The 227,500-nt window shown below is 39.2% G+C and overlaps 12 protein-coding genes and 1 long non-coding RNA gene across 27 annotated transcripts; 11 read left to right on the forward strand and 2 right to left on the reverse strand.

Annotated features, from left to right (window-relative positions):
- Positions 1-220: 220 nt before the first annotated feature.
- On the forward strand, positions 221-9,379 carry p2rx3a (purinergic receptor P2X, ligand-gated ion channel, 3a). Its single transcript, XM_046849805.1, has 12 exons — positions 221-546; positions 2,047-2,182; positions 2,270-2,341; positions 2,448-2,517; positions 2,638-2,722; positions 3,735-3,812; positions 3,969-4,101; positions 5,652-5,788; positions 5,877-5,970; positions 6,062-6,127; positions 6,246-6,323; positions 7,415-9,379. Exons 1-12 carry the CDS (start codon positions 425-427, stop codon positions 7,535-7,537), a joined length of 1,194 nt encoding a protein of 397 aa, XP_046705761.1. The 5' UTR covers positions 221-424; the 3' UTR covers positions 7,538-9,379.
- Positions 9,380-9,433: 54 nt separating this feature from the next.
- On the reverse strand, positions 9,434-17,036 carry zgc:113229 (uncharacterized protein LOC550612 homolog). The gene is made up of 5 exons (XM_046849020.1): positions 16,064-17,036; positions 15,803-15,945; positions 14,352-14,952; positions 12,136-12,363; positions 9,434-10,393 (listed from the first exon to the last, which is right to left on the reverse strand). Exons 1-5 carry the CDS (start codon positions 16,706-16,708, stop codon positions 10,133-10,135), a joined length of 1,878 nt encoding a protein of 625 aa, XP_046704976.1. The 5' UTR covers positions 16,709-17,036; the 3' UTR covers positions 9,434-10,132.
- A 1,261-nt stretch (positions 17,037-18,297) lies between these two features.
- On the forward strand, positions 18,298-27,465 carry rad9a (RAD9 checkpoint clamp component A). The gene is made up of 11 exons (XM_046848698.1): positions 18,298-18,527; positions 19,467-19,537; positions 19,738-19,860; positions 20,938-21,052; positions 21,982-22,081; positions 22,161-22,267; positions 23,467-23,573; positions 25,294-25,358; positions 26,437-26,544; positions 26,644-26,848; positions 26,935-27,465. The coding sequence occupies exons 1-11, from the start codon at positions 18,494-18,496 to the stop codon at positions 27,049-27,051; spliced, it is 1,152 nt and encodes a 383-aa protein (XP_046704654.1). The 5' UTR covers positions 18,298-18,493; the 3' UTR covers positions 27,052-27,465.
- A 982-nt stretch (positions 27,466-28,447) lies between these two features.
- tbc1d10c (TBC1 domain family, member 10C) lies at positions 28,448-38,503 on the reverse strand. The gene is made up of 10 exons (XM_046850440.1): positions 38,460-38,503; positions 38,117-38,232; positions 36,159-36,258; positions 35,963-36,070; positions 34,511-34,617; positions 34,013-34,127; positions 32,970-33,035; positions 32,696-32,885; positions 32,455-32,615; positions 28,448-32,139 (listed from the first exon to the last, which is right to left on the reverse strand). Exons 2-10 carry the CDS (start codon positions 38,227-38,229, stop codon positions 29,248-29,250), a joined length of 3,852 nt encoding a protein of 1,283 aa, XP_046706396.1. The 5' UTR covers positions 38,230-38,232; positions 38,460-38,503; the 3' UTR covers positions 28,448-29,247.
- A 3,536-nt stretch (positions 38,504-42,039) lies between these two features.
- On the forward strand, positions 42,040-45,042 carry ran (RAN, member RAS oncogene family). 2 transcript variants are annotated; one of them, XM_046850504.1, is made up of 7 exons: positions 42,040-42,191; positions 42,965-43,036; positions 43,320-43,404; positions 43,766-43,891; positions 43,987-44,174; positions 44,342-44,512; positions 44,614-45,042. In XM_046850504.1, the coding sequence occupies exons 2-7, from the start codon at positions 43,004-43,006 to the stop codon at positions 44,656-44,658; spliced, it is 648 nt and encodes a 215-aa protein (XP_046706460.1). In that variant the 5' UTR covers positions 42,040-42,191; positions 42,965-43,003; the 3' UTR covers positions 44,659-45,042. The 2 variants fall into 2 exon arrangements, with proteins under 2 accessions (XP_046706460.1, XP_046706461.1); XM_046850505.1 differs by lacking the exon at positions 42,040-42,191 and adding an exon at positions 42,251-42,272.
- Positions 45,043-49,041: 3,999 nt separating this feature from the next.
- Positions 49,042-75,339, forward strand: stx3a (syntaxin 3A). Of its 6 annotated transcripts, XM_046849398.1 has the most exons (12): positions 49,044-49,449; positions 58,473-58,547; positions 58,636-58,735; positions 62,247-62,321; positions 62,530-62,600; positions 62,725-62,833; positions 63,873-63,946; positions 65,126-65,260; positions 66,993-67,103; positions 67,267-67,377; positions 68,498-68,601; positions 70,691-73,186. In XM_046849398.1, exons 1-11 carry the CDS (start codon positions 49,420-49,422, stop codon positions 68,585-68,587), a joined length of 981 nt encoding a protein of 326 aa, XP_046705354.1. In that variant the 5' UTR covers positions 49,044-49,419; the 3' UTR covers positions 68,588-68,601; positions 70,691-73,186. The 6 variants fall into 6 exon arrangements, 5 of the variants coding, with proteins under 5 accessions (XP_046705353.1, XP_046705354.1, XP_046705349.1 ...); XM_046849397.1 differs by lacking the exons at positions 66,993-67,103; positions 68,498-68,601; positions 70,691-73,186 and adding exons at positions 73,420-73,510; positions 74,673-75,339 and having other exon boundaries at positions 49,043-49,449; XM_046849395.1 differs by lacking the exon at positions 67,267-67,377 and having other exon boundaries at positions 49,049-49,449.
- A 3,075-nt stretch (positions 75,340-78,414) lies between these two features.
- Positions 78,415-92,470, forward strand: kdm2ab (lysine (K)-specific demethylase 2Ab). 3 transcript variants are annotated; one of them, XM_046849674.1, is made up of 23 exons: positions 78,415-78,785; positions 79,697-79,826; positions 80,848-80,986; positions 81,076-81,154; positions 81,468-81,514; positions 81,658-81,836; positions 81,918-82,024; positions 83,036-83,129; positions 83,662-83,815; positions 83,920-84,035; positions 84,341-84,467; positions 84,573-84,826; positions 84,965-85,042; positions 85,748-86,014; positions 86,092-86,226; positions 86,343-86,423; positions 87,383-87,649; positions 87,820-87,852; positions 88,113-89,044; positions 89,813-89,976; positions 90,060-90,206; positions 90,319-90,531; positions 91,549-92,470. In XM_046849674.1, the coding sequence occupies exons 2-23, from the start codon at positions 79,797-79,799 to the stop codon at positions 91,728-91,730; spliced, it is 3,825 nt and encodes a 1,274-aa protein (XP_046705630.1). In that variant the 5' UTR covers positions 78,415-78,785; positions 79,697-79,796; the 3' UTR covers positions 91,731-92,470. The 3 variants fall into 3 exon arrangements, with proteins under 3 accessions (XP_046705630.1, XP_046705629.1, XP_046705631.1); XM_046849673.1 differs by having other exon boundaries at positions 78,498-78,785; positions 79,794-79,826; XM_046849675.1 differs by having other exon boundaries at positions 78,498-78,785; positions 79,794-79,826; positions 88,143-89,044.
- A 743-nt stretch (positions 92,471-93,213) lies between these two features.
- Positions 93,214-112,868, forward strand: ankrd13d (ankyrin repeat domain 13 family, member D). Of its 2 annotated transcripts, none has more exons than XM_046850469.1 (16): positions 93,214-94,291; positions 95,591-95,726; positions 96,935-97,059; positions 97,144-97,189; positions 97,393-97,536; positions 98,799-98,988; positions 99,192-99,258; positions 99,577-99,658; positions 102,606-102,667; positions 103,728-103,858; positions 104,575-104,732; positions 104,970-105,083; positions 107,751-107,923; positions 111,894-111,976; positions 112,067-112,294; positions 112,386-112,868. In XM_046850469.1, the coding sequence occupies exons 1-16, from the start codon at positions 94,208-94,210 to the stop codon at positions 112,447-112,449; spliced, it is 1,887 nt and encodes a 628-aa protein (XP_046706425.1). In that variant the 5' UTR covers positions 93,214-94,207; the 3' UTR covers positions 112,450-112,868. The 2 variants fall into 2 exon arrangements, with proteins under 2 accessions (XP_046706425.1, XP_046706424.1); XM_046850468.1 differs by lacking the exon at positions 93,214-94,291 and adding an exon at positions 94,999-95,017.
- Positions 112,869-115,444: 2,576 nt separating this feature from the next.
- Positions 115,445-130,354, forward strand: LOC124386316 (C-terminal binding protein 1). 3 transcript variants are annotated; one of them, XM_046850067.1, is made up of 11 exons: positions 115,445-115,760; positions 118,618-118,649; positions 118,936-119,020; positions 125,300-125,454; positions 125,533-125,677; positions 125,823-126,029; positions 126,462-126,676; positions 127,019-127,149; positions 128,565-128,692; positions 128,796-128,913; positions 129,007-130,354. In XM_046850067.1, exons 3-11 carry the CDS (start codon positions 118,963-118,965, stop codon positions 129,194-129,196), a joined length of 1,347 nt encoding a protein of 448 aa, XP_046706023.1. In that variant the 5' UTR covers positions 115,445-115,760; positions 118,618-118,649; positions 118,936-118,962; the 3' UTR covers positions 129,197-130,354. The 3 variants fall into 3 exon arrangements, with proteins under 3 accessions (XP_046706023.1, XP_046706024.1, XP_046706025.1); XM_046850068.1 differs by lacking the exon at positions 115,445-115,760 and adding an exon at positions 115,782-116,091; XM_046850069.1 differs by lacking the exons at positions 115,445-115,760; positions 118,618-118,649; positions 118,936-119,020 and adding an exon at positions 122,927-123,062.
- Positions 130,355-139,063: 8,709 nt separating this feature from the next.
- Positions 139,064-156,884, forward strand: spon2a (spondin 2a, extracellular matrix protein). The gene is made up of 6 exons (XM_046848882.1): positions 139,064-139,147; positions 145,417-145,648; positions 147,464-147,684; positions 153,167-153,358; positions 154,392-154,566; positions 156,131-156,884. Exons 2-6 carry the CDS (start codon positions 145,420-145,422, stop codon positions 156,316-156,318), a joined length of 1,005 nt encoding a protein of 334 aa, XP_046704838.1. The 5' UTR covers positions 139,064-139,147; positions 145,417-145,419; the 3' UTR covers positions 156,319-156,884.
- Positions 156,885-163,278: 6,394 nt separating this feature from the next.
- On the forward strand, positions 163,279-180,960 carry kdm3b (lysine (K)-specific demethylase 3B). 4 transcript variants are annotated; one of them, XM_046849399.1, is made up of 27 exons: positions 163,279-163,771; positions 165,576-165,602; positions 166,385-166,552; positions 167,019-167,132; positions 167,398-167,503; positions 167,595-167,719; positions 167,806-167,874; positions 167,955-168,125; positions 168,262-168,669; positions 168,801-170,130; positions 170,338-170,545; positions 170,745-170,959; positions 171,073-171,225; positions 171,315-171,422; positions 171,634-171,761; positions 171,869-172,133; positions 172,309-172,571; positions 173,715-173,987; positions 174,420-174,591; positions 174,738-174,828; positions 174,916-175,046; positions 175,177-175,296; positions 176,800-176,823; positions 178,002-178,141; positions 178,638-178,814; positions 179,868-180,002; positions 180,132-180,960. In XM_046849399.1, exons 1-27 carry the CDS (start codon positions 163,577-163,579, stop codon positions 180,210-180,212), a joined length of 5,397 nt encoding a protein of 1,798 aa, XP_046705355.1. In that variant the 5' UTR covers positions 163,279-163,576; the 3' UTR covers positions 180,213-180,960. The 4 variants fall into 4 exon arrangements, with proteins under 4 accessions (XP_046705355.1, XP_046705356.1, XP_046705357.1 ...); XM_046849400.1 differs by lacking the exon at positions 176,800-176,823; XM_046849401.1 differs by lacking the exon at positions 165,576-165,602 and having other exon boundaries at positions 163,280-163,771.
- Positions 180,961-184,627: 3,667 nt separating this feature from the next.
- On the forward strand, positions 184,628-197,124 carry reep2 (receptor accessory protein 2). The gene is given in 9 exon segments (XM_046850075.1): positions 184,628-184,846; positions 188,467-188,539; positions 190,103-190,179; positions 190,297-190,417; positions 190,511-190,526; positions 190,529-190,623; positions 190,855-190,987; positions 193,165-193,334; positions 193,742-197,124. Coding segments are annotated over 9 exon segments (795 nt in total). The 5' UTR covers positions 184,628-184,814; the 3' UTR covers positions 193,820-197,124.
- Positions 197,125-207,497: 10,373 nt separating this feature from the next.
- Positions 207,498-208,692, forward strand: LOC124386572. The gene is made up of 3 exons (XR_006925952.1): positions 207,498-207,696; positions 208,163-208,226; positions 208,339-208,692. It is a non-coding gene; the product is annotated as an uncharacterized LOC124386572 (long non-coding RNA).
- Positions 208,693-227,500: the final 18,808 nt, after the last annotated feature.

Consider the following 227,500-nt stretch of genomic DNA (forward strand, 5'->3'; position numbering starts at 1 on the left):
CAGATAATTGTGCATGCTAATTAACCTGTTTATTAGCTACATTTAGTAATAGTACACTTTCGGGCAGTGAGATTAATGTCTGCGTTTAGCAGCTGATGTGCTCTCTGTGGCGATGCTCTCACTCACACCTTGTTTAGGAGAGCTTGAGCGCTTAGCAAATGAACGGATCATTAAGGAAACGTAGCGGGCCCCAGAGACACAAGAGGGAGGAGAGAGAAGAGCGTTAATGGTCATTTGGACGTCTTTCTCTTTTTTTCATCCCTACATTTAGTGCTGGAGGCAGAAGGCTCGAAGCATCATTCAGCAGAGCCCGGGAGATTGAGATAAGCTTGGCTGGAAAACGTGCGGCCTTCGTACAGAACGGGAACAGAACAGGAGCTTATCGTGCACTTCTTAACACAGAGATCTATCAGCTGACCTCATCATGTTCGGCTGGGTCTCAGGGTTCTTCACCTATGAGACGACCAAGTCTGTGGTGGTCAAGAGCTGGTCGGTGGGAATCATCAACCGCGTGGCTCAGCTCCTCATTATCATTTACTTTGTTGGGTAAGTGCTGAGGAATGTTTACCTGCTTGTAAATGTAGTTGGAATGTGTGTGTATGTGTGTGTATGTGTGTCCAAAAGACTGCTGTATATGCAAAGATTACTGGCAATGGGGCAATGGCATGGATGGTTCAAACAAATAGATCTATTAGGGGGCAATAACAAACATTAATAAAAAAATTTTGACTAAAAATAAAGCTTGTAAAGAGACAGAAATTTGTTTAATTGCACTTAAACATTGATTTATTTACTGTGTAGGAAATAAAAACCAAAATACTGACCACACAAAAGAGTTATAATAATTATTATTTCATATACTAAATAAATTAAGGACTTTTTTATTAGATTTAGATCCTTAATAAGCATGCATGAGGTGACAATTGTGAGGAAAACTACTTGAGACAACTCAAAGGACTCAAAAGAAACTTGTCCTTTTGTTGGTGACACTCGAATGTTCCATTGTGAGTCATTAAAGTATACAAATGTGTAGAATGAGAGTGTGTTTATTATGAGTCCTGGGCTGAGCACAAGACAGTCTTTGTGATTGCAGTAGCTGTTCATTGATACAAATGTGCAGCATCCAGGTACAATTATATCCAATGTGGCAATCCATTTAGATTTGGACATAAGGTAACTCCTAGGAATTATTAATTGTTAGGGCCTTCCACAAAAGCAGGAAGTGTGTATTGCACGTGTAGAAAGGGATGAATCAGGCAGCAGGTTGAATTTGTAATGAGAGAGAAAAAGAGAGAGATAGAGCAAATTATTAGGTTTGCTCTAATTATTTTTTATTTAATCACTGCTTCATAAAACTGTGTGTGAGTTTTTAATTAGTAGAATAGGTCTGTCAATAATTCATAAATAATATATAACTTAAACTTAATATGTTCTGGCTGTGGAAATTCCAAACTAAAAAGCAAAAAACAATATTTATTTCTTGTAATAAATAGCCGAAATAAGATTTGTCTGCACCGAGGAGGTTGTTTTGTTCCTTTTAATAATTTATTTGTTCTTGATGTATAGAGTGTCCCTGGTGACATGACATTTGAGAAGCTGGCCTGCTTTAATCAGTGCTAAAGTACCACAAATAAGAATAATTCATGACATCCTTTAGGAACCGTGTAATGAGATAGTGAAGATGAACAAGTGTAATCTTTTTATTCTGGGAATTCATGTGTCTCAGATTAAATCTAGAGACGTTTTTAAATCTAGAAGGTTTATTGTATATTATAAAAAATGTTGTCGCAGAAAAATGATACTTTGGCTACACAATTCTGGTTAATAAATGATAATAAAAAATCACTCACAATTTATCCAATAGTGCTTAGTGCGGCATAAATGCTTTCTGTCTGCCAAGGACGTAATAATGCTTAATCTGTAATTCTATTAAGCGGCTTGCTTTTTCTTCAATTTGAAGGACAAAACAAGAGCTGCATAATCAGAAATCAAATAAGCAAATGCTAAATGCTAGTGTTTTCTGTGTGTTTGTGTATGTATTTACAGCTGGGTGTTTATACATGAGAAGGCCTACCAGGTGCGTGACACGGGGATCGAGTCAGCAGTCATGACTAAAGTAAAGGGCTTCGGCTTCCTCAACGACAATCTGATGGACGTGGCTGACTACGTGATGCCCACACAGGTTAGCAATACGTGTTTCACAATAAAATATACTTGAAAAGCAGGAATTGTGTCAGAGTGAGAAACCGAGCCGTATGACATTTTCCAGGGGGCCTCTGTGTTCTGCATCATCACAGCGATGGTCATTACAGCCAATCAGACGCAGAGTAAATGTCACGAGGTCTGTCTCTTATCAACCTGTTCTACCATAATTAAAAACATAATACTCATACATGTTCACATCCATGTCATGTCCTTATGTTCTTTTCTCTTTCTCTTTTTCTTAGATGGACCAGAAGTTTAAATGCAAAAACGATAGTGACTGTGAAAGTTTAACGTTCTCAAACTTGGCAAGTGGTGAGTGTCCGTAGTGTCATTTCTTCCAGTTCTTTCACCCTTTACAGTTTTTTCATTAGTTTCTATCTTCTGTTCACCACCTTGGAGTCATTTTGATTTCTCCTTTCTTTCATTTTATAGGGAAGATAACAGGAAAGTGTATCGCTGAGGCTCAACGTTGTGAGATTTTGGGCTGGTGTCCAGCAGAGAATGACATCCCGATAGAGTAGTTAACACATACATGCACTTACCCACATACAAATATTTGTATATTTGTTTTCACCTTGACACGAGACAGCATTATGAGGACTACATTTTCACCTACACTACAAGCCACAATCAGGTGCTACTGGCATAACTGATCACTATTAAAAACACAAACCACCAGTCCTCACAAACGGGAGAATAGGACCACACACACACACACACACAAACACACATACACACCCATTTGTCTTATTATCATTATGAGGACCTTCCACTGATATATCTATTTATAAAGTGATAATAATTGCTATACTACACAACATTTTAATGCATTTTTATGGGGACATTTAATCATACAAACATAAACACTTCCATTTTTGAACAATATTAAAATATTAAGTATGCAGCAAGTGTTAATTAGTACACTAAATCACTGGTATTACAGAAATCACAATGTGATGTGCTTTTCTTCAGAAACAATTAATGACTAGGCCCTTTGAAATCCACCTACTAAATGTTCTTGATCCTAGGTGTGAATCCGTTTATAGTAACATTTAAGGTTGTAGGACATCCAAAACACAAGTTGGTTCTTACTTGCTCTTTCAACATCTCTATTTTTCCTCTTTTAAGACAAAAAAATGCATCTTGTCCTGTTAATGTGTAACCAAAAAGACTTCGCAAAAGTTTTAAATTAACACTCACCGCTAATCAAATGTTAAATAATAGTCTTCTTACAGATAATCGCACCATATCATACTATGATTAGATTTTTCCTATTATTCATCATATCTCTCATTACTAATCATGTTGTCACTATGGAAAATCTAATTTATTACACATTACAAATGCAGTTATAGATTCCCAAAGCTGCGGAACAATCAGAATGGTGTCAGTCAATTTAACAGTGATGTGGTGTACTTTGATAAATATGGTAAAAACTCAATTAATAATTCAGGACAGGTTTATGATATGTAATCAATTACTTTAATGGATGATCTTCATGAACTTTCCTTGCTGTTGACCTTTCTTAGACATTCAATGACGGAGGTTGAGGGCTTCACAATCTTTATAAAGAACAGCATTCGCTTCCCTCTCTTTAATGTAACAAGGTGAGACATGAAAACCTTTTCACTAGACCAAGGCTATGATTTTCTTCCAAACAATAATTTTTTTCTCTCTCTCTCTCTCTCTCTCTCTCTCTCTCTCTCTCTCTCTCTCTCTCTCTCTCTCTCTCACAAACACTTTCTCTCTCCTTCTTTTTTCAGGGGAAATATTGGTGAAAATTTAAAAACTTTAAGTTGTACGTATGATCCTGTTAATAACCCAGACTGCCCGATCTTCCGAGTGTCAGACATACTAATGTACGCCGGTGAGGATTTCAGCAATATCTCAAAAAAAGTGAGTTTCTTTATCTCTTCATCTGTCATTTGAGGAACACTTTTTTTTTAAACAAACACATGTAGAGTGGTGGAGTCAAAACACAGGAATTGTCATGTTTTAAAACTCAAAGGTTGGCAAGACTTTGTACTGATGCAATCCATGTTATCCATGTCTGACATGACACAAAAAAAGAAAATAAACAGATGACTTTGCTTTTTAACCCATTACACAGGATGCCTCATTTCTGCCAGATGTAATGGCACCTGAAGTGTGTTCAGTGTCTGATGTTTCCTCCTTTAGCTCTGAGCTATGAGTTGAATATCTGCTGCCAATAAGAGAAACCACATGATGTTTTAAGTCTCAATCCAATACATCCCAATCCAATACACTCATACTTCCTCAGATATCTCTGTATTTTCTTTCAAAACAAAGCTGAAGCTGCAAACTGTGTTTTATGAATGTATGAATGAGGTAACTAAAATTACATTTACAGATTTTTTTTTGTGTTGCAGCTAGCAGTGGCCTGTATTATAATAACAGACTTTCTTTAGATCATTTTAATATTATTTCATTCCTTGGGCCACCTCATTAGGCATGCATTTATGAAAAATTCAAAAAAGAAGTGTATGTGCGACTGTCAATGCAATTCTAAGTCACTCCATAGTCTTGCTTTCTCCTGCCTGTCTGAGCTACCTCCCAGTGAGCGAACAAATTTGGCCCAGATTTGGCATTCATCTGGCACAGCTGGCATTCACCCGGCACTGGCATACAGCATGTGGGCCAAACATGGCCCAGTTTGGCAGAGGTGGTACCGATTTTAAGGCGGCTCACAAGACATGGGACAGATGTCATTTAGGACAAGTTATGGGTATTTAACTTGGCTGAAACTTGGGCCAGTTAATCCAGACCTGGTCCACACTAGGACCGTAATTCATAGCGGTATGTGGGCCAAGCAAAAGCTGGTGGTGTGGGCCGGAGCTGGACCAGAGAAAAATTGCTATGTGGGCTTTTCCTTATATTCCTCCTTAATCACTCTGATTCTCTGGGTGTATGATTTTTTGTCAATTAGAGGCAGGTCTTTTTCAGGTATGGAACCTAAGCTCACTATGGAACTCACTTCCTGTCTCACTCAGGACAACCACCTCTATCAATGAATTTAAATCTTCGTAGCGGGATTCAGTGATGTGATAACGTCCTTAAAAATCTTTTTTTACATTGATATGGATTTCATCGTTAAGACCTTTAATTGCAGGTTGCTAAATTATCAAAGCAAGGACAAAAATGTTCATCCAAATGTTTTTTCTTTTCAATGTTGGAATTAACAGGATTGTTTCTATGCTTTTTTGTGTTTTTTTCTTACTGTAGTCACTTTTGCTGTCACTATGACATCACGCTCTGTAAAAAATTATATTGGACCCCTGGTCCCCTTTGAAAATGTTTAGTTTTTAGTTGTGATGTGGGTGTTTATAAGTGCTTGGTGTGTGTTTGTGTGTTTGTGTGTTTGTGTGTGTGTGTGTGTGTGTGTGTGTGTGTGTGTGTGTGTGTGTGTGTGTGTGTGTGTGAATAAGGGAGGAGAGATTGGAATTAATATAGCCTGGGTGTGCAACCTGGATGAGCATGTGGACAACTGCAAACCCACATACAAATTCACCCGTATGGACTCTGCATTTAAAAACAGCGTGGTCACAAAGGGATACAATTTCAGGTAACAGCACAACTACACAACCACTGCACTAAAATAATACACAATAATATCATGTATGTTAATATCCACTTTTGTCTCTTTATTTCAGGTTTGCAAAATACTTTAAGTCAGAAGATGGTAATGACTACCGCACACTTCATAAAGCTTATGCTATTCGTTTTGACATACTTGTGTCTGGAAATGTGAGTATAATGTGTGAGTGTGTGTTGAAAATAAATAAATAAATGCATGTAATGCATTTTTGTGTAAAATCTATTGGGGGTTTTTTGACAGGCTGGAAAATTTCATCTAATCCCAACAGTAATTAATGTTGTTGCAGCTTGTACATCAGTTGGCCTGGTAAGATCTGTGGCATGAACATACATACACACACACACACACACACACACATACACACATACTCTCTAACATACACTCACTACAATACATCTCTAATCATAATTTTCCTTGGCTACAGGCAACGGTTCTGTGTGATATCATCTTGTTAAACTTCCTCAAAGGAGCCAAACAGTACAAGGCGAAGAAATTTGAAGAGGTGACGTCCTTTTAATTTCTTTTCAATGCAGATACCTTCTCTGTTATCTCATATTCATTTTTATGCTGAAGATACAAGCCTAGCATGGATAGTCTAAATCGGTACACACCTTGAACTGACACTATTCTAGACCTGTAGGTTAAAATATGGTAATAATAATAAGTAGAAGCAGCCATTTTGAAGCAAAAAGCGAACTTCCCTTTTCTCTCAGCACATAAATTGGTTTTACTGTTTGCTAATAACAGAGACAGTAGGAGGTGTGGCCCAAACTATATCAGGAATTTTGATGAGGCCATGTTGGCTTAGAAATGCAGTATTACTAAGAGAGAGTCCCTGCTTGGCATTCCTGTCAGTAACATTAATTTCACTCCTTGATTACATAAAAAGTAAACAGTGCTTTTTGGACACCATTTCCTGGCTAATCAACAAAATAGGAGGCAGAAAAAAGTTTATTTTTTGTATGAGTTTGTATGAGTGTGTTGGTATTCTGGTACTTTTCCTATAAGTACAGTACATTAAAACTACACATACACAGATGACAGTAAAACTGATAGGAAGAGTGTGTAGTTACACTCTGTAGTTACACACTGTAGTTACACACTGGCATGCAGCCTCGAGCCACTGGTTTAAAAAAAAAACCTGACATGCAAATTATTAATCACAAATGACTTATAATCTCTACATATCTGTGTATTATATTACCGGGTTTCTCACAGTGCTAAAAAAAAACTGTACAACCCAGTTGTTGGTGAAAAATCACACATTATTTTAAACACCTACTCATTCAGTTGTCCAAGCAGCTAAATGCATCAAATCATGCAGGTAAAAGGAATGATTTTCTGAGCAAACATCAAAATCAGATCTCAATCTATGTGCCTGTTCTTGGTCGTGAGTGGGACACTGATGTTATAACTGAAATGCTTTTATGCACACCTCAGTTGCATAGAAGGTTATTTGTTATGTGTTAGTGTTCCTCTCAGCTAGAACTAATCTGACTATTCACTTCTGTCCTTTCTTGGCCAATAAAGTGGACAGTAAGCGTATATCTCATGGCAATACCAGAGACTGATCTTGATCTCTCACTCATTCAGGTTTCAGATTCTGTCAGTAGGTCTCAAAGTCTTGACCTTCATGAGTGCAGCCAGAAGACAATCAAACGGGAAGAGAAGAGCTCTGATGATTCAGGAGCATATTCAATCGGGCATCAGGTATGAGAGAAGGGACGTCTCGGCCAACAGGAGATCGGAAAAGGCACTGAGATTTAGTATTCAAAACCTCAAATCGCTTGGACCAAAGGACATCTGGGTTACTGCTAGTGACAATCTCAACATAATGATGTACACATTGTACACATTAACCAAATAGCAAATTTACTGAAATCATTTTATAAAGAAATTCAGGAAAGTAAGCCATATTATCAGCATTCTAAAGCGTTTTGCATTCAGGGACATCATTAACTGTAAAATCCCATGAAGTCTGGTGTATTTATAACCACAACCTATTTTAATTATGATCCATTATTCTAATAGTTATGCGCTATAATCAGTACAGACTCTATCCAGTTCTGCTTTCAAACGTTCATAATTGAACAATTCTGCGTAACTCGACCGAATCGAATTCACTGTATTTTAAACTATGCACTCAAGCCATATGCTACTATCACATATAGTAGGCCATGAATCCCACTGTACTATAGTAAGGAGTTAATTCCTTTACGTGGTTCTCGCTCATGAAACCCAATAACTGCATGTTCACTGTGGTGTATTTACCATATTTAAACATCCAGTCAGGCTATTTAATATTTAAACCCTCAAACTCTTACTGTATATGTTGAGGATTTATTGAAGAACGTAGACTATAGAATAAAAAAAAAAATCATCCAGATTTACCATATACATATATGCCACACTATAAACACTGTATACGTAAAACACAATGAAAAAAAAAATCCCTGAATAATACATTTCAAAAGTAATATAAACTTCATGTTCATCATCCCTACATTGGTTGTGTCGTGCAATTTTTCAGTGTAATCAGTAATAAAATGTCTTCAGCATTACACAGTGTTTTAGTTATATAATTATTTCAATTAATGGCGTCAATTACTGAAAACCTTTTCCTCTGTCTGAGTTATTCCATGCTTCATTCTTGTACATATGTGTTTTCAGTATTTATTCTAAACTGTCATTATTAAAAACACATATGTTGGATGCTTTGTATTGCCAAATCGTTGTGCTGTTATGTTTCTGAAAGAGAAAATAACTGTGGCAGCAAATGTAGGTTAAGTGCAGATACAAAACATATTAAACATACAATTTGTAACACCTTGCTTATGTCTGTGACTCGTATGTCTATGAATAGCCTAGAGCATGAACTCTCGTATTCTTATATTCCTACACATTAATGCCAGCAATTATGCAGCCAATCATGTGTCAGCAGCACAATGGACAAATCATGCAAATACAGATCTTCAGTATACTTCAGAGAAAAATTTGATCTCTTTGACTTTGACCACAAATTGTTGTGGAGTCTATAGTGCATTTCCACTGCCTCAGATTCCCATACATGATCAAGAGGAGTGTAATTAAATGCAGCCTTTTGCAGTTTTACTGCATCCACCTCAAGGTTTGATGAGTTGTTCATTTTTGTATAGAGTGCATATTTGAGGAAATATAGACTTCCTCTCAGCTTGAAATCTGTCAGTCTGGCTGTACATTTTAATAAGGTGTTTCCATTCGCAGAACAACCCCTGATTTGATTGTTTTGTCCAAACTCTAGAGACCGTTGTGTCCAGTGGTGGATGAAGTATGTATTTGAGTAAAAGTAGAGATACACTAGGTAAAATATTTCTTCAGTAAATGTTCTCCCTTTAAATTTTCACTTGAGTAAAAGTACAAAAGTATTTGCCCTTTAAATTAGTACTTAAATATTCAAATGACTATGATTTATTATAGCTATAATGTTCCTATTATCGTTTTTGGTTTTGTTTCTTAATCAACTCAGTCTATGTGAAAAGACTCTAACGTTACTCTTAGCACAACAATCTATTAATAGAATGATATGAATTAGTCAAACACTGATCTAATAAAATTATAATGAGCCCAAAACCTTTTTAACTAAAAAAAAAAAAAAAAGCTTAAATAAGACCACGAGTGTTGTGGCAAGTTAGAGTCAGGATTTTCTTTTATCATTTATTCCCCTCAAAATGTTCTGCTTGCTGTTAAACTGTACGTTCGTGCTAATCAGATACCACCAAGCGTCAATCAAAACTGATTTCGAAGATATTTGACGTTGAAATGCAATGAAGTTAAAGTAAACGTCTCCTCAAATTGAAATACTTTAGAAAATATAGGCGAAAATGCTACTTAAGTATAGTAACGAATTACACTATTTACTTTGTCACTGTCCACCACTGGTTGTGTCTCAGGAAATCAGCAGTTTCTCAAACTTTTAAACCAGTCTGTCTGGCTCGAATGAGCAAAATGTCAAAATCGAAATCACAAAAATCACTTTTTTTTCCTTTCATGGTAAAGTCTGATATGAAGATCAGCTAAACCTCCTTTTATTCATTGTGCTGCTAACGGCATTTAATAGCATTTAATGTGCCTAATAAACTGGCTCATAAGTATATGTATACTTACACTCATTATTTTTATATAAGCACTCATCTAGTTAGCAGTTATAAATATACTGTAGCTCCAAATGATTTAAAGTGCAGACTTCTCACTTGGTCCTAATCATTCAGAGGAGTTTTCTTATTTTTAAATTATTAAAGATGTGTGTTATAATACAGTGCTATTTGTAGTTTGTTACACAAAGCGATATTTTCTAGTCCTCATGCGTGGAAGTTTAAGTTTGTGCATCCTCTTCTTCTTGCTCCTGAGTGCCTCGATCCATCTGGGAGCAGACGCTTGAGGTGGCGAATCCTCCACCTTGTCCTCGGTGCCCTGATTTTGGTTATGAGTGTAATCCTCATCATCAGGATCGTCCTCATTGTCAGACAGAGCAAGCATCGGTACAATGGTCACCTTTTCTGCGAATCGCACACGCCGTGTGTTTTCCACCCGCCTCTGGTCATTACAAAAAATACAAATGATGAAAGTTAGCCACACAACACACAAACTACAGTTTAATCATATTAGTGATTAAAGCGGGAATGCTACATTTTCAGAGCACCAGAGCACTGGCCGATGTTTCACTTGGGTTTTATGTGGCAGCATGGGAGAAAACTGGTGAACCAGCAGGCAATGCCAAATAATTCTCAGTTGTGGCTTGATACAGCCAGACTACTTAGGCCATATCCACAATAACAAGCATATTTTTCTCTTTGTTTTGGCCTTCAGAAACATTGATTTTTTAAAGCGTTTTCCAAAGTGAATACATTTAAAAAAGGCTTTCGAAAATTATGACGTATTTTTAGTCATTGCCACGGGAAAGTAAATAAACACCAGGCAGAAATGACACAAGTCAAAGCCTTCTATGTTTCGCTCATGCACAGTCCAGAGATGCAAGTGTTTTCAGACATTTTAGTGTGGATGAGCAACTTTTGGGAAAAGATTAAAAATGAAAGTGTGAATGCGGAGCATTTTTTTAAACGAAAACACTGTTTTCAGATTAAAGACGCTTTGACCCACGTCATCTCTTCTCTTTGAAACATCACAGCATTGTCGAGGAAATGCACGTCACATAATTAAAAATACATCACCACTACGATGGTCACGACACCAAATTGGCGTTTGGAGAGTCTCCATTTTGAAGAGCGTTTTCAAAAAGCTTTCATTGGGTAAATCTCAGTGTGAACGAAAGGCCAAAACCTTTAAATATGCATTTTCAAATGAAAATAAATTGGTATGTACATGACTTTAGGTTGGCCTGTAACCAGAGAGAGAGCTAAACAACTGTACAATAAAAGCGACATTAGTGAAATTAAAGAGAGCGCAGTCGCTCTATTAACCTTGCATTGACCTTCTTGAGTCATCCTTCACATTCAAATATGCCCAGGTTTTTTTAATTATGTTAAAGCAAGTATTCGATTATGTTATCATTTTTATAGTAAAAGAGCTTTCAAGGATTTATGGGGAATGCCGTATATGATCTAAGCTCAATCACTTTAATTTTCTTTTCGCTGCTATATAATAAAGACAAGCACAGACATAGTGATATACAGTAGAAAAGCTTTCTGTAATGACATTTATGGAAGGAGTCTCCAGTGTCAGTACTTTGTAACAGTCTTCATGAAACTTTGAGTTTATTCAGAGGCCATATAATATTTCTTTCTTTCTTATTTTCTCATGATCTTGACATTACAAACATGTTTCCTTGTGATCAGGAATTAATTTTTCTGCATATTCGGCATAAGAGCATGTTCTAAAGGCACGATGAGAAAAGTCGTGATACGAGAAAATAACTTTTGTTTTGGCGAGATCACAAGAAAATAATGTCAAGAAAACAAGAAAAAAAAATATTATAATGCATGGCCTCTTAGGCTTCCGCATTATATACTGTGGAGGGTTTTTTGTCTTCCACTTTTTAGATGCAACTTTGTTGTCAATGTCTAAAATACAAGTGGCGAGCCAATTAAATGCATATTATGTTAACATTCCTATAACAGAACTCCGCTATTGTATTTGTTTATTTCCAGCCTATTCCCATTAAGGGGGCGTTTGGATGGAGTTTGTTTAATTGAATAACAATAAAGTTAACCCAAACCCAAACCTGAATTTTCTCATGATCATTTTTACATCCTACATGAAAGCATAAACACATGTTCATGGTTGTGATTTACAAATTCTTTGTCATTGAGTTGCCTCACCTTTTTGATTACAGTTTCTATAGACACAGATGACTCGGAATCCTGGGATATAGAGTACTCTAGAGAGGAGGTGGAAGATGCAGGGGAGAGACCTTCTGGTGGACCTGAAACAAAGCAATTATGCCTCCATTCTTGCATTTCTCCTGTCTCTGAGTTTTTTCTCTCTGTGGAGTAGCCTCGCTTACGGCTCAGAGACATTTGCTTCCTCAGAGAGGAGCTGTCGTTCGGCTGAGAAGAGCAGAAAGAGAAAGAAAAATACTGAGAGAACAGAAACAGAATTTGGAATCGTCCTTAACTGGGCCAGCAGATACAGGTTAAAGAATGTTGTTATACTTCATGCTAAAGGTTTCGTTCATACTTGTAATTCTGTCTTGTGATGCAGATCTATACGATTCTCCCTACAGACCACACATAATAACACACATAAAAGACTTTAATTATTATTTTACTGTATATTCTTGCGGTAGTTAGAGCTATTTGCTTTTTTTGAGAGAAAAGACTGATTGCAGGATCTGTGTAATATATTGTATACAGGGTTGGGCAAAGATACATCAAAATATATTTTCAAATAAAATACCAATTATCTTAACTGTATCAAAATAACCTACAAAATACAGCAGCCACACCGTGTATCAAAATAAACTACTGTGTTTTTGATCGTGATTTGAGCATAATACATTTTCTGTTTTTTTACAGTATTTTACAGTAACGGTAAAAAAAAGTTTTACAGTAAAACTTCACTTTCTTTTGTTCGGCTTCTCCCATTAGGGGTCGCCACAGCGGACCATCCGCATGTTTGATTTGGCACATGTTTTTACACTGGATGCCCTTCCTAACGCAACCCTCCCCATTTATCCGGGCTTGGGACCGGCACTAAGGCTTGTGCAACCCTAATGCCTGGGGTTGGTTCCCTGACCAGGGATCGAACCCGGCCCGCAGCGGTAAAACTTCACTAAAGCACTAAATTATTTTGCTAGAAAATATGAAGCCATTTTCATCAAGCCTATCAAATACAAATGACAAAATCCTATTTTACAATTGAAATGCGTATTTAAAATACATGCATCATAAATACTGCCCATCCCTGATTGTATACAGCAGAGGTGGAAAGTAACGAATTACATTTACTCACGTTACTGTAATTGAGTAATTCTTTTTGTGTACTTTTATGTTTTAAAGTTAATTTTTAAATCTGTAATACTACTTTTACTTAAGTATGTTTTCTTTGAAGTATTGTACTCAAACTACCAAAAAAATTATAAATAAGAACAATGCAAGGGGGAGAAAAAATTCGCCCCGGAAACTACTGCACTGATTGATTCATGGGCAGAAGAACAAATACACTAAACTCACAAGGAAGAAAAATGGAGACGGATAAGACACGCCATTGATGCAGACGAGCTAAAAGCAAAATGCTGTCGAATCGAAAGTTGTTCAATGTGTGTGCTCACTGTCTAAATTCTAAATCTGCATTTGCGATTTCTCTCATCATAAATGACATTATACCATTATAACTAATTTATTTATTTATTTTTGCTGCAAAAGTGCATAACTCACATTAGACTAAAATCATAAATTGTATTATTGTTTAGGTTATTTTATTAAAATTGGTAAAGATTTTTCTTCAATTAAAAAACAACTAGTTTTTCAACTTGTGAAGATTTTCAGACCAGTAACTTTTTTACTTTTTTACTCAAATATAATTCTATTGAAGTAACAGTACTTTTACTTGAGTATAAAATGTTATTACTCTATCCAACTTTGGAAAATCCTGACTTTTTAAAATTATTTAATGGGGACACTGAATCTCAAAACCAAACTCATTTGCATGATCAGCTTCCATTCCTATGATGGAACATTTTTTAATACAAATGGGTGTGGTCTTTAGCAGAATGACTCTCCCAACTTCCACAACTTATTAACCATCATAGTGATCTTTACATATACCAGATCTGAACATAGTCAAACGCCTACAAGACAGCACTTTACTAAGTGTTTTTTTTCTTTAGTAATAATAGTGTTCATTGTTCCAGTACGTTTCCAGAGAGCTTTAAAATCTACACCAAGGACCACTGAAGGTGTTCTGGCCATTTTCAATTTACACATACTTACTTAGACACTTTCAGTTTTCTTTTCTTTCAATGTTACCCAACTAACACTAACTAACAAATCCCTTTCTCATTTAATAAAACATTCCCTCTGGTTATTATTCTTACCTGAAGATATGATGTATCCAATATGGATAGAACCTCATGCACACCTCCAGGTTGGTTGTGGTTTATTTCCGTTGCTTGTGACTGATTTACACTTTGCTCATTGGATAATGTCGAATTAGCATTAAGTTCTATGACACTTGATTGATTATGTGAATAAATATTTACTTGGTCATTGTTTGAATGATTGTTCCCCAGTCTGCTGCCACTCAGATCCATGCTCTCCAATTGGTTTACTTCTGAATCAGACAGCCCGTGCTGACCATTTAACTCAGACATAAGGGGCAGACCAAAATTTGAAGTATTTGCCTGGTTTAACATGACCTCAGTGGCGTCCATGATTTTCACTCGAAGTTCAGAGTTCACTTGGGATTGTGTCAGTGGCAAACTAGGACCTGTGCAATCTCTGTAATTCCATTGGCTGTGCATGGTTTGATCGTTTTGATGTGATTGACTAATACTGCTTGTTAGTCCCATTTCTTGGTCTTGTGTAATGGAACATGTTGATTGGCTGCTAGTGTTAGACGGGAGAAACTTGGCCCACTCCTGTCCAGTAAAAATCTCTTCCATCAGGTTAAATGTTCCCGGTGAAAATAAGGTCTCACTGTGAAAATATTAAAACAGTATAAATTCGATATATATATCAGTGTGATTATACACCGATCAGGCATCACTTTATGACCACCCGGCTAATATTGTGTTGGTCCCCCTTCTGCTGACAAAACAGTCCTGAACCCATTGAGCATTAACATCATTAACTTCTTCAGAAATTTGAGCTAAAGGAGCTTGTTTGTTAGATAGGACTACATGGGCCAACCTTCACTCCCCACGTGCATCGGTGTGCCTTGTCCGCCCATGTCCACCCTGTTGCCTTGGACCACTTTTGATAGATTCTGACCACTGCAGACTGGGAACACCCAACAAGAGCTGCAGTTTTGGAGATGCTCTGAGCCCGTCGTCTAGGCATCATAATTTGGCCATTGTCAAGTTTGCTCAAATCCTTATGCTTGCCTATTTTTCCTGCTTCTTATCAACTTTGAGGACAAAATGTTTACTTGCTGTCTAATATATTACACCCACTAACAAGTGCCATGATGAAGAGATAATTAGTATTATTCACATCACCTGTTATAATGTTATAATGTCATAATGCTCTGCCTGATCAGTGTAATTTCCTTTAAAAAAAAAAAAAAAAAAAGGAAGGGTGGTTGGTAAATGTGATACTGACAAAGATACTTTGTTAATGTTCTTCATAATGTTCATGCTTGAGTAGAAAGCAAACAGACTGTCTTGGCATTTGTACAATCCACCATAAATCTTGATTTGGCACATTGTAAGCACCATGCTATTTTCATTTTCTTCTACTCTGAGGGTGTGTTACTTCAACAGATGAGCAGAACAACATTCTTAAAGTTGATGTGCAATGATAACAGCATAGAACATATTTCTTGTACCTCATGTTATCAGCTGGACTGGGAATGCCTTCAACAAGACCATTGCTGATGGGCTGAAGCTGGACACTATTGTCTTTATTAAATGCTGAAGTTGTGTTGTTTTCACCGGGCAAAGATTGGACAGGAATTGGAGACCTGATATTCTACAGAACAGAATAAAAGTGAGGTCTTTAACAGGCTGAGAGGAAATGCTACAATGTGATTAAATATATTAAATATGTTTTCATTAAAAACAAAGAAAAATAAAGAATGAAAACTTACGTCTGTCATTTTGGTCTGTTCTTGTTTCTCTCCATCACCTTGTGCTATTCTGGGTATGTTTTTGTGTCTCTCTTTCCATTTTTCCTTCACCTTCTGAGTCCATCTCTTCTCTCCAGCTTTCTGGACCTGGATGTTTGATTCTGACTGGTCAGAGTGTGTTACAGTCTGTTTAGATGGGACATTCTTCATTTTTGTCAAAGAGAATATTTGCTTTCTTTGCTGCTTGGTCATCGTACCATCATCTGCACGTGTACTGATGTCACTGTTCCCTCGTGATGCAGTGTGGTTGCTCATAAACCCCAAATTTAAGGGTAGATTTGGTGTAAATGTCCTTTCTGTACTGTGAACAGCAATTCCTTTTGCAAGTTCTTTTGAAAAAGATGTTGTTACACCAGTTGAGCCCGGACTCAGCGGTCCAGCCAGATTAGTCACACAAGATTTGCTGTCCATAGAAAAACCTAAATTGTACATTGGCGGAGTTTGAGGTGTGCTCGTGGTCGCACTGCCATTTTGCTCAATTACAGGTATACTATGCGCTACTTTATCTTGTGTGTGTAAGCTGTTGTTCTCGAGTTTTGGTTGAAGCCTCAGCCTTTGAAGCATGGACTGCAACAAGACCTGAGTGTCCGAGTTTGCGTCTGCCATTAAAAGTGGAAAACTAGATCACATGTCAAAAACATGGCACATAAGCACATTAAGACATTAATACACATACACACAAACAAACAACATTCGGTTCAAAGCCAAAGATAAAATGACATCAAATCCTGAAGCATAGATAATCCATGTCTTGTAGTTCTCTAATAATTCAGTTAATCTCCAACCATGTCGCTGTTAAAAGAGTTCGCTTCGTTTACATTCCTTCGAGATTTTAAAATGACGAAACGTCCAGTTCCTACAAATCCAGCAGTGTTTACCTTCCCAGTATTTGCCAGTCTTATTTCTATTTAAAAAGACATGTATGTGTCCTATAGAGGCCAAGTAAAGACACAGAGGTGTGTTCAGCTATGACACAAACCCAGACAGACAAGAAAGACAAGTGTATCAAGTTGACATCTTCCCTAGGAGGCAATCTTCTCTTTATACTCTGTCCACTCTAACACCAGGCTAAACTTGCATGTGTGTTTTGTAACTATTACATTTTCCATCGCAGTGAAAGCGTGTGACTGTGGTCACGGTGGGTTATGAAGTCGTTTCCCAAAAACAATAAACAGCATCTTCCATGTTAACATTCCAAATTAACAGGATTGGCTTTACAAGTGGGTAATGACGATAAATAAATAACAGCCTACACCACATAATCTCTTAAATGAATATACGTTTTGAATGATATCAGTCACGTTGGTTAAATTTGTTTCTTCAGTTTCTTGTATAATTTCTAATTTAACTAACACACAAAAAAAACTGTATTTTGAATAGAACTTGGAGTACTTCTGTCAAGATCATAACTAAACTAACATTCGTCTGTTCTCAGAGCATCCTGAGGTTTTTAGTTTTTTATGGTTTACACATTTGCATAACTTTGAAGTATCCTTTTTTTTTTTTTTCTTTCCTTCTGTGAAATCGAATTTCACAGGACATCTGCAGTCATCCTCTAATATAACAAGCTACTCTGATAAGTATTGCATAATAATAATGTCCCAGAAAATTTGTTTACATGCAAAAAAGAAGGAAAAAAAACAAAGAAAAAAGAAAAGAAAGAAAAGGGCTAAAAGCTTTGGCAAATCTGGAAAACTGCTACTGGACAATTCACATAATATTATCTTGGGTTATAAAATAGTACCTAAAAATTGCTTTTCACTTTTAATTCCTTGTAAGTTGTAATGTAACACGAGAGCACTGTCTAATCAAATCTGATGTATGATCCGGTTCAGATCCGGTCCGGGTGTAGTAACAAAGTTAGGGAATGTCTTTTAGAATCAAGAGCCTGGTTTGTCAACACTTTTCCCAATGCTTTCCATACATTCATAATTCTCTGTGTATGTTTGGAATATGAAATATTAATCATGAATGAAGTCAATACAAAAATAATCAAATTGGTAAAAACTTTACATTTACGTTTATAGGTTTTCCCACATATGTCTGAATTTAAACATCTCCTTAGTGCAAAATAAATTGCTCTACACGTTGGATGGGGGACTGGATTTCAACTTCTAAATGTAGTCCAGTGTGTCTAATAGGGAGCCATTTGAGCTTCCGCGACAGAAACCCCGGGCGCGTTTTTATGACGTGGCACGATATGATTGTTTGATCTTAGCGCGCGACATGGCGAAGTGATGGGTAGTAAACAGATCAGAAGTGTCGTGCTTTTATTGAGCCAACTTATTTGAAGTGTTTAGTAAAAAAAACAAAAAAAAACTGTAATAATGTATGGGCGTTTGGTTAGTCTATTCGTTTTTCAGGATTAAATTCTGTGCAAAGTGAACGAGGATGGACTGTGTTGCAACCGGAGGAAACGTCAAAGGTGAACGGATCTGTGAATAACTGCGTGCATCTTTTAAAATGCGTAATACTTCTTATTATGTCGCCTGTAGTATCAATCTGACTATTACTGGTGCTCAGAACTTCCTTTCGCACTTTACTGTAGATCAGAAAATCTTCCTAAAGGTTCTATAACTTTTAAACCATATGAAACGCATGGGAACCTTGAATGAACCCTGAATGGTTAACAGAACGTTCTTTTAACGTTAGAAGAACATTCTCTTAACCAGAGACAAACCTTGCACTATATGGTACAAACCATTTTTGGTTGCCATGAACCATTTGTCACTCTTAGGAACCATGAAAGAACCCTGGATGGTTACCAGAACGTTCTTCTAACGTTAGGAGAACATTCTCTGTACCATTCCTGTGCAAAGCTGTCACTAATTTGGTTGGCATTAAACCAGTATGTAATAATAAAACAGGACAGTGATGTTCTTATATAGGAAGTTACATTAATACTTATGATAAGATTACTGGTGTTTAGTTCTTTCTTTTCTGCTTTACAGTAGTTTAGAAAAAGTTAAACTATATGAAATTTTGGGATCTTGAAGTAACCCTGGATGGTTACCTGAACGTTCTTCTAATGTTAGGAGAACATTCTCTGAACCAGAGACAAACTTGTCACTATATGGTTCAAACTTAGTTGGTTGCCATTTGACCATATGAAACTTGCTGCCTGTACATCTGCATCTGGAAAAAAAAGCAAACTTTTGTGGGTTTTTAGTTTAAAAAAAAAAAAATCTATTCGAAAAACCTCATAAGAATATTTCATTATTTTCATATAATAGAATATTTCAGGAACAGCGCAGACTTCATTAGAACCAAAACTAACCAAAACACTTGCTTGCTGGGATTTGATTGTATAGTTTCATGTTTTTTTTTTTTTTTTATGTGTTTTGCATGTCAATTCTTCTTACAGTGTTGGCCAAAGCGATACACTCCCTTTCAAGGATCGGAGAAGAGCTTTACCTGGAGCCCACTGAGGATGGGGTTAGTGTTTACACCTGTATGGTTATGTGGAGTATTCAATATACTCAAATTTTCTTTTTAATTGATTTAATTGTATTAGTTACATTTTTCAATTAAGGGGTTCAATGTGTTATGCATTAAGAATAACGGTTTAGTTTTTTTTTTTAATATTCATGTTTGTGTGCTCAGTTTTATGTGTATCATGTGATGATTTTATGCAGCTAACCCTGCGTGCGGTGAACTCCTCCCGATCCGCGTTCGCCTGCTTCCTGATGTCTCCGCTCTTCTTCCAGAGGTATCAGGCTCCTCCGGACCACGCCTTTCGCTGCAAAATGCCCATCAAGGTAACACTAAGTTCTTCCATGGGTCACCTTCTTGTATTTTTCTCAAATCCATGATATGTGATATCTTTATATTTTGCAGGTTTTCTGTTTTTTTTTTCTTTTTTTTTGTTTCTTTACATGAGGGTACTTCCCAAACACATAATTTTTCTTTCTTTAATGAGGGCCGGGTCGGTCTATAACAAAAAATTTAATGTGCTAGAGAGATTACCATTATTATTGTGGAGATTGTTTTAGGATTTTAAATGTATTTATTATGCCTTTTAATACTAGATTAGTTTCTTATTTTGTTCTTCACCGTACAGACAAATGAGCATCACTTTTCAAGAGATAAATCGACTATTAAAAGAGCATTAATTCAATCATATGACGTTTTTCTCATATTCATTGCTATTGAAATCAAAACATTTACATACTTATGCATATGTTGGGTGGGTGAATCTAACAAATAATTAGACTATGTTATTAACTAGAGGTTGACTGATAATGGATTTTACCGATACTGAGGGCTAGGTTGGATCACACCTGCCGGTAATCGATTAATCAGCCGACAGTCAAATAAATACTGGATAAAAAACAAGCAAACACTGAACATTTTTAGGAAAATAAAACAAAAAGAATGAACTGAATCAGGAAAAATGTGCTAAAGGAAATAAATATGACTATATTCGTTAATAAATATATAGTTATATAATGAATAAATTGTGAATAAAAAATAATATAGCGCTCTTCGTGCTGTGCGCAGTCTCAAGTGTAAAAACAAGCAGCATGTAGTGTCAGTGATTTGCCTCTAGAGGCCACTGTTGTAATGACAGCGGACAGGAAGCAGAAAAACTATCAATATGGATTTTTGCTGATAGCCGATAAACGATAGTTGCACTATTCATCTATCGGTGCCTCGACCTCTATTAATAACTGGAAAAAATTGCAGTTTAAATGCCAACATTTATTATAAAATGCACATATCATATGAGTAAAACATACATTTTTATAAACATAAACTGTCTCTTGCATTGTTTATTGGATGCCCAAACATTTGTGTGAATGTGAACTACTAAAGATCTCGTCCTCGTCTTTCAGAGCGTACAGACGGTGTTCAGATCTCTCTCGTCCCTCGAGCGCTCCGTGGAGAAGTGCCGCATCGAGATGAACACTGAGAAATGTCGCCTGAGAATCACGCTGCACTGCAAACATGGTAAAAACAAGCTCAATCACTGTCATGTGCAAGCTTTCACTCAATGTTCATGGGTTTAACTGCTACGTGATAAAAAAATTATTGTGGGCAAATTATTGTGAAACATAGAATGTAAATCTCTTTGGAACATGCTGTATTCTGTATATTCTACTCTGTATATTGTGTTTTACATATATAACATATATTCATCTGTATACAACATTTATAGTACATATTCATCTTTTAATTACTGTTTATAGTCTTTATTTTATTTAACTGTAAATTCATGTTAAATCTATATATCCTGCACTTGCTGTTATTGCACTCTGGTTAGACCCAAACTGCATTTCGTTGCATTGTACTTGTACATGTGTAATGACAATAAAGTTGAATCTAATCTAATCTAATCTAATCTATTCAGAAATACTTCACCTCAGGTTTTAAGAGAAACTTTATTAATTTTATTAACTTTATTAAAGAACAGCAACAAAGGGTGAAAAAAATTAAATGGCAAGGAAAGAAAGAAAGGTATAGAGATTGAAAAGCAGAGGGGGGGAAAGTGAGGGTGAAAGGGGAAGAAAAAGAGAGAGATCTAAGATAGCGAACGAGTGAACTGACAGGAAACTCAGAAGATGAAGAAAAGAGGTATGAGCAAGACAAGAAAGTGATAGAAAAGCGTAGAAAGAAAATAAAGATGACAAAGAGAAAGGAATTAAGGAAAAATGTAGGAGAATAATTTATAGAACTACGGAAATAGTAACGAAGACGGTAAAGTATCAGAGACTGTGGAAAAAAAAGGGAAAGAAAACAGATGGAGATGGAGAAGAAAGCAAAAAAATCGTAATGGAGGAAAGATATTAATTACCCTAGTTATGATGTGTGTGTGTGTGTGTGTGTGTGTGTGTGTGTGTGTGTGTGTGTGTGTGTGTGTGTGTGTGTGTTCGTTCCAGGGCTTTTAAAGACACACAATCTGTCCTTCCAGGACTGTGAGAACTTGCAAGCAGTGTTTGACAAGGACAACTGCCCCAACGTGCTCCGAGCCCAACCCAGGTCCTCCTTTCTCCCTCCCTCTCTCTTTTCCTTAACCTCAGTTTCTTCTACATCTTGTCCTCTGTTGTCTGTGCGACAGGTTGTGGGTGGATACAGTTCTGCATTTCCCGCCCTCTCTGGAGGAAGTGAGTGTGTCAGTGAGCAGCGATCGAGTTTGGCTGAGGAACCACGTGGAAGATGATGCAGGTGCTGATGTTTCGGGTTTCCTTGTTATTTTCTGTTCTGTTTAATGTCCTCACAGCGATGCGCTGTTCCCTCTTTACTGCACCTGATGTTGGTGCAGAGGTAATCGTGGTCTTTTTGGTCTTACAACCTGCATATTTTAGAGGCAGCTTCAATTTTCAGTTTTCAGTTCTCAGCTGCTCCCTTTAGGGATCACTACAGCAGATCATTCTTTTTCATACCACTCTGTTCTTTACATCTGCCTTTTTTAAACCAACCACCTGCATGTCTTCTCTCACCACATCCATAAACCTCTTTTTGGCCTTCCTATTTTCCTCCTCCCTGGCGGTTCCATCCTCAGCATTTTTCTACCGATATACCCCATGTCCCTCCTCTGCACATGTCCAAACCATCTCAATCGCTTCTCTCTCACCTTGCCCCTGCCCCTCTAATAAACTAATTTCTAATCATTTCCAGCCTCATCACTCCCAATGAAAATCTCATCTTCCACCACCTCCAGCTCCAACTACCACCGTCTTAGAAACTTGAAGATACCCTTCCATCACAAATCACTCCTTCCACTCTTCTCCACCCGCTCCATCCTGCCTGCACTCTTTTCTTCACTTCTCTAACACACACTCCATTACTTTGCAACTTTGGGTCCCCGGTTTTCGCATCTCTGCTCTAAGCTGTGCCTTTCTTGTTTACAGTGTATGTTTTTATTTATTTATCACGTATCTGTTTTTTTTGTTACACTTATTTATATGAGGGGGGTTCAAGTCAAACCTGGACAAATTTTACAGGTAGAAAAATGGATGCTAGCCAGGCGGTACTACACGCATTATTAAGAGCTCATGTGTCCTGCATCCTGTGTGTCCTGTGTGTACGAAGATGTAAAACCCACGGATATCTATATAAGACTTCAAGCACAGTACTGTGATGAGACACTCAGCCGCAGTAAGCTGCAGTACAACAGGCAGTTGAGGGTTAAGGGCCTTGCTCAAGGGCCCAAGATCACAACAGTGGCGGCTTGGTGGTGCTGTGATTTGAATTCATGACCCTCCGATCGGAAGTCCAGCATATTAGCACTGACTCAAATAATTATGCCTCCAAACAACTGATTTTCATTGTGAAAAATTCTAATAGAATGCTTTATTAGTCAAATTGATTTTTTATATACATATTTTTAAATTTTACATGTTTTTTCCTTCTTCTCTCTTCAGACTCATCCAAGGCCATGATGACCGAGCTGTGTTTGAGCTCAGAAGAGTTCGATCACTTCGCTATTGGAACTCAGACTACCATCACCTTCTGCCTTAAAGAGCTCAGGGTAAACACACACACACACACCAACAATGTCTGTTTATATCGGGAAGTGAGAAAAAATGTAAAATTGTGGGGACACTTTAAGCCACCGGATTAGCATCGATTCAGCATTGGTTATTTCTTCGGGTTTTTGTAAAGGCAAATGTTTTCCATCGTTTTTCCTCCATATCAAAGCATTCAGTGAGTTATCCCTGGTAGATGCGGTGGAATCCCCCTGAAAGAGACTACGCCCATCAGGATAGGTTACAATAGGGTGCATACCATATTACTAGTATACATTAGGGATGGTAAGATTCAGTGATTCGCATCGGTGCATCAGCATAAAAGCTAACAAAGTGATGCATGGATTTACTAAAGTGTGCAACAGATAAAAGCTGTTATTTGTATCACAATACTTACTTTTTAACATATTTGCATTGGTAGAAACACATTTATTTATATTTGTCTTTAGTAGATGCAATATGCTTTTATTATTCTGAAAGTGACCAATATTTTATTTGTAGATTGATTTCTCTTTGCTAGACTTTCTTAAGCATTCTCTCAGCCCCCCTGCTGCTACGTGAATATGACTTATCACTAAGAAGATGGAGACGTGTCTTGAGAGTCACATAGAATACAGATTAACATGGCAGAGGTAGAGCTGCATCTGTTCTGGAGACAGTACAGGAAAATAACATCTGGTTTTATTGAATCTTTTTTTCTTTTTGACTACAAAGTCGTGTTAGTAAAAGGGCCATACATTAGAAGTCAGAAGGCACTTAACTAAATTGATGATTTTCTGTGTGTCTAAACCAAAGAAATAAAACTATCTGTACCATATTGAATTGCATTGCATCATATTTTTTTTTCATTGCATCGTATTGCATTGAATCACATTGTGTTGAAAAAGAAATCGGCTCACACTGCATTGTAAAGTTGGTGAATCGGATCGGATCTGCTTCATTTGTATCTTTACTGTATCATATCCTTGGCTATGCATCGAGATGCGAATCGAATCAGCTCAGTTATCGAGATGTGCATCCCGGAAAACACATTCCTAGAAATACAGTGCAACCTCAATACTCGTGGGGGTTACGTGCTATGACCCCTCGCGAGTAACAAAAATCGGGAGGTTTTGACTCTCCTTTTGATGGTTCCTTTTTCAAGGGGAATTGTACTGTAGTGTAAACACAACATAAAGTGTGCATTACTTGTCATAAATGTTTTATTTACTACTTTAAATGAATAATACAATAATAAAATAGTCTTTTAAACATTTTTATGTCATTTATTAGTACAATCTCTGTTTTGAATTGTTTCTCAATGAAACGTTACGAACTTTTGAACCACTCGCAGCTTCTCACGGACTGTACGATTTTTTGCGAGTTACTCTCAGTCCGGTTCCAAATGGAAAGTCGCGAACTATCAAGGTCACGAGCGTCAAGGTCGCAAGTATCGAGGTTCCACTGTAATTGTTAATTTAATAAATGTCCGTTTCATTTTTGTGTATTTTAAAAATGTAACTCAACTTATTATAATGCAGAATCAGTGCAGTCTGAATTTGTGGATGCATCGAAAAAAACTGCATCTGAAGCATTGGCAGAAGTGTTTTTTATTTATTTATTTTAATAAAACCTTCTCTCCTTTTATAGTGAGCACATTTTCTTATAATTGAAAAATGTTAGTGGAAATTCACTTTAGAATGCTGTACGTTAAATGAATTTAATTTCCTCTGTGGCTCACAGGGTTTGTTGGTCTTTGCTGAGACAGCAGGTCTTCCCGTCTCCATGTACTTTGATGAGCCCGGCAGGTAAATACATTAACTACAGATTTTTCTGTTGCATCATAAAAATTGCTTGCAGTTATACTTTATATGGACAAAAGTTTGTGGACACCGGACCATAAGATTCATACATGATTTTTGAACCTCCCATTCCACATTTAGTTCCCATTTGCTCCGTATTTGCTTTGACGATAACCTCTTCTAGATGTTTCACTAGATTTTGGAGTGTGCTTGTGGAGATTTGTGCTCATTCAGCCACAAGGGTGTTCTAATTCATCCCGATAGTGTTGAAGGTTGAGGTCAGAGCTCTACAGCAAAAGATCTTCCGCTCCAACCTATGTATTTTCATGGAGCTTGCTTTGTGCACAGGTGTATTGTCATGCTGGAACAAATTTGAGTCTCCTAGATCAAGTCAAAGGAAAATAATACCACATCCAGAGATACAACTTTGTGCTTCCAAGTTCGTGGTAACAGTTTAGTGAAGAACCACATATGGCTGGAAAAGTCGGGTGTCCGAATACGTTTGTTCAAATACTGTATTTACACCGATCAGACATAACATTTTAACAGTATGATCTTTGATGTGAATAATACAGATTATCTCTTCATCATGGCACCTGTTAGTGGGTGGGATATTTTAGGCAGCAAGTGACATTTTCTTGTGGAAAACAACAAAAATGGGGGAGCGTAAGGATATAAGTGAGTTTAATAAGTGCCAAATTGTGATGTCTAGACGTCTGGGGCAGAGCATCTCCAAAACTGAAGCTTTTGTGAGATGTTCCTGGTCTGCAGTGCTCAGTGTCTATCAAAAGTGCTCCTAGAAGGAACAGTGGTGAACCGGTGACAGGGTCGTGGGCGGCCGAGGCTCATTGATGCACGTGAGGAGCGAAGGCTGGTCTGTGTGGTCTGATCCAACAGACGAGGTCCTGTAGCTCAAACTGTGAAGAACTTAATGCTGTTAAAGTTAAATGGTTTAAAACTGTTTTGGCAGCGAAACGGAGACCAACACAATATTAGGCAGGTGGTCATAATGTTCCAGCTGATCTCTGTGTGTGTGTGTGTGTGTGTGTGTGTGTGTGTGTGTGTGTGTGTGTGTGTTTATTAGCCCCGTTGTCCTAAACGTAACCGACAGCGTCTTAGAGGCGAACTTTGTACTCGCTACACTCTCTGAAGAGGCACATCAGCGCAACCACAACAACAATAAAGCCGACGGGTAAGGAGACACTGTTGGTAAAATCTACAAGTCATAAACATACATTTGTATTCATTCATTAACTCCATCGTTCATTCTCTGTCTTTCACTGTCTCCTAGTCCCCAAACTGAACTCCCACCCGATGACTTTATGTGCGATGACATTGACTCGTATCTTATCGCCATGGAAACCAGTGACCTCGCTGGACCGTCCTACGAACCTCCACCTCAGACTTCCTCCACCAATCGCAAAAGCCGACTTATTAGCGAAGAGGAAGACGAAGAGGTGGAGGAGGATTCAGAGGAAAGACCGCCCAATAAAAAGGTTGAAAAACTTTTCCTTTTTTTTATTTTTTATTGTGCATATCTGATAAGTAGTTTTTCATCCTGTTTTCACTCTTTCATTCTCAGTTCTGTTCGCTTTTCTTCGGCTCAGTGCTGCCGGCTTCTCCTCAGCCGAGCAACCAGACAATACAGAGCCAGGAAGTGCTCGCCAGCGATAGTGAGGACGAGAGACCCTCAGAATGAACTCCACAGCAGAGAAAGAGGGAGGGCGAATGAACAATTAACACAAAGGAACTGCGGAACGCCACATTTTTTTTTTTAATCAGTGGTGAAGACAAACAAGATGCATTGCACCCAAATCATTGTACTGGACTACTGAGGGTCAAGCAGTTTTTTTCACTAATTTTAATGCAGTGGAATTAAAAGTTAAGGTGTGAGTCAAGAACGTCATCTCTGACATACTTTCTAGATCTTCTCAAATTTCATTTCTGACCTTGAAGGCCACTTAAAACATAAATGGAGATTGATTGTCTGCACTCGATTTTATATTGTAAACCAAACCTTATGACCAGTAGGGCATCACTGGATTTTTACTTAGGTAATCACAACATTTGTACGTGAGGGAAATTCAAATAAAAGACGCTTTCAATAAAATCATTATGCTGCTTCTGGATTCGTAATATGATCGGAGAGAAGATTTTCTCTAACAGCAGCTCTGAAGATATTTCTGTCTCTAATTCTAGTCATTGCTTTATATAAAAGCATTCCTTTTGGTACGTTATAGCAGTACTGCATACTAGGGATGTTCAAGTTCTCCATAACTGAGGCCGAAGCGATTCGTATCTCAATGCATAGCCAATGATCTGATACGTTAAAGTGATTCACCCCATTACGATGCAGTGTAATCCGATTTCGATTTGATTCAACACAACACAATTCCATGCAATATGATGCAATGAAATTCAGAACAGATTTGGATCTCCTAGTTCAAGTGAAGGAAAAATATTCTACCACATCCAGAGATAAAACGTTACAGCTTGGGGAAGAACCACAGATAATAGATTGATATCTATTAAATTATCATGAGCCCAAACCCTTTTTTTCCACTACTTCAAAAGAAATCACATAAATAAGACCACGGGTGTTGTGGTGAGTTCGAGTCAGGAGTTTCTTCCATCATTTATTCCTCTCAAAATGATCTGCTTGTTGTTGAACTGACGCTGAAGTGTCTGTTTGTGGTAAATAGATACCACCAAGTAGCAATCAAAACAAATTCTACACAGTGTGTGGACTCTACCCTGATTGGTGGCTTTGAAATGTAGCGAAGTTAAAGTTAAAGTCTCCCCGAAGGGAAATACTTTAGTAAAGTATAGATATGTAAAAAAAAAAAAAAAAGACTTCTTTCTTACAGACTTCTTACCCATGATCAGAACCAGATCTTATTTCAAGTTCTAGTGCATCATTTATAACCTGCAACCTGCTAATGCTTTTTTTAAATCGATGCATCACATCACTAACTTTTATGGCAATGCACCGGTGCGAGAATCCTGAATCTCACCGTCCCTACTGCGTCCTCGTTCACAGGGACGTGTAGGCCGGACACTAGACATATTCAAAAGCAGATAATAAATGGACACTGTCCCTTTAAGGAGATGTTTATTGAATATTTATGGAAGGAGTCTCCAATGTCAGTGATTTGCAAGGTTTTTTCCTCATTGGGGAAAAAGTGTTCAGGAGGAAGGACTTATTTCTGCTTTCTCGACAACATGACATGACAGCAATATATATTGGAGAAAAACAAGGCTGGTGATGAAACGACTGTTTATACATTTACGGTAAACATAAGCATGAAGTGCTAGCTATTAAAAATTGCTTACATTTTATTCATAGAGGTGTACGAGAGAAAATGGGACGTGGTTGTGGAGAAAAATAATCCACAATGTCGACTAGTTTTCTATAAGAGCATTTTTTTTTTTCATTAAACGCACTGAAGCATTTAAACAGCTAAATTGCCTCAGTGATCAAATGTATATACAGCAGCTGTTACCGGTTGCTTTGAAAAGAGGAACAAGCATTTCCCTAGAAAGCAGTGTGAAACTATTGCATCATTATTATTATCAAATGCTGTGATTTATAGGTCCATCAAAGACTTCAACTAGACATGTTGAAAAGGTCTATTTGTTTCAGGGGAAGTGGCAGTCCAGTGGTTAAGATGTTGATCAGAAGGTCGTGAGTTCAGATCCAAGCACCACCAAGCTGTCATTTTTGGGCCCTTAAGCAGGGCTCTTACCCCTCAACTGCTCAGTTGTGTAAATCAGATCATTGCAAGTTGCTCTGGTAAATGTTTCAGTTTTGGTCGATGGCTTTAGCTTTCTTTCTATAATACTATACTACAATCCCAAAAAAAACAATGCTGAGAAACATCAGCGTGCCCTCCAGTCAAAAGTAACTCTCAGAGTAAGATTTTCTTTTTGGTCCGACCCCCTGAGAGCCGCTCCTCCCCGAGACAACGTCATCATTATCTTCATGCTTTTTGCTGAGCACCTGAAAACTCTTGCCTCTAGTCTGGGGCTTTTTCCTCTCCCTCCCTTTTTCCTTCTCCAGCTCTTTCTCGAGCTTCTTCCTCTCCTTCTCCTCCTCCTTTTCTTTCCTCTCCTGCATCCTTCTCCGCCGCCTCCTCTCTTTTGAACTCAGCTTCTCCTCCCCTTCGCTGAAATCCTGGATCACGATTTTGGGGATGGTGGATTTAGAAGGTGCTTCAGCCCTGAGTCGGTGAAACAGACCCCTGCGTTTGGGTTTGTCTGACTTTTGCCGTTCCGGTGGATCCTTGGGTATGGGGCTTTGGGTTTGTGTTTGTTTGGTGACGTCTGGTTCTTCTGCTTTGGCCGTTTGTGGGCATGACTCTTGTTTGATGCACTGGTGCGGATCTCTGAAAGTGTCCTCTGAGAGAATTGTAGGATAAGAGGTGTGCGAGCTGGAGGACCTCCGAAGGCGGAGCTGAGGGTTTGAGCCAGGGGGAGAATTTTTTATCGGGTTTGCCACAGTTGTATTATTTGTCCCTTTTTCCACGTCCTCTTCCTTGTCTGGACGTGGAGGCTCGGGATTACTCGATCCACTGGTCATGTCATGTTCTCCATGCTTAGGTGTGGAGGCTTCATTAACCTTCATTCTTTCTTCCTGTGTTGGGTCGGGTTCCTTTGGCATCTCTGATACTCCAGAATGCTCCATCAGTGTCTCTGATTGAACACAAGGTGAAGATTCTGCTTTTTCAGTCTCCTCTTGATCTACTGTGGAAATATTGCTACTTCTTTTTCCTTCTGTGTTTTCCCCTCGTCCATCACTAATCTGTTCCTCTTTCTGTATCTTTTCCGAATGCTCTCTTTCATCTGTATTAATTTCACTTTCACCTATCCCATGATCTTCCTCTTTAAGAGAGGCGGCTTGTTCCTCTGCATCCTCCTGATCTTCTAGAGTTTGTACGTCAGAATGCATTTTCTCTTCCTTTTCCAAATTTTGTTCAACATAAATTTTTTCTTCTTGTTGCTGCTGCTCATTTTGAGGCACATCTGCTTCATTTATGAGACGTGCTTTATGAATCTCTTCTTCATTATCACTATTTGCTTGTTTGCCTTCACACTGTGTTTCCTCTTCCTGTTCACTGCTGTTCGCCTTGATGTCATTTTCTTCAAGAATTTCCACTTCCTGGTCGATGCTGTTCACCTTAATGTCATTTTCTTCAAGAATTTCCACTTCCTGTTCACTGCTGTTCACCTTGATGTCATTTTCTTCAAGAATTTCCACTTCCTGGTCGATGCTGTTCACCTTAATGTCATTTTCTTCAAGAATTTCCACTTCCTGTTCACTGCTGTTCACCTTAATGTCATTTTCTTCAAGAATTTCCACTTCCTGGTCGATGCTGTTCACCTTAATGTCATTTTCTTCAAGAATTTCCACTTCCTGGTCGATGCTGTTTGCCTTAATGTCATTTTCTTCAAGAATTTCCACTTCCTGTTCGATGCTGTTCGCCTTAATGTCATTTTCTTCAAGAATTTTCACTTCCTGTTCACTGCTGTTCACCTTGATATCATTTACTACAAGAATCTCCACTTCCTTTTTGCCATAATTCGCCTTGCTGTCATTTTCCTGCAGTATTTCCACTTCCTGTTCCATACTGCTTGTCTTTATTTCCTGTTGTTCCTGTATTTCCACTTTCTGTTCACTACTCTGTGCTTTTATTTCCTGGTCCTTTTCATTGTTCTTACAAATTGCTTCATCTTCAGTGCTGCCCAGATGAATGTCATCCTCTTGTTCTTTGCTATTTGTCCCTATTTCCTCTTCCTGTTTTATACTAACCACTTGCATTTCCTGTTCATGTTTACTGTTTATTTCAATTTCCTGCTCCTGTTCACAAGTGCCGATGTGGATTTTCTGTTCCTGTGTGTCATCATCTACCTCAACTTCTGCTTCCTGTTGAGCAGTTTTCATCTCCTGTTCATGTGTATTCGTATTGGGTTGTACCTCCTCTTCATGTTTGTTGTCAATTTCCTCCTCTTGTTGATTTCTGTTCTCCTGTGTATCCTCTTCAAGTTTGTTTATCGCATCCTCCTCTTCCTCTTGTTGTCTTCCAGCCTCTGGTTGGTCTGGTGTTGAAATGTCTGCATCCTGGTCCTCACTGGGAGTCTGTACTTGCTTTTCTTCAACTTGTCGTGTCTTAATGCCACGAAGTTCTTCTATTTCCTGTTGACCTGGTTGTAAATGATCTTCCTTCAAACTGGGAGATGTCCTTGTTTCTGTGTCAGTTGAGTCATTTTCCTCCTCCTCGAACACAACGTCACTTTGATCTAACAACTCAGGACCCGACTGTGTTTCCGTAGCTGCTACACGCTGTGTGTTTGGGTCTACGATACATTTTTTCTGTAAGTGTGTACTAAACTCCTGCGATGTCTTGTCCGTCCTCGCCCGCAGCTCTCCGGCTACACCGCACACGCTCGCCCTCCTCTTCTCTTCATCGTCACTGTCCTGTTTTGAGAACCCTCGCCCTTCCCAGTCTTCAGTCTCTACTTTACTCCCTCTCTTCCTCCATTTTTTACGAAGGATTGCCGGGGAGAGAGACGAGTGCGAACGCATCACAGAAACACTCAGGTTCACGCCCAGTCTCTCCTTCTTTATGTTTTCCTTCTCTTTTTCTTTTCCTTTCTCCCATATCATGTGGTATCCATGGCATCGACTGCGTGGGTCAAAGGTCGAGCCTGGACGCTCTTTCCGCCATTTCTCTAACTGCTTTTCCGTCTGACGCTGGAGCTCTGCCAAGGACAGGGGTACCGAACACACCTGAGAAAATGAGGATTGTATTATTAGTAATCATTTCTTGAAATTCCCTTTTGGCTAAGTGTAAAACATGCAACATGGGAAGTGGAAGCTCAGTGGTTAAGATGTTGGACTTAAGTTGCAAGTAATCTTGATTTATACATATATATAAAATCTGAAATAGGTGCGCACCACGTTGACCTTGGTTTTCCTGAAATCTGGCAACAAGATTGTGGTTATTATTATGTGTGGTTTTTTTTTCTCCCTCCTATTTAGAAAAAGCATGCATCTGTAGGCATGGTAAGTCGGTTGAGCCAATACCCCACTCCAGTTACTCACCTCTTGAATGAAGGTGTCAGCGTGTTCATTTTGAACACACCCCCTAACTGACCGCAGTCTCTCCAGCGTCTCCATCTGGCCCTCACACTCTTTCCGTTGTCGAGCCTCCCCCAAACATCGTCGCACTAAAACCACAGCCACCTGAAACAGCACACGTACACCTGCAACACACACAGATCAGTCACACACATATCAATCGCTTCGTAAAGTATGTAATATGTATAGTCAAATCATCTCTCACCATTGCAGAAGAAGAGGTCCCAAACTCTGAGCAATGTGTTGAAGGGCAGGTGGCGGCTATACAGGCACATCAGCCAATCGGTGGCAAACATAAGAGGCTCCACCCCCTGTCTCTGCATGTGTTTATATGCAGCTGGACACGTCCTCTTTAGCACGCTGAAGAGAATTGCAGCGTCAAACAGAACTCCTTCCTGTGGAGACAGAAAGGGCAGTGGACAATAAAGACTGACTTTTTCTCCCCATGTGTGCTGTGCCTGTTTGTAGTTCTGCCATACCAGTAGGGGGCTGTAGTAGCCAGGGAGGTAGAGTTCGCTGATCTGTACCAAACACCAGAACGCTTCCTGTCATTGAATACACAGTTTACACAAGTTGTATTAGCGGTTAATTAAATTGATATACATAAATATCCTCAGGTGACAAAGTAGCGAAAGTCTAAGGTTTTGGCCCACATCAGGAGTAACTATAACTGCTTCAGTGCACCTCAGTAGAGACTCCTACGACGCCTGGCTGGGACAATCGGATATCGGCAAAAATCCATACCGATAGTTTTTCCAGCTGCCGGTCCGCTGTCATTACTCTAGAGGCGAATCACTGACGCCATGTGCCGTTTGTTTTTACACGTGAGATGGTGCGCTGCATGGAGAGCACTATATTATATTTGTTATTTATAATTAATTAATTCTATCATTATATTCATTAATTACTATATTCATATTTGTTTCCTTTAGCACATTTTTATGATTCTGTACCATTTTTATTTCTCTAATAAAATTCAGTACTATTTTACATGTGTTAAGTTTAGCTAGGTTTTTTTTTTTTTTTTTTATCCAGTATTCATTTTAGAAACTATCAGTTGATCGGTTATCAACACATACGATCAAGCCTAGCTATAGGTATTGAAAAAGCCACGATTGACCTCTAAACCTTAGTATAGAAAATTAGGAAAATGTCCCATAGATGTTTTATGAATGTGAAAACCATATCATGTGCTTTTCATCCTCAACTAAAAACCGGCATGGAATACACAGTTTAGAAGTTGTATTAGCATTTAATTAAAATGACATACATAAATACCCTCAGATGACAAATTAGAAGACGCCTAAGGTTTTGGAACTAACTAAAGCTGCTTCAGTGCACCTAATTAGAGGTCGACTGATTAATCGGTTTTGCTGATTAATTGGCACAGAGAGTTGATATGCTGATATCGGCAAAAATCCATACCGAGTTTTATCTAAACCATCATCTGCAATAATTTGCCACCAATATGTACGTACACAATTATACTTAAAGCTAGGTTATAGGTCCTGCTGAAATGTACCTCCATAGGCATGTTCATTAGTAGCACTGCAGCCACCGGACCCTGCGCCTGGCAGTACCCTTCATCAGGCCGAAACTCGGTGTACGCTTTCAGAACCTGCAACAAGCCCTGCTGACTTCTCACATGAAAGCAGAAACAAAAAAACAGAAATGTATATTAGCTTCATGGGAACCCCTGCTGAATACATCCAAAGAGGTTAAAACCCAGGCTCTTAGACCAGAGCATGTTAAATTGATGTAAGTGAATCACTCAAACTGAAATATATATCAGGAAACTGGGTCCAAGAATTCTGAAATGTCTATCTTGTTTTGAAATTTTGAACATATATAATAAGGTGTAGTTTTCTGGAAAGAATTTAGTAGTGGTACAGAATCAATATTTTTTTTTAGCAGTTCAATAAGCAAAGCCTGAGTTTTGACAGTTCGTACAGTAGCTTGTACAAATAAGCTGGACAGAATGAGTGTTTAGAAGTGAGACATATAATAAGAATGCTTTTACCCAAAGCTGTCTTCAGATTGAAACATCTCATGAAACGGAAACTGCCGATCTGTGTCTCTCTTAATGACATCAATCCAGCTTTGCTGACCTGGTGATGACTCCAGAGTCTTACAACGAGAAATAAATAGATGGATGAAACACAAAAAAAGAATCTTTCTAACTCTGTCAACTGATGGCTGGTTTTTTTTTTACTGGCTAGTTGATGTTGTCTGATCTTAAACCATTTCCATTGTTTGTATGCTAGTCCATACCTGTATGCTAACTCAAACCTGGTAAATAAAATTTAAGCAATTCAATTTAGTTAAATGACAAAAGTGGAAGCAAATGTTTTGTTACCACCTGTGACATACAGAATATTTTTGGATGACTAACTACAAATTGGTTACTTTCTAGAAATTTAAGAAATTTAAATAAAAAAATTCAAGGTTCTCCCAAAGATATCCACTAAACAGTGAAGCTTGGCAATAATTCCAACTCATCCTGACCAAGTATTCATATATCATATCATAGTCCCAGCTCATATGAGTTTTATTCGGTTTCTCCAGACTCCTGAGGCCTACAATATTCAATGTTAGGTCGATCAGAGAATTGAAATCTCCCATAGGTGTAAATGAATGTGTTCATGGCAAGCTGAGATGGACTGGTTAGCAGTGAAAAGTAAGTCCAGGCCGGGGGTCTCCAAACTGCAGTCCACTATTAGTTATTAATAGAGGTTGAGATAGTTGATTTCTGGAAGTATCAGCTGTCGGCAAAAATCCATAACCATTCTTCTTCCTGTCCTCAGACATTTCAAGAGTTGCCTTTAGAGGCAAATCACTGATACCGCTTGCTGTTTGTTTGTTTACACGTGAGACTGTGCGCTGCACGAAGAGTGCTATATTTATCATTACAATGTATTTATTATATAATTATATTTATTAATTAATATATTCATATTTATCTCATTAAGAACAATGTCATGATTCAGTGCTGTTTTTTTTTTTTTTTTTATAAAGTTATATTTTACATGGAGTGTTTTTTTTTTTTTTTTTATCCAGTCTCCATTTAAAAAATATCGGTTGATAATTGGTTATCGGTATCAGTAAAATCCACTATACGACCTTATTAACATAGCCTAATTATTTGTTAGAGTTACCCACCAACAATATAATAATAATAACCAACCAAAATAATAATCTAATCTAGCGTTAGGAGGAATAATATATACATTTAAAATTATGCTAAAATCTCCACAATAATACTGGTATTCACTCTAATTCTCTATAATTTTTCACAGAAAAAGTTTGGGGCCCCCTGGTCTAGGCCGTTATATAATATATTATTATTGTAATTATATGTCATTATAAAAATTTAGAATTTTCAAGAATATCGATAACTAAACATCTGGAATAATGTACAGAGAGACAGTGATTATTTTCTTTTGTCCTTTTTTTACTTAACATATTCACTCACTTTGTAGAGATTTTCATTATTCTCTTTCCTCTGTTTCGCTCCACAAAGCAGGGGCCAGCACTTGATCCTGACAGATGCTGGGATGCCCTTCTGACACTGAGCTTTAATCTGTAGTCAAAAGAGGATGGTGATGATGATGATGGTGGTGATGATGGTGATGGTGATACATTTTTGTATTCTCTCCCCATTAACATACCTTACTGTGCTTCTTCTCTAGTACCTGATCCCATTGGCTCATAAGGCTTATCCATTTCATTTCACGGTGTCTCACCAACTCAGGACAGGGATCATCACTGCTGGGGACACAAGTACAACATGTAAGCAAGAGTGAAAGGTTCAAGTATGTGTAAAGAAAAGTATTACTCAGTATTCAGTATTACTAAAAGGAAATTCATTTTGCCTGTATATGGTCTGGCAAAAAAATATTTGTGGTATTAGGATTATCTATTGAAATAGACAATACACAAGGATGTTACCGTATGTCTTTTTTTACACATGCAAACCAAACACATAAGCTGTTAACAAGATGCTGATAACAAGATATCGGTGAAAACACTGACACTATTTCAAATCTATAACAAACCTATCATAATAATGACATTACAAATACTTTGAGAAATCTATAGCAATAATAACAACTCACAAATTAATTAAAACAATGACATTGTTGCCAGTGACAGCAATATTGTTTTAAAATAAGAAAGCACACCAATTTTAGAAATGAAAATCTAAAATGAAAATGTGTCAAACAATTTGTTTAAACCGTATAGATGTCTATTAAATAATACACCAATATGTTCTACAAATACGAGGTGGTATAAAAAAAATAACATTTTAAGGCTAATTTTGTAACACGCCAACAGATGGCAGCACAAGGCTGCACGCACAGTCACAGGGAGCACCGACCTTCATAAGTCAGTGTGCCAAAATACGTCCTCCTGTGTACATCAGGAGCTGTGCAACTGGTGCTATTCTGACATGTGCGTGAACAGCAAGTTAGAACAAAGAGCAAACAAGAAACTTTGCATGAAAGTAGGCAAATCTGCCATAGAGACGTTTGACAAGGTTTAACAAGTTTATGGTGATGCTGCAGAAAAACATCACTGAAATACGACGAGAGATTTGGAAGACCTTCAAGAAGCTCAATGAAAATGTCGAAAACATTCAGCAACTCGTGCATGATGATCGTCGGAGCCCACCCTTGAACACCCACCCTACTCGGCAGATACTACCACGTATACAGTATATTTACATACACACACTGCACTGGTTTGCAATGCTTTACCACCAAACTCAGCTGAACATTTAATGTGACATGAATTCTCAGGTCTCCTGCTGTTTGGTTCTATTTTTCTCAACTCTGTAGTATTTTTACAGCATTTACTGTAGCATTGCTCCTCTACAACTCCAGGGTCTCTGAATCAGTCCTGCTCTCTGTATCCTTCTGGATTTCCTCTGGGTTTTGTGATTTTCTTCAAACTTCTTAGTGAATTTACAAATTAGTTATTCTAAGTTAAAGCAAACATGCTGTTTGTTTCAAGTCACACAGGAATACACAAATGTGGCACGTTCACATAAAGGAACAAGTGCACGTCAATGGGTATGCCTAAGTCTTTCTAATAAAGATAACTAATGACTTGAATGCTGTAATATTTCAGCTGTTTGTTCTGTATACCCAAATCCCAAGATGAAAAGTACGCAACACAATCAAACGTGGGTCATTATGGTGGAAGGTATACGGCATTCAGTTTTGGTTGTACAAAGGATATCAGTAAATTTTCCTCAAAAATGAAAATGAAAGGATCTGTTGCTTTTGTCCACAACAAGGCAACAGGTAGCATTTAAATGTAAGTCCCTGAGATTCTCACAGTACAGAGCACAACTGTCATAATAAACATACTCACACACACAACAGGAAACCACATACTGACAGGGCCAATATCACCATGGTAATGTGGCAGGATGTTGAGAGCAACAGCAAAAGTAATGGAAGGTGACAGTTGAGAATGATTTTTACAAATGTACTTTATTGAACACACTCACTACGCTGACCACTCAGTTTCTGCACTTCGTGTGTGTGTGTGTGTGTGTGTGTGTGTGTGTGTGTGTGTGTGTGTGTGTGTGTGTGTGTGTGTGTGTGTGTGCGCTTGGTACCTGTCATTATTCGTGTCTCCATTAACAAGCAGGAATCCATAGCGGTCTGTTTTGGCTTCTGAGGAGCCGGAGGTGCTCTCTCCATCTTCTTTCTGGTCTGAACAGAGAGACATCACCTGAAAGAAAGAGACTTTCAACTCACGAGCAAAACTTATGCGGATATTAATGATTTTCTTCACAGTAATGGCAGAGCTGAGTTTCGACACACCTAAACCTCACATCCTCTGCATCATTTCCCCTGTTGTAGAGTGTGTGCTTGTTTGTCGTGAGGTATATGCCTTAATTATAGGGAAATGGAAGACGAAAATGAAAAGTGAGAAAAGAAAAGCATACCGTTACTTACCTTGGATGTACTGCTATAAGGTGCAATTGTGCTGCTATAGGAGGGAAGATAGAACTGAAAAAAAAAAAAACGACTTCCGCTGTAGTGGTTGAGTGTGTGTGTGTGTGTGTGTGTGTGTGTGTGTGTGTGTGTGTGTGTGTGTGTGTATGAACTTGTGCTGCACATAATGGAGGAAAGTTCACAAACAATCTGTGATTAAAAGATGACAGAAGGTAACCAGTCTAAAACTGGTGCATGTCTACGATCGGATGCTCACCTGTTTGTTTGTTTGTACAGTTTTTATTTTTATATGAACAATTTATTTGCTCTAACACACATTTACTGTACTGTTCATTAGTACACTGTCACTGTATTTATTGTCTGATTGTGTTCTGTAGTTTGCACTAAATATTGTTACACATGTTCACTGCATGTAGTTAGTTTTGTGTTATGTTGGTTTTAATTGATGTTTTTCAAGTTCGTTTATTGCCATTTTACAGGCACATTGCAGTACATGTGCAATTTAGTTCTCGTGTATTTCTCATGATCAGCTTTAGTCACAAAACAACACAGTAGTTATACGAAATAGAATACATAAATAGACATTCTGATTAAAAAATATCATAGGTCGAGACATTGCCTACCCTACCCAGGAGTCTTAAAGAATGGTGATCAGTATGGGGTAGTATACTGTAATTTAATAATTATCAAATCACAGTACATTATTAAGCAAAACAGAGCCATTTACACTATCTTAAGTGTTGTGTGCTGTAGTGTTTCTTCATCATTTATAAAGCCTGGATAGCATCGTAGTATATCAGGTAGCAATGTAAGGATTCTTGGTTTGTTCCTGAGCTCGTTTAGTGTCTGTTAGGTTAGAATAAGGTCAACTTCAAGGTGTGTCTGTAGCTCCTCAGAGACTTCTGGTCGTACAAAGGTAGATGTTTGATTCCAGATGCTAAATGTTTTTATTAAAGGCTGCCTCATCTCAAATCAGGTCAACCAGGTCTGTGTGGAGTTGCACTTTCCTGCTTAGGTCTGTATGAGTTTCCTTCCCCCCACCAAAAGAAACGTGCCAGTAGGTGGTTTGGCTATACTACATTCCTCCTACATGTGAATAAGTGCTCTGTTATGTCATATGCTGATTTCTGATTAACTATTGTGCTATTTGGGGTGAGTTTCAACCTTTTGCCCAGTTTTTCTAACCTACACTCCAGATCCAGCGAAACCCATTCATTATTTGTTAAAGATCATCAAATACGGTGTATAGTCAGTAACTACAACATAAAGTGTTATACAAGGAATGGAGGGGAATGACATGGCCCCATGGGTGGGTTGGATGGAGCCTCAAAAAGATTTTTAAAAAGTATGAAGTATTCATACTAAATAATGCAATAAAATTTCTTTGAATTTCAGCGAATAGCAACATTTGTTGTATTATTTCTGAATACCAGCAACAAATCAATAGTGTAATGTAAATTTTATTTACTTGTGTCATAGATATGGTGTGTGTGTGTGTGTGTGTGTGTGTGTGTGTGTGTGTGTGTGTGTGTGTGTGTGTGTGTGTGTGTGTGTGAATAAAACACAAGTAAGTGGACGTTATAGCAATCGTTAACATAGAAGTGGTGTGTTATCAGCTGATTATGTTTGGATACAAGCACATATGAAAAGATTTTGGTTATAAATAAATAAATAAAAATGTATTACAGTTGCATATAGTGTTGTGGAACACCAATAAGCTGAGTTCCTGTCGTCATTTAAAGCACTACTGCAATACATTTACATTTGTGGCATTTAGCAGACGCCCTTATCCAGAGCGACGTACAAAAGTGCTTTGTCATACAATCATACAATCATACAAATAATTACATTCCTTCAGAAAATCTACTTTGTCTCCAATTTGTCTCTTATTTGCCTCTATTGGTGGAGTGGACACTATTGTTATAGTACATTTGTGTACTGAATAGCCAGCCCTAATGAGAAAAGAGTCTTGGGCAAAATGTAGCTTATGGCTCATTATTTATTCGGTTGTTTGATTTACATGTCATGTTCCAGCCATATTCATCGAATATGCAAGAACACTTGCAGTGCTTATTTAGTAAGCTGGAGAAAAGTGGCAGATTGTGTGGTTTTCATACATAAACTTCGTCAAGGTAAAAAAAAAATGTAATATGTCTTTGCTATTAGCCTTACTGTACTGCCAAATGTAAAAAAGTGTTAGTGGACACATGAGGAAATTAACACTTGTCATATAGTTACTGTCGATAAAATGTGTTGCATGCCAACATACAGCCACCTGGCGCTCACTAGCGTGAATAATGCTTCCTCGAGTGGGGTCACTTCAGCTTTCTATGCTGGCCTAAACACTACCTTGATTAAATCTGTTGCTTTTAAAAATCAGATTTCAAGTTGGTGACTTTGCACATAACTAAACACCATAACGTGTATGACATATTACTAGTATACACATTATATGATTTAATTATTACAAATGTAATGAAAATGGAAATCAACTCACTATTATTCAGTATCATAGCAAGATTTATCAATGCATAGTTTAAAACTGCAAGTGCAACAAGTGCATGAAATTGACATAGACAGAATTGGTCATTTTAAAAATTAAACACTGTGTTGTGAATAAATGAATACATGATCCACAGCCTGGTACTGGTCTGCAGCACGGCGGTTGGGGACCCTGATAAATTATGTTATGTTATGTTATGTTATGTTATGTTATGTTATGTTATGTTATGTTATATTTTTCTAAATGTAAAATGTATATTTGTAAATGTTTTGCCTCTGTTAAGCTGCTGTATGACAATGTCCATTGTAAAAAGTGCTATTGAAATAAAATAGGTAGTGAACTGCTAATGTAAATTATAATATATTATATTATATTATTTTATGTTTTTGTAAATTTAACATTTTTATACAAAATCTAAATTTTCTAAAGCTATAGGACAATGGCTAATATTAAAGCACTATACAAATAAAACTGGTAGAGGAAATTTTTTTACTATATAATGTATAGTCATAATCCATTTACTTTTGTAAAAATGCTATGGGACATTAACCATTATTAAATGTGCTATAGAAATGTAAATAAAATAAAATTTAACTGAATGGGGAACTAGTAGTTTAACGGTTAAGGCTCTGGGTTATCGGAGGGTCGGTGGTTCAAGCTCCAGCAGCATCACACTGCCATTGTTGGGCCCTTGAGCAAGGCCCTTAGCCCTATTTGCTCCAGGGGTGATGTATCACAGCTGACACTGCAAGTGTAAAGACTATCACTGTGCTGTGATGTAGATGTGACAAATAAATGCGTCTGTTATCTATAAATCTAATAATAGCGACGATTTGATGAATATGCTAATTAGCCTGAGTATGACGTCATCCGGAGACTTGCGACATGAAGTAGCTACATAGCCCCTGAAACCAACAGGGCGGCTAAGATGGCAGCCATTTGAGTGACAACCGACGAGTTTCAGAAGATGGTAAAATATATATAAATATATATATATATATTTTTTTTTACAACGAACTAATATAAAAACACGTGGACATGCACACGCCACGAGAGCGCGCGCTTTTTTCCCCCCCTTCCTCAACCACCCCTCCCTCTCACATCTCAGCGGTGTGTCACGTGACGCGACCGGAAGCGTTTATGTGAGCGGCGCGCGCTGACTCCCGCGCGGGCGCTGCCATTTGCTCTTTTCTTCGCAACGCGTCGCGCGGAACAAGGAGCGTTAGCATGTAAGACCTGTCCTGGATTTGTAGTCTACATTTTTACCACGAAGTGTTCAGCTCTCACATAGAAATACATCATTTATCCCGGTAACGGAGATGACCGTAATGGCGTACATGTATTTCAGTAGTTTTCTTGTATTTTTTTTTTAGGCTAGGCGTTGTGTGTTAGCTACATCATTTAGCGTGGTATTAGCTTGGATGGAGCTTAGCATCTCAAGAAAATACTTCTCATAATTTTGGTTTATGTATATTTATGTAGTATTATTTAAACTATTTTGGGATGTTTTACTTGTTTGGCATGACGAACTAAAACGTTCGAGGCCTAGTGTATGTTTTTTGTTTTAGCGTAGAGCCTTTTGGTGTTAGCATAATTAGCGTGTTAGCATTATGGGAAGCTGGTTTTGTTCCAGTTTAAGCTGGAAAAGTGCGGGCACGGGCTGGAGGAGCTGGTCTTTATGATCGAGCCGTATCTGGTTTTAGTGTTAAAGGCCTATGATAGTTTTGATTCCGGCGTGTTTGCTGACATTCACACGCATTTACTAATCTGTGACTCTGCGTGAGCGCGCACGTTGCCTGTGACCGCGCACGTATGCACGCTGCCCACGGCCTGTAACGCTATTCAGTCAGTAATGCACAATATGAGGCCATGGAGCTTTTTAGGAAACTCTGATCCTGGATTTGGAGCTTAGGCCCCATTTGTGTGCGCTTTTTTTAACCCTCCCGCCATCTCTCTCCCCATCTATTTCTCTTCCTCCCTCTCGTCCCTCTCTTTCTAACAGAGTCCCGCTGCTGAGTCACAACTTATCACACACTCAACAATGGCAGAAAACGACCCACAGGTTCAGTTTAAGGTAAACCTCATACACTTCCTATTTTGGGTATTAAATTCTAATTTAAAATATTTGCATGATTGAAACACATCTATGTGAAGTTTTGTCTTTTAAGAGCAGATTGTTCAATCTTATAGCTACACAGGTTTCTGTCCCTGCTCCAAGCATGGGAATTTTCATCCAAGATCATTGTTTATTCCTTGGTTTTCTAATGGCAATGCTCAAATGTTTTCCATTTGCATTATTTGATGAGTTGTCAATTTGAAATGATGATTGGACTGTTTATGTAACTGTTTATCCACAGCTGGTTCTCGTAGGAGATGGAGGCACGGGAAAGACCACCTTTGTGAAGAGACACTTGACAGGAGAGTTTGAAAAGAAATATGTTGGTATGTAAGCCATTTGAATAACTCGAGTATTTTTACAAATCAGTGGGATGTTGTATCTCTGTGGTTAAGTTTCTAGGTTACTGATCTGAAGGTTGTGGTTTAAGCCCCAGCACCACCAAGCTGCTGTTGTTGGCCCTTGAGTAAGGCCCTTCTCTGCAGGTGATTTATGACTGACTCTGTTTACCACACAGGATAGCTTCTTGGCAAGCTTGAGATATGACCAGATAAAATGTCACTCTGCTGTCATGTACATGTGACAAATGCTCTTATTGCATGATGTCTTACTTAGCCATGGAGTTAAATGTAATAAATTAACTTGTGAAATGCTTCTAACTCAACTAATTCTCATGGTTTCCTGCAGCAACTCTGGGTGTTGAAGTGCATCCCTTGGTCTTCCACACTAACAGAGGCGCCATCAAATACAATGTGTGGGACACAGCCGGACAGGAGAAGTTCGGAGGCCTGAGAGACGGATACTACATTCAAGGTATTGTCCTTTCTTATGGTTTAGGAATGACTTGAGTTTTTAGCGCACACGTGTTGAAATGTGCTGTATGAACATCTTTCTTCTCTCGTCTCCAGCTCAGTGTGCAATCATTATGTTCGACGTGACCTCTCGTGTGACTTACAAGAATGTTCCCAACTGGCATCGTGACTTGGTGCGCGTGTGTGAGAACATTCCCATTGTGCTGTGCGGCAACAAAGTCGACATCAAGGACAGGAAGGTGAAAGCCAAGAGCATCGTGTTCCACCGCAAGAAGAACCTACAGGTATAGAACATATGCTGGTCAGCTCTGTCCTTGATTATTGTCAGTACTGAATATAGATTCAACTGTTGGATCATTGCTGTAGAACAGTGTTTTACTGTGTAGTTTTTTCTTTCTGTTCAAGTCCGGTGCATTTCTGAAAAGTGCCATTTTGTCCATTTTCATTTCAGTACTACGACATCTCAGCCAAGAGTAATTACAACTTTGAGAAGCCGTTCCTGTGGCTTGCACGAAAGCTGATCGGAGATCCCAACTTGGAGTTTGTGGAGATGCCTGCCCTCGCCCCACCAGAAATTGCCATGGACCCATCACTTGCTGCACAGTATGAGCATGACCTGAAAGTAAGTACACCCCTACCTTCTGAAATAGCACAATGATTAGACAATGTACTAACTTTTGAGTATGATTGAACACAAATAATCAAACTTGTTTGTCTTTTTAGGTGGCATCAGAAACAGCTCTCCCAGATGAGGACGATGATCTCTAACCTGTCACCCTTTAGACCTTTTTTCCTTGTGGCGTTGCTGGGTTTCCTCAGCAATTGGAGTTAGCCCCCTATTCCCCCCCACCCCTGATCTTCCTCAATTCCCCTTTTACTGTAACCCCCAGCGCTCAGATATTTTTATTTTTCAAAATGTTAAGTTTTTGTGTTTTCAGACTGAATAAACAGTGACGTGCTTGTTGACTTGTAGACATGCTCATGTTGACTCCACCATTCAGACTCGCTTTAGGACACATTCACGCGTTTACTTACAGACATGTGCATTACGCACTCATCAGCGCATGATCGAGTGTCGCAGTGCTTACTCTCCCTCTCTGTGTGGCGTTAAGCACTTGGAGAACAACTTTGAATAAAAACATTCTCAGTACACCTTGTGGCTCGTTCCTTTTATTTCATCAATACTACGTGTTTTCTTAAGGCTTTCTGCTGATGTAGGTATAGCTTTTTTGCCTTTGCAAATTACCTCATGGAATTTACCATTTCATCGGTAAGCATTAGAACCATGGAGGGCTTTGTAATATGCCTGCCACAAATAATCCTGAGTAACCACAGTTTATGCAAATCAGAATTGCCTGCTTATGAATGTCGCTGGTATTCTGTGTGTAGCTTTTGGAAGTATTTTTGCATATTGCATCTGTGAATGTGGACTTTAGGAGTTATCCTAACTGTATGTTCGTTTGGTAAATGCATCGTCTTGGTTTAATGTTTTGAGCCATTTATAGAGAGAGAATTAAAGCTTTAGATCTATTATGGAGTACATTTTTGGTGGAGCAAAAGAAACTCCACTTTCAATCTATATAATATTCCACTGTGTACCTGGGAAAACCATTTGATGTGTCAATGTCATAAATAAACAGGTTATAGAAGCGACTCTGATCCAGCCTGCTCCATAAATAATATCTGAACTTGATCACTGATCTCTTCCTGCATGAAAATATAAGGGCAATGCAAATTTGATATTTGTGTGAATATTATGTTGAAAAGTGCAATGACTGCATTTATTTGCCGGTAGAAACTTATCTTACCCGATTGGCAACTTTATTGAACTGCTTTTTTGTTTTGTCAGATCTGTTTCATATCTTGGGGGTAAAAAATGTTTTGTCTTGTTTTCACTAGATCCAGAAGCCCATTTCTAATGTAAGGAAAAGCATAAACTTTTTATTTACATTCTGACTTGCACTATAATAGCAAAAGTTTGTGGACACCTCCCCCTAAGGATTGGTAAATGCTTTTTAAACACAAATTCCACATTAACACCTGCATTTTCCTACCAATAAAAACCTTCACTCCCTGGGATGATGTTTTACTAGATTTTGGAGTGTTTGTGAGAATTTGCTTGATCATCCACAAGGGTGTTAGTAAATTCAAGTGCTGATGTAGGTGAGGTGTGAAGGCCTGAGGTGCACTAGTCTTCATTCCAATTCATTGTTCGATAGGGTTGAGGTCAGAGCTCTATCGCAGGTCCCTCAAGATCTTCCATGTCATCCTATGTAAAGCATACTTTCATAGAGCTGGCTTTGTGCACAGGGGTATTGTCATGCTGGAACAGGTTTTTGTCTCCTAGTTTACGTGGAGGGGCAAATTTTATGCTCTAAAGACATCCTATACAACTGTGTGTGTTCAGCTTCGTGGTAACAGTTTGGGAAGAAGGTGGAAAAAGTCAGGTGTCCCGATACTTTTTCCATTATATGGTGTATTTTTATCTCAAGTTGGTGTTTGGTATTTTCTACAGTCATCCCAAGCACCCAATTATTAATAAATTATAAAAAGACACTCCTTCATAACCTTGGTGTTGACTCATGACTCAAGCACGGTAATTGCTCTACTGTCTCTCCTAGCAACTCCTCTCTAACCGAACTTCACTTACATAAGTAAAAGTCTAATTACCAAACTGCAAAATGTACTCTATTACAAGTCAACAATTCCAATTTGACTTGAGTAAAAGTCTTAGAGTGTCTGATTTGAAAATACCATTTGATTTATATGGAACGTAGGCTCAAAGGTCCCTCGAACCCGGGACAGGTGATTTGTGAGGATCTATTTCCTTAAATACAAATCAAATAGTACACCTGAACACTGCACTAACCAAAATCAACACAACAACCACTTCAACATGCCAGAATGTAACAAGAATCAAACATCGGTCAAAAAAAAAAAATGAAGAAGTAAAGCAATCTTTCAAAACAGTATCTTTAATTAACAAATACAATTACAGTATCATGTCACAAAATAGAAGAACCTTTACTACTCAACGGACAAATAAAATGAAAGTAAATATCGACTTTTCTGCAGAATATATAAACCGATGAAGATGTAATTGGTTAATGGTCATTGTCAGAATATAGTGAAGTAAAAAGTACATATATTGAATTGTAAATGTAGTTGATTAGAGAGTAAATGTTGCTTATATTTTTATAACAAGAAGTAGAGTAACAAAGAACTACTTGTTTACTACTCAAGGTGAAGACCAAAAAATACTTTTCTGTGAGGAACCTCGCTAAATGCTAATAATGGAGGGGTTAGGAAAAAAAAGGCGGTAAAGGTTTGCCACGAGGGGGCGCTAAATCCCCTCATCTGATTTCGTTTTTCCACCGGCATGGTTCCGGTACGATTTATTACTGTAAATATCAATTGTTTTAGTTTTTTATACTGATAATGTGTTTCTGTTGTTGTAAAACTGTATTGCTTATGGTTCTTTTATGAAAAGATCATATGCATGATGTAGCATGTTACGGTCATAGTGAGAATAGATGGAGAGAGAACTTTATTGTCTTTGCCCAGTACAAGTACACATCAATAAACTGCATTTTGCAAGAAATGCTTTGTCTTATTGTCTCTAGATACAAAAGCCCATTTCTGACATGCAGTCAGAGTTCACATTCATCCCAAAATTGTTGAGGTTGAGGTCAAAGCTCTATAGCTGGCCTCTCAAGATCGTCCACTCTAACCCATATGTTCATATCATATATCTGTAAAGATCATACTGCACACTGAGAAATAGAAATTTACTGTCATTGTCTAGTAGAAGTACACGTCAATGATATGCACTTTGAAATGCATCTACCAGAAGGTTAACAAACTGCAGAGAAGGATGTAAATATATGTATAACAAAAATAATTAATTGACTACGGTCAGTGTAAATTGACCAAATAAGTGTAAGAATGTATGTATGTATGTATGTATGTATGTATGTAAGATGTATGTTAATCACAATTTCTTATATATAACAATATATAACTATATAACTATATATATATATATATATATATATATATATATATATATATATATATATATATATAGTACTATATATTAGTATAGACATACTGTATACACAAACACACACATACATTGCATTATTATTGCATTTGATAGATATATTTTAATTTCAGATACCAATTATACATTGTGGCTAAGCCTTTATTTTAAAAAAAGAAAAAAAAAAAACCCAAGTTTAAACCACCCTGGACCAGGTGGTGAAATGTGTTATGGTCCACTTGGGCTTTTATCAAGTTTCACAAAGTAGTTATTAAATATTTAGTAATCACAAAAAGCTTCAAATATCAGCTGATTTTAATGCTAAACTTACAGGTGTCTGCTGATCAGAAATTTAAGATGAAAAGGAAAAATCGCCCGAATCCTTCATCCAAATCAACAAATGTCTTAACACAAAAAGATCATGACCTAACCAGAGATCAGACCTGAGAATCTGCAAGTGGTCCTGATGTGAGGGAGAAAATACTCTTACAGTCTGAAGGCTCTAGAATGCTTTTGTAAGGAAGAGTGGGTCATTTTTAACCTAATAAACAAATGTTGTGTGATCTCTGTGTGTGTGATGAATAGCAGCTCTGTAAAGTGCTGTAATGGTTAATGTATTGGTGAACAAAATGAGAGGAAGGGGATTTATGTGTCAGTAGTAATAATGATTTCCATCACACACACACACACACACACACACACACACACACACACACACACACACACACACACACACAGACACACAAACACACTCAGTGAGAAAAAAAAAAGGAGAGGAAGAGGAATTATGTCAGTAGTAATAATGTAGTTCCTCTCTCTTACTCTCTCCCTCTCTCTTTTTCTCGCGCACACACACACACACACACACACACACACACACACAGCAAGCTGATCTAAAAGAAAGGTCAGGTAAATTTTCATGTGTGTCACCTGTTACAAGGAATAACGTCACTCAGTCTCTTTCTCTCTCTCTCTCTCTCTCTCTCACACACACACACACACACACACACACACACACACACACACACACACACACAGGTAGGCTATCACAAACAGGGCGTGTTCAGCAAGAAAGCGGTTTGCATAGGTGTGTTCTGCGCATGCGCGGAGGCACAGGGTTTAGAGGATTGTGATTACGGAGAGACAGAGGAAGAGAGAGAGAGAGAGAGAGAGAGAGATTAAACATACACAACTGTGTTAATCCTCAGAGGGGACAGATTTATAGGTTTAGACAGAAAAACCCTCCTGGTTTTGAGCACAGGAGCCATTTATATGGAGCGTTTGTGGGAAAAGTGGACTTGGAGGAGGAAGACTTGAGCCTGAGGGAGACAAGAGGAACATTTCTTTTCCAGCCTCGGGATTTTTTTTTCACTTCCCAGCTGCTGAGTTCTGCGCTCTCTCCAATTCTTCCCTCTTTTATTTTATCTTATTTATTTATTTACTTGTTTTTACTGAACACCTGTGTCCCTCACGAGCTAAAGACAACCATGAAGGACCGACTGGAGCAGCTGAAAGCGGTGAGTCACCTTCAGTCCTCGGACACATCAATAACGTCTCTTTTCTTCCCCTGAAACTTTTCTCTTCTACTTCTAAACGTTTTAATAAACCAGAAGACAAGTGACAAATTCAATTAAAGAGGAAAAAAACTTCAAATCAACATCTTTAATTTTCCAATGGTTGCATCCCAAATAGGTCTCCAAGTGCACTAGGAGGTAGAAGCCTTTATTATAAGGAGGAGCTGAGCTTTTATTCCCATGTTATTCCCATGTTATTCCCTTTTCATCCCTAGCTTATTCCCAGATAGGCCTTTAGAAGCAAAGAAACTGTTGGATGATGGGTAATGTATTGTGAATAGAGTAATAGATTTGTTTTGTCATGATGTCTCAGGGCGTCTGCGCAGGTGATGTGGTCAGCTGACTCCATGTGCTGGTAGCGATGGAAGAAGAGCGACAGATTTGCCTTCTGATTTATCATTTGAACATTTATACATATAAGCGTAGCACTGCGATACATTTAATAAACCAAAATATTCAGCTGAATGAAGAAAGAGAGGACTTAAACGAAGAACGGCCACAAAATGAGGGAGAGATAGAGAAATGAAGAAAAAGTTGATAGAAATACCGTGATGAAGAGATCAAGTCATGGAGCGTGAAAGACGTTTCAGACAGAAAAGGACAGATTGATGCCTGACTGACAGAATGATGACAAAGAGAGAGAGAAAGAGACAGACAAATAAAATATCAGAGAAACACAGAGAGAGGTTGGCTAGACAGACTGATAGAATAAACAGCAGATTGACAAAGACACAGGAAAACAAGCTGACTGACGGTCTCACGGACCTACAAGAGACAGACTGGTATACAGACAGAGAGGCCAAATAATAAGAGAAACAGATTCAGACTCAGGACCACCAGTTGCATAAATAGTTCTGCATTAATACACCCATTACTACACACCTCAACAATAGAAATGTAATGAATGGGTTCCCTTTTAAATCTGCTTCCTCTCAAAGTTTCTTCCTCATATCATCTCAGTGAGTTTTTCCTTTCCACAGTCGCCACTGGCTCGCTCATTAGGGATAAACAATTATAAAGAACAAATATAGGCTATAAACTTACACATCTTTTATGCAACCTTTTAACCACTTTATCTATAAAGCCGCTTTGAGACAATGTCCACTGTATAAAGTGCTATACGAATAAAAATGAATTGAATAGACAGAACAACAAACCAACAGACAGACAGACAGACAGAGGGGTTGCTTGGTATCAGACAGCCAGACTGACCAATCGATAAAACCACAAATAGACATAAATACACACAAACCTACAGACAGAGTGACCTACCTACAGACATAGACAGACAGAGAAACTCACCTACAGACAGAAAGAGTGACCAACAGACAGACAGACAGACAGAGGGGTTGCTTGGTATCAGACAGCCAGACTGACCAATCGATAAAACCACAAATAAACATGAATACAGACAAACCTACAGACATAGACAGACAGAGAAACTCACCTACAGACAGAAAGAGTGACCTACAGACAGACAAAGTAACCTACAGATTAATTGACAGATCTACAGACAGGGTGACAGACAGACATACAGATGTTTTAACAGCAGTCTGATTGGCAGACCGAACAGATTGACTGATTAATACACCAACTGATAGAATGATAGACACACTAACAGACAGACGAACCGAAATACCAAATGGCACACAGACAATACGACAGACAGAATGAGAGATTGACAGACGGACAGAAAGGCAAGAACGTGTGATGGAAAGAAAGCCAGTAAGGCAAAGTAAAAAAGAAAGAGAGAGTGAACAAATGAAAGCCTGAGAGGCCAAAGCAGGATTTGTTGCCGTGGTGATGTTTTTTTCCCCTCAGCCAAATATTTCCCTCATTGCCATGTTACCTGGAGTCTCCTGGCAGTGAATCTGGGAAAGTTATGCAAGTGTGTAGGAGCTTGTAGGAGCATGTACAAGCATGTGTGAGCGTGTGTGAGCGTGTACGCGTGTGTACGAGTGTGTATGTGCATGTATGTGCGTGTACGTGCGTGTGTATGAGCGTGTACGTGCGTGTGTATGAGCGTGTATGTGTGTTTATGTGCGTGTATGAGCGTGTATGAGCGTATAAGTGCGTGTGTATGAGCGTGTATGAGCGTGTATGTGAGTGTATGAGCGTGTATGAGCGTGTATGTGCGTGTATGAGCGTGTATGTGAGTGTGAGTGTGTATGAGCGTGTATATGCGTATGTATGGCGTGTATATGCGTGTGTATGAGCGTATGTGCGTGTGAGCATGTATGGCGTGTATGCGTGTATGGCGTGTGTGCGTGTGTATGCGTGTGTGGCGTGTATGTGTGTGTGTGGCGTGTATGCGCGTGTATGGCGTGTGGCGTGTGTGCGTGTATGCGTGTGGCGTGTGTGTGCGTGTGGCGTGTATGGCGTGTATGTGAGTGTATGGCGTGTGGCGTGTATGCGTGTATGAGCGTATGAGCGTGTGTATGCGTGTATGAGCGTGTGTGTGCGTGTGGCGTGTATGTGCGTGTATGAGCGTGTATGTGCGTGTATGTGCGTGTGTGAGCGTGTGTGTGCGTGTGTGAGCGTGTATGAGCGTGTATGTGTGTGTGTGAGCGTGTGTGCGTGTGTGAGCCTGTATGAGCGCGTGTGAGCGTGTATGTGCGTGTATGTGCGTGTGTGAGCGTGTGTGAGTGTGTATGAGCGTGTGTGAGCGTGTATGTGTGTGTGTGAGTGTGTATGAGCGTATATGAGCGTGTATGTGTGTGTGCGAACGTTGCATATACACAAATGTTTCAGATTTTCATATTAAGATTTTTAAAAAGCTCCTGTGACTTATCTGCCCTCCAGTCTGTCAGACTGAAGTGAGAGATTACAGTCACTAACAGGGCTGATAGGTTGGTGTGTGTGTGTGTGTTCTCATGTTGTCTTGTTAAACTCCTGGATGTTTTACTTTGGTCCGGTGTTTTTAGAGATCTGTGTCTCTGTAATGTTTAACTTGCTGGTGGGGCTTCTTTATTCGGCTGTTGTGTGCGCACAAGCTTATTTTGAATGAACACACACACACACACATACACACACACACATGTAAACAAGCATTCATAAGTCCTCTGGCAGGCTCTGTGAGTCAACCGTGGGACACTTAACAGCTGAAATGGACGTGTTTGTGTGTGTATCTGCTCCTCTTGTGAATTTCCTGGAAACCTGAGCGAACCCTTACTTTAATCGCTCCGCTTTCCTTCTTTTCCTTCCTTTCTTCTTTTTCTTCTTTCCTCCATTCACGCTCAGCTGTTTGTGCAAAGTACTTTTATTCCCAGTCAGCACACACACACACACACACACACACACACACACACACACACACACACACACACACACACCTTTGTTCTGGGTATTGTTAGCCATGTGGGAGGGATTTGTGCTGATCTAGTGTTGAACAGACACATCTCTCACTTGCTTTCACACACACACACACACACACACACACACACACACACACACACACACACACACACACACACGCAGCTTCTCTTCAGGAAGTTTAATGTACCCTTATCTCCCTGTCTCAGCTTTTCCAGTGTCTGTGTTTTTTTGACCTTCACATGAGCACATTGTGTTCTCGGCTCTTTACAAGATCATTATATTGTGTTGTGTATAATGATATTTTTTTCTTATTTGTGTGTGTGTGTGTGGGTGTGGGTGTGTGTGTGTGTGGGTGTTCTAATGTCACGGGGGCACATATTGTAGTTATAGTTTCAAACCTCCCAGATTTCACCTTTAAAAAGCCAGATTTTTTTTATTGTGATATTATGAAGGAACGAGCATCCCAGAGTGCATTGCAGGTGTAAAACCGTATTTACGACAGAAGCCCGAATCAGCAGTTTAAAGGACGACATTAGTTGAATTAGTTGATGCCGGTCTTAACGTAAAGACTAAAGTGCCGCTGCATCGCTTACATTGATGTCTTAAAAAAAGGCGAACTCAGGATCATGGACAGATTTATATGGAGTACGTGTGTGTGCCGCTTACAAGTTTTGGTACCCCTTATATGAAATAAAGCACCAGAGTTAAGCTCATCTCTTTGAAGCTAATCATCATCCTTTAACAACCGGTCAGCCTGAGAAGTGTTTATTCCTCCTTTATTACAGCAGCCATTATTACTTTTTAAACATTTATAGTTACATTTCACGCTCGCAAGTCAGGTAGCTCCTGTCATCACTTACATTACAGCTGCTATAAAGTCATTTACTCACAAGACTCTTTTCTCTCTCTCTCTCTCTCTCTCTCTCTCTCTCTCTCTCTTTCACTCTCTCTCACTCTCTCTCTCTCTCTCTCTCTCTCTCTCTCTCTCTCTCTCTCTCTCTCTCTCTCTATATATATATATATATATATATATATATATATATATATATATATGTATATAAAAATTCTCTCTCGTTTTGTCTGTCTTTCCCTTGCTCTCTCTTTCTTCCTCCTATATTTCTCTGTGTGTCTCTCTCTCTCTCTCTCTCTCTCTCTCTCTCTCTCTCTCTCTTTGTCTCTCTACCTGTCTCTGTCTCTTTCTCTCTCTCTTCCACCCAAAAGGGAGGTGGTAGTGAGTTTAAATCCTAGATGCCACTTCTGGGCCCCTGAGCAAAGCCCTTAACCCCATAACTGCTCAGTTTTATAAATGAGATAAATGAAAGTCACAAATATAATGTAAATGTCTCTCTGTCTCGCTCTCTCCCTCTTGTTCTCAATTTAATTTGCTCTCCCTTTCTGTCTCTCTCTCTCTCTCTCTCTCTCTCTCTCTCTCTCTCTCTCTTTCTCCCTCTGTGTCATTCTCTCTTGTTCTCTCTTTCTATTGCTCCCCCACTCTGAATCTCTCTTTCTGTATCTTGCTCTCTCCCTTTTTTATCATTCTTTCTGTCTCTTTCTTTATTTTCTCTCCTTTTTCTCCCTCTCGCTTTTTCTCTCTTGGAAGTTAATAACCGGAAAGCACAAAGTCCGTCGTCACGAATTCATTCCTGTGACTATTCCCACTAATTACTTTGTTACTCAACTTTTTACGCTCTTTAAAAATCTGTAAGTTCTTAGACTCTGGATCACACGATGTGTTTGCTATACAAATGTCTAAAGAACAAATACAGATAGAAAACAAATCGGCATCTTCTGTTTAATCAGAACGGAGAATTGAACACTGGTGTAAACATTTTAATAATTTAAATTGAAAGAATTTAAGATTTGTGTAATGCAAATACATTTTTGAAACAGGCTGCACTCATGTAGTATTATTTCTTAATAAAACAGGTATATAAAATCGAAAGTTTCATTCAAACTTGCCAGCAGGTGCTCAGGCTTCATGGTGAACAGCGATATGAATATATAATATTAAATAGTTTTAGTTCAGCACTTTGCTTAGTCTCTGGTTACTGTATAGTGTTAATGTAGTAGTGGAGAATATTGAGTGGAGTTTGTGTTACTGTGTGGTTGTGTGACTCATCTGTGGTAGAGCAATAGAATAGTTAATGTGCTGACGCCAGGAAGAAAAAAACACTTACTTTACTGCGGGTGTCCATTTGTTTTGGACTTTGTGCTCGGCACCTCGTGGCTTGCAGCATGCATTCAACTCGGAGTATCTTCAGTGTTCCTGAAGTTTGTTGCACAAGTCTTTTCATGACATTATCTTATGCCACTTATATATATTGGGCAGACTGCTGCCCTGATCTCTGCATGTTTGTTAGAGATGAGATCTGAGCTAAAGATGAACCCCAGATCAGTATCAAATTTCTATTACCACTGACGAATGAAGTACACAAACCCTGGACTTGAGATACTGTAGGTAAAATATTAGTGAAAAAATGCTCCATTTAAACTTGAGTAAAAGTACAAAAGTCTTTGCCTTTAAATGTACTTAAGTATCCAAAGTACTATAATTGCTTATATAATTTAATATCCCCTATATATTATATATTTTTTATCACAAGACTTAATCAAATCAGTTTATGTGAAAAGACTCTAATGTTACTCTCAGGACACTGATCTATTAATATCAAACACTGATTAATATCTATTCAAATTATCATGAGCACAAAACTTTTTTTCTCATCAACTTAATAAGAAATAGCAAAAATAAGGCCGTGGAGGTTGCGTCGAGTTCGAGTCTGGAGTTTCTTCCATCGTTTATTTTTCCCAAAATGTTCTGCTCGCTGTCGAACTGTATGTTGGCGATCAAAACAAGTTTAAAACCGAGCGCTCGATCCTGATTGGTGGCTTTGCTGCGTGTGTGACCAGTTACGTTTTTATGCGTTAATAAATAAAAGGAACGACGATTTCGCAAAATGTAGTAAAGTTAAGATATCTGACTTTGAAATGTATTGAAGTTATAAGTCCTCCACTGCCTTTTCCTAACAATTAATCTACTAATGACTGTTTAATGCATTTGGAAAAATCTTGAAAAACCCTGAAAAAGTAGAGCTTCATAAATTAGGATCACTTTTTATAATCATTCTTACAAAAAATGTATTGGTATCAGTGTTTAAACCATATACTTCAACCACGAAATGCTAAACAATCTGAAAGCAAGATGCATAATAAGGACAAAAGTATTGGGACACCTGACTTTCCAGCTAAATATGGTTCCTCTATAAACAGCTACCACAGAGTTACAGACTCACAATTGTATAGGATGCATTACATTTTTCCTTCACTTGAACTAGAAGACTCAAACCTCTTCCAGCATTACAGTGCTCCTGTGGACAAGGCCAGGTCCATGAAGATATGGTTTACATGGGTTGGAGTGGAAGATCTTGAGAAGCCTTCTACAGAACCCTATGCAACACCTTTGGAATGAATTTGAACACACTTGTGGATAAATTAGTACACATTTCTACACGCCAAAATGTAGCAAATCATCGTTCCAGAAGAGTGGAGGTAATTATAAGAGCAAATTGTGGAATGGGATGTTCATAAAGCAAGTACAAATTTTATGCTAAGGTGACTGTAAGACTATAAGATCTGATTTTCAGGGAAGCCAAAGTCTTTACCATTACAAGTATTGCGTGTTGAATCATTGAATTGACCCCCCATGACCCCCAACAACCCTTTGAAGGACAGGAACAAAAGAATTACTGGCTGTTTATACTGAAAAATGTTTAAACCTGAGCCCCATGAGCAAAGATCATGGGTGTAACTTTGCTTTAACACGTGCTGTGGAGAGGAACAATGAGGCAAAAACAAAGCACGCAATCAAATAGAACATCTTTTCAGTAAACTAGATCACGTGCGTCCTGAGTCGATGAGACTTGGGATTTTTTCAGTGACAGCAGTTTATATCTTTCTCTTCGCCTCTCTTGCTGTGCCGCTTGATATGCATCTAACATTGAAGTATATGAAGATAATCTAATCTCAGAGAAAGCGCTTGTACTGCAGTACACGTCCGTTAACCTGGACTTGACGTGTTTTGCGAACATGGTTGCAAATCCATTTAAATTCTTTCATAGTGCTGTAATCAAGCGCAAACTAAATTCACCAAGCTTTCAGTTTGCACATGGAGAGATACGATCGAGCTTAAGGATAGGCTTAAAAAAAATTTATTAAGTCAATCATTTTAAGATAAGAACGGCAAGTGAAGTTTATATTTGAACATAAGTCACAGTACGCCATCAAACTTTCCAATTTTAATCCTATTAAATAGAAGCGGATACTAAATCTATCAGATTCTATACATTATCGAACTGTATATTTGTGTATAAATGAGGGTTTGAGTAGAGAAAGTGTGAGTATTGTGTAATATTGTGTGTAATTCCTGGAAGTGCAAACAAGCCGGCGCTTGTAACGTAGCATGACATCATAAACCGCACATCTCCATCCTGTGTCACATGACTTACACCAATCAAACACACCTAATCCAGATAATCAAGGTGTTCAGGATCCTGTAAATACTTCAGCCATGCGTGTTAGGATTAATTAAAGGCAGTAGAAAGGCAGATGCGACACTGACCGGTATAGACTACGTTTCTGACATTCTGTTTGAACTTTTAGGTTTTGAGTAAAGTGTTAAAGCTGCAGACTTTTTTTGAATGAAAAAATAGGAAATATTTCTAATAAGAGTAAACCTAAAGATATATGTGTGTGTAGGAACAGTGGTGAACCAGTGACAGGGTCATGTGCTCATTAATGCATGTGAGGAGCGAAGGCTGGTCCGTGTGGTCTGATCCAACAGACGAGCTCCTGTAGCTCAAATTGCTGAAGAAGTTAATGCTGGTAATGCTCTGTTTTGGCAGCAAAAGGGGGGACCAACACAATATTAGGCAGGTAGTCATAATTTTATGTCTAATATATATATAAAAGTGAGTACACATGTCTGTGTCCAATGCATAAATATTTTGTGTGAGCACCATTGTTATCCAGCACTGCCTCAATCCACCTGGGCATAGAATTTACCAGAGCTGCAAAGGTTGTTCCTGGGATCCTCTTACACTCCTCCATAATGACATCACGGAGCTGCTAGATGTCAGATACATGGCGCTTCTCCACCTTCTGCTTGAGGATGCCCCACAGGTGCTCAATAGGGTTCAGATCTGGCCACTCATCACCTTCAGCAAGGCATTTTAATGTTGGAAAACCACAGTTCGGTTCAGTTTCTGAAGGGAGGGCATCATGCTCTGCTTCAGAATGTCACAGTACATGTGGGAATCTGGGTTTCTCTCAATTACCTGCAGCTCCCTAGTACCAGTAGCACTCATGCAGCCCCAGACCATGATGCTACCACCACCATGCTTGACTGTACTCAATGTGGATGGGAAAAGAATGATTGTCTTTCAGGAGATATTATTTACTAAGTCTACTGTAGCTTCAGATTCCTGGCTAACAGAAGTGTAAAGAGTGATCAAGCTACTGTAAGCTTGAACCACTCTGTCCATTCTCCTCTGGTTTAACTCTAGAGTCTGTTGTGTGTGAAAAGCCAAAAAGATCCTCACCACCCATTTCTCACTTCATGCCAAACCATCTTATGTTTAACTTTTTTTTAACAGACTCGTGACCATGACGACGAGGACGTGGAGATGGCTGTGGATAACGCAGCGTTCATGGACGATTTTTTTATCCAGGTAAAGTCCTGACCATGTGAAACATTTTTTACTTGTGGGTCGAATTTTTTATCGAATCGGTTCTGAATTTTCTTTGCCTTCGTTTCAGATCGAAGAAATCAGAAACAGCATCAATAAGATCGATGAAAACGTAAATGAAGTGAAGAAACTTTATTCCGTTATCTTGTCTGCGCCAACCTCTGATCAGAGTAAGACACACACATACACACACACACACACACACACACACACACACATGCACACGCACACGCACACACACACACAAACACATGGTCTGAAGTGTAAACCAGACTGCAGAGTAATTCAGTAGCAAGTTCATTACAAATATTCAGATTGCTTTTCAGATTATTATTATTTTTTTTGTTGTTGTTTTTATCTTGTTCCTGATTTTGTTCTTTTGACCAACACTGTAAGTACGTTTGAGTTTCAGCAGACAACTCAAGTGACCATGTAAGCAGTATAGTATAATATCTTATTATAATTATATAATAGAACAGATGCCATGAGCAAATTTCAGGAAATTGTACATACACTGAACGCAGGTTAATCATTATTTTTCTACTTTGCCATTATTTTAAAAATCTACATATTACATTGCACAATTTACTACAGGTGACTCTCTGTAGACTCTCACTTTTGACTTGGCGCTTCTCACCAATTCAACATCTATAATTACATACATATAACATATAACAAATGTAAAGATTTACATTTAAAATGTTATTTAACCCAAAATCTAACATATTTATTTAAAGGTTTCGTTACATAGTATGTCATTATAAACCGAATTCATTTGCTGTATGTTCATTTTTTATTTACAACGTTTGTTGAGCAGTTTGGTACGTGCCTCCACTCTTCTGGGAAGATGTTCCACTAGATGCTGGAGTGTGGTTATGGAGATTTGTGCTCATTCAGCCACAAGGGTGTTAATAATGTCAGATACTGATGCAGGTGAGGTGAGGAGGCCTGAAGTGCAGTCAGCATTCAGATTCATCTCAGAGGTGTTCAAAAGGGTCAAGGTCAGAACTCTATAGCAGGCTACTGAAGATCTTCTAATCCAACCCATGGAAACCATATCTTTGACATGCTGGAACAGGTTTGGGTCTTCTAGTTGAAGTGAAGGGGAAATATAATGCTAGCAAATCCAAAGACATCCTATTCATGTGTGCCTCCAATTTTATGGTAAGAGTACTGGGAAGAACCACATATGCCTGGAATTGTGAGGTGTCCCAATACTTTTGTCCTTATAGTGTATTGTGTTTCATCGTTTGGGTTCATTGCCAGAATTGACTACAGCCACAAGAAACTCGAATTCTCAGACCCATATTTCACACATCAAATATTTTTAATGATATATTGTGCACATAAAAAAAAAAGAAGTAAAAAAAAAAACTATTTCAAAAAATATTTTAAATTAAATTCATTAATTACATTTTAAATTCCACCCCTGAGAAATGTAATGGAAATTCCCCCATTACAGGAAACGTGATTGATGGTCCCATTCACATTAGCTGTGGGAATTTTCCGTTCTCAGTTTATCGAGGTAACGACTTGGACTGAATTCCTACCTTTTATATGAGGAAACACACGGCCTGAGTCGGCTCCGATCTTGTAATTTCTCTTCTACTAAAGCAAACCTAACCTCTGTTTGCTACTCAAGGAGCCCGTAAAGTCCCAGACACGTCATCAGGCTGTTAACACTGGTATTTACAGTTAACACACCTTCCTGTCATCTGAAGAGCACACACAGGAGCCTGTCTGTTTAACGCTATAGAAAAAACAACATCGATTCAAACGTCACTAAGATAATAAGTCAAATTGGTGTATGAATCATACAATACCAGAAATAGAACTTTAACCTGTATTTATGTAATTAACAAACAAAAACAATAGACTACTGACTGTAAGTGTGAGGACTGCAGGGCATCAGTGGCAGTCAGTTGATATCAGTGTTGAGTTTCAGAAGGGCCGTCTCTCTTTTCAGTTCAGTTTTTCGGTTTCTCACAATCAGTTTCGTCAGTTCCTGAAAAGTCCGGTTTGCTTAGAAATATGATAGCCGCTCTCTCTCCCCGAGTGGCCTACATTCCTAATTCCGCTTCAGCGCTTCCTTAATTTATTGTGCAGGGCTGTAGGAGGCACTCTGTGTGTGTGTTTGTGTTAGGAAATACAAGCTTGTGTTGTCAAACGATTCAAACAATTCATCACCATGAGTTGTGAGAGTGCTGATGTTCAGTAGAACCGTTCAGTAAACAAGGTTTTTCAAATGCACAACACATCTAAATGGATTATTTATTACTGGTTTTCTTGTACACACTTTGGCTTTTGGTGAACTCTCTAGACCCTATGAGGACAAAAGTATTGGGACACTTGACTTTTTCAGCCATGTGTGATTTGAATTGAATGCTTTTGAGTGCAGTGGGATTTTCGCACCACTTGAATTAAGAGACCCTGCCCATGACACTGCTCCCTGTGCACAAAGCCAGCTCTACGGAGATATGCTTTGTGTTGGAGTGGAAGATCTCCTGATATAGAGCTCTCATCTCAACCTTATTGAACACCATTTGGAAAACCTGGAATGCTGACTGCACCCCAGGCCTTCTCACCTCAGCTACATCAGTATCTGACTTTACTAACTGGCTGAATGAGCTCAAATCTTCACAAGCACACTCCAAAATCTAGAATATTTTCCTTGAACAGAGGAGGTTATTAAAACAGCATATAGGGACTAAATGTGGAACGCGATGATCAAAAAAATCACATATTATTCTCGTGGTGTCTGCAAACTTTTGCCCCAGCAGTGTAGTTCTGGTTAATTTGTATGCTCCTGTTAAAGGTTCTTCTGGTGCAATCATCTTCTCATGGTGTCCGTTCTAACTTTTATATTTTAAGTCAAAGTCATATCGAAGAAAAATGCATCGTTTGCCACGTCTGATGATGTTGTTAACTTTAATGTAGTAACCATGTAGTAACTAGGAAGTGGAATTGTACATTGTGAACACAGACGGGTGTTTGCACCTTTTGCATTCAAAATGTGCAGTTATTGAGATGGTGTTGTTTTAAATACTTTCATTTAAAATTCTATGAAAGGAGTTTTTTTAGCAGCATTTTTTGTCACTTTTTATAAATTGTATAGCGGCTATTACAGAAATGATTACAGAAAGTAACTTATTTTCTGGACATTCTCCAGCATGACGTGCTGTTGGCAATAATAATAGAGGAAGAAGGAAATGCACGATATTACACACCCGGCCCAACCCTGCTATTGATTATTTCCCTATAATACAGGCACACCATGTCATAGTAATTAATAACGTAACATATTTGGAACTTATTTTTGAGCATAAAGAAAAAGGCTTAATTTTTAACACAAACCTCTCAGTTTGTTGTGCTCTGGATTAAATGAACAGGAAAAAGAGCGTAAAGAGCACAAGTGTTTCTCAGTGCTCGCCGAAATGAATTGCTCGCTTTGACCGGAATTGTAACGTCTGTTTTATGCATCCGTTTATAAATTGCACTAGATTTAGCTGAAGTGTCTAGCGGGCTACAATACATATGCTCATGTGTCAATAATTGAACAAAGGATTTCTAAAACAGGTACAAAGTAAAAAACTTGTCTGTATGTCTTCAATAAGTGTCTTATAGTCCCTAAGACATACAGTGGGCTTTCGTCCTCTAAATGCTATTCAATATTTTCCACAGAAACACAAGATGACCTGGAAGCTCTTACCAATGACATTAAAAAGATGGCCAACAATGCACGCAATAAGCTGAAGTGTAAGTCTGCATCAACATCATGTGGCTAAATGTCAAAAATATCTATATCTATCTATCTATATATATATATATATATATATATATATATATATATATATATCAAAAGTTCAGTTTGTTGTCCTGATTACACCATAATTACTTTAAAACATTAAAAAATATATTTAATTTAATAATAATAGTAATAACTTGTGTGTGTGTGCACACTTAGCCATTGAGAGGGATCTTGAGACCGGCGAAGGGGAGAGAGTGTCAGCTGACATAAGAATACGCAAGTCACAGGTTAGCAAAGTCTTCCTACCATACCATACACACACACACAAACACACAAACACACACACACACACACACACACACACACACACACACACAAAGCTTAATCTCATCTCATGTCGTTTTCTCCCAGCATGCAGTTCTCTCCAGGAAGTTTGTGGACGTGATGACAAAATACAACGAAGCTCAGGTGGACTTCAGAGATAAGAGCAAAGGACGCATCCAGAGACAGTTAGAGATCAGTGAGACACACACACACACACACACACACACACACACACACACACACACACAAGCACAGCTAGAGCTGACAGATTTATTCTTCTATTCAAATTGTATGAAATATAGTGTTTAAGAGGCTTTTTTCTATTACACATGATAATAATAAGTACAAATAAACTGGATCATCTGGCATTTTTATATTAATGAACAAACCCCAATCTCTTCTGTTTTAATTTGAAATATGGTCCAGAGTTAAAATAAGATGCTTCTTCAGTAAATGTGTAAAGGATGGCACGTCTCACGGCCTTTGTTTATATATTGGTGGGAGTTTTTTTGTTGGTATTTTCCATTTTGCCCCTCATTCGTGTTCCTCAGAAATGTTGAAATATCGAATAAAGCTAGATATGAATCCAAATATCAAACTAGATATTTCTCTGTCTGAATATAGAGCTAAGTTTATATAGAGTATAAGATTATAAGCTAATCATCATCACATAATTAGAATTCTGTTGTTACATACAAAATATGGAACTGTAGAAAATGATGTGCTGTTTGCACACAATTAACAATTATATTCATTCATTTTTTACAATAATTGTTAATATTTTAAATATATATTATTTGTGTGTGTGTGTAATATTAACATTATTATTAACAATATATATACAGTATATATATAGAAATGAATAATAATAGTAATTAATATATATTTAATTATATTTAAATAAAGAATATGTTATATAAAAGTAAGGAGCCATTTTTGTCTTTCTATTTCTGTACACTTCATCCATTACTGCTTTCTACACAACCTCAAACTGCTTCCTCTCTCACGCTGTGGTTTCAGTGTGTTAAACTGATATCTCTTTTTCCCGTTTTCTCATTTTCTCAGTTTTATGTTACCACTATAGTACTATTTTTAGTGCTTTTTTTACCAGTATTATTTATTGATGCATTTATATATTAAAATTGTTGTAGCATTATTTAGTAAATGTAGTAAGTACAGTGCATGCAACATTTATCAGCTGAAACGTAACGCTGTCCTGTCGTTTCTCTCTTTAGCTGGTAAAGTCACTACTGATGAGGAGCTGGAGGAAATGCTGGAAGGGGGCAATGCAGCAGTCTTCACTGCCGGGGTAAAATTAGTTTTTCTCTTGCGTGTGTTTGTGCATACACACTGCCCAGTGCCTGCGTCTCGGACTTCTTCTGTCTGGTTAAGGTGCTTTCACACCTTTAGAGCAAAAATTAATCAGAGAGATGTGATACATTCGTTTGCTGTTTGTATTAATATATAATTAGGTAGATGAAAAAAGGGATGAAACACACTGGCTATAGGGTGTATAGTCCTGAAAAACATCCCTGTTAAACTCTTTCTGTCATTGATCAGATCTATAATGAGGAGAAACGGGGAAACATAATCATACTGTGCATTTTGTTAAATTCCCATAATCCACTGCAGGTCTGTGAGCCTTTTCTGACACTGTGTTAGGAAGTAACATGATTTTGAAATGAGGAAAAATGGATTCTCATCTTCCTGAAAATAATAATCAGACGAAAAAAAAATTATTAAAATACTGTATATAATAAAATATATAGTATTTAACCTCTGACTGTTACAAAGGACTGACACTGGAGAGTCCGTTTATGAAATTCTTCTTCATTATATCTTCATTTCTTATATTTATGGATGCCACACATACACTGTATGGACAAAAGTATGGCACACAGTTGTATACGATGACTTTGGCTACGGTGGAATTCAATTTTCCCTTCACTTGAACTAGGAGACCCAAACCTGTTCAATCATGACAATGTCCTTGTGCACAAAGCCAGCTCCATAAATACATGGTTTAAGTGGAAGATCTTCAGTAGCCTTCTGTAGAGTGTTACGCTGAGCCCTATTGGCATGAACTGGAACAATGATTGCACACCAGGCCTCGCCTCCTCACCTCACCTACACCAGTACCTGACTTTAGTAATGTCCTTGTGGCTGAATGAGTGCAAATCTCCACATAAAATCAACAAATTCCCAGAAGAGTAGTGATTATTGTAGGAGCAAATGGAGAGTAAATGCGGAATTGGATATTTAAAAGAACATACAAATCTTATGGTCAGGTGTCCACAAACCTTTTGTCCATTCAGTGTTTGTTAGTCTGTTATCAAGTGAAAATATCTTGAATATGTGTAATTTATATCATATCTATATCTAAGATCTACTATCCATGTAATATAATAGTGCAACTATTTAAAGTCAGGTTGATCAAAGAGCCGACATTCCCATTAAAATCAGTCTATGTTGTATATGTATGTTTTAGATCGTGGATTCGGGAATCTCCAAGCAGGCGCTAAACGAGATCGAGTCTCGTCACAAAGACATCGTACGTCTGGAGAGCAGCATAAAGGAACTGCACGACATGTTCGTGGACATCGCAATGCTCGTAGAGAGTCAGGTACATTCCTCCGTTTATCACTCCATCCGTAACTTCACTCGTTCATGCATGTGTCCTTTTCATCATGTGTCTCAGGAAGGCTTTATCTTTATTCTTCATACCATTTTCTACCTCATCTTCTTTGCTCCTCTTTCCTCTTTTCAGGCACTTTATGTTCTTCCTGTCTTTTCGTATGTTTTCCTTTATACTCCCCGACTCCTCGCTGTGATTGGTCGCTCGCTTTTCCACCCCGAAAAACTGTCCAAAGTCTCTGAGTTTTCAGTACTGGATCCCCTTTCCCCGTCTTCCGCATGGCTTTTTTTCATTTTGTACAACGATGTATTAAAACATCCATTACTGCATTGAGGCGGCACATATATAGAGTAATCATAACATTCATTTGATTTGTTTAGAATCTAGTGAAGTAGTGATGATCAAGTTGATGTGTATTTTTGCTTGTTAAATGCTGTCTGAGGGGGAAAAAAACAGAGGTGAGTGGACTTATTTTTAGACACAACCCATTTCCTGTTCGCTTTGTGAACGTCAAACGTGTGTGAGGTCCTAACAGTGTTTTTCTATTTTCCTAACCAGCCATAGGCTTAAAAGAACTAGTGGAACTTTGAGAACTTTATTGTACATCAGCAATCCCCAAAGACCAATTTCAGGAAATGCAATTTTTCCTTGGACCGGGGGGATGTTACACGCATAACTAACCCACAAATTGATTAATATTGATTATATATTACATATATAATAAAAATGCAACTTAACTCACCATAATACAGAATCAGTGACTGTGGAAACCAAAACCATGAGTCATACAGAGTCATGATAAGTTCATGGTTTTAAGTTTCAAGTATGAAAAAGTCTGGAATTTGATTTGTGATTTCAAGGTGTGGAATAGTGTAGGGGGAAAAAAACACAAAAATTATTTTCACTATTCCGGATACATTTGTTAAAGTTTACATCCCTGTACTGCATGTGAGCAAAAGGTAGGACCGGCGTCACTTCCATGCGGTGTTTATTTACATTTTCGCCTCTTGGAAACGTTGCGACAATGACTAATAATGCGACTAAGATTCTGTTCTACCAATTGAAGTTTGAACAATTAAACAATTATATTCCTATAAGAGCATCGAGTTGTATTCCTTTTATTGCACAGCGATTTGTCAGCACTTATGATTTCAATAATACAGTGGTCCTCCGGTTATGAAACGGTTAGCGGACGGTTTTCCGAACGACATTTGGGTCCGGTGAACGAACACAGTTCCAGTTATCGAACGCCACCCACGCTGCCCGACCCAGCGCGAGGGGAAGAAACTGCCCCAGTCTCGCTTCAACCCTCGCGTTTCTTCCTTTCCGGATTCCACACGCTCTCCACGGCTGCGCTTTCTTTGCAAATGCACTCCGGATTACCTTTTTCCTCCCGTACGTTCGCCTTATGGGATAAAAACGTCCGGTCTTCGAACATTTCGGATTACGAACGGTTTTAAGGGACGAATTAAGTTCGATAACCGTGGGACCACTGTATTAAATGTAACAGTAAACAGTAAATGTCACCAGGTAGGAATCAGGAGTGCTTTTTCAATCCTTTAAGCAGCAAAGAAAGACCATGCAACTGAAACATTTGGTGCTGAATCAGTCCTTTGTAGTTCCAAAAGCCTGAAAGTAAGGGGAGAGAGTGCAGAAAGCATAGAAATAAATATATTGTAGCATGCACGCTTCTCTGATTGTGTGCGCGCTTGTATTTCAGGGGGACATAATTGATAACATAGAGGCAAATGTGTCAAAAGCAGAGGATCATGTTGCAGCAGCAAAGATTGAAACCAAGAAAGCTGTGAGGTATCAGAGCAAAGCACGGAAGGTATGGAACAAACATACACACACCCCTTCATCACACAATAACATCACTACTCCTGCTGTCTCTTTCTTTTTCCTTCTCTCTCTCTTTCTCTCTCTCTCTATCTCTCTTTCTCTCTCTCTTTTTCTTTCTATCCATCCTCCGTTTTTGGCTCGCCACCTGTCAGGGTGGGATAATTGACAGGATCGAGAGCAACATGGACCAGTCAGTGGGCTTTGTGGAGCGGGCGGTAGCCGACACCAAAAAAGCCGCCAAATATCAGCAGGAGGCGCGGCGCGTGAGTGGCTGAGAAAAACCGCCCCCGTCCCCTCCACCCTGGTCTTTCCTCAAACTCCTCGTGTGCGTTTCGATATTGCGTTTGAACCAAGCCTTTCATTGTTACATCTCTTTTAAATGATTTCTCCACCACAAACCTGTCAAGACACTTTAAATACTGTTGCTACAGAAACGTAATTCACACTGTTGTATATTCAGGTTGAAGTAATGGCCTCCTTGTGGTGAAAACGTGTAATAGCGTAACAAAACGAAAGCATCACTTTGGATTTAATTCTGTTAATAGTACTTAAAAATAAAAATTCCATTTTTGTTAAACTATTTTTTGTGGAGAAGATCCAGGGCTTCTCATGCATTTTACATAGCCACAGACGTGTTTACTGAACTAATCGGTTCAGGTTTATTTTATGATCATACCCAACCCGCCCATTTCTATTTAGTGTTCAGGGTGTGGTTCCGGTCACAGCCTTGAATTCCTTTTGTATGTTTGTTGACTTCAGATGAGCTTAATCCCCAGGATGAAGAATGACGCAGGACAAAACCATGTTACAGAATGTCCTTACATTTAGCATGCAGTACCATTTTTTCACCAGAGAAGGTGCAATTTCAGCATTTAGCATCATTTTTAATGCAGTCTCATTGGTGAGAAACCTCACCTTCGATTTTTGTAATAGTGTCTAGCAAAATACATGGCATTCTAAAAAGCAATTGCGATTCAGAATGATGCGTTTGCAACGTAGTGATGATAGCGATGATACCATACCGATTTAATTTTTTTTTTATGCAATAAAGGGTTTTGTGTAACATTTTCCCTGATTTTACTGATAAATGAAATGTGTGTATTAATATTTTATTTGCAGCATGACACCATATGCAGTGTTAAGAAATGTATGTGTTTCCAGAGATGTACAGTAAATAAATGCAAAAAAACTTTCCATTTATGACAGGTATACGCTACTTGGAAACATTTATATATTATGTGGTGTAGGTGCTAATAATTTAATTGCTTGTGTGCATGCATTTCAATGTCAGTAACATGTATTTTTGCAGTTAACCCATGGCTTGTTATAATAGTAATACAAGGACCTGAAACTAATGCCATGTATGTATGTATGTTTTTACAGAAAACGGTGATTATAGTGTGTGTAGTACTGGTGCTTCTTGGCATTATTGCATTGATAATAGGGCTCTCTGTAGGACTTACACGGTCATAAAGTCACTATAGTTGGTGAGTAAGTATTGTAAAAACCTGGGTGGGTTGGTGTGTGTGTATGTGAGAGAGATGAAAGTGGGGTGTGGGCCATTGTGCAGATTTTATGTTTGTGTGAGTGTGTGTGTAGAGTTTAAGGGGGTTAATGCATTAAATGAGGGTGAGGTTTATTAGTTGATGGTGTTGGTTCTCCAGGCTTCTTCCTGTCTCCTTGTATTCTGAAAGTAGGTTGATTCTAGGCTTGGGTAACTTTCCATTTGTGTTATATATGTATTTACTATAGCTAAATTTAATTAGGCTTTATTCCTAATAATTTTCCCCTAATCATGACACATTGGAAGGATGAGTGTCCTTAAATTTTTCTATATTGTTTTTATAATTGTACACATTTGATGCAAATTATGGCTAGATTTGATGTATAGATATACTTACATAACATCATACATATGCTACATATAATACACATAGTGTCGGTTTATAGTGTGTTTATAATGCACAGTGGGGTGTGAATTGTGTATTAGTGCACTGTGTAATGTATGTGTAGTGTATTAGTGCACTGTGTAGTGCATATGTAGTGTATTAGTGCACTGTGTAGTGTATGTGTAGTGTATTAGTGCACTGTGTAGTGCATATGTAGTGTATTAGTGCACTGTGTAGTGTATGTGTAGTGTATTAGTGCACTGTGTAGTGTATTCAGAGTGTATTAGTGCACTGTGTAGTGTATGTGTGGTGCATTAGTGCACTATGTAGTGTATTTATAGTGTATTAGTGCACTGTGTAGTGTATTTATAGTGTATTAGTGCACTGTGTAGTGTATGTGTAGTGCATTAGTGCACTATGTAGTGTATGTTTAGTGCATTAGTGCACTATGTAGTGTATGTGTAGTGCATAAGTGCACTATGTAGTGTATTTATAGTGTATTAGTGCACTGTGTAGTGTATGTGTAGTGCATTAGTGCACTATGTAGTGTATTTATAGTGTATTAGTGCACTGTGTAGTGTATGTGTAGTGCATTAGTGCACTATGTAGTGTATGTGTAGCGCATTAGTGCACTGTGTAGTGTATTTATAGTGTATTAGTGCACTGTGTAGTGTATGTGTAGTGCATTAGTGCACTATGTAGTGTATTTATAGTGTATTAGTGCACTGTGTAGTGTATATGTAGTGCATTAGTGCACTATTTAGTGTATATGTAGTGTATTAGTGCACTGTGTAGTGTATTTATAGTGTATTAGTGCACTATGTAGTGTATGTGTAGTGCATTAGTGCACTATGTAGTGTATTTATAGTGTATTAGTGCACTGTGTAGTGTATGTGTAGTGCATTAGTGCACTGTAGTGTATTTATAGTGTATTAGTGCACTGTGTAGTGTATGTGTAGTGCATTAGTGCACTATGTAGTGTATTTATAGTGTATTAGTGCACTGTGTAGTGTATGTGTAGTGCATTAGTGCACTATGTAGTGTATTTATAGTGTATTAGTGCACTGTGTAGTGTATTTATAGTGTATTAGTGCACTATGTAGTGTATGTGTAGTGCATTAGTGCACTATGTAGTGTATTTATAGTGTATTAGTGCACTGTGTAGTGTATGTGTAGTGCATTAGTGCACTATGTAGTGTATATGTAGTGTATTACTTCACCGTGTAGCGTATGTGAAGTGTATTAGTCCACTGTGTAGTGTATATGTAGTGTATTAGTGCACTGTATAGTGTATTTATAATGAATAGATGGACTGTGAAAATTTGCCTTCTTAAATTAGAAAATGTCACTTCTTTATGCTCAGTGTTATTTGCTCTATTGTGCCCCTAGTGGCATCTAAAGGAGATCGCTATTATAAAATCAATATTCTAGTACCCAGGAGGTTAGAACTGAGTGAATGCGTGTACTTTGTGGGCTTTATTTGAACCAGCCACATGTTTGACACTTGTGCCCTGTATATACAGTATGACATTACCCAAGCCTAGGCCACGCACAGTCTGCTGCATGAGTGTCTTCTTTTCCTTTGCTGTTGCTTTGATGTGTTACCTGCTCTAATCTATATTTGCTTTTTAGTCATGCATTATTGTTGTTGAAAACTGACTCTCCTTTGTTCTTCTCCCTCTGGTAGAAAATGATCATCGTGGGTGTGATCTGTGCTGTGGTTCTGATCATCATTGTAATCATCATCCTCACACAGACACTCTGAGACCACGCCTGTATTTGTGACCCCTCCCCACTCTAGTCCTTTATCCATCTGTGGCATTCATGGTCCCCTCTTATCTCTCTCATCCCTGCTCGAGAGGTGACACAGAAAGTAAACACCATTTCCATCTGTCATTGCTTCTTCCTGCCTTCCACCAACATATGGACAGACGGATGGACAATTCCTCACCCCAGCTGTTTAAAAGCATGCTTTCTTTTACAGCACTTTGACCGTTGGGGACGTTGCAAAGCAAGTTTATAGTTTTGCATATAACAGAGAGGACTATTTTGTTGAAGTATGGATTGTACAGAGAAATAGACCTCACCTTTTTTTTCTAAATATATTTTTAATAGTGTGCTTTACACCAAAGACTTGACAAATCATCCGAGGAACTTAGTCTTACTGTATTATGTAATTTATTAGTTTAATTTTCTCCTTCAACGCCTTTACACACACGTGCCATTTCATATACCTCTAAGGAGAATGACTGCCCAGGAAAATGCCTCCCCGATTCTCTCGATCTAAATCCAATACACAATTGAGAGATACTCGATTCTTTCAGTACTTGAGTTTCGATAACACTTTGATCACCTGATATTTCTGTCCAATATTTTGATCAAAGTTCATCTTTAATGATGTGTAATCATGTGCAGGAATGTGTCAGGTATGTCTCATTTCACTGGAATTTGATTGACAATTATAATTATAATAATTATATTATTAATGGAAGCAATCTGATGAGTCCGTTGGCTCATTTGTGAACGCAGTCTTCAGTAGACCCACAACTAGGAAGGATAAAGTGCAATTAAATTGTGATTTAAATCTTCATACTTTTTGGTAATAAAATGAGGAGAAGAAGAAGAAAAAGAAATATAATGTCACTTAAATAAATGATTTTATATTTTTTACTTGTGTGTGTGTGTGTGTGTGTGTGTGTGTGTGTGTGTGTGTGTGTGTGTTTAAGTGAATGAGTGGAATTGTATATTGCACTTGAAAAAAAAAGTTAAGCAAATGTTTCTTGCTTTTTATTTGGGATCATATTGAAAATGGTAAACTTGCAGTAATAACTGCTCCCTTTTTTGCCCTTTATTTTTTTAGCCCTGATTATTTGACTCTTTTATCCAAACGAAGGTGTAAAGTCTCGGTCTCAAATTGTCATTTTAGTAAAAAAAAAAAAAAACCACCAACAAACAAAAAACCCCACAAAATATTTAATTCTGGTTAAACTGTTTAGCTAGTTGAAGATTTAACAAGCAAATATATCTGGATGTTGATTGATCTAAAGCAAGTCCTTGTACTTGCTTAATCAAATCCTTCTGAGAGTGGTACCTCAGTGGTTTCAAACTCCAACATCTCCAAGCTGCCACTCTTGGGTACTTGAGAAAGGCCCTTAACCTTCTATGTTTCAGTGGTGCTGTATCACGGCTGATTCTGTGCTCTGACCCCAGCTTCTATTATTGCTTGGATATGCAAAGAAATAAATTGAATGTGCTGTTTTACATGTGACGAGTAAAAAACCCACATTACCTTTTCCTCATGTATACAGTATAAATCAGGGGTCTCAAAACATTTGTCTGTGAGGGCCACATAATTTATCCTTTCTGCAACAGTTGGTCTGTAACAGTAAATAACGTGCCGGAGTGAATACCAGCATTAATGTGGAGATTTTATCACGATTTTATTTATAATGTCCCCTAAAGCTAGAATTGTTTATTATTTAGTTTATAAAGAATTGGGCTACGTTAATAACTTAGAGAAATTATATAAAGCCAACCTTTATTATTACATACAGATGAAACATATGCTTTAAATCCAAATTTCTATATATGTTTAAAGAGCCGTTCCAAATGTGGGTCGTATTTGGCCCATAGGCTGTAGTTTGGGGGACCGCAGGTATAAATCATTTAAAGGTTTATGAAGTTTTCTTGAAATTACGAGTTACAACCTCTACACGAATGCAGCGTTTTAATTACCCTGAACAGATAACGGTTCTGAAGGCTAAGTGTAATGGATTTTCTGACAGTATTATGAATCATGCATGTGATGTTAACCCAATCTGACCAACCCAAAATATTGCGTAACCAGCAAGGAGGTAGTTGTAAATTCTAGTCCTGCTGATTTCCTGCACTTTTTTTTATCACCAGGCTGCACTTTTATATCATATGCTTATCAGGTTATCACACTAAAGCAGCTGTGTTAGAGCAGGGATAAATGCTCAAACATAAAGTGTGAGAACATCTAAGGGGCCCAGTTTTTTTTTTTCAACACACAAATATGCTTCATGAGACACAATTAGCTGAAGCTTTGGACACACATGCAGCTGAAGTTAAAATAAGCTGGAATCTCAAACTATAGCCATTTATTTGCTTTTTATGAGGAGAAAAAGTAATTTCCAGGATGTAGACTACAGTTAAACTGCTGGTAAGTATTTGTGTGTATTTTACATACACACACAAACAGACACACACCTCCTGTAAGTGCTCCTGGTTTATTCCTTTCCTTTTCCTTATTCCCCCTTGAAAATAGATTCTGTCAGATTGCATACATATGACTGTAAATGGATGTTTATTCCTATATTAGGCTGTTTATTTGTCTGTTTACTGTCTCTGTGTCTGTTCTTTTTCCTCTTTCAACTATCTGCTTTCCTTTTATAGAAGAAAATGATGATCATGTTGTGTTGTGTGATCCTGGGAATAGTTGTGTTTTCCTGCGTTTACAGCTTCTTCTCATGAAGTTGTGGATCAGGTAACAGCCATAGTCACTACTCAAATAACAGGTTGATATACACTGTATATATTTTAAATAGAATCAGTCTAATATATTGGTCACAAATTCACAAGAATTCGGACCCCCACAGACCCAAACTAATCCTGTATCTTTAGGAAAGAACTCATTATGTATATAAAAGACACCTGTCACAAAATCAACCACTTTTATTAAAACCTCTCCACCACCATGGGAAAGACCTAAGAGCTGTCAAAGGATGTCAGGGACAGGATTGTAGACCTGCACAAGGCTGGAATAGACACACACACACACACACACACACATACATATACATACACACAGTAGGTGAGGTGAGGGGGTCTGGGGTGCAGTCAGTGTTCCAATTCATCCCAAAGGTGTTCAGTATTGTCGAGGTCAGGGCTCTATAGCAGATCACTCAAGATCTTCCAATACAACCCATGTAAAGCACATGTTCATGGATCTGGTTTTGTGCGCAGGGACATACTCATTCTGAAAGAGGTTCATGTCTTATGAAACTATCACCTCCAAAGACATTCTATACAATTGTCTTCAAGTGGGAGCAACATTTTTGGGAAAAAAATCACATCATTGTGCAAGGTACACGTACAGAGCCAATGAAATGCAGTTAGCATCTAACCAGAACTGCACAAGTGGCCTATTTACAATTATTAACAATATGATAAATAGGGTGTAAGGTCCATATATACAGGGATGAGGGTGAATAATGTACAGAAGGTGCAGTAGATAATCATATATTTTATATACAGTATATAGAAATATACATTATTCTGTGCGAAGATTATGCATAGATACATTTAAGAAGATAATATACTTGAATGGCATGTTATAGTTATGTAAAAGTATGAATGTATGTATGATACAATATATACAGAATAAATCTGGGTGGAATATACAGTGGTGCAAAAATATGTAGTGGATAAGCAAAAGCATATGACTCGAGTCATATGCTTTTAGAAAACCAAATAAAGCAGTGCAAAATACACAGAAAGTGACAATGCAGTATTATATACAAATATATTATATATAGATGTATATATGTACATTATGTATATTGTGTATATTTCACTAATATTGTTGTATTGACATCACTAGTAATGTTTCACATTTTGCATTTCATGATTACTTCTTTATTTTCCAGGATCGCAGGATTTACACCAGAAGGCTGTCAGACGCGTGTCGTTTTCCGTGTTTTCTCCTCTCTTATTCATTTCCTTTGGGCTGTATGTATGAAATGTCCTTATAATCATCATCAAACCTGAAGTGTTTCAATCAACAGTCTAAGTCAGTTACGGTAATCAAAATGAAATTTGGTGTATTCATTTACTCGCACTGGACAGCTGAAGTAAAAGAGAAAATAATAGAGCAAAAACACACCCACGTTCTCCTAAAGAATATTTGTGGTAGTTTATAGTAGTAGTGTTTAGTAGTAGTTTTATTTGTTGTTGAAAATGTGCTTGTATGTTTTTTAGAATGTGCATGTTACAGTATATGTTTGTATGTGTAGTATTATTCTGATGTGGAACTGCTTTCACAAACGGTGGTTGCCATGTTGTTGGTGTTTGTGTGCATTATGTATACAATCATTTATTAAATTTGCGTGAACATTAACTCAAAATCGTTGGTTTTAATTTTTATTAGGGAAGAGTTATAACAATACGGCACAATCCAATCAGCAGTGGTTATTTGATTCTAACTCTCAGAAGAAGGAACTTTTAATCATCACATTTTTGACCTCCATGTATTTAAGTGAGACTAAAGAAACGTAAATAAAACTGTCAATTTAAGCAACACTTGAGCTGAATTTATTTATTTTTACTTTTTCTTGGAACAACTAACAGTATAGTAAATGTTAAGATTTAACAAGCAAATATATCTGTTTGTTAACTGTTATAAAACTTACCATATAATAAATAAGTTGTTATTTTGGTTACTGTTGATGCTGTGATGTTGATCCAGAAAATTCTGATTAGAGCTCTTTGTTTTTTTTTTGTTTTTTTGAGTGAAATATTATGTAATTCTAAAATATTATCACTAGCTATTTTGTAAAGACCAGCACTTATGCATGTACCTAAGATGCACTGTACATCACAGGAGTAATATCATTTTAAAAAATATACTAATATTAAAACATTTACATGTTAAAACCCACGCCACCCAAAGGTCAGTTAAATGAATCCTGTATTTCCTTTAATATTAGAATGACAATTATATTTGTCTCTTAAATCTATCATGTATTAAACTTTTTGGATTTATAAGCTTTTCAGAGCTTTTGTGTTATAACAAAAGATTATAATTTATATGGAAATGCCCTAAAACAATTGTAACCCACATTTTTTCCCTATTTTTCCTAATTCCTATATTTACTAGTATTTCCTATTATGATTTTTAACTTCCTATATTTTCTATACATATTTGTAATTTCCTATATTTTTTTATATTTCATATTCCTATTCATAATTTCTTACATTTTCTAATATCTCCTATTCCTTCTCTTATTCTTCTTTTTTCAGCTGTTAGTCACCACAGCGGATCATCCGTCTCCATACCCCCCCGTCCTCTACATCTGCCTCTTTCAAACCACATACATGCATGTCTTCCTTCACCACATCCATAAACCTCCTCCTTGATCTTTCTCTTTTCCTCCCTCCTGCTGGCTCCATCCTCAGCATTCTCCTACTGATATACCCCATGTCCCTCCTCTGCACATGTCCAGTCCATCTCAATCTCACCTACATCACCTCTCTCCAAAATGTCCTACATGTGCTGTCCCTCTAATAAACTAATTTCTAATCCTGTCCATCTCAGGTCTCACCACAGTCCTATAAACTTTCCCTTTCACTCTTGCAGATACCCTTCTATCACAAATCACTCCTGTTATCACTCTTCTCCACCCTGCCTGCACTCTTTTTTTCACTTCTCTAACACATTCTTCATTACTTTACACTGCTGACCCCAGGCACCACTCCACTGCCCTCCCTCTCATTCACACACATGTACTCTGTCTTACTCCTACTGATTTTTATTCCCCTTCTCTCCAGCATGTACCTCCACCTCTCCAGGCTCTTCTCAACCTGCTCCCTACTCTCACCACAAAAAACAATATTATCCGCAAACATCATAGTCCACGAAGACTCCTGTCTGACATCGTCTGTTAATCTGTCCATCACCACTGCAAACAGGAAAGGGCTCAGACCCGATCCTTGATGCAGTCCAACATTCACCTTGAACCAGTCTGCCGTTCCTACTGCACACTTCACTGCTGTCACACTGTCCTCATACATGTCCTGCACCACCCTCACATACTTCTCTGACACACCTGACTTTCTCATACAATACCACAACTCCTCTCTCGGCACTCTGTCGTACGCTTTCTCTAAATTCATAAACACACAATGCAACTCCTTCTGACCTTCTCTATACTTCTCCAAAAACATCCTCAAAGCAAATAATACGTCTGTGGTGCTCTTCCTCGGCATGAAACCACACTGATGCTCACAGATGTTTACCTCTTCTCTCAGCCTGGCTTCCACTACTCTTTCCCATAACTTCATGATGTGGCTGATAAACTTTATTACATTGTAGTTACTGCAGGTCTGCACATTCTTAAAAAATCGGTACCGGCACACTCCTGATACATTCCTCAGGCATCCTCTCACCTTCCAAAATCCTGTTGAACAATCTGGTTAAAAACTCCACTGCCCTCTCTCCTAAACATCTTCCTGCTTCTACCAGTATGTCATCTGGTCCAACTGACTTTCCACTCTTCATCCTCTTAATCGCTGCTCTCACTTCCTCTTTACTAATCCACCATCCAACCTTCTCTCTCTCTCTCATGCTCCTCGTTCATCAGCTGTTGAAAATACTCCCTCCGCCTTCTCAACACACTCTCCTCACTAGTCAACACATTTCCATCTCCATCCTTTATTGCTCTAACTTGCATTACATCCTTCCCAGCTCGGTCTCTCTGCCTGGCCAATCGCTACAAATCCTTTTCTCCTTCCTTAGTGTCCAACTTCTCCTACAGCTCCTCATATGCCTTTTCCTTAGCTTTTGCCACATCCCTCTTCACCTGCTGCCGCATCTCCTTGTACTCTTGCCTACTTTTCTCATCACTCTGTATATCCCAATTCTTTTTCTCCAACCTCTTTCTCCTTATGCTCTCCTGCACTTCCTCATTTCACCACCACGTCTCTTTGTCTTCCTTTCTATTTCCAGATGTCACACCAAGTACCTTTCTAGCTGTCATCCTTATCACTTCTGCAGTAGTTTCCCAATCATCCAGCACCTCCTCACCTCCACCGAGCCCCTGTCTGACCTCTTCCCTGAACCTCACACTACAGTCTTCAGTCTTCTTTCTTCTTTTTCCACCATCATATTCTTTTTTCAGTCCTTATTCCTACTTCTACTCGAATAATAGGGAAATATGGAAAATTATGAATAGGAAAAAAAAATTAGGAAATTAGGAATAGGAGTAAGAATTGGAAATATTAAAAAAACAGGAAATTAGGAATCGGAATAAGAAATATAGGAAATTTGGAATCGAAATAAGAATATAAAATATTAGGTAATATAGGAAATAAAGAATAACTATTCCTACTTTTATTGCTATTCTTAATTTCCTAGATAACCTAATATTTGTATTCTTGTTTCGATTCCTAATTCCTTATTTTTCCTATTTCCTATTTATATTCATATATTTTTTTTTTTTATATTTCCTAATATTTCCAATTCCTACTGCTATTCCTAATTTATTACACTCCCTAATATTTTCTCATTCTAACTTCTTATATTCCTCATTTATAATATTTCCTAATATTTCCTATTTTATTTTTGATTGCTTTCTATATTTGATTTAATTTTGAATCCAGTCTTCATCATCACACTGGGAACACAAGAGGCGTGGTGAATCCCAGAACTAAACGCCACAGTGGCGTGGGCGTTGGCCAATCAGAACGTTGAAATCTGCATACCGGCTTTATAATTGGCCCAGTCTCGGTGACGGGCGGGGCGTGTAGAGCCGCTCACGCCGTGAGTGTGTGTGTAATGACAATCTGAAAATGGCGGATGGACGCGGAATCCTTTAACTTTCTCGTATACAATAAGAAGCAGATCCAATGGGCGAGATTGCGACAGGATGAGTTCCAGCTGCAGTTAGGGGGGGGAAATACGCAGGGTTTCTTCGCATTCAACTGATTAAAAATAGCACTACTATCACCGCAAACAACAACAACAACAAAAAAAAAAACGCTAGGTATGCTTAAAGGTCTGAACATTGAGCCTTTGCTAGCTTGTTTTGTTCCTATGCAGCTAACATTGTGTTTTGCTAACGTTAGCTGGGTGTCAATGAAAATGCTAGCCGGCTAGTTTTGGACCATTTCATAACTCGGGCTCTGGTTGCGTTTTATTTCTACTCTTTCGTTACAAGAACGAGTTAGAAGTGTATAAAAGATATTGCTTTTAATGTCGTGTGATAAACTCAGGCGGTGCTCCAGCGGCAGGTGGAGAGTTCGGCTAAACACACTTTAGCTCCGGATGCTAGCGAATTGCCTGTCACGGATACCAAAGAGCTCTGGTTCTTTAACACACTTTAAAATTTCATGCTGGATTATTAGTCAGTAAAATACAAATAAAATGTCATTCGTTTGAATTAAACGGCTGCTGAATGTAAAGAATGTGGGAAGAAGTGCTTTTTTTGGGTGAACTGAAAGACACACAGCTGATGCTGTTTCTCTATTGGGCTCTTTGTTTCTACTTGTCAGACATTTTTATGGGGGGTTTTAAAAGTGTAATTTTCTCACTCAATATCTAAAATGAGCAATTGTCCCATTTCTATCTGTCAGTTTATCTAGATTATTTGAGTTTGGAGCTTTTTTTAAATACTTATATTGATCTAACCTGGTTGTTTAAAATGAGGCCAGTCATGGGTTTGTAGATAGGTCATAGGTGTGTGTGTGTGTGTGTGTGTGTGTGTGTGTGTGTGTGTGTGTGTGTGTGTGTGTGTGTAGGTAGATATGTAGGTATATTTTTAATATATATATATTTCTGTTTTTGTTTAAAGACAAAGCACTAAATGAGTTGTGTGAGAGATCTATCTATTTATCTATCTATCTATCTATCTATCTATCTATCTATCTATCTATCTATCTATCTTCCTTCTTGTAGCTTGTTTGTTTGCTTTAAACACTTGACTTGATGTGACGTGTCACTTCCCGTCTCTGGACCACCGCAAACTCAATCTCCTGTGCGTTCCTCATTTCAGGCAATGGAGGAAACCCGCTACAGCAAACGCCTGGTGAGTTTCTACTCCTACGATTTCTACCTAATGCATCAAAACCTGGTTTGCAAATAATAATAATAATAATAAAAAAATAAATAAAATTGTGTTGGATCGTGTTGGATTGTAAGTCTGTCATGATCACCTCGGATTTCCCGGGAAAGCTTTTGGAGTGTGTTTGTTTAGTTAAAAGAGCATCAGAGAGCTCGTGTTGGATTGTAAGTCGGCACACGGCCGGTGTTCGACTTCAACCAAAAGGTGTTTTGTACGGTTGAGATCCAGAAAGTGTGAAGGAGTTCCTTTCCAACCTTGGCCTACTATCCGTTTTAAATACCATCCCAGATTAGAATTGGTGTGTCCCAAATTGTAGTATGTTGGAAGGAGTATCTGAAATGTACACAGCATGTAATTGTGGGTGTGTTTTGAGCTAATATTGACAAGTTTTGTGGCAATTCTGTATTATAAATAGTATAAGAAGTTGCAATGAAACGTAAAGTCGGTTGACAGTAACAATGCGCACAACCCGGCAGCGATATTCTTTTCTGTTGGATTTGTTAGTATGTTCAAGCACTTGCATATTCTTAACAACAAGAGTACATTGATGATTAATGGTCTGGTGTCCACGAACATTTTCTGAGCTGTCATAAATACTCATGGCTCTGATATCAGTTTCAGATTGTAAAAAAAAAAAAGAAATATATTCAGGGCTCTGGTATCAGTTTCAGATTTAAAAATAAGGTTTCGGTTTTCCGTCCAAGTCACACAAATGTGTTTGTGATTATTCGATATTGCGAATGTACAAAGCAGATGCAGTTTGAGTATAAAAATATTGAAAGTGAAAATTTGAGTCACTTGGCCAGCTATTACTCAGTGATATGACGTGTTTAGTTAAATGTCTAGGAAATGTTGCTCACTCTCTGTGTGTGTGTGGGTGTGTTTTAAATGAATGTGGTATTTGTGGGTTCAGTCGGAGCCACGATGGTTCTGTTTAGTTCACACTTCGATGTAAGTTTCATGCAGCCTCTGCACTGGTGTTTAGCGAACAGGAACTCGCCGGCGGTATCAGGACGATGGCATCTCCGACGACGAAATCGAGGGGAAGACGAATTTTGATCTTGCAGAAAAGCTTGAAAGCCCCAACTTCGATTCCAACTTGGTGAAAATCATGGATGGAAATGGTACATGTTACACTTATTGCTCTAAACATGACCGACTGTGATCCACTTTTTAACTCTGTGTGTGTGTCTGTCTGTCCTCTTTTCTACAGACTTCACTTTTGAGTACATCCAGCGGGAGGGGCTTCGGGACCCCATCATCTTTACTAAAGCAGACGGTCTTGGCATTCAGTACGTTTTCTTTCTCTGTATCCGTGTATGTCTTGTCTCTTGCTCACTCTGTACATGTCTCTCTCTGCTTCTTTCTCAGACTCTCTCTCGCTCTGCCTGACCATGGGTCAGTTTTCCTGTTTGTCTTTCTCTTCTCTTTCTCTGTATCCATGTCTGTCTCTCACTCTGCCTGTGCTGTATCACTTACTCACTCACTTTCTCACACCCACACATACATACACACACGCTTTCTACCTACTGTTAGGTAGGTGTTAGTACTGTTACTGCTTTTACTTACACGTTTTGTTGAAACGGTGTCTCGTCGTGTTTTCAGAATGCCCGATCCAGACTTCAGTGTGAGCGATGTGAAACTGTTTGTAGGTAAGCCTTTTCGTCTTTGTTTACGCTTTGTGTCATCCACACAGAGCCACATGCCTGCGTTTTCCGCATTCGCGCAGTCCCACCTGCAAACTCTTGGCTTTGCACTTTGTTCAACACCCTTCTCTCTGCAATCCCTTCGATAGGCAGTCGACGGATGATTGACGTGATGGATGTAAGCACCCAAAGGGGTATGGAGATGTCCATGAGTCAGTGGAGGAGGTATTACGAAACTCCAGCCTCAGAAAGGGAAAAGCTGTACAACGTCATCAGTCTTGAGTTCAGCCATACGAAACTGGAGCACCTCGTCAAGAGACCTGCCTCAGTAGGCTTGTTATTTTTCATCAACACGTACAGACAAGACTCGCTCTGTGAGACGTCTGACTGTTCGCTTTGTGGCTTTCAGGTTGATCTGATCGACTGGGTGGATAACATGTGGCCACGGCACCTGAAGGAGCGACAGAGAGACTCCACCAACGCCATCATAGACATGCAGTACCCCAAAGTACAGAAGTGAGTTGCAGATACGTAGTGTTCATGGTCAGAAATGTGTTGGACAAACTTTATTAATTAGCTGTGAACATTTTCTCCTCCTTATAATTGATATTGCTCAGTGGGATTAGTTTTTGTATATACCTGCATGTTCCCAATTTTGAAATGATTGTATTCGGTCTGTGAATAAGTGCATTAAAAGCTTGCTTTACCTCCAGCCAGGTTGCAATTTGGCTCGTTCAGAACGAGTAGCCTGTTTTTATAGTTAGACTCATAATCCAAATACCAGATTTTGTGACCGAGTGATTTTTTTTTTTTTTTTGCAATTTTTTAAAAACATTGGTCATTGCACACTAATTAGAGATAAGAGATAATATGGTCTGACCCTGCACCAGATTAACTGTTCACATGTGAGAGCATTCTATGAAGGGAAGTTGTGTAGAAATAGCGTCTAACATCATGGATACTGACGGCTCTTCGTGTCAGGATGACCATGTGACATATAAACGTAGTAACCTTCGTGTGGTTTGGAAATGTTTTGGATTTGAGAGGCGTTGAACAAACTTTTGTCAAACACAAAATATGCTGAAAGTCTGTCGCAGCAGGTAGTGGCAGCACCACCGATTTATTCCAGCATTTGCGACCAAGACACCACGCCGAATAGGAAGAATGTTTAGAGATTAATACAAGCCAAAAGTCTGCCGTCCACGTGCAAAGATATTTAACTAGAGAATTTGTTGTACATTTATTTACACTATGTTGACCACTTAATTATACAACCAGATTGTTTTTAAAATTATTAATAAATAGATTTTTACTTCATGTTGTATTTATGTTTTAAGTTGACTAGTTGCACGTTTAAATAATAACTCGTGAATCAAACATTCTGGAAAAAACCCAGAGATTAAACCCCTATCGCCCAGCACTACCCGTAAATTAACACAGGCTATTTTGCCTTTCTACTTGTTGGACAAACACTAGCATGGTTTACATGACGAGTACTGTGCGAGTAAACCGTGCATATCTGCCTAGGTACTGCCTGATGAGCGTGAAGGGCTGCTTTACAGACTTCCACGTCGACTTCGGCGGCACTTCAGTCTGGTACCATATCCTGAGGGGGCGCAAGGTGAGAACCGCACACACAGACGTACTTTTTTGCTTCTGAAACAGTGTGTTAAAGGTAAAGGCTGTGAAGTCTGTGTATGTGTCTGTAGCTGTTTTCTGGCTGTCTCTGGGTTCTTATTAGTGTCTGAGGGTGTGTAATTTATAAATAAGTTGTTCATCTTTTATTTGAATTAGTTGTCATGCTATTTTTTTTTTAAGTGATGCTTTAAATTTGGCTGGTGAACAGCAAATGATGTGACTGGTTAAACTCTGAGTGCATCACATTCTGCAAAAGAGTAACTTTAGGACTTTTTTCTTTTATACTCATTTAGGATGCATGTGTAAAAAAATAAATTAATAAAATAAAATCTAAATCTGCTTTGATCTGCTACTGATATTGAATTGGTGAATACACTTTTACATTTTTTTTATTTTTTATTAATTAACTAGAAACTAGTGAATTCTGATAATATGCTGGAGCGGTGCGTCTCTCTTAAACATTTCTTTAACCCCTGAATCTTCATCGTGTTCTTCATTTCGTCTTGTTAATAAAGGTTTTCTGGCTGATCCCTCCCACGCCACACAATCTGGAGCTCTATGAGAACTGGGTGTTGTCTGGAAAACAGGGTGACATCTTCCTTGGGGACAAAGCCACCGCCTGCCAGCGCATTCAGCTTGAACAGGGTTACACCTTTATGATCCCCTCAGGTGTGTGTACTCCATCTTAATCATGCATTCATATCAGATTAACGGTTGTAGTAAAAGAGGACGTTGTAAACAGGAGTCATTAATGCAAAGGTTTGTGTGTGTAGGTTGGATCCATGCAGTATACACTCCTGAAGATACCCTGGTGTTCGGAGGGAATTTCCTGCACAGTTTTAACATTCCCATGCAGCTGAACATTTACAACATTGAGGACCGCACACGGGTTGGTTCAGAAATACTGACTGATACAAATGCATTTAAACTGACACATATCGAACATTTCATCATTAGATTGTGTATTGTGAGTGAAAGTCTAGCCCGAGACATACGTTTGATAATTTTATTAACTAATTCTTGTGTAAGGAGTATTTTTTAAAGTAAAATATACGTTATTAATACAGAAAAGGTTTAACCACAACTTAAGGATAAGTCAGTAGGTTGCCATATTTTTTCATACTGCATTAAAATCTGGGTTTGTGTGTTTTAAACTCTTTTTTACATTTTATAAATTTTTCCCCTCATCACCAGGTCCCAGCCAAGTTTCGTTACCCGTTCTATTATGAGATGTGTTGGTATGTTCTGGAGCGTTACCTCTACTGTCTGACCAACACCTCTCATCTAACGCCAGAGTTCCAGAGACACTCACTAGGCATCGGTTAGTATACACACACACACACACACACACACGCTCGCGCACACAAAAATGCAACATTTATGTTTTAATAAGGACAACCTAAGCACTCTGAGTTTACTCACACAGGGCTGAAAAAGGCCGACTGTGCTAAAGCAAGCAACGATGATAACGAAGAAAAAGCAGAGGTTAAAGAAGAAGGCGATGAAGAGGAAGAAGAAATTACCTCTCCTCCTGCACGTCCTGGGGTGAAGGTCCATCTGACGCCATTAGAGCTGGAGGGACTGTGGCAACTCCTGCACAAACTGGAGCAGTTGCCCGCTCATAAGAAGTGTGTACCTTCAGGGATCAGAAACGCTCCAGCACTGCTCAGTGACATCCGTGTGCGTAAACTTCATCACCTGCCAATAACCAGCTTATATAATTATTAAATTATATTATTACATAATAAATGTGTATGTATTTGTGTGTGTGTGTGTGTGTGTGTGTGTATAATAAAAAATTCACTTTGCCGGCTGCAGGCCCTGCTAGAAGAGCATGCCAATGATGATCCAAAATTGTCTTACACTGGAAAACCCATCGTCACATGGCCCAAAAGGGTATGAATTTACAGAATCTACTCAAGAAAACTTTTTTTTTCCTTCTTTCTCCCATTGCTTTTATTTTTTTTATATTGTATTTATTTTATCATTGTAATAATTTTTGTGTTAACCTTTTTTAAATACTTGTATTAATACATTATTTGGTCTGTTGCTCTGGATTTCTGTAGGGTTTTAAAAAGTCAAATTGAAAAATCTAAATTTTTGGCCTTAAAGTCTTAATTTCGCTGTTTAAATAAATGTTAACAGGTCTTAATTTTCCAATGTCTATGTAACGCTACCTCCTAATGCTCATTAAAATGCTCCCTAGGTACTACTCCCTAGGTGTTCTTTCTTCTGCTAGTCCAAATATAATTCGCTGTATTACAACTACAAATGAGGCCAACATGGAACAGCCAATCAGCTTTCGGTTAATGCTGCGAAACTCTCTTGTATTGTACCACAGACATAAAACAGGTTTTGATTTTTCAGCTATGAGAAAGTGTAAGTTTACTTATACTTGGCTTGAAAAAAAAACTTGGTTAAAGCCAGGCTAACAAAGTATTTGTGTGTGTTTTGATGTGATACAGGTCTTACATTTTATAATTAACGGCTTTAAATTTGGACTTTGTGAAACCTGCAGAAACCCCAGTTAGGATCTCTTGTCATATCCATTGTGCTGAAACATATATATATAAACGTTTTGTTTTCCTTGTGTGTTTGCAGCCCTCGTGGTACAGACCACTCCCTACTGCACCATCTGTATTGTACCGGCCGCGTCCTTCGGGTTCGGGCACCACGATGACCTCGGTGCCACGGCCAACCAAGCCTTCAACTTCCCTCTCTGCTCTGAGGCGGCGACGTGTGCGCTGCAAACGCTGCGCCGCGTGCACGCGCTCCTTGTGTGGAGATTGCATCTACTGCAGGGACATGAAGAGGTTTGGTGGCCCAGGTCGACTCAAAAAGTCCTGCATTCTCAGGCAGTGCCTGTCTGTAAGTACTTATTCTAACTTCCAGGGGTATGTTCTCTAAGCATGACATTACAGCTCTAACTCGTGTGCTTCCTCTAGCCGGCGCTTCCTCTCACCGCTATCTGTGGCATATGTAAAGAGGGGAGCCAGGAAGATGCCGAAGGCACCCAGAGCACCCAAACACTCATGGAGTGCACCGAATGTGGTCAGATCACACACCCAGAATGTATAACGGTAAACACAAGCATGCACATACTGCATACTCTTTAAACTGTTCGGCTGATTCAGTGGGATGATAAATAAGCTGCTGCTGATGGGGTTTTTTTTGTGTGTGTGTTTGTGCTGTGAAGGTCCCAGGGGAGGGTGTGATCAACAAGGATCTACCCAGTTGCTGGGAGTGTCCCAAATGTGTCCATGATAAGAACACTGAGGTAGGATGTGGTGTCCTTTTACACTACAGCATTGCTTTTCAAGAAGTGGCACTTTTTTTCTTCTTCTTCAAATATTTGTCAGGACTTTTAACAATATACATGTTATACATATTTTTTATGTAAATTAGAATAATAAAACTGGGGGGAGAAGAACTTTAGCAAAGTCAGTCATACCCTTTTATTTGTAAGTGGATAAAAATGTAGATAGCAGTGTTTGGCTCATATCATTCTGTTAAGAGTAACAGTGGTGGAAAGGGGAAGCTTAATGGGTAAGGCATTGGACTCTGGATGGGAAGGTTATAGGTTCAAGTCCCAGCACCACCATGAAGAATGGATGAACACAGAGAAAACAGCAAGGGGCCAGGGGAAGATTCAGAACAAAGAAAATTAGTTTCCAAAAAGATTAGGATTATTCCAAACTAAAACATAAAAAAACCAAAAATTTACATTGCATTTACCCTTTTTTTTTTTTTTTTTTTTTTTTTTTTTTTTTTTTTTGCTTCATGTGCATTTCGTTAAATGCAATAAATGAGTTTAGTTTTTACAGATATTTTTGTATGCAATTTCAGCAATAAAAATGTAAATTTTTATTAAAAGTAAACAAATTATTCATTTTAAAAGACGTCTTATTTTCTCTTGCATATTTAGTATTGCTCTTTTAATAAAGATAAAGTCCTGGAAAATCAAGGAAATAATCGGTTGAACGCCCGATTACTAAAATATTCGATAGCTATAGCCCTGTAGTGAAGTAATATTTTACCTTTATCTAAAAGTAGAGTTTATCTCTACTTTTACTCAAGTACATGGTTTGTGTATTTTGTACCGCATTGAATGAATGTCAGTTTGTAGCGACTTTAAATGCACAATTGTTTGGATAAGCATTCATTTTTTCCATGTTTTTCTGTAGCAATACAATCTGAACTTCTCCTGACCTTTTATTTGTATATTGTGTGTTGCAGTCTTCCAGCAGCAATTCAGAAGAGGAGAGTAAAAGCACTGTTATGACTAGCTCGGCCACGTCTGCACCTCCCGCGAAGCGGGCATACAGAGAGGGCATTGGGGTGGGGGGGCTACGTTTAGGGCGCAGGGCTCAGCCTCTCCCATCCCCCTCATCTCTGCCTTTGACTCGCTCCCGACGCCAACCTCCACCCTCACAGAGAATCCTACTGCAGCATCAACAGAGCCGCAAGAGAGCTGGGGCACTGGAACGACAGCACAGGAAGAGGGTAAGGGGACAGACGTGTGTGTGTGTGTGTGTGTGTGTGTGTGTGTGTGTGTGTGTGTGTGTGTGTGTGTGTGTGTGTTCATAAACAATACTATGCTCTTTTAATCTATACTCTGCAAGACTGTCTGATCTCTTTTTTTTCTTTTTTTTTGGCTTTCTTTTCTGCATCAGATCAAATTAGAGAGGAGCAAACTCTTCCAGTCGGTAAGTATCTGGTGTGTGTGATGTTACCGGCTAAGGTTAGTTTTCATGGAACTACAGGACAATTAGATATGGTTATAGTGGTGATACGACCATCCATTTTTTTTTTTTTTCGCCTTTTTTCCAAAGCGCACTGTTTTGTGTCCTTATGGGGGGGGGAAAGTGCTCATTTTTTGCTTGTCTTCTGTCGCTTTCTGCTTCTTTGCTTTCCTCGTTTGTGTCTCGTTCTGTCGTTCCTTTTTCCGCCGTCCTGTGGCTCTCAGACACGGCCATCTGTCTCTGTTTCTCCAAAGCTCTTGCGTCAGCGCAGTTTGGAGAGAGGGAGCATGATCAGGGCAGCACTCAGCAGGGGCATGGCCCGGCGGAGAAGCGCGTCGTCATATCAGGGAAGAGAAGTCCGGCTTCGAAGTGAAGCAAGAGATGGAACTCTGCGAGGAAGGACAGAGAGAGAAGAGGACGGAGACGAAAATAACAAGGAGGAAGAGAACGAGAAGACCGAACGGAGAGAGAATGGCCTCGGAGGTAAAGAGAACCGGCCGCAGGGATACGGAGGAAGGCCGGCGGAAGACGAGACCGGAGACGCCCAACCGAACAGAGAGCGAGAAAACGAGAGGGAGGAGGAGGGAGAACAGACTCGCACCGACTGTTCAGGTGTGCTCAGTGACGAGGCCAGAGATCAAAGGTCATGTGTGACTGTGACTTTGCAGCCGTCACGAGGCAGACGGGACCCGAGCACTATCGTCCCCAAGCTTGAAGCGAATGTGAACTCTGTAAGCCACATCCAAAGCAACAGCGACTTTCAGGGCAAGTCCCTGCTCCGCCCACCTCTCCGGGGGGATTCACACCATGCGGACAAAGCTCACTCTCACACACACAAGCATTCAGCCAGGCCGCAACTCCGATCCCCAACTCTTACCAGGAGCACTTCCAAACACACTAATGTGAATCAAAGCTTAAGGTGCAACTCCAGAGAGTCTCATCGCAACACGACACGAGAGAGGAACGGGAAAAACGTACGTCCCGAGAGAGGAAAGCCTCCTGCGTCTTCTACCAGCTCAGCGTCCTGCACATCACCTGAGCAGAACGGAGCTAGTGAACCAGGCTGGGGCAGACTGGTGTGGGTGTCCGTCTTCCGCTACCTGACTCGGACCGAGCTGTGCGTGTGCATGGCTGTGTGCAAGAGCTGGTACAAATGGTGAGTTTCTAAAGCACCTCCCAGGCATAACATTGAGTGGTGAAGTGAAAAACACTGATTATTTCATCATTGCACCTGTAAGTGGGTGGATATATTATGCAGCAAGTAAACATTTTGTACTCAAATTAGATTTGAGCGAGTTTGACAAAGGCCAAATTGTGATGGCTTGACGACTGCAGTTCTTGTGGGCTGTTACCGGTCTGAAGGCGTCAGTATCTATCAAGTGGTCCAAGGAAGGAACAGTGGTGAACCGGCGACAGGGTCATGGGCGGCTGATGCTCATTATTGCACGCGGGGAGCAAAGTCTGACCCGTGTGGTGTGAGCCAACAAACGAGCTCCTGTAGCTCAAATTTCTGAAGTTAATGCTGTTGATGCTCGATGGGGCATGACTCTTTTGGCAGCAAAACGGGACTTACACAATATTAGGCAGGTGGTCATAATGTTATGCCTGGTTGGTGTATGTGTATAAAAAAAAAACCACTCCAGCATGGTTTCTAACACATTATTTAGGGATTTAGCTATCGATTATTTTCATAAACGAGTATTCTACTGATTACTTCATGGAGTAGCCTAAAGTTAGAAGCTGTTGGTGTGTGAACGAGGCCTCCTCAGCTTCATCTGTTGTGTTTATTATTATTATTATTATTATTTTTGTATTCAAATTACTTGAGTTACTCAAGGAATTGTTTCAGCGTTATTAGTATCAGATATTGCTATACATGTGCATTTTTCGAGAGCGAACTGTGAACTTTTTTTGTGTGTTATAGGGGGTGTGATAAACGCCTGTGGACGCATATTAATCTGAGTCGCTGCCAGTCCATCAGCCCACAGGCCCTCTCCGGCATCATCAAGCGCCAGCCTGTTACACTGGACCTTTCGTGGGCCAAAATATCCAAAAAACAGCTTACCTGGCTCGTCAACCGATTACCAGGTACGCTCATGGTCACTTGAGGCTGTCTATGGTTCGGTTTCCACGATTTCTTCTCTACTTACCCTTTTTCCCCTCATCTTTAGGGTTGAAAGATCTGGTGCTTTCAGGGTGTAACTGGACGTCAGTTTCTGCTCTGAGCTCGCCCAGCTGTCCTTTACTGCGATCGTTAGATCTACGCTGGGCAGATGGCGTCAAAGATGCACAGATCCGAGAGCTGCTTTGCCCACCAGGTAACATGCGCACCCTGATTTTCATTTATTTTTATTTTTTTAACCAACGATGCACATTTATCACACTTGATTTGTCCAGATATATAAGCAAGTTATTTCTGTATATGTGCAGGAAGTAATAATCGTTCCCAGCTGAGAAACATGCAGTGCTTGAGGCTGTGTGGTCTGGAGGTAACAGAGGCCACTCTGAGGCTGATCATCAGGCACATGCCCCAGCTGACGCGGCTGGAGCTCTCACACTGCCCTCTGACTGACAACGCTCTCAACCTCCTCACCGCTGTGGGCTCGTCCACACGCAACACACTCACTCACCTCAACCTAGCAGGTGCCTGAACACACACTCATCACTTTACAGTTGGGGTGTAAGATATAGTGTTCGCTACAATATAACCCCACCCTTCATCTGCCTGCATTACATATCGAACGAAGTGCAGTAACTCGGGGTGTAACGGTACACAAAATTCACGCTGCAGTACATACCTTAGTTTTTATGTCACGGTTCAAATGTTGGTGCAGTTTGGGGGAAGAAATGCGAAATATTATTTTTTTGTTTGTTTTATTAACATTTGTGTTACAATTTTTTAAACAATTTGATCTAAAATTTCTGCTTGGTTTAAATAAAAGATACAAATAAAATGGGATCAATCAAATAATGCAATACATGTTTTTATTATATTTAATAAATTAAGTAATCAATTAAATAGGCACAAATTAAATGAATGGAAAATTTCCATTAGTGTATATTTTTTTTTAGACGCTATTTAAAGATATATTTAGTTATTTCAGCATACTTTATCTGCATTCAAGATGCACACAAGATATTTATTTATTCATTCAATAACATTTTTGATAAAATAATTAATTCCTCCCATCCATCATTCATTTGCTCACTCGATGTGCCGAATCGTCAGGAGACGAGAGCTGTACATAAAACGCTAACGCACCCATGTTGTTAGACTGCTGTAAAAACTTTGGCGATGAAAGGAAGTGGCAGCGATTTCGCTCATGCGCAGTACAAATCGTGTTAAACAAACTAAATATTTTCATAAGAGGAAAAATTATTGCATGCACATTTTCACCGTTCCGAAACTGCTGTATCGTAACATTTCAGTGCGAATGTGTGTGCCGTTGTACCCCTACTAGTCACTCATTGGTGGTTTCTTTATATTGTTAATGTGGGCTGTGAGGCAGCATGGTAAAAGTCTGGCTGTTGTCACTAGTGTATATAAGCAGTGTATTACCACTTCCTTACACATTCCCTAGCTGTAGGTTTACATTACAGTGGAACTCTGCACAACCCAATGGTTTAAACACTGTGGTTGTCTTCCTTTTTTGCTCTCAGGTTGCAGTCGTCTGACTGACCACTGTCTGGTGCACCTGCAGCGTCTGTCCTGTGTGTCTGTGCTGGACCTGCGCAGCTGTAAAGGAATCTCCCGGGAGGCTTGCGAGAAATTCATCTCCGAGCTGTCAGTCAATGCCCTCTACTGCCTATCAGACGATAAACTAATCCAGAGAATATCCTAGAGCTCCTTCTTCTCTGAGAACCATGGACTGTTTGGGTTGGTTGGGTGGAGGCAGGGGGGGTGTGTGTGAGAGAGTGTGTATGTATAGAAAGATCAGCATGATTGCTCTGTTCGACTGCGATTCCTGTTCAGAACATCATAAAGGAGGACCTCGAAGCATCTCAGAGAGACTTTATGTAAGCAAAACTCAGTGGTCGAAGTCCATAATGTACTTATTTCTCTTCGGTCTGCGTACACAGACGCAGCAGTTGGCAATCACAAGAATCCTCACGGGCTCTTTTAATAAGAAAACTAAATCGGTGCTAATCTTCAACAGCCTTTTTTTTTTTTTTTTCCTCCCATTTATTTTTTTTTTTTATTCCAGGGCAGGTCTGTAGCTTGCATGCCTCTCCTGATCCCGCCCCTCTCTCCTTTTTCCACTCTTTCTAACTTCTCCATCTTCTTTACTCCGACGCTTCTGTTGTTTGTAGCCGCGTAAAAGGGTGTTGCGTTTGGTTTCACTCCTGTGCTTAACCTCTGAATTTATTTTTCAAGAGGAATACTTTTCAGTTCTTAATTCCGTTCTGTCTAGTTACAGAGTACAGATATATATAAATATAAAAATATATACACCCCCTCGTGTAAATGTATTCCTCTCCTATAGTATGCCAGAAGAAGAGTCTGTAGCGTTGTAATTATTTTTGGATTTTTTTTTTTTTTCACTTTTTGTTTGTTTTTCCAAAAAAAAAAAACAATAAAGAAATAACCAAATGTGCTGTGCGGTTATTGGTCGTGTTCATGCACACTGGCATTTAAGTTGATTTTCAAATACTGTTGTTTGTGTAAATTGTGGGAAATCGGCAGCCGCTTAGGGGATTTTTTGCACTTGAGCTTTTGTAAATGGGTATTTTTAAAGGCTACAACATGGCTATTTTTTTCACTTTTCTATTTGTGTTCTAAAAATGGACTTAAGTCTCATTTAGTAAATACGTGTAGTGTTATATTGAATGAAAACCATTGGCCGAGTTGTGTACAAAAACAGGAGAGTGCATAACAGTGTGATATTTTCTATGTTTGGGCATGAGGAAAAAAAAAAAAATCAACAGTGTTGAAGGGGAAAAAATTTACAGGACAAAGAAGTGTCCCATGTCTGTTATTTTTTTTTTTAACTAAAATTGTACGTCTCAAATGGGTTATATACATTTTTTTATTTTTTATTTATTTCTCCCTATATTTTTTTTAATATATAACTGCCACTATATATATGACCAAAAGTATTTGGACTCTGCTATAAAGCCAGAAGAGTAGAGGTTTCGGTATGAAGAAGATAGGATGGTAAGAATATAGTGGATAAAAAGTGCAGTGTGTAGTTCATTAAAACATTTTTTTTTTTTTTTTTTTTCATAGTATTTTAAAATAAAAAGTATTGCAGTTTCTACAGTATGTAGGAGTATAAATATAGAGCACACATTTTTGTCCTGCTATTCTACACTGCAGTATGAATGGGTAGTGAGAGCTGATACCTTGATGCGCATTAACACACACACACACACACTGATGTGAAAGCGACGTGTGTGAGAGAAATAAGTGGTTTCTTTTCGGGGTGGACGTGCACGGATGCGGCTCTGTGCTTTCCCGGATCAGATGGTGTCGACTCGCCGATGTGGTCCGGAGGCTACCCGGGGTGCTGCGGCTCTGCTGGACGCCAGGATGCTCCTCTGAGCTCCGGGGGAGAAATACACACATCTGTGCTTCCTCCAGCTCTCTTTACATGGATGCCGAGGGAAACTAGGCCGCCTCTTGCACGTTTTTAATGCTTGTCTTCTGGGCTTTTTTTGCGACACAAATTTCCAAACGACTCCAGTCTAATGACCTGTTCATATTTAATATATATCTGTTTCTAAACGCGAGTTTATCTCGAATCAAATTAGCCGACCTAGCATGCTCTTCGTGCTAGTTCTAACTAGCATGCACAGCCATATAGAGACATCTTTTGCATGAAATATTTGCTTTAACCTTTTTTTTTTTTTAAAGAAATACATCATTCGACTGATAATATTTGAAGTGATTAAGTGAGCTAACTTGCTAACTGGCACCATTTGGTGCTTTCTTTGACCTGTCAAATGAGATTCCCCATAAACAGCTAGTTTACAAATCAATTTTTTTTTACATATTAATATTACAAAATTTGACCTAAGTAGATATCTGGCTACATTATAGGTACCAACTATCCCTGGAAAACCTGACAATAAAGCTGGATTATAGATTCTTCAGGCTTAATGGATGACAGGAAGAAGAATTGACTGGGTTTCCAGTAGAATGTATGGTCCTGATGGAGTTTCAAGCAGATCCTAAGGAAGAAGGAAGAAGGGTTTGTCTGTAGGTTTGCAGCTTTGAATGCAGCAAATAATTTTTCAGGCAATTATTCCTCTGTGCAGGCGAATAGGAAAGGGAAAAATCTGGACTTGAATCATTGGTTTGGACAAGCAAGCTAAAAAAATGGCACATGAGGCGTTTCCATTGCATTATCTTGTCTGGAACAATCGGTACCTGGAGCTGGATAGAGAGCTGAAGAAAAGTCAGGTAAATCAATATGTGTGTGTGTGTGTGTGTATTGGGTTTCAGGTTGGGATTTTTACCACCCAGGAGTGAATCAACTCATTTCTATTTTCATGCATGCTTCTAAAGCATTTCAGTACTTCACATGAACTGTAATCTTGTAAAAGAATGAATGATGCACCCTGGATTTTATCCAAACTGATTGACAAGATCCAATGGAGCATTCGAAGAGGTTTAAAAGTCTCGTTGAAGGACCCAAACCCTTGCATCTTTGCGTTGCTAAGATTTAAGATCACTAGGTTTTGGAGTGGAGTTGTTAGAATTTGCGCTCATTCATATAGCAGACATTTACTACTGTTGAATGAGGTTTACAATACAATTGTGTAGTTTGTGCCAACAGTTTGAGAAAGAGCCATGGATGAGTGTGAGGGTTTGAGTCCACGAACGGTGGCCTACAGTGTAAGAGCAAGTGGGAATAAATTTGGTGGAAAGAGGAAGACCTGTAAATTAAAATCTGTCCATGGGGAGATTCAGGTATCCAGACTTTCTACGGCATATTATACCCATGTGTATTTGTGCTTGTATGTGTTTATATTTAGCAGGACATGGAGTGTTTAGATCCACGTGGACGGACTCCACTTGAATTGGCGGTGTGCCTCGGCCACGTGGAGTCCATGCGTGTGCTGCTGAGACACAATGCCGATCCTACACGCTGGAGTGCACGAGGATAGAGAGCTGAAGAAAAGTCAGGTAAATCAATATGTGTGTGTGTGTGTGTGTATTGGGTTTCAGGTTGGGATTTTACCACCCAGGAGTGAATCAACTCATTTCTATTTTCATGCATGCTTCTAAAGCATTTCAGTACTTCACATGAACTGTAATCTTGTAAAAGAATGAATGATGCACCCTGGATTTTATCCAAACTGATTGACAAGATCCAATGGAGCATTCGAAGAGGTTTAAAAGTCTCGTTGAAGGACCCAAACCCTTGCATCTTTGCGTTGCTAAGATTTAAGATCACTAGGTTTTGGAGTGAGTTGTTAGAATTTGCGCTCATTCATATAGCAGACATTTACTACTGTTGAATGAGGTTTACAATACAATTGTGTAGTTTGTGCCAACAGTTTGAGAAAGAGCCATGGATGAGTGTGAGGGTTTGAGTCCACGAACGGTGGCCTACAGTGTAAGAGCAAGTGGGAATAAATTTGGTGGAAAGAGGAAGACCTGTAAATTAAAATCTGTCCATGGGGAGATTCAGGTATCCAGACTTTCTACGGCATATTATACCCATGTGTATTTGTGCTTGTATGTGTTTATATTTAGCAGGACATGGAGTGTTTAGATCCACGTGGACGGACTCCACTTGAATTGGCGGTGTGCCTCGGCCACGTGGAGTCCATGCGTGTGCTGCTGAGACACAATGCCGATCCTACACGCGGGAGTGCACGAGGATGGACAGGTGAGACACACCTAAAGGGGATAACAAGGTTGTTAGTGTACACTTAACTGTGGAAAATTTTAGCAAGGAGAAGGTTGAGGTCTGTGGTGTTCATCTGAAGCATTGGTCCCCAAACTTTTTGCCCCGTCTGTTTATTGTCATGGGGAAAAAATGTGCATATTAAATTACTATTATGTATATTATATGATTTAATTACACGTATAATGAAAATATTAAAAATGTTAGAAGCAAAGCTGAAGATGTTGAGGTTTTCATCGGGAGTGACGAGGATGGACAGGATTAGAAACAAGTTTATTAGAGGGACAGCGCATGTAGGACGTTTTGGAGACAAGGTGAGGGAGGTGCGATTGAGATGGTTTGGACATGTGCAGAGGAGGGACATGGGGTATATCAGTAGGAGAATGCTGAGGATGGAGCCAGCAGGAGGGAGGAAAAGAGGAAGACCAAAGAGGAGGTTTATGGATGTGGTGAGGGAAGACATGCAGGTGGTTGGGGTGAAAGAGGCCGATGAAGAGAACAGGGGGTATGGAGACGGACGATCCGCTGTGGTGGATCCCATCCAACAATAGGAAAAGCCAAAAAAAGAAGAAGTTAAAAATGTTACTCACCGTAGTGCAGAGTCAGTGCAAGTGTAATTTATCGATGCATAGAAAAACCCCTGGTCTAAAGGTTTTGGTTAATATATGTACAGTGCTATAAATGGGCTCAGATTTGGGGTTGCAAATGTTTAAAAGGATGCCAGCTGTGCCATTAATGTGAACATTCCTCCAGAGTTACATAGATACATTTCAGAGTACAAACACTACCATTAAAAGTGTCCCATTTGTATCACTACTCCTTAGGAAAGTGAAGGTAGTGTACATTAAAATCTCACTCAAGTTACATAATTGGACCTTTAGGGGAATGGACCTCATTTCAGAGAACAGAAACATACACTGTTTGCTAGATTAGCTTAATCAAAGGAGGTTTGATCATCACTAAGGGACCATCATAAAGGATCTTTCACTGTTTTCTGACACAGGATGGTCTTTTCTTAAAAACTTCAGAAGAGAGATAAAGAGAGCCTGAATAGAGGGAACAACTGTTTATAGCATTTTTCTGTGGAGAATTACCTTTGGGGTGGCCACAGTAAATCCAGTGGGTCACATTGTTTGTGAATACTTCTGAATTAGGAATGGAAATAGCTCTGTTTACTTTCATGTGTGTAGTGTTGCAGGAAGCAGTAAGCACAGGAGACCCTGAGCTCGTGCAGCTTGTTCTCCAGTACAGGGATTTCAGACGAGCAACAGAGAGATTAGCTGGTATTCCTGAGCTTCTCAGCAAACTGCGAAAGGTAACACACCCAAGCACATGGATAAAAGCTCATAAGCTTAGCTAATAGCTTGTTATAGTCACTATTTTGCACGTTGTTTGGCAGGCTCGAGATTTCTACGTGGAGATGAAGTGGGAGTTTACGAGCTGGGGTAAGTCCAGAAGCAGCACATGACGGTTCTTAGCACTGATTGTTGCACAGATACACAAAATGCACACACAATAATTCTCTGTGTCTTTGTTGGCTTTGGACGTTGGTGTTAACTATTTCAGCACCCCGCCTCTGGACAGCTCCCCTGGTGCTGGCCCTTGAAAGATTGAGCAATGTTCTTCCTATTCTGCTTTTCTCTCCCAGTGCCTCTGGTGTCGAAAGTGTGTCCGAGCGACGTGTACCGCGTGTGGAAGAGCGGCTCGTGTCTGCGAGTGGACACCACTTTACTGGGTTTTGAGCACATGACCTGGCTCAAGGGCCGCCGCAGCTACATCTTCAAGGGTGGAGGTGAGTCGGTCAGAGATAAATGTAACTGAAGTGCCCATATTATAGTTGTGTAAACTTAATTTTGCACACATCTGATGCTAAGATCATCTATCTATCTATCTATCTATCTATCTATCTATCTATCTATCTATCTATCTATCTATCTATCTATCTATCTATCTATCAATCAATCAATCAATCAATCAATCAATCAATCATGTCTCACTGCTTTGAGTCAGTTATACCAAATGTGTAATTATGCCGATGTTGTTGCCAAGTTTCTAACACAGTTTGACTCTTCCACAAGTCAAGTTACCTTTTATAAAGATAGGGATGATAAAGATACCACTCCATTAATCACCATTTGTATTTTAACACCTCGGTTTTGGTTTCTTCTGAGAGGCGTTTTTATGATTAACAACTACGGCTTCAGCTATCAATTATTTTAGTAATCGAATATTCTACCAATTATTCCATTGATTAATCAATTAAACGGATAATGCACTTTTTCTTTATTACAGTGCAATACTAAATATACAAGAGAAAATAAGACGGGCAGGTCATTTGTTTCCTTTTATAAAGATTTAAATTTTTATTACTGAAATTGCACACAAGAATATCTGCGGAAAATAAACCCATTTAGTGCATTTAATCATCCTATTACATGAAAATGCAAATACAAATATATTAATGTATATATTAAAAATAAAGAAAAATATAAAAATCTATTTCAAATTACTCTAAAAAAGATAAACGCATTGTACTTGTGTTTTCTTTATGTTTTAGTCTGAAATGATCCCAAACTTTGGAAACTGTGTCATTTTCTTTGGCCTGAATCTTCTCCTCGCCCTTGCTGTTTTCTCCCTGTTTCTCCATTTTTCATTCGGAAGCGTCTTCTGTGATTACCTGTCAAAAGCGCTCTAGAGTTTACTGGGTGGTGCGTCAGTAATAATGGTCCATGAGAAAACACAGTGCTCCTTGTGTGGATAAATGGACTAAATGAAGCATCGGGGAAATCATTTTTATTTTTTGTATTCGAATTACTCATGTTACTTGAGGAATCGTTTCAGCCCTATTAAGAAAAAAAAAAAGTAAATGAAATGTAGCATGATGGAATAGATGGATGGATGGATGGATGGATGGATGGATGGATGGATGGATGGATAGATAGATAGATAGATAGATAGATAGATAGATAGATAGATGAGAAGTATATAATACTGGATGTGATGGTTGCTGAAACACGTCTTCATTGAATGCACACTATATTGTGTGTGATCCAGACGGAGGGGCAATGGTGATGGAGGTGGACCATGAGAAGCAGGTGGTGTACACAGAGCCACTGTCTCTGTCTCCTCGCGACACACCGTCCCTCCTTGCCGCCATGCTTCCGTCGCAGGAGAGCACAGCGCAGCGTCTCACCTCTCCCATCGTCTCCACACACCTCAACACACGCAACATCGCTTTTGAGAGGTATACACAAAACACTTACATTTTCCATCAATTTCCCTCCCAAGCTGATATTTTGCCTGTTGTGAACATCTATGAACCACTAGAGTAGTCAGGGCTGCAGTTATAGAAGATGAATGATCAGAATCGAGAATTCTGCAGCATCAAATAATAACATATCTTTAGTAATGAATGAAATCATGACATCAGACTCATCATGTTTTCAGGAACAAGTCCGGGATATGGGGTTGGCGCTCAGAGAAGATGGAGATGGTCAGCGGATATGAGGCAAAGGTGATTTCATTTTTGAGATTCAATTTGTGTCATGAAAATCTGTTCCCATTATCGGTGCGTCATTTGTCTCTTTCTTATCATTGTGTAGTTGTTATCCATGTTACATTTGTTTGAGAAAAACAAAAGCATTAGGGAAATGTAGACAACCATTACTCTTTATGAGTTTATAATTTTTTTAAATTAGTATCATTATCGCCAGATATTTTGAAGGATAGTGACAGATATGAATTATTAGTGCTAGTATTTTTGATAAGTAGTGTATATGTGTGTGTGCTGTGTAATGATGTTATGGTATTGTGTCATGGTTCCTACATGAAGGTGTACAGTGCCACTAACGTTGAGCTGGTGACCCGCTCTCGAACCGAACACCTCTCTGATCAGGACAAGTCCAGGTGCAAAGGTACAAACCCACACACACATACACACACACACACACACACACACACACACACACACACGCACACGCACAATGTATAAACGCATATATATATATATATATATATATATATATATATATATATATATATATATATATATATATATATATATACAGGAGTGCAGAATTATTAGGCAATGAGTATTTTGACCACATCATCCTCGTTATGCATGTTGTCTTACTCAAGCTGTATAGGCTGGAAAGCCTACTACCAATTAAGCATATTAGGTGATGTGCATCTCTGTAATGAGAAGGGTGTGGTCTAATGACATCAACACCCTATATCAGGTGTGCATAATTATTAGGCAACTTCCTTTCCTTTGGCAAATGGGTCAAAAGAAGGACTTGACAGGCTCAGAAAAGTCAAAAATAGTGAGATATATTGCAGAGGGATGCAGCAGTCTTAAAATAGCCAAGCTTCTGAAGCGTGATCATCGAACAATCAAGCGTTTCATTCAAAATAGTCGACAGGGTCGCAAGAAGCGTGTGGAAAACCAAGGCGCAAAATAACTGCCCGTGAACTGAGAAAAGTCAAGCGTGCAGCTGCCAAGATGCCACTTGCCACCAGTTTGGCCATATTTCAGAGCTGCAACATCACTGAGTGCCCAAAAGCACAAGGTGTGCAATACTCAGAGACATGGCCAAGGTAAGAAAGGCAGAAAGTCGACCACCACTGAACAAGACACACAAGCTGAAACGTCAAGACTGGGCCAAGAAATATCTCAAGACTGATTTTTCTAAGGTTTTATGGACTGATGAAATGAGAGTGAGTCTTGATGGGCCAGATGGATGGGCCCGTGGCTGGATTGGTAAAGGGCAGAGAGCTCCAGTCCGACTCAGACGCCAGCAAGGTGGAGGTGGAGTACTGGTTTGGGCTGGTATCATCAAAGATGAGCTTGTGGGGCCTTTTCGGGTTGAGGATGGAGTCAAGCTGAACTCCCAGTCCTACTGCCAGTTTCTGGAAGACACCTTCTTCAAGCAGTGGTACAGGAAGAAGTCTGCATCCTTCAAGAAAACATGATTTTCATGCAGGACAATGCTCCATCACACACGCCCAAGTACTCCACAGCGTGGCTGGCAAGAAAGGGTATAAAAGAAGAAAATCTAATGATATGGCCTCCTTGTTCACCTGATCTGAACCCCATTGAGAACCTGTGGTCCATCATCAAATGTGCGATTTACAAGGAGGGAAAACAGTACACCTCTGAACAGTGTCTGGGAGGTTGTGGTTGCTGCTGCACGCAATGTTGATGGTGAACAGATCAAAACACTGACAGAATCCATGGATGGCAGGCTTTTGAGTGTCCTTGCAAAGAAAGGTGGCTATATTGGTCACTGATTTGTTTTTGTTTGGTTTTGAATGTCAGAAATGTATATTTGTGAATGTTGAGATGTTATATTGGTTTCACTGGTAAAAATAAATAATTGAAATGGGTATGAATTTGTTTTTGTTGTTGCCTAATAATTATGCACAGTAATAGTCACCTGCACACACAGATATCCCCCTAAAATAGCTAAAACTAAAAACTACTTCCAAAAATATTCAGCTTTGATATTAATGAGTTTTTTGTGTTCATTGAGAACATGGTTGTTGTTCAAATTAAATCCTCAAATAAAATTAATCCTCAAAAATACAACTTGCCTAATAATTCTGCACTCCCTGTATATATATATATATATATATATATATATATATATATATATATATATATATATATATATATAGACACACACACACACCTGTATGAACACCTGTATAAAAACCAGTGGCGGGCCGTGTATTTGGTACCTGGGCTCTCAGTGGGGACTTACCAGATGTAATCCACCTCTTAATACCACCACTATCACGTTGCAATTATAGAAATCATCAATACAATACAAAAACGCAATATAACAATGCGTGGCATTACAGAGAGAGAGGAATTTTACATACGGAGGGTGAATACAATTTTACTAACACAAGAAACCCAGTTAAGACTCCAAACCTCTACACTACCACTGCAACTGTGCACCTACATCATCTGGCGCAGTTCAGAATCAATATTTGTCTAATAACATGACAAAAACATTAAAAATGTAAATAAAATACAACCTACTCAGCAGAGATACAGATTCATAAATTGCACCGCTCCTCAGAGGCTGTAATCCAGTGATACCGCTTTTTTGTCAGTGATACCAGTATTCACTGGTCTGGAAGCAGAGAACAAACCCTTTTCTCGGCTGAGGGGTTGGCTGACCTCTCCTCACGATGTCTAGCTTTTCTGGGAAATGGATTTTTATGTATGACCGAGACTAAAACAATTTATTTTCCTCCGTAGGCATAAAAAAAAGTCTAATTTAGATGTATTAATGTGTGCAGAGCGCCACAGACGTGTTTGCCAGTCGAAATTGGCTGTAACAGTTTCTCTTTGACCAACCAATCAGAGGATGGAAAAATGCTGACACTATTCTGGGCCAGCTAACTGCCCTGTGAGGCGAATATGAAATCTGATTGGTTAAAGACCTGTTGGTTATATTCTCAATGTTAAAAGGGCCAGCAGTACTGACTTTGCAGGCCCTGGGCAGATTAGATTGACATGGCAGCACATAGTGGCTGAAATCTGATTGGACAAAAATTCTAACCTCCACATACACTTACTGGGAGCAGTGCAGCCAAAAGAAACGCTACGAAATTAAGAGAATAAACTGTAGGAATAAATTAATACAATTTCATGGAACAAATATTAGAATTTAGGTTGTAAATGTAGTTCAGTGCCTCTGATAGTGTTTAGGCAGCAGAGAAGGCTTTGCTGACCCTAATCGCCCACCACTGATAAAAATACACTTGTATACACATTCTTAAGTATACACACACACGGCAAGTGAAAATACAGAACACCATTTGAGCCAGATTTCTCTTTTTGGTTTCCAGGATCCAGAACTCCTCTTCAGTCTTTCCTTGGAATTGCAGAGCAGCACGTGTCAAATAACGGGGTGAGGATAAATGATTTGGTCCTCTATACTGTCTGCTATCTTATAATATGTCACATTGTTCTCTCATAATACGTCACTTCCTCTGTTAGCTGTTTTATATGAAAAGCAAGAATGCCTTTGGAGATGCTGAGAGTTTATATGTTGGTCACCCAAAAAGCTCATTTCTTATAACTGCTTTACAAACATATTTGTTAAATGGCTATAATTTTCTCTCACTGGTGCATTGCTGTGGTTGGGGAACGCAAGGAAACATAGACTTGCAGAGCCTGTTAAGACTCTATTATGGCCAAAGTGCATTACAGATGTGCATTAGGAATATTAATGTAGCAGTTACCAGCAGTTCGGGCCTCTGCAATTAGCTAACGTAAAAGGGTCTTAGCAAGTAGATCACATATACAGCAATATAGTGATACATAGTCTGGTACTGAATACAGAGCTAGACGGATAAATGCTTATAGTGTCCTGTAACCAATCTCGGATTATTTCTCCTAATCTCTATACAAATAAAATGTGTATAGCGGCACTCATCTTATAGTAGTCCTGTAAAGAATCGTAAATGGTCCCCTACTGGAACGATTATTTTTACTCCATGAAACCTGCTGCCTTATTACTTAGCATTACAATGGATATGACATCATTTGCAAAGTGATGAAGTAGACGGTTTGTCTAACGTATTGTTCAACACAGCATGTGAAATCTATCTGGCTCAACGTTTTGATTTTGCCTTTTTTATTCCTGAACAAACTGACACATTTGGAGGAGTGACGCGGTATTGGGGCGGGTCTAAAAAAGACTGACACGAGGCCCTGATTGATGTCACAGACTCCATACTAGAGCTCAGTCTTCCAAATGTATTTTCTAAACCACATAATGCACCTAGGTTGATAGCATTGCTTAAAACATTAATTCAATTTTATGTTCTATGGATTTGCTATTTGTACTAGTGTCAAATAAAAAATAATGATGTTCTAAGAAGAGAACATTTTCCCCTATATGTCTTTTATCTGAATGCTTTGTGGATATTATGGATCTTGATTTATTTGTTCTTTTTTTTTTCCAGAGTCAGGTATTGCAGTGTGCAAGTCCTAATAACCCGACAGCCATCACGGCCGAGGAGTACTTTGACCCAGAGTTTAATCTGAACGGCAGAGACATCGGCAGGCCCGTCGAGCTCACCAGCAAGGTGCAGAGGTACTGAAAACTAGCCTTCCCATTCACTGTATATCCTTGACTATTATTAGGATTATATATCTATTAGTATTATATCTATATATCATCTGTATATACACTGTGCATAGATTTTGTACAGTTGTACATATAATGTACATTTCTCATATTGTAAATTTTACATCCCACATTCTTTACACATATTGTGCCTTACACACAATCCTGCACTAATATACACTAGTTTGCGGACATCTGACTGTTCCGCCATATGTGGTTCCTCTCCAAACTGTTACCACAAAGCTGAAGGCACACAATTGTATAGGATGTCTTTGGATGCGGTATGATAACATGTTTTCACTTGAACGAGAAAACCCAAACTTGTTCCAGCATGGCAATGCCACTGTGCACAAAGCCAGTTTCATTAAGATATGCTTTACATGGTTTGGAAAGGAAAATTTTGAGCAGCCTGCTATAGAGTTTTGATCTCAACCCTACTGAACACCTTTGGGATGAATTGGAACGCTAACTGAACCACAGGCCTCCTCATCTCACCTACATCAGTAACTGACTTTACTTACAATCTTGTGGCAGCATGAACACAAATATTCATAAGCACACTCCAGAATCTAGTGGAACATCTTCCCAGAAGAATGGAGGGAATTATACGAGCAAATTGGGACTAAGTGTTGAATGCATCTCATGATGTCTATAATATAGCCTCTTTATCTTCTCTGTTTTAGGTTTAAGGCTACGTTGTGGTTAAGCGAAGCCCACCCTCTATCACTGGCTGAGCAGGTGACGCCCATTATTGATCTCATGGCTATTTCTAACGCTCACTTCGCTAAACTGCGGGATTTCATCACCCTGCGTCTGCCACCTGGCTTCCCCGTGAAGATAGGTGAGAGATAGCAACACATAAAAAAACCATTCAGCAGCTGTGGTACAATCCTACTGGATTCAAGATGCCATTTCACCTCGGTTTGTTGAATATGATTCAGACTTTAAAATCCAACTGACGTGTAAGTGGGAAAAACAACGATTGTCACATGACCAATGATTGGCACATGACTAAACAAGTTTTCTAGACATGGCTCCAGCATTCTAGATAAGTCATCTCACTGTTTTTGCCCCCCAGAGATCCCTCTCTTCCATGTCCTGAATGCACGGGTGACCTTCAGTAACCTGTGTGGCTGTGATGAGCCGGTCAGTTCGGTTACTCTGCACTCGCCTGAAGGAGCCCCTGATGCAGGTATGACCCTGTCTGAAACTCCTATCTAAACATTCTATATTATATATAAAGGTAGTTCTCTACTCACGATGGAGATACGTTACAATTTTATATTTAAGTGCTAGCATGTTGTTGTTTTTTTTTACTAAATGTAGACATTTTAGCATTTCTATACATACTGTAATTCCCGGACTATTAAGCGCACCCAAATATAAGCCGCACCTACATTGCCTACATTGAAACTAATGAACTTTAAACAGGCTTAAACGAAAGACAGAGTCTGTTACACGGCTTGTATTTAAACAGTTGCCTACCAAGAAAGTCATTGTTCACTGTCTTCCTCCTTCCTTTCACAACAATTTCTTTTGAGAGTTTATCTTTTGGCATCGTCGTGTGTTTAAAAATCACCATCGGTGAAGCTTTTCTCCCGATGCCGTGCAGCTCAGAACACAGGTGAAGTGTGTTTTTTCATGCCCGGTTGTTTTCAGCGTGACGAATGATTCGCATTTCCTGTAGACAGTCCGAGTGAGCGGCAGGTCAAACGTCAGAGGAACATCATCCATATTTATGATGTGGTGCGGCCCGATTCAGTGGGAGCGCATCTGATTTAATATAAAGAGTTTCATTGGTTCACCTGAACCCGTTCAGCAATTTCATTGGTCTAATGTTATGGGGCTCAGTGTTTTGGCTTGAAGCTTGTGAAACCGGGAAAAACTCCATAAATTAGCCCCTTCATTAGCTTATAGTTCGGAAAATACGGTATATTTATTATGTCTGTGATGCAAATATTCACTGAGATTCAGATTATTTTATTTATGTGTCTGTAAAGAGAGATGACAGAGACATCAGAGAGCGCCCCTTCACAGATTTAAAGACAGAGTAATTTAGGTTTGTTTTAGCGTTATGAGGAAAAAATGGCAAAAAACGTGCCGACACATTTGTCGAACCCAGATTGCTGGATGTGTGCATCATAACGGATTTTTTTTTGCTTGAGTTTAAAACAAATGTTTAATATTTGAAAAAAATATTTTTTTAATTACTGGATTTTTTTTTTTTTTATATCTGAGTATAACTGAAACGCGCCCCGCGTTAATCGCGCGTTGATTAAATTTGTGCCGTTAAAATGAATTTGCGTTAACGCGTTAATTTTGAAATTAACCTAAAGTACAAATTGTGTTTCCGGCACGGATCGAGTAGCTAAAGTGACAAGGTGGGGACTAAACAAACCTGCGGTCTGCCACTTAATATGTTTGTGAGGGAACTCGATTATAAATATGTTCTGCATGTAAAACGAGGATGGCTTTCTCTAAACGGTACTGTATGAATACATGTACCGTTTCACATCTTATATATATATATATATATATATATATATATATATATATATATATATATATATAAAATACGTTTTGTTAATATTGTTAGATTAGTTAAATAGTTAAAGAGAAGGGTTGTTGCTCCAGGGCAGTACAGTGAGAAGTTAAAACTCACATTCTCTTGGTGTATATGTCACCACCCATAATCCTCCACATCGACGCTATTTTCACTGCCACATGAGCCATGCTGTGCTTAAGTACCCATGCTATATTTGGTTACCCTTCTTGCCCAAGTACCAGGTGGACCAAGCATGAACTAAATATAACGCAGACCTTCGATTAATCAAACAGTCACAAAGACGTCCTGATTAATGTCCCTGTCTAAATTCTCTTTATTGATATCGTGATTTGTGATAAAACAGTATCTGCAAGGGTGAAAGGGAGGGTTTATAGGACTGTGGTGAGACCTGTGATGTTGTATGGTTTAGAGACAGTGGCACTGAGTAAAAGACAGGAGGTGGAGCTAAAGGTAGCAGAGCTGAAGATGTTGAGGTTTTCGTTGGGACAGGATTAGAAATTAGAGGGACAGTGCATGTAGGACGTTTTGGAGACAAGGTGAGGGATGCCTGGTTGAGATGGTTTGGACATGTGCAGAGGAGGGGCATGGGGTATATCAGTAGAAGAATGCTGAGGATGGAGCCACCAGGAAGGAGGAAAAGAGGAAGGCCAAGGAGGAGGTTAATAGATGTGGTGAGGGAAGACATGCAGGTAGGTGGTTAAAAGAGGCAGATGTAGAGGACTATTGTAGTATGGAGACGGATGATCCCCTGTGGTGACCCCTAACGGGAGCAGCAGAAAAAAGAAGACTACATTTTCCAGATTCTTACCCTTTCCAAAGGTTTTCTACCTGATGTAAGAGTTTTTATTTTATGGGGACACAGGAGGTCTTTCTGTCCAAATCTTTCTTATGGAACTCCACCTGGGTTTCCTCTGGGTTCTCTGGTTTTCTCCCACTATACACCAACATGCCAGAAGGTTGACCTTAAATTACCCCTAGGTATGAATGCACATATAAACTGTGCCCCCTGGCATCAAATTCCTCACACATCAATATTCCCCGGATAAACTGATCCTCTATGATACTTTATTCTCAGTACTTTGCATCATCGATACACAATTTTGCAGTTAGGCTACATTTGAAATTCAATTGAATTTGTTGCCACGTTGTTCAAATTTGTGTAAATTTACAGTAATTATTGAATCGTTTTCATGGTAGTAAATTTAAATATGCCTTATAGGAAGAAGAGGAAGCATTTATATTGTATATATTTCTGGGATTATAATTAGTTTGCCTTGGAAACTGTACTTTCAGGTCAGAACACTCCCCCCCTGAACTGCGAGGTGGACCCGTCGGTGTTCGAGCCTCCGGCTGATTACACGATGCTCGGTCCAGGTCGTAACGAGCCGCTGAGAGATGAGGACGATAACCTGCTGCAGTTTGCCATTCAGCAGAGTTTGCTGGATGCAGGGACAGAAAGCGATCAGGTAACCCCTACTCTCTGCCTCATTGTTCTTTAACCCTCTGGGCTGCATTATCAGTATCAGATAAACCTATAGATTCACTGTGTGAGTTTCCCTCCACAGCTTGGCTGTAATACATGTGTCTGAGGGTGACACGACTGAAACCCTCTCTCACATGGAGGTTTTAAAAAAATTTTAATGCAGAATCTTTTCACCGATTTTTGGAATGCCCCTGTAGAGGAATGTCTACAAAAAGATATTTTCGACAAGAAGCCTTGAGAAACCCTGTTTTGGTTTTGGTCGCAGCTGCTAACAGATACTGATTGTCGGAACTGTACAGTGCCCTACACTAATATCAGAACCTTGGGTAAATATTAGCAAATAAGGCTGTGAAAAATTGCCTTTACTGTTTAAACTTTAGATCTTTGTCCGAAATCACCGAAATCGTCTCTCTCATGGATATCAAACAATTGCAGACACCTTGCAGTTTAATTAAATAAATATATATCTTTGTTAAATATTTGCTCATATTTACCCAAGCGTGCCAATATTAGTGGAGGGCTGTGTGTATGGAATGTAAAACCTGGCCTTAAAGGGTTTTGAAAATCCGACTTCGACTTCTTTTTGGATTGAAACCAGAAAGACAAAAACTTCTCTGAAGCAGAATGATATTGCAGTTCATATTCCAACCTGGCTGCATGTTCACGAAGCACAACATTTTATGTGAGGAAAAATAATTATTTGAACCCCCCTGCTGAGTTTGTAAATTTATCTCCTTACAAAGAAATTACCAGTCTAGAATTTTATGATTATTATATATAAATTAATTTGTATTTGATCGAGTGAAATGAGTATTTGATAAGAATTCTGACTCCCACACACCCATATTAGAAGAAAGAACTTCAATCTCATTATGTGTATAAAAGACACCTGTTACAGAATCAATCTCTTCCATTCAAACCTCATGAGCTATGAAAGAATGTCAGAGACAAGATTGTAGACCTGCACAAGGCTGGAATGGGCTACAAGACCATCAGCAAGAAGCCTGATGAGACTGTTTACTGTTTATTATTCGAAAATGGAAGAAATACAAGATAAGTGATTCGCCCTCGCTCTGGAGCTCCATGCAAAATCTCACCTTATGGGGTAAGGATGTTTCTGAGAAAGGTGAAGGATCAGCCCAGAATTACACTGGAGGAACTTGTTAATGATCTCAAGGGAGCTGAGACTATAGTCACCAAGAAAACCACTGGTAACACACCAAAGTCCTTCTGCTCAAGAATGCACATGAACAGACCCGTCTGAAGTTTGCCAACGATGGAGAAAGTGATGTGTCAGTTGAGATCAAAATTGAGCTCTTTGGCTTCAACTCGACTCACCGTGTTTGGAGGCAGAGAAATGCTAAATATGACCACAAGAACATCATCCCCACTTTCAAACATGGAGGAGGAAACATTCTGCTTTGGGGCTGTTTCTCTTCTAAGGGTACAGGAAGACTTCACCACATGAACAGGGTCATGCACTGTAGAATCTTGGATGGGAACCTCCATGCCTCAGCCAGAACACTGTGGATGGGTCATGGATGGCCTTCCAGCATGACAAATGTAGCCCATTCCAGCCTTGTGCAGGTCTACAATCTTGTCCCTGACATCCTTTGACAGCTCTTTGGTCTTTCCCATGGTGGTGGAGAGGTTTAAATGGAAGGTTGATTCTGTGACAGGTGTCTTTTATACACATAATGAGTTTATTTCAGGAGATATTATTGATATATTATTTTACTCGATCAAATACAAATTAATTTATAACCTTTCTACAATGTTTTTTTAATGGATTTCTTTTTAATAGTCTGTCTCTTTCTGTTAAAATAAACCTACCATAAAAATTATAGACTGTTAATTTCTTTGTAAGGGGTAAATATACAAAATCAGCAGGGGATCAAATAATAATTTCCCTCACTGTATTTAAGCACAGCACCTGTCAAACTGGTCTTTTGTGGTTCTTGACAGACACGTGCATGTTCCTTTGGTTTCTATGGAACAAATGAGGGAACTTAACAGTATGAAGATTCACTTTGAGCAAGCAAATATAAATGTACAGGTGTTTTACATTATTTTTTACTGAAAGATCCTCCCTTAGCATGATTAAAAGCTTTATACATTATTGGCATCTGGACAGTTCTTTTCTCTAAACGTTCAGCTAAAATACTTATCACTGTCTCTGGTAAAACTTGACAAAGGTGTTTAGTTGGAGGTTTCTTTCTGACACTCATCCCAGAGCCAGAGTCTTGTTGTAAGGCGAAGGCTAAATGGAATTGCACGGTGTATGGAATGGAATGGTTGCCATGTTGGCTCAGTATTCCTTTTTCCCAGGATAAGTCTCTAACATTCCCTGCTCCACAACAACGCCAAACGAATTAAGTTCCACCTCCATGTTTGGCTGAATACCTTCACCCCAGACCTCCCCACAAAATCCCCACAGCCATGCTCCAATGGAAAGTCTTACTAGAAGGGTTATTATAACAGCAAATTGGGAAATAAATTGTGGAAGTGGTAGTTTGGTGGTTAATTATATCAGTCAAGACGGAATTGCATAGTGTTGAAGTGTGGAATGGCAGCCATGTTTTTTTATTCTTGACCATTTTACTTACATTTCAACCTGCATGTATATAAGATCTTTGATTGGTTTTGACATTAACTTAATCTTAAATTAAAGAGGAGTGCAAATGATTTGATGGTGGAGTGCAAATTAGTATAGTGGGTGTGCAAATGAGTGGGTGCAAAATACTAAGTCCATAGCTTTTAGGGAAAAACCTGCCTCATGTCATCTTTTGATCCGAAATGTGCCTGTAGCCGAGGTTTTCAGTGTTTGAAGAGACGTTTATATGCACCTACGTGCCTCGTTACCTTCCCGAGTTCTCTGAAAGCTGCAGCTTTTTTAAAAAGGAGTTTCTGCTGATAAGTCACAACGCTAAGAAAACCTTGAAAATCGCATTTTCTCCAAAAGGCTCAAAGCACAACATCCTGCCAAACGAGATAACCCGTACTGCATTCCTCAATACTGCGAGTCTAGTTGCCTTTTCTTTGCTTTCATACCGTTCGAGTGGAAAAGTTCAAACGGAATTTAGGTTCTCCTGCACCGTTAATCCATCGATGTGCGTAAGTATTTGCCCCTTCCTTAAGCTTTCCACTTATTACAGTGTTACAAGCCAAAACAACAACATTGATTAGATTTTTTTTTTTGGTTTACCATTTAAAATAAACTAAATATATATTTTATTGTGACAGATAACTGAACCAAAAAAAGCATTTGTGAATTGCATAAGTATTTGCCCCCTCTAGGTCAGTACTTGATAGGATCAGTTGGCTGCATGACTTTTGTAACAAGTTCTTATATTTAACCTCAAGACAGTTTCACCGCCCCTGCTGATAGAAAGTCTCACTAAAACATGATGCTCCCACCATCATGCTTCAAATAGACAGTCAACTCCCATCGCTATCAGATAAGATTGTGTTTGACTGAGCCGTTCTGTTACATTCAGTTCCTGGGTTTGAATCACTCCAGTGTAGCTTGGTTGTAAGGTGAACATGGACCTCAGCCTCATGTTTCTTGCAGACTGAAACAGGTTTTGCATTTCATCTATTGCCTTTGACCTTCTTGGCCAGTCTCTGCTGATGAACAGCATTACCAGAAATGGATACCACCACCACCATGCTTTATACTTCACAAATAAGAAAAGGTGATCTTCTAATCATTGCCCTGTATTTTGATAGCAATTGCCTCAACAAAAATTGACCATGCAGTTTTTTCACAACTTGGCAGATGCCCTTATTCACATACAACAGTTGAGGGTAAAGGGCCTTGCTCAAGGGCCAAGCAGTGGTAAATTTAAGGTTTGAACTCATAATCTACTGTTTAAATTCCTGCAAATACTGTTCAAGATCTGCTGGTGCTTTGTGCATAAGAGCCATAAATAAAGTCTTTTTTTTTTCTTCAGGTGACCATATGGGAGGCTCTCACTAACACACGTCCAGTGTCTTCTCAGCCTCCGCTTTACGAGGAGGACTCCCAGCTTGAGCGGTGTGTGTGTGTTTTGGATCCAGAGCATATCTCGATTGATTATCAATGTTCCGCAATATCTGTAACACCTCCTTTGTTTTTCTCGAATAGGGCGATCCATGAGTCCCTGTCTCTGTCGCTGTCTGGGGGAGAAAGCGGAGACGGTCCTGCTCCGACTTCACCAGGTTCCTCACCCGACCCTGCCCTCAACTCTCCACCTTCCTACAACTCACTGGTTGATTCGCGGGTAACCGGGGCGTTTGCCGTAGCGAACAGCTTCGACGAGCAGCTGCGTCTGGCGATGGAGCTTTCGTGCAGAGAGCAGGAAGAGCTAGACAGGTGAGGAAGGAGGGAAAGTAGTAACGCCAGGTAAAGGAAAGTCTGTACTGCTTAAACAATTACACTGACTAGTGATTTTGTTCTCCTGCAGGAAAAGAAGAGAAGAAGAGGAGGAGCTTGAAAGGATATTACAGCTGTCACTCACAGAAAAGTGACCACACTAACAGTATCGAAAGGCTTAATTTATTATTTGCGCTTTTTTTCCCTGCAGTGTTAAATTATTATTAAAGATTCGTGCTTCTTTTTTTTATTGGAAATGACACAGGGCTCGATCAAGAGAGAGAGAGAGAGAAATGGAGGAAACCAGGATATAAAAACAAAAGCAAAAGAATGAATAACATCAATCCATGAGCATATGAGCATTGCAAGACAACATCCATGATATCCTCTCAATCTCTGCCGTCATTCCGAGTGAAAGTTTTCCAACTTTTCTGTTTATTCTATGTGAATATAAAATAACTATGGCGAAGCATAAGGTGATAAAAAAATATATTGCATAAAATGAGTTAAACATGTTGGCTAAAAAAGACGTATGAAGAATTATTAAATGTAAAACACTTTCACAACCTCAAAATGATTTGCCTTATGGCTGTGTTTGTTTTTTCCTGTAACCATTATCAAATACTTGCCCATATTTTCTATCCTTTCTACCGGAAAATTACCTGTTTGGGATGTTTAGTGTTGGATTTACCCAATACATCTAACAAAACAAAAAACTTTTCAGGCATAACATTATGAGTGGTTAAGTGAATAACATAAATATCTCTTCATCATGGCACCCATTTTGCGCTCAAAGCAGGAAAAATAGACGAGCATAAGGATTTGAGTGAGTTTGACAAGGACCAAATTGAGACGTCTAGACGTCTGGGGCAGAGCATCTCCAAAACTGCAGCTCTTGTGGGATTTTCCTGGTCTGCAGTGCTCAGTGTCTATCAAAAGTGCACTAAGGAAGGAACAGTGGTGAACCGGTGACAGGGTCACGGGCGGCCGAGACTCATTGATGCACGTGAGGAGCGAAGGCTGGTCCGTGTGGTCCGATCCAACAGACGAGCTCCTGTAGCTCAGACTTCTGAAGAAATTCATGCTGTTAATGCTCAACAGATCAGGACTGTTTTAGCAGCAAAATAGGGACCAACACAATATTAGGCAGGTGGTCATAATGTTATGCTGATCGGTGTATATAAGAGGTCATTTGTTAGATGCTACCACCATTGTGCTCCAGTGTTCTCAGATCAAGTGCCAAGATCAAAATTTAGTTTCACTCGTATCATTACAGAAAACTGTTCTACATCAGCGCTTCCCAACCTTCAAAAGTTCATATCATTTTATATATTACACAATTTAATTATTATTTCATTATAACATATAATGTATAATGTAAACTCAAATCAGTGGGAGTTTAATTTACAGATGCATAAAAAACTGAAATAAATGCTGGAAATTGGTACAGGGGAAAATGGTCAGCTTTCAAAATATAAGAAAAAAAAATTTAAATAAATAAACATTTTAGTTGGGGACCCCTGTTCTACATGTTCCCTACCACACAAATTGCAAATATGTATATATATATATATATATATATATATATATATTTTTTTTTTTTTGCCAAACATAACTGACTGTTTCTTAGTTTGACAATCATCTTCTTCTTCTCTCGGGATTATGTACGTGAATATTTGATCTGTTAACTGGTTGCATGTGTGAGATTTATTGCACGACTCAGCCTGAGAAAAGCTGCTGCTATCAAACATTGTTTACTTATCAAACCTAAACTTTATTTTGATACACTTTAAGTTAAGTACACAGTACACGTTGGAATCCATATTTGCCTCAATGAACTACAATTCCACAGTACCAGCAGCACTCATGCAGCCCCAGACCATGATGCTACCACCACCATGCTTGACTGTAGGTAAGACACAAATTTCTTGGTGCTCCTCACCAGGGTGCCACCACACATGCTGAACACCATCTGAGCCAAACAAGTTTCTCTTAGTCTAATCAGACCACAGGACATGGTTCCAGTAATTCATGCTCTTGGGTCATCTTCAGCCAACTGTTTGTGGGCTTTCTTGTGAGCCAGCTTCAGTAGAGGCTTCCTTCTGGGATGACAGCCATGCAGATTGACTTGTTGCACTTTGCGGTGTACGGTCTGAGCGCTGACAAGAATATCTTCCGCTTCTGCAACCTCTAAAGCAATGCTGCATCACTCATGCGTCTGTTTTTTTTGGAGCAGCGTCTGCACCTGACACACCTCACAAGGACTCGACTTCTTTGATGGACCCTTGTGAGGTCTGTTTTGAGTGGAACCCGTCTTGGAAAACATCTGTATGACCCTGACCACTGTACTGTAACTCAGTTTCAGGGTGATACTGACCTTATACCCCGGCCGTCTTTGTCATGAGGTGCCATTTTGAACATTTAGTGGTCATTATGGGAGAATTGTACTCAAAGCAGCTAATTTTAACTGCTCGAATACAAGATACACAAATTTGTATGGTCCTTTCAAGCAGACAAAAAAAGCATATGATGTTTAGGACATGTGGCTTTGCATGATTAAGCGATGTACAGCTGTTATCACTGAGGGTGTACTCAGTTATTTAGACAATAATGGCCGTAGGTTGATTGATTTTCAGAGGACAGTTTCAACATTTATAACTATTTAACACTGTAATACACAATTATAGGAGTGTAATAATTCATTTAACCTCTGGCTTCTTTATTAGAGTTTGTAAATCTGGAGTACCAGTCAAAAGTTTGAATGCACTTTCTTCTTTAGAAATGTATTTATTTATTATTTTTTTCATTGTACATGAATAGCGAAGACATACAAAATCTTTTTTTTTTTTTTTTTAATTTTGCTCAAGTCTTCCCCAGACCTTTGTGTCACCAATTATGTCACTTGGATACTGTATGTTTGTCCCTAAGAGCTGCTTCTGTAATCTTAACAACTTTCAAGTGAAATGATTATAATGACATTACCCACCCAGACTAGGATCCCTTTGAGTCCTTATTTGTGTTATTTTATTGGAAATATTATATAAAAGTATTTAACTTCAGCCCTGGCTTGTTCATTAGAGCTTTCAATTTACATTCACACCAATAATTCAATTTAATTTTTTCTTACTAAATTGCTGAAAATACAGTATATAATCCGGCTTTATTCGATCCGCCTCTAGGGGGCGCTGCGCTGTTCCGCCTGTTCAGCGTTGTCCCTCTGTGACTCTTAAGGCGTCGCAAAATGGCGTCGCTTTGGACACAAAGTGCACTACGTAGGGCGTAGGACGCGCGGCGACACACGCCCTTCGTAGAGTGTCGGGATAGTGAGTAGGGAGCTGTTTGGGATCGATCCGCCGTCGACTTCCTTTTATTGCGGGGGTTTGATGGCGGACAGCGGGCCGTAGCGGGGGAAACAGTTGTGCCTTTCGCCCAGTTTGGCCGAGAACCGACGCCGTAACTTGACCCGGTGAGATATCCGCTGGAATTTTCTTTCCTTTTTTAAATATATTTTTTTATTTCTTTACTAAACCCTTGGATTAGTTGTTCAACTGAGTGGACTGAACTCTTTTAGCGGAGAAGCGGATATGATGAGGGACAGACGGAGGGAGAGAGAGTGTGAGTGAGTGAGAGAGAGGGAGAAGAAGAGAGAAGGAGGGAGCTCTTCTTGCTGTTTGTATCCACACACTAGCATTAGCATTATCTAGCGTGGATCAGCGCCTTACAATCCCGCCTAGCAAATCACCAAGGAGTCGTATCCTATTATCATATAAATATTATAAAAGTCTAAATTATTTATGGTACGTATTTTCCTACCTGGGAGTCCATTATCTAGAGTTTGTGCTTATTTGAAGACTTGCTAGCCGCTGTGGGAGGTTAGCTAGCTTAGCCAGCGAGTTGCTAAGAAGTTAGAAATGTGGGATTTTTCTTTCCCCGACTTTTTTTATCCGACTTAATTGTTGTATAACTCGATACAAAACATGTCGGGGGAGGTTTAGAAGCCAGAGAACAGTTATGAGAGATGAGTCAAGTCAGACTTTTGTTCACACTGAGTTAAGCGCGGAGGTGTAGCTGAGGCTAGCTGACTAGCCAATGGAGCTGCTTTAGCCTGTCTGAGCAGCGTGTGTAGTTCGGCTTGTTGGAAGCTGTAATCCTCCATCGTGTTCCTAAAATCACCACAGCGCTGCTGGGATCTGCGCTCTGATTGGCTGGAAGCTGTTGATTAAGTCTCCCGAGCGTCAGATCTGAAAGTAGTTCCGGTTTCGAACCCAATCACAGGTGTCTATTTTTTTAATGATCGAATAACCACGTTCTAGAGCGGTGATTTTATTTATTAATTTTTGCTGCAAGATTCTCATGAGATCTCAGCAAATGATCCAATGACCCCTCGGTAAATGCAAAAATTGCACTTTGTTACTGGAATTGTATAATTTGCCTTTTCTGGATGCCTGAAGTGTCCTGGCGGAGTAATATAAATAGTCCTGTATGTCAGTGAGTGGCAGTAGGTAGCCCAATAACGACCTCGTTCATTCATGGCAATCGGTTTGACTGGTAGCGCTGACAGCGATGGAAATGTTATTGGGTAATGTACCGGGCCCTGGACAAAATTCTGACCCCGGAAAAAGACCCTAGTATAAGTGGTGGTCAAAAGAAATGAGCAAAAACACGGCATGCTCGAGGCAATACGGTGAAAGTTATAATGTGTATGGATTTGCTTTTATCGGGACCGTGCAGACTCGGTTATGCTTGATGTGTACGGGGGGGAAGCTATCCAACAGTGTTTCAAACACCACATCCAAACGAAACAGTCAAAACAAGTACACGGACTATTATGTTCGCCTGTGTGAACGCACAAAAATGTAACGGGAAACTTTGGTCCAAAATCCCCACAAAGGTGAATGAGAGAGCTTCCAAAGCTAGGTACCCAGTACTCAAAGCCATATATATATATATATATATATATATATATATATATATATATATATATATATATATATATATATATATATATATATATATATATATATATATATATATATATATATATATATATATATAATTACACCTATATGTAGTGTGTGTGTGCGGCGCGTGTGAGTGTTCATCGTTCTGTACCACTAGCTAGTGGAGATGGATTCCACGTGATTTGAGATTAGTAACGAAGCATGTTATGTAGTGTAGGAGGAGGTACATCGGGCAAATTGTGGAAATAATCCACACCGGAATTACTGCGATGGTGAACGGCATCGCCACATTGTGGATTTTGTTATTCCGCTTGGACTACAGCGGGTTGCCAAAGATTAGTGTTTTCTTAATGTGTGCGAGAGTGCACGTTTTAATGGTTGATAGTAATTAAAATTTGTGGAACTCCCGAGAGATAAGTTAGAGCTCCTGCCCTTAATTATATTATAGTTACGATAAGCAGTCGTGTTCTCCCGTTCTGTTCGTCTCTATCTTGTTCTATCGGGATGCCAAAAAATCCTCTGTCCTGAAGATGTTCCCGTGCTGGAAAATTTGACCAAGACAGGATAAACTGCTGACAGTCTGGGCTCAAGGTTCACTATCTATAAAATAAATAAAATAAATCACATTATTAAGATATCTATCTATCTATCTATCTATCTATCTATCTATCTATCTATCTATCTATCTATCCATCTATCTATCCATCTATCCATCTATCCACACACAGTTAGATATATAGATTTGGATAGTTAAGTGTGTTTTTAAAATCTTAGTTTATGCCGTACTTGAGCATATATCTATATACAGGGTTATTCAGAAAGATTGAACCGATATATCATGATGCATTGCTTCAGTTCTCAAGCATCGTCATGGAATGAGTCAGTGACCATTTGAAAAAGGAGATATCTAAGTTTTGCACGGCTGCCACAGGGGCGATGTAGTCGCGTCGTTCTTCCGGAAACGTTCAGTTGTTATATTGCGTAATGAAATCGGTTCGTTCTTTTTGAATAACCCTGTGTTGTGCTCACAATGTTGTTAAAAATTCATAATCTGACCAGATTCAACCGTACTGCGGTGTCACTTTTTTGGAAGGAGACTCCAGTTTGAGCATTTTGGGCCAACTAGCTCAGGACAGGGAGGAGTTTGCTGTTACTAATGTTTTGTTGCTCGTCTATTAAACTGTGTGTAAATTGCTGTTGCATCAGAGCAGTCAAGCAGTTTTGCATGAGCAGTCATCAAAAAATGACTTCACGGGGGACCCCTTCATATCGCTCTGTCGTTGATTTAATTTCTAATTTATCTTTGCATTTATAATAATAATGTCCATAATGTTAAGGGGTGGCTTTTCTTTTTTTATGCAGGTGCTAACCGTGCTGTTTGATTGGTGCCTCGGGTGAGTAGGAGGTATAATTCTCTTATTTTTATTTATTGCGTTTTGCATGCGTTTTATAAAATGGCAATAGTAATTAAACAATTGAAGCTTGTTAAAAAGATTGTATTTATTTTTTTTCCTTTCCTGGATGTGATTGCAGGTTGGAAGAATATTTTGGAGCGATTTCTCTCCTGCTGTGGACGAACCTGGACCCAGTTCTGTGAATTATTATAATTTTTATTTATTTACTTTTTTTTTTTTTTTTTTTTTTTTTTGGGAATTTTCTCCTCTTTTGTTGTGACTGTAGCTGGTCCTTGTGAAGAACCACCAGTCAATGGCTCTGATGGACAAACACAAAGTCAAACGACAGAGACTGGACCGAATCTGTGAAGGTGAGTTTAGATTGTTTCACACACACTTGATTATCTTTTTCGTTTTCTTTCATCCAAAAACATTTGGAGTAAGACTGTTTTTGCCGCCTTACGGACTTTAACATTAAAATCCTTTAGTTCCATGAATGTGAAAACTTCTGAATTAAATATTTGGTTGGGACATCCCTCAATCCATCCATCCAGCACTTCAATTCAATTCATTTTTATTTGTATAGCGCTTTTAACAATGAACATTGTCTCAAAGCAGCTTTACACAGATTTGAGTTATTTAGATTTGAGTTATTTGAGTTTTGAGTTATTAACCATATTGATTTATTAGCTGTCTTAGTGCCCTAGATGTGTTTTCACACAATTAAACCATACAAACCTAATGGTTTTAGTGCACCAGTCAAATGTTTGTGGACACTTGACCATCGGAATAAGAGTAAAATTTGCTAACATCAGTACTACTTTTAGCAAGTTTCTTGTACCTGTTGACCATCCACAATGTTCCAACTTTAGCACCCATAGCCATACCTCAAAATTTGGTAGAAGCCTTCACAGAGGTGTATAGTGTATTGAAAAAATAATTATGATAAGAGAGCAGTGTCACAGCTGTACAGTGTATGTACTTTCACCAGGGAAACTGATGCATGTATATAGATGTTTGCTAAAAAAGAACATAAAATTACAAATAAAACCCCCCATAAAATTTAGGTTTATTATTATTAACATTTATGATCATCAACAGTTAAAATTAAAAAACAAAAAACAAAAAAAACAATTTGAAATAAAATAAAATTCAATAAAATAAAATGTAAATAAATGTAAATAAAATGCCTGCTTTGTTCAAATAATATCTGAAATTTATATTTTATAAAATAGAATAAGACATTGCAATTTTTTTTATTAAATTGATTGAATAAATTGGCACAAATTGAATTGATTAAATACATTTAAATAAATGAAAAAAAAGTTTACATTTGTTAGACCCCATTTGGGTAATACAGATGTGTATGTGTTCTATTTTATTATACATTTTTTAAAAGATATGATCATCTTAACTGTTCTACTTATTTCAGCATACTTTAACAAATGTCTTAATTCCTTCCATCTTTCATTCATTCACTCCCTCCAAATGTGGAATTGTCAAGATTCTTATTTTAAGAGAAATTCTTGAAGCTCAACATAAAACGCTAAAGAATCCATATATAATATATAATACATAATATATATACATCCAGATTTTAACTATGTTCCGCATGTAAAAAAAGATCGTCTTCAGTACGTGTGTGGAACTGAAAGCCCTCTACCGATAAATTGCTGTATGAATACGTGTACCATTTACACCTCATATAAAAATATTGCAATTTCATTAAAATATGCTGAATTTTAAAAGCCTAATAATCATCATTAGAATTGATGGGAGGATTGCGTTCAGATATCGGTGCGTTCACTTGAATTTTCCAGGGCGTTGCCAAACCTGGCCCTTTGCTTTTGTACTAATTTCTTCCCCGTATGTGGGGACAAAAAGACCGCTGTTGTAGTGTACAAATGCGTATTTAACACACTGCATGTGGAACACGTGTCCAAAGTAAGAGCTGTACATTGTGTTTTTGTAATCTAATTATCACAAAAATTAACCCTAAAATGGAGGAAGGATAAATTTTTTGAAGTTTAACAAAATTCTTTTTACACAGCACGAGTATATGAGGCTTTCACGTATACATTACAGCAGAGTGAAATGATTTTTTTTCTTATCCCAGCTTGTTAGGTGCCTTTTGAAGCTTTGAGGGTTCAGGGCCTTGCTGAAGGGCCCAACATTTGCAGCTTGATAGTCCAAGTGATCTTTTGCATTAACCACTGAGCCTCCTGTTAAATGTATATCATGAAAGCCACGATAACTCGGTGACATACTTAAACATGGTACCAATATTATATTGTTCAAGTTTCTCTTCTCAGTATTAATCAGTCTGAGATGTTCCAGAATCTTCTGCCCCGTATTGTTAGTAAATTCTGTAGCTAACTCTATTACTTTTGATTGAGTATGGGAACTGTAGAGCGCATGGCTTAGTTTCACTCAAGTGTTTCTGTGCATTAATTCCTTGTTTTTATTGTTGACATGAGATGGGTTGAAAGAATTTGTCACTTCGTCATTGTACACAGGCGTTTTTTTTTCCCTCCACCTGGATAGAATTAGATTTTTTTTTTCTTTTCTTAGTTCCCCAAACTTTTTATCGGATAACTTTATTGCAGGAAGACGTTCCAGTTCATCCTCAATATACTGTATATCCTCAGAGCACAGAGCTCCCTGTTCTATTCTTATTCATGAAATATCTCCAGATCTGCACTTTTGTTTTCCTTTTGTTCTTTTTGTGTCACTTAGTGCTAACTGGTATGCGAAGTATGTGAAATGAAACACAGATACTAATATCAGTACCGATCCATGATACTTAACATACATCTGATTTATAGAATCCTGTGTGCGTTTGTTGACCTGTTGAATCACATGCAAAAAGTGTGTGTGTGTGTGTGTGTGTGTGTGTGTGTGTGTGTGTGTGTGTGTGTGTGTGTGTGTGTGTGTGTGTGTGTGTGTGTGTAGATGGAGCGCTTGTGCAGTCTAAGGCAGATGCAGAGCTTTTCTTTATGTGTGCTGCTTCCTGTGGGCTGCAGAGGCGGAGCAGACAGCTCTTAGAGGGGCTCTCGCTCAGCACTGCTATAGTGCTCTAGACTGCAGGAACAATGAGGACCTAAATGTGGTGCTTCAGCTATTTCTGGATCGCGCAGCGCAGCACAGCGTTCCTTAACATCAGCCTGAAGTTCTTGCGTTTAAACATTTCTGCATTTATCCGCAGACTGAATTACGAATCTGGGCGGTTCAGGACACGGAGTACACCCAGCCCCACTTAGATCACCTAGAATTATCTCAGAGCCGGCAGGTGATGAAATAGCTTTGCTCATGACATTTGATCTTGTCTTGTTGGGGGGAAATAACCGCAAAATGCCGCTGTAATATCACACGCAGAGTTAAAGAGGAATTGGATGACAAACGGAATGAGGGCTCTTTTCTTTTTCAGCCCAGTACTAATCCAAGGCTGTGTCTTAAATCGCCTTGTGGATTATCTATTGCGTAGATCATCTCGTGTTTTTTATGTTTTTGTTTTTGCTATATGTCTGTCCATCTGAAACGTTTCTTCTCATTTGTGTGTTCTAACCTAGCGTTCTTGTTTCCTTGCTTTGGGACATTTAGAAGAGAATTCAATGTTGCTTATACTGTGCAGAACAAATGCAGTAGTAGAGTATCTCAAAGTTTTTCAAGGATGGCTGATGTGTCTGACTTTGAGACCTGCTCAAAAGCTTTGATTAAGCTCATCAGAAAAGACCCATTGTATTGAAAATTTGCTGGATTTGAGCAAAACAAAAATGCTGTGTCCTTTAGCCTAAAGGATGTGTGTAGATGTTAAGTTCTTAAGCTGATCAGCAGAAACCTGCAGGCCTGCAAGTAAGCAATTATTTTCCAGTTGTGATTTATGTTATCATGTAATAATAGGCAAAAATAGACAGGAGAATGAAATCATGTCTAACGGCGTTAATGAACGCTCGTTTGAAAGCAGGGAGGTGAAGGGCGAGGGAAAGGAAGGGCTCGTTACGTTAAACCGCACATCGGTTTCTCCAAACAAAACTCTCTCACGCCAAGGCCAGCGTGTTGTGACGTATCGAGAGTGTACAAGTACAGTTAAATAGTTAGTTTTGCCCGGGTTGGCATCTCTCTTTAAAAAAAAAATAAATAAATAAATAAATTAACCGTGCGACTGCTTCTAGAGCTGCTCGTCTATGCTAATAGGGTTAGTGCTGGTTGGTTGGTGCTCAAAGCCCTGCGCCGTGTGATTGGCCAGTGTCTGTGGAGGAGGAGCTGGGTGTGGATGACAGCTGGGTGCCTGCCAGGCAAAAAACAGCCTGACACTGATTGTGAAGGGTGGAGATAGAGTGATAAAGCGGTAGAGGAGAGAGGGAGAGAGAGAGGGAGAGAGAGAAGACAGGCGTGCTTACTTCATGATGCAAGGTTAGGATGTTTTGTGTGTGTGTGTGTGTGTTTTGTGGGATGTGAAGCAAAGGCTCGAGGGGTTGGGTGTATTGTTGGTTGGGTGCGGTATCTCGAGTGGTAATTTTCCTTTTTTGGCGGCATGAATAAACGCATCTGTGCGGTTGAGCAAGCGTACATGTATTTGCGTCTGGCAGGCTGGAGGTTGGGTGTGGTGCTAATGTATTATCATTCCACCCCACCCCCCCTCCTCTTTGTGTGCATGTGTGCGTGTTGGAGCAGTCGAGTAAGAAAGTGAGGTGGAGGGGTGAAAGACAAGGAGGTTTGGGGCGAGAGGGGGTGGATAAGAGGAGGAGGAGGAGGAGAAGGAGGACTGGGCTGTGAATGAATGGCATTGTTTGCTTGGCCATGCCTCCTCTGCTGCGCTCTCTTTTTCATACCCACTGGCCTCAACACACAGCATCTGTGCTCGGCACAGCGCGACGCTCCCTCCGTGACCTCGGAGGAATAAGCGTTTGCATTGTTCACGCAAAAGCTTTATGATTAACATTTTCTGTTCTGCTGCTCAGCATTTTTTTTTTCTACTGTGTTTAAACTGGGCCTTGGTTGTTTTCTTATATCTTGGCAGCCATGTTTCATCTTCCGTTTGTGTATATGTGCGGTGCAAAAACGACTCGACATGAATGGAAACAAATCAAACAAATATTTGCATTGGTAGTTTCCTAGTGTTACACTCGTCAATCAGCCGCTTAGGGTTTTAGTGAGAGTGAAATGGAGACGAGTGTTCTTGGGTGAACAGCTTCTGCTCTCCAGAAGCCTCCAGCAGGCAGCCGCGCAGACACCTGTCAGCGGGGCAAAAGGGCACTGCTGTTCACTTTTACTGCCACGTTTGAGCTTGAGGATCATTTTGGGACGCTAGGTGATGTGAACGCGAATGCAAATTTTTTCCGCCATAATGGCACGTAGCATTAGATCTGCTACATTTTGGATACGTGTCTCTTTTTTTTTTTTAAGAGTGTGAAAGCTATTTGCAACAACCGATATGGATACAACGCTGCTATTTGCCTCGATTATTTTCATGTGCCCACGAATCGTCTTTCAGATAATCACCAAAAATGTTGACTAAAAAGAATACAAGCGCAATCTAGAGGTATGAGCGTTTTTGATGAAGCCAAGAGCAAGTGTAGGATCAGCTTTCTGAGTGCAGGTGTTCATTCTCGCCTCGTATCATATAAATACAAAGTGTGCAGTCGTGTATACAACCCTAGAAAGGCAAAACTGGTAAATGTGAGCTCGAGGCACATGAACACACGATTTAGTTCACAGAGGTGGGGTGTAAAGCGAGTTTGGCCTGCACATACCCCACAGGATTTAGGTCATCTCGCCACGAGTCATATCAGGGTTCCCTGCCCCCACTCTCAGCCTAAATACCCCCGTTCCTCCTGCTTCTTCGGTGCATTTCTTTCTCGACCCCTTCATCTGTTTATCCTGCTGTGGGGGTCTGGAAATGGACAGGGGCCAGCGATGATGTGATTCTCGTTACACCCATGTGTGGGCTGAAATGGGATACGCTTTTGTGTCCGTCTACTCGCAGCTGCACTTCTTCCATGCCCTTGAAGTTGCAGGATCTTGACAGTGTGAATGTAGGCGTAATGTTTAGCATAAATTCTGCTGAAATTGGAGGGAAATTTCAGCAAACCGAAGAACCGGGTTTGCTTCCAGGTTGCCATGTGGGGAAATTAAGCTAGAAAATGCAGAAATTATGGGAACATGTTGCATTATGTGATCAGAGAGATCCCTTTTCAAATGCAAATGTTGACTGGATCGGTTAAACAGATTTTTGAGTAGCCTTTTTTTTTCCCCCTTTATTTTTTATTTTTTTTATTGGAAAGTGTTCTGAACTGCTACATTTGCAAATGCCAGAAGCAACAATAAAACAAGTGGGTGAGCTATGGTCCCACAGGGAAGTTCCAGTATCTGATATAATATCTCCACGCCCCAGCACGTTAAACTGTGTCTGATAAATAAATAATGGAGCCTGCATTTAGGTAGAATGATCTTATTAAAGCTTGGTCTTTATTCTCAATTAATTAATATTTCACCAATATTCAATATACACTTTTTTTTTTTTTTTTTATTAGACTTGTTTTTCCTCAAGCAAAGATGCTGTAAATATTGTTGCTCTTAGCTGAATAATGTCAAAGCGTTACAAATTCTACAGTGGATTTGTAATGAAATTTCTCATCTCTGTCCTGCAGGCATTCGCCCACCCATCTTAAACGGGCCCATGCACCCTCGCCCTCTGGTGGCACTGCTGGATGGCCGGGACTGCACAGTGGAGATGCCCATCCTGAAGGATGTGGCCACTGTGGCCTTCTGTGACGCTCAGTCCACTCAGGAGATCCATGAAAAGGTAAATTTAACGGTTTGTGGTTTTGCGTACTGTGGGACGATGAACTGTGATTGTTAAACACCGTTGTTGTTCTTTCAGGTTCTTAATGAGGCTGTAGCTGCATTACTGTATCACACCATCTCGCTATCACGAGACGACCTTGACAAGTTTAAAGGACTTCGCGTCATCGTGAGGATCGGCAGCGGATTTGACAACGTGGACGTTAAGGCCGCAGCAGAGCTCGGTGAGTTCCGCACTCTGGTAGCTCCTGGTTTTGATTTAGAGGTTCAACACACCCCCCCATCCCCCATCCCCCATCTATCATTGTGAAGTAGTTTGTACTGGATCTGAGAAATGAGTAACATTGTTATTCTGTCTATTACACTCAGGTATTGCAGTGTGTAATGTGCCAGCTGCGTCGGTGGAGGAGACGGCAGACACTTCTATGTGCTTGATCCTGAACCTGTACCGCCGGGTTGCCTTTATGCACCAGGCCCTGCGCGAGGGCACTCGAGCTTCCAGCGTCGAGCAAATCCGAGAGGTGGCAGGTGGAGCAGCTCGCATCCGAGGAGAGACGCTGGGAATCATCGGCCTCGGTGAGATTCTAATTAAGTTATTTGTTTGGTTTAGTTCGATCGGCTATAACTTCTTGGGTTAAAGATGTTTGTGCTGTTTGTTGTGTCAAAGATTTTAGCACCACTGAGCCTCAAGACCCTCGACTGCTCCGTTGTATAAACCGATTAAATGTGGGCTTTTGCCGAACAGTATCAATGTTCATGATTATGCTTTGACAATAACAGAATTGTAATGTATAGTAATATCTGTTGAGTTCTTGACTATAATCTCAGTAATTGAATAGTGATCTGATCATATATGTTCAAAGCTGTTTTATAATTTGCTCGTTTATGCTATTTTATCCCAATAACATTTCCTTGATAATAAAACTATTAGTCTTAACACATACTGTAAAAGATGTGGAAATGGTCAATGGACTGAGTAGCATCCTGATCCCTTGGCCTTTGTTTCAGGACGTGTTGGCCAAGCAGTGGCTTTGAGGGCAAAGGTGTTTGGTTTCGGGGTTATTTTCTACGACCCGTATCTGCCCGAAGGGGTAGAAAAATCACTGGGGCTTCAGCGCATGGCCACACTGCAGGATCTGCTCATCCACTCTGATTGTGTGTCTCTTCACTGCAGCCTGAACGAACACAACCACCACCTCATCAACGACTTCACTATCAAACAGGTAGCACACACACGCACACCACCTCATTAATGAACAAGTCAATATCAAAAGGGTAGTTAAGATACACAAACGTACTCCCTTACAGTCTGGCTTACCATCAATCATGTAAGTGCACATACTCGCCTCCTTTTTTTCCCATCCAGCTGGTAACACCATAGTTGACTGTCAGAAAACAAACATTACTCTTTATTTATTTTAAATATTTTTACTGTTCTGTGTACACAATCATTTACACTCAATAACCCAGGCATTACAGGTCGCCACCAAGTGTGTTTTCTGCTTTTATATATTTAGCAAAAAAAACTAAATTATCTTCTGATTGCTTCTTGTAATGTGTGTTAGATGCGTCAGGGTGCGTTCCTGGTGAACACCGCGCGAGGGGGGCTGGTGGATGAGAAAGCTCTGGCTCAGGCACTGAAAGAGGGCAGAATACGCGGCGCAGCTCTCGATGTCCACGAGACAGAGCCCTTTAGGTGAGCATAAATTCCACATAGTGAACATAATGAAGCTATTGGATATTAGACTCATTGTTTAAGTTGGTATGATCTTGCGGGGCGATGTAATCCCAGAACACTTTAGGTCCTAATTCAGTTATAATTGACTTGTTTTGAGTTATTTAGTTATGAATCAAACCCCAGCCAGTCAGGCTAGTAACTCAATAAGAACTCAAAAATCAATATAGTAACTATAGGATAATGGTGGCTTGTGTTTTCCATTACTGTAACAAAAGTGGAAAAAAGCCCTTTGGCTGTGCTGCACAGTGTCTAAAGGATCACGGTGTTAAAAGTCTTGGAACAACACTTTAAATGTTGGAACAGATTAGGTGTGCGAATGGATTTGTGCTGCATGACAAGTCAGAACCCTGAGTAAAAGAAAAAACCACGGATAGGTTCATGTTTTGTGTTTTTTTTTTTTTTTTTTTTTTTTTCTTTTTGCTTCCAGCTAACAAATGTATCCAGTCCTATTCATGCACCTCCTCAAAACTGTAGTCCCTGATATCTTAGTTTGTTAAAAACGGGTAGTCCCTGAGTTACAATGGTTTCTTTGAAACAACATTTTCAGGCCAACGGTAGCATACGAAAGAAATTGTAAAAAAAAAAAATAATAATTATTGCGTGCTTTTATTAATTTTCGTATGATGCATTGGGTCGCTTACAAGATGTACCCGTCTCCCACCTTGTGAGATGCCTTGTTCTCACCTGCAGTCGCCAGAGTTCAGTTGTCTCGCTTATTTTAATTTTTTTCTGTGTTTTTGGTGTTTCAAAAGCCCAATTTTAACTCTCTTCTCTCTCCTTTTTATCGGCATCGCCAGACACTGAAACGGAAACTGAAACATTGCCACATACGTATGTACTGTAAAGTTTATACATTATGGTAGTGAATTGCTCTGTTTTGCAAAATTATGTGCTGTAAATTGTTAAATTATTAACCAATTATAGTATAATACCCCATACTGATCACCATTCTTTAAGACTCCTGGGTAAGCTAGGCCTTGTCTCGACTTAGGATATTTTCAAGTTACGATGGGGTCTTTGGAACGCATCTCCATCGTGACTCTGGGACTACCTTTATATCCGTATATTGATTGAGCTAAATCCTCTACTTGTATAAGGTTAAGGTACGCTGAGGGAAGAAGTGCTACTTCGTTTAACGTTGATATTGATTTGACGTCACTTGCTGAACTCGGGTTCGAGTAGAGCTTCTGAGCAGGAAACAGAACCGCCTTGTCTTTACTCTGAACTTACTCTAGTCCAGCAGATCGAGCTCAAGTCTTCTGCTGCATTATTTCTGACCTTGTATGAAGGCGTTATGGGCCACTAAACTATCGCAGAATGATTTGTTCAGCATCATGTGATCATACAAATCACGCTTGTCTTTTGTTCTCTAGCTTCTCACAGGGGCCTCTAAAGGATGCCCCTAATCTGATCTGCACCCCACACACATCCTGGTACAGTGAGCAATCCTCCATTGAGGCGAGGGAGGAGGCAGCGCGGGAAGTACGCAGAGCCATAACGGGTTAGGAGCCGTCTCCCACTCCGTGGTTTTTCTTTTTTCTCTCTCTCATGTGATAAGTGGCTAACAGGGTTTTTTGGGGGTTTTTTTGTTGTTGTTTCTGCAGGCCGTATTCCTGACAATCTGAAGAACTGTGTGAATAAGGAGTATCTGATGGCAGCTTCCCAGTGGCCCTCTATGGAGACTGCATCTGTGCATTCTGAACTCAACGGAGCAGGATACAGGTGAGAGCTGCGTCTCGCAGGCAAGCAGTTCCTTTTCAGTGAACGTTACCATTTTCTCAGACAAAATTGTAACGTTCGATCTGTTCTTTGCAGGTTTCCGTCAGGTCTGATTGGTGTAACCCCAGGAGCTCTGCCTGGTGCAGGGGCAGGAGTCGAGGGCATGGTGGCCAGCACACTGCCCGTTGGCCATCCCCTCGCCCCGATCTCACGCCCACCACACACCCCATCACCTGGGCAGCCAACCAAGGTGGAGGCTGACAGAGACGTCCCTTCTGACCAATAGCATCCCAACACATTCCATCGTTGCCCCAGCGATGCCCTTTTCCTCCCTCTTTTCTTTAATTTCTTTATTATTATTTTTTTTTAAAGGGCTCGATCCATGCCGATGCCCTGCTTTTGATGTAACACCAGGGTCAATCCAGTCAAACAGAACACACAAGTCCAGACATGACCCAGTCGAAAACATTTCCCCCCCCGACCTCTTTTTTCCCTTTCTTCATTGTCATATCTGTTTCTTTTTCCACCTGTGCAGCAAGCAATAACTCTCTTTCTCAAGGATTCAGTCATTGGGTTGTTTTTGTTAGAATTAGTAGAAAAAAAAAAAAACTTTTTTAATTTTTATTCCTTTTTGAATCTGGACTAGTTGGAATTTGTTTCTGAGTAGTGTCTTCTACCTGATTTCTGTCTCTCCAGCCGATTTAATAGTGAACTGTTCTTTTATTTCCTCCCGAGCATACATTTGTGATCCCCTCTTAGTTTTTTTTTTATAGTTTTGACCCTTGAAGCAAAGTGGAAAAGCTGGATTAAGTCATCTGAATTACTTTTAGACCAGCTAACAATAGCCATACCTTTCACACCCGGATTAGAACGATGTGAGAAACGACGTGTTGCGGGCCCGTGCCGGACAGCGAATCGGGACCCACGTTTCCCTTCGTGTTGAGGACATGGTATCCATCTTCTCCGTCTTAAAGATGACCGAAGGAGGACAAACTCACTCATTTCCTGTAAAGCTTGTTGGGTATCTGTTCAGTCATATGCTTCACTGTATCAATAATGTATGGCTAAGTGACATGCAAGTCTCTGTAAGAGCATCATAAATGACGTTTTTGTGTACAGCTTTTTATCTCCTCACCTTTTCCACAGAGCTCTCCGACGTTAACAGTGTAGATGTATGAAATCTCTATTTTATGTGTGCATTTCTGAACTCCACTATGATTTATGATTCTCTTATAAAGACCGTGTGATTGGGAATATTCAGTACGCTGTGTCTTTACACTTAATTTTTCATCGGTTTCACTGTCAACTAAAAAAAAAAGAAAAGAAAAAAAAAAAAAAAGAAATGGGTGGGGAAACGGAAGCACATTTTCATAGTGTCTTAAAAAAAACGCAGCTGTTCCGCTTGCTGAATTTCACCTTGCATTTAAAGTCTCATGATACTTTGCTCCCTGTTTCTTCTTCTTTTTTTCTTCTTTTTTTTTTTGGGAGGGGGGGTTTTCTCTTACTTCTTTGTAAAATGTACACATTCTCCACCTTGACCATGCCCAGCTTCTTTGTTTTTCTTATCTTCTCAAACTTCCTGGATGTGCCTCCCTGGGTGGTTCAGATTTTTTCAAAAATGACCTTTTGTTCATGATTTGTTTTTTATCTCCCATAGTCCTTCCTTCTCCTCCTGCTTTTCCCATGACCTCACTGTGTAAGGATTCAGGCTGCTCACACCTTGCCGGGCACTGAAGTGAAGAGATCTATTATACACACTCTCTCTCTCTCACACACACACACATGCACACACGCACATATGCACATACCTGCCTAAAGCTTGGATGTTATTTTTTATTTTATTTTTTTTGTTTGCAGGTCTGTGTAGTAACATTATTTGGCCATTAGGGGTCAATGGCAGTGTACTTCTGAGCCCAGTTCTGTCTCAGCATCATATTTGCTTGCTACACTTCAGCCTGGAATCATTGCTCAGAAGTTTTGACGAATAAGGCATTGTGCTTTTGGGGACAGAAGCAGGCAGAACCAGACTGCATCGCCCTGTCCATCAGCAGACCGCATGGCTTACTTCCAAAGATTTAGAACGTAGCCATGGCAGGCGTGCAATCTGTCCCTTAATCAGTCAGAAGTGCTAACCGAAAAATGCAGATCATATCAGTGTTGGATATTTTCCCCATCTTTTAATACTTTGTCAAACCTAACTTTGTGCCCCATGTGAGGAGCACAGAGGGGTTAAGGGAGAGCCTTTTGGATGGAGCCAGTTCGTTAACAAACTAGTCTTTTTCGTAAAGGGGTGGGTGGTAGGGGTTACAATCGCCCCCTGAGACGAGTCTCTTGTAAGAAAAACGTTTTGCATCAAGGGAGACAGTTTCTAGTACCTCAGTAACAGATATTGAATGTATGATTATCTTGTTCTTTGCTTTGTACAGCTTCTTTTTAGATTGTACTTTGCTCTTTCAGAAAGTGTCGCAGATGTGCTCGTGAGCTTATCTAACGAGGACACGTCCCTGCTTGGAATCTGTTTCCTTTCCGTAGCTTGAGTTGCAGTCTTTGATTTGAAAGAGCACAACTGCGCATCGCTGTTCGTTTTCAGTAGGGAGTGTATGTGTATCAGTGAGTCGTACGGATTTGGGGTTCGGTCTTGAATAAGCTAGTTGATAGTACAATTGGAAATAAACTCTAATAGAATAATTAAAAGACATTTACATTAGATTAGATTTTTTTTTTTTGTGGCAAAAGTTTTACCTAATTCTGATTTAAATTAGTTTTTTGTTTTGGGGTTTTCTGTTTGTTTTTTTGGAGAAATTCAACAAAGATGGGAATGGAACTAGTTTTTGTGCATGAAATGTCTGTTACCTTGAAATTCTGCTTTTCTGCCTCGTTGACTGATTCTTCTGACCGAATATCGTGTCACTCGTGAGCTTGAACCAAGATGTCATGCTTGTTTTTGTAATTTGGTGTCGCCCGATGTTTCCCCTTCTGTCTCTTCAAAAAAGTTCTAGCGATTCTCTTTAACTTTGTTTTAATTTTTATGTTTGTAATATTCTTGAACGCTTTCATTTTCTTCAAGCTTTGAACAACTGCAGTGTGTTTCTTTTTTTTTTTTTTTTTTTTTCCTCTTTCTTTGTAGTCAGTGTTCTACATGTTGTATGGAAACATTTCAAAAAAGACATGAGTTTTTCCAGCATTTACTTTTTAAGGTCCTCTCCAGTAGCTTGTCTAAAGGGGGCTATAGGTTCCAGGTTTTATTCACTCGACTGTAGTAGCCTTAAATTCATAAACTATAGTGGACCTGGTCACCCACCCCATCTTCAGCCTGTGTTCTGTAGAAAGATAGTAGATATTATTATTATTATTATTATTATTATTATTATTATAATTATAATTTTTTTTTTTTAGCCATTTTGATGTTCAAAGCTCTTTATCCTTGACACGTATTTTACAGAGAACCCGACTAGTTTTTGGTTTCAAATTGCCTTTGCTTTCCTAAAATCCCCTTTACTCGAACCTGGAATTGGGTCTGGAGTGGTCACTTTCTCTCTCAGGGTTCAAAATGTGCACACACACACACACACACACACACACACACTTCCTCCAGGAGTCTATAGGTCACTCTTCTCTGAAACTGCAGCATGAAGAGAATTCAGAACGTACTCCTTAAAGTCCCTTCAAGCTAAGCTGTGTCCTCTTTTAAAATATTTCTTTCTCCCCTTTCCCCCTCTCCAGATTTCTCGCACTGACATCTTTAATGATGAAAGAATGAATGTTTTAATTGAACTTTGTGTAACGTTGAAACTTGGGAAATGTATTTTTACAACATGTGAACTTTTTATTCCTTTCACCACCTTTTTTTTTTTTCTTTGTAAATTGACCCTCTTTCCATCACCAGTCTTCAAAAATGACAAAAAAAAACCCCTCTTGTAACTAGCCTCTTGAGCTTTACTTTTGCTTTTTTTTTTTTCTTTTTTTTTTTTTTTTTTTTTTTATATTAGAAAACAATCATGTTTGTGATGGTAACCTCTGATGGTGAATTCCACACGGTATTTTAATAAAATCCTAAAGATTAACCCCCTGGTCTCATCATGCTGAAGGGTTTCGGTTCACGTTCGTGTTCATGTTTCATGTATTACAATTAAAGCAGTTTTTAAAAATGAGGTTGATGAAGGAAATTGTGGAAACGGCACACGTCGAGAATCGTTTGGGACTTGAAGGCGATTAAGTGAAGCTCAGTGATGAGGTGTGTAGCAGGGAGCCCCCTACCGCTCGTGTTTACGATGCCTGTGTATCTGCTCATGCCCCCCGGCATGGGGTTGTGATACAGTGAAATCAGCTTTACGAGAGCTACAGGGCATGTACACGCCTCCTCGCCTGCCAACTCAAATGGTTCCCAAATGGACCTTTATGAGCCATCTCTCTTGTGTACTAAATTTCCGACAAACGTTTAGTGCTGGATTCCAGAACCCTGTTTTTCTAACCAGGAATAGTCCATGAGGAGTGTGTAGAAGAGCACTTTTCTACATGAATATTTTGTGTAAATTTTGTTATTCCTTTATATAAAAGTTCTTATCGTTATTTCGAATCACATGCAAGCGATAAATAACATTTTGAAATCATCTATTGTATGAGTGTGTGTTTGAGGTCACTATATGTACCAGACTGTACATATTTCCACCCACAGTTGCCAGTAATGAGATGCAGCTCGTTAGGCATATCAAATGCCAGCCCATTTTATTAGTTAAGCCTACCATAAGGTCACTTAAGTAGGGTTTCAAAGGGGCAGAACATTTCTAGAGACTTTCTATGAGAACTTATGGGGATTTTGAGAAATTTTACCTGAAATTTATGGCAATTAATTAGAAATTTGGGAAAAAAATTTTAAAGTTACAATATTATATACAAACGTTAAATGAAAACATTTTGATTGGTCATAAGATGACACATGCAAACTAACGTCGCTTACACAGAGCACAAGGAAGTTTTAAACATGAATGTGTGATGTAATTTACGTCAATACTTGCCAAGATTTTTTTTCTTTACATTATTTTGTGTGCAGGATTTAAGAAATGTTAAGAAGAAATGCACAGTGCGTGTAGGGGGTGTGGCCTCAGTAGCCCTGCAGTAAGTGTGTCGTGTGCATGTGATTTAAATGTGCAAGTAGAAATTCCACTAAAAAGTTATAGGCTAACCTGCAATTTTGTAAAGTCCCAGTTTATTCCCATACACTTCCGTTAATTACCATATATTGATGTGAATTCCCAGGGAAAGTTTCCAGTCTTGAAATTTCCTGAAATTTTGCAGTCCTATTTAAAAAATAAACACATTTTTTGCTATGTACAGTTTGTCAGGATTCTTCTACCTTTTCATGTGAAAAAAACTTTTTATATTACTGCTCATCACACATTAAAGGAAGAACTCTTTCCAGATGCCAAAGCTAAAAGCCTAAGGGCTGATGTCCTTTGCAATGTTTTTGCCCCTTTGAAATGCCACATGTTGCAAGTTCCCAGGAGATGCTGCGTGGTAGACATCGTTGACATTGGTTTCTTTCAGCATATTTTCATTCTGGCTCTGCATCTCCAAATTCTCCTGTAAACACCAATAAATATTGCCTGATTTGTACCAAATTTGCATTTGTGGGCCATGCGATCAATACTAATGGTTTGGCTATTAATTCTGTGAATGTGGCTACTGTCATCATATTATTCATTTGGAACTGGAAACCCCTTTGCCAGCCCCCCTATCCTTAACCTGTCTAAGTGCAATCCTGCCCCGATGTCGAGCAGAAGAATAGGTGAAGTCCGGTTGCAGGGTTACGGAGTGGGAAAGTGAATCGTCTGTCTCAAGTTGAATGGCTGCCCCAGTTGTATGCCAGGCAGTTCTTCTTTGGGTGTTTTGTGTGGCTCCACAACTTTAAAGAGTATAAAGTACATTTGGCTTGGCAAATTGCAACCTGTGAGTGTAATTATTCCAGTTTTCAACACCTTGCAGGCTGGCTCCAATGCAGTATAGTCTTGCTTGCTGATGCCACCAATGTGAGGCAGTGGAAACTGTCTATTTGGCATGTAGGATACTTTCCCTTTATGCCTGCCCTGGTTCTGAATAATGACATAGGGGCAGAAGCTGCCCATGGTCAAGCCAGTGGTGAAGGTGGTGTTCACAGAGATGTCCTGCTAAAGCCCAAATGAAGTAGTGACGTCTGGAATGAAGTAAATTTGCCACCTGTAAAAGCATAAGCACATGGGTTTGTGGTGGCACATGTTTTTGACTGGCAGAAGAGCATGTGACTTCCGTTGCTGTGGCCAAGACTTTGCACTATGAGACCATGTGTGGGTGTACTGGCCTACCCATAAGAAAGAACTGTTGCCCAAACTTAGTAACCACAGGGTGGGGCCGTGCAAAGTGCAGGAGCAGGTTTTAGACATGGTTTACCACACAATTGGAAAGTGGCAGGCTTGGACTGCTGTACCAAGGACCAATTGTCACCCTTCTGACCCCTACACTGTGACATGAGGCAATGGAGAATACTGGTAGCCATAGTCTTGATCCAGCCCTGTATCACCACTGATCTGCAGCCCCCAGCACCCTTATGTGTCACCTGGGGGACTCAGGGACCTTATATTGTGTTTTGAGTTGTTTGGGTTGTCATGTGAGTAGGACATTTTTTGGCTTATTGCACTACCCACATTCACATGTGATTATGGAACTACTGATGATATGCCTCGCATTTGATTTAATATTCGCATTTCTGGCCAAGTTTATATCTGGTCGATTGTGACCAGCTGTTTTCCTGTAATGTCTTCTACAGAAAAATGAAGTGTTCATTATTTTTCACGATATCCGCTCGTGCAGTTTTGAAGGTGTGTGCTTATGAGGAGATGAGTTGACATTAAAAAGTTGCCCTTCTCATGTTCCAGATTGATCCTAGTAGAAGGATGTTGTGAAACAGACTTCGGTCTAAACGTCTTTTACAGAAATTGTCTATGATGATTCCACCGTCACTGCACAGAATTGCACAACATTGCAACATGTTGATGAAGTGCAGGCTGCTCGTTTTATGTCTTTTGGGTAAAGGATTGTTTTAACATTTTTATGGTGCTACTGAATAATATTTTTATGTCATGTCTCATTGGACTGAATAGAAACCGAGGAGTTTGAAAGCCGTCATTCAGAATCGCATTGTCCAATATTTGCTTTAATGTGAAAAAAAACGAACTAAAGTGACTTCTTTTTTTAGCTCTAATTTTTGCATGCAGAATTTAACAGAATTTCAGACATTTGTGACCGCAATACAGCTCTGCCGAATGGTTCACCTCAAAACCTGCTAAACACACAATTTTGCTGCTACTTAGTAGTTTAGCAGGTGTGGCCCGTGTGTATAATGAACGCTAAGGTTGGGGGTAAAGAAGTGAGTGACCATATATTATGTCTAAATGCGTCTCACTGAGACGAAGCTGTAAAACCGAACTGCACTATTTATGCAGCTCCGTCAACAAAGAGAAACTGTGTATGCGGTGCTTTATCCCCATATAAATGTTTGGAAGAAGATGGGCAGCCTGCTTCTGTTGTTTCTCTTCACTTCAATTCATCTGCACTTAATCCCAGACAGTGATGTCATTTTTTCCATCCATGATTTAGTTTGGTAAGGGAGCCGAACTGACACGAGTTTGAAAGTTATAGCGTAAGGGGCGCTCTGGCTCAGCGGAGAACCAGCCGAGATGAAATTATGACTATGACACAAAAGACGTAAACGATTTCATTTTGGAGATCAGATCAAATGAGCTTGTTTAGACGCTAAGAAGTGCAGAGCATTCCAGTGCTGTATTTGGTCTGTGCACACGTACACGCTTCTTAACAAATCAACCAGCCATTCCTGACTGTTGTATAATCATTTGTATTCCCAATTCAATAACACTTGAGCTTCCAGGTTATTGAATTTCACATTGGTGTACCATTAAAAAAACAAAAATAAATCACTGAACGCCTACTTGGACTTTAGCCATTTCAGTCCCTGGTGTCTATACTTTAACTGCTCTGCAGACATGACCTCTTCAGTTAGAGCTTTTGTCCAGTAAAGTTCAGGCTGAGGTCAGATAGGCTGTCCACCAGCCTTTCAGTTTGCCCTGCTGTCCTAAAGCTTCTCAGTGCAGACTTATTTGCGTCAAACAACCCGATCGCTGCTAGGCCTCTGTCACGAAGACTGCAACCAAATACAGTATGGCATACAATTCATAAACTCAGGTTTCCATCTGTGCATCAGTATTAGTCTTTTTCCCGTCTTTGTACATTTCCAGCAGTGATTATGAGAAATGAAAAAAAAAAAAATTCTCCTGAATGTTGCATGCAGTTTCTTGTTTCTTTTCTTAATTCATAACCGTCATAGTTTTTATAGCTACACTCATTATAAATGGAAACAGTGACTGTTTATTCTTACATTCTGTCATCAAGAACCTTTTGCTGGTGGTTTAAAAATAAAAAAATTCCAACTGTATGAAAAGCTAGTTTGTGACTAGACATTTTTCATATGGCGCTCTTAAGGTCCAACTAGGGCATTCTTGTAAAAGTCATTTCCCATTGGCTAAAGCCAAGATTCAGGCCTTAGATGCTTGATCAGTCCACTGAGGTGTGCTGTAACATCACCGACGTAGATGATTACCATTATTATTTTTGCTAGAATTTCTTTGTTTCCTGTCTTGATTTCAGGGATGAAGACAAATCTCACATGATCAGCACCTTTGCTATGACTTAAGGTTAGAACCTTTACTATACATACTACACAATGAACAGTACACACACTGTCGTTCTTCTCAGGAGGAACTTGTGAACTCTTTAAAATAATGCATACCATTAAAAAAATTTGTATCAAGAAAAAAGGATGCCAAAAAAACTGTTCACTTATAATGGCTTTCCAGGGGGAATAAGCTGTTAAGAAACATTCTCACAAAACAATTAATTGATAGGATTTTTGTAAATTCAGGCATAAATCTTTAACTCATTGTTTCACAGATAGTTTTTTTTTTTTTTTTATGATCTTGAACTTCACCTTCAAATCCAATCATGAATTCGGTCCGGAATCTTGTTACTATTGCATTCTTTTGTAAATTCATTTCTATTTAAGTCATGAATTTTACTTATTATAGTTCATTATAGCAAAAAAAAAAAAAAAAGTCTCAGCATTCATGCAACCCTGTAATCTGAACTCATTCACCCCTATGAAATATTTGGAATATTCTACAAGTCACATGATCAGCAGGAGTCGTCCAAATAATCAGATTTTTCTGAGGAGAACAAATCTCATTCCTGTCTCTTTATTTCCAGTGGTATTATGACACTGTCTCATGGTGTCACTTTGAAAGCAGGCACACACATTTCCAGAACTATTGACTGAAAGTGAAATACAAAATTTGACAGAAATTATTTGACCTTGACTAAATGTGCTTTCTGTATATTTGCGAATCTGTGAAATAATTCAACCCAACCAATGATTTAAAAGCGAAGTGGACTTACAGTAAATGCTGAACATTTTTCATTTTGTTTGAGAATTTTAACATTTGGAAAAGTGTTCGTAATCCAGAAATACTGTGTTGTAAAACTGTATAAAAACCAATTTGGGGATTTAAAACCGACTTTTTCACCCTGTGCCTATTATTCTATTTATTATTTTTCAACGCTTTTTACACATTTTATTGACAGAATTTGGGAACACTGGGGGCATTATTTATATACCCTGAATGCATAAAGGGATCATTTGGGTGACCATGTTGACATAATTACCAATTCTCCCTCCTTGTTAGGCTCGTTGGCATTTTTATTATTACTGTTATGGCATGTGTTTTAAAGCAACCTTAATGATGCACAATTATCTTTTCAGCCTGATCATGAGGAATCCACCTTAATGGGTAATTAAATGCACTGGAAGTGAGGGAGTTTATATTTAATAGTAAAGAGATGGGAATTTTTGGATGGCTGGAAATGGAAAGAGAGAAACTGGGTGGTGGTGGGGGACACACACCATTATGGGAAGGTGTGTATGTGTGTGTGCTGTGTGTGCTGTGTGTATCCATACAAGGAGAGGTAAAGGGGGGTGTAGAAGGGGAGGGAAAAGAGAAAGAGAGAGAGGGAGAGAGTAAGAAAAAGAGAGGAGGGGAGAGTGAGACAAAAAGAGAGACAGTGGAGAGAAGAGTGAGAGACCTACTCTGTGCTGCACATCTCCATTTCGGTGCTGCTGTATCCTCTTCTAGACCAGGTGAGCATGAGGTCCAGTGTGGAGCACACAGGCATCCCTAGATCCACCTCTGTGTGTGTGTGTGTGTGTGTGTGTGTGTGTGTGTGTGTGTGTGTGTGTGTCTGTGTGTGTGAGAGAGTATGTGAGACTCGAGCACCCATACTGTCTGCTGTAACCAAGGTGAAAGCTTTGCTTCGCTGTCTCCTCTTTACTTCTCTCTCTCCCTCTTTCTGAAGTCTAGTGCCCTTTTCCTGAATGCTTTAACACATGCTTTCTCCTTGACCATTTACAAACTCTCCTTCCTTTCATCCTTCCTTCCATTCCTTCTTCCTTGCATCTCTCTCTTCTTGTCTTATTTACCTTTTTAACCCACATTCTTGTTCAAGTTTTCTAATGCTTTTCATCACACCACTGTGTGTTTACATATGGTCTTATGATTGATTTCCTTTTTTACCTGTAGCTGTGATACATACGCTTCATAGTTTTCTAATTGCACTCACTCCAACTTGTGCCTTCTTTACTTTACGTGCTAACTAACAACCCGCAAGCACTTTTCTTTGGCGCTTCTCCTCCTCGCCTGGTTTTATTGCGTCTGGTTCGTGCTTGGTGAAAAGAGAAGCTGTCTGAAAGACAGAGATGATGTTTGAGGCTGCATGTGTGTCTTCTCATGAGGGCAAATAACGGTCCGTTTGCTTTAGGTCAGTGTGAAAAAATTTGTGAAAGCTTTTGGAATTGTCTACATTTTTGCTCGGATTCTTGTGACCTCAGTGATGGGTCTTTAGCGAGGGGAAATAAACGTATAAATTCCATGGCAAAATATTTACAGTGCTGAAAAAACCCTAGCTTAAACAATTAAGGCTGGTGAACCCTTTAATTTAGTAACTAGTGGAAGCACTTTTATGGGCAACAACCTTCAGCCATGCGTTTTCTTCAGCTGCCGGTCAGTATGGTGCATAAAACAAGAGGTGTTTACAAAATTTCATGTGTTTTGTAGAACGTCTCGTTTGAACGGCTTGTCTCAGATCGGAATTTCAGTTCATATGAGGTCAAGACTCAGATTTGGCCGAGATTGAACATTTTCTTTGGCCAAGGTTTGAAAGATTCCTCGATATGAATTTATTGTTCCATGAACTAGTTTGATTGATTCATTCCTATTTTGGGTCTTCCTTGGACATACATGTTGCACAATATTGGCATCTTTTGCATTTTATGATCATAGACAGATGCCATGGCATCCTCTGCTTATTATGTATGCACAACAATTTGACACAGGTGTCATTGTTTTGTTTTTTTTAGTTTTTTAAGGCTGTAGTTTCGTTTTTTGGAAATCCCTCATAAAAATGAATTGGCTTCAGTGTTTTTTTTCCTGCTAGACTGAGGTTAAAGAGGTCAGGATTTGGCTACAGTTCCCTTGTTGTCACCCTATAGCTCCCATGTTGGTGGATTTTATTGCCTGATCATTGTAGGACATCCATAGCCTGGGAAGTGTAAAAACAGTGCAGGATTGTAAACTCTTTGCCTGATCGGGGACTTGGGGAGGGGGGGACGCCTTCAGAAATCCCTTTGCAGTCCTTTCAAGTCTTATAAGCTCCAATAACGTTTCATTTTCTACCCACGTCCACATTGACCTACATCAGAATTCTGTTCTAATAATCAGGTAGCCAAAGCTGTGGGTGTTCTTCTATATACCAAGCAGGGTCCAGATACCTGAATTAAAGAACATCTGACACAAAATAGTATGAATTCATTCATTCTCCATGTATGGAAGTGATTGTTTAAATTAATATGTGATTGATAAAGATCAGATAATAATAACCAGATAGATACAAAAGGCTGTTTTTTTTTTCACCTAGCTGTTGCCAAGTTTCAAATTTACACAGAATGAAATAAAATTCATTGCCAAAGTTTTATTGCATTAAAGGGGCAATTTTCCCAGAGCTGCCATTAACTGTTATTAAATGCCAGCCTACAAATTTCTAATGTGTTCAATTAAATATGCATGCTGACTGCACCATGTGTTGTGTTGCTAAAGATCTATCATTAGTAGTGTTTTCATTATTTTTTTTATTAAGTCTACCATTGGGAATGGCACAGTATCTCCCGTAGTTCCAGTTCCTGCTTCAAACACACCTATTTTTCATTATAAGCCATTATGATTCTGTATAATCAGATGGATTCATTGCATTCAGAATTGACTAAAATTGACAGGTTTTTTTGGAGCTCTAATGGGCTGTAGTAGAGATTTTTTTAATATGACCAAGTGCAGCAAATATAAGTAACTCAGCAAATATTTGCTGATCTTGCATTATTCCCTCTTCATCATGAAATCATGAATAAGATGGTCAAGGTACAGAAAAGAAGATTTTCCACAGCAAAGCCATTAAAACTAACTGTAAGAAAATAATTTTCTTTTTTTTTTTTTTTGCATCAAATGCATTCTTAAGATATATATGCACAGTAAAGTGCATATATGACAAATAATAAACAAATGTATTAATTTTTTTATTATAATACTTGTGTTAGTCTAAAATATTGCTTTAGTTCTATAACTGTAATGTTAGCCAGATAAAAAGACCCTTGTCCACCAATCAATAACCAATGTGGTACAAAAATTGACAAACATATTACAAAGGTCTTATTATGAACTTTATTATGAACTTTTCAGCAATTTACTGCTCTCCCAGTGTCTCTATGCATGCTTTTATAAATAAACATATTTTTAAGGCAAAATTTCAAAACTTCTATTTTCCTAAAGAATAAGATTTCAATGTTTACAATTTTTCAAAATTTAGTCATCCTTAGTAGCACCCTGGTGAGGATTGCTGTAATTTAAATGAAGGTTGTAAATAGTTTAGGTCATAGTTCTAACTAAATTTATTAGAAAACAATAAAAAAATAACCTTGGAAGTGGTACATCTTTAGTTCTGGCCAGTTATGAACGGGAATGCTATTTTCTGAAGTAGCATTTCTATTTTCTATTTTTGGAAATCGCACATCAAGTTGGTAATGCACAACACAGATACAGATAGTTTTGTTGCTTCACACATTACCTACAATACACCATTGCCTCAACCTCCTGTAGCTCCCCAGAGCTGCATGAAGCACCACAGTCTCTGATTTTAAACACAGTGATACTGATGTGCATATTGTTTTCATTAATCGCACCATTGATTCTTGCATGGCTTAATTCAGCAGACAGGAATTGATCAAAGAATTTGGGAGAACATTTGTTAAAAAGCAAGCGAGGAGGACCGGGAAAGGTAGTCCCAGGTAAACATCGCTGTTTAGTTCTTGAAGATTCCCAATTGGTGTGCGCTTAAATTTCCACAAGTATCTGGAGCAGATTCTTTACACGTGTTCCACGTGTAAGAGCGACGTCTGCAGTATTTATGGAAGTGCACTTCTGAGAAGTCGTGCTTGTGGTTAAATCTTCTCTGTTAAAGATGAAGAAAGCCAGACTTACTCTAAAAGTAGGGTAAGTTTTAGTCATTCCTGATGACTCAATATCGCCTCTTAGTTTAGTGTGTCTTATTTCTATTCTGGTCACTTGTACCCATCAGCACCCTGGATTACTGCCCCTGTCCCTGTAGGCTATAAATGTTAGCGAAAATGTCGGCTATGCTTTATCCCTTAAACTTATATGATCTCAAGGCTTAAAAGCGAGCATATAAAATGGAAACATTTGTGGAGGCGAATAAGGGGCACAGCCTTTGATACTGATTAGTTAAAATGAGGAATCAGACGGTTGGTGTCAGGCGTGACCAGGTGTCTGGGTCTGTGCTGGTGACCTCGTGCCCTTTAAAGCATTTACCTCTTTATAAAATGGTTGTGACAGATAGGGCACGTGTCCTGAACTCTTGAGTGTGCGCTATGCCTCTAGAGCCATGTTTTTACTTCATGCACATTAGAACACACATACAAGCACAATGGGGTATGGAAATAGCCCAGTCATGTTGCCTTTGCTTTTGTTCTGCTATTTAAATGTTGGCCGGCAGTAAATCAGGAAGTGTGTGTACATGTGAGAGTGTTTGTGTGCAGGAGAAATGCCAGAGGGCTTGTCGGGGTGGCAAACCGTCTGATTTATGAGACAGAGAAACCCTTTCTACTATCTACCACTCTCTACTACTGTCCTGCTTAGTCAGTGAGCTCGTCATCTGGCCTTCTGCAGCTCAAACTCCCACTTTTTGCAAGACTGGATCGTGAAGCCTGTTTATGAAATAGATTGTGGATGATTAAAAGAAATGAATTTGTCTACAGTGAAAAGTGCAGCCAAGCATATTATGTACCATGACTTGCCTAGGCTAATCATCGTACAAGCAATACTAATATTTCAGTAGCGTTCTAAAACAAGAGCATGATTGAATGCGACATAACAAAATCCTACGCATGCCTCAGATCTTTGCGGTCATTTAGGGCCTGAGGTGACAAACAAGATGCAAATAAATCCAGTCAGCTTACTCTGCTTGAGCGCTTAACAAGTGACCAAAATAAATCGCTTCTTGCAGTCGTTGTCTTCAGGTTGTAATCACACAGGATTTTCTGCAAATTGTACATTTGCTCCTGAGATTATTTTGGAACTATTGTTCAGAATGAGAGAGCGGTTCATTTGGGGTCTTACTGCATTCGAATGTTTGATCTTCATTCTTTGAAATCTTGCGGAATTAGAGAGCCATCTTCGACTTTCTTCATCCCGTAAAGCAGTACTACATTTAGGAAAGAAATCAGAATGAAATTTAACATTGGGCTAAATCTAAATCTAATCCTTTCTCAATCAAACAAACAGATAAATTCAAAATTCAAAAGCGCTTCTAAAATATTCACTCAAAATATTTTTATAAAGATGTGATAAAGAAAGCAAAGTAAGCTTTATTGCATTTTATTTGTGTTTATTCATTTTTTAACCAAGTGTCTAATCACACATGAGTTCTATTTACACAGGAAAAGAGGTAGAGCACAAATCAGGTCACATTCTTATTTAGCGATGGAGCTACGTTCTATAAACACAGCATTATCAGCACTCCTCTACTGTTGCTAGCTAAAGTATTAGCTTAGCATTTTTTAGTTCTCTAGTAAAGTATTTTATAAAGTAATTAAACCAGCGTGCTGCAGTATATTGTGTAAACCAACAGCCAGGATTGTTAGCGAGGGACATTAGGTTAATTATTATACTATCACATTGTTTAAATTTGCAAGCTAGCTGCCATTATGTTAATTATTAGCCAATTAAATCCTGTGAATTGTGCAAGTTAGTTGACATATATTATGTAACCAGTAGGCTAGCCAGGTGTAGCATGCACTAGCCATGCTAGCCATTGTTGTTTTAGGGAAAGTGGCCCCTGCTTTCAGTGTTATTAAATTCTAAATAGCTGTCTACTCAAATAAGCTTTTAAAATACATAATACATAACACAAGGCTGTTAGTAAAGTCAGGCACTGATGTAGGTGAGATGAGGAGGCCTGGGGTGTAGTCAGTGTTCCAATTCATCCCAAAGGTATTCAATAGGGTTAAGGTCAGAGCTCTATAGCAGGAGATGTTCCAAGCATATCTTCATGAATCTAATTTTGTGCACATGGGTTTTGTCAGGCTGAAACAAGTTTGTGTCTCATGCCACTGCATCCAAAGATCCTGTACAATTGTGTGCCTTCAACCTTGTGGTAACAGTTTAGAGCAGAACCACATATGAATAGAAAAGTCAGGTGTTTATATAGTATAGTGTATTATAGGAAAATAATTCTGTGTAATATCTCTGATGGGGAGGTGTGATGCAGTTTTCTCTTTTTTTTTTTTACTGTTCAAACTGTATTGTTCCTGTAACAGTACATCCTAAAGTGTTTTTTGCTTTTATACAACAGTGCTCAAATGGCAACATTTTTAAATGGCAAATTTTATTAAGATACCATTATTTTCTCATTCCTATTTATATTTAATGTTGTGGAAATTGTAGTTTCTGTTGTCATTTCGGTTATAGCGGCTAGAAACAGTTATCCTTTCCATATCACTTTCTTGAAGTTAATTTGACAAAAATAACAGCCATGTCATGTTAATGAAGAACCTGGAGCCTCCCACCTTGAATGTTCAATAAATATCTCCATATCAGTGATTATAAGTGATTATATATATATTTTATTTCATTAATGCTTTTACAATTATGTGGAAGCATCTTTTGTACAAGTCCTTGTAACTTATCTGTTGCTATAGAAACAGTAATGCATTATTATAAACCTGCAATTTGTCTACTAGTGTTTTTGCCATATGGTACTGTAACAGTTTCTACTGTCTCTCTCCTGTAGACGATGACGCCTTCGGAGCTCCTCATCCCTCAGTGGTTCCAGCACCTGCTCATTGTGCTTCTGAAACTGAGCCTCTCCTCAGCCTTCCCTTTAAATGATACCAATGGGACAGCGTGCACAGCACGAGGCCCTGCTTCCTACATCCTAGTGTTCACTGGCCAGTGGAGTCCTCAGATGTTCCCGAAACAGTACCCTTTGTTCCGACCCCCTGCACAGTGGTCCAAGCTTGTAGGTAAGCTCAAAAAGGAGAAATAACGTGAAACAAACCTTTTTGTTAGCCTTTAAGTGGTAGCAGGATGGGAGACAACAGAGTGTTTGGTTTAGGGTTGGAGCTGCCTCATGGCATGATGATTCAGGGTGCTGAAGCCTCACAGCTGGCCTGTTAACCCACCCCAGTGGCACACACCTCCCCCCAGCACCTCCTCCATATGGGAGTAAGACAGCCTAATGAGGAAAGCAGAAAGCCAGAGAGAGAGAGAGGGAAGAGCATAAGAAGGGGGAGTAAGTGCTACCAGATGACGCCAGCTACCCCACAGGTTCCTTGTATTTAAAGTAGAGGTTTAGCAAAAAACTAAGATGCTAACCTTTCATGCCCTTTTAGATATACATATTGTATCTATGACCTCATTAGCCCAGAGGTCTGCAATGGCCATTTGCTTTAATGACAAGTAGCTCCCTGGTGCCCATATAATAAGAATCTGTGCATAAGGCATCTGCACTTTGCAAGCTTCCAGGTCAGGAGAGGATGCAGAGCTGGACAGATCCTGCCAAGACATTTAAAACATTTACAGCCGGAGGACAGAGGGCGTCCGTCTGTAAGACTAACACCAGGTTACTGGAGTTTCTGCTCCGACAGTCTGGCTCTCCATATCGCATGATATAATCGGCCGGCTTGCAATTATAGGCGTATTAAAAATAAATAGAGGTGCATGAGAGTTTAGAGATAAAGACAGCGATGGTAGTGAAAGAGAGCGAGAGAGAGAGGGGAAGATTGCTGTGGGTTTGTGGTTGAGATGTCTGAGGTCGGGCTGCTTGGCTCTGACTAGTCATGTTCATGCCAAACCAGTCAGACGCTGCATGCGGACGGATGAACCATGTCATCACTGCTGACACACTCTTACTTTCCCTCTCTCTCTGCCCTTCCTCACCCCACTTTGAATTTCTGCCACGATGACTTGTAGCTACATAACACGCAGTGGGACATAAAGGATATGCTTAATGACTTTTAAAGCCACCATCAGCTCTCGTTTTTTGCTCCCTCAGACGGTTGTAATGAAAAGCAGAGGAGCCCATAGGTCTGTTTTGATAGTGCAGTTTTGCGGTTTATTAAACAGGATAGATTTTACTCACTTCCTGGCGACCTTAAACCTACTAAATAGTTTTTGCGAGTGCATAAGAATGAAACCAAAAAAAACCCAAAAATGGAATCATAAGGGCTTCTGGAAAATAGCTTATTTTAGGCTGTGAAGTGTGTTAATGCTGGTCATGGATCCAGGTGAGAGTTTAGACTGAAGTACGGGAACAATCCCTGTGTAACATGGCCATCTGCACAAGATTGTGTTTATGTTCACATTTTGGCCGTATGTTTTTACTTCTTTCTTGAATATACACTCTAATCAATGCTGAGCTTTTACGTGATTTTACGGTTGCAAGAAGCGTATTTTGACTCTTCTGTTTTAACTCCTATACTTTATAACTTTGTAGCACTAAGGTGGTGCAAGTGTAGATTCACATCTTGCATGTCAGTGTGTGTATGTGGATGGTGAAGAGTAGTGAAACCTGTCGATGAGTGTAAGGAGCTTGTAAACTTTAATACTCTGTGGGTTGCCAAATGATTACAAATGTAGTTAATGTTTAAATTGAAATGGAAAATCCAAATCCAAAAAAGTTTTTTTTTTTTGCTGCAGTCTCAACTTTCACTAACATGTACTTTACCAGATTTGTCAACTCTTGAGACTATGAATGGTTCCACTGTTCAAGAATTGTAACACATCTCTCAGGATGAAAGAAGGTTCCCATTTGTTCTCTACTCTCTTTCTCCCTCCAGCTGTCACCCACAATGAGCGTTACCGGTTGTGGCAGGAAGGGGCAATGGCGAGCCCCGGTGTGCAGAGTTTTGCTGAGCTCGGAGTCACGGTTGAGCTGGTAAAGGGGGCAAAAGAAGGGAGGAGGAGGAGGGTTGTTGGCTCCATGTACCGCACAGCCGGGATCCCATCTGGAGTTGGCCACAGTTCCACTGAGCTTGTTCTTCAGCCCAGGAACCCAATGGTACTCCCTAACAATGAGCTTCATACATAATTTTTCATTTTTAATCTGTATTTTTTTAACGAATGCATCTATATCACATGTATGAGTACCACAGATAAGATTCGCCAGTCACTGAGCGAAAAAACTCTTTAATGTAAAATCACATAAGAAAAGTCTAAGGGCAGGGGGTGATTTTTTTTTTTTTGGAAATATATTCAGGAATAGTTTACTCAAACATGTTAATAAATTCAGGTTAATTCAGAACAATTTACCCATCCATAGATGCGACAAATGATGCTAATAGAAAAATTTGCATTTATGTTGCAGTTACGAATTGATGTCACAAAAATCCCATTAAAACATATAAAACCAAAACATATATATTTGGAAGCACTGACTGATTGTGTATTGGAAATTCGAAATACATTATGAAAGACCCATTCTGAATTTCTATGACAAATATGAGGCATATTAACAATATATTTTCAGTTGCTATAAAAGCTATTTTTAAGTAAGTAAGACACTAATAAGTGCATATTTCTTCAGCACTGGTGGAAAAGCAGCCCAGGTGGATACCTCATTAAAATGCTACGAGGAAGCCAAAAAACTGTCATCAAGGCTACTTTAAACAATTTACCAGATTTAAGTATTGATTTTGTTTAACACTTCTGGGTCACAAGTCGCAGTTAATTGTAAACTTGTACAAAAATAACAAATCCGTTTATACTCGAAGGACAAAAGAGTTTTTCAATGTTCTATATGAATGGTTTACAGATCTAATTTTAAAATGGTTGCTACCTGGAAAGTTTTCTAGACAGGAAATTCTTCAATTTAAAAGTACATAGAATTTCCTTTTAGAGTGTTACAGAATACTGTTTAATGACGTTATTTTTCTGTGTATTCCACCATACAAAGGTCAGCTGTGTTTAGTGTTAATAACCTTGCTTAACATAACATGGTACTGAACAACATCAAACTTTATTTCACACATCTTGTGTATTAAAAAAAAACTAATAGGACCGGGATACACAGGTGTGGTAACAGTAACGCATCTCTTTTGGTGATTATTTTCCAATGACAGCATGTTAAATGTATTGCTTATGTGGCATGTATAGCATCACAACAATGTTCAAACTAATATAGAGAACAAATATAAGTTGAATTACTTTAACATAGCAGGATTTCTCAGGCAACCAAGCAAAGGTTCCAGTTAGTTCTGTTCATGTTTGGGGGTGGTCGTAAGGTTTCTATGGAGAACCCAACAACAGATGGTTTCACATTCAGAAAAAGTTCCGAGTAGAATATTGGAAGCTGGAGAAACCCTATTTCTAAGAATGTATTCCTAAATAGACAGTTAAAACAACAGATTCTGGATCTTGGAACCATCAGCTAAACAAAAAAGAAAACACAAACTTGTCCCAAATAAGGCTAAAAGACAAAGCATGTCTCTATAGTGCCATTACATTTGAAGAACCTCCAAACAATAAACTTTCCTTTTTCTTATTCACATCAGAGCAATCTCTTTGACCTGCTTCAAAACTGAAAAATGGAACAAATTCCCTCTGTTTATTTTTGCTTGATTCTGGCTTTCCAGTGACTTATAGCTACTTATGGGTCATAACTCGAAGGGATGTTTGGATGCAAGGGCTAAAACAAGCATGATGGGAAATGGTGGCCTACATATCTTTATAACTAAGGCAACATTTTGAAATAGCACCGAGGAGCACCAAATAAAGGTACGCTATTTCTCCTAGGCACAAGTCTGGCATTGCTGTTGGGTTTTAAGTGACAGCGACAGGTCACATGACCTGACGGCGGGATGACTGCTACATTTAGACTTGCCAGGAAGGTTAGGGTGGCCCTGGATGTGGAATACCCGTGTGTGTGTGTGTGTGTGTGTGTGTGTGTGTGTGTGTGTGTGTGTGTGTTAGGAAGCTATTATGGAGACACATGAGTAGGAACTAACAACGCCTTGCTCACACACACACACACACACACACACACACACACACACACACACACACAGACATACACACCTGTTGAGTGCACTTGAGCTGTTCTTTGTCCATCTAGCTTTCAGCTCAGCAATATTATCTCTGTTGCATGCAGGAATGTGTCATCTGACACACTTGGCAGTTGACGCTTCATAGGCGCTTATTGAGAACACAGCAGATCGTAACTCTGTTTTACTTTATACTTCCAGGAAATCAGAAGACCAGGTCACTGAGGACATAAGAGTCAGCTTAGTGCTGGAGTTAGAGTTAGTGTGGAGACTTGAATGCTCCATAGGTTTGAACCCTTACCATAACTGATTAGAATATTAAACAGGAGCCAAAATCTAATTTCTCAATTCCTTGTCAGTGAGGAGCATAAGAATGACGTGGGGGCGAGCTGATACACACACCCACACACTTACAGCTGATTTCAATTTTTTAAGAGTTTCAAGTCCATAATGTTCTGCAGATTTTATGCTGTGTTTCCTCTGAATACGAAACATGCTGCAACCATTTTGTTGAAACAAAAATCCCTTACCACACTTAAAGATCTTTCCTTTGACCTTTTATGTAATTTGTACTTTGATTGAACAGTGTGTGTGCTTAATCTACTTTTAGTTTCTCCTCTAAAGTCATTACAGATGATGACGTGTTATGGCAACGACTAAACAACCTAGTTTACAAACTAAAATCTGCTAAGCTTGTAGTCAAGACTGTTAAGAGCTGGTCAACTGAGGCAAAACTAGAACTGCAGGCCTGCTTTGATAATTGTGAAAGCGTGTGTGTACAACAATGACAAACTGTGATTCATAGAAGAATTTAGACACGTTTTTCAAGTCAATGAACATGCCTACAGAAACTGAGACAAAATGCTGTATAATCAGGTGAGAAACACATTGACAAAAGCAATCAAAGCTGCTAAGAGAAGCTAAGAAACCAGCTTTTGGTTAACAAGCCTAAGACACCATGGAAAGTCTTGAAATACATCACCATCTACAGGCCACTCACCCCATTCTATGTACATTTGACAAATCCAGGCCTGTACCCCATAACTCCACTCCAATAATCTCTCCACACATTTAACAATATCCACTCTAACTGCACTGAGGATCTGTATAAATGGTACTTTTTCAAGCCATCTTGAAAGAAAACTTCAGGAAATTGGCAGATCCAGGTCCTGTCTGACATTCTGTGTTCATTAGCTGGCTCTTGTCTTTACACAGATTTTTAGCACACTCCTTGAGCAGTGTGAAGTAGCCTGCCATGTCAGACGCTCAATCATGATCTACATAAAATATTATTTAGAAAATAAAATCACAGAGCTGTATGTCTTGTCTTATTAATATCTTTAATCAGGAACTCCCTTGAGAGATTGGATGCACATACCTGCCCCTTGCTAGACATTTTCAGTTTGCCTAATGAGTTAACAGGCCAGTCTATGATGCAATAAACACAATACTATCTGACACCTTAGCCATAAAAAGGAACTTTGCTATGATTATTTTTGTGGACTTAATCTGGTGTTTAACACTACTCAGATCTCTGATCGAACTCCACCTGACAGACAGACAGCACCAGATGAGGTTAAGGAAATTCACATCCACCACGATCAAAACATAGAGGTTGGATTATCCCTGTATACAAATTACTACATTTCTACAAACCCTTCTGCCAAATTCCTGATAACACTGCAACACTTTGGACTCGTTCAGGAGGGTGATGAATTTCTGCTTACAGAGACAAGGTCAAATATTTGTCTGACTGGTGCAGTCACAACAACTTGGATTCTCAGAACAGTAGTGTTGACAGTTAAATTTAGAAACCCCCTATACTTCTATGTTCACTTTATGAACAACACAAAGTCATTCATGTTCCTGGGTACCGCAGTGTCACAGGACCTTACATGGTAGACATACACATGCCTAAAAGAACAGCAGGAGATGGACTTCCACAGCCAACTTCTTCTGCTTATACAGTTCTACTCAGCCATCATTGAGACCTCTTGACTTGACTTGACTTGAGTTGAGTTGAGTTGACTTGACCTGACTTGACTTGATCATTGAGTCTGTTTTTCACCATATTCACTGGTTTGATTCCGACACCAAATCAGACAAAAGCACACTCCAATGAACAGTGAGGAATATAGATTTTTTTATCTTTGAAAGACTTATCTGGCTAGCCCATTTATATTAGCCAACCTTGCTGTCTTACCTACCTTACTCACACAGTATCAGTGTCTCCAGAGGTTAGTGCATAACTGGTACAAAGCTCATATTAGATCATCATCTGTGACTGGACTGGCTTTCACTCGGCCAACCTCATAATGGCAGGGTGAGGGCTGGAATATCAATTGATGGATTTAGTTTTGAGAGCCCCATAAACCACAATTATACAAACACTTAAGATGAATGGGAACATAAAAAAATCTCGAGCTGGTAAATATTTATATGCAGACCTTGTGAGAAATTTTTGTCAGGTGATATTATTTCAGAGGTGAATTGAAAATTACTCAGTAATGGTGAATTAGGGGTTGTTTTAGTGGTTAGGGTTTTGTTGAAAGTTTTTTGAGGAAGTGTGCATCAAGGATTTATGATTGTGTATAGATGTGAGTGTGTATATGTGTGTGCATGCACATTTCAATGCCACAGACCGATGTCCATCAGCTGAACTGTGCTGCAGACAGATGTAACCACACTGGCTTTACGTGCCAGCCAAACTGTTATAGCAGGATGCATTCCTGGAAAAGCCGCAGCACTAGAAAATAGGAGGCAAAAGACAGGAGAGAGAAGACGTGGATGGGAAGGAAGTGTAAAACAAGTCTGACTCCAGATGGACTGCTCCTCAACTAAGATTCTTCAATCAAAGAGATGTTGAAATTGTGCTCTGGTGTGTGCGTCATTAACAACCGCCAAATGAAAGATCGATTTCATTCTAATGCCTTTCCTAATGTCGTCAGTAATCTAATAGGCATTTAAGACAAAATTTGAATAATAACAGAGATTATGGGTTTTGACTTGATGCCTGATCATGGCCTCGGAGTAACCTCAGCTACCTCATGAGTTGATACCGTTTTGATTTCAGTAACGGTTCCAGAATTAAGCAGTAATGTCTGTCCATTTGGTTGCAATCTAGGCATCATGATCCAACTTTGGCTACATCAGAACTTTTGCTTTAATCTTCAGATAGACTCGTTCCTCTGGAGCTTGTTTGAGTAAGCGATATAAAGAGTGTGTGCATGTGCTCTGACTGAGGGCTTTTCCTGTATTAGGTCATAACCCAACAGGAAACATTCATCACCATTTAAAGGAGAAAAAATATCTGCAGCCTAACAAACACAGGAACGAATGGAAACTATTGGGAATGACCTTAAAGAGACATTTCAGCTGTGAATTATGAAGTTAATTGCTCTAACATAGCAAGAGCATTTTCAGGATGGAAAGTATATTGCCAGAAGGAAAGCTGTACTGTCTGTGTGTCTGTCTCTGATCATGTTGCATTCTCTCACACAGCTCTCCTTGATGGTAAAAGTGATTCCCAGCCCTGATTGGTTTGTCGGAGTGGACAGCCTAAACTTGTGTGAAGCAGGGCAATGGAAAGATGAAGTGACTTTAGACCTACACCCGTTTGATGCTGGGACGGACAGTGGGTTCACGTTCTCCTCACCCAATTTTCCCACGATGCCCCCTGAGAACATTTCAATGGTAAGACAGTTGGGACACCAGACTGAGAAATAAATATTAATTACACCAATTCTAGTGCAGTCTAGCTTTAAAAGGGAGCACATAGTATTCAAAATGCAGGAAAGGTATTTTGGGTGCAGTTATTGCGCAAAGTGCAACAAAACCAAAGCTTATTTTAAATAACACCTTTGCATAAGTATAGACCAGTGTTTTACTGAGCAGCAAGAACAGTAAAATTGCAAAGAGTATATTTTTGTCAGCCCTGAATGCAATGTAGCTTACATGCATTTCTTTATTTCAAAACGCATAGTATAATATAACTTCTGTATGCCAGATTCATAAACATTATGGATTGCAGTTTTTTTTATTGTAAAAAATTGAAAATATAGTTTGCTGAAATACATTTTTTTATCACAAATATATATATATATATATATATATATATATATATATATATATATATATATATATATATATATATACACTTTGAACAATATGTGGTCATAAATAAAGTTGGATGTAGATTTCAATCTCTATAAAGAGCAATCCATTACCCAGACTCATAATGGAATCCTAACCTTATCTCTGTTAGACCTTATGCTAGCATTATAAAAAAACCAATTAAGCTTGAAAATGTATTAAATAACATTACAGGGAATGCAAACCATCATGTTGTACACATGGTTGATTGGCGCTTGTTGTGTTTGTGAGTCTAGTTCGGTTTGAGTTCACGATCAGAGAATGTTTGTTATTCTGGTCTTGTAACATTTAATGTAACTGTTCATTTAGAGTTTTACATATTTTTACTTAACGGTTCTGTGGTTTCCTCTTTGTTACCAAAAACTGGTGATTGAATTGGCAAATCTTAATTGCCTCAGGTGCCCTGTGATAAACTACACTCCCAGGAGGGGTTGCCTCAGACAAGTGTTCCCAGGATAGGCCATTAATAAAGAGGTTAACGAATGAATGGATAAACGAATGATAAAAAGAAATGTGTTCAGCTGTACTTTCACAGGTTCATAGTGTGTTTTTGTTGCTTCTTTTTATCATACAGATCAAGTCACAGAAACCGAATCATCCTGCAAACTCATTTTACTACCCGAGGCTGTCTGAGCTTCCACCACTAGCTACCATTTGGCTGAAGAAACAACCTCGCTCGCCCATCCGTCAGCACAACCACGTGTCCAATCACATCCTCCCTCAACTCAGCAAAGCATCACTATATACGGGTAAATTATTTACACACACACATACACATCACCATTACTGGATCAGTTTAGATTGAAAATAAATTACTTACAATACAGACTTCTTAAAAATCTTGTCACTTTAGTGTATACATCTGGGAAAACAGTAGTCCAAGAAACTTAGAGGCCAAGGACTATCTGAAGAACTGTTAAGAATTTGTTCAAAGTGCAGCATGTCAAGAAACTAGTTCTAGCCAAACATTTAAAATCATCAGTACCATCATCAGTATCATCAGTGTTTAAAATAAAGGTGTTTAAAATATAGGTTTTCCCATGATATCGCCTCTTAATATCATCCCCATGATATATTTTTTTTGGGCCCTTGAGCAAAGCCCTTAACCTGATCTGCTCCAGGGGTGCTGTATCATTGCTAACACTGGTTTTTGACCCCAGCTTCCTAACATCGCTGGGATAGGCGAGGAAAGAATTTCACTATGCTGTAATGTACTGAATATGTGACTTTCTTTCTTTTTTTCTTTCTTTCTTTCTTTCTTTCTTTCTTTCTTTCTTTCTTTCTTTCTTTCTCTTGCTAACCTATTTACATATCAATTTGTAAATATGAATTATGATTTACACACCAGTTTTCTGCCATTTCTTTAAACCTAATTGATTCATGACTGCTGCTTTAATTCATTTAATATTCACCTTTTAAATTGAAGCATCTAAATCATTCACTCATTACACAGTTACTCCAAACCACATCCATTTCTTCAGTAATGACCCACAGACTTGCCCGTGCACTTTGTGCCCTGTGGATCGGGGTGGAGACATTCTAAAAGAGATCACTCTCACCAGAATTGATTCGTTTTCCACGTATTAAGCAAGTTGGCTCAAACCATGCCAGTAAATGGCATCCCCAGCATTAAACAGCCATGAGTTAATTCATCACAGAAAAGATTTTGGGTGCTGCTACTCATTATGGGCGTTTATCTCATAACTCCAGTGCAATACGAGCAATATTTATACATCGAAAATACCTTTAACTACATTTATGGTAAGTGGACAATTGCGTGAAATTGCCCCTCCAATTATGGTTCTGTAGAGAATCATCAGCAAACATTTGGAATTTGTTTTGCGGGTTTGGAAGAGTCGTCGAGTCAGCACAAACTAAATTGTGTTGACTCTTGTTTGGCTTGTTTTAAACCCGTTGTTTAGCTCACGGGAATCTTTTTCTTTAATCCATGGAGTTAATTTGAATTAGTTAATTGGCTGATGAGGTTACTGTAATACAGACCATCTGGGATTTTCCAAATGGTCATTTTGTTGCCAGAGTATTTCATTCACTGCCTGTTTACAGTTTAAACACTTGCTTCAGGAAATCTTACCTGGATACCGAAGACTTAAGAACTGCCTAGAACCTTAATCATGAAGGCTATGGTGCTAGTACAGAACTTTATTTCTGTATCATCATCTGGCGTCACCCAGAACACGTGGCGATTTTTGGGTCTGCTTTTACGTATGGTTTCTTCCCTATGTCATCACATAGTTTTTATCCTGTTTTGTGTACAAAGCTACTTTGTGACATTTCTACTGTGTGTTGTTGCAGAGACGCCGCTGGACTGCGAGGTCTCCATGTGGTCATCCTGGGGGCTGTGCTTGGGGCCGTGCTCCAGAGGAGGAGTGCGCTATCGTACACGCTACATCCTTCTGAAACCTGCTAACAGCGGCACCCCATGCCCCGAACTAGAGGAACAGGCCGAGTGCACACCATATAACTGCCTGGTGCATCAGTGATGCCCATTTCAGTGCTGGCACACACACACACACACACAAGCACATATACACACGCACACACGCCCTGACACTGTCCAGAGCCACTTTGAGTTGCAAAGCAGTGCTATGTAATTCCTAAAGAGGTCAGAGGTCACAGCGAGCGGTGGCCTAACATACAGGTTTAGCCGGGATAAATTCTGCATTCAGCTTCCAAAGAACCCCTTTTTTTTATATTAACGAATTATCGCATAATTTGCAGACATTATAATTACAGATTTTTTTTAATTGAGTTTTTTTGTTAGTATCTACATTTCACAACAGCACTGAGACAAAAGTACTTCAGTTGTGGAATGATTTGACCAACAGTGCCCTCCACTAGTACACTTTAAATAAGCCCAATAAGACTGAAATCTTATACCGGGTCAATTAGGATGAGTCCCTTTACATTATTAGTTTGCCAGTCTCCGTTATGTAATCTTCTATTATTATTACAGTATTGTTTTGTTCCCTCAACAACCTTTGAAATGTTGTATATATGATGTATTTAATCATTTTCTCCTTGAAATAAATGTGGAGTTGTTTCCTAAAACCGAGCACTGCGTGAGCTACTGCATTCATTACAGCTTATAAGTTTGTGTAAAAACAACCGGAAAGTTTTTTTGGATGAATAATTGACAATGAAATTTTTTTTTTTTAGAGCTCAGTGCCACCTATCACTTCTCCTTAAAAGTGCCCTTTCAACAAAACCCTGTTATACCTACCTCTTTAAAACTATTTCCTTGGCCATTGCCTTTTAAGGAAAATAGCACGGCTGGTGTTCATACTAGGGGCGGAGCTAAAATATTTGATACATAAACCTCGAATGTAGAAACTAGCTAGATCCATTGCACTTCAGCATTGTTAATTACAGTTCATCTGAAATATATAGAAAAAATGAATTAAAAATAAAAATATGTTAACATACTTACTAAACTGCATATATGTAAACAATCAACCATTAAAATGTAAAGTGAATAACATACAGACAGGAATATATAGACAACAAGTGAACAGTCAGTTCTTAAAGTTGATCTGTTGCAAGCAAAAAAATGGTCCTAAGGGTATGGACCTGAGTGACTTTGACAAGGCCCAAATGATGACGGAGGTCGGAGCATTTCCAAAAGGTCAGGTTTTCAGGTTTTCCAAGCATGCAGTGATTAGTATTTATCAAAAATGGTCTAAGAAAGGACAACTGTTCAACCAGTAACAAGATCACAGGAATCGAAGGCTAGGCCGTCTGGTCTAATGCAACAGTTGAGCTCATGTTGCACTAATAGCTAAACATTTTAATTCAAGTCAAGTCAAGTCAAGTTTATTTCTATAGCGCTTTTCACAATAGACATTGTATCAAAGCAGCTTTACAGAAATCAACAGTCAAGGTGAATGGTGTGCATTTATCCCTGATGAGCAGCGTGGCGACTGTAACAAGAAAAACTCCCTTAGAGGTTATGAGGAAGAAACCTTGAGAGGAACCAGACTCAAAAGGGGAACCCATCCTCATTTGGGTGACGTCAAGAGTTTGATCATAAATCATTCAACAATACAGAACACTGGAGAGAGAAAACTAATTATGACTAGAAAAGAAAGGTGTCAGAACACACAGTGCAGCACGGCACTTTACATTTGGGGCTGTGTAGCTCAGACCAGCCAGAGTGCCCGCTGTCTATCAGCAAATGCTCAGAGGAAAATTACAACTGGACAATAAAGCAGTGGAAAAAAGTGGCCTGGTCTGTTAAAGATAAAAATAATTTTACATGGACAGCCTGGTGAATGTGCATTGCTTATTTGGCTGTGATGGATTCAGGATGTACTATTTAATTCAGTGGAGGCAGTGGGATGCTTTGGAAAAACTTTTACTGGCAAACCTGGGTTCCTGTGACTGTTACTTTGACACGTACCACCTACTTGAACAGACCAAATACACCGCTTCATGGTGACAAGATTTTCTAATGGTTTAAGAAAAGTTCAAGATGAGTTCAAGGTGTCGGCCTCCAAGTTCCTCAGATCTCAATCCAGTTGAGCATCTGTGGGATGTTTAAGACAAACAAGTCGAATCCATGGAGGCCCCAACTTACAGTTTACAGGACTTAAAAGACATGTTGTTAACATCTTAGTACCAGACACCACAGCACCTTCAGAGGTCTTGTTGAGTCCAGGCCGAGCCTGGACAGCTGTTTTGGCTGCACAAAGGGGAACTACACAATATTATGCAGATGGTTTTAATATCATGGCTGATTGGTGTATAACTGATACTAAAACTAATAATTGCCTTGACATGTTCATTCCTTTAAAGTGATATTCCTGAACTAGGATGTATGAACACGCATCTCTGAATGTTGTTCCTGTGAGTGTCATGTTTTTGCCATCAGACCCTATGGTGCTTTTAAACTTTAGTAGCGCTGGAAGGAAAAGTCCTTTGCTGAATGAATAAGCATGGCTGAAGCTCCAGGTGCAAAGTGGTGCTTTATAACCATTGTCTCGTTTCACAATCAGGAACATCCAAATGAAATCAATTGGCAGAAATAACAGTGGCTTGTGTTAAGGTATGATATCGTTTTTTTGTTGACACTCACTTTCTCTTAGAGGATAAAAAAAATTGTTTGCTTTCAGGTCTGCATTCATAAATTGCAAAAATAGACACAGAGTCTTGAACAGTGCAAGAATTCCAACTGGTTTTATTAAGTAAAAGATATAACTTTTGCAGTTGATTGTTGATCGTGTGTTTTTGGATGTTGTGAAGAAGCTGTCAAAGGAGAAACAGCTTGTTTTTTTATTGTTGATGTAAGAAAATACCACTCCCTGGTACCATACTATAAAAAAATGTCATATCATCATTTCAAAACTTATTCCCGCTAACCCTTCTTCTCCAACCTTCCCACACACACACCTGGTGTAACATGATTACACACCACAGGCAGCACATCTCAAAAGCCTTCGCCCAAGCCTCTCAGAGACGCCCAGTCAACATCTGCACAGCTAGCGGACTAGTCTAAACAACGCACAGCTCTCCCTTGTGGCCTTTGATTTCCAGGGACACAAAACCATTCATTACCTCCAACACCAACCAATCCGCCATTAAAGCCTAATTAAAGCCTCAAGCATAAAAGATTACTACTGTGAACATGGTTCCCTATTCTACCCCCCTAAAATATAGCACCTTTACATGGAATATTTATTTGATTATTCACTTAAAATTATTGATTATTTAGTGAATTACTCACTGACTCACTACAGAAAAATGAATTATATGTGAATTTAAGTCTTGAACCCACTGTTTATGGGGATCAGACTTTTACTCGTCTCAATCCCTTCAGACTGAAATGTGTAGCTGGGATGCAATGATCAGTCAAAGCAGGTACTAAAGCTCAACTTGCTATTAATAAACATTTTAAAAATCTCTCACCCAGATAATAAGTTCCCTTTTGAGCCTGGTTCCTCTCAATGTTTCTTCCTTGCATCATATTAGGGAGTTTTTCCTGCCACTGTCACCACTGGCTCGCACAGTAGGGATGAAGTAATGGAGACTATTAGCAGAAATATCGGACTATTAGAATGTATATTCCTAATCTATTTATATCTGTAAGGCTGCATTGGGAGAGTGTCCATTGTTTAAAATACTAGCCAAATAAAATGTTATTGAATTGAACCAAAACCATTGTTTTGCACACTAACTTCTTGATCACCACTGCTTTATATACTGTAATATTTACAAAGATACACAATAAATGTTAATGAAGTAGTCTTAAAACAACACAGTTTCCCAAAACAAATTATACCTTTATACATTTATCAAATGTGACCATTAATTATTTTGATCTATTGGAAAATATATGTATTAAATAAACACGCCAAATATAACATTATAACATTAATAATGTTCTAATAATGTGAACATTATTAATATAACATAATGTAACACTCATTTTCCTTTGTTACAGTCTTTAATGAAATTACAGCACCTTAAGATTATTTCTATATAATATATTTTACCTACATGTTCATTATAAACATACTGACCTTCACTATATGGACGAAAGTTTATGGACACCTGAGTATAAGATTTGTATGTGCTTCTTTAACATCCTGTTCCACATTTATACTTGTCTGCAGTTATAATAACTTCCACTCTACTCGGACGATGTTTCACTAGATTTTAGAGTGTGCTTGAGGAGATTTGTGAGATTTGTGCAGTCAGTGTTCCAATTCATCCCATAGGTTTTCAATAGGGTTGTGGTCAGAACTCAATAGCAGGGCACTCAAGATCTTTCACTCCAACTCATGTAGATGTTCATGTAGCTGGTTTTATGCACAGGTGATGGAACAGGTTTGGGTTTCCTAGTTCAATTGGAGGAAAGATTGAATGCTTCCACACCCGAAAGCATCCTGTTTTTATATCGCTGCTATATAAATTAGCTATGAATCTTTTTCTTAGCAGTTACACTTTATTTCTCTATTGATGTTAGTAGAACAAAACTGTCAGCTTTCATTTCAAAGCACAAAGTTTTTTCTGAGGAATTTCTTGCGTCTGAAAGTTTCATTATCTGACAAAGTTCTGGCACTAAAGCACTTTTATCCTTACAATGATTAAACAAACGATCCCAGAAAGCTTCATCGCATCACTGATTTACAGTTTGTTTTGTATAAATGTATGGGTCATCGATCAGAGAAATGTGTAATTGTTTTTTAATCTGATTTTTTAATTATTTTTTTACAATTATTCATATTTGCGAAAGCAGTCTCCAGTGTCTTTGAACATTGTATTTTTAAGGATTTATTTATGTAAAATTTATTTCCCTGGATAATGACATTGTGCATTATTAAAAACGACAAACAAATAAAATATAATGTAATAGTATTGAATTGAAGACTGATTGTCTAATGTGGGGAAAATATAAAATAATGAAATCTCTGGCGCCATCTAGTGGTCAGTGTTATTATATGCGTTATTCTCTAATAAATTATTGCAACCAAAGAAAGGTATTCCCTATATATATTTTTATTTTTATTTTATACTTTTTTAACGTTCATTTGTTAAAATAATATTGCTACTGTTTCTATTAAAAAGTATATCTGGCAATTAAAAATGATAAGTTTATTAATTTTTTTTTAAACTGCCTCGATGATAGACACATGAACGTGAATATGTCGGTGCAGTTTGAGGGATGTCCAGCAGGCGGCGCGAGGCAGTCCAAATATAAACCCAATACGGACAATACGAAGAAGGAATTCCCGATACGGTTTAAAAGAAAATACATAAAAATACTATTACCGCTTTTAGTAATAATAACAACAATAACAATTATTATAACATTATCTATATATTAATTGCCTCAATGCTAAGTGAATATGTCGGTGCAGTTCAGAAGTTGTCTAGCAGGCGGCGCTAGAAATCCCATTACAGTTTTAAAGGGAAAAAAAGCCACTACTGCTTATAATAATAATAATAATAATAATAATAATAATAATAATAATAATAATAATAATAATAAATTATGATACACATAAATATATTATTTATGCCTCAATACTAGAGTTCAGGGATGTGCATCTCCATAACTGAGGCTGATGTGATTCTCATCTTGAAGCATAACCAACGATACGATAAAGTAAAGATATACAGTACAGACCAAAAGTTTGGACACACCTTCTCATTCAAAGAGTTTTCTTTATTTTCATGACTATGAAAATTGTAGAGTCACACTGAAGGCATCAAAACATGTGGAATTATATACATAACAAAAAAGTGTGAAACAACTGAAAATATGTCATATTGTAGGTTCTTCAAAGTAGCCACCTTTTGCTTAGATTACTGCTTTGCACACTCTTGGCATTCTCTTGATGCCTACTTTGAAAAACCTACAATATGACATTTTCAGTTCACTTTTTTGTTATGTATATAATTCCACATGTGTTAATTCATAGTTTTGATGCCTTCAGTGTGAATCTACAATTTTCATAGTCATGAAAATAAAGAAAACTCTTTGAATGAGAAGGTGTGTCCAAACTTTTGGTCTGTACTGTATATATAATATATATAAACTTTTGGTCTGTACTGTATATATAATATATATATAAACTTTTGGTCTGTACTGTATATATAATATATATAAACTTTTGGTCTGTACTGTATATAAAGCAGTTACCGATGCAATGTGATATGATTCAACCATATTCCGATGCAGTGTGATCCGATTTTGATTTGATTCAACACAATACAATGCAATAGGATAAATAGGATTTTATGCATTTCAGTGTGGTACAGATAGGCCTCTTTTATTATTATTTTTTTGATCAGTCAGATAGCAATTCATCAATTTACTTAAGTGCTTTCTGACCTCTAACATGCATGGCCCTTTCACAAACAGGCCTTTGTGGTCCAAAAAAATAATAAAACCAGGCTTTATTTTCCTGTTAGGCGAAGATGCAGCTCTACCTCTGCCATGTTAATCTATGTGATTCTCAGGACAAGCCTCGGTCTCCGTAGTCTTGTGATACGTCATATTTACATGCTTGAGAAACAGTTTAGCCAGGGGGGAATCAATCATATCAAATTCATATTTTATTTGTTCAATACACATACATACAGAGTCGTATAAAATGCTGTTCAAGATATCAAATATTGGTCACAAATTATTGGTCACTTTGTATGTAAAAAAATATATTAAATATATATATATATATATATATATATATATATATATATATATATATATATATATATATAATGCATCTACTAATAATGATTGGATAAGTAATAATAAATCCGAATTCGATGTACCAAAATACCAAAAACAGCACTGCGTAAAATAATAATAATAATAATAATAATAATAATAATAATAATACTTCAAAAAATGCCTCACTACTAGAGGTTCATTAAAGTGAATATATCGGTGCAGTTTGCGGGTTATCCAGCAGGCGGCGGTGTAGCTACATTTCTGAGAGAGTGTACGAGGGGAGCGTTTGATAACTGCGAGTCTAAATGGCGGATGCGGAGAAGAAGCCGTAGCTGGAAACAATAACATTTCGGTTCCTTGTCCGGGAGCGGTGCGAGGTGCTTCGATATTACCGAGAGAACGCTTTGGAAAGAAGGTGTGTCCGTGCATATGAAGCTGGACGCTGGTGGCGAATTTGCGTGTTTTTCAGCGATCTGGAGGCTTGCAGCGGTTCTTGCTAATAAGCTAATTCGTGAAGCACGGGAAAGGAGCAGCCTCGCTTTGCGTCTCTTCATGGTGGTTTTATGAAGATGGGCGACTCTCTGGGTCTGATCGGGAAAAGACTGCTTCTCCTCCTTAACGATGGAGGAGGATCTGCTGCTGCCCCTGCTGTTGCCCCTGCTGCTGCTGCTGTGAATCAGAGCGCCCTACAGGCGGCCTGGCTCCGGGGGACCGTCCGGGCAGTCAGTGTTATCGGACTGGCAAGTCCTGGGGTTGAGGTACAAACCGAACAACAACACTAATTAAACCAAGGGGACAAAATTCATATAAAAGACTAATTGAGAGTGAAAATAATAATAATATTAATAATTTGCTGCAGACAAATTTTACGTAAAATACATAGACAAATTGGCAAGCAAATAAAAAGGTTAATAAAGCTAGAAAGAAACTCTGGCCGAATGCTAAATGGATGCTGACTCGGAGTTTAGTTCACTACCTAGGGTGCATGTGGTTTTATTTGACCGCAGGTATAGGGCGCCTAAAAAGGGAGCACTGAACCGTTTGGGATTCGGCCCATAACAACAGCAGCGAACAACAGTCCACGGGGTTCAAAAACACAAACATTAAAGGGTAAAATCTATAAAAATGTATTTAATATTTTATACTTTTATCAAACTGTGAATTAATTAAAAAAATGTTTTTAAAAACCTGGTCATGATATACTGCATGTAAAGCATTTACTAGCTATAAGACTGAGAGCTAGCAGGCAGTCTGAATATAAAAGGTGAGACGGGCCTCAGAAAAACTCACTCCAAAAATTATTTTAGAAATAAACACATTTAAATAATATCAATAGACGTGAAGTTTGGGTATTTTATTCACTGTGTCTTAGGTTTGTGTTGTTGTTTTTTTAGGTTTTTTATTTATTTATTTATGAATTTGAGAGGGAGTGAAAGGAGGACAGGTAGCTGGTGGAGAAATCCTGACTGGATACATGAGGAGAGGAAAAAAAAAAAGGCTATGAAAAACTATGAATGTAATATTTTATCAAGATGTACATAAAAATAAATTATTCATTATATCTTGGATGTATTTTATAAATCTCTTGGCATCCTAAAAACCCCATTCTTGCTTGGCTGGATATATAACTATTAAAAGTTGACTGGTTTTGACGTCAACAACATGATTTTCACTAAATCATTTATTTGTACAAAAGATTTCATTAAGGAAACACCAATCTGATGCTGAGAGTCCGTGTTTGGGTCCATATCGGCCTGAAATGCTGGATCTTTAACTGATTGGCTTCAAAGTACATAATGTGGACAAAATATTGTAGACTCCTGACCATCACATTCATCGTTTCGTCTGCGTAAGCACTAAACTGAACGCTCATGGTTGTACATGATGTCTGTTGCATTCGAATTGACCTTCACTAGAACCAATAAGACCATCCTAAACCTGTCCACACATGAAGATGCTTCATAGAGATGTGGAGTGTTATGGGTGGAGTAGACCAGCTCCAGGGTTCTGCACAGTGCCCTGACGTCAACTGATGGAATGGAGCACCTATCACACCCAAATCAAGTTTATTTCAGTAGCGCTTTTCACAACAGACATCGTCTCAACGCAGCTTTACAGAAATTTAAAGTTAAGGTGAATGGTGTGGATTTATCTCTGATGCGCACGACTGTGGCAAGGAAAAACTTCCTTGGATGTTATGAGGAAGAAACCAGACCTCCTCGTCTGACACCAGTGCCTGATGTCAGTGATGCTTCTGTCCTCTTAATGAACACAATTCTCCACAGGGACACTTGAAATTTATTGGAAAGCCTTTTTCCCCCCCAGAAGAGTGAAGTTTATTATAACAGCAAACGGCCGTCTAAACGTGGGAAGCGACGTCCTCCTCGCACCCCAGAGATAACCACGTGGTGGTGATGGTCAGGTGTTTACAAACTGTTGGCCATGTAGTGTATGGTCCCATCTGATTAATTGATGTATTTTATGTGATTTTTGATTGACACATTCCAGAAGACTGGAGGTGACATTTCGCATAACTTATTAACCAAATCTGTTTCCTACAAGCTTCTTTTAAGAGGATGTCAGTATCAGGTAAGAACTTACCAATCAGTTTTCTCTTTCTGGTGTAACATCTTTAGACCACAGCGGTGCTGAATTCTCCGATCTGTTGATTTTCTGTAGGAGCAGCTCTGACTGTAGTGCCGACTGTAATGTCGATCGCGTGCTTTCACTGACGTGTTCGCTCTAATTCGCTCAATCTTAGAGTTGGTTTTGCACAAAACAAAAATATCATTGATCTTCTTACAAATAAAGATGTGACATTGTTTGTTGATAAATCTAAACTTATGATTAACTAATTGCTGTGGTATAATAGGAATAATTCACTTAGGGACATGCTGTTTTAGGAAAACAATCAACTTTCTAAGGGAAACCGTAGCTTTCTTTTGTGTCAGGCTGCACCCCACAATCTGGTTGTTGGTTATTTTCCTATCACAGCACCTCCACATGTCTTATTCCTTGTCTTATTGGTCTTTCAGGACATCCTCTCAGTCGCCAAATGATTTAAACTGTCTGCTGGTGGAGAGCTGAAAAATAAGCCGTGCTTGTTTGGGCGTTTACCTGCGAGACCGTGTACCGTCATCGCAACTAGTGCGGATTGGGGAAAATTTTAAATCTGGTGTAGTACTGATCCAGTGTTTCAGGTTGGAATCAGCCCCATTAGCTGTTCTTAAAACTCTGATCGATAAAGCAGTACAGGAGTTTTTCTCCACTTTCATTTTTTTCTCAAGAGTCACTTTTAGACACGTTCCTGATTTTTCTTGTTTGCAGCTGTACCGCTGATGCAAAATGTAAAATCCGCACCTTCTCCGTAGGTGTTCCTGGAGTTCGAGGACAGCCCGTGGAGGCAGCGCTCCTGGGTGCAGGTGTACGGTGATGAGGTCCGAGCAGCTCTGATGGAAAGCACTGTCGTGTGGGCTCCAGTAAATGATTCGTCCATTTCCCCAGCCGGAGGAACGTCTCCCAGCCACTGGCCTGCCCTGGTGAGTGTACAGACCCATCCAGGCAGCAATATGCTGGTCCGAGGAACACGGAAAGATGCAGCTATATCATTAGGATTCAACAGGTGACGGAGAACAAAATTACCTACTTAAACACACTTTACAAGACACGTACAATTTGGATTCCGGCTCAATGTTTCAAATTAAGTGGACTTTTCTTTACACCTTGTGTTACAGTCGATTGAAGTATATCAAACTTATAGTAGATATTAATTTGCGTTCTCACTCTCGGGCTTTGCATTGTTATGGTAATGTTGACACATTGAATCGGATCATTGCTAGATTTTATGAAACATTACAGCTGTAATGGTGGAGAGCTTTAAGTATACAGTGTTTATCAGTTAATTGAATCGGGATAAATAAATACACGAATTTGCAGAATTTCTAAAATTTTTGACAGGTAATGAACTGATGTGCTCGTGTTCCTCCTGTTCCCGCTGTCCATCAGGTGTTTCAGCCACTCGTGGACCGTGTCGGATTAGGATCTCTGGTTCCTGTTGAGTTCTTTGGAACTAGAAAACTGGAATTTCTCCCAAGTGGAAGTTCACTCCAGAGATTTGAGGTTGGCTGTGATATACTACAACTTGCTACTTTTCGACTCTTTGTGAGAGCTATGTTTATGGAAGGAATATCTCAGACGAAGTAAAATTCATTAAAAGAGAAATAGATTTTGGTAGTGTTTTCAAGTTTCAAATCTGGCCCCAAAAACCGGGGTGGGATTTGGGTTGAAACACTATGATATTTTTGCTATGACAGTGTACTAGACATGTTTCTACCTGTATAAACATGAACTGGTGTTCATGGTCAAGGTATCGGTTTCTGTGCAGGCTGAGAAAGATGTGAGGCATCCACTCCTGCAGGAGCAGCCAGCACTCCAAGCAGCCATCAGCAGCTGGCACCGGGACTCCGAACTGCAGGAGATACTGAGGAAAGGTCAGCTGCGTTGACCTGTAAAATGACACCGCATGCAATGCTGATTAATTGTAGCATCTCGAACAAATGTGTTGTTTCTTTACTTTGATAGGGACATACACAATTCAGGGCAGAAGGGTGCAGGTGTACCAGCCCGAGTTTGAAGAACCTTGGTCGCAGGGGCTCGTGTCTCAGCACGATCCTGTCACACATATTATGGAGATAACCATGGACCAGGTTCGCGTTATTCTCATCCTACCCCTTTCGCTGTCAATGTATCAGTGTCCTCATCTTGTTTTACTCACTCCAGTTTTACATTTCAGAGAGAAGAGACACAGGTTGTTGACCCACGAGTCATTCATGTAAGGCTGGCTGTGGACTCAGCAGATGAGGTATGTCACTTCACTATAAACAATTTTATTGGCACTTCCGAACTAGACTGCCATTACATATTTTTTTTTGCGATGTTCAGGATCGTCAAAGGAAGGAGGCAGAGGGAGCGAAGGCCGAGTGTGGGCGCCGACGTCGGACAGCTTCCGAAGGAGACGAGGACGTGACCCTGAAACGATTTAAAGGAACAGGGGAGGTTGAACCAAACGGCCAGACTGACAGCGGTTTGGTGACTGCAGACTGTGAATCGACGGTAATAAGGGACAGAGAAGCCCTTTCAGTGGTCGCGTTTTAGGCTTGGGATGTATGAGATCGAGGTCATGGGGAGAACATCATCACTAGTCAAGGTCGAGCTAACTGCATTGCTAATAGCCCTTGTTCTTTTGCAGGAACATTCCAGCAGCAGATCTACTGGGATCATTAAGGAGAATGGAAACACCACCCTGAGTCAAGACAAAACAGGTCCTCTGGCATCCACAGCAATTCCCACATCCACCTTGACTCCACCGCCTCTGAAGCCTGCGCCATCTGCCTTTTCTACCACATTTCCCTCTTTGGGTCAGATGCCTAGTTTGGTGCCTGGAGCTCCTGCATCCAAGGTTGCTTCCACAGCCCTGGCACCTGAAAGAGACGATGGAATTATTTCAGCCTTTCCCAGATCTGCTCCTTTGATATCCCCAGGCCCTGTCACCATCTCCTCACCATCCCAAGACAATGCTCCCAGCGTGGTCCTTTCTGCTACCCCAGAAGTCAACCAGCAAGCGCCTGTTTGGGGATCACTTCCTGAAGCAAGCCAGGTAAGCATGTTAATAATATGGCAGTTAATCAGTGTTCTCTGGTGGCCTTTTAAAATAACTCTATTTATACACAAAGCAAATATGCTGTCTTTGAATGTTCACAATGAGATAATTTTAGATTTTTTTTTCAGACCCACAAGACTACCACACTTGCTTCTGTGGGAGTCAGTCTTTCCCAGCCTAAGCAGTCTAGCGGGGCTGTGTTCGGTGACGTCCCTGCACAAACAAATGGAGCTTCCCAGGAGAACAAGGAGCCCTTTGGATTTTATTTTGCTAAACCACAAGAACCTCAGCAGCAGGCATCTAATCCATCACAGAACTTATTCTTTCAATGTATGTCTCAAACACAAACTCAGAGCCCAGGTATCACTCAAGGCCAGTCAAAAGACTCTAACTACTTCACAGCTTTGGCAAAAAACGTTAACAAGGAGCCACCGACCCTTTTCAAGCCTGCTGCTGCTTCTGAAGGCCTAAAAAAGGCTGTTGTTGCCTCTGCATCTGCAGGATTGTTTGGTTCTGCACCAGCTGGTGGCCTGGCATCTGTAAAAGAGCAACCCAAAGTGCCTGATGTCATGCCAGCAGGTAATGGAATTTTAATAAACAAATCTTTTGGAACAGGAGGAGACCCACTGACAAAATTGGCTCCCGGTTTCCCCCCAGCTGTTAGCAGCAACCCTGTTTTGGGTTCAGGGGACATTTCTAAACCTGCTTTAGGGCTTGGGACCTCTTTGGTTCAGGGCTCTGCTGCACTGACTAGTCCTGGTGCTGGCATGAGAAATGCTACCAGTGCTAGCCCTGCTAGTGGATTTGGTTTGGCAGGGCTAGCCAGCAAGGGTTCAGAACCTCATGAGAACTTGTTCCTGGCAGCCTCAAAAGAGACTAATCCATTTCTTGCTTATAGCGGAGCAGTCTCGAATAGTCCGTTTAGAGGGGTGACCACTCCAAATCTGTCCCCGCCAGTATCCACTAGTCAGTCTGCAGGAGGCAGCAGTATTCTTAGCCAAGATCCACCTGCCACTAGTGGCCAATCAAATTTATTCACCATGGTTGAACCCCCTAAAGGAATCCTATCTTCCCAGTTTCCTGGCTGCTCTTCCTCGTCTGCTGTGTCTTTTATGCCACAGCACATAATTGACCAAGAGCTCCAACAAAACGAAGAGGCTACGAATGGTGTGACTGGAGCATGTCCCAACATGGAAAGTGTGTTTTCAGAAGATCAGGCAGCCCCCATTCTTTTTGATCAAGCATCGCAGAAGTTCACTCTGGATGATCGCTGTCAGTCAAGCAAACGGGACTCTGACTCCAGTACAAACAGTGACCTGTCTGATTTGAGTGAAGCTGAAGACTCTACTGAACAAACCCAAATGCCTGTCATGCACTCCGCATCTACAGATGGGTCGGATGTGCAGAAGGCCAAAGTCCAGGCTGCTAAGAGCAGGCAAAGGAGCAAACCCTTCAAAGGTAGCTTTTATAGATCACTTGGGTTTTTCATTACATGCTGTTTCGTTTGCATAGATAGAAAGGTATTCATTTTGTTTATCTATTGTTTATGTGCATGTTCATTTTAAAGATATTTTTTTTTCTCAAAACATTAAAAAATATATATATATTTTCTGTGGATCGTTAGTAGCCCCAGTGAGAGACTTGCGTTTTGTTGCTGTGTTGCAGTTGGTCAGTCAATACTGAAAGACCAGAATAAGGTGCGACGTTTAAAGCAGTCTGGTGAAGCCTTCCTGCAGGATGGCTCCTGCATAACTGTGGCTCCGCACCTGCACAAGTGCAGAGAGTGTCGTCTTGTGCGCTATCGCAAGGCCCGTGAGCAGGATTTGGAGGAGGATGACCCCAATGTGGCCTGCCGCTTCTTCCATTTCCGCAGGTCAGTGTACGTGTGGGGTCTGCATATGGACTGGTGCAGGTTTCAAGATTCTAGGTTCCTACTGCTGGTTCTGTTTTTTTAGCATGGAAGTTGATGCCTTTTCCTAAAGCATGCATGGTATCGGTAGATATACAAGATATAAAAATTCATGCTCAAGTTTGCTTAAATGTTTAAAACCTTTTTTCCCACCTATACCTAGGCTAGCATTTACAAAAAAGGGAGTGCTTCGTGTGGAGGGCTTCCTGACCCCGCAGCAGAGTGACAGTATGGCCATGGGCTTATGGCTACCTTCCTCAAATACACAGGAAAGCCTTGACCTGGACACATCGAAGTACATCTTAGCTAATGTGGGTGACCAGTTTTGCCAGCTTGTCATGTCTGAGAAAGAGGCTATGATGATGGTGGAACCTCACCGTAAGTTACTATTTGTCCTTCTATGTGGATATTCTGAATGGATCTTGGGTTCAGTGAACTGCAGTTGTGATTTCTCTTGCCTGTGTGCTGATGCATTGTTTGTGTTTGAGCAGAAAAGGTGGCATGGAAGCGGGCAGTGAGGGGCGTGAGAGAGATGTGTGATGTCTGTGAGACGACGCTCTTTAACATCCACTGGGTGTGTCGCAAATGCGGTTTTGGCGTGTGTCTAGATTGTTACCGGCTACGAAAAAACCAGCCACATGACGGTGAGCATCACTGTATTGTAGCTAAAGAGTAACCACTGACACTGTTCTGTTGTTTTTTTTTAAATACTTGTTTTCCACTGTTCATGCAGATGTAGAGGAGAACCCAGATGATGAAGTTTTCTCCTGGCTCAAATGTGCTAAAGGCCAAAATCACGAACCCCAGAACCTTATGCCCACTCAGATTATACCTGGCACGGGTAGGCACTGATGTTTACTGTGAACCTTCAGTTTGATATATGATATTTAAGCCGTATTTGGATACAGGATTTTCGAAATATGATCCAGATATATTAAATTTGAATACGTTACTAACAACAAATTGGACTACTTCAGTGTTGTGTTTATAAGGAAAGGATTTTGTGATCTTTAATGTAATGTGAAATTTTGAATTTTTATTGTGCTTCATAGCACTCTACAACATCGGGGACATGGTACATGCTGCTCGAGGCAGATGGGGAATTAAAGCCAATTGTCCTTGTACCAGCCGGCTCAACAAACCTGCAGCACGGCCCAATGCACCCAATGGCCTTGCACAAGTACACCTTTTATATAATTTATTTATTCAGATTTATATTAATCTATAACAATATTCCATTAGTAAATTTTCTAGCAGAACATCACTGACTCAGCCCTCATTTTGCAGTCAGGGACAACCTCTACCACAGGAGACGGGGCTGCGTCTACTTCAACAACACCTCATCCAGACGGGGATCTGGTGATGGCCACAGTGAAAGTAGAACCCAATGCAGAGGGAAACAGTGCTGACACATCCGGCAGCAGTGCTAACAGCACCGCGGCAGGTCCTGCCAGTGCCCTTACCCCTGGTTCTAAAGATATTAGGGGTAACTCCTCTGCTCTACATTGGTTGGCTGACCTAGCCACACAGAAGGCTAAAGACGACTCTAAAGGTAGACTGCTTTATGTCACTTTCTTGACAAAATCATTTGAAACTTCTTCAACTTTGCTTTGTTTCTGGGATAATTTCATGCCTCTCTGTGACTGTTATTTTGATATAAGTATGAATCAAATGGAATATTTCACCGATACATTTGGTAATGCCTCTTTTTTTTTATCACTTCTCAGTCCCTCAAGACTCTGGCTCCCTCCGGGCCATGATGAGTCGTGATTCTCGTTCTCCGTTTGGTTTGGATGCATTCAGCACTCTGTCCAAACCAGCAGGCCCCACTCCAAAGCTTTTCAATAGCCTACTGCTGGGCTCTGGGCCAACCCAGCCTAAAGCTGAAGGTACCAGTCTGCGGGACCTGCTCAACTCTGGCCCGGGCAAACTGCCCCAGGCTCCTGATGGTGGAGTCCCTTTCCCATCAGTATTTTCCTCTTCAGCAGGGGTGAGAAGAAATTACGTTATATATTAAGGGTGTAACATTACACAAAATTTACTGTTCGGTGTAAATCACGGGAGAAAAAAAAATGGAAAAACAGTTTGGTACGTTTAATATTACAGTAATGTAATACGTGGTACGTTTAATATTACATTTTCTAAAGATATGTTCTACTTAATTGTTCTATTTATTTCAGCATACTTTAACGAATGTCCTCATTCCTTCCATCTTTCATTCATCCACTCCCTCAAAAGAATTCATATTGTTAGACTATTGTAAAAACGCAGGAAGTTGCAGCGATTTCGTGCAAGCACAAAACAAATTTCTTACAGTACAAGTCGTATTTCCGGTACGGAGTGAGTAGCCGCAGTGACACTGCACTAACTCAAATTATTATTTTTTTTTCATACCCCACCCCTGGCATTGTTTGTTTTTAAGTTGAATAATATTAATAAAAAATATTTCTTAAAAACGTTAACGCTGCGCTCAAAATTCGAGGCGGTGACTAAACAAACTTGCGGTCCTCCACTTTATACGCTTGGTTAGATTTTAACCATGCACGTAAGCAGGATTGCATTCACTACACGTGTACCGAAAGCCCTGTAAAAATTTCTACAAACATTCCACAAACAATGCCCCATGAGGAAGGCGTGAAAGAAGTGTGTTTGAATTCTTTGCAAATTTATTAAAAATAAAAACCGATAGAAATCACATGTACATAAGAATTCACATCCTTTGCCATGAAACTTATAATTGAGCTCAGGTGCGTCATTTCCACTGATCATCCTAGAGATGTTTTTACAGCTTGATTGGAGTCCACCTGAGGTAAATTCAGTTGATTGGACATGATTTGGAAAGGCACACACTTTTATAAGGTCCCACAGTTAACAATGCACGTCAAAAATAAATTTGCTAAGATTTCAAACAAAACTTCTTTAATGTTGTTATTATGGGATATTGTTTGTAGAGTTTTGAAAAAATGAATTAATTTAGTTCATTTTTGAATAAGACTGTAACATAACAAAATGTGGAAAATGTGAAGCGCTGTGAATACTTTCCAGATGCACTGTATATTTCACTTGCTACTGCATGAATGTTGATTTTTGAGGAGGGAAAATGGTGACCATTTCTCTTTTTTCTTGCATGCAGGCTGATAAAGCAAAGGGAGGTCTACCCACCATCCTGGACCACATCATTGCCTCGGTGGTGGAGAATAAGAAAGCTGAGGGTCGTCGAGTCTCTGGGTCAGGGGAGGGCAGTGAGCCTGGCAATGTTACACGCAGAGAAGGGGTGATGGGTCTGAGCGTACTTGATCCCCACACTTCCCATACGTGGCTGTGTGATGGCCGACTCCTTTGCCTTCAGGACCCAAGCAACAGCAACAACTGGAAGATCTTCCGTGAGTGCTGGAAACAGGGCCAGGTAAGCAGTAGATATGTCTTTGAACAACATGGTCACCATCAGACTTGGGTAAGGTGATAGGTGTTGTAAGCAGGGGCTCAGCACCTGAACGACAAGCTTCAGTACCTGACATTTGGGTTCAGTACCAGGAGGTGTTCCAGCTACAGGGAACTGTGTATACAGACACAACTTCAACACTTGAGGACAGGTTTCGGTACTACTGCAGGAATTCAATACCTTGGAAAGGAGTTCAGATCTTTAGTAAAGGGTTTAGCAGTTGAGGACAGGGTTCATTTGGAGGGGGGAGTCAAAAGTTGAGAAGAGCTTACATCTACAGGGTCTTCAGTGCTACAGAAAGGGTTCATCACTTGTTTAGAGGGTTCGGTATCAACGTGGTATTCTTGAGCAGTTCAATACTCAAGAAGACTAATTAGGTGTTGTCTCTTTGTTTAGCCGGTGCTGGTGTCGGGCATCCACAAGAAGCTGAAATCTTATCTGTGGATGCCGGATGCTTTCAGTGATGAGTTCGGAGATCAGGATGTAGACCTGGTCAACTGCAGGAACTGCGCAATCATCTCTGACGTCAAGGTCCGAGACTTCTGGGATGGCTTCCAGGTCATCTCGAGTAAGTGATAGGTGTTTTTAATATTAACATTCTTTGATGTCATCCTTCCTAATTAATGTTTAGCGTGAACCTTTTAATGTTGGGTGGTGAGGAGCCATTTTTTGTTTTATGTTGATTTTTGATCCATGTCTGTATGGATTCTGCAGAACGGTTGCAAGGTACTGATGGGCAGCCGATGGTACTGAAACTTAAAGACTGGCCACCTGGAGAAGATTTCCGTGACATGATGCCTACAAGGTCAGCTTTTTAACGACTTTGCTGAGGTTCAAGCTAGAGGCAATTTCTTTGACTTTTAAACACAGAAGCATTGTCTTCTGCCTTCAGGTTTGATGACCTTATGGAAAATCTTCCCCTACCTGAGTATACAAAAAGAGATGGACGACTGAACCTGGCATCCCGTCTTCCTAACTTCTTTGTGCGGCCAGATCTGGGTCCCAAGATGTACAATGCCTATGGTAAGACAACGGGTGGTTTCTGGCACAGGGGGTATCTGTGCCTAGTTTGTTGTAGGTGTATATATGTGGGAGAATTCTTGCCTTGGGATAGTTATTATAATATTTTGTATTTTCCATTCTTTTTTTCCAGGTCTGATATCAACAGAGGACAGGAAGGTCGGTACCACTAATCTGCATCTGGATGTGTCCGATGCTGTTAACGTGATGGTATATGTGGGAATTCCAGAGGGGAATGACGATCATGAAAAGGGTAAGCACTCTTGGTGTTAATAAAATTTGTTAATAAAAAAGTACATTTGGGGGAAAAAATGGTATCTTGGTGTGCTAATGCAAAATGTTGACTTGAGTACCAGAGTACACCATAGTGTCAGCTTTCTTCCTGCAACAACTCCCATGCCAAGTGTTCAGTGCCTTATGGATGTGTTTTATTTATTTATTTGTTTGTTTTTAATTTTGCTTCAACTCGGCTTTAGTCCTGTTTTGTCTCTTCTGATTTGCTGTACATTATCTTGTATTGTTGTTTGCTATTCACTACAGTCCTGGGCCCCGACCTTCGTACGTTACCAGGATCGGATCATTGATGATTTACCATGATATTGGATTTGTCAGATATTTGAAGCTTAAATAATGACTAGGGAATGATCCGAGTGACTTAGATAAGGGACAAATTGTGATTTCTAAGCATCTGAGTCAGAGCATCTGTAAAATATACATTTTGGGGTGTTCCAAATATACAGTGATTAGTACTTCTCAAAAACTGTCCATTGAAAGGCAACCTGGTGGACCAGCAACAAGGTCATATACATCAGTGAGCATTGGATGCATGAGCAAGGGGAGCAAGGATAGGCTGTCTGGGTCCATCCCTTAGACGAGTTCCTGTAAAAGTAAACCCTGTCTGTAAAAGAAATGTCAGCGCATCAGACTGGTCAGGGTGCCAATGCTCATTTGAGTCTATTACTGCAAGGTCCTATATGTTACACTGATTGCATAAATCATCGTTCTGTCTTTTTTTAAAATTAATTTTATATATAAGAATTGTTTTATATTCAAAACCCTATTCAGCCTGACGCAAGACACAGCCAAGCATTTTGATTTCCTGATTCTGTATCCACATTATTCTGCGAATGTCCTAATGTATTGTATGCGAGAAAAAAATAACTTGGACTTTTTAACAGCCACATGTTTCCAGTTCATTGTCTTTAACCAACCACTGACTTGCTCATCTTAGTGTCTTGCCTTTTCAATGCAAAACAGGAGCACACACATATCTCAGTCAATTCCTAACTTCCAAAAATCTTGGGTGCATTTAAAAATGTACAAATTAACCCAATTTATAAGGGATAGCAAATTTTGGATTTCATGAGCGACATACGAAGGACCGGGCCCTGGTCTCTGTGTTGTCAAGCTTTCCTGCAAAAAAACACATTCTCCTTTAGTTATGGGTCCTGGTTAGTGTCACTCAGCTTCTCTCTTTTAATATTTATATATAGATATATAATCTTAATAGAGAGAAGCTGAGATAAATACACACACACACACACACACACACACACACACACACACGCACACACTTCTCAACAGCAACAGGAGTCAAATAGCTTATCTAATAGGCAGATCAGTTAGCCTTTAAGCATTTTTATGGTGCAGTTTTCGTGTAGATCAAGAGCATCCTGGTTGTCACCTCCCGGTGGCTTTTAGCTCAGGTGCTCAGGGTCTTGCTTCTTTTGATTGTGGCACCATTTCTCATTCACAGAAGCAGACCCCGCTGGACACAAAGGTCTGTGCATTTATTATTTTATTTTTTTCACAGAAATCATTTGTTTCCCTCATAGGCATGATAATTCAGACTAACTTTTGTCTTTAATTTTTCTTTTTCACTTATTTTCCTCTCTCTCTTTCTATCTCCATGCTCTGTTCTGTGTGGCAAACTAAATAAATGGCAATGCTGATTATAAATCAGAATCAGTGTCCATAATTAGTAAATAACATTATTGCTTTCACATGTTTTTAATCAAGGATTTTTGGATTTTATATCTTTTGAGCTGGAAAAAAAACAATGACTATGAGTTAATATTGTGTGTTGTGAGCGCATGTCCTGTTTTGTTTGTGACCGGTCCACACCGTGTTTAGTAAAACGATGGAGACACCACCCAACTGTAGTTTTAAAGGTTATGTGAAAGTTTTTCAGGTCAAGGACGCTCTTTTTGCTCTATTACTTTTACTTCTTCTCTCTCACATCATGCGACCAAAGTGGGTCAGATCTGCACTTCCTCAAAAACAGTGTATTTAATGCACCACATAACTGCCGGTGATCGTTTTCTCCTGGGTGAACGATGTCATACTTTTTCACCTGTTTATTCTTTTATTTTATCGGGGGTTTTTTTCTTTTCGGTCATGGGGTTGGTGTGAGTCAGTGTGGTTAAAATACAGTCTTGGATGCTTTATACTGTTTGGTGAATGAATGCTGTCTCCTCTTTACTCATTCTTTCTATCTGTTCTATCATTTCTTCAGAAACAAAATCTTAAATTCATTATATGGATCTGCTTACATTTTTAAAGGAAAATATCATTTTAAAATCTATGAATATATAAATTTAGCTGAATTTCTAACAGTTCAACAGGTTTCTAGCTTTCATAAAATTGTTTTAAATAACCAGGCACTCATGCAGCATTCCTACTTACAGTCCATATTTAATATTGTAATTTAATGTTCATCTCTGCCTCAGATTAAGCCTGTCCCCGACTTCCCATAATTTAATCACCATTAGGGTAATTTAGTCAAGCACTTAGTGTGTGTGGGGGAAGTTCCTTCTGCGCTGATGAAGCAAATGAAAGTTCCTCCAGCGTCCTATCAGGCATCAGCTCCGCTTTAGTCCAGACAGAGTAGACAGATCTTCTGTGCAGTTTTGTTTCTAGGTTTATGTTGGTTCACTTATCACTCCGTTATGACTACAGAGGTTTCGATCACCATCGAGGAGGGCGACGTGGACGAGATGACTAAGAGGAGGGTGTACGAGGGGAAGGAAAAGCCAGGAGCGCTCTGGCACATCTATGCCGCTAAAGACGCAGAGAAAATCCGCGAGCTCCTACGCAAGGTAAGACCGCAGGGAAAACTGATCTTGTATTCCTTTGTGCAAATATCTAGAATTGCTCTAAAGGTTGAACTCTAAATGTGAGAACGTCCCACTGACTTGATGACTACCAATGGGAGAAATGAATGATGAAGGACAAAAGGCTCATTCATTATGAATCATTGCGATGGTGATGCAGCGCATTTTATACCGTTTCAATACCTTTTCATATGTATCTGAGAAGAGATTTTATGCTCTCAAACTCTGGCTAGCTTTCATTTGCTGTATAAAATTGATTTCTCCTTTATTTGTACCACAAGTCACAGGCTGTAGTAATCCTGTAAAATTCTTGAACCAGTCCAGTGCCTTCTACGTCATCAATTATTCACTTCCATTTGTTTATATTTGTCCAGTGCAATTATTTATAAAATTACAAGCCGCTCAGCATTTGACCTGTTCTGGTTTTGAATGCAGCATTATAAAATCCTTTTCCTGACAAACTGTTGTTTTGGTTTTTAAGGTGGGAGAGGAGCAGGGTCAGGAGAACCCTCCAGATCACGACCCCATCCACGACCAGAGCTGGTATCTGGACCAGGTTTTGCGTCGCCGCTTGTATGAAGAGTACGGAGTTCAGGGCTGGTCCATTATCCAGTTCCTGGGAGACGCCGTGTTTATTCCAGCTGGAGCGCCTCATCAGGTGAGCATCCAACATCGGCATGGAGAAAGGAACATTGTGAAAAGTGTAACCTTTTACAAAAACATTCAGAGCATAGCAGGACGGTGCTTCTTTCCATCCTTACCATCGGGGCATAACATCTTTCTGAAATTTTACTATTTGAAAGTACTGTTGAGGAGGTTAAGGTTCCTAAGGTGAAAAAGTGTGTGTGTGTGTGTGTGTGTGTGTGTGTGTGTGTGTGTGTGTGTGTGTGTGTGTGTGTGTGTGTGGAGAGGTTAATTAAATTAATTAAAAGGCACGTAGATGTACATTTGATGAAGCTCCTAAAAGGTCAAGCTCATAGGACTAAAATAAATAGATTTAAAAAAAAAAAAAAGGGCGTAAAACTTTTCACTTGTCTGTAAAAATCTGTAAAAAAAAAAAAACTGGATAAAAATTTCTTGACAACCTTAGAACATGCAGCATGCGTCTAACTGATTCTCATAAATCCATTAGTATCCAGCTCCTAAAATCAGACCCATGATCACCATAATATTTCATTATAAGCTGAATTAGAAAGTGTGTGTGAGTAAATGCAGAGCTCTGGGGGGAAAAAACCCCAAAACTAATCAGTGTGGCAGTGTGAAGAACTGCTAAGACAAGATTAGATGTTTCATTTTGTTCTGGCAAGTAGTACCATGTTCTTCTGTGCACGTAGCCATTGTGTGTGGAAACGTTATGAGGGAATGGTACTTGAGGCTGGACTGTAGCATGTGGATTAGACCAAAGGTTCTTCCTTCGGTTCCTGTAATAGGGAAGGGGTAGCTTAGTGGTAACGGCTCTGAGTTACTACATGGAAATTGTTCAAGCCCCTTAGTATTGCCAAGCTGACACTTTTTGGCCCTTGAGCATAAAAAACCACTATCATGGTTTTGAAATAGTTGTGAAATCTAATCTACGTTTTTTGGGAAGTCAGTCAGACACAAAAGAGAGCAATAGGAGTAAGGAAGTTGATGAGTAAGGCAATAACGATAACCTTTGAATCATAGACCATGATTGTTCTTGATGCTTTAATTATATGTCGTGTTTGTCTAGGTGCACAACCTCTACAGCTGTATTAAGGTAGCGGAGGATTTCGTCTCTCCCGAGCACGTGAAGCACTGCTTCAGACTGACGCAGGAGTTCCGGCATCTGTCCACCACACACACTAACCACGAGGACAAGCTACAGGTATGTGCTCCAGAGATTTTAAACCCTTTCTAAAGCCTAAATGCAAAGCAAACTCTTTTGCCTGTCATTTGAGCTCCTCAGGGAAAGGGTAGCTTTTAACACTCGATGATTTGTGTGTGACTATCCCAGGTGAAGAACATCATCTACCACGCTGTGAAGGACGCCGTAGGAACGCTGAAAGCTCACGAGGCTAAGCTGGCGCGGTCGTAGTTCCACTTGTCTAAAGATGCAGAGAGACTGAGTGTTGATGGGCACTTAAAATGAGTTTGATCGAGTGCCAGGGTGCTCACAGAACACGCTCATTAATTTGAGGCATCTGTCAGCTTCAGGCTTAGGATGAAGGAAGCGCTTCATCAGTGTTAAAAACACCATCATTTAGTTATTTTTATTTTTTTTTTTTTTTTTTTTAAACAACTCATTTTTTTTTCTCTGTATCTAAAATGTCTGTTTTTTTCTAAATGTGGAATGTTTGTGGGACTGTTTATTGAGAAGCCGAAAGGATCGTTTTTTTTGTTTGTTTGTTTGTTTTTTTATATAAACAAAAAATGTTCAGCTTCTCCTGAGTAAATATGAGCACTGGGTTTCTTTTTAGCCAACTTCAATGGTTTGTTTTCTTCAACTCTGTATGTAAAAGAAGTAAAAGGATGTCAAAAAAAAAAAAAAAATTCCTTCCAGACCCTGGTTGACATGGACATAAATTTTGAATGGAACTAGACCAAAGTTTTGTATTTTTAGTTTTTAATTTCAACTAAAACGAAACCATCTTGGTCTTATTTCCTTTTTTTTATAGGCCTTTAGGCAAATTGTTTCACTGATGAACGCTAGGCTGGCATTGAGATATGTTTGTTGAAATATTAAGAATTCCAGTTATGAATTGCTGGTCATTATTATGTATCAATATGTATTGATCTTAGCTGTGTGTATGATTTTTTCAAAATAAAGTTTACAAAAAATTTGAGCTATGCATATTTATTTCAGCTCTATTTCTCAGGAATATATGCTTAAACAATATTTACGCTGGAGTTGGACTTTATTCTATCTCATTGTTTCTGCTCCAATGTTTTGTAACACATTTAAAAGCATTTAAAGGCAAGTTAGGTAGAAAATAAATATAATGCAACCAGGAATAGTTATTGTGCCTGGATATCCAGATGTATAGTAAAAGCAAGCTAGGGTTAAGTGTATTGGAAGCCTTTAAAAATGGAATGAAGCATCTTAATCTAAACAGCTGGAAACTGACTGTCGTCAACCAAAGACTAAAGTTTTACCTTTTTATTGTGCATTCAAGCATGATGGCGCCGCGAATTTTTCTGTTTTTGTTTGTTCTGTGTTTAGTCATTATTCATCCCAGTCAATATTTGTCCAGTGTTTGGTTATTGAGACGTTTTGTTGAAGGTACTGCTGTTCAAACGTGTGTACAGACGCAGAAAAGGGCCAAGCATCCATCTCGCGATTGTCCGTTCCCTTCCTAACAAAACGGATAACCTACTTCACCTCATCAACAAGGACTTTTCAAACTCTGCTGCATTGTGCGTCACTGAAACCTGGCTGAGTGAAACCATACCGGACAAAGTGCTACATCTGCTAGGCTTCCAGCTATTTAGGTTGGAACCGGGAAAACGAGAGGTGGTGGATTGTGTTATCAACGAAAGTTGGTGTTCGGTTGTAACATCGCTGAAAAGTATATGCTGTCCTAATTTAAAGGCACTCTTCATAAACTGTAAACCTTTTCACTTACTGTCGGAGTTTTCCTCTTTCTTCTCGCGAATGTGTACGTTCCTCCAGACGCGTGTGTGAGGTCATTCTTATGATTCAATAATAATAAGAATGTGCACTTCACACATTCACCTACCCACTCTGCAACCCCTCTTCCTGCCTCCCCCTTCATTCAATTAAAAGTCTGTACTGACCAACTGGCCCCCATCTTCACTCAGATCTTCAACAGATCATTGGAGCTGTGTGTAGTTCTATGCTGGCTTTAAACACTCCACTATCATTCCAGTCACAAAAAAACCCAAATCACTGCTCTTAATGATTACAGACCTGTTGCTTTCACATCTGTGATCAAGAAGTCACTTGAAAGACTGGTCCTGGCCTGGACATCACTGGACCCTTGCTGAATCCTCTTCAATTTGCTTACAGAGCCTACGGATGATGCAGTCAACATTGGACTGCATTATATTCTTCAACATCCTTATAGATCTGGGACCTATGGAAGGATCTTGTTTGTAGACTTCAGTTCAGCCTTTTATATCATCATTCCTGAGCTTCTCTCAATCAAACTGACCCAGCTCTCCGTGTCCACCTCAATCTGTCAGTGGATCACCAGCTTCCTGACCGGGAGCAGATAGTAAGGCTGGGAAAACTCACATCCAGGTCTCTTACTATCAGCACTGGTGCTCCCCAGGGTAGCGTTCTCTCCCCACTGCTCTTCTCCCTGTACACAAATGACTGCAACCTAAAAAAAAAAAAAAATTTGTTAAGCTCCTGAACTTTGCAGACGACACTATAGTCATCGGCCTCATCCAGAATGGAGTTGAGTCTGCTTACAGACAGGAGGTTAAAGAGCTGGCTGTCTGGTGCAATTAAACAACAACCTGGAGCGCAACATGTTCAAAACAGTGACAGATGATTGTGGACTTCAGGAGAAATCCCCCAGCACTTCCCCCACTCACCATCATGAACAGCACTGTAACAACAGTGGAGTAATTCAAGTTTCTGTGTACCACCATCTCTCAGGACCTGAAGTGGGCCTATTTTATTTACTTCATTGCTAAAAAAAAAAAGCCCAGCAAAGATTGTACTTCCTTCGCCGACTGAGGAAATTCAACCTGCCACAGGAGCTGCTGAAACAGTTCTACTCGGCCATCATTGAGTCTGTCCTGTGTACATCCATAACTGTCTGGTTTGGTTCAGCTACCAAATCAGACATCAAGAGGCTACAGTGGATGGTCAGGACTGCTGATGGGATTTTTGGTGCCCCACTGCCCAACCTCCAAGATCTTTACACCTTCAGAGTGAGGAAAAGAGCAAGAAAATCGCTTTTGGACCCCACACACCCATCCCACTCTCTCTTCGAACTGTTGCCTTTTGGTCGGCACTACAAAGCTCCGTCCTCCAGAACAGCCAGGCACAAAAACAAAAAAATACGTTTATTTAATTGTCTGTTTTACTTACATTTTGTTATATTATGTCTGTACTTTCTCCTGCACTGGAAGCTTCTGATGCCAAGTCAAATTCCTTGTGTGTGTGTAAACCTACTTGGTAATAAAGCTATTTCTGATTCTGATTATTTAGCCACTAATTTCATTTATGTATAAAATTACTGAGTGTTTATTTTTCTTGTCTTTATATCCTCTGACTGGGATTTAAATCTCAAAACATTTAACTAATAAACTAGTTTAAACATTCTTCATTTGATCTGGGTAAAGAAAATGTTTAATTCAGTGCATGTTATTAGTTTGAAAACACCTGGTCTTTTTTTTTTCTTATTTCACCTAAATAAAATCCTCCCTTAGCACGAATAACAGCTTTGAATGTATGTTTTAGATGTCAAGCTGATGTCATGGTCTTCTTATATGTTGAAGTTGATTTCACTTAACTACAGTCTAGACAGAATTACATGAAAAATTGCAGAATGGAATGGATACATGCATTTCATCCCAAACCTACACCTCATTGTTGAAAATAACACTATAGACAGTTAAAGTATGGAATGGTAGACGTGTTGGTTTAGTATTCCTTTGACCTGGAATAAGTCTCCAACCTTCCCTAACTCAAAACAACCCCAAACCATTAAACTTCCATCTCTATGTTTGACTGTGAGGCAGTCTGGTTACATCTCGTTTGTTCTCCATTTTACAAAAGTTCTTTTATTAGATCTAATCAATAGGAACATGCATGTGTAGTAAAAAAAAAAAGTTTGTTTTATTCAAACTTTTGATAAAGAATTTTGTATAAGGAATAAAATACATGGGGTGGTGCTGTTTAGGAAATGAATTGTGATTTTTTTTTTTATATATATACTGCAGCATAATGTACATTTATTATTCAGTAAGCAAGTTTAAGATTTGATGGAACATGAAGTTATACAGACTTGAGAGATCTTTCACTACAATTATTGCAAACCATGTCTTCATGAAGTGCACAGGGTGAGGGTCATGGTGGAACAGATTTTGGACTTTTTGTTCCAGTGAAGGGAAAATGTTATGCTATAGCTCACAAATACATTTTAAAATGGTAAAGATCATGTGTTTTAGACTTTGTGGAAACAAGATTGTGGAACAACTACAGAAGGGCGTAAAGGTCAGGAGTGCACATGCAGTACTTCTGGCCATATATGTCTACCAAAGAAATCTGCTATCTAAACCTTAATTCATTCAGGTATTTATTTTATATTTTAGTCATTAAGGACCATTATGATGATGATGTGGATTAATTACCCATGCTACGTTCTCTCCTTTCTATGAAGAACAAATTGATTTAATTAGCCCCTGCCCCTTTAAAACATGGTTAAATATCAAATAACGTCTCGAGCCATATATAGTGCACTGCGCAGGCGCGCACAAACCGTTGTTTCACACCCTACAAAGTGCACTTCGGTAGGTTATAGAGAGTTATTGAGACACAAGCAGCCAGTGTGCTGTTTAGCAGGATCTCATTGAGCAGGCGAGATAGATGTTGGTGTGATGTAAAAGAAAACAGGTAGCCGGGATTGATTTGCTCCAGCGTCGCTGTTCTTGCGGGTGGAAATGGTGGTGACAAGGTATTTTCGGGGATAAGTGAAAGCTCCAGAACATCCAGGTCTTCATCATGGTGTCGTGGATTATTTCCAGGATGGTGGTGTGAGTAATGCTATTGGCCTATTTTTATTTATTTATTTTGCTGCCATGTCTGCTCGCCTGCCCAGGCTCCTGCATCCTGCCTTCTCATGCCTTAAGCCTTTATACAAATGTTTTAATATTAAAAGCCTTTATGTAAAATCTATATATAAAAAATATTATTTTAATATATTGTGTTCTTTCTGATTAAGATTAGTTGGAATGCTAATAAACTGGAAACAGCTGTTTTGCTTGTCATCGTGTCAATGGACGAATTTAATAATAAACAAATATATAAAGAAAAGAAAGAAAACAGTAAACACAATAAAACTGAGCTGGAATGTATTGTTGATAAAAAATATAATTTTAGTCGAGTAAATGTATTGTCTTTCTTTCTTTTTTTTTGTATACTTTAAATTTTTTTAAATGAAAATTTCAATGCAGATTTAATGTAATATTCATTTTAATTAACTGACTTTGCTATCTTTAAATGTATGTGTATAAATATATATATGTAAATAATATATATTAATTACTGAATGGATATTTAAAATAACATCTTTAACATCTACTGATGTCTGAATCAGTAATAAGGCCTACACCTGCTTCCACTTCCTTTGTCATTCATTCATTCACTCACTCATTCGATTTTAGTAATCTTTTTATCCCGTTTCGTATCATCCCCGGAGATTAACCTGGCAATGCAGGGTGTGAGGTGGGAATACACACTGGATGGGACACTGGTTCTTTACAGGGCGTTTCTCCATAATGAAGGTTTCTAATCTGGACCTGATAACACACATTTTGTGCTCTCATTTCACGTTTTTTCACGTCATGTGTTGACTCTAAGTGGTTAATTGGACTCAACCCGAGTCTAGTGCTTGCAGTAATATGTTTTAGAGTTGATCAAGCCCATGCTCCTGTGGTTAAAGTGTCCTGGTTTGAGCACCGAGCACGATCTACCAGGTCGTAGCCACACTGACAGTGATGTGAGACGTCCCATTGGGACTCAAGGCTTCTAAACAGGCGTGTAGTTAAAAGTAAAAAAATTAAATAGTAGTTGATAAGTATGTAAAACGAGAATTCCTCTAGTTTTCTCCATCCTTTCCATTTAACATGCCTTTTTCATATTCTTTACACATCCAGTGTTCCTGGCTGAGCTTTTGGCTGCATAACAACCCTGATGGAAGGGGTCCAGAAGATATATAAATCATCATTCAAAATGCACAAGAAGATACTAACAATGATACGAAGGGTGATCATATCAGGTGACCTCTGTTCTAAACAGACTCTCCACTGGTGTCCCACAAGGCTCACTACTCTGTTTTCTTTTGTTCTTTTCCATTACTCAATATCTGAATGAGGTAATATCCTCACATGGTTTTCATACCACTGTTGCGCAGATGACGCCGAACTCATTCTTTTCAGTCTTTTAGACATTATGTTTCTGCTCAGAACTAAGTATGACTGGCATTTTCATAATGGATGACAGTTCATCAGCCGAATCTTAATCCCAGCAAAACTGAGCTATTGTTAACCCCTGCTGAATCAGGATCTAGTGATGTCCCTGGACACTATTAAGAGCACTTTTTATAAATCTCTGGACAAGCATGTTTGAAAAAAATCTATAAATGTAAAGCCCGTTGCTAGCTAGCAAATGCTCGAAATTTAATTAGTATTGTGATGCATTGAATATTGTTAAGTTGTTCTTTACCCTACCAGCTAACTTCCTGCTATAACTAAAATATACATAAATATGAGGGACCATGCATTTAGGACGTTTTGGAGACAAGGTAAGGGAGGCGAGATTGAAATGGTTTGGACATGTGCAGAGGAGGGACATGGGGTATATCGGTAGGAGAATGATTAGGATGGAGCCATCAGGAAACAGGAAGAGAACAAGACCAAGGAGGAGGTTTATGGATGTGGTTAGGGGAGACATGCAGGTAGTTGGTTTAAAAGAGGCAGATGTAGAGGACAGGGGGGTGTGGAGACGGATGATCCGCTGTGGCGACCTCTAATGGGAGAAGCCGAAAAAAGAAGAATATATGACCTTCATTGCCTATGTTTGTTATCAATATCAGGCACTGGAATCTTGGAGAGGAGCAGCAAAGCATCATGGTAGTGCGACTAGTGTATATAGGACAAAGAGCATGTGTTCAGCAGCGCACAGTCTTGCTGCAGTAGATCTGACCCACTCTCTCTTGATTCACTTGGAAACACACACACACACACACACACACACACACACACACACACACACACACACACACACACACACTGCTGATGTGTGGCTTGTTTGCAGTGAGTAGGCGAGGTCTCTGCCATACATCAGTGACCTTTGTCCCTGTACTGGGCTTCAGATCCTGTCCCATCAGCACAAAATAGAATCCAGGAAGTAAGTGTGTGTGTGTGTGTGAGACCGAGCACGTGTCTGACTGCATAGCTTACAGACTGTAAGTCTGCTCCTTTGTGTCGGCTTCCAGAATAAATACTTCCTCTCCCACCGTTTCTCCATTTATTGCTTTTATACCTTGGCATCCATTAATATACTGTATAACTGTGAATTTTGGTTATATGCCAGTCAAGATGGAATAATCAAATGTTAATAAAAAGATGATAGATTTAGGTGTAAAGTTTATCTGGGTTAGAAAAGACCAATGACATACACACTCACTGTACTGATTGGCACAGTGCCCACACCTTTTTTACTGGGAATGACTGGGGAAAAAAAAACCCACACCTCCTTGACCAGGATTGGCAGGAAACAAGGCCACACATTCACTGGTAATGACTGGAAAAGAGGCCACACCTCCTTCACTGGGAATGACCCCAAAATAGGCCATGCCTCCTTCAGTGGGAGTGACTGGAAAATAGGCCACAACTGCTTCAGTGGGAGTGACTGGAAAAGAGGTTACACCTCCTTGACCAGGAGTGGCAGGAAACAAGGCTACACCTTCACTGTTAATGACTGGAAGAGGCCACACCTCCTTCACTGGGAATTACTGAAAAAGGGAACACAGCTCCTTCAGTGGGAGTGAATGGAAAAGAAGCACCACCACCTTCAGTGGGTGTGACTAAAAAAGAGGCCACACCTCCTTCCATGGGAGTGACTGGAAGAGAGGCCACACCTTCTTCACGGGAAGTGACAGGAAAAGAGGCCACACTTTCACTGGAAGTGACAGGAAAGAGGCCACACCTACTTCACTTGGAATGAGTGTAAACAGAGGTCACACTTCCTTCACTGGGAGTGACTGGAACAGAAGCCACACCTTCTTCACTGGGAGTGACTGGAAAAGAGCCCACGCCTCCTTTACTGAGATTGGAACAGACGCTACACCTTCACTGGGAGTGATTGAAACAGAAGCCACACCTTCTTCATGGGAAGTGTCTGGAACACCTCCTTGACCATCCCTTTGATCCTGGTGGAACTGGGAGCTTCAATAAGATACATTTATGACTTAGACTAATGACCTGAAGTAAACGTTGTGCTTCAAATTACACCATTTTCCTTCAAGTTGCTTTTTGCTGAAATGTAAGACATCGAATTTATCTTGATTGCAAGATGAGCTGGAATGAGTTTACTGGAACACACAATGTATTTGTCCTGAACTAATCATTAAACGTTTCTCTCTCTTCATCAGCCTGGCCTTTGGGACCCTCTATCCAGCTTACTCCTCCTATAAGGCAGTGAAGACGAAAAACGTCAAGGAGTATGTGAGTATTCCAGCATGATCTGTAGCTGAATAATTTGCTGCTCAGTGTTTGGATACTAAATAGTTTAAAATAACATGGCCTAGTGTGGGGGGCAGTGTTCTGGTTTACATGTCTACGTGATTGTGATGATGCAAATATGTGAAAATTTAAATATATAAAAATATTCAAAAGGAATGAACATACATGACATGACATGGTGAAGTGATGTGTCTTAATACAAAGTGGAGCTACTTTGCCCAACCTGAATAATTTTTTTTATGGACAAAGACAAATAAACAAATAATGGACAAATAAATTTAATTGATAAATTAATGACGTTATGGTTTTTTTTTTTTTCTCCATTTTGAAGATATAAGATGAAAACACAGAGTTGGTCATGTCAAGTAACTGGAGTGAAACTTTATGTCCTGTCCTGAAGATGTGGTAAAAAGTGGTTTAATCGCTGCACCACCACTTTCCTAACTTATGTTGCTGGTTTTGGGTTTGCACAATCCATTTGTTGGATCATAATCCATTCCCCAGGTACAGTCGTGTGGCTTTTTGAACATCCCATTCCACAGTTTAGAGTGAGGAGGCCTGGGGTGCAGTCAGCGTTCCATTTTACCACAGAGGTGTTCAATAAGGTTGAGGTCAGAGCTCTATAGCAGGCCGCTCAAGAGCTTTCACTCTAACTCACCATATCTTCATCAGTGGTGGGCCGTGCATTTGGTACCTGGCCCTTCAGTGGGGACTTACCAGACTTCATCCACCTCTTAATACCACCACTATCACGTCGCAATTATAGAAATCATCAATACTATACAAAAAAGCAATATAACAACACGCATTACAGAGATAGACGAATTTCAAATATGGAGGGTGAATATAATTTTACTAACGCAAGAAACCCAGTTAAGACTCCAAACCTCTACACTACCACTGCAACTGTGCATCATCTGGAGCAGTTCAGAATCGATATTTGTCTAATAATTTGACAAAAACATTAAAATGTAAATAAAATACAACCAATTCACCATAGATGTATACTCATAAATTGCAGTGCTCCTCAGAGGCTGTAAGCCAGTGGTACCGCTTGTATTCACTGGTCTGGAAGCAGCGAACAAACCCTTTCCCAGGCTGAGACAAGCTAGCTAGCTTCGGGGTTGGCCGACCTCTCCTCATGTTAAGTACCACCTGCCAGTAAAATGGCAGAGCTCCCACATGGTCTAGTAGCTAAATATATTTGTAATATATATCTTGAATATTTGATATTTTAATATAATATCTTAATATCTTGGATTGTATATAAAAATTACAATGTGTATATATAATTATAATGGCTTAAGATCTTGGATCGATCGAGTATTACCGGTTGTAAGTACGATTGCCGTGTTTATACCCACACAAAAGAACCACAACAAAAAGAACATGCACCAGGTTTTGATGCAGAATGGACTAACTGTAAACCTGTGCATCTTTGGTGTATATTCCAAACCTTTACAATCACCATTTTCTACAGATCATGAGATTTGTGACTATAGTCTGCCTCTGTCTGATAGTTTTGTGTGTTTGTGTGTTCTTTAGGTCAAATGGATGATGTACTGGATAGTGTTTGCACTCTTTACCACAGCAGAAACGATCACGGATATGCTTCTGTCCTGGTAAATGGCTTTTAAAGCATACAAACGCACACAAACACACACGCATGCACACACTGCTGATGGGGAATTACATACTGCATACATACTGCAGTGCCTACATATCTGTTGTGTTTTTAGGTTTCCGTTTTATTTCGAGCTGAAGATTGCTTTTGTCATCTGGCTGCTGTCACCATACACAAAGGGCTCGAGCGTTCTGTACCGCAAGTTTGTGCACCCCACGCTGTCCAACAAAGAAAAGGTCTCGTGCCTCACACCTTATTTGTAGCTGTTAGAAATGTACAGGTTGCTCACAATTTCTGTGTGTATATTTGTGTATGTGTGTTTGTTGCAGGAGATCGATGAGTACATCGCCAAGCAAAGGACCGCAGCTATGAGACAATGATGCGCTTCGGAAAGAGGGGGCTGAATATCGCAGCCACCGCAGCAGTCACTGCAGCCGCCAAGGTGAGGAAGAGCACACTGTGGTGCTTGAGTGTACTGGTGTGTGTGCATTTTTGTATGTGTGTGTTGTGGAGTGGGGTAGGTCAGGTTAGTGTTTTACACATGCAGTAATATTGTGTATATTTAACATGTTCATAGTTGTGTATGTCCTGACACTGTAAGGTCAGTGGGAACATTAAGTTGACCATCGTGTAAGAAGGTATGTGTCGTTGTGTAACTGTGTGTGTTGTACAGGGTCAGGGTGTGTTGTCGGAGAAGCTGCGCAGTTTCAGTCTGCAGGATCTGACACTCATACAGAACGAGGAGGAGCTGCTGGATGATGAGACACACACCGCTGCTACACTGCCCCGTGCTAAAACACGTACAGGTATACACACACACATGCTCATACACACCCATAATTTTTTTTTGCGCTGCACTATTTGGGAATATCTGTTTTGTTGTATTTTAATTGAAACATTTTCACACACGGGTCTAATAACAACTCAGTTTTCACATAAATTAATTAATTGAATAGAGATTTCAACATGTACACGTACACGTCAAGTTACTTATTAACTTCCTAGCCTCAAATTCCTGTTTTTTTGTGTGGACCTCAACGTGGTCTCCTGTTGTAACTCATCCACATCAAGATGTGTTTTTTCTGCAGATGCTTTTCAGTTTTTCAGTTGTAAAGAGTAGTTACTTTAGTTACTGCAGACTTCCTGTCAGCTTAAAATAGTCTGCCTGTTCTCCTCTAAACACTCACGCCTTTTTATGTAAACCTTAGAGACTGTTTAATTAGATCAATATTTACAGAAACATTTATACCATTAAATTTTCCTCCAGATTGGCGCCAACATTCAAGCATGGTGCATTTTCCTTCTATTCGGATGTTTAAAGCTTATCTGACTCTTGATCTGTTTTTTTTGTAATTAAATGCAATTTTACTGCTGGACCCTGATTGGCTGATTGGATGTTTGAATGTGTAGGGGTTCAGGTATCACTAATAATGAAAAAAATGGCTTTCGAGTGTGACTCAGTAAGTGAATACATAAATATTTAATTGTAAATCCTAATTCATATTGACACAATAATTTAGGTGTTTATGTTGACCGAACTCTGTATGTGTGCAAGGATGATTCACAGCATGAGTAAAACTTGCTGATTCACTGAGTTGGGCTCAGCAAGGCAGCCATTGTCCGAGCTCTTCGTCTTTATACTACTGCTGATGTGACCAGCATGTGATTAGAGAGAGAGAAAGAGTGAAAAGGTTGGGCCGGTCATGTGCTCTGGCTGTGTGGAGAAAAAAAGGATTGTGCTCTTGATGTCCGAATCATTTCAAAGTTTTATGACCCATAATAAACTGGCAGTTGCCTTTCAGGCAAATTGTTAACTTTTTCGCTTTGAGGTTATAGTTACGTCAATGAGATCAGTGTCAATTCTTTTCATCCTGCAGCACAAAGCCACAAGGCTGCTTTTACCAGTCTTTTATGTGGCCTGTTTCAATGGCCATTTTGTGAACCTGTTAAAGAGCCAGCTGAAGGTCTGACCACTGTAAAGAAAAAACAAGGGGAGACAAAAAGAACTACTTAAACATCAGGCTATATTTTTATTGCAGCATTGTAGAATGCTATAGGATGAGCATCATTTAGGGTACAGTGACTGCGACCTCAAACATAATGATTGAGTAACATCTAAATATCTGTAGCATTAATTTTGGAACAGGTGTGTGATGTAAATCTGACAATATTTAAACATAAATTGTTTAACTAACTTTACAAAGGCAATTGATAAAAAAAAAAAATGCACATAATGCAAATAAAAGAACTAGAATTACTCGTCTTTACATGCACAATTACTGTTGCCCACTTATCCTTAACACTGTAGCATTCTAGATTTTAGTTTGAGAATAAAAGACCTCCAAGGCCTCTGTGATTCTCAATTAAGTAGGTGTGGCCTCATGACCTGTCAGTTTTAGTAAAGGAAGGGTGATCGCAGTTCCTGTCAGTTGTAGTGAGGGAGGTGTGGCCTCAGGGCCTGCCAGTTGTAGTGCAGGTGTGGCTTTAATTCCTGTCAGTTGTAGTGCAGGTTTGGCCTCAGGGCCTTCCAGTTGTAGTGAAGATGTTTTGACTTTAGGGCATGTTAGTGCAAATAAAGGAGGTGTGACTTCAGTGCCTGTTAGTCCAAGTGAAGGAGGTGTGGCTTAAGTACTTATTAGTCCTAGAGAAGGAGGTAGTATTAGTATTGAACGAAGTGCGGCCTCAGGGCCTTTTAGTTGTAGTTAATGAGTTGGAAGCCATGTTAGTAATAGTAAATGGTAGTAAAGATGTGGCCTTAGTGCCTGTCCGTTTAAGTGAAGGAGGTAGGGCTTCAGGGCATGTTAATCATTGAGAAGAAGGTAATAGTAGTAGTAAAGGAGGTGTGGCCTCTTAGTTATCATTAAGGATGTGTTATTATGTGTTGCATTGAATCTGACTTTTAGATGCATTAGAACCAAGATGAAAATGTCAGTATTTGAGTAAATGCTAGAAGTGTGCATGTGGATGTGTATGTTCTGCTCAGTTCGGGTCACATCCATACCGGCTGACAGCGAATCACAGCTCAGTTCCCGGTCTGACGGCGACCAATCGGAGAGCAGGACGGAGCACTCGGATGAGGATGTTGCTGACAAAGTGCCAAAGAGGACGGCCAGCTTGAGAGCAGCAAAGAAACCAACCACTGCTAAGACAGAGGTACTAGTGAACACACACACACACACACAAACACACACACAGACCGATTTGTAAAGACAAATCGACACACATCTGACAACCCCACTGAACACATTTAATCTGAACGCTTACTGCACCCCAGGCCTCCTCAACCCCAACCCACATTAGTACCTGGCTTTATGAAAACCCTTGTGGCTGAATTAAATCTCACAAATATTCACAAGTACACTCCAAAATCTAGTGGACCATCTCCCCAGAAGAGTGGAGGTTATTATAACAGCAAATGGGGATTAAATGTTGAATGGTATAGTGAAAAAAAACACATATCAATCTTATGTTCAGGTGATCACAGGGCAGGTGTTTATACCTTCTACTGCACCTTGTCTTCTCATTCCCTTTCCGTTCCTCTTGTAATGTTTTTCCTCCAGACAGTTAAGACGGTGAAGAAGCAGCCAAAAAAGAAGAGTACCACCACAACCAGCAATAACGCCGAGACGCCACCTTGAGATCCCAGACAAGGCCACATGTACACTTGTTCACACACGCATATACACAGTGAATTCTTGTAATACTCCTCACTATAAACACTAATGCATTTGCAGATAGAATCTGACACACACACACACACACACACCCACCCCTAAAGGTCATTGTTGCATATTTTAGATAATTTTTCAGCTTCTATATTGGTTTAAAATGCTGTAACGTGTGTGTGTGTGTGTGTGTGTGTGTGTGTGTGTGTGTGTGTGTGTGTGTGTGTGTGTGTGTGTGTGTGTGTGGGAGTGTGTGTGCAGATTTCTAACTACTTATAACGCCTGTAGGAGTAGCCTTTTTGTGTCTAAGTACTTCATCCACTTTCTCATAGATCCCCCTATGTTTTAGGACATGGCATCTTCCCTTTACTGTTCCTTTTTTAAGCATTTAGGACATACCACATGGGATGCGCCGGCAAGAAAAAAAACCAAGTGTGAAAGGATTGAGTCGCAGCCTATTGGTTTAGCTTGTAGAGACTTGCATTGCAGTCATATTGAGGCGACTGAAAGTATGTGGTGGATATCAGGGCTGCGAGCACAGCTCTGTCTTCACCCCATAGCACAGAACATTAATCACCATCAGCTTTGAATGGATGTCTTTGAAAGAGAGGGTCTGTTTCTCCAAAAGCTCTTACTTTTAATGAGGGCTACTGGAACTGCTGCTGGAAACATTCAGGCTCTGCTTTATGTCTAGGCAACACAGTTCATTACGACTAACACAATAGCCACCTCATTGGGTTTTTATGGCCATTACAATCAAAATAATTATGCTTAGGCTTATAATAGACATGCAGAGGATGGATGTCCCAATCCAGCGTTTTCTATTTCGACACCCACAGCAGTATTGACTGATATATGATCTTCATGAAGCTCTGATATCTGAGCTCTTCATGAAGGTCCTCATGCTCTTACCGCAAGGGTGATTCATATTCTAATGTTAAATCTGTTTCAGTATTGATCTCCAGATTAAGGCCTGCATCAGATATAAAGCGGATGCTCTTGTGTGCCTATGTTGAACGAATTGAGGCATCCCGAATGACTGCTGGAGGTTTTCACGTTCTGTGAAATGTTTGAAATGCCTTTAGATCCTCTGAGGTAAGATTTGGAACAAATGCAGCATAGGCAAAACAGTAAACACATGAAAACGCTTGTAAAACAGTTGACGTAACGTAAAACACAAATGCTGACAAAAATGAAGACAGAGGTGCCCAGAGATAAGGGACAAATGCCTGGAAAACATGGGGGACAAACAGGGAGACAATCAGACAGACAAAAACTCTTCAAAGAATAGAGATACATTGGCAAACAGATAAAATAGGTAAAAACATGGAACAAGACACCAAGACAGACACACAAATGGACATACTTGCAAACAGAGACACACACACACACACACACACAGACGAACTCAGAATTAAGAGATGCACAGACAGGGAAAAAAAGGGCCTGGTGGACACAAAAGATGCAGAGATACCCAGAGAGACAAGTCAATCAGAGATACACAAAGACCCAGACAGACAGAGGCACACAGTCATAGACACACAAACACACGGTTTTATAAACGATATTTATTGTTTGTATATGAGAAAAAGAATCGCGTTTAGGGTTCAACATCCAGTCTGATGCGTGTCATCCCGTGGTTTATCCTGATATCTGTATCCTGTCTTCAGATCATTTCATTGACTCCTACCGAACACGATCAGAGACACTCAGCCTGTGTGTAAAGGCAGACAGAAGATAAATGCTGTCACATCTGAGTGCTGGTGTGTGTTTACGTGTACATTGGCTTTTAGTTGTTTTATTTATTTTAATAGAAGTGCGAGTTTAATGCTACGGGACTTAATTCTATGTAGAATTACGGTCAGTAGGAAGATTGACTCAGCTCTAGCATGCCGTGTCTGGTGTTTTTCTGTGTTTTTTTTCTTTTTGTAAATTAATGGAAACATGATTGCTGAAGGCCTGATTAGTAATTCCATTAGTAGCCCATTATAGTCTTAAAAATTTAACCATGCCGAACAACCAAGCATTTATTTATTTTTTTTAATTCTTCCTAAGTCACCCTTTGGCTAATTATTTTTAGGACTAAAATAAAGTGTCTGTGATATTTTTTCTGCAGTCCCTCCCTTGACAGCGAGTTAATCTTTTTTTCTATTTTAACGGCCATCTAAATTCGCCACTGGCAGGATTCTGTCACATCGGCTCGTGTATGTAAATGTGGATAAGGATCTGTTTTGCCTCTTAGCAGATGCTGTGGATTCTGATTTCAGATCAGTTGTGTTGGATCAGCCTCCAGCTGTGATGTCAGGAGCGATTAGGTTTCCAGTCATGTAGGCCGCCCATGCAGTTTCTACAGAGAGCCAACAGTGTGCGCCAAAGTTCCACTGAAAACCAGGCGCCTCTTAAAATTCTGAATTTATTATATTTTATTGGCTGTTATAAGCTGGTTGAATTGAACTGGGTTCAATCCAGACTTTCATCCACCCAATTAGATTTTTAGATAAAATAATAAGTGAATAGGTAATTAATCGCCAAATTATTATCGTTAAACAGTGTGTGACATAACAGGTGTTATATTTGCACTGGAATTTATTTTACAGTTAAAGGGCCTGCATAAAGTTTGCCTCTTAAGTATATTAAGTATTATCTAAAGGCAGTTCTAATATTTAAGCCCTCAGCTGAAACGATGTAAATATTCCAAAACTTTTGACTGTACAGAATGAGCTTGCTTGCCTTACTCTCTTTAATGGTGTTTTCTATCCCTCCTCAACATTCTCATAATCTATTATTATTCTGGCTTTTATAGTAGGAGAGATGGGACCTTGTGTGTATTATAAATATCGATTGACTTTTAATTTGCATCCATTCTCACTTTGTTGCAAGACATTTGACGTTATTTTTGAAAAAACATAAAACGTACAGCTTCTGTTCTGTTTTTTTTTCTTTCTCGTTTTCACGTGGTTCAGAGAAGCTCTGCGTTAAAGGAACAATACTTTTGTTCTGCATTTTGTCCCTCTTACTTTTCCTGTTTTAAATTGAATTGTATGAACATAGTATTTGCGTTATGATAATACCAGTTCATTAAAATTTTTTTTTTTTTTAGGGAATATTTCGTTCATCATGTTCCGCATCAGTATTCTTGTGTATAGGACTTTAAATAGTTAGACAATATTCGACACTAATATATCGTTTGTGCCAATCGTGAAAACTCCACTATTATAAGAATGAGGCAGACGTGGAAGATTTGCTGCTGTACTGAAATAAAATGATGAATAAAAGCACTCAAGGCTTCTTCTTTACTGCTTTTGGTTTTATAAACTGAGAGAAGTAGTATGTAGAGAAATTGTATAGATTCTTGTTTTCTATCTGTGCTTGAAGGAAAAATCCACTCAACATATCAAATATTTATCTTTGACCTTTGGTGATGATCAAGATTTATTTTTAAATGAAATTTTGAGTAGATGTTTTTGTTTAAAATCAGCTGATTTCTCGATTACCCACAATTCTATTTAACTATCTGTTGATAATGGTACTAGTCGGAGTTATTCTACAATTCATTGTATTCAGAACTCGGAAACTTTCAAGTCATTTGTCCCAGAATTTCAAGCATGAAAATGATTGGAGTTTGGAGTAAAATCATATAAAATACTCATATGGCTGGAATTAAGGCCTTATTACTCTTTATAAGATGGGAGAAGTCATGCCAAGGAAACTGTTCGTGTGTGGGCATCTACTCCAAGACCAGCATAAAAAAAGACAGACCGAAGTTTGAAGGTCATTACAAGCCTTTTAGAGAAGAGTTTTCCTGTGAACTGAAACAAAACCTGAATTGTTTGACCGTAATGATCAGGGAAAAAAAAATGGCTTTTAATTCAAAGAACACTATCTTTAGCTGTGGAGCATGGGGGTGGCAGCATCCTGTTGTGGGGGTGTTTTGCTGGAAAGTGGACTGGTACAGATGGCAACATGAAGAAGGAGGATTATCTAGAAATAATGACGCAACACCTCAAGCTTTCAGCCAGAAAGTTAACACTTTGTTGCAATTGGGCCTTCAACTACAACACTGATCCTAAGTATACCTTAAAAGGTTTCAACAAATGGGCTTAGAGACAGCAAGTAAAAGTGGCCATTACAAACCATCAATCTGGATCCCAGAGAAAACTTGACACCAGCTTGGTTGTCAGGAACAAGCAAAAACTACAACAATGTTCTGTTAGAAACTTGTGGAAGATTACCCTAAGTATTTAATTTCAGTTTAAGATAAACAAATACTATCATTTATACTGAACAAAATTATAAAACGATTATTGTGCAATAAAAGGCCACTCGAAATTGTGCAGTTTTATCACACAGCACAATGCAACAGATGTTTCAAGTTTTGAGGGAGTGTGCAATTGGCATGTTAAATGCAGGAATGTCCACCAGAGCTGTTGCCCGTGAATTGAATGTTCATTTCACTACCATAAGCCGTCTTCAAAAGCGTTTCAGAGAATTTGGCAGTACATCCAACCAACAGCCCAGGACCTCCAAATCCAGCATCTTCACCACCGAGATTGTCTGAGACCAGCCAGCTGGACAGCTGCTGAATAATCGGTTTGCATAACCAAAGAATTTCTGTTTAAACTGTCAGAAACCGTCTCAGGGAAGCTCATCTACATGCTTGTCGTCCTCACTGGGGTCTCAACCTGACTGCAGTTTGTGGCAAAGCACATCCACTGTTTGCTCACAGAAAAGAACACAATGACTAATAAAAGCATGTGGTATTGGCTAAGAACAAAACAGTGGACTGTTCTGAAGTGGTCTTCTATGAGCTTTGATCTACATTGAACATCTATGAAAAGAGTTGAAACAGGCAGTCTGGAGAAGGCAACCTTCAAACATGCCAAGCAGTATAGAAAAAATATTGGGTCACTTGAATTTTGCTGTTTTATGTGGTTCTTCCCCAAACTGTTACACAAAGTTGGAGGCACACAGGTGGCTTGGATTATATTTTCCCTTCACTTGAATAAGGAGACCTAAACCTGTTCCAGATTTACAATGCCCCTGTGAACAAAGTGAGTTGCATGTCCCCCTCACTTTACCTACATCAGTACCTGACTTCACGCCCTTGTTGCTGAATCTCCATAAGCACCCTAAAAAAACAAACAAAAAAAACCCCAACCTAGTGGAACATCTTCCCAGAGGAGTAAAGGTTTTTAATAACAGCAAATGGCCACTAAATAAAAAAGAGATGTTCAAAAAGTAAATCTTATGATCAGGGGGTAAACAAACTTTTGTCCATATAGTGTATCTCAAAGAAACTTGTGGGTTAATTTTGTAGAGTGACACCAACTAATTTGTTGTCAGCATGTACAACCACAATTCCAAAAAAGTTGCCACACTGTGTAAAAATGTAAATAAAAAACAATGCAATGATCTCATAAACTCACATTTAATATGTGCTGTAAATAATGTGATAATCAACTGTTTTGCAATTATATACTGAGGAACATTCTTCTGATATTGTTCCACAATTTGTAGAACACAGATTGATGAAGCTTTACCCATCTTTACTTCTGAGAGACTCTGACTCTCTAAGAGACACTATTTATATCCAATCATCTTAGTGACCTGTTCTCAATTAACCAAATTAGTTGCAAAATATATTTCAATCTGTTTGATTTGAACACAACTTACTTTAACCAGGCTTTTGTTGCCCCGTCCCAATTGCCCCGGCACTAAAAATACATCGTATTGAAATACATTCGAAGGAAAGTTGGTGCTGAATGACACGAAAAAAGGGGAAATGCGTGTCCATTAACAATAGATTACATTTCGTTACTATATCACGAAATGCCGTGAGACTGTGTTTTTATATTACAGTTATCCATTGCAATGCTCTTGCGTTCCACAGAGTGCTGCTGTTCACCAACCTTCTCGGTGCGTGCAAACGTGCGATGACTAAGACTCATTCTGTCGTGTGCATATTACACCCACTTAATGAGTTTCTTCATTATCTGGAGCAATTAAAGCAGTCTAATGGACAAACAAACAACGAAATGCTCATTATATCCATGCTGATAATTACATCGAAACAAATAAATCAATATTGACGTGCGTGTTCGCTCTCGGGTGCTGGATATGAAATAATTCGGAGCGTTTCATCTGGTTTTTAATTAGTAACATGTTATTAAATAGTAATAGAACCTATAATGAACTGCACGCATATTATAGCGAACATCATTATTTATATTTCAGTTTTCTCCATAGACCGTTATTAACTTTAAAGCGATTTTGATTTCAGGAAAAAAAAAAAGCAAGCCAAAAGGCCTTTGACACCAACACACACACACACACACACACACACACACACACACACACACACACACACACACACACTGCTTTTGTTTTGCTTTGATCAGTTAAATTCAGTATTCAGGCTTCTCATAAGATGCTTTTCATCAAGAACTTCATTTGCATTACAAACACAATGAAATTAATAATTTGGGATCTAAATAAAATGTTTGTGATGTTATGTATGTATTGTTTGCTGTTTGTATGTGTGTGTGTTGGTGGGAGTAAGTGTATGTCAGTGTCAGGTGCACATCAGAGGGTGTGTGTCTGTATATGTGTGTGTGTGTGTGTGTGTGTGTGTGTGTGTGTGTGTGTGTGGTCCAGGTTGGTTGCATAAGGCTCTGCAGTGGCTGAATATCATTAAGGCTGCAGTGTCAGTATGCAGTGAGGAGGTGTGTGTGTGTGTGTGTGTGTGTGTATGTGTGTGTGCTTATGGCTCAGTGACTGAACCCCAAATAACACTGATGATTGGGGAATCCCAGGGTTTGCCTGAGAATTGCATCAGCTACACCTCCACTCTTTCTTCCCCCCCCCCCCCCTCTCTCTCTGTATGTCTCTTTCTCTGTCTCTTTTTCTGTCTCTCACTTTTTCTGTCATTCTTTCTTTTTGTGTCTCTCTTGCTCTTTCTTTTTTCCCCTCACTCACAGTTTCTCCATCTCTCTCTCTCTCTCTCTCTCTCTCTCTCTCTCTCTCTCTCCTTTTAGAGACTGCAGAGCTCTAGTTGACATCAGGGGATGGACCCTGTTATGCAACAAGGGCTATTTCAGCAGAGATGTGCGTGTGTGTGTGTGTGTGTGTGTGTGTGTGTGTGTGTGTGTGTGTGTGTGTGTGTGCACGTGTGTGTGCTTGTGTGCATGTGTGTGTATGTGTGTAAGTTTCCTCTGTGTTCTTATTCTTTTTTATAGAGGTGAGTCACCACAAGATGCATCATGCTTATTATAGCGTTCATCACCATGCCCCTAGTGCAACATCAGATACTTTTACTGTCTTTTCCTCCACAGTTCTCCATAATACAACATCTTTTTAATTATTTAACAATTTTTAAAGTCTCTTTATGTTCAAATGGAAACAAAAAGCTTGCAACACCTTTGTATAATGTTCATTATTTATTTTCTATTTTATTATTCTAGTTTTAATCGGTGAAAACAAAATGGTTCCAGCACACATGCAATCAGTGCAAAAGACTTACACTATAAGGACAAGTTTGAACAGCTGAACACAGGATTTGTATGCACTTCTTAAACATCCCATTCCAACTTTATTCACCATTTGCTTTTATAATAACCTCCACTCTTCTAGGAAGATGTTCCACTAGATTAATTGAAGGGGAAAGTTATTGCTACCACATCCAAATTCTGTGCCTGTACATTTGTGTAACAGTTCGGGGAAGAACCACCTGTGGCTGGAAAAGTCATGTGACCCGATACACTTGTACATATAGTGTATCATGTGAAAAACATATCTACAATGGGGTCTAAAATTCTGAGAGCAGACACTAGTCGATTTTTCTATCTTTTCTAGTTTAATTCAACATTTTTAGCTCTGATTGATATCATCAGCAATAACTGAAAATCTGAATGTTGTTACTGATCTCAGAATCAGAATTTCTTGGTATTTAGAATGTAATGCATTTGCTTTATTGACAGTATGGATTCTACAAGTTTCTGCAAAAAAAAACCTTTTGTGAGGATAAACAGAAAACCATGAATATTCACGTTTATGAACAATTCCAGTAAGTGTTCTAGTAGTAGCTTAGTGGTTAAGATACTGAACTTCTGATCTGAAAGTCATAAGTTTAACTTGCAGCACCACTGCTGGGCCCTTAAGCAATTCTCAACTGCTCAATCCTATAAACGAGATAATTATAAGTGGCTCTTGATAAGGGTGGGAAGTACGTTCATACAGTTCCTTCTCAGACTTAAGATCTTCAGTGTAAAATGTAAATTTTTCATAATGGATCCACACCCAAAACTGTTATCATTCATTTCTGTCAAGAAAAGCCTGAAAAGCCTGTCTTCCTCCGTCATGCATACAAGAGGAAAAAAACAAAACAAAAAAAAACAAGCGTTATGATTTATGCTTTAAAATGACTGTTCAGGTCACAGCTAACCCACAAAACTACTTCCGTGCTTTGGACTGTAGCACCATGTTAACCTCCTGATCGCAGGTCTGTGTCTGATGCGTCATGCTGCTAGTGACCACCAGGGGCCCTTGTTAGATCAGGAACCAACTTGAACAGACACTGTATGTGCAGGACCTTTTAATTAGTGTCATTACTGTCATTAAACCATAAGCAGATACATTCGTTTTGATTAGTACTGCTTTAATACTGTTTATTACCAAGTCCTGGACTTGTTACTTGTTGGATTACTTGTTACTTGTTGGAGAGTTAAAATACAGTAATTGCAGTTGAGTCATTTGTTTTGTCATAATGAAAGGAAAAAAGCATACGTGTTTATTGTAAATGATAATGTAAATAGTTCTAGCCAAACTTCAGATGTTATGAACTGAATCAGATAAGCATCATATTTATTGAATCGTGACATAAAATAAAAATGGAAACCAACAAAGATCACTAAATTAACACAGTTTTTCGAACCACTTAAGATCTTCCACTTCCATCATCCCATATAAAGCATATGTTCATGGAGCTGGCTTTGTGTGCAGAGGCATTGTCATCCTGGAACTGGTTTGGGTCTCCTAGTTCAAGTGAATGGACAATTGAATGCCTTAACACCCAAAGGAATCCTTTACAGTTGTGTATATGGTTGTACATGTGTCCCAATACTTTTGTCCATTTATACACATCTTCAATGGGGTCAGATATTTCGTCTCTTCCATATTAGATCAATAAAGCTTTGGTCATGAATTTATTAACCTGTTAATTAGATGAGGCAAAAATTACATGTATTCTTCTTAGGATGTATAAAGTAAAGAATTAAGTACATGGAGGTCTGCAGTTACAGTAAAATAATCACCAACCATTTTTTTTTACCAATTTGACCGCCAGCCTGGCCTGAAAGGTATAAATCTCCTTAAACAAAGGCAATCTGCAAACATTAGAACATGTTCATTAATTAATAGATGACACAAAATCCTTTTTTTTGTAACTATTTATAGTACAGCATGTTAAGAAATTCCCCTTAAGAGAAGTTCCTGTAATCACTTACATTAATAGAAATAAGACCAGTCCTTACAAGCTTTTTTTGTTCCTCCTGTACTGAAATTAATACAAATGTTATGTTCCTGAGGGGAAAAAATCACGCTAAAGACTTTCAGCTATTGGTTGAATAACTTTACAAACCACAGACGCTGGAGACTCTTTCCAAAAATGTCAGTGAAATCAGCCTTTCCTTATAAAAACTTGTCATATGGAATATCTGGTCCATCATTCAGCTCCTTCCACTCATTATTGTACTTGTTACCATAGAAACTGTAAAGTATTAAAATGAGTGTGTAAATAAACCTGTATAACATGTGACAAATGTAAGATGTGTGTATCAACACCTGCCAATTATATTTTACTATAACTAAGTTGGTCCAGATAGAAATGAGGAAATATCCTAAGTATCATAAAAGTTAGGTTAAAGTGTGGAAGGACAGGAGAGAGATGTTTACTTCTTTGCAGCCTCGTACTTTTCTTTTTTGTCACATTAACACACACACACACACACACACACACACACACACACACACACACACATACAGTATACAGGGGTTGCAACAAACCTCAGCAGCGACTAGTGGGTGAGTCACTGTGTCAAAAAGGACTCCTTATGGCTTCTTACACACACACACACACACACACACACACACACACACACAAACACATGCAATTTATGCATCTCTGACATCCCAGACACTCTGTTTCTCTGTTCCTCAGTGGTGGGAAAGCGGTAAAGCAGCCCTATGGGGAGCTGAGGAGCGTTCGCACCTGTAGTCGAGTGTGTTTGTACATGTAGGAATGTGCGTGCTGTTCCAGCCATGTTGAAGTGGTCTGACAAGCAGTGTGTAGGTTAAAGAGCCTCCTGTGGCTCTTTGCTGCAATTCTCAAAGGCTATTTTAAAAGCTTAAGTTACAGAAGTGTGATAGTTTGTGAAAGCAGTTCTGTGGCCTGCTGCAAATTTCCCCATTCAGACAAGACCAGATGCTTTGGCCTCTTTTAATTTATCCCTGAGGATAATGGAGCAGGTAAACGAAAGAACGCTTTTATTTGATAATTATGCAAAGTGCATGTCTACATCACACACTCTTCATTACAAGTTATTGTGGTTTCTTAAGTTGGACCAAACATACTCATCTTTTATAATGTAATAAACATGAGGAATGCACTAATACATCAGTGCCATTAGGTTTATGCAGAGGCAGGTAATTAAAGCTTATTATCAGCCCAAATTCTTTAAAATTAGACTGTATTTTCTTCTATGTAAGAGTTAATTGCTTGAAAAAATTGAAAGGACACAAGGACACAAAGGTTTGGATTTAATCTAATATATAATTTACACATGAATAATAAACCACTCACACAACAGCGTCATATCAGATACCTACTACTTATTATTAATTATGTGTTAATTATCAAATAAGTGGCAACCTGGTGGTACAAAAGGGTGTTTGTATGGTAGGAAGATTCTGTAGTTTTATTTTCTTGATATTTTCCAAGAGCACAGATTTCAGGCTGCTTTGCATTGATTGCCATCATTAATCATGAAAATAGAACTTTTGCTTGAATATCAATATTATAGTTACTGAAAAAGCCCACATTGTGTCCTTATGTGCCTTGTCCAGGCTTGTTTTTGCATCCTGTCCAGTCCCTTGACGCTATGTTTGTGTCTTTTCTCATCACTCTCTCTCTTCTCCTCCTCCCCTCCATTCTTCTCCCTTGGTAGTCATAGCAACGTGCGAAAGACCGTGTGAGGCCTCTTGCAGGTGACACAATGCGGCTAATTACTGGCACTTAGCTTAGCGCTAATTAGAGTAGGCTGGGCTAATGAGGGGGTCAAGTGGACCCACTGATCCCTCCAGCCCTCGTTTACCTTTCTCTTCTCTTCGTCAGTTTTCACTCTTTCTCTCACTCGCTCTCTCTTTCTCGCTCTCGGGTATCTGGTTGCTTTGCTGAGGGGGTGTGAGCTTGACCTTCAGGCTCTCCAGGTTTCCTCAGACACGGAAATGAATTTCCACTGAGCTGAGAGCTGCTCAGTGTAATTTGGTCAGGCTTGGCTGCTTCATCTGTCCTGCAGGAGCTCATGAGCACTTTTACCTTATTTAAAAAAACACGTTTTTTTTTATTAACCACAACACTTTCCTTAATTCACTCATGTCATTTCCAACAAACACTAAACACTTTTTGTTTTACTAAAATGTGTAGCTTCTGGGTATGCCCATGCTTTCAACTCTGATCATACTGTCTTACTGTATTGCAAATAACAAAACAAAAAAAAAACCACAATTGCAAAATCAGAAATACAACAGCAAAACTGAAAATACAATGCAGCTCAAGAACCATATCAGAAAATCCAAAAAACACAACAAAAAATAGTAAAATAACAGAAAATACGAACAAAACACAAAAGCACAAACTGCAAACTCTCTCAGACTAATGCACACTTAAGGTTAATGTATTTTAAATGTAAGGCTTACTTGACATTACCTTTTTTCTCCCTTTTCTCTCCAGGAATGTTCCAGATCTGATTTTCATCAGGTGTTGCCTCTAATATCTTCCTTCCTCTCACAGATATTTTTCCTTGTCCTTTTCCATCTGTTTGCTTTTTTTTGCCTTCTGTCTATTTCATTTTTATACATGCTTTCTCCTGTGTCTCAGAGTGGAGGCTTGTCTACAGACACAGAATGATAAGGCCCTGGCTGATTTTTGTCTTTCTTTTCTATTTCTCTATTTCTCTCTCTCTATTTCTCTCTCTATTTCTCTCTCTCTATTTCCCTCTCTTTATTTCTCTCTCTCTCTCTCTCTCTCTCTCTCTCTCTCTCTCTCTCTCTCTCTCATAAAGGATTTATCTTACCCTTGACAAATGTGGGCAGATAAGTGCTAGCCCGGCCCTGCTGAGAGGAGAAGGATGGAGAGTGTATGTGTGGATGAGTGGATGGAGAGATGGAGTTTAGAGGAGTGGATAAGGTCAGTGCTTGTCAGCACCCTCTCTGCATTTACTGCTGTTTACTCTGGAGCTCCTGCTGAGGGGACACCTGGCGTGCTGTCACCATCTGCACTACACACACATACGCACGCACGCACGCACACACACCAACACACACACACACACACACACATACACAAATGAGGCCTGCAAACTCTCTTGCACAACATCCTCTCAAATCAGCATGCACATGTAGAAGTACACACACACACACACACACACACACACTCACACACACACACACACACACACACACACACACACACACTCACTCACACACAAGCTCACAAGCAAAACACATGCAAAAACAAAGCCCAAAGTTGGACGTCTTTACCTACACTCACTCGCTTGTTGTGAATAAAGAGCTCTCCATGGTGCTGAAAACTTTCTGGGATTCCACTGAAAATTTACAGGCAAAAATAAATTATTATTATTATTATTATTATTATTAATAATAATAATAATAATAATAATAATAATAATAATAATAATAAAATAACAGAGCAGGGCACTGAAGTGAATGAATAACATTTTGTTTATTGCGGGAATGTTTTTAGTTCCTGATTGTCTTATATTTCCTATTCACAGACACATCAGACTTATTCCTTGTGTACGTGTAGGTGGTGATGTGAAGCTTTTCACTCTTAAATGCTTAATATATTTTTCCGAGATATTGATACACTATATGCACAAAAATATTGGGACACCTTACTTTTCGAGCCATATGTGATTCTTCCCAAACTGTTACCACAACATTTGTGGTACACAAAAATATATGATGTATTTGGACCCAAACTTGTTTCAGCATGACAGTGCCTCTGTGCATAGGGGTTTAATGTATGATGTTGCAATGATCCATTAGGAAATGTAAATGATAGGAAATTATGTTATTAAATGTGGTAGTGCTTTTTTACTTTTTCCCTTAATTTGAATGGGAACTCAAAGCTGTTCTAGCATGACAATGAAGATATGGTTTAGGTGGATTGGAGTAAAAGCTCTTAAGTGTCCTGAAACAGAGCTATTACCTCAACCCTATTGAGCAATTCTGGGATGAACTGAAATGCTGGCTGCACCCAAGGCTTCCTCACCTCACCTACACCACTTTTCTACACCCTTGTGTCTGAATGAGCACAACTTATTAAAGGAGTGGAGGTAATTATAACATAACTAAACTGGCACTGGGGACTAAATGTGTAAAGGGGTGTTAAAAAACATACAAACACAGATCTTATGGCAAACTTTTCTCCATATGATGTATGAATTATAATGGATGACTGTTGTTAAAACATAGGTGAATTGTTCAGCCATGGAGTCATGTTTGTGCTTGTAATGGCTGCAGGGAATCCTGACCTAGTGGGATGCCAGTTCAAGGTAGGACACAAAAACACACTTATGACATGCTGCATTTTTCTCAAGGAGTGAAAAACAGAGGATAAGGAGGATGAATAAGTTTTTATAACTGTTTTAATTTAAGTGATAACAAGAACTAATTGGACAACATTTACTTATAACTCAAGTCAAGTCAAGAACTAACTCAAGTCAACTTAACTATATAATGATAAAAAAGTACTGCAGTATGTGTCCAGGGCAAACTGCTGTTGTATAAAAGTAATAAAACACTTTGGGACATGCTGTCCTTAGAAAACTTTTAGGGGTAAATATTCTTTGCATCTGGGTACACTGCCCTGCCCTGTTGTTGATTGTTTTCCTCCAACTCCATGCTTTATAACACTTAATTTATTACTCCCAGCTGACTTTCCATATACCAACCACTGACAAAAAATTATAAAAGCGTTTTATCATGACTGTAATGTGGTTTTCTGTTTCTTTTTTTCAGTTTCACGAAAAAAAAAAAAAAACAACAACTGTGGACCAAGTTAAAAAAGTTGGCTTCAATGTCGGTGCGTAATGGTTCAGACGAAGCACACATTAGCAAATGAACATTGCATTGTGATGCTATGATGTGTGTTACACTGTGAAATTGTGCTAAAAACTCTGGCTTTGTTAACGCAGGACCCTGCAGAGCCAAACCGAGTGCTTGATCTTCGCTGCGAAGGAAATGATAAAACGGCGCATGTTGGCGTTTGTTCTCTCCCCCGCCGCGCAGTCCAGGTTTAAAGACGCATCTGGGTGTGTGATGTGTGCCATGGTTCTGTGGCGAGGAGCAAATTGGCCACGACCTGCTGCGTTCCAGCCACATCCACCTTATATCCCTGTTCATTACTTGTCTAATTCAAAGTGCTACTGATACACGCAAACCCACATGCACTTATACACATGCAGCTATATGTACCGAGACCAAAAGATGCCCTTTCAGATTTTGTGTTTGTTTTTGTGCATGTGCCTATATGTGTGTGTGTGTGTGTGTGTGTGTGTGTGTGTGTGTGTGTGTGTAAATGTGTGCTCACTTTGTTTGCATGTGCGTGAAAACCCTGTATGCTTAAGGTTGGCGTGAGTGACACACGGGGATTCTGACAGGTTGCCTCGAACATCCCACAGGACAGGACGCAGAGCAGTGAAAACCAACCAATTTGTTTCCCCATGACTGATGAGCACACACACACACACACACACACACACACACACACACACACACACACACACACACACACAGAATGTAGAATCAGTCACTACATTTCACCCTGGCTCTTCCCTGACAGGAGCAGATTTGTGGGTTTAAAAAAAATTATATATATATATATATATATATATATATATATATATATATAGAGAGAGAGAGAGAGAGAGAGAGAGAGAGAGAGACGGATAGACAAACAGACAGGAAAAGACCGCAAGACAGACAGAGAAAGAGAGAGAGAGAAAGACAGACAGACAGACACAGAAAAAGACAGATACAAGATACAAAGAGAGAGAGAGAGAGAGAGAGAGAGAGAGAGAGAGAGAGAGAGAGAGAGAGAGAGAGAGATGGGAGGAACAGACATTAAGGATTCCAGGTCTGCTTAATTAAACTCCCTCAGTGAACATTCCAATAACTATTCTTCTACTAATCTGTAGTAGGTTACACTTGCTTTTTGCTTTTTTTTTTTCACTTGATTTTTTTCACTTGATTTTGTCCAGGGCCACACCTGCTAGTCCATTGAAATTAAGATGTAAACAGGTGGAATCTGGTGTGGCTTGGTTGGAATGAAAACCTGCACCAACACCAGCCATTTGTAAAAAAGGTTTTCAGTGGGGTTGAGGTCAGGGTTCTGTGCAGGACACTCGAGTTCCTCCACCACAGGCTTAACACACATAGATCACTTTGTGCACTGGGGCACTGACATGCTGGAACATGTTTGGGACCGTTAGTTCTAATGAGGGAAATTTGAAAGCTATTGAATACAACAACCTACTTTACAATATTTTGCTTCTAACTTTGTGACAACAGTTTGGAAACATCCCATATGGGTGTGATTGAAAGGTGACCAAAACCTTTATTGTGGTCCATGTATTGTAATGCAAAACTAAATATAGTGGGTCATCATGACAAGGTCCTCTGAAGATCAGAATTACAAAATATCTGCAAGCACTTTATATTGTACTCTTGACAATTTATGATTGTTACTTGTCATATATTTTGTATATTTTATTGTAAATATTTTAGCAATTATTATATTTTACTGTTATTATAGTTTTATATGTATAGATTTTATCTAATATAATTAGCATATATAAAATGATAACAAAATAAAATGAATAAATAATGATAAGACAATAATAATAATTAAATAATATAATTATTTGAGATGTATTTAATATATTTACTTAAGATGATGTCTAAATGACAGCTTGACATTCACATTTGATTTTGATTTCACATTATTATATACATTTTCATGAACAAACCTGCTACTTTTTTGCCAAAAAATATATTAATATAAATATAAAACATAATTTTGATTATATATGTTTTTTCATTGTGGGTTTCTGTGGTCTCTAGTTTTCTCCTAACTCTGCAAACCATGCTTATACACCTGTTGCCTGTTGGCAAAATTATCTGACCATGTATTAATATCAATGAATAATATTATTGTATTAATGAATGGATAACTCCAGTCAACGTACAACGATCTGTAAGATTTGACACAAACTTCGGACCATAGCCAGGGAAAACTGAAAATATTAGATAGAAAGCCGAAGCAATACTGAAAGTGAGCTGGTCTCTGTGGTACATGTAATATGACAAAAGTAAACCTAGGAATATATGTAGTATATAATATATAATCATGTTGTTAATGCCTGCAGCTACAGCATGATGCAAACACTGCCATTAAAAGCACACAGTCTCTTGATTGTTCATAGAAATTCTGCTGTTGGAAACATTACTGTGGAAATATAATATGGTACTGATGATGAATTACATGTCTAAAGAAGCAATCAGTCTCGTGTTCAAATATAATGGCTGACATGGGAAAAGAGAACATGGTACCCTTCCTGTTTAAGTGGTAAGGAGAGCCCTGTTGCTAGGGATAAGCTAGCTAAAGACTCAGGACAATTATTAGGCTAACTAGCACAAAGTCTTTAAACCTTTTATGTGCAGTGTGGAAAAATAATGACAAAGAAAACAAGATAAGACTGTTAGGAATAACAACTTTTTCCTCAGAGGTTCTGTTCACTAGCTAGCACAAGTGTTTTAGATGAAAGCTATCGAGAACGTCCAAATTTTCCTCAGAAGTTTAACTAGAAAATTTCAATCACTTAAACACATTTTATAGGTGAAGGAAAATTGAAAGTGAAATTAAGACAAAAAACAACAAGAACAGTAATTTTTTACTATTATACTGTTAGCTTAAAATACAGCTAAAACAAGGTAGTTTCATGCTAGGGCCATAATAAGTGGTTGTTTCATATAGTATATTTTTCTGGTCTTTCTCTCTTTCTCTCTGTCTCTGTCTTTTACATACACACACACACACACACACACACACACACACACACACACACACACACACACACACACACACACACACACAGACAATTCCTAAAATCTAGTCAAGCCAGAAAATGCTGTTACTAAATTATAGACAAGAACAAAGACAAACAAACTTTACAATAATGCCATGCATGTGCGTGTGTGTGTGTGTGTGTGTCTGTGTGTTTGTATGTGTGTGTTTTGATATCATGTGGGGAGAAATTTCTTTTGGCTGGTTTGATTGAGGTTGACGTATTGGCATAGCATTAGTTACAGACATTAATATTTTAGTCAGTGTGTGTGTGTGTGTGTGTGTGTGTGTGTGTGTGTTTGGCTAAAAGTATAGGGTTATACAGGAAACACTTTTGTTTCTGTACAAACAACAGTGAGGGTGTTTGTGTGCTTGCTTACTGAAGCCCAGTGGAAAGTAAGCGTGTGTGTGTGTGTGTGTGTGTGTGTGTGTGTGTGTGTGTGTGTGTGTGTGTGTGTGTGTGTATACTGTTATATAGAGTCATTGAGGATGTTGGGGAAAGCCCTTTTTCCACCCACTTGCAGCTGTGCTAATCTGTTAACACCGCCAGTATTTTTCCTCGCTCCCTCTCTCGCTCTAAATAATGGAACAGGAGTCTCCTGATATTACTTCATAAATATTACATCAATAAGCCAGAGCTAATGTTTTCCCCCGTTACACTCTCCTAAACTCCACTGGCTGTTTTCTTCATGGTACCTAAACACCACAGCTCAAAGCAATAGTTCACTTTTCACTTTAAAACATATACCCACATATACACACCCAAAACATGGCTTTTTAATGCTATTTTTCTGACAGCCCTGATCTGTGTGTATCCTGCTTTTCTTTTATGATTGACACAACCAGATGTCTCTTTAATAACTGCTTACACCTGAATAGAACCGTGACAGTGTCCTTGAACTGGAAACATCACCATGTCCTGTGTATAGTATGTATATAACTGCATGTTGCACACACACACACACACACACACACACACACACACACACACACACACACACACACACACACACACACACACAGAGCTTATTCACTGCAAAAATAAAAGGCTAATTAGATGTATTTTTCTTGGGTTGTATAAATAATAAATGCCCCCCTATCTGGTGTGTGTATTGTGTTTTATAAAGGAATATCTCACAAGCAATGGAGGGGTGTGTTTGTGTGTGTGTGTGTGTGTGTGTGTGCGCACATGGAGATTTTGTTTGCGTTTGTTTGCTTTTTTGTTAATTGTGCTGCTCGTTGCTGGAGAGAGCCTGAAGCATTTACCTCATCCCACACAGTTGTCATGGACGACGGAGTAGTGGCTCGGGCAGAATTATTTTTCTCCAGCTAACTATTTTACTCCTGGTTTTAGTGCCACTAATCACATTAGAGACCTTTTTTTCAAGGTTCAGTTTGTAGTGTTTAAAAGTACACCTGCAAATGCTGCACATTTCTCCAGTGATTATGTGTAAGTTGTGGTGTTCAGTTGGCTAGAAACCTTATGTGTATGATGATTATTCTTAATTTAATATTTATCTCTAGTAACTGCTTTATTTTAGTCAGAGTCACAGTGGATTTAAAGTGCATCTTGGAAACTTACTCTCATAAACTCCAATGCTCTAATTTAGTCACAGGTTTACCCACAAGTCTTTTCTGTTTAAGGTTAAATTGTTGGACTTTGTAGTGAAAAGTTATGAGTTTGTAACTCTGGGTCCTGGGGCAAGGCTGTAAACCATCAACTTCTCAGTTGTATAAATTAGATAACAGGGTTAGCTCTGAACAATGGCACACAAATGTAACCTAGAGATGTTTCCTTTCAGGAACTTGAGCTGCGTCAACAACGCTTTGGGAACGAAAGTCCAATCGCACCACACTGACCAGTCCATGCCTGAACAGACAGAAGCTAGCGTTGGTTCCACCGCATGCGTGTTTTATAGCTTCCTCGTCATGATTTCATCCCACCTCTCAGTTGGGCAGATTGCACACGTGATTCAGAGCGCTTTTCATGACATTAGGGCTTCATATTTCATCACATTTAGCTAAAAATGCTGGTGGTGACATGTCTTAGAATGCTTTTTTGGAATTCCACTCAGAACATATTCCTGCTACGTACCCAGAATTCTCAGCATGGGCTATGGATCCGCCACAATCCAGACCATGAGAAGGATGAATAACCACATGACCTTTGTGACAGCATAAACATTTAACAGTTAAACATGTCTGAGACTTAAGCTAATAGAACATCATTCACAATACTAGTGTAAATCAGAGCATGAAGAGGATCACCATTATCACCATGATCACAACCATTATCACCATGATCACCACATCATCCTAGAAATAAGGTTCCCTCCCCTTCTTCAGTAGAAATCAGGTTCCCTCTCCTTCACAATGGATCCAAATCAATTGGAGAATCTGATTAATTTCACAAATTGAATTAGGGCCCTAGAAATGTGCCGCATCTTGTATATTGAGAGATATTACAGAATTCCTTTCCCCCTAAATTCTAAAAAAAAATGTTGCCAGTTATAAATAAATTATAGAAAAAAGCCCAGATTTTCATTGTGGTCTCAAACTTTTTCTCTTCATTGTATGTATTTTCAGTAGAAGGTGTGGAGTCAGCTGGGGAGGCTTATCTGTGCTCTCAATGCAATTGCAATTCACCTTGCAGACAGTGGAGGTCTCTAAATAGTACTTCTTTAATGGAGCAATAATAACGTAACTCAGCAGAGTGAGAGGATTCTGGAGGTGCTGTAGCTCCATGGCCTTATTCAAAAAGTTGTTGGCATCCAAAGTAGAGGTCTATGCAAACACAGATGACTCCCATTATTAGCAGATAACAAACAGGCAGAGAACAGGAAAGCTAAAGGAGCCACTGTTGAGGCTCCTGAAGAGAACTTTTGAGGAAAACCTGAATCTCTTTAGATGCTCAGTGTTTTTATTGAATTATTTGGATAAAACATCTGTCAAATAAATATATTTTAATGTAACTGAACAATAGGTTTTACTGTAAACTCTACCTTCAGGATAAAAATGTTTCTTTCTGAGATGATACACTGAATCAAACATCTTTGTGTTCTAGTTGAAGAAATATAATTGTGAGGGAACACTATATAAGGTGCATAAATGGACTTGAGGACTCTTAGTGTACTTTTAAGGAAGTATTTACACTGTTTGTACCATGGGCAACAAAGTCATTATACTGTATATTGTCGTAGGTCTACCATTTCCTAACCCATTGAAACATCTAGAAGATACATAAAGTACTTTGGAAACCAAGGGATACATGACAGAGCCACTGATAGCTTTATATTTGCATTGGAAAAACCATTGAATGAAAAAAACAAAACACAATCATTAAAACGATAAGAAATGAAGGATTGGTGAAAATAGGGATTGCCAACATTTACCATATCAAATCAAAACTGATATATCCCTGAAAATGTGTTGTTGGTTTTTTGTTTCTTAGTTTTTCTGCCTATATTGTGTTGGGTGCTGTATTGCGTATCATGTAATACACGGATACGCACATGCAAATGGAGATATTTTTTTATTAACAGTGGCAAAAACATGTCACAAAATGACTAGACACATGAACAAGGTAAACATATACTGGATAAGAACAACACCAAACCATAAATGGGAATCATGTAACAGAGAAAACATGACAAAAAACATGGCAGTGGGGCAAACAGTGCAAGTGATAAGAACAACTGTGGTGCAATGGGTAATGGAAAATGTAGTCCAGTCCATAATCCTGACATTATGATAATGAACTCAGTCATCTGCCTAAAAAACTTGCTGGCCAAGTGTGATTTTCTCACATTATGAACGTTGTTATTAGATTGTTATATGATGGTGTATGGCAAAATTGAACCCAAAACTAATTCAGTTTGTAATTAGCTATTGAAATGTCCACCATGCTCTTTGCCACGCTCAGAATGAACTCTGAGTACAGCTTTTCACTTTGCGGATTTTCGGTACAGTCAAATCCGCATGTCCAGTATTGTATGTATTTGGCTAGAAACCTGCTTGATTAGGCTGAAAAGTGTTGGTTAGACTATTAATATACCCAGACAAATATGAAAATATAGTTTTCTTCTAAAAAGGCCTGTCATGTTGCACATCAGGTTTGTGCCCCTGACAATGCCACCAAGTAGTTATCCAGTGCTGTGGTGTTGTGTTGTTGCACTGCACAAATATGGTAATTTCAAATATAACTAGCATCAGGATTTCTTTACTTTTTGTTCAAATGACCCCAAATTAGCATTATCAATTTTCTGCAAATATGAGGCTATATTTTTCAACTCTAGATTTATAATTCATAAATTTGAAAATCCATATACAATGAACATTTTGGGAAAAGTCAATTCAATGTTGTTGAGGAACTAGCATAGGTAAATTGACGCTAGTGCAGTATATTAGGATAATGACTACATGACATTTATATTTATATTTAAGGTGTTTGGCCGAAGCCCTTATTCAGAGCGACTTACATTTATCGAATTTTAACAACTGTGCAGTTGAGGATTACGGGCCTTGTTTAAGGGCCGGAGAGTGGCAGCTGGGATTTAACCTTACAAGCTTCCAACGTCGTAACCAATGAGCTACCACTTAAAATAAATAAATGATATAAAACAGAAGAATAAAACTTTGACAAACCCATCAGTCAATCATGTCAGTCAATAAAGGAGAGTGGTAGCTCAGTGGTTAAGGTGCTGGGTTATTGATCGGAAGGTTGGGGGATGGGGCCCCGGTATCCCCAAGCTACCACTCTTGGACCCTTGAAAAAGGTTGACCCTGTGCTCTGACCCCATTTTCGGAGCAAGCTGGGATATGCGAAGAAAGAATTTCACTGTGCTGTAATGTATATGTGACAAATAAAGGCTATTCTAAATCACACCACTGTGAAGTGTATCAAGTTTAAATATACACACTTAAATGAAAACTTTTTTTTTTTTGCAAAAGTTTGTTTCTTTTTTGGCTTTTAAATCGACTTGTCCCCTTGGCAACTATGAATAAAAACTAATATCCGGATGTGAAATCTGCCCCGGCTACTAATTTATCCAGTGCTGCGTTAAACAGATTCTCAGTGAGATGTAACATCTTCCTACACAGTGTTATGTGTGTATCACTATCTTGGTGAACTACAGCGAGGTTAAGACTGTAAATGTAACCTACAGTAGTCCTGCCCTCTCTATTTTTCTAAGATCAATGCTCGTTTTACTTTTCCATATCTTTTCTTTCCCCCTTATTCCCCCGTGCTCTGAAATCTCATCTCTCAGGACAGAGCGCTCTGTATGAATATGAGTAGACGGCTCCTCTTGATGCCATCGGAAAAATGAATCTCTATTACGTCTGAAAGCTTTTCTCTCGCAGTCAATAACCCTGGTATGCGGGGAGAGATTACCACATGAATCACCTGGCCACTAAGCTGCCTCACAGGGCTCCTGAGGCTCCCCAAGCCACGCAGAAGTGTGGACGTGGAGATGCCGCCTCCCCCCCTTTCTTTCTTTCTCTCTCTCTCTCTCTCTCTCTCTCTCTCTCTCTCTCTCTCTCTCTCTCTCTTTTACTCTTTCGAGATGTGTTATTTTCTCAGCATGGCAGTTTGAGCTCTTACTGTAGTCTGAATATGGTGTGAATGGTGCTAATGCCGTGGTTGCAATACAGAGTTATGCAGTCGGGGGTTGTAAACTTTGGCATGAGTTAAAGGGTATAAACCTGCAAAAGAGTGTGTAAAAGCAGGCAGAATTAGTTGCAAAGCTATGTTTTTACCTCGTAGGACATTATGAGCCTTATGGTATAAATCTTTTGAAACCAAGCAATATGACACAGTGCTCGACGAACAGTATACATGAAGCAATATGTCTGCATTGGCGATATGAGAGGGAAAAGAACTGTGGAAAGGGTGTGTGGGGGAATGAGAGGAGAAATAGAAAGTATTGATCCTCAGAGTGTCAGCCAAAATCACTCAGTTTATAATGGAGCTGTGCCAGGTTCAGCTTGTGTCCTGTGAGCATGTATATATATCTTGGTGGGGACAAAATGTCTATATAGGAATTTCTGACATTTAGCTGTTTTTTTAATGGGAAGTACTAGATGTATGTTGGGTTTGTGCAGCTCCATAACTGAGGAAGGTACAATTTGCATCTCGATGCATAGCAAATGATACATTAAAGATACATATGAAGCAGCTTCAGATACAATTCACCCCATTATGATGCAGTGCGATCTGATTTTGACTTGATTCCGCACAAGGCGATTCAGTGCAATACGATGCTATGCAATTCAATATGGTACAGATAGTTCACTTTTATTTTTTTGGTTCAGACAGCAAATTATAAATGTACTTAAGTGCCTTCTGACTTCTAACGCCTGGCATTTTCACAAACAATAAAAGTATAGCACATCTACTAATAATTATATATAAATAAATCGTTTCGTACCGATGCAAATATGTTAGAAAACGATGCATTGCTATACAAATGGCAACTTGTATCTGATGCACACTTTTTCAAATCGATGCATCGTGTAGTTTTATGCAAATGTCAATCGGTGAATCTTACCATCCCTAGTGAGTGTGTATATTTATGTATGTATTATTTTAGCCTTTGTCTGATTTAATCGTTTTATTTTTACATAATTATCTGTTTATTTGCTTATTTATTTTTTAAATGGCAAAAATGTGCATAAAATTTTTTAGGTAAAGTATTCCCTGCTAATTAGTCATATAACATTAATATATAATGTCAGTAAGAGGTCCCCACAAGGGGACAAACTTGTCAGTGTGTGTGTGTGTGTGTGTGTGTGTGTGTGTGCAGCAAACTATCCTATTACAGCAATCTTGCAGCTGAGATGAGGGTGTGTAAGAGGCATTTCTCCCTCCTCTGCCTGGTTAAGAGCTAACACTCTTCATTACCTTCATCTTCCCCACTTTATCCAAATCACCAAAGCATCGACTCTCATCTATTTCTGAGCATTTATATTTTCTCTCATCTCTCACTTTATCTCTTCTGACTCCATCTTTCTGACTTCCTTGGCCCTTCTGCAGATGACCCAGCGTTGAAAGGCAGGGCAAAAAATAGCGGTGCAGGAGCTGAAATTCTTCCTGGATAAATAAAGTTTGTTTTCTTAGGCAAGGTGAAGGTAGACGGTAGCAGCTGAATGGGCAGGTGTAAGTGTTTGCTGTGTAGAGATGCACGATTTAACCTTAGCGCTTGCGCCTGGCTGCTGTGCGGGGGAAATCATATTAGTTGTAAATGGCAGGAGAGTGCCTCTCTTTCCTCTCCGCCTGCCCACTGACTTTATTAATATGAGAGTGCGTGGTGTCCTCGGAGAGACCTGAAGAAAACCTTCAGTCGCTTATGAACTGACCTCACCTCTCGCGAAAAAGCACCAGGTAGATACATTCACGTCAATTCCGGAGAGGAAGAAAAAGTCTGCAACTAACTTTTTTAATAAATCAGGTTAGGGTTCTGCGGCCATGTTTCATATCTCGGTTCCTAATGGACACTCTGAGTAACGCCTGTATCTCTTTCTCTCTCTCTCTCTCTCTCTCTCTCTCTCTCTCTCGCTCTCTTTCTCTTTATAGATATAAATATAAAACATGAGTGATGTTTAAAAGCGGACTAATTTTAAGCTCTCTCTGTGTTGTCTCTGAAAACAGAGCATGGATACAGTTGCCAATTTAAGGCTGTAATCTGTTGACTACTCAGTTGAAGTACGCCTCTGCCCATGTGGAAGGCTTACTCATGGTGCCAGGAGTGGCAGGGAACAGGGTTGGTAGTGATAACATGAGCCGGGGTGTAAGAATGTATAATATGTGCTTAAGAATTGCTCTGGGATCAAGGAAGGAATTTAGAGAAGAGCTTCTGAGTCACTGAGAGACACACAGAGAAAGATTGCGCCTTGGGCATCCACCTACACCTCGGCATTCAAACACGATCAAATATCCTTGTCTACACAAACGGTCTTGCAAACACGGCTGAAATTTGGGGGGTTTTATAAATAAAGGCAGCTGAAAATTGCACTCCTTTGTAATTCTGAGGTTAAGTCTACACAAATGGTGCTTTAGCAGCTTCAGGCTTAATCACAGAGACAGAAAGCAAAGACGGAGCTCATCTATTGACGTGACGTGCTGTTTGTGAACATGATTTAGGTCAGAGAATCATGCCAAATCTGCAAATCTCTCCAAGCTCAGGTGAACCCAGAACTGACTGGAGCTTCTTATACATGACAGATTGTTGTAATTGTTCTGGCTGTTCTTCTATCAATCAGTATTATATAAAGGTTTTCTTTGTGTATCTCTCATTCTCTCATTCCACTGCTGCCTCTCATTATGAAACTTTTGTTTGCCATAGCAACCACTTTCTCCTCTCAATCTCTCACCCGCCTCATGGTCTCGTTTGCTTTCGTTCTCCTTTTTTCTCTCCCTCTCTCTGTTGCTCGCTCAGCACGTAGAAATAGTTTTTCTGCGACTTTTTCCATCATCAGAGATCATCAGATCTGATGTCACAGCAGACTATCTTTCCTCCATCCTCTTCTGAGGACAATTATAAGCTTAAAGCGGCCCCTTTTCAGAGAGACTGACATAAAACCGTCCTGTCGGCTGTCCAGCAGAAGTCCAATTTTAATCTGGCCAAATATAATCTTTCAGCTGTTTGCTGAGGGCTCAACATGAGCACAGGGTTGCTATGGACCTCACCTCAGCCGCCTGTCACCTCCGACATGTCACTGCCGTTGCTGCAGCTGATTACCTACGGCCATTTCTTATTTTAGTGCCACCGCCTCTTCTTGCTCCTCGGCTGTATCTATGGAAACGGGTGGTTCAAGATGAGCGCTGGTCTCCAATGCAAGGTTTCCCTCAGTATCTTCCTATAGTTTCAAAGTGTCAGTGTTGTCAGTTGCTGTCGCCTGGATTTTGATGACGCCGTCTGTGTCACTTCCAGAAGAGGATACGTTCAACCTAAAGTGATAGGTCACAAAACTCGTAAACATACGGACAAACGAGATGCCGGTCGCTGCATGTCATGGAATTTGAAATGGTGACAGGATGCATGGTGACACAGGTTCAGGGAGGCAGATGCCCACTTGAGGCGATGGGAAATTCAGTATCTGCAGAGATTCTGCACAGAGAGCAGCTTCAGCCTGCAGCAGCGCTGGGTAGCAGGGGAGCAAATTACTGTCATTAAGATGACAAATGCCTGGGTCGGAGAACACGATCTGTACGTATACTTAAAGGCTAAAGAGCAACATTATGTACTGACAGCTTCAATAAAGAGGCTTGGTGTGAGATTGGGAGGGGGTTATATGGTAACACTAACCCACTCTACACGGGTAGCCAGATTTACCATGACTCAGTAGGCTATACCAGTGCATCAGAAATTGTTATTTTTAGAGCCTGACCCCTTATTGACACAATGTTCATTAAAAACAAGAGGCCTCCATTGCAAATGTAAAAACTTTGGCTGTAAGGGTGCCAATGAAAGTGTGACTTTTTGCCTTGGTGCTCAGTGTCATGATTGTGGCAATTATTGGTTTATTCTTTTACCATTCATCATTCATCATGCATGCATCATTCATCACCATATATACCATCATTTGATCAGACCTTCCTGATACAGACACCCATAATATCAGAGATAGACTATACCCCCTAGCACCAGAAGCAGGCTGGGGACACATTTACTATGGGGTGGTGTGACGTGGCTCAGTGTGTAACAGGATCTGGTTTGAGTTACTGTCCTATACCAGGGGTGTACAATTTTATCCACAAAGGGACAGTGTTCAGTGTCCAGTGTGCATTCCAACCAAGCACAAGCTACATTTCATTGTCTTTTGAAACACAATTTCACCTCATCAAAGATGGACTCAGATGTGGAACCACAGTGACCCCATTTAGAACCAATTGCATTTAGGTATAATGAAGCAGTGAAGTGGTACACAACGAGTGTTCGCTGTAAAATATTTTTATAAAAATGGTGATAGTGTGAGTGTTGCACGTTATTATCAGTTAGGATGTAGTGATTGTTTCCTGTCTGCTAATTTAGAAGAAAAAGGTTCTTAAAAAAGAAGTCTACAGGTGGTGTTCGAACGGCCTGCACAACAGAAGGTATTAAAGCTGTTCGAGCTGCCATCCTCAGGAGCCCTCGAAATTACGCATCCATGTTGTTATCGCATAAGCAGACGGAACACAATCATGATGTCCTAACTGGTAATGATGCTGAAACTCCCATTGCGCAGCACTCACACTATCATCATTCTTATAAAAGGTTTTACAATGAACGCTCGTTGCGGACCACTCCACTGCTCCATTATAACTAATGCCAAGGAGATCTAAATGAGGTCGCACCAGCTCCAAAAGATTGTGACACCCTAGGGTCACTAACTCCTAGTTCCAAAATTTCCCGTTTTCCTGCACCGCCCTGAATTAAAGAACCGTTGATTTAGAGTTGAATTTGCTGCAAAACTTCCTGTTCTGACTTTTTGTATACCCAGTATAAATATCTGAATAAACAATATTTCTTAATCTGACCGTTACAAAGTGCTGACACTGGAGACATCCCTCATAGGTTTCTTTACACAATTAGCTTTACAATTCTTGTTATCAGTAGGTTTTGGTTATTACAAGATGGTGTGTGGATTCCGTACAAATCCCTGTTATTTAGCAGCTAGTATATATATGATACCTGCAAATTTCCTTGCTGTGCAAAAAAATGCTATGGCATTTGGCAGTTTAATACTTACTAGATAAAAAACAGGCGACAAACAGATATATTTCCCACAAGAAAAAAAAACAAACAAAAAAAAAACATATTCGATAATCATTCGAAGCTGTTCCACCATACTGGCAAGTCTGATTACATGTACAGAACCAGCGCCGAGTTCTCATGGCTTAGAAGAATGTGCTCTCATTTGTCACCTCACCGAGAAATGGATCTCAATAACCGAACGGCAGCTGACATTTCACTCCTGCTTATTTTCTGTTCCGTTGTATCGATTGCAAGTCACCCCCACGGCTGGCATTCCACCTCCAAACCAGCGTTCAGATTGTAGAATTGTGTAAGAGTTTAATGTCTGGGACTCACTTACACACTGCTTCTCAGGGTGTCGGCAGTCTGATACGAGTAGCCCAGGGAGAAAGGGCTGCTGGGTAATTGTGTAAGGGCAGGATTCCCCTCGCAGATGGCTTCATTAGAAGCTGGGGGCGATGGTGTGTGGATCGATTTTGCCGCTCTAGGGTCAATTGATCTTTCCTGGTTACAAAAGAATGAAAGAGGCTTGTAAGGGAGAATGGGAAAAAATCCTGTTAATCAACCTGGTCATGAAAAAGGAAATGGGGATGGAGGATAAGGAGGGGGTGAGTGGTATTTATGAAGAGCTCCCCTGCTCATTAGAGATGGAGTAAATGTGTGTTAAGGCTCAGATGTGAGGGTGTTTAAGTATGTCTTGTCTTTGGCAGCGAGCCTTGATTCTCCAGTGGGCCACACTAGAATTAATAGCTCAGCTGCTTTCCAAGCTGGCAATTACGGTTATTAAGATTAGGTAATTGACCCAGTGATCTCTTGAGTGCTACTGTGTGGCTCCACTCCACAATGAAAATGTGTGGAGCAGGCAAACATAAAAGCTATTTTCAAACTTGGAAGATGCTTTAACCTTTTACAGGCTGGAAAGTCTAGATTTTTGCTTTAATATGTCCATTTGGTACTATTATTGGAAGGACAGAAAAGCATCAGTGGTATCTTATATCTGGAAAAAAAGGGCAACACAGACATTAGCAAATAAAAATATATGGAGTCAGATTATTTTTTTCTAATATTTCTCATCTCGATATTTATAAAATAAATATAATTAAACCTATTTCTAGACAGTTCTCTTTTTTATGAGATTTATTTGCTCATTTGAAGCATTTGAAGATCTGGATCATCTACGGTCTGGCTTTTTATCAATCTACTGCTGTTTGTCTTTGCAGTGATTATGTTTGATTATGATAATCATTTCTACATTGAACTGGCTGCTGGCAGATTCTTATTCAATTATACAGTCACACTAGCTAAACCCCCTCCTAAAAAACAAAGCTCTTCGCAATAAACTAACTTATTGCATCACCTTCATTCAATACATCAGCTGCGAAAAAACCTTATAATGAGATAAAGCTTCACTATTACTTTTACTAATCCTGGTCTTTCATGTGTTTAGATCCCCTCAAGAAACACAATAATAACGGTTTGATGTTGCACATGATGATTTTAATGTCTCCTTTTGGTGCACCCTTTAATAGAAAGACTGTAATTAAGTGCAATTATACATTAAATATTCAAGTAACTCTACTTCACAGCAGATTTGTACTTTATAAAGCCAACAGTGTGATAGAGGAGATGAATAATTAATTGGAGTAACCAAACTGAGATTACTGTAGCTGCTTTCAATTGTTTTAAACTACACACCTTTTTATGAGTGTGATGTGCTTGTGCAGTGTTTTTCCGGGTCTTCTTCAATAAACACTGCACATATTTTGCATTTCATTACACTCAGTTTATTAACATGTCCTTCATGAAGTAAAAATTGGTGTCTTTAGGTGAAAGCATCTAAATTTGATTAAATCTTTAAAGATTTCAAGATTTCTTTGTAATTTCAGTTGGAATCATCAGTATTTACCACTCATCACTATTAAGCTATCAAATTTTTTTAAATGACCAGAGCGAACAAATGTTTACAGCTGCTGTAACATAAGTGTTAACAGGAACTTGTTTTGTTGAAGATCCTGTTTGTGGAGGTTTGTGGAACATTTGGGGTATTTTGCACCAGCCCACAGAACACAGCATTGCTGATTATTTTCCTGTAACAACATTCATAGTCAAAATATCAAAATAGCATCCAGACCTGAACCCTATTGAGCACCTGTGGGCATCCTCGAATGGAAGCACCATGTGTCTAACATCCAGCAGCTCCATGATGTCATTATGGAGGAGTGAAAGAGGATCCCAGCAACAACCTGTGCAATTCTGCTGAATTCCATGCCCAGGAGGATTAAGCCAGTGCTGGATAACAATAGTGCTCACACAAAATATGGACACGTTGTTTGGTGTCAAACTGCATATTGACTACTCTTAGGAAATAAGAAATGTATAAAATTTGATAGATGGATCGATGGATGGATGGATGGATGGATAGCTGGATGAATGGATAGCTAGATGGATGAATTAATGGATGAATTAATGGATTGATAGATAGATGAATAAAAGAATGGATGGATGGATGGATGGATGGAGGGATTGATGGATAGATGGAGGAATAGATAGATAATTGAAAAAATTGATTAATTCATGAATGGATGGATAGATGGATGAAAGGATGGATGGATGATTTGATTAAGTGATGGATGGATGAATTAATTGATGGGTGGAATGATAAATGAAAAGATGGATGAATGCATGAGTGGATGGATAGATAGATGGATTAATTGATGGATAAATGGTGGATGAATGAATGAGTGGGTGGATGGATGGATGGATGGATGGATGGATGGATGGATGGATGGATAAATGGATGGATGGATGGATGAATGGATGAATAAATGGATGGATAGATGGATGGATGGATGGATTAATTGATGGATGGATTCATGGATTAATTTGATGGTTGTATAATGGAGAGGTGAAAAGTTTGATATATTAATTGTTACCTGCTGTCTGAATGCCCACTTTTCCAAGTTTTATTTCTATAGTGTTGTCCCTTTAGAAGATATACTAAAATGTTTGCTGAAATGTGTGTTTTTTCTCAGTATCTCACTGTATGTAACCGAAAAAAACCCCCAAACAAACCAATTGAATCTATTTCTGCACAAACACTGAACAATATAGATAATTTGAACAAACTTAGTATACAAGTCAGCTATAAGTGAAGGCTGAAAAAGGCTGGTTGTTTATGTACAAGCTTGTGGTCATGTCATTTATCAACAAACTGATAATGTGTGAAAAGCCAGTATATGTAATCTTATGTATAACTGATATCTATGCAGGAAATGTCTAGAATATGATTTAATTTGTACCCGAAAGGACGCAATGACTAGCTGACAGGAGACTGGACTCTCTTCCTAGTATTACTGCAGGAGTGTGTTGAAGGAGGAAGTGGGTATTTCTGTAAACACTGTTCCAGGTATGCCAGTAAATACATTCAAAAACCTGGATCTGTAATCACAGTCAGACTACCTGGTAATAAAATAACTATAAATGCTTCCTGATGTAGGAATATTTTTGAACTCTATAGGGGGTTTGATTTGACTGCAGCGCCCATGCTGCTCGCTAAATGACATGAAAGTAGAAGGCCGGTCCACTCCAATATCGTTCAGCTTTGTGTTCAATAAACTATTTTGTGTGCTCTTTTAGATATGAATTCATTACTGCTTCTAGAAATAAAACATCTCAGACAATGTTTGACAAATATATTAGTTTCATGACATTTAAACACATGATACAAAAAAGGAAAAATGAGTAATTGGTGTGTAGGGTGGCAGAGACAGTTGCAGGTTAAAATGGTTTACTTTTTTAACAGCCTGCTGTCGAGCCAACGACCTGTCTCTAAACGATGACAAAACTGAGAAGATGGTTGTTGTCTTTAGATGATCACAGAGTGGCCATTCTCCACTGATCATTCATGGATCCTATGTGGAGATCATCAGGAGCACCAAATTCCTTTTTGCAAATCTGGAGGAGAACTACACCTGGTCACTCAACACCAACTCCAAGAAAACCGAGCAGCGCCTCTACTTCCTGAAAAGGCTGAGGAAGCCCATCTCCCTCCACCCACCCTGATATGTTCTACAGAGGGACCATCAAGTGCATCCTGAGCAGCTGCATCACTGCCTGCTTTGGGAACTGCGTTGTCTCGGATTGCAAGAGGATATTGAGGAGAGCTAAGGAGAACATTGGAGTCTCTCTTCCTTCTATCACGTATATTTACACAACACACTGCAGTCAATTGCATTGTGAATGATTCCATGCACACTTCACACACACTCTTTACGCTTTTACTAAATCTCACAACCACACTGTAAAAGTCTTCAGCACCACCCATTTTATATTACAACTATACCATAACTGTTTACATGCTGTTTTTGGGCACCTACTTGATTGCTGCTTTCGCTGTTCTGCACAACTTTTTGTGCCTATGTTTACAAGTACACTCTTGTGTACAATTTTCTTTGCACATTGTACTGTATTACACTATACAGAAGGTCTTTTGTCTTGCACTGTTTGCTCTAGGTTGCACACGTACTTTATGTGGCTAGGACAACTTCCTTGAGTCCTTTGCTCTGCGTTCTGTATGTAACTTTATCTTGAGTGATGTAGCTTTATGTTGTTTTATGTAGCACAAGGGTTCTGGAGAAACGTTGTCTCATTTCACTGTGTACTGCGTCAGCTATATATGGTCGAAAGACTTTAAAAATGTCTAATATCTTGCCTCACATTATTCTTATTTTGCCATCAATACAACCTCTTGATATTCTGCATTCTTTAACACCTTCACAGATTACATTTTAACCTCCCATCTAATTTCAGAAGCAGCTATTAGTGCTTTTATTCACATGACGGACCTGTGATGGAGTTGAGACGAGAACAGAAAACCATGGGGACTCAAGAAGCAGGAGTGGGAAACTCTGTGGTATTAGATTTAATCTCAGCCCTGTTCCTTATTATGCAGATACGTCGCAGCTGAACTGCGCTTTAGCGCTACGAGCTGTTCCGAGCCAAATAATCAGCATCCTGTTCTGTCCACGGAAAGGCGGCAGCCTTTTTCACTCACGCATGTTACACGACAAGATTACTGAATCTCAAATGGCTCCCTGTAGAGTATATATACTGCAGTGTATGGTGTAAACCCCATTATTTTTTCACCCTTTGCTGAACGCTCATGTAGGAGCTTTCTGATTCTGTTTACAGTACGTTTTTGTAAAGTTTTGCTGTGTTAAATGGAGTTTTAATTTTCAATAATGAAGAGACGAACATTCCCCTTCCCCTGCCTAGCATGTAGGAGTTTAAGCCCTACATGACAGGGAAGTATTTTGAAGCACATTAAAACAAAGTAATCATGTCTGAAATGCCAGAGCTAAATGAGAATCTTTCTTCTCTCGTTTTTTGCAAATTCGTTCTTTAGTCACACGCAGTCTGTGCGTCTGTAGCGTACAGACGCTTGCTTGTTAAAAAGACCCACACAAGCTCGGGCTAAAAAGCTTGTTTTTAATGAGTACC

The sequence above is a fragment of the Silurus meridionalis genome, chromosome 5 (assembly GCF_014805685.1).
Source record: "Silurus meridionalis isolate SWU-2019-XX chromosome 5, ASM1480568v1, whole genome shotgun sequence".
NCBI lineage: Eukaryota > Metazoa > Chordata > Actinopteri > Siluriformes > Siluridae > Silurus > Silurus meridionalis.

What these genes read in the sequence shown, in the direction of transcription:
- p2rx3a (XM_046849805.1), top strand. Translation starts at nt 425, where the DNA reads ATGTTCGGCTGGGTCTCAGGGTTCTTCACCTATGAGACGACCAAGTCT. An exon ending in ACTACGTGATGCCCACACAG is followed by an intron (nt 2,183 to 2,269) that starts GTTAGCAATACG and finishes GACATTTTCCAG; the next exon opens with GGGGCCTCTGTGTTCTGCAT. An exon ending in ACATACTTGTGTCTGGAAAT is followed by an intron (nt 5,971 to 6,061) that starts GTGAGTATAATG and finishes GTTTTTTGACAG; the next exon opens with GCTGGAAAATTTCATCTAAT.
- zgc:113229 (XM_046849020.1), bottom strand. Translation starts at nt 16,708, where the DNA reads ATGGCAGACGCAAACTCGGACACTCAGGTCTTGTTGCAGTCCATGCTT. An exon ending in AACAGACCAAAATGACAGAC is followed by an intron (nt 15,946 to 16,063) that starts GTAAGTTTTCAT and finishes TCTGTTCTGTAG; the next exon opens with AATATCAGGTCTCCAATTCC. An exon ending in TGGATACATCATATCTTCAG is followed by an intron (nt 12,364 to 14,351) that starts GTAAGAATAATA and finishes TGCTCTTCTCAG; the next exon opens with CCGAACGACAGCTCCTCTCT.
- rad9a (XM_046848698.1), top strand. Translation starts at nt 18,494, where the DNA reads ATGGACTGTGTTGCAACCGGAGGAAACGTCAAAG. An exon ending in GCTGCAAAATGCCCATCAAG is followed by an intron (nt 19,861 to 20,937) that starts GTAACACTAAGT and finishes CTCGTCTTTCAG; the next exon opens with AGCGTACAGACGGTGTTCAG. An exon ending in CACGCTGCACTGCAAACATG is followed by an intron (nt 21,053 to 21,981) that starts GTAAAAACAAGC and finishes TGTTCGTTCCAG; the next exon opens with GGCTTTTAAAGACACACAAT.
- tbc1d10c (XM_046850440.1), bottom strand. Translation starts at nt 38,229, where the DNA reads ATGTCTCTCTGTTCAGACCAGAAAGAAGATGGAGAGAGCACCTCCGGC. An exon ending in GGACCTCTTCTTCTGCAATG is followed by an intron (nt 32,616 to 32,695) that starts GTGAGAGATGAT and finishes TGTGTGTTGCAG; the next exon opens with GTGTACGTGTGCTGTTTCAG. An exon ending in CTGACACCTTCATTCAAGAG is followed by an intron (nt 32,140 to 32,454) that starts GTGAGTAACTGG and finishes TCATTTTCTCAG; the next exon opens with GTGTGTTCGGTACCCCTGTC.
- ran (XM_046850504.1), top strand. Translation starts at nt 43,004, where the DNA reads ATGGCAGAAAACGACCCACAGGTTCAGTTTAAG. An exon ending in ACCCACAGGTTCAGTTTAAG is followed by an intron (nt 43,037 to 43,319) that starts GTAAACCTCATA and finishes GTTTATCCACAG; the next exon opens with CTGGTTCTCGTAGGAGATGG. An exon ending in GTTTGAAAAGAAATATGTTG is followed by an intron (nt 43,405 to 43,765) that starts GTATGTAAGCCA and finishes GGTTTCCTGCAG; the next exon opens with CAACTCTGGGTGTTGAAGTG.
- stx3a (XM_046849398.1), top strand. Translation starts at nt 49,420, where the DNA reads ATGAAGGACCGACTGGAGCAGCTGAAAGCG. An exon ending in GACTGGAGCAGCTGAAAGCG is followed by an intron (nt 49,450 to 58,472) that starts GTGAGTCACCTT and finishes TTTTTTTAACAG; the next exon opens with ACTCGTGACCATGACGACGA. An exon ending in ATCAGAGCAAAGCACGGAAG is followed by an intron (nt 67,104 to 67,266) that starts GTATGGAACAAA and finishes GCCACCTGTCAG; the next exon opens with GGTGGGATAATTGACAGGAT.
- kdm2ab (XM_046849674.1), top strand. Translation starts at nt 79,797, where the DNA reads ATGGAGGAAACCCGCTACAGCAAACGCCTG. An exon ending in CAGTACCCCAAAGTACAGAA is followed by an intron (nt 82,025 to 83,035) that starts GTGAGTTGCAGA and finishes ATATCTGCCTAG; the next exon opens with GTACTGCCTGATGAGCGTGA. An exon ending in TGCAAGAGCTGGTACAAATG is followed by an intron (nt 89,045 to 89,812) that starts GTGAGTTTCTAA and finishes TGTGTGTTATAG; the next exon opens with GGGGTGTGATAAACGCCTGT.
- ankrd13d (XM_046850469.1), top strand. Translation starts at nt 94,208, where the DNA reads ATGGCACATGAGGCGTTTCCATTGCATTATCTTGTCTGGAACAATCGG. An exon ending in GAGAGCTGAAGAAAAGTCAG is followed by an intron (nt 94,292 to 95,590) that starts GTAAATCAATAT and finishes GTTTATATTTAG; the next exon opens with CAGGACATGGAGTGTTTAGA. An exon ending in GTGGGAGTTTACGAGCTGGG is followed by an intron (nt 97,190 to 97,392) that starts GTAAGTCCAGAA and finishes TTTCTCTCCCAG; the next exon opens with TGCCTCTGGTGTCGAAAGTG.
- LOC124386316 (XM_046850067.1), top strand. Translation starts at nt 118,963, where the DNA reads ATGGCTCTGATGGACAAACACAAAGTCAAACGACAGAGACTGGACCGA. An exon ending in TAAGGCCGCAGCAGAGCTCG is followed by an intron (nt 125,678 to 125,822) that starts GTGAGTTCCGCA and finishes TATTACACTCAG; the next exon opens with GTATTGCAGTGTGTAATGTG. An exon ending in GCTGGGAATCATCGGCCTCG is followed by an intron (nt 126,030 to 126,461) that starts GTGAGATTCTAA and finishes CCTTTGTTTCAG; the next exon opens with GACGTGTTGGCCAAGCAGTG.
- spon2a (XM_046848882.1), top strand. Translation starts at nt 145,420, where the DNA reads ATGACGCCTTCGGAGCTCCTCATCCCTCAGTGGTTCCAGCACCTGCTC. An exon ending in ACAGTGGTCCAAGCTTGTAG is followed by an intron (nt 145,649 to 147,463) that starts GTAAGCTCAAAA and finishes TTCTCCCTCCAG; the next exon opens with CTGTCACCCACAATGAGCGT. An exon ending in CAAAGCATCACTATATACGG is followed by an intron (nt 154,567 to 156,130) that starts GTAAATTATTTA and finishes GTGTTGTTGCAG; the next exon opens with AGACGCCGCTGGACTGCGAG.
- kdm3b (XM_046849399.1), top strand. Translation starts at nt 163,577, where the DNA reads ATGAAGATGGGCGACTCTCTGGGTCTGATCGGGAAAAGACTGCTTCTC. An exon ending in CACTTCCTGAAGCAAGCCAG is followed by an intron (nt 168,670 to 168,800) that starts GTAAGCATGTTA and finishes TTTTTTTTTCAG; the next exon opens with ACCCACAAGACTACCACACT. An exon ending in CGCTTCTTCCATTTCCGCAG is followed by an intron (nt 170,546 to 170,744) that starts GTCAGTGTACGT and finishes ACCTATACCTAG; the next exon opens with GCTAGCATTTACAAAAAAGG.